Below are 259,545 nucleotides of genomic sequence, written 5' to 3'. Positions count from 1 at the left end.
GCTCCACCTTTTTCATTTGATGACTGATGATCACTTGTCATGACTGTTGGGCAATGAAAGCCTAGCAAAGTGCCCCAGTTATCCAGAATCCCAGAAATGTCATGATAATGTGGTTGTCTGTGGCAGGTGTTACTCAACTTGTGAACCAGTCAAAGGCCAAGCAAAAAAACAAAACGGCTCACTAGCTCAGGGCCCTGAGGTAGCAATAGTGAGGCCCATTTACCGCCGCTGGGACCAGGGATCAAGGGAAGGAAAGAAAGGTTACTACAGCCTGGAGGCAGAGAAGGCTGTGCCTGAAGCCTCTACTTGCAAAGGAGGGACGCCCAGTCTCTCTTCCCCCAGGTCTCCAGCAGGTGACGCCCAGTGACCAAGCCCAACCAAAAGCCAGGTGGCAGGTCCTTAGAAGCTCTACCCTAGGACATGGAGCAGGGAGGATAAAGAGAGGTATCTACCCCAAGTGGGAAGTCAGGACTGTTGCCTGACATAGCTCCACTTCACCTGTCTTTCTTTTATCAGGAATTCCCTCGATGGAATTATTTGCTCGGTTTCTTCTCTAGCAGGAAGTGCTCTAACATCAGAGTGGGGAAGGCTATTGATCCTAATAGTCAATTTCCTTTTTTTTTTTTTTTTGCACTGATGGCTTTTTTCAAGATAGGGTCTTGAGAACTCTTTCCCAGGGTTGGTTTAGAACTGCAATCCTCCTGGTCTCTGCCTCCTGAGTAGCTAGGATTACAGGTGTAATTATAGGTGCACCAGCACCTGGCTAGTGAATTTCCTTATTCATTTCTAGGTAATAAAATCTTCTGCTACCCCATCACCAAAAAAAAAAAAAAAAAAATCAAGAATTTGCACTGAAATCCCCAATGGAATGTTTATTTTCCATCCTACAAAGAATGCCTGTTGTTGCGGGGTGATTTTTTTGAAGAGAATAATTAAAGCTCTCAGTTTTTCCTTTTTACAAATCAGGTAAGCAATGTACTTACTCTGAACGATGGCAGTTTTTTGGCTCCTTGTGAACCCTGGAAATACTGATCAGTTAAAAATATTTGGACGCCTGCATCTCTCGAATTTGCTTACTACAGTCCTTCCCAGCCAGCCAGGAGAGCACCAGCATTTTTTGTTATCATGATAAATTACCCTCCTAGGTAGGTCACTCTTTTTTACCTAAAGTCACAATTTGCTCCTTCCTTTAGGTCATAACCTGATTTTTCAGGGTGACAGATTTATTGCTTGCTTTGTACTCCAAAAAATAAATCGCCAACATTGCTCAAAAAAGAGTCCTGTCATGATAACTTTGGATACTTCCCAATGGGAATGGAAGTAGTGTGGCTTTTCTGTTTGAATATGCTACAGAGGGCATCTCCACATCTCCCAGTTGATAAGCAAGCGCTCAGTGGCATGGCCTTGAGGGTTCTTTCTGCTTTGAAGGGAGCTGGAAAAGCAGAGCAAATAGCTCCCTCTGACCTCAAGGCAAGCCTTTTGCTACTGGCTTGTTTTCCATGGCCATCAAAAAAGTGGGAGTCCCCATAAAATACCCCCAAAACCTAAGAATGGAGCCGTTTCCATGGCTAGGGAAGGTCACATAACAGAGTGCTCAAGGCGCAGTGTGGTCTCAAATGATGAACTCCTTGGCCAACCTGCTAGATGGGTTTCTAGCCTCAAGTCCAGTCCAGCCTCACACCGGTCACTTCTGAAGGCAGCTCTGCGCTGTGAACATGGAGGTCTCTAATCCCAGGATCTTGAACATGGTCCAGGACCCTACAATCCAGTCCTACTCAGTTGACCACTCCTTCTTCACCTCATTCAAATTCATCCTCTTCCCCTAAACACCGAGAAATCCTTTCCTCATCACACTCCCCAGTATGGTCAATGGTGCCAGGATGACCCTTCGCCCTTCCCCCAGCCCCATTCATCCATCTGGAAAGTCATCGAGTCTAAATATGCTCCAGATCCATAAGGGGGTGGCGTATTTATCGGATGACATCCTTTAATGACACTACTCACTAACAACTGAGTGAGAAATACCTGCATGTCTCATGGTGGAACGCTCTCAATGAGATGACATTGAAAGGAAAAAGCCACAAATCAATACACACTGTAGGGTCTGTTTATAGATAATGTGAACACCAGAAAGGTGCACAGTATTTCACTTGCTCACCCAGTGCCTGTGGCTCAGGCCTGTGATCCTGGCTACTCAGGAGGCAGAGATCAAGAGGATTGCGGTTCGAAGCCAGCCTGGGCAAATAGTTCGTGAGACCCTATCTTGAAAAAAATCTATCACACACAAAAAAAGGCGGGGGTGGAGGGTGGACAGGGGAACTGGTGGAGTGGCTCAATGTGTGGGTCCTGAGTTCAAGCCCCAGTACAGCTGCACACCATAGCAAGTTATAGGCCAAGGCCGAAACTAGATCACTGTCTAAAAACAGAATGAAAACATTTGGTTGAAGTTCTCAATCGGTTTTAGTTTCAATCCTAGAATTAGCCAATACTTCATTACAGAAAATAGAACGAATCAGTCTTCTGATGCACTAAGCTGAAGAGGTTGATTTTATAGACAGAAAAGCTGGAAAAAGCAGAAACAAAAGGACAAAAAGCAGGCTGGTCATTTCATCTTCCCTGGTAAGGTGGGGACAGAACGCTTGAAAAATAAGTGGTGAACTAACAACAGGTTAGTTCAGGTTACTTCCTTTTTATTTTCCCCGTTGAGACAGGGTCTCAATCTATACCCTAGGCTGGCCAGGCAGTGGTGGCTTGCACCTGTAAACCCAGCTACTCAAGCAGAGATCAGAGGGATCATGGTTCAAAGTCAGCCTGGGCAAAATAGTTTATGAAAAAACCTATCACAAAAAAAGGGCTGGTGGAGGGTTTCAAGTGGTAGAGTACCTGCCTACCGTGTAGGAGGCAACTCCTTGTACCACAAAAAGATAAAAAAATAAAATAAAAAAGTACTGCCTAGGCTGGCTTTTAACTTGCCTCAGCCTCCAGAGTGCTGGAATGACAGGTGTGCACCACCAGACTGGGCTCAGGTTACTTTTTCTAAGGATTGAAAGGTATAAAACTTAAAGACTGAGAAAGCTTGACTATCGTGCCGATTGCAACTTGTTTGTTTGGAAAATTTGGTGGTTTCCTCCCATTTCTTCCAGTTTCTCCAAGTTCAGAGGAGCAGCTCAGTTTCCTGGTAACCTGGAACTGAGCCGTGAGTGACTCCATGTTGAGTTTTGGTCTGGCGTGTTGGGGCCAGTGCAGGCGCTCGGTCCCGTAAAGGACACGAGGGAGACTCACCCGAACTCAGCCGTCTAGCACCCTGCTCTCCAACTTCCAGCCTTCAGAACTCGAGAAAGAAATGTCCCTTGTGCATAAGCCACGGTGTCTTATTGATTCCATAAGAATCAAGCGTCCCCTGATTGGCACCCACACCTACACCTACAAGCAGACAAGGGAAGAGAAAATCCATTCAAACTCTTTATTTCGTGCCATAAAAACTCAAAACATCTCCAACAAAATCAGTTATTGCTTTACTTTCAAACTAAACGATATGATACAGACATAGCTCAAGCGATGTGTACACCATGTTTTTGTTTTGCTCGTGGTGCTGGGGAGGGATCAAACCCACAGCCCATGCATGCTGGACGTGCCCCACCCGAGCCACACCCCTAGCCCTCAGCATGTTTGTGTCATCTTAATAAGCACTTATTAGACTCCTACTGTGTGCCATGCTCTGCAGTAGCTCTTTTTGTTTGTGTGTCTGATTGGCAGCTTGCTTGCTTGGTTTGGTGTGGTTTGTTACCCTCGAACTGATGACTCACCTGCCTCAGCCTCTTGAGTACTGGGATTACAGGTGTGCACCACAGAGACTGACAAGAGCTTTCCTTGGTGGTACTGGAGTTTGAACTCAGGACCTTGCGCTTGCTAGACAGGCACTCTACTATCTGAGCCACTCCTCCAGCCTTGACAAGATCTTATAACACAAATATGACTGAGGAAAATTTTCAGTTCTCAGAGGATCGACGACTGGAAAAAGGAGGAAGATGAGGTTACAGTATTTAAGGATTGCAGGACCAGATAGAAGGGGCTACTATAGGGGTGTCTATGGGAAAACAAGAAAAAAACTAATTCCTCCTGGAAATGGCTTTGGGAAGGCTTCACAGGTGAAGGTTTCTTTTGTTTTGTTGTTTGTCTAGGGTTTTTTTGGCGGGGTAGTTTTGTTTGTTTGCTCGTTTTTGGAGCTCATCTGTAGGAAAAAGGGGACTGGTACATTACTTTTTCTTTCACAGTGCTGGAGGTCAAATGCAGGGTCTTGCCCAAGGCCAGGCAGGTGCTCTACCACTGAACTACACCCCAGCCCCAGGTGATTTTAAGCCAGGGTCTCACTATGTAGACCAGACAGGGCTCCAACTTGGATCCTCTTACCTCAGCCTCTTTGGGTAGTTAGGATTACAGGCATGTGCCACCACACCCATCTATAAATGCAGTTTTGTTAGAACACAGCCATGCCCTTTGGTTTGCACACTGTGGCTGCTTTCCTACTGCACAGGCAGAGTGGGCAGTGACAACAGAGACCTCATGATCATGAAACCTAAAACACTTCCACTGGCCCTTTACAGAGTAAGTTTACCCACCCTGAACAATGTGGAGCAGCGTGATGGAGGAAGGGACAGGACCGTGCTTGGTTTTATGCTCTGTACAGAGCACTCGTGCAGAGGGGACAGAGGCCGTTATGTTGCATAACATAAGGGAGTGAGAGACGGTAGCTGGAATTTGCCACGTTTTAGACGCTGTGTGATATTCCACCGTGTAAGTGTTCCACGGTGCATTTGTCCTTCCTGCTGTTCGGGTTGGGTTCACTGTAAGCCTTTTTTCTCTTTTATGATCATGCCACTTTCAGTCGTTTTCTTTCTCTTTCTCTTTTCTTTTGGCTGTACTTGGGTTTGAGCTCAGGGCCTCACGCATGCTAGGCAACCGCTCTAGCACTTGAGCCACTTCCCAGCCCTACTTTGAATCCTTTTCCATCTCTCTTGGTCCGCACAAGGCTTTTCTGGGATGAGAGCCCTCGAGAACCATCAGGTTATATGGCATGCATATGCCTTGTTTTACTAAGTCATGCCAGACTGTCTCCAAAAACAGTCAAGAATGAAGCATGATTCCCCAAGAAAGGTATCATAGGCACCATGATCCTCGCACCTGCCTTCAAATCCTACTTCTGCCCTTCTTTGCTGTGTGACATTGCCAAACTTGTTCAACCACTCTGAGCCTGAGTTTTCTTATCTTTTCTTTTTTTTAATGAAGATGATTATAGAACACACTTTTTAGGGTTGTTAGTTATACAAGTATGTGCTAATTTTTTTAAATTTAGTGCTATTGACGTGATATCTTCTTACAATTTTTCATTTGACTTAAGTTATAATTAGTTTTGTTTTGTTTTGCTTTGTTTTTGGCAGTCTAGGGTTTGAACTCCTACACCCTGAGCTACTCCACCAATCTTTTTTTTGTGATGATTTTTTTCTAGATGGAGTCTTGTGATCTATTTGCCCAGGCTGGCTTTGAACTGTAATCCTCCTGCTCTCTGCCTCCTGAGTAGCTGGGATTTCAGGAGTAAGCCACCAAATTAGTTCTTGTTAGTCTTCTTTGTGTGCCTTTCTTTCTTTTTGGTGTGGGGGAATTGGTCCCAGGACCTCATGTATGTTTAGCAGGTGCTCAACCACCAATCTACCTCCACAGTCCATTAGTCTTTTTCCTTACTGATTCATTAAAATTCTCTGTATTGTCTAGGCTAATCATTTGTTACTCGTATGTCCTGAAAATATCATTCCCAGCTTGTGACTTATCTCTTCGCTTACTTTATGATATAGACTGTATTGATTTTAATCTCAAGAACATGAATTTTCAGGCTGGCAGAGTGGCTCAAGAGGTAAGAGTACTGCCTGGCAAGCATGAAGTCCTGAGATCAAACCCCAGTACCACAAAAAAAAAAAAATCATAGAAACCAAAATAGCAATCACCAAACAATAAACAAGTATTTAAATTCTCATTTATTGCTTCATTTCAACAGTTATTATTACTACTAATTAAGGCCAATATTAAATGAGGACCTAGATGTCATCTTGACAGTAACCTGTGTGGTAGGGATCCCTAGGATTCCCATTCTTGGGATTCTATCTGATTCTCTCCACGCTAGCAACAAAGCATGGAAATAATTCCTGAAAGTACAGTCGCTTAGATCCTATCTGAATTAGGGCTTATCTATCAAGTCATAAACACTTCTCATACACCTGCAATGTGCAAGGCACCATCCTAGGTATTTTGGAGGTTTTAAGGTTGCGACACAAGTGATTGTTCTGCAAGATAGAACAGAGCTATGGCATCTCAGGAGAAAAAGCGATTGCTTAGCCGCTCAAAGACAGCAGTGACCACATCTCTAAAGGAATCTGGACACTTCCTTGAGCAGAATGTTACGGCTTTAGGACCATGGAAGTCCCTCCCCTTCCTCCCCATCCAACACAGACCTCAGGGGCCTGCTGCAGCGGGACATGCCACATGACACCATCCTGGTTTGTGGCACAGGATTTCTCATCTCCACTGCCACAACCCATATGCTCTTCTCAACACTAGTTTTGTTTCAGCCCTGCTTGCTGCTGGTGTCACCTGCTCATAAATTGATCCTATTCATGGTCCATTCCAACCTCAGTGTATCCCACATCCCTGCAAAGACCCATTAAGATTCAAGAGCATATGTCGACAGGGTGTTCTAAGTTCTCCAGAGTCATCCTGCATAAGGCAATGAGTGGAGATTTACAGGTAGGTCTCCACCTGTGCGCGGTGGCATGCACCTGTCCTCCAGGTACACGGATGCTGAGGGGGAGGATTGCTTGAACCCAGGAGTTTAAGACTAGCCTGGGCAACATAGCAAGAACTTGTTTCAAAAAATAAAAACCTAACAAGCAAAGCATATTATCATATCAATGAATCAGTCTGTAAAGAGCAAAGATGGCAAAACAAATATTAGATTGTATTCAGCAGTGGCTATAAACACACACATGGGGGGAAATACTTGGGGTGCATAATAACAGCCCTGACTAAGGCTCACTTGTATATTTTCAATTTACATTTTGTAGACATTCTGTCATCACTGCCACCCCAGGAATCAGCAGAATTTCCCAAGGTCCTACCCAAACCACAGAACCCCTTCTCCCCTGACAGCCAGCTTGTTTTCTTTTGGGGGCATCAGAAGCTTCCAGTGAGGTAACTCAGGAAATGCGTGCACCATGTCTGATTGGACCGGATTTGGCTGTGATCTGGCTTACTTGAAGACCTACCTCAGGCAAGAAACTTCAGAGACTCACAGCAATTTGTCAGAATTCCACTTACAACTCCTCCTCTGGGCATAATCACCTCACAGGGAAATAAAAGGAAATCTGATCCTGTAATGGTGGGTGTGAGGGTTTGTAATAAAAATAACTCCCTCCTCATGATCACAATGCAGACTGTGGGGCCCAATAGCCCCAGGAATTGATAGCAAAAAGAGGCTGATAGGGTGATATGGTCTCTGGTGAGATAGCATTAGATTCCGTCTGAGACAACCCTTGGGTTTCTCCCTCCATCAATTGAGTAGGACTAGAACTAAGGTCACTGAGATTTCTTCATGGTTGTTCTACTTTCTGCCTCCATGACTTTCCAGCCACTGTGGCACCCCTCCCTCTCTCTAGTGGGAAGAACTTTTCCAAATGCAGAAGGTAGATTTCAGGTCCAAATCTTCATTCAAGATGAGACTTTTGGACTGGTGGTGTGACTTAAGTGGTAGACAGCCCGCATAGCAAGTACAAGGCCCGAGTTCAAACCCCAGCACTGAAACAAAAGAGAGAGAGAGAGAGAGAGAGAGGACCTCCTCTCTTAATCACGGGAACAAGCATGAGGCAAGCAGCACCTCTCATGGAGCAGATTGACTTGCTCCATGATGGAAAAAAACCAGCCCATAAAAGCTTTTAAAGGAACCAGGAGTCCGGTACTGGTGGCTCATGCCTATAATCCTAGCTACTTAGGAGGCAGAGATCAGGAGGAGCAAGGTTCAAAGCCAGCCTGGGCAAATAGACCCTATTTTCAGAAAACCCATCACAAAAAAAGGGCTGGTGGAGTGGCTCGAGGTTACACCCTGAGTTCAAGCCCCAGTATCACAAAAAGAAAAAACTTTTAAAATTACATTTAAAAAGCTTTATGGCAGAGTTGGTACCAGTGGGAGGGGGTAAGATATAAGGAAAGGGTGGAGGAGGGTGAATATGATGGAAATATGTACTCATATGTGAAAATGGAAAAACAAGACCTGTTGAAACTATTCCAGAATGGGGGGAAAGAGAAAAAGGAGAATGACGGAGGGGTGCATTCAACTATGACATATTATAAGAACTTCTGTAAATGTCACAGTGTACCCCCAGTCTAGCAGTAATATGAGAATAAAGAAACAAGCTTTACAGCCAATTCTGCCACTGTGTTATTGAATCATCAACACTTAAAAGAGACTGACAGGGCTGGCGGAATGGCTCAAGTGGTACAGTGCCTGCCTAGCAAGCGTGGGGCCCTGAGTTTGAACCCCAGCACTGCTAAAAACATTAAAAAAAAAAAAATTTAAACAAGGAGTAAAGAGGCCTATTGCAAGCAAGACCACGCATGCCTCTCCGACAGGTTCATTCACAGATTTCTTTCCTCAGTAGGGCCTTCCCTGGCCACCCTAACGAACAACCTACCCAGGAGGCCCTATGCTGTCCTCTGTGGTTTTGACAGAGGAGTGTGACAGGGTCTCCCTCTGGCACCCGGCTGGCTTTGGCCTGGCGATCCTCCTGCCTCAGCCTCTTGCCTCGCCCTGCTCTTACCCCTGCTTCATTTTTCTCGTTAGTCCTTGGGATCCTCTAGCCTATTATATAGTTTACTTAGTTCACTTATCATCTGTCTGCTTTCTACAGAAGCAGAGTTTGTCTGCCTTATTCACACTGTGTTTGTAGTGCCTGGAGCATGGTGGAGCTGCCACACAGTAGGCTTTCAGCAAATATCTGCTAATGATGTAGCAACTGCATTTGTAAGGGAGTGACATCTATTAGGCTGTGCCCAAAATAGAGGCCTTCCCTCCCCCCAGTTCCAGATAAAAGAAAGGCACCACCAAAAATAACTAAATAATGAGCGCCACAGGTCTGGGGGTGTAGCTCAGTGGTGAGCACTTGCCTAGCATTCATGGAGCCCTAGGTTCCATCCCCAGAACCACAAGGAAAAAAAGAAAAAAAAAAGACAATTATGACAGTCTTAATGTCCCTAAAATCCAGGGGACATCTCTTCAAGATAGTGAGAGAACTGCAGAAACACCATAGTCTAGAGCCTTCATGAGGCTCTGGGTGACGCACAAAGCAAGCACATCTGTCCCACAGACTTTTCGGCTTCAGTTGCATTCATATGAAACAGCCTTTGCTTCTTAAGCACAAATTAGAATAAAAATAACAAATAGAATCATCCTCTGATTGTGGTCACCTTCCAGAGTGGAGAAACGCCAGGCTCCCCTCTTGGGGCTTCTCCTGACCATTCCCATTCAGCAGCTTAAGTGGGCAGTGAGCAGATAGCGAGATGCCCCTCCTGGGTGGAATGGGTCACTCCAGCATCTTCTACCTGTGCAGCCCTCAGTTCACATCCAGCCATCAAGACTCCAGTAATGGAAGAGCAAGGTGGTCCTGCCACTGTGAACCAAAATCACTGGAATGGTTTCTTTCCCAAAGACCAGAACTATCTTTCTACCTCTGATGCAAGGACTTCCTTGCTCAGACAGTGCTGGTTGGTCACTTCCAGGAAGTCAGACCTAGAAACACAGGGAGACCATTTACCCTCCAGCTGCACACCTCCTCCCGCCACCACACACACACTCACTCACACTCACTCACACCCACTAGACGAGTCCCTTTTATTTCTACTTTCTAGAGCCTATGTATTTTTCTTCCTTGGCATAGCACTGGCTCTAAATGGAACCTAAGAGTTTTTCTTCCTTGGCTCTATCTTGGTTCTCAAGTGGTTCAACTTCCAGTTTGCTTTCTAGCAGCAATGTGCTTATTAATTTGCCACCTGCATTGCCCCCCCCCCACACATACACACCCGTACAATTTGTTGACAGAATTCAGTCCCTCACAGTGGTGGGGCTGAGGTCCCCAACTCCTTTTTTGGTTTTTTGTTTGCAGTACTAGGATTTGAACTCAGACCCTACACCTTGAGCCACTCCATCAGCCCTTTTTTTGTGATGGGTTTTTCAAGATAGGATCTCATGAACTATTTGCCTGGGCTGGCTTTGAACTGTGATATTCCTGATCTCTGCCTTCTGAGGAGCTAGGATTACAGGCATGGGCCACTGGTGCTCAGCTTGGTTTTCTACATCCTGTACAAGCACTCAAAGCTTACTTCTAAAGGGGCAGATACTACATCTTCCTTCACAAAAAACGGCTCTGTGGATAGATAAAAACTGTCCATGAAGGATGAGCAAAATTTGTCCAATCCAATAAACGTATTAAAACAACTACGTACAGAGCCCTGCAGTGCGGGCTGTGTGGAGGTATGAATTAACAATGCTTACCATTAGCAAGGCCCTGGGTACAATCTCCAGGAAAAAATGACAAAATGAAAAGAAGCTTAAGTGAAGAATGTAAACATGAGCTCATCAGAAATCAGAAGAGGCTGGAACTTGAAAAGCAGATCTTTTGAAGTAAATCGATTCCAATCACAAAAGATAGAAAACAACTGCCTTTGGAAGGTGTGGCTGAAATTGTGGATCCTAAACCACCCTCATCACCAAACAGGATTGCTATGTGGCTATCAGGCCCTGGTTATCAGGCAGGAGGTTCCCCGAGCTGTTCACACCTTTAGAAGTCCTGGGCTCAGAGGCCTAGGCCTCTTTCCCATCCCTGAGCTCTTACTGTAGATTGACATGCTTACAACAGCTCCTCCTTGAGCCGTGCTTTATGTATCAAGAGAATGTTACTCATTCTATCACAATTTATTGAGAACCTATGAGGTGTCGGGCTCTCAAGAGGGAAAAAAATGACGCTGGAGGCATGGCTGAAGTGGTAGAGCACCTGCCTAGCAAGTACAAAGGCCCTGTTCAAACCCCAGTACCACCTCACCCACCCCCTAAAAACAGAGAAAAAAATCCTGTCATTTCTTGAAGAGTTAATCTTTTCTCCCATAGCACAAAGCCATGCTTGCAACTGAGCATGTCTGCATGGTGTTACTGATTTTAAGTCTGTCCCCTGCATTACACAGTACATTCCTTGAGCCAAATGACCCAGTGATTAACTTAGAAGACTGAAATCATACTGCCTGGGTTCAAATCTTGGCTTTGCCTGTGACTTGCTGTATGGCCTTAGACAAGTTACTCAGCCTCTCTGCCCCTCAATTTCATCATCTAAAAAATGATAATACAGCCTGCCTCTTAGGTTTGCTGTGAAGATTAAGCAAAATCTATCTATGAGGTCTTTAGTACAGTGCCTGCTATTTGGAAGTGCTCAATAAAAGTATTAGGGCAAGAACCAGCTCACTGTAGCCTACTGGTGGATTCTCTGCACCCCGGGGTACTACATGAAATAAATCGGCTCATTTTGGCCACTTAGTAGGTGACAGAACAGGCACTAGAAGCATAGCTGAATTCTTTAATTCATTCAACAAAATCTGAGTGCTTACTATGTGCCAGGCACTAGATAATAATCAATAAAAGAGTCATAAATCCCTATTCTTCAGCCAGGTGTGGTAGCAGATATCTGTAATCCCAGCACTTGGGATGCCAAGGTAGAAAGATCATGAACTTAAGGCCAATCTGGGCCTATATTGCAACCCCTGCCTCTAAACAAACAAATAAACAGAAAACCAAATTGTGCTCTGAGGCTCACACCTGTACTCCCAGCTACTCAGGAGGTGGAGATCGAAAAGATCACAGTTTGAGGCCAACTGGGAAAAAGTTAGCTGCGATTCCCCCATCTCAACCAGTACAATGGGTGTGGTGGTATGCAGCTTTAAGCCCAGCTACAAAGGAGGCAGAGGTAGGAGGATCGTGGTACAAGGCAAGCTATGGGCAAAAAACAAAAACAAAACCGGGAGACCCTATCTGAAAAATAACTAAATCAAAAAAGGGCTGAGGGCATTGCCCCAGTGGGACAGCACCAATCTAGTAAGCACTAGGCCCTGAGGTCGTACCCTCATCCCACCAGAAAAAAAAGTCCCTATCTTTTGACCCTCACGATATAATGGTGGGGAATGGGAATATGGCTCAGTGGTAGAGCATTTGCCTACCATGCTGATGCCCTGTACTCAGTCCTCAGCACTTATAAGGCATTTTTTAAATTGCATATATACATATACACATGCATACGTACGTATGTATTTATGTTTGTATATGGAAGGGCAAAAAGCATCGTGCACATGAAAATGCTACAGGATGTTTGAAGGGGACAAGTGCAAAGGGACAAAACAGCAGGGATGAGGGGTTGGGAGTACAGGGAAGTGGGCTGCAGGTTAAAACAGGCTGGTTAGAGCACGCCTCCTGGAAGGTGCCATTTGAGCAATGACTTTAAAAAGGCAAAAGAGGAAACATGCAATTACTTGGGTGGGCACAGCCCTTGCAAAGGACCTGAGGCAGGAAGGAGCCCAGTCAAGAAACAGGGATGGGCCAGCAGGTTGGAGGCTTGAGTAAAAGAAAGAAGAGCAGAAGGTGGGGTGAGAGGTGCTGCGGGGTGCGAGGGGCACAAATTAAGTTGGGCCCTGGAGACAAAGACCATTATGGGATCCTTGAGGGGCTTGGGGCAGAGCTCAGTGGTAACTCACTTGCCTACTATGTGCGAGGCCCTTGGGTTGATCCCCAGAATCACAAAAATAATTAAAATTTTTTAATGAGAGCCTTTTGACCAGAAAAATGGTCTGTATATAAATGTAGTCACACAGATGTGTATTGAAGAATCAGTCTGCTTTTTGTTTGATTTTTGTATTGCTAGGAACGGAATCCAGGGCCTGTGTATGCTAGGCAAGTGCTCTACCCCTGAGCCACTCGCCAAACACTACTTTATCTTGAGATTGAGCCTCTCCATTGTAGCCCAGGTTGACGTTGAACTTGCTCCTTCTGCCTCAGTCTCCCTAGTAGCTGGGATTACAGAGTGTGCCTCACCATGCCCAGCCAGCTGTGTTTTGAGAACTGAATGAGGTAAGGAGACCAGCCAGGCACCTGTTATAATAAAAACATGAGAGTCACCTTGCTTGGGCCACAGTTGGCGATGGGATTTATTTTGAAGGTGGCAACATCAGGACTGGTGTGAGTCAGAACCAGACAGAGGGAGCCAAGGCTGTCCCCAAGAGCAACATCAGGACTGGTGTGAGTCAGAACCGGACAGAGGGAGCCAAGGCTGTCCCCAAGAGCAACTGAAAGGATGACATTGCCATTCACCCAAGTGGAGAAGATTTGCATGGAAAGAATTGGGGGTGCGGGGGCCCCGAATTCAACATTTGAGCCGCTATTAGGCATTCATGTAGAAATGCGTGGAGCAGCATAGACGTGGGGCTGATTCACAAATGTGGTGGGAAGCATGGGTGACAAAATAAAGCCATGTGAATATTACAGGACATGAGCAAAACGTCCCAAGGCTCAGCATAATTAGCTCTGCCAAGGAGGGTGGGGTGGGGAGGAGCTTTATCACCTGGGAGAATCAGCAAGGTTGTGGAGGAAGAAGGGAGAGGCCATTCCTGAAAACGGAAGAGCTGGGAATTGCAAAGGGTTCTTGGGGCGAGGAGAAGCTTTGGTGATAGAAAGGTGGGGCAAGGGAAAGGGGCAGAGGCTGGGGAGAAGACAGAAAGGAAGATGGAGCAAGATTATAAGGGACTCACCCCCATCCAGGAAGGTGAGCGGTGTGAGAAACTAACATTGAGACTCAAGTCTCGAGTGGTAGACTGCTTGCCTGGCTTGCACAAGACCCTGGGTTCAAATCCTAATACCAGTAACAGCAACTGCCCCAAAAAACAATGGTCCTAGTGCTCTTTGTCTTTGATGTCATTTAACTTGGCTTTTTCACAGTCCTTTAAAATTGAGATTTCTAATGAAATTAACCATCCAACAGGGCAATACATCTTTATCCACTCCTGATTGGCTGCTTTCACTTGTAATTTGCATAGGAAGGATGGACATAAGCTTTACCACTGGGTTTGCTCTTCTTTTTGTAGTGAAAGTAATGGGGTCCACAGAGGACATCCTTATGGTGAGTCCATCCTGAAGGAGAAAATCACACCGGGTTGTTTTTTTTTAAAGTGTCTCTTTAGATTCGTTTGCCTTCAAGTTATTCAGCTGATATTTATTTATTTATTTTTATTTTAGTGGTACTGGGGTTTGAACTCAGGGCCTCCTGCTTACTAGGCAGGTGCTCTACCCCTTGAGTCACTCCACCAGCCTCTGATATTTATTTTACTGAAAGCCATTGGGTTGAGGAGCTGCACTCGACCCAGGGCCTTGAGCTTTCACATGTTCTACCACTAAGCTGCATCTTCAAGCCCTTGGTTATTTTGAGACAGATTCTTGCTTTGTAGCCCAGGCTGGCCTCGATCTCACGATCTTCCTGCTTCAGCCTCTTGAGTGCTGGAATTACAGGTGTGCCCAGTGCAACTGGGGGCCTTTCATGTGCTAGGTGTTAAAGGTCTGATACAAATGAAAAGAACAAACCCTGCCTTCAGGAAATGTGTCTGTCATCCTCCAACTCTATGATTTTGTAGAATAACCTGACCGGAGGCAGAGATGGAAGTCTGAACATTCCCAAAGGTAAAGCCTTGAGGTGGATATAACTGAACTGTTTAAAAGGGGTTTAGGGGTGGGGATGGGGAAGGGGAGTTGTTTCTGTGTAGTACTAGGGATTGAACCCAGGACCTCATGCATGCCAGGCAGTCACTCTACCACTGAGCTACATCCCTATCTCCAACCCCCAGTTTTTAATTTTAAATAAAAGCTAAAGTGTCTTGCTATAATATAAGCCCAGGTTGACCTGGAACTCACACTCCTCCCACCTCAGCCTCTCCAGCAGCTAGGATTACAGACATGTGCCACCACACAGGGCTTGGTCTCTGTTTCTCAATTATTTGTTAGAGAATGTGACCAGCAAGGCAATGTGACAACTTTGTTGAGCACCAAAGTGTGAGAAATGAAGATGGAAGGCAAGTCTCCCGAGACTTCCATCCCCAGGGAGCACTCAGAGACAAATGGTCAGCACAGGACTTCTCTAGAACTTACTAGGTAAATCAACAAATGACTCCCTCCATCATTCTTGGGCCACATGTGTGGAAATACCTGTCAGCACAGCAGTGTTTGAGCTAACAGCGTACTCAAGGAGAATCAAAAGGTGCTCTTTTGTTTTTGCAGTATGGGATTTGAACTCAGAGCCTCACACTTTCTAGGCAGGCTCTCTACCACTTGAGCCACTCCTCCAGGCTCCCACTTTTTTTCTTAATGTTCTTTCAAATTGGAAAGTCTGCCTGACTCAATCTAGCCAGCACCTGTCGTGCTTTCTCTATGGCTCAGACTTGGAAGATTGCAGAATGGTTACAGCTGTCTCTGAAAGAGCCTTCCTTGTCCAGATGGAAGAAATTTGAGGACATTCAACATAATGTCACAATGTTTATAAGAAACACACAGACCAAACAAACTCATCTAGTCCTTTGTCACTTCTTAGGTCTCAATACAAACCCTCTGAGCTCCCTGAACTGTTGTCTGAACTTCCTCAACCAGGGCGAGAACTGAGGGAAACCAAAACAAACACTACAGAGCACAGAAGATCTCGTCTGTCTGGAGTGATGTGGAGGTCCTGACTGCCTCTCCCGGCCCTGCACACCCCACTCTAGAGTTTCCGGGGAACAGGACCTTCTTCTGACCATCTGCAGCTTCAGGACTGGAACTGTCAGACATGAGCATGCATGAACCGTGGTCATATGAGACTGACAACAGGACTTGGAGACTGGAGGGTCCATCATGATGGGGACGACATATTTCAAAGATGACAGTCCAGCTCACAAATAACAGAAATGTAATCGTTAGGACATTATTGGTCAAATCATTTCTAAAAGTGTGGTTGTAGCAGGGTGGTTGTGCACATCTGTAATCCCAGCACTTGGAAGGCTAAGGCAGGAGGATCATAAATCCAAGGCCATCCTTGAACATAGTGAGTTCCAAACCAGCTGGATTGCATAGCAAGACCCCATATCAAAATAAACAAGATAAAAGTGTGATTTTAAAGAAACAGATGAGATTTGAAGTGACCAATGTAAAATCAAATACTCCACATCTTCTTTCTTTCCATGAGATGTGAAGCTTTAAAAGTTCACCTCAGCAGTCTCACTTCAAACTTTTCAAAGAAAGACAGTAGGTCTGTTATTCTCTTGTATTCTTTTTGCTTTTATTATTTTTAATTATTTATCTTATCTGGATTTGTTTTAACTGATACATAAGAACTATACATATTTATGGGGTGCTACGTGATGTTTCGATAGAGGTGCACTTTGAATGTTTAAATCAGGCTACTCGGGTCTGCCTACTAAAACGTTTATCATTTCTTTTCTTTTCCCTACTTTTTTTTTGGAGATACTAGGGTTTGAACTCAAGGCCCCATGCTTGCTGGGCAGGTGCTCTACCACCTAAGTCACTCCACCAGCCCTTTGTTAATGATGGGGTTTTTTCAAGATAGGGTCTCACAAACTATTTGCTCAGGCTGGCTTCAAACCACGATCCTCCTGATCTCTGCCTCCAGGGTAGCTAGGATTACAGGCATGGGCACCCAGCCCCATTTATCATTTCTTTATGGTGAAAACATTCAGAATCCTTCTTCTTGCTTATTTATTTATTCATGTATTTATTTACCTTTTTATTTATTTTTAGATGGTATAATTCTTTTTATTTACTTATTTAATTAGCACCTTAGAGTTGTACCGGGGGTACGTTGTGACATTTACAAAGGTGCTTACAGTGCATCTTAGATTCACCCCTTCTCCTAGTTTTTTTGATATACACAGCACGTCATCATCACCTCAGTCGCCCTACTCCCACTATTTCACTATAACTCAGCACCCGAGGATCAACCTTTCCCTGTCCTCCTTTCCCCAACCTCCCAGCCTCAGGTGACCACTCTTCTCCCCACAACTGCAATGAGATCACGTCTCACGTTTTCTTGTAGTTGTTGCTTTTTCTTTTTTTGGTGCTGGAATCGAACCCTTACCTCACACATGCTAGGCAAGCACTCTCCCACTGAGCTACATCCCAGCTGGAGAGTGATCATGCAGAATGTGTCTTTCTATACTTTACCACTTCTTTAACAGACTTTTTTCAGAGCAGTTTCAGGTTCACAGCAAAAGTAAGAAAATAGAGAAATTTCTCATATACCCCTCCAACTCCTCACATGCATAACCTCCCCTGCTATCAAACCCCTCCCATTAGTCCATTTGTCAGTTGGTGAGCCTACATTTATGGTACCATCACACAGAGCCCATAGTTTTACCCTATAGCCCACTCTTGTACATTCCACGGGTTGGCCAAATGTAGGACACCATTCTTCTACCATTATAGTGTCACCCAGAGGAGGTTCACTGCCCGAAAATTCTCTACTTCCCCTTTCTTGTGCTTGTTTATTGAGACTAGGGTTTGAACTCAGGGCTCCGTGCTTACAAAGCAAGCATTCTCCACTTGAGCCACACCTCCAGTCCATCTTGCTCTGGTTATTTTGGAGATGGGCCTTGAATTTCAATCCTCCAGATCTCTGTCTCTTGAGTAATTAGATTTATAGGCATGAGCCACCAGTGCCAGGCTACCTTGTGTTGTTAAAATTCTAAATGACTTTTATGAAACATTAGTTGGGTGCCAGTGGCTCACACCTGTATTCCTAGCTACTCAGAGGCAGAGATCAGGAGGATCATGGTTCGAAGCCACCGAGGCAAATAGTTTGAGAGACCCTATCTCAAAAAAAACCCTTCACAAAAAAGGGCTGGTGGAGTGGTTCAAGGTGTAGGCCCTGAGTTCAAGTCCCTTACCACAAAAAAAAAAAAAGAAAAATTTAAGGACAAATTTCCAATGTATCTACAATAAACTCTGGCATTCCGATTCAAAGAATTGCTGAGTAAGATGAACATGTAAGTGCCTCTGGTTTTCCTTTAGTTATTCAGGACAAACACCTAGCCTTTAAGACTGTTCTGAGTCAGACCCACAGTCCCTCACTCTAATCTCCTCTGCCTGTGCCTTATCTGCACACTCTGTCTTCCTCTGTTTTCCTGCGGACTACTTCTCACCCTCCTCTCCACCCAGCCACCTATGGAGACCAGTGGTCTCCAGCCTCACCTGAGAAGTAGCTGCAGGCTCCTCCTGCCTCCCTGGTCCCCCCACTGTGTCTCTGAACTCTAGCACAGTGGCTGTTCCATTACTGGGCTCGTTTATATGCTGGTTTTACTGCTAGTTAAATGTTCATACATGCGGTCTTGCCTCCTCCACTGAGCTGTAAACAACCAAAATACAAAGGCTCCGTTCTCTCCCTAGAGGGAAGCTCAGTTCCCACCTAGAGACAGCTCCCTGCACTCTGCACTTTGACTAACTGCAGTCTACCAAGTCCCTGGTTTCCACCATAAGAAAAGTAGGTAGCCTCAGCAGACAATGAAGATCTTTTTTTTTTTTTTCCCAGTACTGGGGCTTGAACTCAGAGCCTACACCTTGAGTCACTCCCCCAGCTCTTTTTTGTGATGGATTTTTTCAAGATAGAGTCTCAGGAACTATTTGACCAGGCTGGCTTTGAACCTAGATCCTCCTGATCTCTTCCTCCTGAGAAGCTAGGATTACAGGTGTGAGCCACTAGTGCCTAGCGGGGTTTTTCTTTTCTTTTTAATTTGTTTTATTTTTTTTATTGTGCCAGCAGGTACATTGCAGCATTTACAAAATTTCTTACAATGTATCAAATATATCATAGTTGAATTCAACTCCTCCATCATTCTCCTTTACCCTACCCCAGCCTGGAATATTTTCAACAGGTACCATTTTTCCATTTACATGCATATATACACAGTATTTGCACCATATTCTCCCTCCGTCACCCTTTCCCCACCCCTTTTCCCCCTCAAGCAGGACCTGTTCTGCCCTCCTGTTTTCCGATTTTGTAACACCCATAGTGGGGATGCACTGAGAAACTCCTTTGAACATCAACTTAAATGTTAATAACTAAAGACAGGACTATGAAATAGGTACAGTGTGGGGGGCATTAGTGGAGGGGGAAGGTGAAGGAAGGAGATGAAGGTGGTGGTATATGGCAGATGGACTTCATATCCCTATATGAAATAGAACTAAGAAACCTCTTGCAATTGCTTTAAGTGGGGCGGGGAGGGGGTTGAGGTAGTGGGGCATCATGGCTGTTTCCATAGCTTGGTTATTGTAAATAGTGCTGCAATAAACATGGGTGTGCAGGTGCATTTATTGTAAACTGACTTACATTCCTATGGGTATAACCCTAGGAGTGGAATTACTGGGTCACACAGCAATTCTATTTTTAGTTCTTTGAGGAGCTTCCATACTGTTTTCCACAGTGGTTGTACTGATTTACATTCCCACCAGCAGTGTATGGGGGCTCCTCTTTCCCCTGAATCCTCGCCAACATTTGTTTGTGTTCTGGGCAGTGCCGTTCTAAGAGGAGTGAGGTGGAATTTTAGTGTGGTTTTGATTTACATTTCCTTTATAGCCAGGGATGGTGAGCTTCCTGTGTTTTTTGGCCATTTGGACCTCATCCTTTGAAAAATCTCTGTTCAGTTCATTTGCCACTTTCTTCATTGGATCATTGATTTTGGAGGGAGTTTAGTTTTTTGAGCTCTCTGTATATTCTGGTTATTATTCCCTTGTCAGATGTATCATTAAAGAGGCTGACCACAGAATGTGAGGAGATAGGATCTGGTCAACTTTTTGCCTGAGGCTGGCTTCGAACTGGGGTCCTCCTGATCTATGCTGCCTCTAGAGTAGCTAGAATTATAGGCAACGGCTCCAGGCTTAAGATTGTTCTTGGCATCAAGGCACAGGAGCTCACGCCTATAATCCAGGCTGCTCAGGAGGCAGAGATCAGGAGGATCACGGTTTGAAGCCAGCCCAGGGAAATAGTTCACCAGGCCTTATCTCAACAAAAAATATCACAATAAAGGGCTGGTGGAGTGGCTCAAGGTGAAGGCTCTGAGTTCAAACCCCAGTAGTGCCCTCCCCACTAAAGAAAAGATTGCCCTTGGCTGGGCACTAGAAGCTCACGCCTATAATCCTAGCTACTCAGGAAGCAGAGATCAGGAGGATCATGGTTCGAAGCCAGTCCTGGCAAATAGTTCAAGAGAACCTATCTTAATAATACCCATCACAAAAAGGGCTGGCAGAGTGGCTCAAGGTGAAAGCCCTGAGTTCAAGTCCTAGTACCAAAAAACAAAAAAAGATTGTTCTTAATGCTTCAGATGAACTAGAATGGAACCATAACCTGAACCATGTCACTTCACTACAGCTAATCCAAACTTAGCTCCAAGCAAAGGTTCAGAGCCAAGACCTAAACACATTGATGCAACCTTCTCTGGGTGATAAAATGTCCTACACCTAACCGGGTCTGCTTTTCCCCAACTCCGCACCCAGCTGGTTTACCACGGTTGTTTGAATTTTACCTGACAAATTGTTAGCACTAGGACTATGTCCAATGAAACCAAGCTGCCCATCACATTTTAATGAAAGGCAGCTCTTGATTCTTCTGGAAAAAAAAAATTAAAACTATTTTGGTAAAAACAAATATATTTTTGGTATAATTTCTCATGGTGTTCCCTAGATGTGGAAGCATTTGGGACATAAAAGGACCAAATTGAAGACGGTGTGTTTGTGTAATGGATGGCCTGACTTGGTTGACAGAAGGCCATTTTCTGCTTAAAAGCTGTTTTAGTGCCATTGAAAAAAACCCCTCTTCTTTTCAAAGCCCATCCCTTAGAAGAAAAGAAAATATGGCTGGTGATCATTAGCTAGTTTTATTTTATTTACTAAGATAAGATTTATAGCTTCAAGTGAGACTAAATTCTTGTGCACTGCCCACAATTACCTTGTGACACAGAATCTAGCTGCCAAGCTTTTTTGTAAATAATGGTCTCTCCCAAGACACTGAAAATTCCAGGACACCACTTGTTCCAATGACCTCAAAGAAGTGGCCAAATCACCACTCATTACCAATGGAAGGATCAGTTGTATAATAAGAAGATAATGTATGACAAATAAGTTGTCACAAAACACTGCAGAAGGGAAGATTGTTTTTAAATGGCATTGGAAAACTAGACAACTCTGTTGCTAGAGAAGAGAGTCAAGACACTGGTTCATCTTCTTCCACAACCAAACAGCAAAATAGAGTCCATTAAATAGTTTTTAAGTCTTTCAAAATTAGCAGAAACCATGTACATCTTTGGAAGAGTGATAATAACTCCCTCAGAACTGACACAATACAAGAAAACATGGTTAGGGGTTCAAGTGGTAGAGTGCCTGCCTAGCATGCATGAAGCCCTAAGTTCAAATCTCAGTACCACCAAAAAAAAATAATCAAGAAAGTATGAAAAGAAAAAAAGAAGGTGTGAAAGGAAAGGTAACTCAACAAATAAAGTAAGATATGTATATTTCTATATAATAAAAATTCAGGATTGGAGGAAAATGCATAAAAATTTCAAAGAGTGGTATTCTTATATCTTAAGGTATAAGAATTAATAGGGGATAAGGGGACCTAGCATGCACCGTGTCCTGGATGTGATCCCAGCACAGCACGGGGGTGGAGAAGAGAGAGAGGGAGAGAGATTAAGACGGAAAGGGAGAGAGAGGGAGAGAGAAACAGAGAAAGAGAAATAGAGAATAAAAATAAGGCCCCCAAAAACCAAAAACACAAAACGGAAATACCTAAGTCACACAAAAGAAAGGGAAAATTATAACACATCGCATGAAAAAAATATTTAACCTGTTGGTTTGGGAAATAAGAATAAACCCTGATAATAACAGTAGTAACAATTAACATCTGTTATATGCTAGGCACTGGGTAAAACACTTGCTAGGTGTCATTTTATTTAATTTTAACAATCAGTATAAGAGAATACGTTCTCATCCTTGTTTTGCAGATAAGGAAACTGAGACTTAGAGTGTTAGTAACTTACCCAAGGTCGTGTCATTAGTACTTGGTTACACCAAAGTGTGAACCGAGCAGTGTCATTACAGAGCTCCATGTATTTAGGGTTCCCACCACAACCCATCATTTGTAGGGTATTGACAGATCACAGTGAAACCCGTCAGATTACACACCGACGGTAACACCACAAAGGGACACAACAGTTTGAAAGGAATGGCAGCTCTGGACAATTTGCAGTGTTGTTCACCTCATTCATATCCATTGTCTCATTTTTAGGAATGCATTCTAGGGGAGAGGTTTTGTTTTTTTTTTTTCTTGTCTTTTCTTTTTTGGTGCTGGGATCGAACCCAGGGCCTCACACATGCTAGGCAAGTGCTGTACCACCGAGCTACATTCCAGCCCTAGGAATGCATTCTAAAAAAGTAATTCAAAAGAAAAATGATTCCGTAAGTTTGTTTATTACAAATCACTGGAAACCACCATTCTCAGGAAGATGGAATTTTGTTTGTTTGGCTTGGTTTTGTTTTGTGATACCATGGAGTGAACCCAGGGTCCCCTGCATGCAAGCACTCCACCACTGAGATATATCCTCAGTCCTGGAAATTATTAAGTAAATATTAGTACAAAAACTTGGCAGACTATGAAGTAACATTTGTTTGTTTGGTTGGTTGGTTGGTTGGCTGGTTGGCTGGCTGGCTGGTTGTTGAGATAGGATCTTTCTATGTAGAACAGGTTGGCTTCAAACTCATGAACCTCCTGCCTCACCCTCCTAAGTACTGGTAGTGTATGCCACTGCTCCTGGATTACGTAATTTTTTTCTTTTTCTTTTTTTTTCAATGGCACTGGAATTTGCATTCAGGCTCTCATGCTTGCCAAGTAGGTACTCTTACCGCTCAAGTCACTCTGCCAGCCCTTAGGTAATTCTTAAAGGCATCACTATAAAATGGGTTTAGATACCGGGTGCTGTTGCCTCACACCTGTAATCCTAACTACTCACAAGGTAGAGATCAGGAGGATCATGGTTCGAAGCCAGCCCCAGCAAATAGTTCTCGAGACCCTGACTCGAAAAAAAACCTTCACTAAAAAGAGCTGGTAGAGTGACTCAAGATGTAGGCCCTGAGTTCAAACCCCAGCACCAAAATAAATAAATAAAACAGGCTTGGTAAGCTATAATATATTCAAATATAATAGCTGGCTATATTAATACCATATTTTGGTATTAATACCATATTTTGGTAATTAGATCCCAAGGTCTTGGGATCCACTTAGCACGTTCCATGTACAATCTGGTGTCCATTTTATCAAAATTCAGTTGACTTGTTCAGTCCAGTAGAAACTTGCTAATTTAGAGGGTAGCACCAAATTTAAAACTTGAAATGCTTTGGAGTGGTTAACAACGACGTATGGAACCAACTTAATGTTAAATTAGTGCTGCCACCAGGCCTGTCTCCTCAGCACTGTTGAAAGCCACCAGCTGCACATCTACCTGAAGACACAGAAGTTCTGAGATTGGCAGAAGTTCCAAGGCTCGCTGAAGAAACCCAATGCTCTGTAAAACCACAATCCAGTCTTCACAATTCGCTCTCGCTCCAGTGAGAGCAAGGTCTTCACATCGTCCTAATATGTCAGAAACTGCTAATTGGCTCCAAATATCCTTTCTGTCCTTCCACTGTAAGTTAAATCTCACCTTTAACTAGAAATCTGATTACAATAAAAGCTATTTCCACAATATCAGCACTCAGGAGGCAAGGTAGAATCCATCCTGGACTACAGAGTGAATTCCAGGCTAGCCTGGGAGATCCTGTGTCACCTGTTACCCCCTCTACCCCAAATCCTATGATTTCAAGCTTCTTTTGCCATTGTGAAGCCAAGTATCCAAGACCCAGCCAGTGGGATGCAAACAGAAGTTAGGTGTGCAACTCCCAGCACGAAACCACACTGACTGACTCACCCTCAACTTCCTGCTGGCTGAAATGTTGCCATGGTGTCCACTGAAGCCACCAATCAAAGCACATCTTGAGAGAAACAAGAAATACTCCTGGAGCTGCCATGCCAGAACCGTGCAATAGAAAGTAAACTCCAGTCTGTTCGAAGCAGTTATTTGGGATCACCACCATTCAGAGTTGAGCCAAATCCCAGATACACTCATTACTTGACCCAGAGAGATTGAGGACAATTGTCCACACAGAACACATCTTTATTCCATCATATTTTGTTCATATTTTGGTCTGGGATAATTTTGGCTTCAAACTGCTTTAGTAAAATGGACAAGCCACTTTTAACTTCCTGAGGTTCCTCTGAAAGGCAGCAGAATGGAAGGCAAGGGGAGAACGAGTTCTGCTTTACATCATGGCAGCTCTGGGATGGATTCCAAGCGTGCTGACCACCAGTGGCTCACACCTGTAATCCTAGCTACTAAGGAGGTAGAGATCAGGGGGATCACGGTTTGAAGCCAGCTTGGGCAAATAATTCACGAGACCCTATCTCAAAAAACTCTTCACAAAAATAGGGCTGGTGGAGTGGCTCAAGGTGAAGGCCCTTCAAACCCCAGAACCGCAAAGCAAAAAAAAAAAAAGACTGGATGAATGGATGAACCCAACATTGGATCTATAGCCTGTGACCAAAGCCAAGGACAGGGACTCGGGTGGCCCTATTGCTGCTGCCTGTCTTCCCTTCAACCCCACCACACCATCCCCTGGACTCTCACTCCTGCCTACCTCCATCAGGCCTGTCCTCCCAGTCAGAGGAGCCAGAGTCAGGCCCATCCTGAGTCAAGGGGGACTGGAATTTCCAACTTCCTTTGCTTCTATTTCCCCTGGGCTTTGAGTTCCATTAGGGCAGGGCCTACATCTGCGGCCTGAGATATGTTCATGGGGAGAGCGTCAGCTCGGGGCAGGGACTTAGAAAGCCTTCTGACAGTTTACTCATTTACTCATGAATTTCTGCTCTTTAATGAGCCGAGTTACAAGTGGTGGGAGAGGGTGGGATTTTTTTGTTTTTGTTTTTGCAGTGCTGGGTTTGAACTCAAGGCCTTGAGTCACTCTGCCAGCCCTGTTTTGTGTTGTACATTTTGGAGCTGGGGGCTTGAGAACTATTTGCACGGGGTTGGCTTTGAACGGCCATCCTCCTGCTCTCTGCCTTCTGAGTAGCCAGGATTACAGGCGTGAACCACCAGAACCTGGCTTGATTTTTAAGAGCATTTTTGATCCAAGGTTGGTTGAATCCATGGATACTGAAATCACAAGACATAGGGCAAGGGAAGGAGTAAGCAAACCAGCTAGGACATGAGGGTTCCACTCAGCATTCCTGGCCCCTCCCTGTGGCTCTCACTGAGGTAAAAGTTCACAAATCACAATTTTTTTTTTTTTGCAACATTGACACAAGTGGCCATTTTATGGAAGACAAGAAACATACGGGATGATTCTTTGTTTATCTAAGTTCTTAGAATTAAAACAACATAGCAAACAAATGTATATTCAGGTGCAAACGATAGAGCAACTTGATGGATATTAATAACAACCACTATTAACAATATTCACTATTAATAATAGCAACAGCTACCCTAGCCACAGCTCTGATTAGAAACCAGCAGGCTGGCACTTTAACTATATCTTTGTGACCCATTTTAAACCCTAGAAGTGAGTAATGTCCTCATTTGATAGACAAGGAAACTGAGGGCCCCCCTGATTAAGAACTCTCCCAACTGGAGGCATGGCTCAAGCAGTAGAGTGCCTGTCCTGAGTTCAAATCCCAGTACTGACAAACCATCATCTCAAGTTCAGCCAGCTACCAGTGACAGAGCTCTGATTCGAACATAGGTCAGTGTGATGTGACACAGAAGTTCACGCTCTTTCTGCACCTGGCATCGTAAAGTGAAAGTGACTCATGACAATCCCCAGCCCTGTGCCTGCTGCATAGATTTGTGAAAGCAGCAAGCATGATATCTCCTCTGTCACCACCAACAGTTGGTCCCTAGGACCAGTGAACCCCCATCACCCTGGGCCTGGGAGTTCCACCCCCGCGCTGCCCTCTGCACACTGCCCTCCTCATCCTCAGGTCGTTCATGGGCTGATTGTTGAGTGGTTCCCCCCGTGACCCTGCCCAGTGCATCTCTGCAGCCCCCTCGCACTTGGAGCACAGATGAACTCACTGCTCTCCCGGGGGACCATTTCACCTTCTGTGTGTCTCAAAGCAAGGGTGAGATGTACACGGGAGCTCGAAGCCATGTGTCACCTACAGTTACTACCCCACAGGTCCTCACACCAGCAGCATCCTACTACTGTCCCTAGACTGTCTTGGGACAGACTCTGGTTCTCACTAGTTGGGTGAACAGGGGAACTGGTTTTCCTTCTCTGTGACATCATGTCTTCATTTGCATGCCTTGATTAAATATTTGTCACAGTCCCCACCATTTAAAAGGCCAGGTGCTGGTGGCTCACGCCTGTAATCCTAGCTACTCAGGAGGCAGAGATCAGGAGGACCATGGTTTGAAGCCTGTCAGGGCAAAATCGTTCATGAGTCTCTATCTCGAAAAAAACAAGAGTGGCTCAAGGTTGTAAACACTAAGTTCAAACCCCAGTGCTGCAAAAAAAAAAAGCCCTCACTTATATAGTTAGGACAGGTCCTTAAACCCCATAGAGCAGCCAGGACAGGCTAGGTAACACTGCAGTAACAAACAAGGCTGTCATCTTGGTGAGCTGACACAGTGATGCTTATTCCTCTAGTCACTCAAAATCTGAGTGTCTGGGTGGTTCTCCAGGGATAAGTGTCATCAACAAAGCAACCCCGCTGCTTATGCTGAAGTGAGCTCTGTCACCTGTACACACAGAAGACACAGCCTCTCGGGTAACGTGGAAGGGGAGAGCTCCTGACAGCCGAGGGCTAACAGCTGAACTTCTTGCCCCAGGGTGTCACACGAAGGCACAGCCAAAGAAATTTACATGGCCACGCCCCCTTCGAGGGGGCAGGGAAATTGCTTGTGTGTATATGGAAATATTGGTAAACAGAGACCATGTGATATTAGACAGGAAGATGATTCACGGTGAGAGAAGAATTAAAATGTGACTCTCTGGCAAAATAGCAATAGAAGTCAGGCATGGCGATTCACCCCTGTAATTCCAGCATTAGGAGGTTGAGGCAGGAGGGTCAGGAATTTGAGGCCAGCCTGGGCTACACAGTGAGTCTCTATGCCCCACCCCACACCCACCCCAGAAAAGTCACAGATAGAACAAACTTGCCAAACTTGACTTTGTTTCCTTCCTCTCATTGGAGGCAGCAGGTGTGACTTAGTCCCCGTTGGGGTGCTCACTGCATGCACGTTTGTCGCGGGTCACTTTATTATTCTGCGCCTTGTGTCCTCACACATAAAAAGACGGGAACAGGTTAGTTTCAGCTTCAATGTTTTGTTCAGATCAAATTGGTGTGACTTTAAGTGAAACTTAGAGCGGCCAAGTGAATGCAACTAAATGTCTTAAGTACTTCCGGATGGATTTTTATTTATAGGAACAGAAAACAAAGCGAAAATAAAGAGAAGCAGGAGGGAATCTGGAGGGCTAATTCTACAGTAGTTAGGAGATGAGCTGAGCTCACAGTCGTGGGATGGATTGTGCGAAAGCAGCTACTGTAATTTGGCCCAGTGACAAATCTCCACCTAGAACTTCCACACCCCACCCCACTGACATGGGCTCATGCATTTGGTACTTTGTTTTCCTTTTCTTTTGGTTTTTGTTTCATGAGAGGGGGTCTCAAACACATGATCACCTTGCCTCAGTCTCCTGAGTGCTTGGATTATAGCGTGCACCAACCATGCCCAGCTCAGTATGTAGCTTTTTATTTTTTTTTTTGCAGTGCTGGGATTTGAACTCAGGGCCTCATACTTATTAGGCAGGCACTCTACCATTTGAGCCACTCAGCCAGCCCTTTTCTGTGTTGAGTATTTTCAAGATAGGGTCTCGTGAACTATTTGCCTGAGGCTGGCCTCAAACTGTATCCTCCTGATCTCTACCTCCTGTAGCTAGGATCATGGGTGTGAGCCACCAGCATCCAATAGTATGTAGCTTTTCATGTTTCTCTTTTGTCCTCTGTCTGCCATTTCTGGGCAGGGGGACTGTGGGAGGAGAAAGGAAACCAGAATCCTTTCCTTCGGTCATTTATTGCTACTTCCAACTAGCAAGAACTTTATTGCTGGTGAAAAAAAATACCTGGTGTGGTGGTGCATGCCTATAATTCCAGCATTTAGGCAGATGAAGCAGGAAGATCACAAGTTTGAAGCCAGCTTGGGCTATACAACAAGACCCTGTCTCAAAAGAGAAAACAACAAAAAAAGAAAGAAATATAAAAGGAATGTCCACTCTCATAACTTTCAAAAATCTTGTCAATGTTATAGAGTGCCTCAGCTTGGTGTGCCATCCCTGCAGTCTGCAGGAGGAACCCCGGTCACAGTAAGTCAACAGACTCAAATCACAAGGTGTGGCGTGTTTTGCCCCTGGCTTTTAAAGAAGCCCTAGTGGGAATTATTTGTTAATTCCTAAAACAGGCATTGCAGCAGAGGGTGGGAAAATATTGGGGAAGGAATAGATATCTCTGGATCTCTGGACTTGGTTTGTTAATCTGATAAGAATGGTAATGAAGCAATTCTTCCTAGCGATGCATGAATTAATAGAAGCAGAGAAACACTTCAAAACCTCGAGCCTGGGGTTTCTCAAATCACAAAGGAGAGCAACGTAGATTTCCGTCAGACCCTGTATATTACAGAGACTGCAAGAAACTATTGGTTACCACTCTTTCCTCAGGGGATTTACAAATAACAGAATCTTTCTTAAGGAATTCAATTTGAAGTGGGTAAGAATAAGTAGCAATATAAAATAATAACAACAAATTGATACAGTCTGTTATTCATTGCTAGATGACAGGCAGACAAATTTCTCAAACCACTAACGAAGCAGATTAAAGAATTGAACTGAGAGCAGCTCCTGTTTCCTTGAGTCAGAGATTTCACTCGACAAGCAATTCCCCAGGCCCTGCCTCGTTGGACCTGAAGACGATGGCTTTTGCTGACTCGTGGGTGTGCTAGACCTATTGCTCACTGGGTTTCTATTTCCTGACCTGAAGATTGGGGCCAGTAGGTGAAACCAGCCTGTAGATAGATTCTGAAAAAATAATTAATCTTCCAGAGAACAGAGAAAAGCTTTTCCTAACATTAAAGGAGAAAATTACACTCTAATATGAATTCAAGTGATTCAAAGCTGCACGTGGAAATTAAAATCCATGAGCAGTATGTCACAGAAACCATGGGGGACCCGGAAGGGGCTCAGAAGTGACTTACGGAGAGGACTTCCTCAACAGTCCACTCCAATTGGGTCTGTACTCCAATAGGACAGTCCTCGATGTTACCTGAGTTATATAGCTTATTAGAAAGCTGGCTTCCCTGCCCCAATTGTTGCTCAATTAAAAACAGGCAGGGCCTGTGGGGGGCTCAGTGGTATTGCAAGTGCATGTGGTTAGCATGCAAGAGGCCTGGGGTCAATCCTTAGCACCAAAAAAAAAAAAGAAAAGAAAAGAAAAAGAAGAAGAAAAATTAAAATCCAGCCATGTATGTGGCATAGTGACACACACCTGTAATTCCGGTACACAAGAGGCTGAGCAGGAGAGTTGCACTACATAGTAAGACCTTGTCTCAAAAATTAAGGAAAAAGAGAAGGGAGGGAGGGAAACAGAAAAAAAGCACGAGAGAGAGGGAAGGCAGGCGGGAGGAAAGAAGGAAGGACGGAGAGAAGGAAAACTCACTGAAATAACTAAAAATCCAAGGGCGATTATTTTTTGGTTTGGTCCTTTATATCATTTGAGAAAAGTCTGTCCTTTGTAGCTTGTGACTTTCTCGGGACCCCTTGGAAGAGTCATGGAAAATAAATACCCAACATCAAATGATGCCTTCCTAGCCACGAAGTATTTAGCTAAATCAGAGGATTTTACTCAATGAACACAAGATATTGTCACAAGTGAACACTATTCTCTTCCAAACCAATTTAGGCAAGCACCGTGGTTTTCAGGGACATCGAAATGTCACCTAAACAGCACTATCTGACTCAGTCTGCTCAAGTCAAGTTACCTGCTAGTCCCAAACAAGAACTCCCAGTTCCTTCAACCCAGTTCAACCCGAATCCTCTCCTTGTTTCCTCTGAGCTGCAGTGGAAGTCTATATAACACGCTCCTTATAAAAGAATTCATTTAAAAGTGGCATCAAAGTTAATGGTTAAACCCCTTGTTTGTCATCCCGTGAATATAGGTCACAACAGTAACGAGCCTGTAGACAGAAGGTACATACAGAGTAGAGAGCAGTTCAGGACCTTATTACAACATGTCTATCAAACCCAAAGGGACAAACAATGTGTCTGATTGATTTAGGCGGAAAGAAAGGGTCTGGCAGACAGCTCTCACTGTGTCCCTAGCCCCCAAACCTTGCCCCAAAGAAAACCACAAGTTTCCAGTCCTGCAAAAAGCACAAGACATTGGGCTAGCTACTGCTCAAACTGACAAGCTTACTAAAACTGGAAGTTTAAGCAACCACTGCCTGCCTGACTCAGCTCCCCACCCACCAGCTTCCCTGAGGGCAAAACCTTACCATTCAAGATCCCATCTACCCAGGGCCCATGGGTTCAGCTGCCGGTGACACAGAAATGTCTGTGTAAGCAATGGCCCTGAGGATGGAGAGACTATGGAGAGCAAAATAAGACCCACTCGCCCTGCCCCCAACAACACATCTTTCACCTTTCTTTTTGCTTTCTGCTTTCCTTTTAACGCTCCAGTTCAGACTGTGTCTCGAGCACTCACACGGCAAATGCACGATATGTGTGACTCTGTGAACAGTTGAGGGAAGGAATACCATTCCTACAAAAGCACATCTGCAGCCAGGTTTGATGGCACCCGCCCTTAGTCCCAGCGCTCAGAAGGGTGAGGCAGAGGGTCAAGCTCGAGGCCAACCTGAATTATATAGAGGCCCTGCCTCTAAACCCAACAAATGTCACTTTTGCTGTCTCTCATGATAGTTATTTAGACTCTGAAGCCCATTGGCAGCATGGGTGACATGAGTGATCACATTATTGTCCCCACTCCCCAGCAGCACATCCACTGTGGGTCACAGGAGAGCTGTCCAGTAAGTGTGTGGATGAACAGCTCTGTAGTCTGGATCGCTTCAGACACAGCTGGTCAGCTTTCAGGTTAAAGACCAAGCATGTGAAATAATATTTTATTTTACTTTATTTTTTGGCAGTACTGGGGTTTGAACTCAGGGCCTCACACTTGCTACGAAGGCACTCTGCCACTTGAGCCACTCCACCAGCCCTTGTTTTCTGTGTGATGGGATTTTTCGAGATAGGGTACCATGAACTATTTCCCCGGGGCTGGCTTTGAACCTGGATCCTCCTGATCTCTGCCTCCTGATCTATGATCCTCCTGAGTAGGATTACAGGTATGACAGGATATTTTAGGGGGGAAGGGAATAAAGGAGAATGCTCAGCTCTATACTGTTTCTTTAAATATGAATGAAACAAGTAAACTGGAAGAAATTTAATCGCCTTTTATAATACAGAAACCTGTACTGAGATTTTTTTTGGAGACGATCAACTGAGAATTGCTGGCCAGGAGGAGCCCTCGGAGGACCTTGGTTCAGGGTGCCATGGCCATAGTCAGGGAAGTGCTCTTGTGCTCCTGTGTGTGGTACACTGGTCTCTGTCGCTGACAGCATGGTGCATAGCCAAGCACCAAGCAGGCACTCAGGAAGTGTGAATTTACAGCAAAATGCCAACGCCCAACTGCCAGTGCTCCACCATTTGTTTGTATAATTGAAAACCTTTCTTTATTTAGAGTTTTACTTTTTCTCTTTTGCATACCTTTGACACTAACATTTTCTAAGTCTATCAAATGCTATCATCTAAAAACAAATCTTTAACTTGAGAACACTGAGGCAGAGTCAGACTAGCAGTGTGAAAGTCTAAGAGAAAGAACCCAGAGACATCAGGCAGAGGAAGATTCGGGGGTTTTTAAAAATATGACTTTGAAATTAATAATGAGAGACAGGACTGTAAAACAGGTACAGTGGGGGTGCTTGGTGGGGGAAGTGTCAATAGAGGAGATGAAGGTGAGAAGATATGTTGATGGACTTCCTATACCTACATGAAGTAGAACAAAGGAGCAATCTAACCCTTGTACAGTGTAAGGCTATTTAGAATTTTCACAACAAATATATACTAATAAAAATGGAGAAAAAATGAGAGCCAGGTGTGGTGGCGAGTGCCGGGGAGCCCTGCACCTGGGAGGCCAAGGCAGGAGGGTTGTGAGTTTAAGTCCAGACTGGGCTACATGGTGAGATCCTGTCTCCAAAAAAAGAAAAAGAAAACAACCATGAGAGAGCTGGTTGTGTAGCTCTGTGCCAGAGAGCTTGCCCAGCACATGAGGCCCTGGGTTCCATCCCCAGCACCTCAGGGGGAAAAAGAAAAAGAAGACTCCAGCAAAAAAAGAACCCTCTGCATCTTCCATCTACCAGTGTCTTAACATACAAGTGTGTTTATCTATATGTGTGTGCGTACATACATGTATACTCACACATTTCACATATTTATTTTAGAGAGCCACATCCCAGATTAGATTATTTTTCAAGGGTTTCATGTGAAATGATGATTTTATGGGTACATTTAATTATTCCTGATATATTTGTTTCTAAAGTTACAAGAAGTTTTTGAGGTTAAATAAAAATATCTATACCCATCTTTCTAAAATGCTAGGGCTTTTCTTTTTAAGCCTCCACAGTGCTTATTTCCCAATGCCTTTAAAGTTTCAATCTTTTCAACAATGCAGTTAAAGTCAAGATATCTAGACCCTGGAGCACAGGCAGCTGGACTTCGACAGCTTTCCCTCGGGAATGGGAAAGCTTGGCCCTGCTGACAGCTGTCCCAGACCCAGGAGGACTCACCTAGGTCCTGAAGCCACAGGACAGGCACAGTGGTCTTCTCTTATCTGTGGTCTCTTTTAAAGTCGGAACAGGATAAGGAAGCCAGGCACCAGTGGCTCACACCTGTAATCCTAGCTACTCAGCAGGCAGAGATCAGGAGGATCACGGTTTGAAGCCAGCCTGGGCAAATAGTTCACAAGACCCAATCTCAAAAAAATCTTTCACAAAAATAAGGCTAGTGGAGTGGCTCAAGGTTAAGGCCCTGAATTCAAATCCCAGCACTGCAAAAAAAGAAAAGAAACAGGATAAGGAGAACCCTAACTGCACTGTAACTAATCAAACACCCTGACAAAGTGATCTGGGGACTTGGGATAAGAAGAGATTGGTAACAAATCAGAGAGGTCTCCCCAAAAGACGACACTCAGTAGTGTGGTAAACAAGGTAGACACTCAAGGCTGAGGTACAAAACCCAGTTTTCCACAGGGAAGGGCACTGTCCAGGCAGAAGACTTTGGATGTGGCAGTTGCAGCACGGCACAGTCAAGGGGCCTTTGTTGTTCCTGGAAAAGGAAAAGACTTTAATGCAGAACCCACATCTGCTGGTTTCAGATATAACACAAGAAAGAGAGCACCCAAATTCTTAATGTTAAGTCACTGTGTGAACATGCTGTCCAATCCACACCAGGCTGCAGGCTTGCTTTCTTTCTCTCTCTCTTGTTTTTTGGGGTTTTTGTGGGTTTTTTTGCAGTACTGGGGCTTGAACTCGGGGCCTACCACTCGAGCCACTCAGCCAGCCCATTTTTGTGATGGGTCTTTTCAAGATAGGATATCAAAAACTATTTGCCAGGCTGGCTTTGAACCTCAATCTTCCTGATCTCTGCCTCCTTAGTACTAGGATTACAGGTGTGAGCCACCTGTGCCCAGCAAGGCTGCAGGCTTCTGAGTAGTGAGGTGGGGCGCTCTGCCCCCCAACCTTCTGGGAGCCTCCTCAGGGTCGGGGGTGGTCCACCCAACCTCAGCTCTGCCATTGAATTGTTACTGTGCCTTTTCCTCAGGGAAGAGAGGGGAGAGGGAGTGAGTGAAAGGGAAGGGTGACATCTTGGCAAATAAAAGTGAGATATCCCTAGACTAGAACACATCTCAGAAGGAAGTATCTACCATATATAAGCCAAGTCAATAAGTCACCAGAGCAACATTACATGATATTTACCTTCCAAATTAAAACAGAAAAAAAAAGCAGCCAGGTGTGGTGCCTCACGCCTGTAATCCTGGCTACTTGGGAAGCTGAGATCAGGAGGATCACAGTTCTAGGCCAGCCCAGGCAAATAGTTCAAGAGACCCTATCTCCAAAAGGACCAGAGCAAAATAGACCAGAGGGGAGACCCAAGCAATAGAGCACCTGCGTTGCAAGTGCCAAGTCCTGAGTTCAAACCCCAGTCCCACTGTGGGGAGTGGGGGGAATGAAAAGCAATGATAAAAAGTAAAAACTAGCAATTTTCAAAGCAATAAAAAATTTAAATTCCAAATTGTATTGTAAGTGTTTTGAATACAGAGAGAGAGAGAGAGAGAGAGACTATAGAGAGAGATTTTAAGCTAAGCAGAGAAGGATAACACATTTAATGTAGTTTACAAGAACTATAAAGAAAAATTCCACGAACTTAGAAAGTATAAATTTTATGTTGGGTGTAGAAAAATACTTAAATATTCCATGAAGGGCTTCAAAATAATTTTTCTCTATCATCCTTTTCAGAGATCTAACAAGGCAGTTTTATAATTGCAACCAGTTTTTATAATTGCAGTCAATTATAGAAAAGACAAGAAGTCGAATAAAGAGGAAAATCACAAAAAGATGTCAAATATAAGCTCTGGATATATATTAGATTGGTCTCACTATTTAGCCTAGGCTGGTCTTGAACTCGCCATCCTCCTGCCTCAGCATCCCAAGTGTTGGGATTACAGGAAAAAACCCCTCTTGAGTAAAGAAAAATCTTTAGGTCCCCTGTGTCATTTCACACATGTACACATTTCCCAAAGACTTTTTGCCTTCTGCCTTCCGCCTCCAAAGCTTAGGTAGACCTCACACGCCCTCATTAATTAAATAGTTAATGGAGAAACATATCAGCTTTCTTAGGTGGAAAACAGACGCTCAGCCCAGGGCAATGAGGGCTTTGCCAGCCTCACGGTTGTCACAAGTGAGGCCAGCTCAGCAAAGCCATCGACATCCCCAACTCCAAGCACCGACTGCCTCACCTCACCAGATAGCCCTGCATGTTTCATTGCACCTGCTTCATATCAAAAGAGCTGCAGTGCCACCTTCCTCCACTACTCTTCCCAAGCACTAGGGGTTCTCTTATCAAGACATAGGTGGACTCAAGATGAATAAATGAGTTAGAATCAATCTCAATTAATTATTAATAGTTTTCTAGTTCTCGTCAAAAACTTTCACCTTGGGCGACCTAAGTGATGTGCTAACAATACATTTATTGTGGCTATGTATCAGGCTTTGATTAACTCATTAAATCCTTCATCTTTTATGGATGAAGAAATTGAGGCACAGAGGAGTTGAGTAACTTCCCTGAAGTCAGTTAGCATAACCAAGTCTGAATCAGTGCAGTCAGCCTCTGGAATCCTCACACCAAACCCCAGGGCTCTGCTGTGTACTCTGTAGTATACATACAAAACTGCCTCTAGATAAACACAAGTATACACACACACACACACACACTTCAACTCCTAATTAGCATCCTTGTTCCTGTTTGGTGCTAGGAACACACCTTCTTATATATCTACAGTAGATACTGATAGTGAAGAGCACACCTGATCCAAGCCAGGTCCAAGTTAATTCATTTGGGCAGAGTTGGAGCATGGCTTTGTTCTTGTGGAACTAACCGTTTTCTCCTCCAGCGTTTGGGGGAATAGCTACCATGGGTCCCATATATTGCTCCATTTTATTGCCAGGCCATTTAGAAATTAAGGTTGACCTTTTGCAATGAAACATTCCTAGAATACAAGGATAAAAGGCATAGCTGTGTGCTTAAGGATACTCTAGGAAAACAGTGACTTGGGCATCCAAATATAATCAGCATGGCCTCTTAGGTTAGTTATTATTAGAGAGGAGAGAGTCCCCCCACCATCTCTCCCTCCTCCCCCAGACACAGGCATGCTCAAATGAATATTGCATGCTTCTTAGTCCAGAATTTATCGGAGATGTTAACCAAAGTGTTGCTTGAATTTCCAGTCTAACCTTAGAGAATGTCATTAGATGCAAAACAATAGTTTAAAAAAAGTAGTAGAAAACTCATGGTTAAAGAATTGCTTACTGCAAGGGTGCCGGTGGCTCACACCTGTAATCCTAGCTACTCAGGAGGCAGAGAGCAGGAAGATCACAATTTGAGACCCAGGCAAACAGTCTGCATGAGACCCTATCTCAAAAATAGCCAACACAAAGGAGGGTGGAATGGCTCAAGTGGTAGAGTGCCTGCCTAGAAAGTGTGAAACCCAGAGTTCAAACCCCAGTACCACCATAAAGAAAAAGAGAAAGAAATTGCTTACTGCCCTCAGAGTGAGTGTGACATCCTTTACTAGGGTTGATTGGAAAAACTTGCCTGGACAAAAACACATTCAAGTGGCATCTTTTTGGCAGAGTAGAACCTCCTAAAAGCACAGTAGGGTACAATGGCCAGCTGTGAAAATAATGGAATCTCAGTTTCTGCCATTTAGCCATGTTGCCAACCCTGTGTGGGTTGCACGATCTCTGAGCCTCAGTTCTTTGTCTTTAAAATAGGCGTGATGCTGGGCACCAGTGACGTCACTTGTGATCCTAGCCACTCAGGAGGCAGGGATCAGGAGGATTGAGGTTCAAAGCCAGTCTGGGCAAATAGTTCACAAGACCCTATCTTGAAAAAAATCCATCACAAAAAAGGGCTGGTGGAGTGTGTTAAGGTATAGGCCCTGAGTTCAAACACAAGTGCTGCAAAAAAAAAAAAAATAAGGAACAAATAAAATAGATGTGATGTTAATTAATAGTCCCTATCTTCCAGGGAAGTTGAACAAATAAGTTAATTAATACAAAGTTTGTAGAATAGTGCCTAGTGCGTAGTAATTAGTATTTAAATGTTTGTTGTTATGATTGGTGAGACAGAAGATCACAAGGGAACATTTAAATGAGATAAACTTATAAAGCACCAGTTACATTTCATTCCGCTCTGTGCCAGCTTCCCACGGATGTTCTGAGGAGCCCGTGCATGACAAAGATGACTGCCAGGTCAATGAATTGGTGGCAGTTTTTACAGCTCTATGCTGCTGGTCTAAAACCCTTGGAGAAAGGCAGGGTTTCTGAGTGTCTGTGTTTTAGGTTCTCAGAGCTCCAGCCTCCTGCACACCTCCTCTTAGTTAGGAGGGAAATAGTGGCCTTTTGTTTTCTGATAGGGGTGACCTCCAGCTACCCCACCTCACTGACCCCATTGTGTGCACAATTCTCCCCTCCTTGTTTGGGAGTTTCACACTGCCTCCGACTGGGTCATCCTCATCCACACACACTCACTGCTCCATTCTAACCTGTCTACTTATGTGAAATGAATGCTTGCAAAAATGACGGGTACCATGGAAGGCAGACGAGAAAACATTCCAGACACTGTTCTGATTGATCACCCCAACCTGTTCTCCCTTTCCTGCCAACAATACTCCAGTTTTTCCTCTCAAGAAAGGTGATCCTATTGTGAGGGCAGCTCAGGGATAAACCCCGAATATTCTAACTCATCACAGCCATTTTGCTGCCTTCCTCAGCACCCAGTTTAGGGGTGAACACGTGGCCAGTAATCCTCAGTGCCGTAAAGAGGAACTGTCTAGGAGTTGTTGGGAGTTTCTTTTCTGATCAAAGGATTGAGAAGCAGGGCTGGTGGAGTGGCTCAAATGGTAGAGTGCCTGCCTAGCAAGCATGAGGCCCTAAGTTCAAATCCCAGTATTGCTAAGAAATAACAAAAAGATAGGAAAGTGGGATATTTAAATACTGAAGCCTTTTTTTTGATTCCAAGAACAGCTGCAGTCACCATGCAATGAGAGCTATCAGAGGACAAAGCACCATGTTGACAGTGGCAGGCCAAAAAGAAGCAGGGTCCCCATGAGGTCATCTAGCCTTGGAGTGCTCCCTTCTGCTCCCCTCATTACATGTGACAATGTGACACAGTATATCTTCCTCATTGTCGAAGCCCATTCAATCTGGACTTATGCTAAATCAAGAGAAGGCAGAATCTTCAAGAGGAAAAGACCCTGGAGACATGCTGGAGAAAGAGGCATGCTCACTGAGCCTCCAAGACAGGCTTCAATCTGTGGTTTTCAGATTTTCAATCTGTGGCCTATCCCGACTTTCAATATTCCCCCAAACTTTTTGTGAAAGATATTTAATGCCGCCAGGTGTGATAGTGCATGCCTGTAATCCCAGTACTTGGGAGGCAGAGGCTGGAGGATTGAGAGTTTGAGGCCATTCTGGGTTATGTAGAAAGTTCCAAATAAGCCTGGGCTACACTCTGAGACTCTGTCTTATAAAAAAAAAAAAAAATTTCAAACCCCAGTCCCACCAAAAAAAAAAAAAGAAAGAAAAAATTAGTGCCGAATGAATACAAATGGTGGTCTTTAAACCAAAGATGGCCCAGACAAAAACATTTCGATTTATTGTTGTTGTTGTTGTTGTTGTTGTTAAATGCCTCAAGATCACAAATAACAAAATTGGAAGTTAAATCTAGGCCAGGAATGTGCTGTGTTCCTGTAATCCCAGCAGTTAAAGGCTGAGGCAGGAGGATTTCAAGTTCAAGGAAATACATCAGGAGACCCTATCTCCAAAAGAGGAGAAGGAGGAGTGAAATGTGGAATCCGTCCCTCAGCACAGGGTATGAAGCTAAACTTAGCTGCCATCATGAAGAGTGTTAGTTGTTCAAACCATCAGCTCCACCGAATCTGGCACAACCATCAGCTGCAGAGAAGCCCAACTGGCCATGGCGACTCCCTGCTGAGACTGAGCATAGAAGTGTTTCCACTTCTGAAGAACTAAATAAAGAGAGAGCAGTGCTCAAACCTCCCTGTAGTTTGGACAGCTTCTTTACAAGAATTAAAAATCCCATCATATCAGCGCTAAGTCATACAGAATCCCGGTCAGCAAGAATTAATAGTTCTGTCACTTGGCTGTGATTCCCCTACAAAAAATTGATGACTGCCCCTGGGCCACTTTCCTAGAACTATAATTGAGAGCGGTGACCATCCTCGGTCAAAGCTCCTGTCCCTCTGTTCCCCCTCACCCATATGGGAATTGAACTCACAATAGCAACCCCTCTACCACTGAGCCACGCCTCCAGCCCTTTTCCTTTTAGCTTGGTTTTCACACAGGGTCTCACTACCTTTGCTTGGCTGACCTCAAACCACAATCCTCCTACCTTCACCTCTAGAGTAACTGAGATTACAGATGTATATCACCACACCCAGCTTCAAGAGGCTTGTCTTTATGGGTTTTTTGGGGAAAGGGGGCACTGGGAATTGAACCCAGGACCTAGTACATGCTTAGCACATACTTTGCCAGAACTACACCCCATCTCTCACACCTTTCCTCTTCTTTTTTGGCAAGACTAGAATGTGAACTCAGGACTTCACACCTCCAGTTCTCATGTTTTCTTTGTCCTTCCTGTGACTTTCAACTACGGTTTACTTGAAACTCACATTTGAGTTTTTTTTTTTTTTTTTTGGGGCATACTGGAGCTTGAACTCAGGGCATCTAGGCAGGTGCTCTACCACTTGAGCCACTCTGTCAGCCCTGTTTTTATTTTGGGTATTTTTTGAGATAGGGTCTCAAAGACTATTTGCATGGGTTGGCTTCAAACCATGATCCTCCTGATCTCTGCCTCTGAGTAGCTAGGATTACAGGCGTGAGCCACCAGGTCGCGGCAAGATTTTTAAAAATATATTGTCCAGTGTTTTAGCCTCTCAACCACCGAAGGTATCTGGGTCCCTTTCTCTTGTTCAAAGGTAAAGGAGGTTTTGATTTTGTCATTTACCCTGCTGGTGTACCCTGCCCCCACACCTCTCTAACCGCCAGTGTGCTGCATTATAGGAAAAGCCCAGCTCTCGTCCCCTGTGTCCTGTCAATGTCCTCAATTTCCTGTTTGCTAAAGACTCAGGCAATGAGATGGCAGATTACAGACAACAGATGAGACTCTGTAGATGATCTAAGCCTCAGGACTAGAAGGAACAGGGACATGACCTCTGCACAACTTTAGCTGGGGACACGGAAACCAGGCTCTTTCTGCCATATCTTTAAAGACATGGTGACCTTCTTCATTTGGTTTCCTCCTGCAGGACTCCTCTCTTTGCAGATCACTGGTAGCTCTAGGAGAATGTCAATAGCTGTCCACCAAACTATTGACGAAGAAAATACTAAGAGCCAGGCCAGCTATGTAATTTACCACAGTGCCTGACAGGACACACTTGACCTTACTTGACAAACACAGAAGCCAGGTCCAGTCCAAGCTCCACAAAGACTTGCAGGAGAGCCGTGATGAGTTCTGAGACTCTAGAACTAGACAGATTCATGAATCACAGCCCTACTCCTTATCAGCCAGTGACCCTGAGCAAAAAAAATTAACTTCACAAACCTTCAGTTTTCTCATCCTTAAAAACAGATCCTGAGGGGTGAGTTCCCTGGAGAGGACTACTATTATTTACTTAATATAGGGTGATCCTAATGATTAAATGACACGACCTATATCAGAACCTTAGCAGGCACTCAGAATTTATCTATTGAGCTTAGCCTGGTAGGGCACAGCTGTAATCCCAGCACACAGGAGGCTGAGGCAGGAGGATCATGAGTTTGAGGCCAGCCAGGGCTACATGGTGAATTCCAGCATAGCTTAGGCTACCTAGCAAGATCCTGGCTCAAAACAACAAACAACAACAAAAGTTAGCTATTGAGTTTGCCTAGCAATCACAAGTCCCTGAGTTCAATCCCCAATACCTCAATAAACAAATGAAAATTTAAAGTCAGCTATTAATTGCTATGTTGAGTAATCTGAATTTGCACTCTGGCAGCCAGGCATGGCATCTCCTCATTCTGTTTTCCCCCCAAGTGGTCCACCCCAGACTGTGCCCCAGAGACCCTGGCCAGTGGCACTGTTTTTCCTCTGTTCACTTTAACTATTTCCCCAACAATTTAATCCTGTTCCTCATGGTCATTTCTCTTTTATTATTTCCTCCCACTGCATTGAACTTCATGAGGTTGACTCTGTATCTTCAACCCCAGCTGTGGACTCCAGCACATTGTAGAGAAACGCAGAAACGGGAAGATGAACGAATGAGCAGATGAAGAAAGACACAGGCAATCACACCATGATACTTCAGAGCGAGTCGTTCTCTGTAGCTCAGGCACAGAATGAGGGTGAGGTGTGGAAGAAGATAGGGTAAAAAGGTCAGATCCCATAGGATCCTGCCTATTCAGTTGAATAGTATGAAAGAACCCTAAAGAATACGGAGAACCATTAAGAATTTTAAGCAGTTGCTGAAGGTAAAGCTCAAGTGGCAGAACATATGCCTTGCAAGCACAAGGCCATGAGTTCAAACTCCACTGATGCCAAAAAGAAGGGAGAGAGAGAGAGAGAGACAGAGACAGAGACAGAGAGAGAAATTAGGGCTGGCAGAGCGGCTCCAGTGATAGAGCACCTGCCTAACGAGACCCTGAGTTTAAGGGTGCCAGACAGCATGCATCTCATTTAATTAATTAATAAATGTTTTTGGGGGGGTTTTGAGACAGGCTATGTAGCCCAGGCTGACCTCAAACATAGGAGTGATCCTCCTGCCTCAGCCTCCCGAGGGCTGGGATTATAGGCATGAACCACCCTGCATGGCTACAAAATAATTTTTCAAGGCAGACCTTGTAACAGCTTTGAAGTCAGACGTGGATTTGAATCTAACTTTATCATACACTCTCTGTGTAGCATGGTCAAGTACTTAAAACCTCCAACCATTAATTGTTAGCTATGTAAGGCAGAAGTAAATAAAATAGTTACTTTAACGATTAAAAGAATGTATGTAAAGCACTTAATGGAGTGTCTGACATATAATGTATGCCAAATAAATGTAGAAATGATGTATGAGTTTATGAATGTAAAGAGAGATTGAAAAATTAGGAAAAAGATCATGTCTCTAGGTCAGAGCTGCTCTAAAGCAAATATATCCTAGTATTGGCAAGTGGAAAAAGGCTTTACGATCATACTAATGATCATGACCATAAAAATATTCCCACTAGGTTTTCTACATGCTGCTTTGTTAGCAGTCAATCTGGGGACACTTGCCCAATGGAAATAGCCATGCAAGCCACAGGACTTTACTGATGGCTGCTTCATTGCTAATGTGATTTTGTAACAGCCAATACTGGGTAACATTGCGACATTTGTATGTAATTGTATGTAGTTGTGTACTCTTTCTTGGTTATGGTGTGATCGTCTCTAATGTTTTTGTCATGGAGGGCTGATAGGACAACTGGATATGTATGTACACATGAGAAAAGCTACCAAGTATATTGGTACAAGTCATTTCAAAGAGGCTTTGTGGGGCTGTGAAACCAAAAGCTGTTAACGCTGTGACCTAAAATTGAAGTTCTCACTAGGGTGAAGGTCAGTGAGAGATGAATCAACTGGGTTGTAACACATTTGTGCATGGAAGCAATGCTAAGAATCTCTCTGTATAGCTGTCCTTAACTCAACTAGCAAAACGCTTTGTCTTTTTTATTATGCTTATGTCTTCTCTTCAACAAAATTAGAGATAAGGGCAGAGCAGGTTGTGCCTGAAAGCAAGGGGGTGGGAGGAAGAGGGGGTGGGGCAGTGGGGAGAAACGACCCAAACAATGTACGCACCTGTGAATAAATGAATTAAAAAAAAAAAAAAGATTGAAGTTCTCCATGGGATGCCATAGTCACTCAGTACTGCTGTGCTGTCCTGAGGAGATACAAAGTTGGTGACAAGAGAAAAAAAAACATACTAAATGTAAAACGGTATGAACTTTAAAGATAGCCCAATTAAGCTTTCTGTTTGTCTGTTTGGTTGGTTGGTGCTGAGGATGGAACCCAGAGTCTTGAACCAGCTGAACACATGCTGAACACTAAGCTACACCCCCAGCCAACACGATGGAGCTTGGAGACAATGGAAAACAGTGAAAGAGAAAGAATGGTAACTAGAATCTCACAAGTCTAAATTATTTATTCACCCATAATCTCAACTTCTCTCAATTAAGTAATTAGGGGAAAATTGGATAGGTTATTACCTGCCAAATTGCAAAAGGATTGCCAATTCTAAAATGCTGAGCGTTCAGTCTCTACGCAGATAACGCTTGTGGGCGTAACTTGTCAGATTTATGGAAACAAAACTAACAGGTAGAAAGTGAACCTACCTCTGCAAATCTTTTTTGTTATGTTTTGTCTTTGCGATACTAGGGTTTGAACTCAGGGCCTACAGCTTGAGCCATTCCACCAGCCCTTTTTTTTTTTTTCTAATGGGTTTTTTTGAGATAGGGTCTCTCAAATTATTTGTCTGTGATCCTCCTGATCTCTGCCTCCTGGAGGAGGATTACAGGCATGAGCCACTGGCACCTAGCCATTGAAATGTTTTTTTAATACAATCTTGCTATATATTCCAGGCTATCCTCAAACTCACTCTGTAGCCCAGGTTGGCCTTGAACTCCTGATCCTCCTGCCTCAGCCTCCCAACCCCAATGCTAAGATTACAGTCATGTGCCACCACTGCAGACTTTGAAACTCTCTTTGTTTTTTCAATTTCATATGGTATAAAACAGCATTTCTAAGAATCCTCAGTTTTCCAATTAATTAATTCATTCTTTTTTCTTTTTTTTTTGTGGTACTACGATTTGAACTCAGGGCCTCATGCTTGCTAAGCAGGCACTGTACCACTTGAGCCACCTTGCAGCTTTCTTCCTTCTTTCTCTTTCCACTGCGGGGAGTGGCCCTTGCATATGCTAGGCAAGTACCCCTGAGCAGTAACTCCAGCTCAATCCTTTTTTGAGTTTCATTCTTTCTCAAATATATTAGAAAATATAACATATATCAATTCATGCCTTTATTCTATTATAGTCAGTAAATTGACATTTTGACAACTCAGAGACTGATGTATTAAGACTCTGTTTAAAGAACAAATATTTAGAATTCTACTTTATCATTTTTATTTAGCATTTTCTTATTTCACAAAGGACCAAGAAGGCAAAAAATATCTATTAAAAGAACTGAAAGACAAATCAAAACTGAGTTATGCAGCCCCTTGTCAGAGGAAGCCCTATGCATTATTTCAGTCCAGACGCACACCTAGTATTTGACTGATGTTTTTATTCATGCGGTATGCCAAATGATGTTAGGTAAGATATGATATCCAGAATTAAGAGTGGCTGAGATCTTATTCTGTGACCCTGTATTTTAATGATAACAATGTCATTCCTAGGAACATCAACAGTTTCCTCTTGTAAAAACAGTTTAGATGCTTTGGCTGTTTGCTTAAATGTTTTAAAATGCCTTAAATGGGAACAAAATGGCACAGAGTTTATTTCATTTACTCTAAATAAAGATACAAAGTATAAGCCATCAGATATAGATCACCCGGTGTGATAAATATGCAGAACTCAATCCAAGCCTATAGGATGCTAAAGTCTTAAATATTTCAATTACCAAAAATATTGACTAAGGCTCTGTTTAATTATTAGTGCTATAAAAAGTGAGTAATATTTACCTGGCCATAACAGTATTGTGTAAAAGTCACTTATCTTTCAGTCCAGGTGCCATATTTCTCACACATTTCTTTGTTTTAAAATCAGAAGAAATCTTTACTTAGTCATTCTTCTCCCAAATCCACCATCCCATGATCTTCTGTAATTTAACAGGGAAGAGAATTATCAGAGAAACTGATTTTAAAAGGTGCCAATGCTGGCCAAGGTCCTATATAACATAAACCCAGGGACAAATGCCTTTATGAGAGAGGCACATGCAAAAATGCATGCTGAGGCAATGACTTCGCAGTTGCTGGCTGGTCCTGCATTTGTGACCCTTCTGTGACACCCCTCAGTAGCTGGAGCAATCAGTCAATTTGAATGCTGACTAATTTAGGATCCTTCTTCATTAACAAACCTCAGATAATGAGCAGACTTAAAGGGACCTTCTGGCATGTTCTTTAAGGTGTCCATCATAAAGCCAAGTTTACAAGAATGTCAGTTGCTTGCAGGTATGTTGCACTGACTTAGAAGCACGCGTTCAGGAAGTTCACAGTGCCTGTCACTCATTAACCCATCTGTAACATCATCGTGCAACATGGGTCCAGATGACACGGTTGGATACCTTTTGGATTTTGGCAAAGATGTCTTGAAGTCATTAGTCACCTGTCAATCATTTACAAATCCTTTCCGAAATCAATTAGCAAATACTTTTATCATCATAAACATGTATTCTTCTAAATATGAGTCACCGTAAGTGTTCCATGAGGGGTAGCTGATGAGTTCGATGGCGGGGAAGGCATTCAACCAAAATGCTGTACCAGAAAAGTGTTCACGTTAGCTGAAAAGAAATGGCTAGACTGCCCCTGGATTGAGAAGAAGAATTACTAAAAATGGAGGATGTGGTTTGTTTTGAGCTTTGCCCTGTGTAGCTGGGAGGTAAGTTGCCTGTTACCTATGGTGGAGGCTGTGTTCTGAGCACCTGTTATTTGAACCACATGTGAACCTTACTCTGGTCTCTCTTTCAGAAAAATATGTTCGTTTTCTCACCAAGCACTGAGTTCCTATTTCTGCTAAATTACCTGATAGATAAGCTTCAAAAGACCAAAGTAACTCATTAATGCAATGTTCCCTCAGCACGCCAGCAAGTTTTGTAGGAGAGTAAGCAAAAGAGTGACAAGTAGCAAATTGGAGTTTTAAAGGTTCTGGTAGGAGTTATCAGGCAAGCTGGTAATGCCACCCAGCCCTCAACCTTCTCTGTACATCAAAAATAATTATGTTTAATCAGAGGCAGAAAGCGCAGCATGAAATTCGTTGTCTCTGCTGTTACGAGATTTATCAACATATTCAAAAGAGAAGGGAAAAAGAGCAAACCACTTTATGATGCTCTTAAATTATATGACTTCTAGGCGGTCTTCTATAGCGACTGTGTAGGCTCCATGACTATATAGATAGAACTGGTAGCCAAGTGCCGGTGGTTTACACCTGTAATCCTAGCTACTCAGGAGGCAGAGATCAGGAGGATCCAGGTTCGAAACCAGCCTTGGCAAATAGTTCATGAGACCCTATCTCAAAAAATTCCATCACAAAAAAAGGGCTGGTGGAGTGGCTCAGGTGATAAGAGTGCCTGCCTAGCAAGTGTGAAACCCTGAGTTCAAACTCCAGTACTGCCAAAAAAAAAAATAGAACTGGTCACACAGAAGATTTTTCTTTTCTTTTTTTTTTTTTGGTGTGGGGGAACAGGCCTGAACCACCACACCTGGCAAAAATGTTCCTTTTGGATGACATCTAAACATGTATTGATGACTGGCAGAGTGGCTCAAGTGGTAGAGTGCCTGCCTCGCAAGCACACAGCCCTGAGTTCACACCCCAGTAACGCCAGAAAAATAAAAAATAAAAAAATGCTTATTGAGCACTTTCTCTTTATGGTATAACACAGAGCAGGTCACACACACATATAATTTATTTCTCACCACAAAACCTGTTAGAGTCCATCATTTTTGTCACTTTCACTTCTATCACTAATTCGAGCTTAAGAAAGCCCCCAAGAGGGAGGCAGAGCAGGGGAGTCAGGAAACTTCTGACCCACACCCCAGGCCCTTAACCGCCCTGCTGCAGTGATCAGACCACAGGTTCTCATCCTTTTCCACATGTACCCAGCCAGTCACAAGCTTCTCAGGAAAACCACTGTGGCCATAGCCAGGGCTGAGGGGATCTGACTGACAACTATTATAGGGCCTGAATAACAGGTAGATCCAAAGTTGGGGTGTGTCTATTAGAAGACATATACATTCCGAAGCGGTTACATATCAAATATGTCCATTCTGGATTTCCATCTCAAATTAAAGAAGAAATAATTAGCTTCAATAGAAATTACATTTTGAAATCCACCATAGATTGAAAAGGAAAATCAATCCAAGTAAATAAATTTTGGTGTTGACGCAAACAGAGTGGGTTGCACTGGTTGTGTATATACAGGACATAGAACTCAGAGGAAAGCTTAACTGGCTCTCGGGACAGCCAGGATTACCCATCACCACCCATCACTGTGAACCAGCACGTTTCATTTGACTTCCTTGAGCAGGTCTTCTCAACAAAATCTCACCCCATAAGGCTATATGGACATCTCAGAGGGGACACTGCCAACACCCATGTGGACCACACGTCACCGCCCTGCCTTTCAGGGGCCAACCAGACTCCAAGTCACCCAAACTTGACAGCAGTGAGTCAATGACAGGCAGGACCCAGAGCCAGCAGGCCAGCCAAGAGGTAGCGCAGAGCAGAGGGGTCCAAGGCCTTTTTTCTCTGTCCTCCCTTCCCCTCTCCCTGCTCTGCCTCCACACAGCACCTTATCATTCAGATGCTGTATTTCAACATCTCAGTTGAAATGAAATGGGGCAAGAGGGGAAATGAAAAGATGGTAGTAATCAGAGCTAAAAACAAAGCAAAAAGGGATCATAAATTCTGTAATGCAAACCTTTGGACAAGTACTGCTCAACCCATTATAGGATGTGCAATTTTTTTTTTTTTTTGAGTACTGGGGCTTGAACTCAGGGCCTACACCTTGAGCCACTCTACCAGCCCTTTTTGGTGATGGATATTTTCAAGATAGGGTCTTATGAACTTTTTGCCGCAGGGTTGGCTTGGAACCACGATCCTCCTATTCTCTGTCTCCTGAGTAGCTGGCCACAATTTTATTACAGTAAGTGTTCATCCATTGAGTTGAGAGTTATCTGTGCACACACAGCTCACCTGCTTCGTTTAGGAGAGGTGTCAACATGAACATATTGAAAATGTGAATATATGTGCTTTAGTTACTGTACTGGTTCTCTTCAGAAAACGGAACGAATAAACACGTTTTAAATTTTAACCTTGAAAGAGGCAGTGGGCGTAACTTTATATTCCAATGTACCCCGTACCCTCATCCAATCAAAATTTCAGAAAACATCCCTTCCCTCTTCATTTACTACATGATGAGTACCACATGCTGGTGGCTTCCACATTAATGCACAGCTCTGTGAGTCCTGTCCAGACTGACAGCTGTCCCCATGATCTTACAAATACTGTAAGCTTCTCCCCTTTGTTAAACTTTTTCCTCCACAGGAATTAAAGCATGACTTCAGCTTCATTAACATTTTGATTTAAGCAACTGAGCTAATTGGATTGCAATGTGTTCATTAAGAGAAAAAAATAGCCAGGGGCCAGGGGCTAATACCTGTCATCCCAGCTATTTGGGAGGCTGAGATTGGGAGGATTACAGTTCCAGGCCAGCCTGGGCTGAAGAGATTTCAAGATCCCATCTCAACAGAAAAAAACCTGGGCATGGTGGTGCACCTTTATCATCCCAGTTTAGTGGGAAGCATAAAATGGGAGGATAGGGCCAGGCTGGCCTGGGGCAAAAAAAAGAACTTATCTCAAAATAGCCAGAGCATAAAGGGCTAGAGGTGTGGCTCAAGCAGCCTAGTGCAAAACCCTGCCTAGTGCAAAGCCCTGAGTTCAAATCCCAGCACCACCAAAAGAAAAAAAAAAAAGAACAAAACTGTTTATTGAGGAATCAGTGCATTTAAAAATAACCTTGAGCCAGGCATCAGTGGCTCATGGAAGAAATCAGGAGGTAGAGATCAGGAGGATCACAATTTGAAGCCAGCCCCAGGCAAATAGTTCAGGAGACCCTATCTCGAAAAATCCCATCACAGTGGTTCAAGCAGTACAGCACCTGCCTTGCAAGCTAAATTCAAACCTTAGTGCCACCAAACAAAAACCCTTGACATTTATTGCAAGGAGGTAAGAAACTGTAACTGCAACTAAAACCACAGTTCCCAGTTTCCCCCTGTGCTCCCATCCCCTTCAGAGTGCAAGGTCTCTGATGAAATTGGGTTAAGATCCCATCCACAGAAGAAATCTCATCTCACCCAGCCTCCTTTCCCGCACCCAAGGAGGAAGGAATCACAAAGAAGGTAGATGCATTTTAATCCAATCTGATTTCCTCCCCCAATTTCACAAAAATATAAATATGAAAGCTTGTTTTAGAAGCAGACCAAATTGATAGACCATTTTGTTTTATAAAGAATTCTAAATGCTGTTTCCTTCGGTGGCAGCATCAGCTAGTGCCTAATTAGCATTCGATGTGGGCTGCAAAGCCTTCCATGCTGTTTAAGAACACCACCACTCCATAAACTAAAATGAAACTGAAATGAAGCTGAAACATAAGAATTAAGTCTCCCCAGTAATATTGCCAGGGCTCTTCAAAGTTCTTCAAGTGTCATTTACTACCAAAGTAAAGTATAATGGCTGAGTAAGAAAAACACCTTGCAGTTGCCTTAGCTGGGAGCTAAGCTAGGTTTTTTGTTTGTTTGGTTTGGTTTGGTTTTGCCCTGTTGCTGATACTGGGATTTGAACTCAGAGCTTTCCAGCTTGCTAGGTGGGCACTATGATGCTCAAACCAAACTCTCAGTCCAGAAGAGTCAGTCTTTCTCCCCTCCCTCCCTCTCTTACTCCCTCCCTTCCTTCTCCAAGAACTCTAACACTGGAGCCCCACCCTCAGTCCTCCAGAAACAGTATTTGCATATTTTAAGTATGACTGACAGGACTAGGGATGCAGCTCAGTGCTAGAGCAACACAGGGGTATGGAGGGAGATGGGATGTGGTGTGGTATGAAGACTGACAAACTCTGGCTACTTTTTTTTTCTTTTGGGCAGTATTGGGATTTGAACTTAGGGCCTCACACTTGCTAGGCAGGTTCTCTAGCACCACTTGAGCCACTCCACCAGCCATTTTTTTGTGATTTCTTTTTTCTTTTTTTTTTTTTGGAGATAGGGTCTCTTGAACTATTTGCCCAGGCTGGCTTCAAACTGTGATCCTCCTGGTCTCTGCCTCCTGAGTAGTGAGGACTACGGGTGTGATTTGAACTTCTCTTTTAAAAGAAAAATTTAATTTATGTTTAGACCATAAGTCTGGTTTTTCTACTATACCTAATCAAATCTAATCCTAAAAAATATATAACTTTGAATGGATTTGAAAAGATAACAAACATTCTTCTTTCTTCCAAATACTCTCAAGTCATACAGAGAAAATAGGTTGCTCCATTAGCAAAATCCAAACAAACAAGAAAAACAACAAACTGTTCCACTATGTGGGAGAAGACACTCCTTGCTCTAAGAACCCTGATTTTATTGCTTTGAAGGACAACAGGATTTTCAAGGAGTCTAAACTTGCTCCATTGCCTTTGAGTAATCATAGCTCTTCCTAGTGAAGAGTAACCCAGACACCCAGATTTTCTTCTGAGATTCAAGCAAAGAGTAATCATTTTTAAATTATGGAAAGTGAATTATATATTCATTGTTTTAATCTCAAAGTATAAGTTTTACTTTGTTGGGGCAAAGACACAGCTCACCCTTTTAACCAAATGACCACTGTCCAAACAAGCTAAGGTTAATTTCTCATCTAATGAACAGACATGCTAAGAAGTCAATTGACCAAATCATGAAGAAATAAATGGCCATAAGATTGGAAATGCTACCTGTAGTGTCCCAAAGTGTCAATCATATTCGCAGATATCACTTAGAGAATTAATATCTGACAATGTTATCATCTAACTCATATTTGCAGAGGTCAGGAGAGCTCGGTCTGTCCTCCTCTAGGCACAAAAGTGATGACATCAAGAGGGTATGTCACAAGTCTGGGTTTAGCTAGTGGATTTAAGCTGGGTTGGAGTTTTATCCACTAAGCATGAGCTCCTGACCCCTTCGTTTTACAACTCTCCACTCTCTGTGCTGCACAGCACCTCTCCTTTTCTGAGTTAATCATTTCTTGGTCATTATCTGCAGAGAGTTCTTATCTCTTTTGCTGTCACTTTATAACAGGGTCCTCTTATCAACCTGCTTGGAGTCATGTGATTCCTCAAAGCCTATCGAAAGTTTCCATTCTTCTGATTAGAAACCAACATGAAACTGGATACATGGTTTACAGCAGGTCACTAATGCTGGAAAAAGTACAGAGTCCAGGGAAAGACTTGCTGGTAACTTTCAGAATTCTGGATTTTTTTTTCTTTTTCTTAACTTTCACTAAGGGAATAAGGGTTACGGTAGTCTGAGGTGTCCTTTCCAAGGTCACAAAAAATGACAAGCTGCACTTTTTCTTGTGTTCAATGATTTTTGCCTTAAATCAAAGGACTGCCTATAATTTTACTAAGAATGTCTTCTAATTTGGACACTGGAGATTTACAAGAGTCTCTAAAGCACGGACTTACACCTATTGGTAAGTAGGAAGTCGCTCTATTTATCATCTAGCTATTATTCTACCACTACAGTGATACGTGTAATTGAGTCTCCTCAGTGGATTTTGTATTTCAACTGTTTTTCCTATTGTGTTTATTAAAAGCACATAATAAGCCCATGCGTATATCACACATTTGACTTTCTTACAGTTTAAAAGAAAAAGTAAGCGGATATTTCATATTCCAATGCATGACTGTTATTCATTGTATCCAGTGTTTGGGGGTGTCATTCTATTAGCCTAAAACAGCCAGAAAATACAACTCCTAATCTTTCAATTTCAGCCTTAACATTTTCTGATAGTTTTTATTATTCAGCCATAATAAGCTAAAACTGGAATAATTTGAAATAAGTCAGTAACATGGAGTAACCACTGATCAAATGACCTTAAGAGGCACACAGCTTTCAAGCAGCAGGATGCCTCACTCACTTCAGACACTATAGGAACTTCTCGAATTTATTTTCCTGGCAAAGGAAAGTCGTGCAAGAAAAAGTCAGCCTATCATCAAAGGTTCAGGAGCTACATGTTACTTTCAGTTTTTTCAAAACAATGAGCATGTCTTTTATACATATATAAGTACATGAAGCTGTTTATTTACTTATTTATTTTGTTACCCCCAGTGCTGGGGGTGGAACCCAGGACCTGGCACATGCTAGCAAACGCCCTTTCACTGAGCTACACCCTCACTCCATAAAGCTCTTTTTCATTTAAAAAAAAAAAAAAGACCAAAAAAGTGAAGAGTCATTTATCACAAGGCTACATTCCAGTAATCCTACAGGGGCCGCAGGGAATTAATTTCCAGGGCCTGGGATTCTAAATGGGCCCTACCTCCTTTCCTCCAGCCTAAGGACTCCCTTAGGCTGTGCCCGCCTGCCTGGTCTCCCTCCTAGTGCTTTCTCGGGCTTTGGGACTGGAATTGTCCTCGGAATTCCCAGGGGCCCTGCACGAGCTCCAGTTCCAGCTCGGTTGGGAACTAGAAGGAAAGTCAAGGCTTGGGCTTTTCCTCCTTCCCCCAGGGTGCCAGCTGACTACTCCGAAGGCCGTGATTGCTTTTTTTATGGGCCAACTACACCCTAAGGTGTATCAATGGAGGAAATGCTTACCAAAAAAAAAAAAAAAAAACCGTCCTGCACTCACGAAAAAAGGAAAACACGGGAAAGGCGAGCAGAGCTCTGCAGATAGCAAAAATAATAATAATACGGACCCAAGAAAAGCGCTTGGAAAGATGCACGAACGATTCGAATCTGGACAGGGGCCGTGCGCAGGCGAGGATCGGGGCAGGAGGCACCGAGCTCCCCGGGGCTGCAGCTCAGAGTTTGGGGCCCGCGGCGACAGCGCGCTCGACTCGGGGGCGCGCGCGGCGGGGGGCGCGCACGAGTGGGGCGCGCACGGGAGGAAACGCGCTCCCGCGCGGGGAGATCCAGGCTTTGGCCGCGCTCATTTCCTGCTGGCGGCTGCCAAAGACAGCTGAGCCAGGTCGCTGGACCACACACGCGGATCCCCTGCGGAGTCCCCCAGACCTTAGGGGTAAATCAAAGAAGGAAGGTGGCGAGGGGAGACGGCTTTGCAGGGCTCTTGGCTACCGTGGGGGAACTGTTTTTCAACGGCCTCACCTGCCGCATCCCAGCGCCAGGGCTATGCTGGGACAGAGGCCGGTCCATGTGACAGTAAAAAGAGGACACCCTCAGGTCTGGGATAGGCCCCATCTCTGGGGGGCGGGAACCTGGGGACTGTGGATCTAACCGCAGAGGAACTGCTGGGGTCTAACCTCGAACAGTGCTTTGGAAGCTCGGCTGACCCCCAAATCTATCCAGGCACTTTCAGGAGCCAGATTCCGGAATGACCAAATTGCAGACAATTCTCCAGAAAAAAAAAAAGAAAAAGAAAGAAATCTCTGGGTGTTAATCGCGACCACCCGGCCCCGGCACTCTCTCGACTTTTTCCTACACGCAGTCATGGGGTGCTGGCACCGAAACGCCATCTGTTTACAGAGTCATCTCCAAGCATGGGGTGCTGGCACCGAGACGCCATCTGTTTACAGAGTCATCTCCAAGCAGTGTTCAGGGTCACTCCCGAAATCCTTGGCCGCCCACAGCCGTCCAAAGGGCCCAGGGAGAGGAAGAGGGGCAGTGTCAGACTGCTGGATTGAACTGGTTGACCCCATTCCTGGAGAGCTGCCCTCTGAATGAGTCTTTTTGGCCCATTGGGAAGAACGCCCCGGAGCAGCGGTAGTGTCTGAGATCGCTGGATAGCTTTGAGATGGCAAGCTGAGCTCAGCGTGTGTAGACACCACTTCGTGTTTGCAACTCCACATTTATTTCGGTTGTGTTGTTCTAGGAAAGGTGGCTCCTTTATTTAAAAGGCTGTATCCGTGGGTCTTAACCGGACATCCTTTACTATGCACTAACGTTTACATGAAAGCTTTGCAAAGACGTCTGTGCTCCTGGAAAGACACAGAATTAAGACAACGTTGTTTCTTTGGCCCACCTGCACTATTATCCAGACTCTGGTTATAACCCGATCAGTCCTTCAAGGTTACTAGCTCAAGGACACTAGCCAGATCCTTGGCTTTTGGCCTAGGATTTTTACTTTCTCCCAAAAGGAGTTACTGTGCTGAATAATATGCAATATCAACTTAGACTTTTTATGCTTATCTATACCTACAAAAGAGTCAAAACATGTTCTGTCCCAAGTTTTTATTGACTCCCCAAATATGCCCAACGCCAAGCTTTCATTTGCATTAAATTTACATAGTTCTTCAAATTAAGTGCATGAACAAAATATTTTATGCACATTCAATGTAATATTGCACACGATTCACCAGAAGTCAGGTCTGCAAGTTAAAGGTGCATAATACACAATGCAAACACTGTGGGCTTTGATACAAGGTTGCTATCTGTTCTCCTTAACACTCTTAAGTCTGATTTTATTTCACTGATAACCTCTAGCAAACTCTGCTCATAAGGATCTCTGAAAGCAGACGTCATTTAGTAGGAAGTGTGATAGCCCGTTATGTCACCCTAACCTCTAGCCAAGTTTATTTGCAATGCTGTTTAGAATATCAGTCACCCAGGTCCACTGATTCTTGCAGCTGGGGTTTAGGCTGCCAGTTCCTTCTAGGAAGCTAACGCCTAGAGTTTCCTTTCCTTCCCTGCTCCAGCCCATCTCTAAAACAGTGCTTCCCAGATTCCAGGATCCACAAGTGGTAACCAGAATTGAAGGATTTCTTTAAGACTAAAAGACAACCTAAATAAACCAAGAGAGATTAATGGGGAAGGAGAACAGCCACTTTGTCATGTTTTTCTCCTTCACTTGACCTGTTCACCAGACACAATGCTAGATAACTCTGAGGTTATCTTGGATTCAGTCTTGAACTTGAACTGAACTGGAAAGGCTCAGAATAGACTCCCTGGGCAGGGAAGCACCAGACACTTACACTCCCCATGTGCACAACCTACCCTAAGACAGAACTACTTCTTCATCTATTGGAGTGTAAACTTCTTGGAGAAACTGATTGACTTTAAGGAACATGGGGACTTCGGGAGATTTTATGCTCTGGTGCAGAGTTGAATATGAGCATTGTGAACTTGAGAGGTTGAGTCTGGGAAAACCAGGTGAACAGAAATTGACCAGACAAATTGATAAAGGTTGCCTCTTTTTTAGTTGGATTGATAAATAGGAAAGGATATGTAACTTTTATTATATGTATATGTAACTTTTATTGACTCCAAATAACTTGAAAACAGATACCCATGAGCTATTTGGTGAGCAATTTTTATCTGGGGCTAATGAAATTGTCCAGAAGGGCCCAGATAATCAAGGAAGCAAGTACTTCTCTCTGTAAAGATCTGTGACGAATGGTCCCTAGACTGGGTGGTGAGTTCCTTCTTAGTTCCCTTACAGAAAGATGAATTTGGGTGAAGTTAGGCAGTAAGAAAGAAGTAAAGGAGAACTGATACTTCTTAACAGCAGGGCATGCTATTTTTCTACCACTTAATAGCGCTATAAAGCTTAATTTGTTAACCCCATTTTCTACCTAAAAACTAGAATCTGAAAGGTCATTGACTTTAAGACACTCAGATTGTTAGGAGAGTGAGCTGAACCCTAGAAAATATAAAGGAATTATGGTTTAAGACAATGCTGGTTAGATTTTCTTCCAAAACACATTTGGGCTTCAGAAAGTCATTTGTAATAGCTCTTTCTATCCCTTTGCACTCCATATTGGAAACTGGATTTGGGTTTCTGTAGAATTCAGAAGGATGTAATGGGGAATGGTGCATGGGTGGGTAAAAAGGAGCCAATGTCTGGGGTGGGGTGGAAGGAAACTCCTGGACGCCTGCCCCAGGGTTTCCTGGGAAGAATTTCTGAAGTTTGGATGAAGCTTAATTTGGGAAAGTAGGTGGCAACTCACAAGACACCAAGGAAACTCAGAGCCTCCAGTAGCCACAAGTAAGTGGCTATGAGGACCAGAACATCACTCAAATGGAGTGACTGAGTTTACACAGAAGAAACAAGCACGCTGTGGTCCCATGGGAGCAGGGGATGGCGAGATAGACATTTAGGCACCTTTGACGGATCCAATACTGCGGTGAGGAAAGCTGGTCCCACACCCTGCGCTCCCATTTTTCACAGGAAGTCTGGGTTCCTGGCTCTGGCTCTGAACGCCCGCAGTCTCTATGCCAGCCCATCCAACCCCAGGCCCCCTTCCCTCCAGCGATCTCTATAGGACAGCAAGGAAAAACGCTTGGGATCTGCCGCTTGGTCCAGTACTCAACTTCCCAATTTCGAGACAAGAAACTCTGGGGGAAATGACTGGATTTGTCCAATATCCTGGATCGCAAAAAACTATCTTCAGGTTGCAGAAGCCGACGGCCTTTGAAGTGCTCAATCTCTGAAACCGTCCCGACCCTGATGCTTTCCCTGGTCTGTGCCCCATGCTTGAGGATGACCACACAGCTCAAGTCCCGTCTTCCCCTGCTCTTATTTTCTTTGCGGACTGAGAAAGGCCGGGGCTGCACGAGATATCTCGGTACCAACCGGGCGCTTTTTGAGCTTAATCAGAAATCCCCCGAGCCCGGGCGCCGGTGGCTCACTCCTGTAATCCTAGCTACTCAGGGGGCAGAGATTAGGAGGATCGCGGTTCGAAGCCAGCCCGGGCAATTTGTTCGCGAGACCCTAACTCGAAAATACCTAACATAAAAAGATAAAAAGGGCTGGCGGAGTTCAAGCTCCAGTACTGAAAAAAAAAAAAAATCCCACGAGTACGGTCTCTCTCTCCCCCCAGGAAGGTCCTACGATGATGGTTTCATCTTTGCACTCACTGCAGAAGCCGGGGGATTCAGAAACAGTGCAAGAAGTACTTCTTCCCTCAAGAATCTTCCAGTATGGCCGGATATAGTTGAAGGGCTCCTACTCCGCGTTGAAGCGGGGGTGTACCAGGAGTGAAAGAGCCCGTGTTCAACTACTTTCACTAAGGGCTTCGCGCGCCCTCCTCCCTTCCCTGGACGCCAGGATTGTTTTTGTGAACTTCGCTCAGCTGTGAGGCAGATCTGTAATCCCAGAACTCGGGAGACTGAGGCAGGAAGATTGAGAGTTCGAGGCCAGCGCCCGTATTACTTTGAGAGACCCCCGTCTAAAAAAAAAAAAGTGTTCCGATTGGTCCTGAGCAGTGGACAGCGATTGTTCAGCGACAGTGAGACTCCATTTCTGTTGGAGGGAGGAAGAGACCGATTAAGCTGGACCACCTACCCGAGGCTACTTCCCAGACCCGATCGTTTTGGGATCAAATCTCTCTTTGAAGATCACCCACTTCGAAGGCCTACCGCGCTTGGACCCCTGGATTGGGGCGACATGCCCCAAAGAAAAGAAACTTTAAAAAAAGTTTTCAGCGAAGTAATTTTTAGTAAAAGAGAGCCTCAAATTGAAATAATCCAGACCACACGTTCCAACACCTCCCCCCCCAGCCCCCGCTTTCTTTCCTCCGGGGCTAGGATAGGAGGTCGCTGGGGGGAGGAGATGGGGAGTCTGGATTAGCAGATAGCTGTTTCACCTTTCATTTTCCTCCCAGTAAACACCCGGCCGTGGCGCACTGAAGATGCTCATGGTGAGGGTGGCTGAGAACCAGTCCCCAAGTGTTGCCTACCCTAGCGGGCAGCCTTTCTCGGGTAGTTTTTCAGTTTTTCCTCTTCTAGACGATGTAGTAAGCATTTACTCAACACACGCAGCAGAAAAGTGATTCTTTTTTTTTTTTTTAAGGAGACACGATTTCTCACTTATTTAAGTTTGTGTTTTCAAAGCTGGGGCCAGTTAAGACGCTTCTCAGGAATTCTTAGGGCTGCATTGAAATTTAACGCTTTTCTTTTTTAAAACAAAGCGCTTCGGGTGAGAGCGGGTGGAGCCTAGGGGCGGGGGCGAAGAGCCAGGCCCCCTGCGCCCGGGAGCAAAACTCTGCCAGACTTGCTAAACTGAATTTTCAAGGGGGAAAAAGGCAAAATCAGTTTCTGATGGGTTTTTCGAGTGGGAGGGGCGGAAAAATTAGGCCCAGCCCGAGCTTTGGCTGGCTGATAAAGTTGCTTCTCTTTTCCCTCTTTCTACTGCGGCCCGGAGGAGAAGACATTTTTTTTTTTTTTTTTTGGAGAAAAAAAAAAAATCCAGGTCTTTTGCCCGGGCTGAAAAGTAGATACGTGGGACAAGAAAGGTAATTTTTCTGGTTTCTTAAAAAAAAAAAAATACAGTAGGAGTGGAGGAGCAAATGTTAGAAATTGCATAGAAGGATAAAGTTTTGCAAAGTTTCTTGGGCGGTCGGGTGGGTCGCTCCGGCGCGCGGAAAAGTTGTGTCTGCTATTCTTGTTAGCTATGCTCAGGAAACTTGCACTGTCCTGGAAATCTTGACATTTTATCCGGTTGCAGACCGCGTGGGTTAAGCGCGCCCGGCAGACCGCCGCGTCTCAGGTCAGGTCAAGGGCAGGCTGCTCCCCCGCTCGCTCGGCTACGCGGCGCTGCCTGCGGGAAGGAGGAAGGAGGAAGCGGGGAGCAGAGCAGGCGGTTGCGTCTTTGCGGGTAGGGAGTGCGAGACCTCTTCAGCTCCAGCCAGCTGGGTGAATGGGGCGGGCACGGTCCCGGAACGCCGAGGCTGGATAAAATATGCCAGGACCGCGCTTCTCGGGCTCATCAAGGCTGCGGGAGCCTCCCCGAGCCATCAGCCTTTGTAATTGCAACCGTCAATCAACACTTGAAGACAAAGTCAGAAGCGGGAAGGGCGAGCCCTGGAGACCAGTCTTGTAGGAAAGGAGGAGGCGTGGGGGAGGTGGAGGGAAAGAGACTTGGCTAGAAGTTGGCAGAGGGAGTACAGAAAAGAAATTCGGAACGCTCAAGGCGGCCAAATCTAGAGCTGCCTCCCCGCCTGCCTTCTGAGGTCTGGTCTCTGCCACCAGTGGATTCCTAAGAGGAATTCCACTAAGAGCACAGTGGCATTTGGTTAAAAAGATGTCCCTGGCGGATAATGGGATGCGCCTCCCCACCCGCGGTTGGTGTTTGCCGGGATCGGTGCCTACACCGGCCAGTGCTGGCACCGTCCTTCTCCACCTACTCATCCATCCCAACTGCCTTCCCTTCTCGCCGCCACTTGTTTCTCGGGCCTCATTCTGCGGCCTCGGGAGCCTTGAGCCATCCCAGTAACCGATCTTAGACACCCGAGCTCAGGCTCCTTCTGACACAGGGGTCCTTCAAAGAGGGCCTCCTGGGAGACGTCCAAGGTCACAGAGCAACCGAGGCTCGGGCTTCAGAGGGGGTTCCCTGCCCATCTGAAGTGAAAGGCCAAGGGATCAGTGAGAGTTAGCAAAGGAGGAAGAAGCTCAGGAGACATTGAAAAGGTGCACCTGGCGGAGGTGGGGGGTTGGTAAAGAGCTTAGCGTCGACGCCTGGTTCCGCCGCCCCTCCCTCGGCGTCCTCACCAGAGTTGGACATTTCGCCGCTCCCCCAAACTTAAGGAGCAACACCAGGAAAGGTGAGTGAGCTCCAGATTTCTAACAAAAGTCAACTCCATTATATTTGCTGTCTCCACCGTCACAGGCCAGGGTTTCCGAGTCCCTGGAGAGGACCTAAACTAGGGCAGGCCCTAGGGGAGCTTTTCCCACCCTGGAGGTGGAGGTCCGGAGCGCACTACTCTGGCTTTTTGTGCTCAGAGTTCCCCTGGTTCTTAGAAAAGTCAGTTTTCTCCCCACCCGAGAGCTCCAGCTCTTAGGGCCCCTTCGGCAGCGGGCTGCTAACTAAGCTGAACGGTCTACTTGGACTGGATCCTCAGAGCAGGGGGAAGCCTTGGACTTGCCAGCTGTGCTACCACTTATATATTAAAGGTAGGATTCTTTCAAACCTCCACTTCAACCCCTGTTCCCTCCCACCTCCCTCTCATTTTGTGAGGCTTTTTCTTTCCTGGAAAGTCTACCTGAGGGGAGAGAAATGAATGCCAGATGGCTTTTTGCCACCATCACCCTTGTCTTTGGGGAATGTGGTGGGAAGGCACATTGCACTAGACAGAGAAGTCGCTAATGTGAACTAAGCAAGTCCCTTCTGGCCCTGAAGTTGGTGCTATGAGCCTGACCACAGAGTTTGCCTCACCGTGTCAGCCTTAAGTCTGGCATGGTTTCTTGCCAAACTGCAATGACAACCCTTCATACCTCTTTCCACTTCTTTCAAGTGCTCCACAAAGCCGAGAGCTGGAAAGGACCAAGATTCTGGAGTCCTCCCTCCTTGCCAGGCTGGAGTTTGGAAAAGAGCTAGGTGCCCCATAAGCTGTTAGGATTGTTGTGGGAGGAGACTGTTAAGGCTTTGAAAAAGTGGTATTCCAAATTCATAAGCTTTGATACACACTGCCTTTATACACTGTGTAAGAATATATATCTTAATTCACAGTGACCTCTTAACAACTGGTAATACTGAAAATGTATTGACACCCCTACTTGATATTAGGGTGAAAACCAGGGCTTAAGTGCACTTCAGCCCACTCCCCCATACAAACTAATGGGCAGGGCTCCCCAGTTTTAACTGTTTCCATGAAACCTGAAGCTGCCACTTACAGCTGAAATTTAAGTAACTTAGACTCTGACTATATATTGAAGACCAAAATGGCAAATTAGCTTAGAGAGTCATTAGTACCTGAATTGCCAGGAGTGGGTGGGCCACGGACAGCCCACTTCATATAAAAATGGAAATCTGTGCACTGCAATGATTGGAATAATTTTAAATTCATCAAATACTGGTCTGGGCAGTTTGAACATGTCATCTTTATGCCATTTAAATGGAATAACTTCAGATCTTTTGAGATTCAAATTCACCCCCTTGTGGGTGGACTCATAATTACCCAGTTACAGCACACTGAATACGAGGCTGGTGCATGCTGTCGGGAGGCTGGGAATGTTTTTCATCTTGTTGGGATGAGATCTGAAAACTTTGAAGATGTGGCCGGGCTGGTGGCCGAAGAGCTTGTGTAACAGATGGTTCTTTAAAACTTAAAAAAAAAGCTGAGCCTCCGGGCCTCATTTGGATGCAGGGAGACCCCAGAATGTAAAAGGAAAGCGCTTCTGATCTTTCTATTCTATATGGAAAGAAACACGGTTCGCTAAAACTAGGAAGTCTGACACCTCGATAATGTTGGGGTCCAGTGGAGGGTCCTTCATAAGAGAGAAAGGAACTGGAATGCTACCCTTTTTTAAATTCCCGGCAAGCGAGTGAAATCTCCGGGACCTTCAGACAGCCCCGACCCTCGGCTCCCCAGACAGCAGGCGACTCACCGTGTGGCCTCCCCAACGACTGAGTGCCTGGGCAGATGAAGCTGGGAGACCCTTACAGCAGACCAAGTCTGCATTCGAGAGGAGGTCTGGTGAATTCAACAACTCTTTTCTCCTTAGGTGTTTTAAGTAGGTGTTTTTCCTGTCCTCAGAGGCAAGACGACACCCACTCACACCCACACTGTCCATCCCTTCTCGCCCTTCGCGCTCTCAGCTAGTGCAAAGCCGCCTGGCTTCAGATCCTCCGCTGCGACGCTCAGGCAGAGGTCGCCTCTCACTAGCTGTGAAGACCCCGCCGGCTTCACATCCTCCCCCGCCCCAGTCCAGGGTCGGGTGGGAGTGGGTTAAGGCGGGGTGAAGAGGTTGGGACAGGCGAGGGGATTGAAGCATCCTCATTGGCTGGCGGCTGGTGTCGGACCTGAGTCCGGAACCCGCACCCCCATTCACGGGCTTCACCCCCTCATCCCAGTCTTCCCCCCCCCAACCCTTGGCCCTACTTACCTCCCTTCTCCTCGCCTGCCCCCTGTCCTTCCCAGCACCGTGCCCCTCGGGGCTGGCCAGGGCTGCTCTCGTATACGCGACAGAAGCAAAGGAGGCAGGAGAGGGAGGCTGAACTTCACAACTCCGCACTTGGCGATAGTGAGCGAGAGGGAAGCAGAGACTGATAGAGGGAAGGGGCGGAGAAGCGAAGCGTGGACAGGGAAAGAGAAAGAGAGAGAGAGAGACCCCTGCCGATCTTGAGCCAGAGGGCGGGCTGAGGGAGGGGAAGGAGTCGCCGGAGCCGTCCGGGAGCAGCGGCAGCCGCTCAGCCGCGGCGTCAGGAGTAGCCCCGCGGCCACCACGCCGCGCGCCCGGAGCTCGCGGATCCCGGCCGGGCAGCTGCGCTGCGCCCTCGCCGCCGCCGGTGCGGAGCGGAACCAGGGCGCTCGGACGCCGCCTCCCTCGCCTGCTTTCGTAGCCCCGACCTCCTCCTCGAAGATCGGGGCGGCTCCGGAGCTGCGAGACCGGACGGGGCTCGGAGGTCCTGCCTGGCAGCTCCGGAGGAGGCGGAGGCACTCTCCGGCGAGCGAGCGAACGAGCGAGTGGGTGGGTTAGCGGGCACCTGGTCGCCCCTTCCCCTTTTCCGCTGGAGTTGAATCTGTGCTGCCCGTGTCCAGGTGCTGGGCTTCTGGACCGACACCGACCCTCTGTTCCCGCCCGCGGCCGCCTTGTCATGCTGCCCAAAGTGGAGACGGAAGCCCTGGGACTGGTTCGATCGCATGGGGAACAGGGGCAGATGCCGGAAAACATGCAAGGTAAGGAGGCGCCGGGCGGCGCTTGGGTTCCTGTGCTTTCTCCACCCGCGGGCTGCAGCCTCCCGCGCGGCGCGGGCGCCAGAGCAGCTGGGACTGAGGGGCTGCAGAGCGGCGCGCAGGCATCAAGCCTCCGCGTCAGGTGCGGGCATAAAAGTTTATGGCTCTTGAACAACGCAGACAGACCTTTTGCAATCAATGTCTTCTTGGCTGCTTCTGATTGAGAAAAGAAGCTAGCAGCTCTCTGGCAACTCCAGCCGAGGCAGCTTGGGGTAGTTTAATCAGATCTTTTTGGTGACTGGAATGTCTCATTGGGCACCGGAGCACAGGTTCCCAGCCCTTGAAATTGCTTTGCACTTTCATGCTCCGGTGAGGAGAGGGACGACTGACCAGGAAAGTCAAGTGCAGAAAGAGAAGGCGACCGCAGAAAGGTTGTGCTGGTGGTGTTAGAATGCTTGTGAGCACCCCAAACCCAGACGGGTCCCGGAGGCAGCTTGGATTTAGATAACTTCAAAACAGCCAACAGAACTTACGGGAACCAAATTTACCCCATCCCCAGTGAGAATGGTGCGAAGGGAGAGGTGTTGGGCTGAGGTTAGTTTATGGCCCCTTCCTCCATCTGAGAGCTGGGAATAAGTTTGCCTGGCTTTTGATTGTTGAAAAAGAAAAAAAATCACACTGGCTGTATTTTTTTTCCACATTCCAAAATAGCAAGTCTAGATCTGGCTTGTATTAAGCCCTTCAGAAGTTGGTCGTGTTTGCTCTGGACCAGGAAGGGAACAATGCTAGGAAAAGTCACCGGTGCTCTTCCATCCTCGCCCCTTCCAGCACGCAGGGTGTGCGGGCCGGGGGCCTGTGATCCCGGCACACTTCATGCCATCCTCTCGCATGAACTTGAAAGGCCCGGGGAGGTGTTGAGAGCAGAGTTCAGGGCTGATGCAGTGCGGGGTAAGGTAGCGCGCGTCCCAGGGCGTCAGGCCGGGAGACTTGGTGTCGCCCCACTGCGGAGGGAGAAAGGGGTGGCAGGCGAGAGGATCTTGCAGGTGGGGTCATTTACCTTCTCGGCTATCCTAGGGTCTCCTCCATTCTTCAGGTAGGGCTTGGAAACCCCCTGGGACGGAAGCTCCCGCGACTAACTTTGTGCATCAGCTGCGGAGGGAACCCGGTTGGTTCAAAGAGGCGTTTATTTCTTCCTGCCCCTGGGGTCGCCAAGCAGTGGGATGTATGGGGAGGCAGTGGGGAAACCGCACTGGGGTGCTTCCATCGCCAGCCCGCGGAGGGTGAGGCCTGCGTCCCTGTGGTTCTTGAATCCAAAAGGAAAGTTGCCGTTTCCCGCGTTTCTGAGGTATTTGGGAAAGCAGTGGAGGAAAGACCTAGAGCCAGGCGTAGGGAGGGGAGAGAAATGCCAGGGTAACATTTTCTTGGTCAAAGACAAAAGCCCTTCTTGCCACTACCGACTTGCCCCCAAAAGAGAAGATTAGCTGGAGCCCAAGCCCCGGCACTCTCAGTCCTGGGTTCGAAAATAGCGTGGGAAACGCCCGGCACAGCTTCCTTTGGGACCTACTGTCTGCTCCTTTGGGTGGCCCACCTCTTGCTTGCTCCATTTCTGCTAGGGTCACAGCAGTACTCCTATGTATGGGGGAGTTTAGAAAGGGGATCCTCTACCACCCGGTAGAGGATCATGCAGCGCGTCCAACTTCGGGAACTTCCCGACCTCGTAGTCTCTCTGACCCCCTAACTTTGCACGACCCCGAGGGTCTCCTCTCATTCCTCCCGACCGAGATTAGAAAGAGCGCTGGGACTTCCTTGCCCCTATGGATTTGGTTCCAGAGCCCCAACTTCGGCGGCACCATCGCACAGGGGAAACCGAAAGATGCCTTGCCCAGCAACGCCTGGCTCCCAGCAACGTCTGGCTCCCCACCCAGCCTTTTTGGATTTTCTAAGAGGATCCCCACCCCAGGCCTCAGGCTTTTCGGCGTTGGAACTCCCGAGATGGGCAGAGTACCCGTCAGCTATGCCCGTTGGGTGTGGAGTTCGAGTTTAATTTGTTGGAAGAAGGGGAGACAGAAAAGAACACACTTGGTAGAGCAGACTTTACTTCCCTTCCCTAAAACATACTTCCAGATAGTAGTCACCAGTTTTCGGAAAGCTGTAAACGAACTTCTCCACCCCTCAGCCTCCTCCAAGCCTCCAGGTCCCCAAATCCCAGCGGGGCGCCCTTAGGGCTGGAAGAGCTGCGCCCAATATCACTGATTCCTAAGCCTTGGAGCCCAGGCTACTGCCTTTGGTGGTGGCTCTTTCTCCCGGATTCTCCCAAACTCTGGCTGACTTAGTCCTGTTTAAGCCCCAGTCCAGGGCTGTGTGTCTTTGGAGGAGACACTTCAGCTCCACAGGTTTGAGCTTGGCCCGCAATCACAAAGGACTACAGTGACCGTCCCCCACTCCCCACCCCAACTGCCCTTTCCCAGGCCTCAGAAGACGCGGGGCGGGGGGAGGGGGGGAAGGGGGAGTTTATTTTAAAATAAGTCATTTGCACGGAGGCCACTACGATGATACAGTGGGCCCAGTACGGTACTTTGGCAGTGGAGTGAGGGCTCTTTCTCTTCTTTTTAGCAAACAAATCAAAGGAAACTGCCTGGCAGTGGGCACCCCCGCCCCGCCCCTGCAATGCCACTTATTAACTTAAAACAAACTCGCCTGGGTGTTTGTGCGCCTGGGTAGCCGGGGGTTGAGCAAGGACGGAGACCCCAGCGCGCCAGGGGTGAGGGAGAGGGTGCCGGGGGAGGGAGCACGGTGGCCGGACTTGCAACCAGATCTCCCCTAGCTCTGGGTGCCCGCCCACCCCCCCACACTTGACCCCAGTGTAGCTGAGTCCTAACAAGCACCCCAGCAGGTATTTCCTGGGGTCCCCTGGCCACCGCCTCCAAGTGCTTAGTTTATCTTTTGGCTGTGATGACGCCTTCTGTGCTTAGTGTCCCCAGGAAAGTGGTTACTGGATCCTCCCGCCGCCCCCCTCCCCCCCACGCAAGTTTCTGTTGAGCAGAGGTGTTTCATAGCTTGTGATGGCTCTTGCGACCTTGTGGAGTTCATCCAGAGCTTCACACTTTGCCACATGATCCTCCAAACACTCGTGTGATCTTTGCCTCTTCTGTTTTTGGCGGGTCCGCATCCTCTTTTCTCTTCCTTTCTTTTTGGTTTTCTCAGGACATTTTCAAACGCGGGGAGATGAAAGTATCCAGAACAGAAGTCCTGAATGGAAACTGTTTCCATTAATCTAACGATTCGAAGTTTAGGCGCGGCAGGCTGTGTGGGTTGTGAAGTGGGGTTGCGCCGGGAAGCAGGCTTCCTGGCCAGGTGTGCTTGCAGCAAAGAGTGGGGAGTGGTGTGTGTTTCTCTCCCTTAAGCAACGATGACATTTGGGGACTTCAGAAATTTAAAAGAAATTCTAGGTTGTTACTTTATGCTCTTCATGCTTCTGTTTTGATCTGTTGCTTTGCAGTTATGAGACCTGTGTCTAAGAGCTTAAAATGTTAGCACAAGAAGTTGAAATTGTGTTTAAATTTAAAATAGAAGGGCAGGTTCACGGATGTGCAAAGGTGTTTTACTTTCGCTGTGTAAAAATAGCTGTCTTCAGCACCACTCGGGTAAAAATGATTTTTATTTTATATTTTACCTGGTGATAATTGCCCACCCATCACCAGAATGGTTTCTTTTTTTTTAATAGCATGATTAAAACCTACCTAGTAAATTAATTGGAGTTCTATATACATTTCTCTTCTTGTTCCAGTGTCTCAATTTAAAATGGTGAATTACTCCTATGATGAAGATCTTGAGGAACTTTGTCCCGTATGTGGCGATAAAGTGTCTGGGTACCACTATGGGCTTCTCACCTGTGAAAGCTGCAAGGTTTGTTCACACATCGCTATGTACAAAATACAATGCTTAAACCGAAAAATAAACCAGGGGTTACTTTTCAAAGCTAAAGTTAGGCTTCTTCTTTTTTTTTTTTTAAGACTCAAAAATGAGAGAGTTAGTGTTAGGGAAATAATCCTTAGAAATGTGTGTCTGATTTAGTTCAAAAGGCAAAGAAATTTATGCTGTTTAGAAAACTTTGCCAGTGTCATGACTTTAAGATATTTTATTATAGTGTAGTGATGTAACTGTAGAAAGGTTTCCATTTCTAACAGTCTCAAATATTGATTTTACTTGACTTATATGTATTTAAAGCGCTGTGGTTCTTGAGAGGCAACGTGTCAGATACATCCCAAATACATTTTAACTTCAGAGGATTCTGTGATACAAATCTAAGCATTGTTTTATCCACAGACATAAAAGTCAATTTTTCCCACTGTGATTCCATCCTGATTTATCCCAAAAATAATTTTTAAGATTTCTTTGTGGAAATTTATAAAGACCAAGAAACCAGATTTTAGTTTCTCACTGAGTAATTTTCCTAAGTGTATCATGTGACCTATTTAAATACAAGGAATTTGAATAAGTTAAATGTATTGTATCATTAGTATAATGCCAATGATACTTTAAGACTTTCATGTCAGACTTTATATAATCCCAGTAAATTGAATATGCTCCTTTTTTTCCCCAACATCTTTTTAAATTAGAAAACTGGGTACAATTACTTAAACCATTGTTAAACAAAGTAAGACAGCTACAATTTTTATTTATTCATTTGGATGCGATATAAGAGAAGCAGAGGCTCTTCAATCCAGGTCTGCAATCCATGCTCTTCCTTCTTGGTCATTTCACTTTTTTTTTTTTTTTCACACAGTTCCCATACTTGAATGGATTCCAGCAGAATTATGAGCGTTTTCCCATGTTACTCTTTAAATCCTTTTGCTTTTAACTCTCCAGTGTTGACGTTTGTAAAAGATCTGAGGTGTTTTGCTATTTGGTTTTTCCACCACATTTCACAATGGTTTGTCACTGAAATTGTTTCAGATGACTTAGAAACAATGCAGAACTCCACAGTGCCTCTGTCGGGAACTCGGAGGTTAAGAGAACAGGGTTTTTTTTAAGTCACTGGTCAATATAGAGTGTGGGGTTTTTTTCCCCAGCTGTCAGAATGAAATGGCATGTAGCCAAATCTCCCCAAATTTTGATGTACTTCTTCAGGAACATAACTCTGGGGCCAGAAAAATCTACATTTTGGCCTGGCACTATTGGGGATGGCTGATGCTGAAATATAAAAGGAACCACAGAACCCCAGAAAGGCTCAAATGTGCAATGAGAGGACTTACCGGTGATTTTCTTAAAGTGAAATAATGGAAGAAAAGGGTGTCCAATTTACAATATGTCTCACTATTTTCTCTGTTTTACAGGGATTTTTTAAGCGAACCGTGCAAAATAATAAAAGGTACACATGTATAGAAAACCAGAACTGCCAAATTGACAAAACACAGAGAAAACGCTGTCCTTACTGTCGATTTCAGAAATGTCTAAGTGTTGGAATGAAGCTAGAAGGTAAGATCTTCTAAGGACCACCACTCATGAAAAGTCTCCAAGTTCACGGACTTAAAAACATGTACTCACGGTGTAGTAACATTAGCTTTTCACTCTTAACACTACTGAAAGGAGTGGAAGATCTTTCTACTTTGTCTGCAAAATATTTTCTCATTTAAATATGGTGCCATCTACTAAATGTTTATTACTAGGTATTTATTAGCTGTTGAAATTGGTGCGCACACACACACACACACACACACACACACACACCACTTTACTTTTTAGTTTGGGAATAGATTTAATACTAAAAGATCAACAAGACTAAAGTGATCCAACTGAGAACAAATAAAATTAATACACAAAAATCTGAAACATAAAATATCTTGTAAGTTTTCAAATCAGGGTGCCATAGTAAAAGTTGGGTTTCAACCTTTTTTTTTTAATAGGTACGTATGCTTTTTATAACTGTTCATATTAATCTCATGATTGTGATGCAAAAGTTAAAGCCTTTAATTGCCCAGAGGGATTTCTCATGTGGAATTTCACTTTTTATAGTGTAGGAGTGCACAGTCTACGAAGTAAAACACTGAGAAATAGGAAAAATATGAAAAATAAGGAATGATGAAAAATCAGTGATGATGGTTTGACAAGAACAAGAGTGGTTTCTCAAAAGCCACACTAGACTTTATTGAGAGAGAGAGAGAGAGAGAGGGAGTGTTCTACACTAGTGCTCAGACTGGCAGGCGGTAAAGTTAATATGTGACTGCTGTGAATAATTTGTGGCTCATAGACTGTTATGTTGTGCTGCTATTTCCCAGCCTTTGACCTACTGGCTTTCCACAGATTAGACACACTGCAGCTAAAGTAACAGCCAGAAAGACATGTCGCCGATGGTGCCGGATACAAGAGTGCATCTTACCTGATCAGTGCAGCTTGGGCTTTTGTTGTTGTTATGTGGAACTTGTATTTGATAGAAACACTAAAAATAATTTCAAATCTGCTGAATTGCCAACAGATTATTTCAAATGGAAGTAACCAGTTTGGTTTTCATAAGGACCATTTTTAAGATGAGATTGTAATTTTCTGCTCACCAATCATTTTATTTATCAAATAGGGGAATATGATGGAAGGTAAGTACTATCATATGAGACCCAGAAGAAAAAAATAGACAAACTAAACATTTCTATTTTCTATTTTAAAAAAATAGAAAAACTAGACATTGTGATTTGCTATGATGTCATTTGATTTTTCCCAACAAAAGAAGAAAGGTTGCTTTTGTTTTTCTTGAAAATTATGCTTTCTTAATTGTAAGAAATTAAGAAATGCTGCACAGTTATACTTCTTTAACAGTGGCAGGAAATAATTGAAAATTCAGTAAATTATCATGCAGATGAAAAACTCTGATTTTGTGCAGTATTCTGGATGCTGAGAATTCACAGTGAATGTTTAATGTGATCCTAGCCCTAAGATAAAGAACTCAGCAACTTGACCTCCAGCAATTTCAGTGTGTCCCATGCTGTCAGAGGTCACTGGCTTCTAATTGCCATTGGCCACTGTGGACCTGGGGAGACCTGCTAACTAACTTAGTAGGCATGGCTCCAGACTCCACACACCATGGTGGCAGGAGAGCCCTTGGACAGCATTTGTAAGGAATTTGCTTTAATTATGTCCCATTCTGCTTAAATTGAAAGCAATAACTAGTGGTTATTGAGGGGTGCTGATAAAGTCCAGGTGAAAATGATTTTCCAAGAAGAGCTGTACCTGACCCTTTTCCAACAAAGTAGCCAAAATGCTAGGGAAAGAGGAAGATGTCCTAAAGAAAAATATTCACAATTTAATTCAGAAATAGGTGGTTTGATTTTTTTTCCTCAAAAACAAACAAACAAACAAAAAAAAACCAAACTTGAGGCAGTTTATGTAGCAAAAATTATGAAATCTCTTCAGCCTAGATAAAGCTTTTTTTTTTTTTTTTTTTTTTTTTTTTTTTGGTGGCACTGAGGTTTGAACTCAGGGCCTCATGCTTTCCAGGCAGGCGCTGTACTAGTTGAGCCACTCCACCAGCATCTTCAGTCCCTAAAAAAGGTTAATATATCTTTATTTCTCCAAAAAAATTTTATTTTTTCCTACTGGGAATTGAACCCAGGGTCTTATGCATGCTAGGCAAATATTCAACCACTGAGCCCCAAAAATATTTTTTTGATGACAAAACACAAAAAGGAAAGAATTCACATATACGAACATGGTTTTGGTTCTTGGGGCTTTTCTTAGAACCTTTGTAGCCTGTTAAAAGTTAAAACAACAGCACAGAAACAACTTCTGGTCAATTCTCAGCATTCATGAATACCTGGAGGACAGTAATCATTTGCATATTAGTAATCATTTGCATATTATTTGTGCCTTTCTGTTCTCTCCCCTCCCCAACAGCCGTAAGAGCCGACAGAATGCGAGGAGGAAGGAATAAATTTGGGCCAATGTACAAGAGAGACAGGGCCCTGAAGCAGCAGAAAAAAGCCCTCATCCGAGCCAATGGACTTAAGCTGGAAGCGATGTCTCAGGTGATCCAAGCGATGCCCTCTGATCTGACCATCTCCTCTGCAATTCAGAACATCCATTCTGCCTCCAAAGGCCTACCTCTGAACCATGCTGCCTTGCCTCCCACAGACTACGACAGAAGTCCCTTTGTCACATCCCCCATTAGCATGACAATGCCACCTCATGGCAGCTTGCAAGGTTACCAAACATATGGCCACTTTCCTAGCAGGGCCATCAAGTCTGAGTACCCAGACCCCTACACCAGCTCGCCTGAGTCCCTGATGGGCTATTCCTATATGGATAGTTACCAGACAAGCTCTCCTGCAAGCATCCCACACCTCATCCTGGAACTTTTGAAGTGTGAGCCAGATGAGCCTCAAGTTCAAGCCAAGATCATGGCCTACCTGCAGCAAGAGCAGGCCAACCGAAGCAAGCACGAAAAACTGAGTACATTTGGGCTCATGTGCAAAATGGCAGATCAAACCCTCTTCTCCATTGTTGAATGGGCCAGGAGTAGTGTCTTCTTCAGAGAACTTAAGGTATGCCACCAGCTATCACAACTCACAATGTCCCCTCAGGGGAAACCTAACCATGTTCCTGGTTATGTGTTCTTGGTGCTGAAAATACATTTTCCTTTTCCTGTTTGTATGATTTACAATCACTTGTAAATCATACAAATTTTATGACCATTACTTCAGAATTATTGTAGTGTGACTTAATATAGGGATTTTTTTTTTTCTGTGTAGTTTTTAATTTGGGGAATGACATTTAACTTAAAATCTAGGTAGCAGTTTTTGGGGTTTTTTTGTTTGATTGGTTTTTTTCTGAGTAGCAGAATGCAACATTGCTTTTAACTCAGATGGTTTTTGGCTAAAAAATTTAATGTCAAACATCTACTAACTGATTTTTAAAAGTTACCAAGTAATGAGAACTGCATTGTCAGGATGTCATCTTGAAGGTTTCTTTCCACGTAAAAACTGCCAGACTTTAACAGTGTTTAGGCCCTAAAGAATGCAAATGACACCAGTGGTGGGTAGGACCAGGAAGGTATTTACTACCTGTTTACCTTGACATTAGGTTGGTAATGTTTTCTGAGCAGATTCCAATAGGAGCTGTGTACTGTCATTGGCTGAGAAAGGGCCCATGGTGAGTGCTAGTTCACTTGGCTGTACCTTAGTCCTAATGTATGTCTGTCATTGATTTTAAAGGATTAGTATATTGTAAACACAGCACATGTTTGCATAAGGACCTGTGTTTACCTATATAATTATTTGATTTCCTGAAACTTAGGACCGAATTAATATGGGAAAGTTAGTAGCCAGTGATTTCATTCCTGACTTAAAAGTGAATCCTGGATTTGAGTTCTAAGTATATTCTGTAATAAAATCAATTTTCATGATCTCCTCCCATGTCATGGGAGGAGATGTGGCATCTAACCATCCAGTGGTTTCTGATGATCTGGGTTAGGCAGAAATTTTAAAAGCGGAGGGAAGGAAAATACAAAGCAGACTTTTAGCATAAAGGGTTACTGTTGTCTGGTCTGTGTACACAGAGGGACTAGGAGGCATGGAAGTGGGTGTTCAATGGACAGCAACATTTTTCTTGGAAGTCTTATAGCACAATTATTTGTACATGGAAACAAAAAAGTTATCTGAACAGTTCCAAATCGGTCCATAAAAAAACTTACTGGTATTCTTATATTCATAACTAAGTCTTTAAGAGAAGAAGTATTTGAAAATGAAAATGAAAATGACTCGAGCTACAACTGAGAGGCCGGGCAATTACGAATGAGGAAATCTCAGCGTTTGCAGTAGGTGGACTTGATTTGTGTTATATCTTTCCGATTGACAGCTGTGCCTTCATGGGCAGGTTGTCAGTGTCTCTGTGCCTCAGTGTTGCTGTCTGTAAAATTGTGTATGTGGTGCCCATGGAAGAGAATGAGGGAAATAAGAGCGTTTCTATGGAGGAGAAATTTCAAGGGAAAGAAATGAGAAAATGTCCACAAAATACCTAGAACTGGGAGTCTGACCTGTGCTACAAGCTCAGTAAGTGGTGCTTCCTTTAGATTCTGAGGATTGTTTTGTGAAAATGCAGTCAATATATCATACAGTCTGATATACAGAGGCACAAAACAAGCAGGTGTAGGTAGTCTCATTAGTATGACAGTGGGGAACAATATTGCCCCGTGTTGCAGGACCATATCACTGTCTTGTAATTAACAGTCGCTAATCAATACAAGCTAAGGATGAAGCAGTAAGTTGTGTAAGATGAATGCAAAGTTGAATGAGATAAAAATATCTCTTCTTGCAGTTATTACTTATATGTGCAAAAGGAAATGTGGTAGAGTGACTTCAGCTAGCCACAGATGGGACTTTACGAATGTTGGGAAAACACTCTCTCTCCAAATTTCCTCCCCCCTGCAGCGAAATTCTGCAGTAAGATTCTCTTACATGACACGGGGTTAAATATTTGGCTGAAATATAACTGCCTTCAGGATTGGGGTTCTGTCAATCTTTATACTGATGTTTAATGCATTTATTAGTTTTTCATGGAAAATACCTTGAAACAGGAAAGAAAAAAAGCACAAATACTGGGGCACCCAAGGAGTGGGAGGTGTCCCCAGGGGACAGAAAACCTCCACTCATTCCACTTTTTGTCTTGGGCTTGTGTTGAACAGGGGTGATTCCATTTACATGGTTTTTGCAGAGAATAAAGAATAGAGTTCAGAGAAACTTTGGGGTGGTTTAAGCAGAGGCTTATGAGATAAGTATTCACATTTGGAAGAATTTCTTTTTGTAATTTGTTTTGTCAAAAAAACCCAAACAAACAAAAAACAGAGTAAGTCATTTAAAGCCAGCATTGATACATCTCCAGGGCTGTAGTTTCTTTTTTTTTTTTTTTTTTTTAAACCATGACGTGCAGTAGGAAATATATTTTATGCTTCTCTTACACACACGCACACACACACACACACACACACACACACACACACAGAGTTTCATAAATGGCATATGACCTGAATGTCATGTACTCTGATGTTCTCTTTTCTGTATTTGTCTGATTTAGTTCGTGTTTTTTAAAAAATTCAGATTACGACCCATTAAATTGATTTCATGACCCACTAATGAGGCCTGACCCTCGATTCAAGAAACATTGCTCCAGGGTGGTTTTGTGGCCAGCCACTGGACTTCGCCTACCTCTCACCATCAAAGACAACTCCAAAAGGCCTCTCCCTCCTGGCATGGACTTAAGACGTCCCTGAAACCTGTAGCCTGAGTCCACACAGTAGCATTTGCAAAATGTCACAGTTTTGAAATTCCATTTGGGAAGATGAATACTCTCCCTTAAACATTTGTTGTTTTCTTGTGAATGTCATAGCAATTTGCCCATCTAGTGTCACACGTGGAGAGCAGCCTGTTACACATCCACCACCCCTAAGATGAAGGAGAGCTGTGATTTTGCTCCTGGAAAATAAGAGGATAATAAGGCAATTTGCAAAATGACCCCTTGCTCACTCTCATAGGACCCTCCCTCCCCACCGTGTCCCAGGGAGAAAATATGGATTCCACTAGTTAAGGGAACAGAAGGTCCAGGGGAAACTAGTGGATAATTTGGTTTTTCCACATAGCTACAAGGTACAATAAAAGGCATTCTGGTTTCCATTCAAAATATTGGAATGAGAAAGAGGACATGACAGCTCCCACGCCATTAGTGTGTGAAGCAGCCCACAGAAAGACAAAAGGACAGTGTGTTCACACATCCCACAGAGTTTCAGAACTAGAAAGTGAAAGGGGGGGCAGAGCTAGAGGACATGAGTGAGCTATTTGTCTCTCATATACATGGGGGGGGTCACACCCACCAGAAGACCCCCACTACTTAGAGACCACAGGATTCTCCTCGGCAAAAGGGATGGAGGAGTCATGTGACCCACCTCTTTTTGCATTTATAGAAACCAGAAGCCAGAGAAGGAGTCTAACAAGGCCAAGGTCCCACAGCTACCAACTAGGACTGGCGGACTCAGGTTCATAGAGGCCCCCCTCCTCGTTTGTGCCCCTCCTCCAGTGCTCAGCACAGTGTGACCTTTGACTCCCAAACCACAGGCCTTTGCCAGTGAAGCTAAAGCAAATCACTAGCTTATCAGAAGTCCATCACTGCCATCCAATTACTAAATCACTAATAATCAGGGAGACAGATTTTCCCTGAGCCCAGACACCCTCTAGGGAGCGCATGAGTCACTTTTTAGCAAGCCTCAATAATTCTTTCAAGCCACTGGGGGAACATTCGGGACCATTCGTGTAGTTCTAGCAGCTAGCAGATCTATGCACTAGGGCTTCTGGGCCTTGAAAGACCTTGCTTAGCACTCTCTGCAGGAGTTTCCTTCCAGGGAGAACCGTGTGGGTCACAATTAGCAGCTAGAAGGCCCAGACTCAGTCTGTCCTCTGCTCTGTGAGGTGTTTTCAAGTGGGTTTCTTTTTACGGATGTGTGTGAAGATAGGAAGGAAATGGAGGATTATGACCAGGTCATAGGTGGGCCATGCATATAAAATATACCTATATTCAATGAACCTTCTAGACCTAAGCCAATTCTGTCTGGGGTTTTTGTTTGTTTGTTTGTTTTTTGTTTTTTGACAGTACTGGGGCTTGAACTCAGGGCCTACACCTTGAGCCACTCCACCAGCCCTCTTTTCAGTGATGGGTTTTTTCAAGATAGGGTCTTGCAAACTGTTTGCCCCAGCTGCTTCGAACCTCGATTCTCCTGATCTCTGCTTCCTGAGTAGCTAGGATTACAGGTGAGAGCCACCAGCCCAATTCTGACTTAAAGTGGCTTATGTTTTGTCCTTGTGAGTGACAACTGTGCTTTTTCTTGCTGTGGTATTTCTCTCACCTGTGACTTGAATATCTATCTCATAAACATGAGAGCAGTGAGAAAGTAATTCCCACTTTGTAAAACAACTAACAAATCTGGAGGATCTATTTGATCTTCTAATGAGACCAGATGTCCTCCGAGGGTTCTGGGAATGCATACATAAGTACTTCCCCTCTATGAGTGATTCTGATACATGTAGGAATTTTTTTAAAAGTCTAAATTAATCCTGACTAAAACTCATCACTGGCATTTCTGTGGAAAATAGGTCTCAGAGACTCAGGGAGTTTGTGTCAAAGGAATTCAGCTCTGCAGAAGCCAGTTCTTCAGTGTGGTTTTCTCCAAGCAAAGTGGAAAGGGGAGGGGCAGACCTTCTTTCTCTCTGACCATTAGAGAATTTCTGAGCAAAGCTGCATTTACTTAACATTGTAGGTGCTGTTTCCCAATCATTGCAGGTTTATGATCTGAGACTTTATTGGATCTGCTCCAAGTTTTAGCTGTTTTTCGTTACTAAACTTAGTCTTTGTGTGTGTGTGTTTGAGTGTGTGTGTGTGGAGAGAGAGAACCCTACACAGTGTCTTCCCACTCACCTGCCACCTGATTCTGCTTTTTGTTTGGTTGGTTTTTGTGGTACTGGGGTTTGAACTCAGGGCCTACACCTTGAGCCATTCTACCAGCTCCCCGTTTTTTGGTGATGGTTTTTTTCAAGATAGGGGCTCATGAACTATTTGCCTGGGGCTGGCTTTGAACAGCCATCCTCCTGATCTCTCCCTCCTGAGCACCTGAGATTACAGGCGTGAGCCACTGGCGTCCGGCTTTGACAATGGGAGATCAGGAGTCAGGAGTCTTATCTCAACATTCCTACTCACTTGTGTTGTTTCCAGAATTATAAGCAGCCACTTTTCTTACCTTTGTTTTCACTTCCTTGGATGCGACATTGCTAATATGAGAAGGAGATGGATGAAATGATAAGAAGGAAACCATTTTTTGTTGCTCTTATTAGCATAGTGGGGATTGAACTCAGGGCTTTGCGCTTGCTAGGTTCTGTTCTTCCAGCCATACCTCCAGCCCAGGAAACAAACTTCAAAGTTTGTATTCCTATCAAATTTTCACTGGAAATTAAACCATCTATTGCCAGTTTTTCCTACTCATCAAAAGGATACAGAATACAGTAAATGTACCCTACATCAGTGTACAAGGAAATAAATAAACTTTTTTTTTCCACTAGAAGTGTACATAATTTTCTTGTTTTTGGGGGGTTTTTTTGCAGTGCTAGGTTTTGAACTCAGGGCCTACACCTTGAGCCATTCCACCAATTCTTTCTTGTGACAGGTTTGTTTTTTTGAGATAGGGTCTCAGGAAATAATTACCCAGCCTGGCATCAAACTGCGATCCTCCTGATCTCTGCCTCCCTGAGTGGCTAGGATTATAAGTGTGAGCCACTGGGTTTATTGTGAATTTGGAAAAAACAGCGGGTTTTCCTTGCTGATTGTTAAGGTCTCTTGAGGTGTTAAACTTCTGTTTCTATAATTTTTCATGCAGATCTGAAATGCAAGCCTCTGGTCCTACCGATGATTTGGGGAATATGTATAATTCCAGCCTTATTATAAATGGGTTCCTGTGTGCGTGTCTGTTATGAACTGAGGAACCCATTATCTCTGATTCCTTCTTCCTCAGTGCTCACTGGGTGAATCAGTGCTTTAGTCACTTGTGCTGTGGATGGTTTGTGCTGTAGTAAGTGAATTGTGGTATGCATGGGTAACTGACGGGCAGCTGAATGTGGCTGTCTGACTGTGGAGACTGTGGTGAAGTGTATTCGTCACCTGTGTTCCTCACAGGTAGGTCTTGCAAGCAAAACCAGGCACCATGAAACCTCCACGCGCTGGTTACTTTTTATTAAGGTATGATTTGTCTTTACTAGAATTCACTCTGCTTAGCATAAAAACACAAAATAGTACTACCACCCCACAAAATTCTCCTGAGCCTCGTTGTAGTAAACTCTCCCCAACCCAGCCCATTTTTGTTTTTATGGTTCCTTGTTACTTCATTGCATTTATTCATTTATTTAGGTGGTACTGGGATTTGAACTCAGGGCCTCATACTTGCTAGGCAGGTGCTTCATCACTTGGGCCACTCTGCCAGCCCTTCTTTGTATTGGGTTTTTTCAAGATAGGTTCTGGCCACCAGTGCCCAGCTCTTGGTTACTTCAAAAAAGAATTAAAATTCTTTATTCAGAAGGGAACATTTACAATCTACAGACTCACTTTAATCTCCTTAACTCCCCAAAGCTCAGTTTAGGAACAGCAGGGACTGGTCATTCCATCCCGACATGTCTCCCTGGGAAGCCTCCAGACTTGGTAAAAGTCTTATTCCCCAGTGAGGACTGCAGCTTCACACTGGGTTTGCTTATTCACATACCCAATAGGCTTCCCGCTCCTATTAACCCATCTGCTGTCTATTAGAGTCATGGGCGAGCATCAGAAAAATCCAAGTTTCACTAGCTGGGCCATTGTCAGGTATCTGCCTAGAAAAGAAGGGAGTTGGGGGAAAAAAAATAACATTTTCCTTGGTCTGCTCAAGGTCAGATGGTGAGGAAGAGAAGTCACTTTATCGGGTGCCTACGCAGTGCTTGCTGTGGTGCTAGGCGCATTTAGGCTGTTTCCTGTCTTGATTGTCAGGACAGTGCAGAACAGTGAGCATAGCATGTGGTCCCCTGTTAGTCAAAATCTGGACCATTGTCCTCACTCCACCTGTCCTTTCTAGAGGACACATCCATCCGTCCTTCCTGCTTCTTAGTGTTGTACTGGCCCATAGAAACGCTGAGCTAATCAATCAGTAAAAATTGGCGAACTTTGTTTCCAACTAGCCAGTCCTTTTAATCAGATAACTTGTTAGCATCAGCAAAATCTAGGCAATGGAATCAGTTTGGGGGTGGGAGGAAACCTGGAATGAGGGAGAGAAGGCAAAGAAACAAAGTCATGGAGGACGGGAGGAAATCCTCAGGAGGCCATCTGCCCTCAAGGCTTGGAGTAACACTAACTGGCTGAGGGTCTGGGGAAGATTCTAGGTAAGCAGAAGAGACTTGGACTTTTCTGGACTAAAGAGTGTGAGAAGTAGATAATAATAATAATAGCTAGTACTTAGTGAGCGGTAAGCCAGGCAATTGTTAAGTGTTTATACAGTTATCTTTTTAATACCTGCCTATCCCTGTGCAGTGGATGTTAATTCCCTTGTGCAGATGAAGGTATGGAGACCTGGAGTCAGTTACTGATCTGACCCATGTCACATGGTTCACACATGATAATACTATTGTTAAAACGTGTGACTCCTTCTTATCACTGTGCCCATAGCTATACCAAGAGGTCATAAGGGCCTGTTAGTGTTCACTGCAGAGAGCAATTGTCTATCAGTTGACCCAAGTCCATGAAGATTCATTACTGAGTTTTCTTTTAAATTAGAGGAGGTCATTATAGGAAACAGTAGAAAAAATTCACAAAGATCACATGGAAACAGACATAGGTGTTTGCCATTGGTTGTGGAAGCTGTGCCTGGGTGGTGGGAACAGGCAGGTGTGCAGCACCATGTGGTCCTCCTGCCTCCACCAGCCCAGCCTTCCAGTGCCTGCACCTTTTCCTACCAAATCAGCAGTACGTACAGTCTTGCCAGCTTGTCTGCTCAGAAGAATTTGCTGAAAATAATTGCCATCTTTTCTTATTCTAACACATGTGTTTGGACAGCGTGCCGGTGTTAGGGAGGTGGAGGTCTGAGTTTGAGCCCCCAGGTCCTGTGTACACACAGTATCCACTGTCATCTAAAGTCAGGTAATGGGTTAAAAACAACAGAAAACATGACTCATGTGTGACACCCCTTAACACACTGTTGAAAGACTTTGCCCTTTGAACCCATGAGGTAAAATAGATCTTTTCATTTTCCAGGAAAAGTAAAGAATGACTTTGCTCTGACTTACTCTTCTATAGCTTGGGAAGTCCATCATACAGATCTCTGAGGGTTCAACATCCATTTGCAGAATGGCTGCATGGAAATTGGGCATTTAAACTCTTCTTCACATTACAGCCATTCATCTTTACCCAGGGAGACCGCCCACACTCAGAAACAAGGACAGCAATTCCAGCATGAGTGTTCCTCAGATGTCTCATGCTAAAGCCCGATTCTGCTGTACTGTCTCTGGCAGTTTGAGCTCAGGTTTGGGAACCCTGCCGGCTCCTCTGGAGACACTCTTTCCTGTGAATCCTTTTCTTTCTTTTCTCCATTCTCCTCCCCTTCTCTTTTTCCATCTCTCCAGACTCCCTTCTCTGAGTAAGAACAGAGAAGTAAGCTGTTCTTACTCACCTTACTTTTTTCTTATACCTGAGAATCCCTGGGAACTGTAGGCATGACCTTGTACAGCAGTGCAGTCTTGGGGACCAAGTGGTGCTGTCGTTGGCTAGATCCACATTCAGCCTTCGGGGGAATGTGATTAGGGAAGGAACACAGCCCATGGGTCCTGTAGGTCTGAAGATGGGGGGGAGAAGGCAGGAGAAGTAGTTGAGAGGGCAGCTCTAGTAATGGGCTTATTTAATTGTAGTAGATAAAACTTTGCAACTCTTTCACTGTGCTGGATGACTCCACACAGGGTCGTTTTCTATTGAAGGTAGCAATGGAGCCATTACTTGGGTCCATTTCCATTGGTGGGCAAGGGCAAGAGAGAACATTGAGACATGTGGATGGGTGCCGTGCAACTGTCACACGAAGGCAACCTCAATTCCCCTCTTGTTTTCAAATAGTCGTGAGGATTTCAGTGCACAGCACGGCAGTTCCCTTCAGTCTCTTCCCCATCTCCACACAGTCCAACAGATGGTCGCCATTGTGATCCCTCTTTTAATGTCTGCCTTGGAAATCTTTTACAAATGCCATGTTTTTTACTTAACCAGGACCAGTTCTATGAATTCTTTGTGTATGATATACTCTGAAGGTACAGCCAAAAACTTTTGAGGAGAAAAAATGAGAAGTCTGAAGAACACAGGTCCATTGAGTAGTGTTGCTATTTCATTTCTCTCAGGAAAGTAAAAGAAAACCACATTATCTTGAATGTTTAGAAATGTCACTTGGATTGCACAACAGTCAGGATTAACTTTATAACTAAACTTGATCCAACTTCTAATTCTGTAAGAATGCGTTTTCTTTACATGACAGATGGGGTAATTGGCGACTGGATCTAAAGTCTGCTTTATTGTACCAGAACAGTGCTACGGGGACAGAGCACAGTTCAGACGGGTGCTAGGAAAGTCCTGGTCACCTCTGTCTTTCATTCCAGAAGCAGGGATGTAACTGGCCTTCCATCACTGGTTCCCTAGTGTTGGTTTTAAGGTGTACATAGAACCACCTCCTAGGAACAATCATATTTCTCGGTGCCCTGTTTACAGAATGTTTTACCCGAGAGAGCACTACAATCTTTTCACTTAAATTAAAGACATATTTTATGGAAATGAAACACCATGGACACTGGATCCACACTGAATAATGTGCTCAAGACTTGAAGGAGACTGACTGCTCAGTGGGAAAAGACAAACACATACATCTTGTCTTCACTTTTTGTGTGTGTTTGTGGTACTGGGATCAAACCCATCGCTCTATGCTCACAGACAGTCCTTTGTCTTTGCTCTTAAGCAAAGACATTAAATAAATATTCTCAGCAATCTAAAAGTTCTCAGTGTAATGCTTATGACTTATTAGCTGTCTTTTATACAGGCAGTCTTACCCTTATTTGCTGGTAAGTAATCACCTGCATGCATAGGTCTGGGGTCTCAAATAATTCTCGCTGGAAGATCTGGTACATATCTGTCAGAGTTTTGAGGGCTTATCCTGTTTTCAGACATGTTCTCTAAAATGTTGGCTCATTTTAAGGCATGTTTTATTTTGACCACTATATCCTGTCGACTCTGAAATCTCCACAGATGTTTCTTTACCACAACACATCTTATCACAGTCACCCTTTTTTGATCTAAAGTTGTGATGAATAAGAAACTTTTACTTAATTGCCTAATTTAAAAAAGCTTACTACCAGGTTCAGAAATACAAAAGTCACATGTTGTTCTCTCATACATGGAAGATAAATCCAAAAGATAAACATGTACAAAAACAAGCATGATCATTTACAAGTCCAGATGTAGAACATATTTATAAAAATGGAACTGCCCTATGGGACTCAGGGAAGGCGGGAAAGGAAAGAGAATGGATAGACCATCAACAGTATCGTACAACATAACGTGTTATGAAGGTGGAGGATATAAGGATAGGTATTGAAAGCTGTTGAAAACTGGGGCGGGGGGAGGTAAAGGGGTAAGGGAGAGCAATGGAAGGGGTTGAACAGACCAAAGTAAAGTACACTCACAGAAGAGACACATCGAGAATCCCCTTTGAACATTGACTTAGATATTAATAATGAAAGACAGGACTGTAACATAGGTACCTAGTTGGAGTACTTGTGGAAAGAGGAAGAGGTTAAGGTGAGGGAATATTGTTGATAACCTTAATATACTTATATAAAATAGAACAATGAAATCTCTTGCAGTTGGTTTAAGTGGGGTGGGAGGCGGCTGAGGGAGAGAGACAGTGGGGGATGACCTAACTAATGTACAGTAAAAGCCTATTTGGAATTGTCATAATGAATCCCCCCGTACAACGAATATATCCTAATAAAAAAAAAAGCTTACTAAATATTGCATTTCCCCTTGTAAAATAATGATATAAATTAGTGTTGTGCAGAAGACTTGGCAACAGATTTCTTCAAAAGTTTTCCTTTGGGTGATAAAAAGCTGTTACGTTATTTTGACTAGCTAATCAAATGTAATTGGGTAGTTTGAAGTGCCTTAGATTTTCCTTGTACGGTTATCAAAGCAGGAAATGTAACTCATGGAGCTGATGAAAGGTGTCTCTCTCGGTATTCTTTCAATTATAGATCTTACAGAGCAAATGAAAGAACGGCTCTGCAGCTAAAAACTCAGAGGCTTAAAGTGCCCCACAATGTTAACTGCTGTATTAGCTGGTTAACACGTTATTATCTACTCTAATTGATTCTTGCTGCAGCTTTGGAGGAAAAAAAATAAAACAAAAGCCTCTGGATCTACTTGCAGGAAATGAAGGGAGGGAAGATGTTTGGGCACAGTGCTATTACTGCTTGCCCTGGATTCAAATCCCATCTGATATCTACAGTGAAAACAGTAGTCTTGGTTTACTTTGGGGAAAAACAAGGCGCTTTTTAAAAAGCAATAATATTTTTCACTCATAAATTGGGGTTAGTAGTTTTGAAGGAGTTTTACTTGATGGCTGAGAATTTTATGATTGTTAACAATGAAATGTTGCAATTTTGAAAATATAACCTCATTCTCTTTATGTATTTGAAAGAGTCCAGCTGAGATTTTAACTTTTGAAAAAAATCAAAACACATTATGCCTGCATTTCGCTAGGATGTAGAAATTTTCATTCGACTTGAGTCCCACTCTGAAAACTGCCTATAAAACACTTACTACCATAAATGAGTAGGTGTCACCTACGATCAGGCTGGATTCTAGGTACAGTCATGTATGAATTAATTTATTCCTGCACTCATGCATCAAATACAGATTGAATGCTTACTGTGTTTATGCCAAATTATTGGAGTATTCACTGGACACCTGTCACTGTCCCCCAGGCCCTTTTCTCACAATGGCAAGTGCAGACTCTGAGCTCTTGTGCGTGGGCTTGGTTGTGATGGCACACAAGTGACCTTAACAATGCTTGTAGCAAGGTTGAAGATAACATTTGAACTAAAAAAGTACAATTTAATTTCCATAGGCAGCAAGGCAACCCGAGGAACACTGCCTTAGTCCTGTAACCATTAGAACAGACAGAGGTCTGTCCAGAGTGGAGTGCAGGCTTTGGAGGGGGAGGGGGAGGGAGGAGTCTGGAAAGAAGAGCAGGAGTTGTGAACCAGATGAAAAGGGAGTGGTGTGGCAAAAATGCAGATTCGTTGGCAATTTGGCTCAATTCTGTGCTGGAGGATTGAGTGGAGGGGAGGCGGTGTCCAAACAGGTATCAGGGAAATTTACACGAGGATTTTTTATTTTGTTTTGGGGTTTTGTTCTGTTTTATTTTTTTGTGTGTTACTGGGGTATGAATTCAGGGCCTACACCTTGAACCACTCCATTAGCCCTTTCTTGTGATTTTTTTTTTTTTTTTTTTTTGAGACAGGGTCTTTCCATGTAACTCCAGCTGGCCTGGATCGTATGATTTTCTTTTTGGCAGATTGGGATTACAGGTGTGCCTGGCTGTAATTTTGGTTTTGTCACAGGTTTTTCCCATGTTTGCCAGCATTTAGCTGAAAGTGCATTCAGAGTTTTCTTTTGAGCTGCTTACACTGCTGTCATACAGAGGGTGTAAAGCTGACATCTTTTATTTGCTAAGTTATTTTTGTTACACCTCCCCTCTAGTGTATTAGTTCTTGGTGGCATGTGTGTATTTGAGTCTTGATCATTGTTTCATGTTTAATTTAAACAAATAGATGTGTTCACATTTCTTCACTAGAAGATTCTTTCTGACCAGAAAGTTTTCTTTTTAAACCTCAAGCTGATTTCTTGCTGTTTATTTCAGTCATTGATTGAATGGCACCAAATCAGCCTTCCAAGTGTGCGTGCACACCGAGGATCTGTCTGTCCCTGTGTACCTAAAGGAATCACAGCAGCTATTTAAAGTCACTTATCCTGGGTCCCATGCTGAATGCAATGAATTACTCATTTATTCATCCATTCAACACATGTTAATTCATTACCGAATGTATCAAGCCTATTCTAGACCGGGAGACACTATTGAACAGAATCAACAAGGGTCCTGCCATTTTTAGTGCTTACTTCCTGTTGGGAGGGAAGCAGGTGATAGACAAACCAACAAAGGTAAATATTCACTTGGCAGGCAGGAGGGAGCAGTTACAAGAGCCCAGGGAAGACCCTCAATGTGAGACCTAAATAGCAAGAACAAGGTGGCCTGGACAAATCTGGAGAAGCCATCCAGGCACAGAGCAGAATGCACAGACAGCCTGAGGTAGAAACTAGCTTGGTATTTGCAAGAGACACGTGGAAGGCCAGTGCCCACAGTGACCAGTGACTAAGAGGGACAGTGGCTCTCAGAAAGGTCCAGCTCATGGAGGCTTTGGGTTTTATTCCATTTGGAACAGGAAGTGAGAAGAGAAGGTTATCAGTGGAGTTTCTTCATGAAATTCTCACTAGAAAAATAGCTTGGGCTGCAGGTGGGAAAAGGGGTGGCAGGATGTAAGGGAGGACACATGAGGCCCAGCAAGCCAGGGGAGAGATTATGGTGGTCTAGACCTGGGCAAGTGCATGGGACTGGCGGGGGGAGGGGATGGATCCAGGATATGTGTGGCAGTAAAGTGGTAGACTTTGCTAAAGGGACTGTGAGAGAAAAAGATGAGATAGGCAAGATTTGGTTTGTGTCATAAGCCCTTGGAAGCCATTTGTAGAGTCAGGGACCATCTCCAGGGCCCATCCTAAAAATCCCTGAACAAATGGATCCAGGTGTGGTGGCTGGTGCTCAGAGACCCCACCCCATTCCCCAGAAAGAATGGATTTATTGAAACTTTTTTATCCAAGAGAGCATAGCTAACCCACCCTATGCCCAATGAATTTGAGTTTATCTCAAAGACTTTTCAAGGTCAGGATCCTCTACAAATTCAGCCTGTTTCAGAGTTTAATAGCAGTCAAGACATTCTTTCATAAATGACTCAAACCCTGCCCCTGGGTCTGTCCATGGTGTGAGATGTAACCTATGCCTGGATCATAACCTTTTAGACAATTGCTTGTTGAACTGCAGTTGTGTGGACACCTTATTTCAGAAAATTAAGACAGAAGGTTCTAGTTAACACTGGGCTCCTGTGTAGGCATGAATTAACCAGATTGCCAAATCAGTTGGGTTGGTGCACAGGGAAGTCATGACTGAGAGCACATAGTACTTGCCCTGAGAGACCAACCTGGTTCTGAGGTTGGCTCGGAGCTCAAGAAAGCAGGGAGCATTGGAGCCCTTCTTATTGAAAGTTTAGCCTGTGCCTTTACAAGTATTGTTCTTGCTTCAGTGTGGATCCTATAGAAAGATTTGACCCATAGTTTGTGTCAGTGCTTCAACACAGGCCCAGTTTGTGTCCTTCCCTATTTCTTTTATTATCGTTACTATTATTTTTGCAGGGGCTCACTATGTAGCCCAGGCTGGCCTCCAACTCACCATCCTCAACGCCTTGGCCTCCAGGGTTTGAGGATTCCATGCCTGGCTCCAGAGTTCTTTTCATGAGGGTAAAATTGCTCATTATTTTACCATGCTTTCTAAGCCTTTCCTTCAGTCCTTCATTCATCTTTTAAGAATGCCTCCCATTTTCCTCCCTGTATTAACACGGGATGTCCAAGCTGTGTTCATTCCATGCATTGCTCCTTTCTCCCTACCACAGAGCAGTGGGCGGTGTTTGGATTATAAAACAAATGTAAGGATTTATCTACAAAAGTCTAGACGAATACAAATAGGTCATGCACATCAGAATCAGTAACCCTGCTAATAGCAATGAGTGTTGTATCGATTAGAATTCTTTGTTTTTTGAGATAGGGCCTCACTACCCCAGGCTGGTCTTAAACTCGAGATCCTCCTGCCTCAGCCTCCCAACTGTTAGAATTCTTAAGTCTCCCAATATTCTTACAGGACTTGGTTTCCCAGTACATAGGACTTTACTTAATTTACTTCTAGGCATCTGGGGGAAGAAAGAGAGAGGAGAGACAGAGAGCGCAAGCTTTGCAGTAGAGAAAGCTACTTGCCACCTCACACAGGAGCCTAAGTCTGCTGTCCCCTGCCACAGACACTGACCCCGGCTTTGTGTCCCCTGGAACTTATACAATTTAGGAGACTCTAATGAAAAAATATGTGTGAAATGTCTCCTTCTTGCACATTTTAAGAAAGATGAGATGTGTGCATACACACGGTTCAGGTCACTCAAGGAGCTGGGGAAATGCCTGGGTGAGAGAGCGTTCCTCAAGTGTTAGCTTATCACTTCCAGGTAAATCTTTGGGTTGTGGTTCTCATGTCTTTTGTAGAGCATCCTTTAGGCTAGGAGAGGGTGGGAATAAAGGTAGAAATCCACACAGAAGATAATATTTGAAAATTTATAGTTTTTTCAGTCTGGACTCCCCAAATTAACTGACATAGATATTAACCCAAAATACTTTCACTGAATTTTTCTTCCTGAATATAATTTCTTGCTAGGCACAGTGGTGCATTCCTGTAATCTTAGCTCTCAGGAGACTGAGGCAGGAGGATCTCAAGGTCAAGGCCAGCCTGGGCCTTTCAAGAAAACAAAACTGTCACTGGCCTCAGGACTGTCAAGACCATCATGCCTGTAGACTAAAGCAGTAATTTTTCCATGTACTGACCCAGCATTTCCTGCATCCTGAGACTCTTTCCAGCTTTTCACACTCACTCGTGATCATTCCACGTTCCACACTCTCTTTACCTCATTTATGCTGGCTGACGGGGCACAGCCCTTAGTTCTGTTCTTCACTCTGCTCACCCTAGGGAACGTCTAATCTGTGTATCAAACAAGTTTAAATAGAAAGTACTGTAATTTACTCCTGATGAAGGATTTGTAAAGAACTCATCCTCCACAGTAACAATAGTACTGTCTCTAGTTACACGTTTCATTTAGCTTTAGAAAAATGTGGGGTTTTCTATGGTAAGATTGCGAAGCCTGTTATAAGTTTCAGAAGTTCATGTACTGCAGAAACTCAAATTTTCTATCCCTCAGAAGAGTCACATAATAAACTGCAGGTTGAGTTTTTCTTTATCCAAAATGCTTGGGACATGAAGCGTTTCAGACTTTGGATTTTCTTTTTTTTCCGGTTTTGGAATATCTTCATATAAATAGTGAGATATCTGAGGAAGGGGACCCAAGTTTAACATGATATTCATTTGTGTTTCATATAAGTGTCTTAGACACATAGCCTGCAATCAGCTTTATCCAACATTTTAGCAAGGCTGCATGTTGACTGCAGACTTCTGGTGGCACCACATTGACATTCGGAAAGTTTTGGATTTGGGAGCTTTTCGGATTAGGGATGCTGAACCTGTATTAAATAATCTCGCACCTTCTGCTCAGTCTTTTTTCTTTTTTTTATTGTTTTATTATTCATATGTGCATACAAGGCTTGGGTCATTTCTCCCCCCTGCCTCCACCCCCTCCCTTTCTGCTCGGTCTTATTTGCTCAGTCTTGCCTTCCACCTCCGAGTAAGAAGATGAGAACTCTGTAACTAAGGAGTCTGAGGGATGGTGGGTGTACATCCGTGAACACCCTGAGCTGGACCCTAGTTCATGTTGAGACGTTAGAATACTTTTTGCTGAAGCACTTGCTCTCTAGAACCCAAAGCTTGGAGAAAGCTTTTGAAAAGTGATCTTTGTTCACATCTAATAGTGCTAGAATAATGAAATGAGTTTCCAAGTACTGTTTATTTGTGAGCTATTGTGACTGATTTAGAAACTGAAGAGGGAAGCAAGGCAGTGGTTCTGTACCCAGATAACTTCACTGTCCTCAATAAACTGGAGCCGGTTGTTAAACGAGTGGATGGCAGAGGACTTTGCTCGTTGCTGTGGGTTTGGGCTTTGTAGGTCTTTTGGCTTAAGGATTAATTAAGGTAAAGAGAGAAGGAGACCTACCAAATTCTATGAGCAGTCATATTTTGGAATGTCTGATGCTATTTATTTTTAATTTTTTTCTTTTTGGGTAGTGCTGAGGTTTGAACTCAGGGCCTACACCTTAAGCCCCTCCACCAGCCCCCCCCCCTTTTTTTTTTGTGATGGTTTTTTGTGAGATAGAGTCTCGAGAACTATTTGTCTGGGCTGGCTTTGAACAGCAATCCTCCTGATCTCTGCCTCCCAAGTAACTAGGATTATAGGCGTGAGCCACCAGTGCCTGGCTAATTTATTTTTTAAATAAATACAAGCCATAAATCTACCCTTTAAATAAAATGATCTGCTAGGCTGGGTGGGACATGCCAGGGGCTGAGGCAGATGGATCTTGAGTTCTAAACCAGCTGGCATACTTTGTAAGAGAGTGAAATGAGTCCATGTTTTGAAGTAAAAACCAAACTTTCTATCTTTCCCCACACACACATCTTTTTAAGCAGTTGGCTTCTTTGCTTAAGAATAATAATAATCATTGCTGTCAGTTGCACCATGTAGCCCAGGCTGGCCTTGAAGTCACAGTTCTCTTACCTCACGCTTCCCAAATGCTGGAATTATAGGTGTGTAGCACCACACCAGCTTTGGTTAGGAATTATTCACCCAGATGGCTAGCTAGTGAGAATTTTCAGCCAGTCGAATCACTTGTTTTAAGCTGCCTTGTTTAACGTTCTTTGTTTTCTAAATCAAATATACCAGATGAAGCAGAGAGGAACAAATAGCCATAAAACATTATTTCATGAGGTTTTTTTGCTGCATATTTTTCCACAGCTCTGATGGCAGGAGGAAGAGAACAAAACTCACCTCAATAATGAGCTCCGTGGCGACGGCCCTTGCCGCACAGCTGCGGTGTTTACTGTAGTTTCTGAGCTAAGGAGTTGTTTATTTTGCTTTAACGTTATCAAAACAGCACGTTAGGTAACCACACATTGAAAAGGCACTTGAAACAATGACAGTGTCCAAAAAATCTCTTGTCCATTCCACGTGAGTGTAGGGCGGATCCGGCAGGGAAATTATCCCACAGTGAGATCGTGACTGTAAGTGTCTTAAGATCATGACTGTAAGACTTTGCTGGGTCTCTCGGCTCTATCAGTTCTCAAAAAAGTATTTTTATTCAAAGAGAGCTTTTGAAGTTGAATGCTCTAATTAACTGCTGATTATTTTTAAATAGAGGATTTTAGATTTAAAAAAGTAAACCCTTCATAGTCTTCATCCTAGTGGATTTGGATACAGTGAAAGGCAGGACCGACGTGTGGTGGGGACCCAGGTGACAGCATCACCTGTGCTCCTCAGCATCCTGTGTTCAGCAGGGAGCCAACCACAGAACTTCGCAGCACCTTGTGTTTTGAAAGGTCTTAAAATTTTTTAAATTTGAAAGATAGACACATACCTCCCTGACTTTGCCTTTGGGGTTAAACAGTCTGTTCAAGGAACGGAGGGCACAATGGGTGGGCAGTGATGGTTCAGGCTAACAGAGTATGCATTTTTTTTCCTGGTTGTCCTGGAGTTTGAACTCAGGGCATCACACTTGCTAGGCAGGCTCTCTACCACTTGAGCCACTCTACAAGTCCTGTTTTGTGTTGGGCATTTTTGAGATAGGGTCTCGAGAACAATTTGCCCTGACTGGCCTCCAGCCCCAATCCTCTCGATATCTGCCTCCTGAGTAGTTAGGATTGATTACAGGCGTGAGGCATTGGCTCCCAGCTGGGGTTTGAACTCAGGGCCTCATGCTTGCTAGGCAGGCACTTTACCCCTGAGCTACTCTGCCAGCCCCCAGCTTGTTTTGTTGTTCCAGAAAATCATAGCAGTTTCTAAGGGAAGTCCTATGTGGGACCATTTTGAGAGACCTTGTATTCTAGCAAGCAATTTTTTGTGAGCCAGAAGAGACAATTTTAATATTTTATTTTTGAACCATGTTGTGTAACAATTAGGTAAATTTTAGTTGTTGATTAATAAATTCATCTTGGGTTGTCCATAATGCAGTTTTGCTCCAGTATCTAAGACAAAATCTGAGTGGTTTGAGAATGTAGGATTTGCTACCTAAGGTAAGACTCCTAACCAAAACACCTCAAGGTGAAACCATTAGAGTTCATGCAAAATTTGGAAAGAGAAACAGTTGGATAACCTCCTCCCACCCCCATTGAAATCTGTTTTTAGTTAATTCCAAAATGGGAGTAAAATATTTTATTGAGTCTAAATATAGGTTTTCATATATTAAAAGAAGAGCTATTTACAACTGATGTGTTACTAAATAAAATCTTGGATGAACACTTTTAATTACTAAAAAAGCAAGGTAACAATAAACACCGGAAATATAAATGAATAAAGAGTTCAGAGTCTTGCTGCTTTCAGGGCTATAAATAGCACCCAGGGCTCTGCCACTATTCTTAACAGAAATGAACAAAGAAGGGGCCCAGAAATAGATCAGGGAGGAGTGTCTCCCTGAGCCCCCGTCCATGGCCTAGGAAACGCTCCGAGAAGGCTCATGAATTCAGGGGGTTAATTGGTTTTTAAAAAGGACATTTCCATGCTGTCAGTTTGCCAAGGAAATTCTTTTACTGGCATGTTTGTAACATTGGCAGGCTGATGTTTCCTCTGGGTGACACAAGGTGTGATGAAGAATTTTATCTTTACTTCCTTACTGAAATCAGCACCGACCAACGGCTTGCCTTTTTGTTAACTTATTTGGTTATGGGATGACATGACCAGAGGATCAGTTCAGCAGTTGATGCTGGGAGGAGGGGAACACAGCAGGTAGCCCTGGACCAAGAGCTAGGCCTGCCTGTTACACCAGAGTCACTCAGGAACTCGTGACCTTGTTCAAGTGGAAGCATTTATATAGGTGCCTGTAGTGGTCCTCCCCTCCTCTCTCTCTCTCTCTCTCTCTCTCTCTCTCTCTCTAACACACACACATGCATTTTACACATTTTTCCTTTGAGCCATGGTTTCCTTATTAACTAATTTAACAGACATCTATGGAGTTGTTGACATGCCAGGCCCACCACTAAGCAGGAAGGATCCAGTGAACATACCTCATCCTTCACCGAAAGCCATGCATGGCAAGGGAACCAGACTTGCGAAGGTGTAACTAGGAGGTTTGAAGGATGTACAGCAGAAGTGAAGGTGCTGTGAGGATATTGAACGAGCTCCCCTGTCTATGGAGGGAGACTGGGGAGAACCTTGCACAGTTACAGCCATTCATGAAAGTTATGGCAATCGCTGTGAGGAGCTAGTGACAAGATAAAAATAATCTGAAAAGGATAAATGATAACATAGATAGTCTTTGTCACACACATACTAAATTTTAATTTTATCTTATTTTTATAACAAAAGGATTCATGCTTATGAATACTATAGAACTACTTCTGTAATTTCCATTTGCTTGCTTCATCTCTTTTTCTTTCTTGATAACTAATTATGAATAAAATTATTTGTGAGGACTGATTGTAGGACTGTAGTTAAAATTAAGAGAAACAAGGCCAGCTGTGGTGGCTCAAACCTATCATTCTAGCTACTCTGGAGGCAGAGATTGGGAGGAAATCAGTTTGAGGCCAGCCTAGGCAAAAAGTTTGTGAGACCCCAATCTCAATTAATGGCTGGGCACAGTGGTGCACTCCGATACTCTGACCTGTCATCCAAGCTACGAGGAAGCACAAACAGGAGAATCATTGTCAGCCTGGGCATACAGCAAGAAAGACTCTCTCTTAAAAATAACCAATGTAGAAAGGACTGGTGGAGACCTAAGTTCAAGTCCCAGCACTGACAAAAAAGTGAGAGTAACACAAATCTCACACCTTTGATTTTGTTGCTTTGTGGTGTTTTTTGTTTGTTGCTGTTATTTTTTGGTGGGACTGGGGTTTTTAGTCCCACCAAATTCAATATGGAGCAGTCCAATGAGGATTAAAAAACTTGTCCAAATACAAATGCGTTTTTTTATAGGTAGCACTGGTAGACCAGCTGGTCATTTCTCGGTATGTTTTTAGTGGGTCTCAGCATGTGAAAGTATGAAGATTTGATACTTTGAAATAATTAATGTCTTAGAACATTGCTTATTCACAAACTATGTGCGTATTTTGCTAAAAGATCAGTCTCTAGGTAAAGCATTGGAATTGTCCTCAGTAGTTGAGAGTCATTGTACTGTCTTTACTCAAACGGGTGGAATTATTCTATTTAGAGATCTACTCAAATATTTTTGGAGTTCCTGTCGTATATAATGCCTGAGACAAAAACCACATCTTATAGAATGTGTTCCAATTGATTTATTTTCTACTGGACCTTTTTTTTATTGTGTTATTGTTGTACTGGGAGTGCGTGTGACATTTACAAAAATTCTTACAATATATCATAGTTGGAGTCACCCCTCCATCATTCTTCTTTATCCTCTCTCCCTCCATTCCTGGAATAGTGTCAACAGGTCTCATGTTTTTCATTTTCATACTCGAGTACATAATATTCCACCATATTCACCCTTCTACACCCTGTCCTTATATCCCCCACACACACTGGTACAAACCCCTGCAGACATGACCCGTTTTATTTTCCTGTTCTCCATTTTTGGAAAAAGGCATTTTTGTTTAAGATAGCTGTACAGGGTGTTTCATTGTGACATTTCCATGTGTATAGTTATTATAACCCAAATTGGTTCATCCCTCTATCTTTCTCCTTTCCTCCTTTCTTCCCTTCTTATGGTGATTTCAACTGGTTTAAAAATTCTGTAGTGTCTTTTTAGAATGAAACATTTATAGATCTACACAAGTCAGAAGGGTTGCATATTCCACACAATATTCTACATTTTTTCTTTTCCTTTTTTTTTTTTTTTTTTTTGTGGTACCGGGCTTTGAACTCAGGCCCTTGTACTTGCTAGGCAGGTGCTCTGCCACTTGAGCCATGCCTCCAGTCCGACATTCCCATTATTTTGTAGCCCCACATTTTGACAATGAAAAAGAGGGCAGCCTCTTGTGGCAGTGTACAGACTGTTTTGGAGAATGCATACAGTTTGAGCATAGGTTCATTTAGAATGACCCTTGTGAATAACTGACTTCCAGTGTTGCTTTTACTGAAACTACGTACCATGCAGAGCAAAGGGATAAAACAGTAGAAGTCTGTCCCCATGCACTGGAATGGCTCACAGAGCAGCATAACCCACTACCTTCACAGCACAGCTTCAGATGCAAAGGCAAAAGTCCCTTGTCTTTGTCTTGTCACCCCGCTCTCCACTGACACCATTTGTATGGGCTCTGTCCCCAGCAGCTCTCTGCCCTGCTGCCTTTAACTCTGGGCATGAATATCTTCTAGTGTGTGAGCCTTCAGGTGTCTGAGTTCCAGAAAATCTAACCATGGTAGTCTGAATCAGAAAAAAAAAAAAAAATGCAAGTGTCCATAAAAGTGCTTCTGGTTTCTTTCTTTCTTTTTTTTTCTTTTTTTGCTGTTAAGAAACAATAGTGACAATAGTGTTTATTTTTCACATTGGCTTAGAATTGCTTTGGTATTCCGTTCTTTAAATTTTAACAAGAAACTAAACGCAATAATGTCATAAACAACAGCATGGTTTGCAGTGGAGGTGGGTGAGGAAGTTTTATGAAGATTGAATGGAGCTTCAACCCAAGGCCAGCGTAGACAAGAAACAATTTTTTTCTCCTCTTCCCTCAGAAGTAGTCTTCCGCATGGCTTAATGTGCTAACATAACCCTGGTTCCAATATTTCAAAAGATCCAGAACTTCCCAGCATGGTGATAAAGTCTTCCTGTGTTCCAATAATAAAACCTGAGCATACCAGTGACTTCCAGTTCCTTTGTGGCTCAGCAATTCGTGAAGACCAAGTAACTCCTAAGTGCTGCCTGCAGTATCAGTGTGGGAGTCGGAAACAGATGTTCCTGGGACAATGCAATTTGTTGTCACTGTCGATGCTAGATGGCAACTTTCCCAAATGAAATTGTTTGTGGATGGAAAAGAATGTAAGCAGTGATTCATGGCCAGGACTTTTTTTTTTTTTTTTTGGCTGCAGGCTAACCATATTTGTTTTAAATCATAGAACATTAGTGGATTAAAAATTGTGGGATAACATACTATTAAAGTAATCTTTTCCTTTTTTTTTTTTTTTTGGCCTGACCTTTTTCCTAAAAGGAGTGGCTATTTTAGGTGGCTTACTGAAAATAGTCAATGCCTTACTTGTACCTGAGAATGCAGACCACAATTGACAATTCTTTAGAGTTAGTATTTTGGATTTTAGTATTTTTTATTGAGTAGGTGAAGAGTTTCCACTGAAATCACTGGCAGGCCTTAGTTACTATTTTTTGTTAATAAGGTGGAGTAGGGAGAATTCAAAATAATCAAACATTGAATAGACAGTTATCCAGTGTTGTACAATGTTGGGTTGAGATTTTCTTGAGTATTACAAATGAATATCCAGTAACTCATATTTTCTATAATAGACTTCCTGCATAAATTTGGTGTTAATTTATAGAGATGCTTAAAAGATGCTTACAATGAAATAGACACACAAAGGTACTCAAAAATTAGGCAAAACATGCCACATGACCTGTATTAAGTGATCTTTTTTCATAAGGAGAATTCAAGGCATAATATCTATCATTCTAAAACTGTTCTTATAAAAAGAAATTTTAACCCACAAATGAAAGCTTTCTAATGTTTACTAATACCAACACGTGTATGGCCATAACTGCACGAATGTTTTATGTTCTTTTAAAAACATATGTACTTGTCATAATTAGGTTTCTACATCACAGAAAAATTGTTTTAAGAGACATAAAACAAAACCTGAATTTTAAACAATGGCCAAGGGAAATATTGGTATTACATGGGGTGGAAGGGATTCTGGATTAGTAAACAGGAATCTGGGGTTATGTTGACTTTCACTACCTGTGTTTTCAGACCTTGGAGTTGAGTGGCTGGGTCTTGCTTGGCTTTTTGTCATTTACAAGACACCAGGTCAGCCTGGATGACTTGTGCTCTCCTTCTGGGCTCTCATAGGTTTTGATTCTAGGTTAGTAATAAAAACTTTTAACTCTTCAAATTCTATTCTGTAGCAGTCGTTGTTAATAGTCCTTGGAGTTATATATACCTTTGAATATCTGATAAAAGCTACGATGAACCATCCCAGAAAAAAAAATGCAAAATGAGAACATTTTGCATTGGCCCTTGGAAGTCCAGTGGTGGTCGCAGGTGAAGAGCCCCGGGGCAGGCTGAAGAACGTTGGTGTTGTGCTGTTTTTGTGTGGATTTAAGGAGACATTTAAAATTTCTCTAAACTTTGGCACCAGAACTTTCTTTCTAGCGGGCCAGTGCTGTGGGGGACATGTTAAATACATGCTGTACCCATCACTGAGTGACGCCTTCTCCCCCAGAATATCTTGATTATAGTTTTTAAATTTTTAATTGACACATAGTAATTGTACCTATTACCAGCATACAATGTGACACAATGTATAATGATCAAGTTGGGGAGAAATTTCTAATTATTAAAAAAGTTGATTGTTTTTATTTGCTAACATTTCCACATGTGAGAAATTTTGGCATTGAAATCTGGGTATAGCGATGCACACTTGTAATCCCAGCTACTTGGGGTGGGGGTAAGTCTGAGGCTGGCCCTGGGAAAGGGTTGGGGGTGGAGACCCAATTTGACATGCAAACAAAAAGCTAAAGAACTGGGGTGAAGGGTTCTTATGTGGTAGAGCACTTGCCTCGCAGTCTCAAAGCCAATACTAAAAAAGAGAAAGAAATTTGATCAGTATCAGTGAGCTTCAAGAAAGAAAAAACATGCTACCAAGCTGGACCACAAGGATGAGAAGAGCACTTGACAAGAGATACCGATGTAGCTGTGTCCCAGCTGGAGTCCTTCCGAATGGGAAACCAGCCAAGTAAGGTGTGCTTGCATCTTCAACCAATGAATTAAGACTGGCTGTTAGGGCTGAGGATGTAGCAATGCACACACACCACACCGCACCGCACCTGTTTTTGTTTGTTTGTTTATTTGAGGTGCTGGGGATTGAACCCAGGGCCTTGTGCATGCTAGGCAAGTGCTACACCACTGAGCTACATCTGCAGCCCCTGGCTGTTTTTAATTTAGGAGAAATTAAAACTGAAATGCTTCCACCAAATAGACAAGGGCCTAGGGAGGACTATTTCAAGGACTCATTTTCTGTACCCAACCTAGAAGATTGGAAAACGTAAAATGACTGGGCAAGTGGTAATTTAAGAAATAAGTAGGATCTAGAAATTAATTTTAACTCAGATTTAAGATATTTGGAGTGCTAATTCCCTTCCAGTAACATCTCACATGTTTTTTTAAAGTCATTCATGGGCAGTTCTACATTTTCCTAACTTCTAATGCCAGTTGGAGAATACTTTGTACTTTTTTTTATGGTTTTTACTGTCTCTTTTTCTTTTCTTTTTTTTTTTCTTTTTAATGGTTTCTTACTGTCTCTTTTTCTTTCTTTTTGTGTAGTTGTTGTACTGTGGCATTTACAAAAGTTCTTACCATATATCAAATATGTCAAACTTGAATTCACCTCCTCCACCGCTCTCCTTTATCCCCCTTCCCCATCTCCCCAACTTCGTACTTTTTAAAGTAACTTCATTCACATGATCTTATTACAATCTTTCTATCATTTTTTGGTGGCACTAGGGTTTGAATCAGGGACTCATGCTTGCTAGGTATAGTCACTATCATTTTGTAATGTTACCCATAATACATAATAAACATGGGTGATTCAATCCTAATGAGTAGGGTAAATCTCAAAAAGTGGACTAACCCACCTCTTTGACCAAATGACTTTATAAGCTATAGTGAAGTTTTCATTTTACTGCCTTACAGTAGGCTTTAAATACTCATGCAAGCCAGTTCTTTATGGGACTCATTTGCAATTTTTCAGCTCCCCTGTATTAAGGATGAAGCGGGTGGATTCACGTTTTGTCTTCCTGGCTTTCACAACTGTAGGGCCTGACCAGGCGAAGAGAAATTCTAACCGTGATGTTTTGGGGCTGCCTTTCTGTATCACTAGAACTGACATGGTACAAGGGGACTCCTTGGGTACCACAGGACCCACTCACTGTGGGGAGCAGAGTTACTTAGCATGCTCCCAATCCCATCTTTGATCTCTGGCGATATTTTTCTCTGTTATGTCACAGAGGTCACCTGGCTCATGTGTGACAAACTGCCTGCATAAGTCACAGTGCCAGTGGCAGAGATTTGTAACTGTGCCCCTGGTCCATTGCCTTTGAATTATTTCGCAGGCCCGCTGCTTTACATTTACACTCTGTTGGAAGATGAACAGGGGACGGGAGTAAAATCAAGGGCAGGGTCTCATCCTGAAGGACAAGGGGAAACAGGTGGAAGGTTAATGGCCCTGGAGCGATTCCACAAGCCTCTCAGGCTTGATATATGGGCCTCGAGCCTAAAACGGGCATTGGCTTTCAAAGATATATTATTTCATTTGAGGAGCGACATTCTGGAGTTCCTGCATTTGTCTGCTGATAGATGATCCTCTGTCCACAATTGGTTATGGCGTGTGAGTTTTCCTTGGGCCTGCTCCCGTACATAAAAATTCTGCTGAGGCCTCCAACCTTCTACAGGCCCTTAAGAATGGGACGTGCATCAGCCCCTGGTAGGCAGTTGGATTTTTGTGGTTGCTATTTTAGTAGTTCCTTTTGAGCCAGGAGGCAAGTGGGAAATGAAAGGCACTTCTGTCCATTCATACATGACCTGATAAGGGTGGCCTTGAACAGAGAGAGAGTTGGGAACCAAACAGTCTGGTAAGATGAGCTCAGTCGAAAATTCAGCCTTTTGGGTTTCCAAAGTTGTTTACTAAAGAGATAGATAGTACCAAAAAGGTTTTTGGCTGTGAAATTGTTTTTGCACCAGCCCTATGCTTTGAACAAATTGCTTACTTTGTTTTTTACTGTTTCCAAAATGCTCAAGGTGATTTAGAGGATGGTAGAGAAGAGGCCAATGTAAAAAGATGCTTTAAGCTTCACTTGCCTAACAAGAGCCTCTGGACAGTGCTCCCTCAAATACGTGCAAAGGCTCAAAGGTTGCAAATGATTTGACGTGGTCACTGGATTAAGGGATCCAGTTACTTGAATTAATAACTCAGTTCAAGTGTGGCCCCTCGAAAGTTGCACTACAGAATCTAAGGCTACAAAATTTAGTTGGCCTCAGCCTCCTAATATTCGTAGCTTTAATGTTCGTGAAGATATTTGAAATTCTAATATGCTTTAATTTATAGTAATTTGAAATTAATTATTAACTCTTGTTTGAGGTGTGTCTATATAAAACTTTGACTTCATAAATCCTGATAATTGTTATACTAGCCTCATCAGAGAGATAATGATTATTTTTATGGCAAGCAACAAGGAAGAATGAACTCTGGAAACTCACCATCTCCACTAAAGGTGATTTTTCTTTCCGGTTCTTTTGTGTTCCACTGCTCGCTTGTGTTTGGTGAACTCTCACACGACTCTATGAAATGTCACTTTCTATTCATGGACATTGTTATCCCTGAATGGCTTTGTCAAAAACAAATTCTTCGTATGGCAAAACTTTCCATCATCATAGACACATTGGTATTTATCAGTAAGAAGAGAATGTAGACAGCAAGTCTGGTAATGTGCAAGTATCAATAGAATTCAGTTTCTAAATGAGCAGCACTGGATCCGGGAGTTATAAATGCTTGCACATATACTTACAGGAGCCCTTGTCTCACTCGTGCCAGTGCCTGGCTTCATATCCAGTACCCCAGAATCAAGCTCAGTCCTCAGTAGAAAGATGCAGTATTTGGCCATTGGCCTCTGTTAATAATAAGATCCGAGAGACATTCCTTTCTTTTCCTCTGGATAGTGCAAAGTACAGGTTAGATCTGAAGCAGGAAGACTGGAGAGACATGGTCACTACCTGCAGGAAGAAAACGTAATAACTTATTTAAAGGAAAGATTGCAAATCCCTGATCACGCAGACTTGAATGGGGAGTGTTAGCAGTCAAGAGAGCCTCGCTCACTTGTTGCTTGGATAAAGGGATAAAAGGGCACCAAGGATTTCAAGTCACCAGCTGATAACAATGCTCACAGCAGAAGGAGAGGTCCCCAACCCACACAGGCATCTTTGCGATCACAGAATACGATGTGGTTATTTGAGTCCTTTTGCTGTGACATTACTGCCACATTGTCATCTGTGAAAAGTTACCAAATTCCTTTCACTCGTATTTACTGTCCTCTCTGGATGCCAGCCCTGTGGGTGTGTCAGGGCCTAAAGTGAAGATCATACCAAAGAGCCCCACATAAGTGACTAAAATGGAAGCCCATCCAGCATCAGTAAATGGTGTTGCATGCGTCTTCTGCATCTGTCCATTTGTCTGGATCTCCCAGCTCAGATGGACACCTCCGTAAACCGATCCACAGGAAGCCAAATACTTGCAAACAGCCTCTTAATTGCTCATTTGCAGTGAGACAAAATGCTAAGGGCAGAAACACTTCAAAGCCAATGGCGTCTGCATTGCAAACAGGATCTTAATAGACACAGTCGCTTATTGTTGCAAAATTAGAATAACAAATGTTCCCAGTGTGAAGCCAGCATAAACTTGCCCAAGTTTTATTCAACCTGAGATACTGTCAACCTTTTTTGTTTCCAACAGCAGAAGAGGCATACTTAGCACTCTGTTTGTTATTCTATACTATTCATTTTAATGATATATTTAGGTCTCCATCTCGCATTGTATTTTTACGTGTAATTACCCATATTAAAAAAAACACTCATTAGTGTTCTGTTCCACTGACTTAATTATGCCCCTTAATTAAATCTTGACTAACTGGGGGTCACAGCAGTGTCAGTGGGATTTGTCACCATTTGTCAGCAGGCGGCTGGTTGCTTCTATTTCTGGCTTTCCTATGGTTTGAATCTATTTAAGAGATTGGTTTTTGTTGTTGTTGGGTTTTTGGTTTTTTTTTTTTTTTCCTGAAGGCCAGAGAGAGTTCTCATTGGAGGGAAGGGATGAGCATATATTTGATAAAGCAACTGCTCCCCGAAAGCTTGTGTTTATAAGAAGAAATTTTTGTTTTCATTTGTCTAGAAAAACCCCTGGATTAGGGAAAGATGCTAAAACCAGTCAGATACAACAGAAGCTCTTTTTCAAAGATCAATATGTCTGCATTCTAGAAATAATGATCATATTTATGCTCTACAATTTTAAAAGTCCCTTGAAGAACAAAAAAAAATGATTGTTTTGTACGTGGCATTTTGAAAAGAACATCACATTGTGTACCACTGCACACAATTTTATCTTAAAAATACAAACCAGGGCTGGGGGTGTAGCTCAGTGGTAAAGTGCTTACCAAGTATATGAGGCCCTGGGTTCAATCCCCATCACTGCAAATTAAGAAAAAGAAATCCCACAAATTGCAAAAGTAAGACTCAAACAGAAAAAAAAACTGTCTCTTGTGTGTCCAATGCACACACAAAAGTCAAGTCCTGATTGGAACGAGTCTTAAATTGTAGCACACTGTCCACATTTTATGTTAGAGTGTTTTAGACTCATGATTTTAGTCCATTACTTCAGGGAGACATAATTCCCATGCTTCTGTGTATAATAGGCACCTAATGTTGATCTGAATAATTGATTAGTCCAGCCAGGCTTTTATAATTAGTTGCCAGCTTCTCAACATAAGCCCTCAAAACACTGGCTGTGAACCTCCAAAGCATTTATATATATTTATAATCTGAAGAATTATGCATGCTTCCTGTAAGTATTGTTTTTTTATTATTGTGAAATTAAGATGACCCTTCTAACATAAATCCTAAGAGATTAAACTCAGACTACTTATATGTCTGAGTTTTTCAACCTAGAAGATTTTGGACTGTAATTCTGACTTCTTAAATAATATCTGTCTTATTCAAAAGTCACAATTTTTACCAGTTTATAAGTTTTACTTATTAAAACTTAGATTCCTAATCATAAGTTTAAATGTGACAGCAGGTTACAGATTCCCACCTGCAACATAAAACAGTATTGTGACCTCAAGTGTCAGTTTATAAGCAATTTCACTTTTGTTGGCTTACCTACAAATATATGAGAGGCAGAGAAAGAAAAAATTTTAAAGAAACATATCCACACTATATTTCTGAAATTCAAATCCATCCATTTTATCCTAAAGATTAATTCTTCGGTATGAATGTTCTCACTTGTTATCCAGGTAATTCTCAATACAATGCACATTTGAGGTTTCCTCTACATTCTCTTGCCACTTTAAAGTCATCATAAATTAAATATGAGAAGGTACATGGACTTTTAACCATGCAAATGGTGAGATGATAAGAATTTTAATGCATTCTTGGGGTTCCTTGACAACCTCGAAATTGTCCCTGGATCATGAAAGACTGGGCGATGAGTATATCACAGGGAACTAGTAAGCAATACAAAACCCAGATTAACTTACATTTTTAAAGTTTGATTACCATACAGTCGGTCAAATACTTTCAATCAGTAAGCATTTTTCACCTGTCAGTTGTGTACCAAGTGATGTTTTTGGACTTGGAGATCCCACATGAAAGAGCCGAAACCAAAGTCCTGCTTTGAGCAGCATATTTTCTTTTATATATGTAATTATAAATCTGTAAGTGATAGTACTAATGAAATAAAGAGCATTTCTAATTTAGCAAACCAGCCTCATGGAGGATGTGCAGGTAAAGGAACGGTTCTGCACCCTCATTTTAAACCTTCGAGAGCGCTCACCAGTTTTCCCACGCAGTGTATATTGTGAGTTCAAGTGTATTTCCTGAATATCTTCAAGGATTAGCTTCATCATGTGTTTAGGGCTTTTTGCTATACAGCCCAGGATGGCCTCCCAAGTGCGAGTGCTAGGATGACAGCCAACTCTCCTGGTTGTTAGCCTTTTCTGACGTTCAGTCAAGGGGAAAAAAGGACAATAATGATTTGAAGGGAAAAGAACAAGATACAGAGATAAAATTATAGTTTGTAACTTTATGTTAGTGTGCTGATCGCAGAAAGGTAGAAGTCATGTGAATAAACAATGCATTTTAATTCACAATGGAATATTTAAGAATAATTTTTCACATTACAGCTGAGTGAGATGTACGAGGTAGGCTTTCAGGTAAACCCATGTAGCTCTTGTTGGTGTAAGCCTCATGGAGCCACCATTATTCTGAGTAAATAACACATTATATCATGCAATTTCACTATTAATGCATTAATCCCCTGTAGTAACCTCTCTCTCTAATTCATTGATTTGATAATACACAAGCCATAAACATTTGGAGCATAATAAAAATGCAGGATCAAAATGTGCTACATCCATAACTATAAAATGCAACAGGAAAACAAGCACAGTTACCAAAGGGGGATTAGTTTTTGTAGGCACAAAATAAGTGGTCGAACACTGCTAGAATCTAATGCAATAAAGGTTCTGTCACAAGGTCATGTTCTGAGCTGTTTGGTTCTACTGGAACTTGAAGATGAAGGGTAGGCAGAAGTACCCCGGCTTAGCCTCCAGCCTCCTGGATCTGGGATCTGTTGTGGGGGAGGTGGTCAGAAATGCCATGCACTGCTTTTCTGGTTGGAGGTTACTAATGCAGCTCTTTGAAGGTCTGTTCCCTCTGCTGTAAAACATGTCATTACCTGTCCAGAGGTCTTACTGGAGATTAGATGACAACACAAAACGAGCTCCTCAGAGGTTGTATATATTTCAAGAAATGTCTATTTTTACCTTCCTTTATCAAAAGGTCCTAGTGCTGTATTTGATTCATTGAATAAACACTTAGGCTTGGCTAAGGTGATGGAGATATATTTGCTTCACTCTTTTCACTGCAAAGGCCTTCTGATGTAGAAATTAGGTCGGGTTGGAGTCAGAATCCCAAATGTGGCCTCAAAACCCAGCTCTACCACTCACTGGCAACATTTCAATATCCTTGTCTATAACTTGCAATCAGGTGCAGCTAATCTAGTATTTAAAAACTAGAGTGCTCTGTAGAGTAGAGTGTATAGACGTGAAGTGCAACTGGTCTCGATCCTGGAAGAGGAAGGCACACAGGTATAAAAATAGGAGAAGCATTGCTCATCTCTGGGAGGGAATTTGCTGGAATGCTATTACCGAACTTGGATCTCAACATTATCTAACTGAGAATTACAGTTCCAAAGGTCAGTATAAAGATCCCAATTTGTTTTTCAAGCCAACAAATAACATTTATCCATGTGCATTTGATCTCTACTATCCAGCTAAGCAGAATTCTGGAACCCAATTTAGGCCCATGTGACTCTCATTTCTATTGGATCAGGTGGAAGGGAAGCCTGCCGGGTCCCTAGTCACCTCTGAAGGACAGAGGGAGGAGAGACAGGAGTGGATTTTTTCCTCAGGAGTAATTTTCTGTCTCTCAGTCTACCTAAGTATTTAGTGAGCTGATTGGAGTTTGGGTAGAGACAATGTAAAGAGCCACCTGCATCCAGTCAGATTCATTTATGGTTGTGAAGGGCCTCTTCCTGCATTAGTACACCAAACAATTCTTATTTATGCCAAATAATTAAGTCTATTATTAATGGAAGGGGTGGGGAGAGAATGAGTTCTGGAAACTTTTTAGAACTAAAAAGCTCACCTAATGATATTATAACGTGATGGTGTGATAATAGAAGTCCCATAGAGGTCAAATCTTAGCAAGTCCCAGTCCCTTTGTCCTCTGTAACCCTGACCTGGGTTGAGACTGTGGACACACAGAGGAGAGGAGACAAGCCTTAGTTTGTGAAGTCGCTGAAGGGCTTGGTTCAGGCCATCCTGCCTTTTGACTTTGAGCCTCGTTTACTTCACTTCAGCCACAGACATCCCTCCCCTCTTCTCACCACACAAGCCCACGACCCCTGTGCCCACACACAAATGTGCGGGTTTGCATCCATGTCTGTAGCTCAGCCCCCATTCTTTCTCTTGTGGAGTTATAGGTGTCTCTTCTGGAGTCTTAAACATTCCCAGTGACCTTGGCCTCATCTCAGCCCCAATCCTTTGCCTCCATCTGATTCCCTGGTCACCGTTGCATCCCTGGGATCCCACTGGGGCAGGCCTCTTGGTCTCTCATTGTTCCTTTCTAGGGCTCTTTTTGACTCCTCTTTCTCTATCCAACCTTTAAACAATATTTCTCTCTACATTTCTATTTTTCTTCTCTATCCTTCTCACTCTCCCCATTCTTAAATGATTTCACCTGCAGACACAGTTATGCTATCCCTTTCTTCCAGTCTCCACAGTAGCATTTTGAATTGGTTGTTAAATACCAAAGTGTTTAATACCTCTACAAAGCCCCCTGTACTCCTTCAGTTTTTTGTGTTCTCTATTACCATACAGTATGTTCTTTTCAGTTGTTCTTCTGGGTTTTCTGATTGGATCATACCATTCTCAAATTTCCATTTCAAACACAGAAAAATTAAAACTGCCCAGTCGACCACAGTGTCTCACACCTGTAATCCCAGGTACTGGGAGGTATAGGTAGGAGGATCATGGTCTCAGGTTGGCCCAGCCAAAAAGTGTGAGAGCCCATCTGAAAAATAACTGAAGCAAAAAGGGCTAGGGGCATGGCCCAAGTGGTAGAGTGCTCGCCAAGACTCTGAGTTAAGGGAGAGAGAGCGGGAGGGAGGGAGGAAGGGAGGAAAGAAAGGTGGCTAAAACACCCCAACCAAGATATCATTGCTGTCTTCCATCCCCTTCTCTTTCCAAACATAGTCATGGAACCAATATCCAGATAAGTCTGTGTCATATGGTGATCCTTGTCACACCCTCTCTCCCAGCCTGGTTTATATTTCATACTACAAGTCTACCTCTGCACTCTGTTCTTGTCACTGTCTCCTCCCACAGCTCTAGAACAGTGTTGGACTCACTAGTCACTCTTGTCCAGAACTCATTCATGGTAATATGGAAATGATTGGGACTGATTTAAAGTGCTGGTTCTCAGACTATTTGGTCTCGGGACACTTTGCTGTCTTGGAAATGACCTAGGAGTCCAAAGATCTTTAGCTTATGTATGAATATTTTTAAAATATTTTTTGGTGGTTTTCTGGGGATGGAACTCACAGCATCACACATAAGCACTCACTGCGTCACTCAGCCCCTATGTGAGTTTTGACTACCAAACTTAATGTCTTATGAGTCAAAGCAGAGAACCAGTTAAGACATGAGCACTCACCTGCGTACATTCTTTTGGCCACCAGAGTGATGATGTCATTGCATCCCATGGTCTTTGTAGCCTCCTGAGAGTTGGAGGGTCAAGAGGGCAAATCTTGGATAACTGAAAAAAATAGTTTGAACCTCTTGGACTCCCAACCACACTTGTAAAACCACCGATTTAAATACTGTTACTCTTGTGGAAAATCTACTCTTTCATAGGGATTAAAAGTTGATGTCAAGTGGATACAATTCCCACACTGGAATTTTCATATCACTAAGTAAGTAGAGTGGTGAGGCACATACCCAGGGGAGCAGAGACCCTTCTGAGCATCCTAGGACTTCTCTACCCATGGATCTATGGCTGCTGTACTGGGGTAGGGTAAGGGAGGTATTCAGAAGGGGGGAGCTATGGGGGCAGTGTGGATGTGTGTGTAGGTCACTGGCAACTGGCACAGGTGCTCCATGCATGTCAGCCTTCGTTCCCTCCTTCCCTCCTCAGTACACACTCAGTCACACACAGTAAAGCCCCCTGAAGCATGATAGAAATTCTGAGGACCTCAGCATTGTTCTTACCTGTTCTCTGGTGTCACCTGGCCCTTTTGCTTTTAAGGGGCAGCAGGTCCCGATGTACTCATCTGTCTAACTCAGATCCCTCTGGGATTCTTTGACAGCCAGGGCTTCTTTCTGATTAACCCCCAAGACAGGTAAGAGAGTTAGAGGGAAGGTCATGTCCAAATGGAAGTCTGGAGTTGTTGCTTTGAATCATTTAGCATTGAACTCTTACCTGCTTTGTCATTCAGTTGAGTTAGGATCTAGTTCTGACTTTTATGACTCTAATAATGGCTGTTATTTATTGAGTCCAAACCTTGTCTTAAGTTCTGTTTATACAGTAAGCCTTGCTTACTTCCAGATTTATTATCTATTATTATTTATTATGTTGTTTTGACCAAATGTAGTCAAATTTTTTTGTAAATATCGAAAGAAATTTCAAAACCAAATTTAAATCTCCATGCATGCATAGTTCACAGCTCAGATGCAGAGAAGCACTCAGTGAGCCCTATGTTGTCTGTCATCAGTTGTGTTTAAATCATTTTGTGATTTGCTGGGTATCCCCTGCCCTTAATTTTGTGAAATTCTTCCTCCCAAAAAGCAAATGGTGCCCAAAAGGCAAGGGAAAAGTGAATGTGTTTAATGGAAGTGATAAGTAAAAATTTGAGATTGGCTAAAAGACAGCATGTCTTTAGTGGGAGTTGGGCAGCACTATGGAAAAATGGATCCAGCATCCGCAGTACAGCACTGAGCTGTGTGTCCTGAGTGTGCGTGGGTCCGCCTCACCTGTGATCTCTTGGAAACTTATGCCCACCACTGTCAAGGTCGACTGTACATTGGCTCAATTCACACTCAGGTAGTTAAGTCATTTGCCCATGTTCACGCTTGATCTGTTGGCCACTGGTAGAACCTGGATTTGCACATGGCTGTCTGAATCCACCACTCTTACCTTGACCATTGTGGCATTTGACTCTCACCAACACTCCTGTACCTAAGGTTTTGACGAACAAGCAGTGTACAAGAGACTATGCTCCCACACACACAGTGAGAAGGGTCATCTGCTTGTTGCAGGTATTTTGTTTGGTTGGTTTTTGTGGCAGTGCTTGGGTTTGAACTCAGGGCTTCACGCTTGCTAGGCAGGTACTTTATTACCCGAGCCACTCCGCCAGCCTGTTTTTGGTTTTTTTTGAAACAGGGTCTCACTGTGTACATGAGGCTGGCCTGGATAGCACAGGCTGCCTTCAAACTAGCAATCCTACCTTGTAGTGCTAGGATTACAGGTGTGTGCTGCCACACCCACTTTTGCTGCTGTTTTCTTGGGCCTTTTATTCAAAGTCTGGTATATGTAGCAGTGGTCACCTTGTAAGCCATGCAGAGTCACCATCTTCAGATTCACTTGGTCCCATCGTCATTTTAACAGATGTCCCCCAGATGAATTGTAGGTGTGTTAGAGTTTCAGAACAAAGAGTTGAGCAAAGTTGTATCTTCCTGAACTTTTATGAAAGAATTAAATAAAGCCATTAGTACAGCTTCCTGCTTTGAAATATTCATCACCTTTAGTGGAAAAAAAGGCTTCTTAAAATAATATTAAAAGCATACATTTTTATCATCTTGTCTATAATTTCAGACATACTAAATCTGCAAGACCTCCTCATCTGTAAGAAAATAGGGAATGGTTTTTATTTGTCATCTCTGAGGTCTGCCTGCAGTGTGCTTTATTAAATGCAAGCAAAGCTCAAAGGTCCTCATTCACGAATGTGGTCTGTGGCAGAATCTAATTGGTACTGTGGGGCAAAGGTCATATACAGGAGCTCGTTAATGCACTGGCTATGGGATGAGATCAATCTCCATACTTCACCATATTGATCTAAGGGCTCACTGGCACTCCCCTCCTTGAGCTGGTCAGCTGGTGTGTGAATGGAGATGGATGGCTTCCCGGCCCAAGGAGTCTGTCAGGCTGGATGCTTTCCCATCCTAGTGTAGGCAGCTCCTCTCATTCCTAGTTAGGATCTTGTACTTGTTTATCAGCTATTCAGAAAAAGGGGTTCACAAGAATTAGTCAACAGTGGGCAGTATTGGTTTTCTAAAGTATTTGTTTCTGAAATGCCATTTCGAAAGTCAAATATGAAAACCAGCCTTTTAGATAATTGAGTTAGGTTGCTGGTCACCAGATCTTTCAGAGAGTAGGGTAGTGTTCTTTTAAAGAGTCCTCATGGATGATGACATATGGAAAATGACATAAAGGAATGTACTAAATGTAACATGAAGAAGAGACATCTTTATAAGACCCCAAATCCTAGGATGTACTATATCCATGCCCTGCCTTTGTCAAGGCAGATGGTCACCCTGAGGTAGAGGGCTGGTGCCCTTCCACCAGCCTCTGTCTTAGCTCCTTTTGGGCCATTGAAATAGTAATGAGATGCCCAGGTCAAAGACAGAGAAATGCATAGGCAGTCCAGACACAGCTGGGACGCAAGGAACCAGTGCAGAACAGTGCTGGGCAAGTGCAGCCGACCTTGGGCCCCTGGCTGGATTTGTGTTGGTGGGTTATTGTTACTCTCTCCTAGTACTCTTTGATATCTTTTAGGGAAAGGACCTGAATCCTCAAGAAAGACTTTAAAATATTTTTGGACAGGGAAGAGTCGTAATTGGTCCCAACAAAATAATGGAAAAGACTGTGTGCTGCACCTAGAAGCTCTTTGTGTGTAATTGCAGACAGACAAGTTTTCAAAACTTAAGCTCCTCTTGTGGCATTTCTCAGACTCCAGTGATCACAGCCACATGCACCACAACGCTGTTAACACCTAAATACAGCAGAGTAGGTATGCCTAGCTGTGAGATAAGTTTGTTTGTTTTTTTTTTTAAGGCATTGAGAATCAAACTTAGGGTCTTATGCATGCTGTGCAAGCAGTGAGCCTTAGGTATATGAAAACAGAACTGTGCTATAATTGACATGTTGTAATAACTCTTCTCTATGCCTGACTCTATCTATGTAATCTACAAACCATTGACTAGTTCAATTAAGAAATTAATGGACTTAATGAGTTGGCTGAATTAGCTTCTTATTTGAAATAAATCACCCAGCCTACTCCAGCCAGTCACAGATCATGCTGTGGATGAGGCATGTCATCAAATAGCCAAATAGCCAAGCGTGTGGTCTACACGAGCCATACACGTGGCTAACAACACAGGACCACAGAGCTAGCCCTCTGTTTCCAAAGAATAGTTTCCTTCCAGGAGCTGTATACATGCACATGGAAAATGTAAACAACATGTACCTTTTAATAGTATGCCCTGTTTCTGTGTGATCCACACTTCAAATAAATCACAAACAAAACCAGCCACGTACGTGGAATATTACTCCTACTGTGTGAAACCCAGAGGAATACAGTACTCAGAGAAAAAAAAATAACTTCCTTACCCCTTCCATTAGAAAAACATTGCTTTCATACCAAGAGCATTTCTCCCCTTTTACATGAGAATAATTGGGACCATGGGATTTGGTGTGTTGCATTTTGCTTTTTGACTACCTTTGTTGCAATTTTGTATACCAGGATATCTGGGCTATGCATAAATTCTTGTGGCTCTTGTGCTGTCTTTCATCATTTATTCCTATATAAACCCAATAGTTGTATTCGCTAAGAGTGAATAAAAGAAAGACTACCTAGAAATATACAAGATGGAAAGAAGGAAGGGAGAGAGGGAGTAAGGGAGAGAAGGAGAGACGAAGGGAGGTAGGGAGGGAGGTGGATTCTTTGCATCATGGACGCAGATTCCACAGGATAGTTCTTCTGTCCCAGGAAGGCATTGTGTGGCGTGGGGGTGGGGCTTGGATGGGGAAAGGGGCAGTGAAACATTGTGGTCTGCAATGTTCTGGAACAGAGAGACTACAAAAGTGGAGGTAATAGAACTATATTCTTCGCACACTTGGGCAGTAGAGCTAGGTGTGGTGTTGCCGAAATCTAGCGCATGTTTCATTCTAAAATTGTTACCTTACAACTTGTGTAGATGCTTTCTTCCTTTGGGCAGAGAAGTAAGAAATGCATCAAGGAATGTGCTGTACGACATTGGTGTTTCCATGATAACCATGTCTTTCATTTTTATGTCTGGACCCTTTAGTGAAGGTGTGGGAGTCACTCAGCCAAGTTATAAGCAGCTGTAAGCAGGTACACTGGCAACCAGGAATCCATCTATGGGCCTTCTGGGATCAAGGCCAAGACTGCCAGACCTTTCAGTGAAGCACCACGGGAGACCACGAGGTCATGGTGCAGGAAAGTATGGCTGAAATATTTGAGGGGAGGTGGTCCCAAATGCTGTTGCAGCCAGAACAGCTAGAGACAAGTGTTCCCATAGGTTGCTACTGTGACAACGACAAGTCTACTCATTTCCCCTATCCTTATAAAATTCTCTGTTGGCTACTAGGAAAAAGACTCTGGAATCCAATTATTATTTGCCTAACATGTTCTATCATATAATTAATTTGTGGATTTTCAAAAAGTATGAAGACAGTGTTACCTTTATCTCTGGGCTGCTTCTTCATCATGCCTTTATCAAACCCATAAGAACCTCATTCTTCCCTTAGTTGGGATTAAGTAAATACTAGGTCCTCATCCAGAGTCATCTTCACAGTCTCAACCATGAAGAGCATCTATCTAGGTTTTCCCTCCAGATAATTCCAAGGTTCTATTACTTGGTATTTACGTGGTTTTGTACTTTGAAGCCTTCAAAGCGACTTACTTCCCAAGCCACAAATTTGTTTACATTTGAAATAGAGAAATCAAATTACCATTAATGTATTTCCTTGAAGGAAAGAAATTGGGACAATGTTTCTGTATTAATCTGCTTTCTACTGCTGTGAAAAAATACGTGATATAATCAACCTAAAAGGAGGAAAGACTTATCTTCATTCACCATTTCAGTTGTTTCAGTCCATGGTTGGCCCATTCGCTTTTGGATCTGTATTAAGGTGGTATATCATGGTGGCAGTGGCATTTGGCAGAGGAAGCTATTCACCTCATGGTGGCCAGGAAGCTGGGGGTGGGGGAGGGGTGGTGGGAGAGAGAGATGGGTTCCCAGGGTCCTAATATCCTCTTTAAGGACATGCTGCCAATTACCTAACTTCCTCCCATTAGGCCCTATAGTGCCATCACCTGGGGGCCAAGCCTTTGAGGGACACTTAACATTCAAACCATAACAACTGTATTTTAAAAACAAAAAGAGAAGAAATGAGAAGATTGCTCTATTCCTATATGCAAAAGCATAGTGAAAGAGCACTGGGTTCTGTGATTCAGAACACCTGGATTCCAATCCTGATTCTCGTCCCTGAGTCACCTTCAATAAATCACAGCCTACCCCCACACCACTCTCCAAGTTTCCTCTTCTGTAACATGAAGTCATTGGACTAAAGCTAGTTCGATCCTTTCAGCCTTCATCAAGCAAATATTAATTAAACTCTGATTATGAGCCCAGGACAGGTGTGACTCAGCACAGAAAAGTAAGGGGTGTCATCAATCTGGGTTATAAGAGGAGAGGCCATTCATGGTGTCAGAGGCAGGAAGTTTGTAGGAACTATTTGTGTTAATACACTATGTTTATAGGACCAGAATGAACATTTTCCAATATTGAGAAACTTCACAAAATAAAAATTATTTGTTTTACTTAGAAATAACCATTCTACTTTGAGGCCAAACTTTTGACTTCTATGACTCTTGCCCAATTGCTACTCCTCTAGGAATCCGCTTCTGGGTATCTTTGTAGGCACAGAGTGAGCCCACACATAGTGACCTAAAGGGAAAATTGAAATTGTGTGAAGCCTTTAGCATATCCCTGGGGAGCCCAGTGGAGGAATTCTCTCAGGAGTGTCTGTACCCAGAGAATTCCCATCACAGAGCCGTCCTTGGGGACTGTTCCTTTACTTCTGCCCTGATTTTAGCTGTATTTTTGGTGAAGGATATTTAGGCCACTGGGTTTTTTTTTTTTTCCTCCTTTCTTTGGCCAACTGCCTGATTGAAGCAGCCAGCCAAAAAAGATCCAAGGACATTTTAGCTAGCTTCTAAACACTTTTTTTTTTTATGGCTTTGAAATGCAGTCTAGAATGAAAGGAGTCCTGTTAAGTGACCTTACGGGACACTGAGCATGTCCTCAACAATAATCCCTTCCTTCCCCACCTGCTACCCCCAGGACCTCAATTGTGTGTCTGCTTCACAAGGTACAGAGCAGCCATAATCTTCCTTAATTTAAGTCTTAATCGCTGGTGCCAGATGCTGGCCTGCTGCACACCTGGATGCTAAGGTAGTGTCTGCAAATAGGAATCACAAGCATGCCTTCATTACCCTGTTAGGACAATGACCTCCATATTCACAGATGCTTTCTTGACATTCTGAGCAAACCAACAGAAAATATACCATGCCTTAAAAGGAATCAGTCTTCATTGCTTGACTATTCTGCTGGGTCAGACATGGGAGAGCATTGCTTTAATTACAAAGGAGATTTCTAAACTGGAGGACAGGAAACAGGTTGTGGTCATAAACGAAACAATAGGCAGCAAGAGAAAGCACTGGAAAATAGTTCACATTAATCTACTTTAAAGTCTTTCTCTTCTAGCTCATCAGTTTTTTCCATCACTGTATTTTTTTCTTTGTGCTCCACTTAGCACGTTTTGTATTTTGCCTTCTTTTATGTATTTAGATGGAGGGGTACCTACCATTTATAGAGTGTCTGCTATGTGCAAGTCATCTGACCAAAACAATGACTGTGAAAGTAGCTGGGGTTTAGTGAATTTGAGTCCTTTGCCCAACGTCACATGGTAAGTGAGAATGCCAAGATAGGAGCCCAGGACTGGGAGCCCACAGCCACAGGCAAAGCCATTAGTGATACATGTCTTCTCCATTTCTGGATTGTCTGAGTTTCTCTTGGAAATCAAACAGACCATCAGAAAGTTGTGTTCTTGGACCCAATTGTCTTAACATTTTACACTCGGGTGTCAAGAGGAACTCTATGAAGTTATGTATTTGTAGGTCCTACAGCAGTGTTCTTGGGAGTGTAGGGTGACATGGCACCTAGAACCCTCCCTGAAAACCACTGAGGGAATTCTCTCAGGAGTTCAGTGTTGGGGGAAGTTGTTTTGCAGGTTAAGTGCTTTGATCTTCTCTCATACACTACAAATCATGTTAGTAATTGTGCTCTGGATATGGGGAACCAGAGTGAGGCCCAATAGAATCAACACAGTGCTTATTTGGGGTGCAGATCCTATTCTTGGCTTTGACTTATTTCCTTATTTCCCCTTTATCTCCATTTCCTTATGTGTTATGCCCTCCATTTTTATCACATGTGCATATAAACTGCTTTCGAATGTTTTTAAAGGATGTCTGTATTCATTTTCTTTCTTTCCTTTTTGTAGTGCTAGGGAGTGAACTTAGGGCCCCACACATAGTAGGTAAGTGCTCTACCTGTGAACTACATACAGCCACTGCCCTCATTTTCTGATTATTGTTTCCACAGAGTTTAAGACTTTGTATGCTGCTCTGTGTACTAATTAGTTTGCACAGTTTGCTCAATTCATTCCTAAAGTCCTTGTTGATAAGAACTAGGTCATATATTCATTCAAGTCTCTATAACATCCAACTCTAATATATGCTGTTTGATTTATTGTTGATTGGGAGTGTATTTACAGTCTGCCAAGATAAATGACTTCTAGGGCAACCATTTCTTTACACACAAAAAATTCTTTTTAATGACAGCTTGACAGAATCTGAGGTTGTGTTAATGGTGAAGTTTATCAACAATCTAATTGCTGTGTTCTTGTTAAAAAAAAAAATTCAAGCACATGGAAGAATCACCCCTTTGCAAGCCTGAATCATCACGTCCAAGCCAGCTCTTAGGGGAAGTATTGATAAACTTGACCGTCGGTCGATGAATGGAGAGACCTCTTTCTTCCTATCTCTTTGCTTATGTTGGTGCTTTGACTCTGAAGCCACAAAATGTGAATGATTCCATAAGCCACAAGCAGAAGTAGTCACAGTCCCTTTTTGTCCCACTGCAGTCAGACTGCAAGAATTATCTATGATTGCATGTGGACACTGAAGGACAGGAAATTCTAGTAGGACAGTGTGTGAAAAATCTGGTTGGCCTCTCTAAATGAGGAACTTACTATTAGCTTATAATTATTTAATATTTCAACAAGAAGCTTTTTGAGATACAGCTAATAGGAGGAGTAAATGGTGGTCAAAATTTGTCCTTTGATTTTCTGAATTCAGCTGGGGCTGTTAATTGCCTAGCAGGTACTGGCCCTGGGTTTGATCCCAAGCACTGCAAAACATAAAACAATGAATTGACAAATTCAGGGACTGTAGCTATAATTCCGTCTGAAACTGGCTAAATTATATTATATTCCCCGATTTTGATATATTTCTCAGTAGTGATATTTATCATTATCTTTAAACCTTAAAAATACTCATTTATATAAAGAAAAGATTGACATTTCCCTCTGGCATTAGCACATCTTTGTATAAAATAATATCAAATTTGCATCCCTGGGAAATAAGGAATAAGGTACACCGTGCATATGGATATTCTGAATAAGTGAACCTCTCTTTGAAAGCATTAAACTTTGAAAGAAATTCAATAACAATTTTTATGGAAGCTCTCTAGTACAGATTTTTAATGATTTCCTACACTGAGGACTTGGCAAGCCTGCTGCTATCACTCCTCATGCTTATCATGGTCTACTGTTGGACCCTGAGTGACAGAGAGGTTCCCTTGGGGTATCGTGAGGTCTAGGGCTTTGACATCCTGCCCTCAGTGACCCTGAACCGAGCTCTTTCATTTTCTGTCTCCTCTTTGTGCTGACAACCCTCTTGGGTGCTTCCCAAACACCACTCCATTCCTTCACTTCACAACTAACCCTCCAAAGATGGGGCCCAACTGTGTGATAGCCACCTATTATTTCCCGTGAATGAAATGCTCAAAAATCTGCTCTCTCCAACAGTTAAAAGGATTATGTCCAAAATTTCCCAAGTCCATGGATGCCTGAAACTTGAACCCCTAGCTTAAGAAATTGGTACTACTCAAGTCAGCTAACACTGGTTAATGTATGATAGAAGGCTGCATGCCAGCAGAAGTGATCATCGTGGGATGGAGCTGGCCAGGAGGTCTTCCTGAGGAAGTAATTTTTGGGGTGGCTTCTCAGGGTGCTGATGGATAATTTAGATGGGCTAATCCTATATGACTAGCCACTAGGGATCATGAACTTTTCAAATCCTGGCTCTGCTACTTAGCAGAGGAATATTGTGCCTCAGTTTCCTCATTGATAAAACAAGAGTGTCCTAAGTCCTGCTTCACTGAAGACTAAATGACTTCATGCATGTAAAGCTTTCACTTGATCTCATTTTTTTTTTTTTTTTAGTGTATTAACGTGAACCATAGAGACCATTTCTCCTTAGGGTACAGAAAGTTCCCAAAAGGAAAGCTTTCAGATCAGGACCTGAGAGCCCCACTGAAGGGTTTCCCAGTAGCAGCAGAAACTTCTATATATTCTTGTACACCACAGCAAGTTGGCAATGAGCAGCAGGGGTCTGTGTCATGGGAAGGAGGATGACTTGGGAAATGAGTATCAACAGAGAGCCCCACCATCAGTTTTATCACTTGGCCCTCATAAAAGATGATCATATGCGCAGGACACACCAATGTCAATAGAAGTGCTTGCATTGGTCAGAGGCAACTGTCCCCATGCCACCCTTGGCCGGAGGGTCAGCTGGCACACTGGTAACCTATTCCCAGCACTCCTGTTAAGGAGCTCTGCTTTCGTGGAGACCTTCGAAGGAAAGCCTAGGGAATTCGGAAGAGGCTCATTTCCAGTGGAACAGCATGAACAAAACAGATACTTAGAGAAACCATGGGTATGACGGAGGCGAGCAAGAGGGAAGAAGCAAGTCAGCTCTCTCAGTCTGCATTCTAGGGACATTGTCTTGACCTGGACAGGACGGGAAATAAGTGAAAGCCCTGGAGCCTGGTGGGAATGGAAAAGCAGAGGCAGATAATGCAATTAAACCCCTCGGCCTCCTGCTTCCCTGGTCTGAGAGTTCAGTTCCTGGGAAGGGAGACAAACATAGAAAGGGGCCAGATAGCAACATGTTGACAGCTAGGTCCCTGTATTGTGGAACAACAGCGGCCCAATCAGAAGGCATACAGGAATCTGCTGGTTACTGTGGAGCAGGGAGGCTTCTGGGTATAATCTATTGACTATTGTGACCATTGACTAGGGAGTTTTTCTGGCTGTTAGTTCTTGTACAGGACTGCGTTTAGTGCTTGTTTAATCATTGTTAATGTGAAATCATTTTTTCCTGGACTTTGTAGCTGTTTATTATAGAGGTTTTAGATAATCATCAGTGTTCTTTATAAAAACAGTAAAAAGATTAAAGCAGTGGTGTGTCTGTCTTGCCCAAAGCAGTGAGATTTGTGAAGTCAATTGAGGTTTGTTTGGCTTTTGATTTTTTTTTCTCTCTGGTTTTGAATAGGCCTCTATAAATGTCATCATTGCCACAAAAAGACATAGTGATCCACCTGAGGTATTTCTTCTATTTTTTTTTTTTTTTTGCCAGAAAGCAAAAGAAACTTAAATATTTTGGTTGGTTGTTTTTTGCTTTTTAATTTTACCTTGACTCAAGAGCTATTCTAGCAGGAGGGAGTGAGGAATAAAAGGGGGTAGGGTAAGTGATTCTGCAAGGTGAAGTTCTACTTAAACTCAGCTTTTCTACCCCCAGAAGTCTCCCCAGGGAATGGAGTGGAGTCAAGTGCTTTTTCCTCACTGGGATGTGCATTCTTGAAGGCAGAAATGTCTTCGTCACCCGTTTCCCTGTTTCTGACACAGGGCCTGGCACACCAAGTTGATTGTTAGAAATAAGAAATGGTTCATGTCCATTTTTTCAGTACAGTGTTTTCCTAAAAATATCTTTCTCAAAGCTGAACCGCAATGACTCATGTTGTCAGTTTTACAAAGCCTCAGCAAGAGGGAAATGAAATTGCAGCTCAGTCGCTGGACCGTTCAAAGGTAACGTGGAGGGGGCTACAACAAGGTTTTGACAAGTTGAACGTGGGACCGAGAAAAAGCTACACATTTTTCTTTTTCTAGTTGTTTGCCAAATCCACTCTTGGAATGAGAAAGTGCCCGTTTCTATTGATTAACAGTCTGGGTGGTGGGAAGTTGTGCCTAACAACAATGTGAGACTGTGTTCCTTTGCCCTCGTCTATAACATCAGTATAAATAGTTTCTCTGATGAGTAACTAGGTTTCTGAGATAAGCCCTTCCTTTTATGACAGCTGATAACGCAGGATTACATGAGGTCGTACTGTTAACTACCAGTGAGAGGTTTTGATATGTAATTAGACTTATCCCCTCTGGTCCCCTTTGTGGGCTCCTCAAATGCCACCCTAGCTTGTTCAGTGACAGCATTAATACCTGGAGAACTTACTCAAAAGAAACAGATTAGTTTTCTCCTCTTACCCCTGGGTGTCATCCCTTAAAAATCTGTTTTCTAAAGGGAAAAAAAATTTTAGTTGTTAGCACTTCTTATCGAGAGATAGAGAACAAGTCAGCCACCAGATTTATCCTGTTCATTAATTCATAGCACTGCATAAAAATGATGTCATCCAAAGCACAGCAAAGCTTCACACTTGCCAATTTTCAGATGATATAAAATACAATCAATTATGGAAAATAATGAAATGGAAGGTGGTGTGGAAAGCCTCCTTAGAGAGCATTAAAACAAGGAATCAATTGCTTAGGAAGGGCGTTGAAATGACAATCAGTCAAGAGGTGTTTACCAGTGGCCAGCTGTAGGTGCAGACTGGGGCACAAGTGGCAAGACTCAGGCTGTACATTCACTGCCTGCTCAGTTATCTTCAGCTCACAGCCACCGAAGGCGACGCTTGGTAACAGGTGGGCTAGGTACCTGACATGCACCAGGGGAGAGCCAGCAAGTGCCCAGGTAAAAGTAATCAGTTGTTGGTCCTTTCACTTAGTAGGCATTTGTTAAAATCACTGGGCACTATGGAGGGCATCTTAAAGGAAGACAGACAACCAATTTTGTGAAAACAGAGAAATTCCAGGAGATCCTCTATATTATACCCACAGTGTATAAAAACCAAAAAATGAAGTTTTGCTTTTGGGAGGTAGTCATGCTCAGTGTCACCCACTCCAGCAATTTCCAAAGAAGCCTAGGAACCGGGCAATACATAGATTGTGAAAGTGTATTCTTGACATTCTAAAAGAAAGGTAGAATATTGGGGGGGGTGACACTGGGGTTTGAACTCAGAGCTTTATGCTCACAAAGCAGGTGCTCTACTGCTTGAGCCGCACTTCCAGTCCATTTTACTCTGGTTATTTGGAGATGGGGTCTGTAGAACTATTTGTCTGAGCTAGCCTGGAACTGAGATCCTTCCAATCTCAGCCTCCTAAGTGGCCAGGATTACAGGCGTGAGCTACCTGTGCCCAGCTGTATTTTATAATTTTAAATGCAAACTGTCAGCATAATTATTTCTGGCATGTTATATATGAAAGGCAGGGGACCATCTGCTGCAAAGGAAGAGAAAGGTGCCTTGATGACTCGGCTTCTGAAAACATGATTTTCTTACCATCCACTCACCTCTCCTTTTCTATGTGACCAGCAGAGAGTCTCCTAGCTCTTGATTTTTTTTTTTATCCTGAAAAGTGGGGATAATGCACTGTTTTGTTGAAGTCTCCTTTATATAGGTATAAATGGACCTTAGAGAGTCCGTATGGCCCCACCCATGTGGAAATCCTGTGCGCTATTGATGTGTGGGTCATTGTTTCTGGGGAGACAGTCTCAAAGTGCAGTATTTTGGGCTTCCCTGAAATGAGCACTAAATAAATAACCAGAACTTCATATCACACGAAACAAAAATGACTGGAGCCAAATTGCCATCATAGACTGATAAATGAGAAGTAAGATGCTGATAACGTCTGAGAATGTAATAAAACCTGGAGGAGCAAAGTGCACCTTGTTTTGAAATCCCCCTTCATTAGTATCTGAGGGGTGACTGCAAGGACCTGTTCTGGGTGCGATGACATGCATGCAGGGAGGTAGGCCACAGTTCCCTGGGGAAGCTGTTGGCAGAGAACATTCAGGCAGGCGACAGAAGCTGCTGTCCCCAGCCTGACTTGTAATATCCCCATACACTCTGCAGACTGTCCTCTGAGGAAGGACATGAACTCCCACTGTCAACTAAGCCATTCCCAGAGGCAGGGACTGTATTGACCTTGTTCACCATTTTATCCTAGGCTTGGGCACTTATACCCAACAAATAATTGACTCAAAAAATAGCTACTTAACGAGTGAAATTCTTTGGGTCAGAACCAGCTTATTAGTTTAAGTTTTCTTCCGATGGAAGTGTACTTGGGATAGCCTTCACTGGTCAGAGAGCTGGATGATACTTAAATTATACAATTGCAATTTGGGGGGGAACTGGAACCCAGGCCCTCACAAATACTTGGCAAACACTATACCACTGAGCGCCCCTTTCTCTCTCTCTCTCTTTTTTTTTTTTTTGGAGGTACTGGGGTTTGAACTCAGAGCCTCACACTTAGTAGGCAGATACTCTACCACTTTGAGCCACTCTGCTAGCCCTCTAAGCAAAATTTATATGGCCTTTCAGTTAGGAGTTTCTGTTTGTGTAATGCTTTATACTCTACAAAGGCTTTTCCATCCACTGTACTCACAAGGCTTACTTCACACATTCTTAGCTAAGAAAATCAGGCTTGAGAATGAAATGGCTTGGCCAACCTCTCAGAGCTGGAAAGGGTAGAGATGTGTCTCAGATCCTTGTTTTTGTGCCAAGTTCGGTATTGTCTTGATCATATGTCCTGGCCTGATGGAAATAAGGTGGCTACGAGCTCTTGTGTCAACAATCCAAAGTCCCATTGACTGGCCTTTTAGAAATTAAGTTGATTTATAAAATTCTATGACTTAGTGCAATTTGAAGTCAGCCTAATTTTGAGAGGGGGGAAGAGAATTCTTTTGTCGGAGGGTGGTACTGAGGTTTAAACTCAGGGTCTTTACGTTTGCTAAGACAGTTGTTATACCACTTGAGCCACACCACAAGCCTGAGAAACGTAACTCTATGCGTGCTCCTGAGCTGCTCTGAGACCTCATTTTCTCATTTGAGAATTGAAAGGAATGGTACCAGTTCTGCTAACTTCAAAGGCATATTCTATGAGTCAGATCTAAAACAACGCACAACTCATAAATGTCAGGTATTATTTTTATAAAGCATAGTATACATTCAAACATGGCCCCTGCATTTGGGTACACCTAGGTTTGAGGCTGGCGTATCTTACACAACGATGAGGGAGCTATTTTAAATAGCCATGGAGGTGGTCTATATTCCCCCCACATTTAGACTGTGCCATGTGGACAGTACATGACTTAGATGGGTTTTTGTCCTTGAAAATCACAGCTCCCTTCAGGGCAAGATGGACCATGTGAAAAATACCCACGAGGACCCTGCACTTTTCACTTGAATCGTCACAGCAGTCCTGTAAAGGAGATACTGCTCTTGGGAATTGAAGCGTGGAAAGTTTGTGGAAAAATTGTCTAAGTCATAAATCATATACAGGTTAATGCTGAGAACATGCTTGGTGAACATTCTGTTCAGAGCCTGGCACAGTTGGACTTTGAGCTCATGCTCCTGACAGGTACAGGCAGTGTACCCTCATCACAAGTCATTTGGGCTGTCGTGCTGATTTTCTGTAAAGCCTCTCAGTTTGACCACTTGCTAATTAATACCTCTCTACACATTAGGAGAGCATGTACTATTTGGGTTCATGCTAGCAGGGTCTATTGAGGACAGTCCCAAGCACCTGTTCTTCCTGCAACCAAATGCTGATAGCTCTATTAATGCTAGCTAGCCAAAGTAATAGGGTGTCTTTTCCTCGCAGTTCATTGATTATAAACACTTAACTTTAAGTATTTATATGTTTCCTATAAAGTATTTGTCTAAATGAAGTAATGGTTTTCAGGAGCACTGGTGTAAATTCTGAGCAGTGTCCTTTGTAGACCATTGTCAAAGACCTCCTTCTGTTGCTTCTCTTGTGGAAAATTATGCAAAAACAAAAAGGTAGTGAATGACTCATTTTGTTTTCTTTTTCTGATTGCAGGTTGATGACCAAATGAAGCTGCTTCAGAATTGCTGGAGTGAACTCTTAATCCTCGACCACATTTACCGACAAGTGGTACACGGAAAGGAAGGATCCATCTTCCTGGTTACTGGGCAACAAGTGAGTGTGGAGGGGGGGAAAAGCATCTTTTTATTAAGCATGTTCAGAATGGCAGGAATTTAACTAGGTCAGAAGCACGCTTGTGCTTTCAAAGGGAGACATTGGCTACAAATAATTTAGAAATGATGACTTGGTGCGTTCCGTTCCTGCTCTGATCATTACAGATGAACTTGTAAAAGCAAACATAATCACTAGTCTTCTGCCTCCAGGCCACAGGGATGGAAAGTCCAGGACCACTGCTAAATCAATCCGGGGTCTCCCCCTCAGCTTCTGTTTTAGCATCCACACTTGTTTGTTAGCTACTGAGAAAACCTTGTAAGTCATAGCAGCCTTGCTATTTTGGGGATTCTATTAGTAGACAAGATTGAGTCAAATGTCACATACAGTTGAAATACTTGCATAAAGACCAGTATGTGAGAAGGGACAGGAGTTCCATTTTCAGAGTCAGTCATTCAAAAAGAAAGGGAAAAAAATTTCTGTTAGGCTTTACTCCTTTCTGATTAGGTTTTTGTTGAGTCAAGAAATATTTGTGAGGGGAAAGGGAAGGTGTCCCAAATAATGTATACACATATAAGTAAATATAAAAATGCTAAAATAAAATTAAAATTAAAAAAGTCAAAATTGAAAATAAGGACAAAAATAAGAGAAATATTTATTAGTCTGGGATATAACTCCAGTGGTCAAGTGCACCTCGTATGTGCGTGGCCCTGGGTTCAATCCTTAGCACCGCAAGCAAAAGAAAAAGTATTTGCAGTAGACCCTTGGTATCTGCGAGGGTCTGGTGTCATGGTGGCCGCTGCTGAGGAAAACTCAGACTGCACAGAGTTCAGCAGTGGGTGTGGATGCCTGACTCATTTTCCCCAAACAACACCCAGCTTCCCCTGAAGTAATGCCACCTTTCAACAAAGCTCAGATTTTCACTCTGACACTTCAATTAAGCCCATTGCATGCCCCTTTTGGCTTGGGAGGATTACATTTACCTTGCTTTTTGGACATAGCTGGCTTTGGGGAGGCAGATTTTCACAAAATTAAGGGAAGGGAGACACTCAGCAAATCACACGATTTAAACACAGCTGAATGAGCTGTATCACCTCAGCTGTGTAATGTGTGCGAGAATTTCAATGTTTTGCTTTTGAAGTTTCTTCTGCTTGCTTGATGATTCTTTCTTTATTTATTTATGAATGACCTTGCTTGTTCAAAATGACATAAGTCCATAAAAAAGGTGGGCTTACTGTGTTGAACATTCTACTGTCTGTTAGTCACTGTTCTCAGGCCGTAGCATATATTAGTGAACTAAACAAACAAAAAAATCCTGTTCTTATGGAACTTAACATTGTAGCAGGGAGCAGTTGACAGCTGGCAGCAATGCTAGTACAAAACACTGCAATAAGCAGGGTGCTGGTGGCTCACACCTGTAATCCCAGCTACTCAGGAGGCAAAGATCAGGAAGATCATGGTTCAAAGTCAGGCTAGGCAAACCCTATCTCAAAATACCCATCACAAAACAGGGCTGGTGAATGGTTCAAGTGGTAGAGTGCCTGCCCAGCAAGGAAGACGGAACAGTCGGGGGGCGAGGCGGGGGATGAATATGGTACAAATACTGTGTACATGTGTATGTAAATGCAAAAATGATGCCTGTCAAATCTGTTCCAGGAATGGGAGGGAGTGGGTGAAAGGTAGTAGTGGAAGGGGTGAATTCAAGTATAATATATTTGATACATTATAAGAACCTTTATAAATGTCACAGTATTTTCTACCCAGCATAACAGTAAAGAAAAGAAAAAAGGGCTGGTGGAGTGGTTCAAGTGGTAGAGTGCCTGTCTAGCAAGGGTGAGGCCCTGAGTTCAAACCCCAGTACTGCCCCTCTCCCCGCAAAAACCCAAACAAAAAAATACCCCTGCAATTTATTAGAGCTCAAAGTGCTTTTCCTTGAAGAAAAGAAGGACAAATTAAAAAAAAAAAAAAAAACCAGTAGGAAGTGGGAATCGGCATGAATCCACAGATGTGTGCTGCGGCGTGACTCGTGGATTGTGGTGTTTAATTGGATGGTTGGTTTAACCTTATGGAGAAAATGACATTTGAGCAAGACTTAAAGGAAGAGAGACCTCCACGTAGACATCTGGAGAATGAGAGACCCCACTTAATGGTCTAAGTTCTCCTTTGTAGAATTTGGGCAAGTGCCTCTGGGTTTTTTACCCTCTGCCCTGCAGCTGATGGTTTAGTAAAGTCAAGTGCATGGAACACCATGATTCCTGTGTGCGCTTGGGTCATGCCTGTTCAGCGAACTGCAGCATCGGTGACTCTGGTCCTTAGGCACCGTGATCTTTTACATCCAGCCATAAATGTTTATATGCGTGAAACCTCAGCAGTGCATATTTGAAAATCAAAAGCCATCTCCACACCATTTGCTGTGTTATTAATAAATCACACTTTTCCAATCAAATTAAAGGCAAGCACTGTTTCAGAGTTTGTACAGACTGGATCAATCTGACCGTGTCTGTGGCTGCCTGGTCCCTGCTCTCTACATTTCTTGGGAGAAAGTGTTCTAGATAAGAAAATGGGCTTAGCTTTCAAATTTTTGTTTGCTGGTTTCACCAAGTGTGCCAAGCCTCTGGAGGAGATGTATCCATTTCTGAGTCCAGTCACTGGGTATGCCTCCCACCTCCCCTCCCAACCCCCCCCCAACCAGGAGCTGCGTTAGAAATACAAGACTCAGCTCACAAGTTAATTCCATTTCCTTCCCTTCAGAGTTTTAAGACCTGAAATGGGTTTGTACCGTTCCTTCCCTGCTCTTTAGAAATCTTCCTTATTTTCCGTTTCATTTTGATTTAAGTGCTGCTCCTGGGAAAGGTAATTGCTATTTAAAAAGTAGAGAAAGTGCCTTTCTTGTCTCTGATTTTTACAACCGAGAACAATCACAGAGCGAATAACGGTACAGCGTTTACTGTCAATTATCACCGCTTGGTATGTTGCGTCCGAATGGAAGGGGGGGGACAGCGTCTTTTCTCAAGCTCTTCCTGCAGTCGTAGTCTTCCTGCTTCCCCCCCCCCCCCGACCCTGAACATGAGCCAGAGGTCGATCAAAGCCCCTCCCTTGGGTTGCTCCACCAATCCAAGAGAATTGGGATTGGTGATTCTCATTTATGGCTACTATGAATGCAATCTTTATTTTCGATCATGAAATAAGCTAGACAAGGCATTTTAAACCTTTCTTTGGGCTTCATGCAGTTACAACAAATGAAAGCAGAAGTACTGTGACAGAGCTGGGCATAATGGTGCACATCTGTAATCCCAGCACTTGGGAGGCAGAGGAAGGAGGATCTTGAGTTCAAGGCCAGCTGGGGTTACGTAATTTGAACCTGTCTCAAAAAAACAAAAAACACACTCACAAAGTGCTTCGAGGAAGACTTTGCAAAGCACATAACCTCTTCACAGAATGAAAGAAAATGTCTATAGGGGGCAAGTTCTGGGGATCACACCCAGAGCCTCATGTATGCTAAGCGCACACACTGTACAGCTGAACTACATCCAGCCCCAGAAAGATATTTGATTGCAACATGACATTCACACAATGCTACACCAACTGCCATGCTGAATATGTTCAACCCATGATAAATGTGAAAGGACTGTACTAAACGGAACTCTTGTACCTCTTACCCAAAGGCTGAACTAAAATAACTAAGACCCAAAACCCACAGTAACCATCCCACCCCGGCTCCCTGTCTTGCTCGTCTCTTCTCCACCCTCCAGCCAACTCTCATGAGCCTAGGATTCCAACAGTAAGTCACTTTTCACTGCTATAACTGCTTCCTGGCCTGTACACTTGGGAGACAGTTGAAAATCCCCAAGTACAATTTTCTTGGAATGGTAAATACTTTACTGAATTCAAAGGACCAGGGAAATTAGGTTTTTGTCAAAGCCGCAAAAGTCACAAGAATAATAAATTATTTGGTGTACGTCAATCTTAAGAAGCTAATTAAAACAATGATTTTAAAAGGAAAGGAATATATTAAGTATAAAAAAACATAAAACAGTATTCTAGAGAAAAAGTGGTTGTGAAAAACAGGAATATATGGAAGTAACAAAAAAAAAAAAACCAGAAAAAAGAGACACAGTTCTTCTTAGATTTACATTCTAATAACAACTGACCCATAGGTAGTTTTTGTTTTGTTTTGTTTTGTTTTTTAAAACAGGGTCTCGACATGTAGCCCAGGCTGCCCTCAAACTTATGACCTCTGTCTCAGTCTCTCTCGTGTTGGGATTAGTCTGGCTAGAGTCTATTTGCATTATCAGTGCAGTTGTGTGGGTTTGTTGTGGAAATGGTGAGTGTGCATACAGGATTGTGTGTGTGTGTGTGTGTGTGTGTGTGTGTGTGTATACTCAGCCTAACAGATCAACCTGTTTTGTGTCCCCATTCCAAAAACGTAACCAGCTATGTCATTCTTGAGCAAGCCCTTTCAAGCTTCAGTCTCCTCACCTGTCCTGTGGCTATAATGATAGCCACAAGAGAGAATGGTTGCAAGGAAAAGTTCCATAAACCACTGATATAAAAACTCGAAGTCGTCAAAAATAGACAGATGGCTAGCATTTACGAAGCCAACTGTTCAATGCAGAAAACATTATCGTCCCCTTTTTGCAGATCAGGAACTGAGACAAAGGGAGATGAGGTACCTGATGCAAGGTGGCAAAACAAATATTGTTTGTTTTATTTTTATATTATTATTACTATCATGATCATTTGGTGGTACTGGGGTTCGAACCCAGGACCTCACAATTGGTAGACAGGTGCTCTATCTGAGCCACACCCCACCCCAACCCTTACTTATTTTTGAGACAGAGGTCTCACTATTTTGATCCTCCCACCTCAAGCCTCCCAATTAGCTGGGATTACAGGTGCCTGCCACTGTGCCCAGCTTAGAATTTGTATTCTTAACCAACACGCCATCTCACCTTTCTGTGTAGCTGACAGATGCTACAGAGCTCGCCTTCACACAGCTTTCTAATTTGGTCTTCATGTACGAGTTCAGTGCCCAGCAGCCTCTTGGGAACTTCCAAGAGCAGCGGATTCATTTCTCTTTATGGAAACTAACAACATGAGCTTTTTTATGTTCTTTTTTGTTGTGATAGTTTTCTCAGGGTGGAGGAGTGGTCTTATAAACACACTGCAATGGTAAATTTAAATTATTCGGAAGCAATTTTAATGTGCTTACCATATACTGTTATAAAATAATTTCAGCATTAAGAAAAAAGAAACAAGAAGAAGAAAAATATTCCTCATAATGGCACCACGACGAAACCTACTGTTTTTGTTAGAATTGTCTTCCAGTCTTTGGAAACCATATTTTTTATTGATTGATCAATTGATTGATTAGCAGTTCTAGGTTTGATCTCAGGTACCTATATTCTAAATAAGGAGATTTCCTACTTCTTTAAGTAAAAGTGTTGCCACAGAGACATAATTACCTCCTGCCATGGATTTGTGTGGGCTGTGAACTTGAAGACAAGAATAGAAGTCATAATGTTGCTATCATGGGGGAAAAAATTAAATCTTACATTATACTGACACAGCAGGCAACATGCACCTACAGACAGTTTGGTTGGCACTCAGCTCTAGGTGAGGAAGAAATGATTTTGCTTAGTAACAAATATTTCTGATCGCATGATAAGTGAAGGGAAATGAAAATGTGAGGGGTGTGACACCCCCCCCCCCGCCCTGCAGTGGTAGTGATAAGAGACGGAATTCCTCCATTCTATTCATGACACCCATGACCGCCCTTCCCATGGACTGTGCCCTGCGCGCTTTCACAAGTGAGGCCCTGGCACAGGCTCAGCTGTGATGCCAGAAGAGTTCCAGGAGGAGGTGGGAGGAGAAAGGGTAGGCATTCAACACTGGCTAGGTGACACAGCTTCTAGAAGGGAGCACTGCACCCTACAGCAAAGCCATGTGACCATCCTCTGCCTAGCAATCGGAGGCTGACATCAGGTCTTCATATGCTCCCAAAGGAGAACTGATGAGGAATTGCTGGATAAGCCTTCACCTGAACTCCACAGTGTTTTCTACCTCACAATTGCTCATGATAAATTCCCACATTCCTTGTACAGTTGTGAGCCACTGATGCCTGGCCGAGACTGAATTTTTAAAGTGAGGGATGTAGGTCGGTGGTAGATGCTTGTGAAGCCTAGGGTTTGATGGGAAGGGAAGAAAAGGAGAAAGGGAATGGAGGGAGAGAGGGAGGGTGGGAGGGAGAGAGGAAGAGAAAGATGAAGAGAATAGGAAACTGCTACTTGATGCTTGAAGAAAGAGAAGACAGATTTAAAACCCACACTTTTCTCTGGTGACCGGGGAGTTGGCTGGATTTCTCCATGGACTTGTGTCCTCTCCTGTCCAACCGGAGCTGGAGTGACTGAAATACACTGCAGGCACCTTCCAGGACGTCAGCCCGAGCACTGACGTGAGGGTCACGTGTTTCATGCCAGGTTTTTCACTTAGCTCTGGAGTTTGCTCTCATGTTTTAATGGTGTCTTTTCATCAGGTGTCTGTATCAGGGCACGGTAAATAACTATGAAGCAAAAAGGCAATAAAATTGATCAGTAATATTGGCAGTGTCGAATCAGTTCTCGAATTTATGACAGGAATTCTTTTGTACCCAGTAACCACACACACACCTGTGTCAATCAAGTACCAGGGCACTCTGACATGAGGTCAGACTTTAGTATTTGTATATTACAGCTAATTACCAGCTACTGTGATATTGTCCTAAGGGAAAGGACTGTCTTCTATCACTGTCATCATATTAAAATGACAGGCATCTTACAATACACCAATCATCAAAATCGCAGAGATTAGGACTAAAAGCTGTTTAGCTAAAATGGTTCCTACCTTTGTATGAGAGAAATTTATCAAAAGGGGATCTGGGTGCAGAGTATTTCTTCAATATGTCCCTGAATTTAATGGCATGACGATTACATGTAAGAGAGCAATAAATTAATTTTACTAAGTACATAAAAGACAAGGCCAGCTGCTTCCGAAATGAACACAGACTCTGCATTCAACAATGAAAATATAATTATGTTTGTAATGAAATGTAAGGAAGTTGCACTTCTGTGTGTTTCAGGAATAACTCACCCTTCCTCCCTTAGAGCAGTGCAGTCTGATAAATTATCCTTGAAAGAAATGTTTTCAGAGCCCACATTTAATAAGCATGTTTGAGCCTTCAAGTTAGCATGTAAATAAGTGTGTGACTATAAAGTTGTTGATATGCCAATTGGTTTCCTGAGAGCCACCTCACCAAAGGTCTCTCCCTAAATGTGCAATCCTATGGAGCAATTTGTAGATTCCTGTCTGCTAGAGCACACTACATTTTCAAATCTGGAATTCTATTATTTGAACTTATCCGTATACACTTATTGGAACTACGCACACATGAAATTTAATTAAACCCATCTTCATAGCAAGAAATCAATACCACAAAGTTGTGTTTTATTTGAAACAATTTTCCTAGTTTTGGACTTAAGTAATTTTTTTTATAGAAATGTATTTTGTATGCATTAAGCTACAGCCATACTGCATTCAATTGGTTCCAAACTTAAATTAGCAGTATTGGTCCAACCCTGATTATTTCTTAATAATTCCAGAAGTGGAAGCACCCGCTTGTCATCGTCTGGCTTCACTGCCCATCTAACAGTGAGGGCACCAAGGGAGAGATATGTTGTCTAGCTTATGACACCCTTTCATTGTAAGGGGCAGCCGTGGCCCACTGCCACATCACTGGGCCGGCCTGCTGTCATTCACTCATCTACTGGGTCACTGTAGAGTTTCTGTTATAGGTTTAGCATCCCTTATCCAAAATGCTGGAACCATGTGTTTCTAATTCAATTTTTTAAAATTTTGGAATATTTGTATATACATGATGAGTTATCTTGGGCCCGAAACCCATGTCTAAGCATGAAATTAATTTATATTTCATATAAACCATATACAACACAGCCTGAAGATTACTTTGTAGGATACTTTCAGTGTACCTGTATTTTTTTGTTTGTTTGTTTCCTGAGGTCATGTGAGGAAGCTATTTCCACTGTGGCGCTGTGTTGGCAGACAAAAAGGTTTTGTTTGGGGACATTTCAGATCTCTGGATTAGGGATGTTCAGCCTATATTTCTACCTGAGGTAGCAGGTGAACAGGCAGGTTTTAAATAATTCAGAGCTCAGACACCACTTTTGAGTAAGGGCTTCCTTGAAGTACAAAGTTCCCTGTGAGGACTGGCAGAGGCGGAGCTGAGCATCTCTTTCCATGTATGGCCAGTGCTCCCCCCAGGGCCCTGCAGTGCCCCCCAGCTCAGTCCATCTTCTGTCCTGGGTGCAGGTTACCTGTGCACTGACCCTTTCTTTCCCATGTTCTGAAATAGCATTCCAGGAGCTCTTAGAACACTTGCTGTCTAAATTCAGTAGGCAGATGCCAGCCTGGGCATGGCTACAGAGCAGGACACAGAGGCTCTCAGAGCCCGGTGCCCGAGCTTTCTTATGACACGTTAATGGTGGCTTTTTCATGCATAGTTGACTTTCTCTAAACTGATTGACACCTTGTGGGGGGGGGTCTGTCTTTCCACTAACTCACAATTTTTCTCCCTCTTGAAAAAAGGTTTCTATACACCCACTATTCTCTAGTTAAAGCCGAAAATTCAACTCATCATATTTACAAAATAAAAAAAATCTATTCTGCCTTGTTTTTAATTGCAAATTCTTCTCCAGGGACCAGTTCTCCTGCTTAGGAGGCATCCAGTGCCTTCTCCTAGAGAAGCAAGCGCAGTCAATTATGGTAATGAAATGTCAATAAGTATGAAAATTTAATAAGTCTGCACTGGGTGAGTGGCAGATGAGGACTTGCCTCCCAGACAAACCTGCTGTTGCAGCAAATATTAAATGCACCTGAAAGAGCGACTGCTTGCACGAGCGCTCCCCAGCAAAGCAAGGCTGGGGTTGCCAGCCACCCAACACAGCGGCCGTGCTGGTTCTGCGACTGACAGCTCTCCAACATCTTAACTTCTTATATGTCCCCGTAACCTTAGGTTATTTTTTTTTTTCAGTACACAGGGAAATAAGCCTTTTGTTTTTCCAGATCAAGGAATTATTCTTGTTATAAATAAGGTCATTGCTGTCTTTAGAGAGAGATGAATTATACTGATGGAAACCAATTTATTTATTTAATTTGTTTATTTTTTTTCTTTGGGAGGGGTTGGAAGTACAGGGTTTGAACTCAGGGCCTCGTGCTTGTAAGGCGAGCACTATACCACCTGAGCCCCTCCTCCAGCCCTTGGGATCTAATGTAATCCCTTGAAAGTAGTGGTTTCATGGCATCACTAAGAAAAACAGTACCTGAAGGCCATGCGTAGTGGCACACACGTGTAATGCCAACACTCTGGAGGATTCTGAGCTCAGAGCCAGCCTGGGCTACGTAGCAGACCCCACCTCCAGGAAGGAAGGAAGGAAGGAGATACAATACTTTAAATTTGATTCATTCATCATTCACAAGCATGCAATTTTGAGTCAGGATGATATTAAAATGTACTCTCATAATACAAATAGAAATATGTCTCCACCTTTATTTCCCTCGTACACTAGCTCATGTCATTGTGTACATACAGAATGATCTCCTTGACTGTGGACAGTGTATTTTTCTTTCAACTTGTCCCTGAGAGTTAAAAATATTTACCTTATGTGACAATGTTATTCTATAACAGAAAGAATATATATATAGAGAGAGAGAGAGAGAAAATTTAGGCAATTGAGATCTATTTCTTACAAAGCTTATCAACCCTGGTAGATTTATCAGCATAATTGTGGCACATTTTACAACAGAGCAGGTTTCAAAGCTGTTGCAAGGGAAAAGTTGCCTCTGCTAGCGGTCTGTATATGGCAACCTGATTTTGTCCACAATTCTCAGTAGTCTCAACTGGAGCATGTAGTTCTGGTTCCAGTCATGTAACGACTGTGTTCTGTGTTGCAGGTGGACTATTCTCTCATAGTGTCCCAAGCTGGCGCCACCCTCAACAACCTCATGAGTCACGCGCAGGAGCTAGTGGCAAAACTTCGCTCCCTGCAGTTTGATCAACGAGAGTTTGTGTGTCTGAAGTTCTTGGTGCTCTTTAGTTTAGGTAAGAAAATCTTTCCTCATACTAATATGACCTAAATCATGCCAAGCATGGACTGTCTTGATGCCACTGTATTTTTACTCTGCTGAGATAATGCCTTTCCTTTTAAATCACAAAATCTTCAAACACAAGTGTGTTTTTGTACTACCCGTATTTGTTATCCTTATCCCTTCCAATTGAGAAGTTACTCACTTGGAGTACTGGGTTTTCTTCCATGACTGACTAGTAAACAACCACGCGATAAAGTTATGGCAGAGGTTTACAGAGGTGGGGCAGGAACGGTGCATGGTGCAAATCATAGCCGTCTTCCTGCCACAGGTCATTTCTACGTGTGCCTTTTGCTTCAGCTCGTTACCTACTGTTGCTTTTGTTCTTCTAAAATGTGGGTCGTAATTAAAAGCCTCTTTGTAAATTTTCTATCCAGATTAACTAGAGAATGTCTGCCTCCAGATGTGCCAGCATGCAAGTCTGGAGGGTGGCAGGTGTCAAGGGGAAGGATGGTTCGTCAGCAAAGCCTTGGGGAAAAAGATAACTAAGCAAGACAGATTATCTAAATCAAGGTTCCCCTGGATTCCCAGCTGAGAAAAATCACCACTCCTTGGAATAAAAAAAGGATTAAGGAGATGGATTTTTATTGACTTCAAAGAAACAGATTTTTCTGCCTGTCCCTTACTTGATTTCTGTGTTTTGTTGGCTTAATAAAGCCAACTTAAATAAACTTTTTGCCAAGTCCATTTATTTCACGTTGGCAGACAGCTGAGGGAGGTAGCTTCCCTTGAATGAAAAAAAAAAAAAGCAGAAGTTGGGTTTACCAGCACATGTTTTTTCTTTAGTCTTTAGTTAAAGATAGTTGTGAATTCATATCCCAAGAAATAAAACAATAAACTGCAAAGTAAAACAGATGTGTCTGCTCGCCAAATTGGGCACTTTAGTTTTAAAATTCCTCTTGACAGCACTGCACAACTGTTGCTAATAAAGAAATAGTTTGAAGTAATTGAAGCAGAGTTAATTTTTCTCATATAGTGCACATTTTAAATAAAACAGCATTTTTATGTTTTGGAAAGTGTGATAAATATAGCAAAAAAAAGATGTCACTGAAAATGTAAAACGACAAGAGAATTCTGTAGTTGGAGTGTTCAAAGGTTTACCATGTCAAGACTGGATCCTGTGTGGTTTCTGTACTCACCACAGCAATCAGAAAAGCTCCACTCAAATAAGTCTGCATCTGTCACCCAAGAACTGTTTTTACAGAGTCAAGGGTGAGATAGCACAGGCAAGCAACCTCACAAATTACTCAGGTTTATGACAAGAGCTTAGTACATTTGATCAGTAGTTAAATGGAAAATGCAGTTCTGTATGTGTAAGCAGTCTTGCAGAATCTTAAAGATCAAATATTTAGAAGGCGTCGTCTCACATGAATGGTATTCTGAATTTGTGGAAGGACCATATTACATTGGAAGCTCTGCATATTCCCCAAGACCTGTATTTCATTTTCATCACTTTTATCTTGCCTTTCTCATTTTTCAAATTATTTTTTCTCTGCCAATTTCTCAGGAAGGGGGGCGCAAGGAATGGATCTGAAATAATTTCAACTTTTGATCCTTGCAAGTTATCTTCGTGAACAACTGTGTTTACCACACTCTTGTTTAATGAGTGTGTTGACTGTTTCAGCAACACAGGATAGTGAATAGCTAGCCTAAATGTGATTAAAACTGTGTCTACTGGTTGGTTAAGGAAGAAAGGAAATGTGGCTTTTAGATTCCAGTAAATGGAGCTGGGGCCAAGAGTTCATTTCTAAAGAAGGAGGGAAGAAAGTAATTGGCAATAAAATTCAGGTGGTTTCCACTTTATGAGCGAAAACCTTTCTTTTCCACAGAAACAATAGGTAATCAATCTTTTTTTTCATTTCAACTTTATTGAGTTCTGACATGCCCCCAAACACTTTTGTTTTATCAATGATCAAGTCAACTTTTCTAAACTGGAGTCCAACTTCTAAGCCATGTCTCGGTGTCACAAACCCTCATGGGTCTTGAGTCTCCTGACTCTGAATCAAATAGGTTCTGATCCCAGGCCAGCCTAGGCTCCTCACCTCCTGAAGAGAAGTGAGGAGTTTATGAACTGGTCAGGGCTGTGTGGGGAGAGGGTTGCAGCAGGGTTCTTATGTAAGAGATGAAACTAGCTTTTCCAGATAGATTTGGTGAGAAAGGTAAGGTAAAATCCACATATTCTAAGCCAAAAGAAGGACCAATGCAGCAGTTCAATGGCAAGAGACAACAGGATGAGCTGGGGGAGCAGTTTGTAGTGAAAATGGCCTGGGGGAAGCAGCAGTCAGGGTTGGAGAAGCAGGGGACAAACTGGCCTCAGATACTTGCAAGAAATCCTCAGCACACTGTCTGTGTGTCAGGCCCTGAGCTGGGCACTGGGGATACAGTGCAGCAAAAGCAGGTGCCACAGAGCTCACTGTGTAGGCACCTGGGAGTCACAGCAGAACCTCAGATTCAGGTGAGCTGGGTAGTGCAGGTTAACTTGCCTTTCTCCAGCAATGTGGAGAGAGTTGGTTTTGATACTTCATGGGAATGGCAACGAGATGAGGCATGATATAAACTGATAGGGGCCAGTGACAGGTTACAAACCACAGGATGTGACAGTTGAAAAGGAGAAGCCTAGAATGAGACTCAGGCTTCTGGGTGTTTAGCTAGAATAGAAAAATCTGTAGGAACTACATCTGATCTACTAAGTCATAGCAGTTCCAGGGACAGCCACCCCCTCCCCATACACACATGTCATTCCAACTGGTGCTGATCGCTGATTCCACAAAAAGCTACATGATGGGACCCAAATCAAAAGCACATTTCACTAAGAATCTTCCGCTGTGTGTGATGTCTGATATTGACCCCTCAGACTGAACCCATGAGCAGGCATCAATTGGTAAAGTTGGTCAGAAAAGGAACTAAAACTTTAAAAAATGTCCTGCTTGCTTTCTCTCTGTAGATTATATGACAGGCCCTGGAGACTCAACTTCTGCTGTTGGAAAATGTTCTTTGAGTCCTGTTAAATTGCTTAAATATGAGGATATAATTTCCACCCATTGATGACTTGGCAGAAAAGGAGATAATCTAACTAAGTTGGGCAGTTAAAATTGATGACCCAAGATCCAAAAGATAAACATCTACACAAAAACAAGCATGACCGTACTCAAACTCATATGTAGGACATGTTTGTGACAGTGGGACTACTCTGTGGAAGTAAGAGGGACAGGATCATTATGTGATGATAGAGCCTCAGTAATATCATAAAACATAACATCTGTGAAGAGAGGCTATAAGGATGTGGATTGAAAGCTGTTGAAAAATGGGGGAGGGAGGTTAAGGGGAAAGGGAGAGCAATCGAAGGGGTTGAACAGACCCAAGTAAGGCCCACCCACAGTGGGCATACATTGAGACACCCCTTTGAACATCAACTTAAATATTAATAATGAAAACCAGGACTGTAACATAGGTACAGTGTGGGGGGACTAGTGGAAGGGGGAAGGGTGAGTGGGAGAGATGAAGGTGACAATATATGGTCGATGGACTTCATACACCTATATGAAATAGGACAAAGAAACCTCTTGCAATTGCTTTAAGTGTGGTGGGGAGGGGTTGGGGGAGAAACGATGGGGGGCAGCGTAAATAATGTACAATGTAAGTCTAATCGGAATTGTCACTATGAATCCCCCCTGTATAACAAATATATCCTAATAAAAAAATTGATGGCCCAAGAGAAACCAAAATAAAAATTTTAATGTTTATTTATTAGTTTGTACTCCCAACTGCTTCTAACAAGGAATCAAAGTGACAGATGAAATTTGCTCTCTGTCAACCATCAATGTAGAAATAAATTCTTGAGAAGAAGCAGTGCAGGTTATAATGATCCCAGTATCGTTGTGGACCCAATTTAGACAAGTAAAATTCCCATAGACTGAATTCTCCTGAAGACAGAGTCAGAACGGGGAAGGTTTTTAACTGCAGCATTCTGAATAATGTGTCATCCATGATCAAGGCTGTCAGGAGTACGGATGTGGAATAAGCACTCAAAGCAAAAAGCAACTACAGGGTGCGACAGCTAAAAAGGACAAGTGCAGAATGACTCCGGTTTCTGGGCGTTTCGCTAGAACAGAAAAATCTGCAAGAATAGTAGTCAATCAGCTGAGTCAGAATTCATCAGTTCTGCCCTGGATATTTTCCTCTCCTTGAGACTCAGTGGCTAGATGCTGCTGGACTCTCATTATACCCCAAGTGGCAAAAGGAAAAACTCAAAATATACTACATCCTGATTCCCTAAAAAGTGTCCCTGATTTGATGATTTGGTGTAAATTATCCTATTCTAGGATCAGCCCCGCCCCCTTTTTTTGTGACAGTAAAATTGGATCCAGAGCCCAGACTCACTAGGGAAGCACTGTCTACCATTAGAGCTGCACCCCAGCCTCCTAAGCAGACAATATTTCTGAAAGTACTTTTGATATTTAGCTGCGTTATATCCATTGTGGTTCTCTGTGAGGGGATGCCCCCCTTGTAAAAAGTGGCTAGTATTTGTTTCCAGCCTCTGTAAGTTGAGATTCTTAGTCCACTGAAAAGGGACTGTTGCTCAGTGTCCATCACCGGTGGAAATTCTCCTTTAAGTATTCTCTGTTGGCCAGGTACAGAAAGCTCACTGATAAAATGCATGAACACATGGACTTATTAGTTTCAAACTTAAGAAAAGCTTTATCAAAGGGTACTAAGAAGTTAGTTTAGCCAAAAATTATGTCTCGAATACAGGTTAGTTTTCTGAGACTAGGTTTCAAAATGCTCCCTAACAGTAGCTCCTCAAAATTATTTCTGCCATCAGTTGACATTCTCCCGGTTCGAATAGAAAATGTTTACTTCTAGCCTTTGGAATAGCTACTTGAGAAAGACTCGAAAGAATATTGCTGGTTCAAACCAGGTGATCCATGCATGCACCTCTGTTGCCAGCAAAGGCATGAGCAGACACTTGCAGTCCTTGCTCAGTAAGAGAAGCTGAGAATGTCACACAATTCCTCCCTGGCGTGATACGGAATCCTGTATTCAGTAAGATTGATGGAGTAGTTCTTTGCTTCATACCAAATGTCCAAGGTTTGGACGTAGCGTTGATTTTCCATTCTGCGACTCAAGTAGGATTCCTCCTCACACAGGCAAACGCCCCAAAGTGGGTTGTGGTTGTCTTGGGGATTGGTGACTCGAAATCTGTTTGCTATCAGATGGCTTCAACTAACTTCCTCCTGAGCCCTCTCCACGGAGCGTCACCAGTGGTGCAAAGGGCATGAAGAGTCACACTCAGGGCAGAATTGTTGCTTCATCCCTGGTCCAGTTCTGCAGTTTCCGAACCACAGTTCCTTTATCTTGAAGGAGCTGAGCTGTTGTCTTAAATACAACCAAGACCCAAGACTTTGCTGTAAGATTCCAAAATAAGGAGCATTTGTATGACTTAATCAACATGTTGGAAGGGATTCAAAATGACCTTAACATGTTGAAAGACCTTTAAAATCATAATTGGGAAGAAAAACTGTGGTATTTTACGGCAGACCACAACATTTTTCACCTTGTCTGAGGTGGCTCCTTTAAACTAGCCAAGTCTAGCGCTAGACAAAGGGGAGCTGTGTGGCAAAGCACAGATCTTTTATCTACCAATTTAATAGACTAGAAGATCTGTGTACACAGAATATGTTTTGTTCCTTATATACAACCTGATGGTTATGGGTTCTTAATAAATATTTATTTCTTTCATGAAAGAAAGTATGCTTTTCCTCCCAACTTCTTGGTTAAATAAATGTAATGGGAAATGGACAAATAGTAAAAATATATAAGAGTAATTTTAAAAAAATACAGGCACAATATTTGAAGAAAGAGAGGCTTGAAATAGATCCTATGAAGAAGTATTCGAGAATCTGGCATCTTTTATTTTAGAAAGTAAAGGTACATGTCTTCATGTTATGGAGAGCGTTATTTAGGAGAAAGGGAACTACATAGAGACCTTTTCCTTGATGAAGAAAATAACAAACTGACTTGATTACTGGTGGCCAGCATTTAGGCTCCATTTCAAACTGTGGCACTGGGGGTGTTAGATACCAAAATGACGCACAGAATGAAGTGGTGCCAGGAATCCTTCAGTAGGTAATAATAAAATAACTTCATGTGAGTAAAAATTTTAAAACCAAGTTTCTCCCTTATAGGGGGAAGGGACCTAAGAGAACATCTCCCTCTGTTTTTGTAGGTGAGCAAACAAAACTAGAGATTTACCCCCAATTCTAGCCTCGGAGTGAGTTCTGGAGCCAGTAACACCAAATGTTAGTCATTGCTCCTAACGCAGCATATCTCCACTTCAGACACACTTGAGCTCATCATCAATATCTTAAAAGTACATTCACTAAGACATCTTGTGTCCGCACAAAATGACGTGGGGAATTAGGGCAGTCATCTGAAGGATGCTCTTGGGTAAAAGCAGGTTTCCAGTCTTTGGGGAGTACACTAAGTCGTCATTCCTCAGTATCCTGGGTGGGGAATGGGTCCAGCGACAGCTCAACTCCCTTCAGAGCCACAAATCTGAGGACACTCAGGTCCCTTCTATAAAACAGCATAGCATTTGCACATAGCCTAGGCAATCCTGCAGTGTATTAGTCATGTCTAGAGTCCTTAAAATCTTTGATGCAGTGTAAATTATTTGTAAGTAGTTGTTATACTGAATTGTTTAGGGAGTAATAGTATTAGGATTTTTTATTATTTATCTTTTAGGTGGCACTGGGGTCTGAACTCAGGGCCCCACACTTACTTAGGCAGGCACTCCACTACCATTTATGGAATAATGATAAGAAAAGTCTGTGTGTTCAATACAGAGGCAAATTCTTTTTTGCAGGTACCCAGTGGTATGGAGGGTTGACTGTAATTATATAGCTTTGATTTCCTTTGGTTTCTAAATATTACAAGTTTTTGTTGTTTTTTATCTCTGTGTGAACTTTGGGTTCCATAGCATGAGTGAGCTTACAGAATGCATTTGTCTGAAAGCTTTGTGCCTCCCTATCCAAAGATTTTTTTTTTGTAGCTTCTTTTTCCTGCTTAGGTTTGGGCCTTCTCTTTGGGCCATTCAGAAGACATTTGGAAAGCTAAGTGATCATACCTTCAAATTACTCATATACCTATTTTGCATCTATTTTCATTCTTTGAACAAAACCAACTTGATGGTCATTCTCTCCCTCTGTCATTGGCTATTAAAACCCTATAGCAAAAAAAAACGTGGAGCCTAAGGTCTTGCTAAGAGTCAGGTGGCTGAGGCTCCCTGGATGGTGGAACACGGGGAGATAGGCACGTTTGTAAGTTTTCTATTCGGATAGAGCCTTCCACCTCCTGAAGGATTTTTTTTTTTTTTCATTTTTCTTTTATTATTCATATGTGCATACAAGGCTTGGTTTATTTCTCCCCCCTGCCCCCACCCCCTCCCTTACCACCCACTCCACCCCCTCCCGCTCCCCCCCCTCAATACCCAGTAGAAACTATTTTGCCCTTATCTCTAATTTTGTTGTAGAGAGAGTATAAGCAATAATAGGAAGGAACAAGGGGTTTTGCTGGTTGAGATAAGGATAGCTATACAGGGCATTGACTCACATTGATTTCCTGTGCGTGGGTGTTACCTTCTAGGTTAATTCTTTTTAATCTAACCTTTTCTCTAGTTCCTGGTCCCCTTTTCCTATTGGCCTCAGTTGCTTTAAGGTATCTGCTTTAGTTTCTCTGCATTAAGGGCAACAAATGCTAGCTAGTTTTTTAGGTGTCTTACCTATCCTCACCCCTCCCTTGTGTGCTCTAGCTTTTATCATGTGCTCATAGTCCAATCCCCTTGTTGTGTTTGCCCTTGATCTAATGTCCACATATGAGGGAGAACATACGATTTTTGGTCTTTTGAGCCAGGCTAACCTCACTCAGAATGATGTTCTCCAATTCCATCCATTTACCAGCGAATGATAACATTTCGTTCTTCTTCATGGCTGCATAAAATTCCATTGTGTATAGATACCACATTTTCTTAATCCATTCGTCAGTGGTGGGGCATCTTGGCTGTTTCCATAACTTGGCTATTGTGAATAGTGCCGCAATAAACATGGATGTGCAGGTGCCTCTGGAGTAACAGTCTTTTGGGTATATCCCCAAGAGTGGTATTGCTGGATCAAATGGTAGATCGATGTCCAGCTTTTTAAGTAGCCTCCAAATTTTTTTCCAGAGTGGTTGTACTAGTCTACATTCCCACCAACAGTGTAAGAGGGTTCCTTTTTCCCCGCATCCTCGCCAACACCTGTTGTTGGTGGTATTGCTGATGATGGCTATTCTAACAGGGGTGAGGTGGAATCTTAGTGTGGTTTTAATTTGCATTTCCTTTATTGCTAGAGATGGTGAGCATTTTTTCATGTGTTTTCTGGCCATTTGAATTTCTTCTTTTGAGAAAGTTCTGTTTAGTTCACATGCCCATTTCTTTATTGGTTCATTAGTTTTGGGAGAATTTAGTTTTTTAAGTTCCCTGTATATTCTGGTTATCAGTCCTTTGTCTGATGTATAGTTGGCAAATATTTTCTCCCACTCTGTGGGTGTTCTCTTCAGTTTAGAGACCATTTCTTTTGATGAACAGAAGCTTTTTAGTTTTATGAGGTCCCATTTATCTATGCTATCTCTTAGTTGCTGTGCTGCTGGGGTTTCATTCTCCTGAAGGATTTGGCTGCAGCTCTGCTCACCCGTCTGCTGTTGACATTGGTGATCATGAATACAATTGCACCACACTTACTCGCTGACTAATGTCATGACTTTGCCTTTGGGGTAAGGAAATGTATTTGCACTGGTTGGTTTTCCGATTGTCTTTAGTTTCTGATATGATAAGTGCATTTTCCTTTCTGAATTTTGTCCAGTAATTCTTCCACTTTAACACTAAGTAAAGACCTAGTGTGTGGCTTGTTTTCCCTTTACCTCAGTGTACCATCCATCCCCTGGCTTTTGATGGCAGAAGCTGGTGATTTCCACAGAGCATCTGGTAAAGCAGAAGTGCCACTTAGAGACTGGCTTCACGTGCCCAAGCCAGTATGGGCCTCAGTGCATAGCTTAAGAAGGCAGATGCTGGGTATGGTGGTGCATGCCTCTAATCCCAGCTACTGGGGGATGAGGGGTGAAGATAGGAGTACTGAGTTTTGAGGTCAGCCTGGGCGCAAGTTTGATTGAGACCCTACCTAAAAAGCAAACTAGAAGCAAAAGTTCTGGGAGCATGGGTCAAGTGGTAGAGCACTTGCAAACGCCAGGTTCTGAGTTCAATCAAGCCACAGTATGGGAACTCCCATTACTGTTGGGAATATGTATTTCATTTGAAAAGTGAAAGCTTTAAAGTAGGCAAAGAGTCGCAACTTTTTTTTGGCGGGGGGGGGATGGGGATAGGATCTCACTATGTAGCCCAGTTTGGCCCTGTTTTGTACTTGAAGTCCTCCTGCCTCAGCTTCCAGAGTGCTGGGGCTATAGGTGTACAGGCCAACTACAGAGCAATCGCTAATCTCTCATCTCACGTAACAAGAGACAGAAATTGTCAACTTGCAGAAATTGTCAACTCAATCATTCGTGTGGCACACACAAGGTTCCTGCGTTAACACCACCACGGCTGTCACTCGAAGCCCCTTCCTGCTTGCCTGTAGTATTTGTCTTGAAGGAGGACCCTCTCCCTTTTGCTTGATAGGAAAGACAATCATAAAGCCACCAGGCCTGTGTTCTGCTATAACGAGCAGCTCCCTTCAGGAGCTGGCCAGACCTGGGAAGGACACCTAAATTGTGCTGTATTGAATGTAAGCTGGTGGCTTAAGCTGTGATTTCCATGGGCTAATCCATACCTAAGTATCAACAAGGCACTGGAGTGTAACTCATGAGGAGAGGGTGTGCTTTCTGCCCCTCTTTGGCTAGGAGCTCCCCAGGGGGGCGTATGGACCCACAATTGGACTTTTGGTGCTTTGAAATCTAGACATGGCTTTAAGGAAGGCTACACCAGGGGTTAGAAGCCTCTCAGAAGACTCTCCTCAATTTCCTGGGTTTGTGCAGGATTTTGTTTGTTTCCTTGTTTTTTCTGTCAAGCCAGTTGTCGTCCTTGTGAAGGAAAGCATCAGAAACAAAGGAAAGAAGGAATCACCCCTTTGCCTTCTTTCTTCTTATCACATTATTGTTGTACGGGGTACACTGTGACATTACAAAACCCTCTCCATCATTCTCCTTTATCCTGCCTTTCTCCTCCCCCCATTCCTGGAATGACTCCCCCTCTGCATTTTCCCACATCAAATCCAGTTCATAAAAGAGGCTTCCAACTCCAACATAGAGACTTGATCACAGGGATTGAACTGTGTTTGCAGTGCAATTTACCTGTAAATCCAAGAAGGGACACCAGTGTACCTATCCTATGCTAGCAAGCAAATGTAGAAAGCCAGGTAAGAGTCCGTCCTCATTCCATAGCTGACATCTCTGCTTCAGATGTGCTTCAGACACTGCCAGAGGTTGTGGCTCAAGCGGTAGAGCTTCTGCCTTGTGAGCGCAGGGCCCTGAGTTCAAATCTGTGCCCCCCACCTCCAGAAAAAGAAATGGTTCAGAGGGATTGGAAACTATTTTTATTTCTGCCTCACAATGTGTGGATGAACATGAAAGTTATTCTGAAACAAACATGCCAGTCAGCATGACTTAAAATTCTTCCTACAAGAAACTAATAAAAGGTGTTCCCATTATCTGATAATTATCCTTCCTGAGGCCGGGCAAAGTTGGCTTTATCGAAGCCTCCCTCTAAACGTGATCACAGAGTCACTCACACATCCACCAGGGCTCACTACCTGCAGTCTGAGTGCTGTATATTCACTTCACATCTTTGCCCAAGTGCATTGGTTAAATTGTTCCTCGTGAAGTCAGATAAGCAAAGAAATGTCCCAGGGTTCAGTGTCCCATTAGCATGCAGTGTTGGCTTTTACCTTTCCCTATGTGATATCCTAATTTAGAACAACCCTCGCTGGACCCTTGTCAAATAGCCACATGTGTCTTCATACCAATGCTTGCTGATGTGTCTGCAGCCAGGGCAATGCTAGCAAATGAGCATTCCCGAAAATTTATGTAATCATTTGAAATTCAGAAAGGATTGATTAGCATTCAGGAAATGCCACAGCTCAATATTTACACCGTAGAGATTTGGCCGAAGCAAATAATGCCACATAAAGTTGATGCTTGTCTTAATTAAATGCAGTGTAATAGGTGCTGTGTGGATCTTTCTTTCAGTGAGCAAAGCAGTTTAGCAATGACCAGATATAATTCATTTTGGAGTTCTAAGTTTGAACTTAATCAATATACATTTACAGCCGTGGAAGAAGTGCTTATCATTTGTTATCTGTCAGCACAAGAATATAACTGCCTAAATAGCATTTATTTAAGCATATTCCTGTGAAGCTTATGCCTAAAATACTTATCATATCTTAGTTGTTAATACTAATATTGTCATTTTCCTAACTACTGCTATTTAGTGAGATGGTTTTTTTTCAGAGATTGGCCACGCAGGTGAGACTTAGGAAATGAAGTGACAGTGCCCTTTGCTCTGGTTGACATTTCTGCCTGTTTTAACCATGTCAACTGCTGTGTTAGAATCTCAGAATGAAGCATCTATCTGAGCTCTGTGCTGAAGGGGTCAGCTCAAAGCTAAAAATCAGTGAACTCTGGACACCCCAGCACCTGGGGTGTATTCTAGAATGGAGGGGACCAGTGACTTACCTGAGCCATTTGTTAAACCTCTGTGCTAGTTTACTGATAGAATCTGATGAGGGCAATCTTGGATTCTGCCTGTGTTTGGTTAAGAGGATTAAATTCCAAGCAGACAGATCCAATCCAGGTAATAAGAACAAATGTAAAAGTAAGAGGTCTTTCATAATTTTAAAAGAGTGAATTCCATAATATACATTGAACAACTATGCAATGTGAGACCATTGCATTAGTCAGTGTACAAGCTGACAGCATACAACCTTTCCACAGGGAGAAAATTCTTCACTATGCTGCAGAACTTCGTATCAGACCCTGGGGACACTGTTCTGAATAATGCACAGTGTCCCATAGCAAATTGTCAAAACTTGGGTGCCACCAGCAATGCTGAATGCACCATTTGTCTTCTTTGCTGTTCCTTCTTTCTACCAAACCAGTGCATCCCCCTCCCATCCACCGACCCCTCCCCCCCCCCACACACATACATACGTACTACTCCCTTCAATCATGTTTGATCGGCCAGAAGGCCTTCATCAACCCTCAGGTTCCAAATCTGGCTGCTGTGAGGCATGGGAAGGGGCCACCTCCAGGAGCCTCCTCAGGAACCCCCACTCCTAACACCCACCCTGAACTCCCCAGATTTTGAGCAGCAAGTTCTTCCTTAGGCCTGGACAGACAGCATTCTGGCACATTCACCAAAAAAGACCCTGCATCATAACCTACAAAATGCCTCAGCCAAATGCCTTCCACTTCTGAAACTGAGGTTAACAGAAGTCAGGGCACTTGGACACGAGGCAGAGTTAGAAGTCTTTGGACCCCACGTGCAGGAAAGGTGCACAGATATGGATTTCAATAATTACGAAAGTAGTGCTTTGTTATTTTCAAAAGTAAACCTGGATATTTCTTCTCCTCCTCCTCCTCCTCCTCCTCCCCCTCCTCCCCCTTCTCCTCCTTTCTTCTTCTTCCTTTCTTCTTTCTTCTTCTTCCTTCTTCCTCCTCCTCCTCCTCTTCCTCCTTCTTCTTCTTCTTCTTTCTTCTTCTCTTCTTCTTTTTTTTTTTTTTTTGTCTGTATGGAGTTTTGACTTCACTCTTGCTAGACCAGAGCTCTACCACTTGAGCCATACCTCTGACCCTATTTTGTGATTTATTTTTTTCAAGACATCAAACTCTTTGTCCAGGCTGGCTTTGAACTGAGATCCTCCTGATCTCTGCCTCCCAAATCCTAGGATTTCAGGTGTTAACCACTGGTGCCTATACACCTAGATATTTCTTGATTGCCTTCTTAAATTATATCTAGAGATTTCATCATTTTGATGGGTAAAAGTGATTTCCCAGAAAAGAGCAGAATGCACACAACATTGTATTACATTGGGACTCAACCGTGGGTGCTGTAAGCCGGGTACCTCAGTCGTTAGAAGACACCGTCTCTCTGAAGTCATGGAGCTCAGAGCATTCCATAAAGGTCAGTGTCACCTGAGTGACAAGGCTGAGCTCAAACCTGTACGGTTCTGCCTGATGCCCAGAGGAAATGACCACATTTTACTTGTATCATTTTGTCCTATCTTGGTTATGCATGTTAGCATTGATAGCACATCTGTTCATCCTAAGACAGAATAATTATTATAGTAGTATTACTAACATCTATGAAGATGGCAGTGTAGGTATCAAACCCAGGACCTTGCATATGCAAGGCAAGCACCATACCACTGAGTGAGTCTGCAGCCCTACACAGACCTTTTTTTAAGTAAAGATTTTTTTTTTCATTTTGCAAATTGTAGCAAAAATCTACATAACATGAAATTTAACCATTTTAGCCATTTTAAAGTGTATAATTAACTACACACACGGTTCTGTAGCTATCATCACTGGCCAGCTCCAGAACTTCCTTCAACTAACAGAGTCAAAACTTGTACCCACAAAAGTGTACCTAACACCCCACTTCTTCCTCCTTCCAGCTTCTTCAGCCACCATTCCATTTCTGTGTAGAGCTTCTTATTTGGGAAGTACTCTGTATTAAATGCTGGGTGGCACACAGAGCATGCCTGCCTAATGTCCCATCTCATCTCACAGGCTGAGAGATGCCATGGTCCAAGCCAGGTTCATGGACTCCAGGCCTGTTGCCATCACTGTACCACACAGTGGGGAAAGTCTTACGCTTTGGACCTGAAAGGAGTGAGGGAATGTTGGCAGCCTAATGGTTACAGCTGCAGGCTTGATTCACACTCTTGCTCTTCTCTGTGCTAGGGAATTTACAGCACCTCTGTTTCCCCATCTCTAAAATCGTGGCAATAGTGATCTACCTAAAGCTTTGCTGTGCAGATTAAACGTAATAATAACTATGAAGCAAGTGGTCCCAAAAAATTCGTACTCAGAGCTTCTGTTTTTACAACAGTGAGAGTCACCCAAATGAAGGCTACTTATTGGGAAATGAGTAGCCTTCTCAGAATGGTTGGTATACAGACTATGCAAAGCTCTTTCTCACATCAGCATAACTCAGTGCCAGCCCCTAGCCTACAATCTTCCATCTACTCACCAAACACTCCATTATTACCTTGGATATTTTGAAATTTGTCACAGGAGGTAAGCTCCCATCATTATTTTCTTTTATTTTATGTACCACACATCCCTAAATCAAAACCAAAGTCAAATGATCAAGTCTGATGAACTTACGTGTGTTGTGTGGTGTACGTATATATTGGTGGTGGTGGTGGGAATTGAATCCAGGGCCTTGCATATGCTAGGCAACCTCTCTACCACTGAGCTACTTCCTAGATGACGAATTCTGACAGAGGGGACTGGCTGCCTCACCTGTTCCTGGAGAGGGCTCGTGCCAGGAAACTTTAACTTGCGGCCTTTCAATTTTCTAGAAAAGCAAATGTTCTGTATTGAACTTGAATTTCCTTAAAAGGTTATCTTTCTAATTTAGACATGCCAATACCTACTTTCTAGATCCAGTGGTTAAATAGAAATTTCTGTCTCAAACATGAGAAGTTGACAGAGTTCACAAACAGAAGCCTGTTATCTTTGGGGAACTAAAATCCTAGACGGCTTACTCTTTTCAATGGACTTTTTGGAATTTGAGAATTCAAACCTCTTTGAATTTATAACTCTTTGTTATAAATGTGTTCTTAAGCAAAGTGTGGATGATCCAAAATGGCATACTGCCCTATTAATACTAATAGTTTATAGGAGCAAACAATAGTGTCACCTTTTTCTCTTCCTCATTTTGGTAGTCTTGGAATAGTAAGTCTGAATCTAGAGTCTGAATAATGAGTAGAGATCAACGCGTAAACTTTGCATGTTTTAGAATATTTTCATGGTTCAAAGATGTGGACTTTGGAGTCAGGGGCCTGGGTCTTACCACCTAGATGCAGAGTTGATGTGGCTGATGGCAGCTGTGTCCCCCTTAAAAACACTGTGCGAGTCCTTGGGAGTGTCAGCTTCCTGAGCTATAAAAGGTGGTGTTTGTATGAGGCTCATCCTTCACATCTCAGTTCAAAATTGCATTCTCTGAGAAGCCTCATACACGTTTCTTCCTCTGCATCCTGGTTAATTCTACACAAACCTGACTAATCATATTATTTTGTTTTTTAATCTGTTTATCAGTATTTGTCAGTTGTAAGGGGGTTTTATTTTGACATTTCCCTATATGCCTACAGTGTACCCATTTTCCCTCTTCCCCCTCCTTCTTCTTAAAACGACTTTAAGAACTTTCAATTTCCCATATTCATACATGTACTGAAAATACACCCACCACATTCGCCCTCCTTTATCCTCTTCAGTCACTCCCTCCCTCAATCTTATTATTTGTGATTGTTTTGTATGTTTCACAACTGGAATGGCAGCTTTATTTTCCTTCTGTATCCCTAGCAATTAGCATCATGCCTGGACTGTGGTTCACACACAAAAGCAACACCTGCTCAGCTAGCGTGTTCAGAGTATGCGTACTGTTACCCAAGAGCAGGGCCCCTCCAATGTGTTGTTCCTAATCCTCACAGCAAGCAGCTGTGAGTAGTCATTCATATTTTACTGTCTTTCCCTGAGAGCTTCAAAATGAAACGACTACCCCAGAACACCTTGCAACAAAGTAGGTGGGATTTGCTCAGACACCAAAGTCTAGATTTTCCCCACAAGTCTCACTGCTCTTCTGGTTAGACATGTATGTAACGCACAGACCTTCTACAAATGTCTGTCACTTATGATGGTCACCCTTTCTAAGTAGGCCAGCCAGGAGTCTGGAGGAATCTCATCCTTCTAGGTCTTCCTTAAAGTAGAACTGCTGAGTACCACCCTACTTTGTACAGGCCCACAATTCCCCTCTCTGACGTCCTGCTCAAGAGCAGGCCCCTCCAGCCAGGTGCTACCTCCTTCCTGGTTTTAGGAATGGGATTGCAAGTTTTATCCACTGAAGCCAGAATCACTGTGGACATGGCAGGGTTTTCATCCTTCAAGCTGGCCTGCTTCCCCCACACAGGTTTTCTTAGGATAAGAAGTATCTGACATCAGATTTCTCAACTCTTACATATCTTTATTGTGAACAGAATTCGATCATTGGTCGGAGATTCTAAGCCTGGGTTTTTAGTAGAGTCCAGCTTCAACCTCAAAGCACTGGACTTCTTAGGGTGGGAGGAGAAGAAGGGAGGGAGACTAAAACATGAATTCATGTAAGTTTTCAAGAACTTTTATGATTGTCCAAATCAAAGTTTCATCATAAACTCTTTAGTATGTTCCTGATACTTACTGTCAGGATAGATTTTTAGTAATTAGCAATTTCTTCTAAAAATTTTTTAAGAAGTTGTTTTTCTTGGCCATAAGAAATTATGAAATAAATTGGATAACCACATGTGCTGGCGTCCATCCAGAGTAGCCCGTATCAAAAGGGATCGGGGCCATGAATACAGTAACAGTACCACTTCTAATTATAACTTCAAGGAAATTCCTCTCTCAGAGAGGTGGCTGCAGAGATTTATTCTTGTCTTACAAAAGAATAAGGCTTTTAGGATTTACAAACATTCAAATTTGCCCTTGTTGCCAGCTTGTTTTCCAGATTGCTATTTTGACTCATGTAGCTCTGGAATCCTTAGGAAATCAAGAGCCTGTCTTACCGTCTTCACGGACCTGTTCCATTTCAAGATATAGCAAACCCCAAATTTGTTGACTCAGTCTCCAATTGATGAATATTGATTACAATGTTAAAAGAACATTTTTCTCCATGTCTTTCTCTAATATGCTGTTGGTTAATTGTTTTCAATTCTAGAAATTTCCATCTTGTTCTACAAAATGGTTGTAACCAATTATATTTTGATCCAGAGTAAATGAAAGTTTCTTTTATCCATATCATCATCAATACTATAATTTAACAGTTAACCATTGCTTTGTTTTAATTTGTATTTCTGATTGCCAGTGAGTCTGAGCTTCTCTGTATGTTTCTCTGAAGTATGTTTGTGTCCTTTCTTTGCTGGATTTTATACCTTTCCTTATTGATTTGAAGGACCCTCTCCCATGGATGGATGATGGATGGATGATGGATGGATGGAATAATTTGACTTTTCTTTTCACCTTACAGTTTGTAATGCAGAAGTAACCATAGCTATCAATATTTTCCCATGGGATTTTTGCTTTTTGTGTGTTCTTTCAGAAATCCTACCCAACATTTAAAATCACAATATGCATTCCTCTATGGCTTATTCCAAATGCATTAAAAACCTTCCTTTTGATATTTAGATCTTTAATATGCCTAGAAGTAATTTTTGTGTTTGGTATGGGGAGAAGATCCAGTTTTGTTTCTATTTTTTTCCTTGTAGGTAGTCAGTTGTCCCAGCACGATTGATTGAATGGCTTGAATTTCCTCCTATGTGTATTTTTGGGTGGGACTGGGGTTTGAAGTCAGGGCTTTGCACTTGCCAGGCAGAGGCTCTACTGATTGAGCCATACCTTCGGTCCATTTTGCTCTGGTTATTTTGGAGATGTGGGTCTCATGAACTGTTTGCCCAAGCTGGCTTTGAACTGTGATCCTCCCAATCTTAGCCTCCCAAGTAGCTAGGATTACAGGCATGAGCCCTCGGCACCTGGCAAACAAATTTGCTTTTCCATTTTATTTATTTACTTATTTTTTTTTTTAGTGGGGCTGAGGTTCAAACTCAGAGCTTTGTGTTTGCAAAGCAGACACTCTACTGCTTCAGTCACACATCCAGTCCCCTACTATTTTCAATACCAACTTTTATATATTCAAGATCCATATATGCATGGATTCTTTCTATCTTATTCTATTTTACTATTTCAGGGCAAATCCCACATGTCTTAAGCATTCTTACAGTAAATCTTGACACCTGGTTAATCAGTCCATCTACCATTTGTTTCAAAAGTTTATTTTGAAAAGTTTATTTTGCTTCACATATAAATTTTAGGTCTGGTAAGTTGGGATTTTGAATGGAATTGCACTGTATGCGACATCCATTTGAGGAAAGCTGTTGTCTTCATTCATGAAGACAGCTCCCTGGAAAGAAGATGCTTCCTTTAGTCAGGAGTACTTTGGTGCCCGTCGGTAAAGCTGTGTCGTTTTCTCCATGGATGTATTACACATCACCTGTTGTGCATTTTTCCATCTGCTTTATGCAGTTTGTGATTGTAGTGTAAACTTTCTCCCATAACATTTTCTAATTGGTTAATACTCATATAGTTGAATTTTTGTATCAAATTTGCATCAAACAAACCTCTAAATTCCCTTATTATTTGAAATGGCTTTTCTGTAATTTACTTTGGATCTTCTATATAAACACCATAGTCTGTATTTATTTATACAGGTCTATCTTTTCCCCCTCTGATTTCTTTTCTTGTCTTACTTTGTTGACTAGATAATGTTGACTTCAAGCTGTGGCAGCAGGCACTCCTGCCTTCATTATTCTAGTCTTTAGTGGGGAAAATACTGGAGAGTCACAAATTAGTATGGAAAGTTTTGTATATTTTATTGTCCTTGAAAAAAAAAAAGAAAGAAAAAAGAGAATACTGTTGATTTTGGCAATCCAGCAGCTATTTTTGTCTTTGCCTTCTTTTTCAATAAATTCTCTTCGTTATTAGTTTGTGCTCATTCTAGCTTCTTGAATTGGACCTTTTTTTTTTTAAGTGGAACTGGGGTTTAAATTCAGGGTTTGCATTTGCAAAGCAGGCACTGTACATCTTGAGCCACACCTCCAGTCCACTTTGCTCTGGTTATTTTTTGGAGATGGGGTCTTGTGACCTATTTGCTCGGGCTGCCCTTGAACTGCTGTCCTCCTGATATCAGCCTCCCAAGTAGCTAGGTGTAAGCCCAGCTAGCTGTTACAGGTGTGAGCAACTGGCACCCCACAGAGTTGGACGTTATTTTAATCTATTGCCGACCATATGTTTGTGTTACTGCTTTTTTTTCCTGAAAGTAATTAGGATTAGAAAGCTGCCCCTTGGACAGCCATAGCTGTATCTGCAGACTTTTTGATGGGTAAGACATTCATGGCTCCTCTAGGGTCACGCAGGTCACTCTCCATAACCCTAGGGGGCGCCACTCACACAATGGTCTATGACAGAGCATCCTGTGGTGGTGTGTGGTGTACACCATGACTGGTCCTCTCTTCTGGCCCTATGGTCAACTTTATGTTTTGTGGTCTTTGTTGTGTTCTATTGTGTTTTTAAATTCCATGACTTACTTAACGGAGGGTTTTTAAACTTCTGAACAAGTGGGACTAGCTTTTCATTTTGGGGTTGTGAGTTGATTGCTTGGTAGATTATCTCTTATGATTATAGTGTCCCTGTATTTATTTTCCTTTTAATTCTTTTATCTTAAAATCTACTTTTTCTAGCCTGACACCAAGGTCACATGCCTGTAATCTTAGCTACTTGGGGGACTGAGATTTGGAGGATTGCAGCTCAAGCCTGGGCAAATAGTTCTCAAGACCCCATCTCCAAAATAACCGAGTAAAATACACTGGACATGTGGCTCAAGTGGTAGAGTGTCTGTTTTGCAAGCATGAAGCCCTGAGTTCAAACCCTAGTCTCCCAAAAAAAAAAAATGTACTTTTTTCTGATATTAAGAACATTTTTTATCAGCTCTTTAAAATCAACACTGACATTTTCCCATCTCTCTGTTTTCTGTTGTTCACTTGATTTAGTGGGGTTTCTTGTGCCTCTGTGACACCATAGGTTTCCTGAAAATAGCAGGTGGCTGTATTTTGTTTTGCTTTTTTTCAAGTTTAGTCTATAATCAGCTTTTAATTTTTAATCTTGAAATCATTATAGATTTGAAGGAAGTTGAAAAAAATTCCATAGGAGGTCCTGCATACCCATACCTTCCTCCCATTTCCCAGTGACATTGTCCACATTAAAAACCAGGAAAATGACTGGCACCCCACAAGATCTCTCCATGCTATCTCCTATAGCCACCCCTGCCCCTTAACCTTTGGTAGTCACTAGTTTTTTCATCTCTGTAATTTTGATATTTCAAGAATGTTTCATAAATACATAATTATATCGTATGCACCCTTTGGGGACTGATTTTTTTTTCCCCTCAGCAATGTTTACTTGAGATCTATCCATGAATATAGTGATAGATTGTTCTTTCATGACTATTTGCTGTTCTGCAATATGATGTATGAGTTTGTTTATTTACCTGTTAAGATATTTGGATTTTTCCCATTTTGAAATGTTACAGATATTGCTGCTGTGAATGTTATGTTCTGGTTTATGTGTGAACATAAGTTCTCATTTCTCTTGGATAAATGCCTCTGAATCCATTGCTGGTTCATGTAGTACATGTTTCTAATTACTACGGTGAGAATGATCTGCTCGTTGATAAACCATCCTACTCTTTGTATGTGTGAAAATTCTTTCCATTTGGCCTCATCTTGGATGATGATTTAGTTGGTTATAAAACTTTAGGTGGACAACACAGGCTCTGCACTTTGGAAGTCTACTGCTTTTTCTTTTTGATAGATTTTATGGTCTTCTCTTTTTGTGGTGCTGGGATTTGAACTTAAGACCTCACACTTGCTAGACAGGTGCTCTACCACTTGAGCCACACTTCCAGCCTTTAAATGTCTCCTCTTTGTTGCTTATATCTTACACGTTCACTAACAAGCATCTAAGTCTAGATTTATACCAAAAGTGTACTTCCAACTAGAGGATACATGAAAATTCTGTTACTCTCTTTTCATGTATTCTGTGCAAGTCACTTTGCTAACTAAGCATATATTGGAATCCATCACTCTGTCTTCTATTTCTCCCATTTTTTTTCTACTTTTTTCCCCTCTTCATTTCACAGTGCTGCTTTTTGTATTAATAACTTTTGTGTGTGTATTGTAGTGTGCATCAAACTCAGAGCCTGACACATGGTAGGCAAGCAGTCTACTTCTGAGCCACATCCCAGCTCTGTGTTGACATTTTCCCCCTTCATCTACATAGTTCTTTCATGCATGTCATCAATTACGGTTTTGAGTAATTATTTTTTATTTTAAAAATTTGCGATAGGTTCTTTTTCATGTGTACCTGTTAGTGTTTAATTTTTGAGTCTTTTTCTCAGTTTATCCTTGTGTGTATATATGTGTACATATATAATTATGTATGTTTGGGTTATTTTTGGCAGCGGTGGGGACTGAACCCATGGCCTCACACTTTCTGGGCAAATGCTTTCCATTTGCTATAATTCCTCTTCTATATTTATAATATAGATGCATAATAACATCTAATGTCGTTATATCCCATGCTACCCCTTTCTTTATCTCAGCAAGCCCCTATTGAAGGTTTCATCTGACTCTTTGGGAGCAGGTCCTTCTGGAGTGAGGTGACATGCCAGTTGTTCCTGTGGCTTCTTCCTTAGCAATATATGTCTTCATGGCTTTTCATGCTGTGATTTGCTGGCTTCTTTTGAGGAAGATTCTTGCTGATGCTTTTGTGTTCGTGTCCTTCTGTCTTCTTGTCTTTGCTGTCCTGCCCACTTGGTGCTGACCCCTCCCTATTCAGCATTTCTGTATTTGTTTCCATCTCACCCCACAGGGTCCTGAGTCAGAAGCCAAGTCCTGAAATGGGTTTGCACATAGGCTTCTGCACTATGGTGACAATGGATATGGGTTCAGATCAGGTCACAGACCGTGCATGACCTGCCTTAGTTCCCAGTCCAGGTTCTGCTCCCATCTTTTCTGGATAGTTTTGATTTACAAATGGAGTCGAGGCATGGAATCCCCAGCTGAGCCCTGCAAAGGCTCTCCTTGCCAGCTCTGCTTGCTGGATTACTTGGGAGCCATCACCCTTTCCACTGTGGACTCCAGCTGCTCGCAGCCACTGCCCTGGTGTGTTTCTGTTCTGCATGAGTCTGGCTATGTCACTTTCTCTCTTTTGTCTTTTCCTGTCATTGGTATGTTTGTAACAGAAAGGGTGCACTAAGGGCAAACTCACGGCAGCCTTTGCAACTGGAAGTCCTGCAGGCTACTCTCTCAAAAGTCCTGAGATGGTTCCATCCCCACTGCCATGAGGTGGGGGGAGGAAGAGGAGGGAGATGGGAGAGAGGTGGAGGGACAGCGTGCAAGGCCATGATCTCACATTAAACCTGCACAATGAGGCTGTGCTCTGCCTTTCCAAGTTTATGTGTCACTGCCTTCACTCTCCTCTCAGCTCATCGTGTCCCCAGCAAACTGGGCAACTTGGTGTTGTAGGACGCTCTGCTTCATCTTACTGCCTTGGAATTGCTCCATATCGCCCCTTCCTCCTGAAATGGCATTTGATGTCCCCATGACCTTTCAAGCTCAGACAAACCCTGTCCTCCTGCATTGAGAGTCTTTCCAGACCTCCTGTTGACCCGTTGCTTTTTTTTTTTCAATCTCTGTTACCATTGCCATAGTGTAAAAAATGCCATTATAAAACATCTTGCCCAGTCTCTAAGATCTAATAATCTTATTTTAAAGATATTAAGAAAAGTGCTTATTAAGGAACTATTATGCCCCAAGCCACTGTGCAAAGCTCCTTTAGGTCCATTATTACTCATTTAACTTTTTTTTTTTTCCTGTACTGGGGACTAGACTCAGGACCTTGCTATAATAGAAGGTAAACGTTGCTCCCTTTACACACAGGGACACTGAGCTTAAGTAGCGTAGCCTCAGCCCGTGAGTTTGGAGCGAGGGACTGGCTCACTTGGGGTTCACCATCTGTCTACCATCCCGCTGTGTCTCACGCATTTCCCATACTCAGGACTTGTGAAGTTCCTGTTCTCACAACTAAAATGGAGCCGAAGGGCTACTGTTCAAGGTGCACCCATATCAGCACTGCTATGAGAAGGGCGATTGCTGGGACCTCTCCACCCACTAAGCAGGACTATCAAGGATGGGCCCAGGAATCTGCATCTTCACCCTCCTTCAGTGGTCCTCATTCTTCAAGCTTCTGGGTGACTTGACTCCCCTAACAACGAAGGACAGTCACTTTATGACTGAGCTCAAGGACCCATTCTTATTACACAGGCCCGTTCTCTGCTTCAAACACTTAGGGAGAATCTGAGCATTGAAAAAAAAATGTGGGGTAATTACACTAGATAAGTTATCTAAGCTTTACCAAAGGCTCCTTACCAAATACAGTTTCATTCTTCAATTTTTTACTTATGAAAATATATTTGGGACACCTTATATATAACCTCTAACATTAATATACCCCAAATAAGGATATATATGAAATAAAATAAGGTAACTAAATATTCTGGAAGCACAAGATCCCAGATTCCTAGATATTAACGAGCTTATTAAATGTTAACCCCGAGACTCTTCAGTTCCTAATTTACATCCCCTCTCCCTAACTCCCCCCCCTCCCACCATGCTGTTGATGGGACCCAGGACCTTGCACAAGCTAGGCAAGCGCTCTGCCACTGATCTACACACAGTCAGAAATCCGTCTTTGAGTCTGCATTGGTGTAGAGAGAATTCTTCTGAATGAATCTGGCCTGATTGTAGCACTGCAGATAGGAGACTTTCTAGTGGCTTTGTTTCCTATAGCTTCCTCAACGGATCCTGTCACTCTGCATTTCTAGCTGTGACCTCAGCATGAAGTGTGCTGTGGAGAAGGCACTGGACTGGACTGTTGTCTGCATTTTAACATGATACAACTTGGTTTTAACAGTCTGTACAAATGGCCCTCGCCAGGTACCACCAAAGCCATCTGCCATTCTTCATCTCTGTCCTACTGAGAACTAGAGCCTTTCTTGGGCAATTTCCTTCAGCTAATAAAAAAGGGTCTTTACCACCTTTAAACATTCTTAAATTAAATCAGAAGTGCTCCTTAAATGGCTTTGTGCAGCTTGCTGGCCTCAGTGGAGGAAGGTGTGTTCTCTGAGTTTCTTGCCCAAACTGGGGCTAGACCTCAAAATCTGTGCTTTGAAATTTTTATTTGGAAATTGCTCACTTCTCTGCAGTTAAGGCTGCAAAGACTAAATAATGCAGAGTTTCTTTGATTTTGACTTAGCTGTTGCAAATCCATAAAACAGTGGTTATTTCATGCCAAGTGCTATCTGGTTGGCAATTAAATGTTTTTGATCAGTTATAAAAACAGAAAATTGGGCAACTATTACCTAGAAGTTAGTATGTTAGCAAATAAATAAATTCAAGGACAGGACTAGAAAAATGTTACAAAAGATTTCAAAAATTGGGAAGCAATAATACATAATGGAAATGTCTGAATAAAAAATAAAGAAGATACGTGTAGTGGAAATTTAAGCAAAAATTTTTTGGCGGTACTGGGGTTTGAACTCAGAGCCTCACACTTAGTAGGCAGGTGCTCTACCATTTGAGCCCCTCCATTAGCCTTGCAAAAATATTTTTTTCCAGGTTTCATTTGTTCTACTTTTATACATGTGCTCAAAGTACATTGACCATATTCACCCTCCTTCATCCAAAAATATTTTAACAGCAAATATCTCCTTTATAATCTTTATTTTTGTACAACTGTTTCCATATGAATGACTTTCTTTTATGCATTTTATTACCTCAATGAATAATCTACAGAAACAAAGTGACAGTTGATCTCAGGGCATATGGCAAAGTGAGGGGAACTGTGGGCAGTTCTGGCATTTCTGATATTTCTGGCCTTCCCATCTCCATCCTTTCATCTTTAGCTCCTGGGCCACACCTTGGTGCACAGTTGACTTTGTTTGCACTTCTTGGACTATGTGTCCCTAAACCATACTCAAGATAACAGTGGATGAGTGTGGAATGCAATACCTGATGTGTGGCCCAGGTTCTTCCCAGCCCGGCTGGCTCTGAGGATGGATCAGCCATACCTTCAGCTCCGGCCACAGTGTGGTGACGCCACCATCCCCCACCTCTGGGATTGTGACTGGTGCTGATGCTCAGAGCCTCTTTTTATTCTGACTGTGACCCATCAAGTGAGTCTGTCAGCCACTGAGTCAGGGGCATTTGTAAGGAGACAACATGTGTGTTGTCACATGAATGTGTTCCCCCTCACCACGCAGCAGAGTGCAAGAGAGAGTAAGATTAGGGGGTCAGCAACCTTTCTACCAGGGACAGCCCCTGGGTGGAGAGCCCTGGCAGCTATCAGAGGCAGGACATGAGTCTCTTTGTAGCAGGGTAGCAGCAGTGACTCAGAAAACCACATGCCAGCAGTAAATGAATGCCACAGAGCCAGGAGCATCTACATCACGAACGCCTCAGCGACGGGGAGCCCCTCCTGCACCACTTGCTGGTCTCAACTGTACTAGCACAACACCAGCCACACAGTAGGTTTCCCTGCCTGTAGTGACTTAACCAGTGTTTCCACGTTGTGGACACCTAGTCGTCATTTAGGGCTTCAGTATGTCTTTCACAACATCTGCTTTACTCCCCTCTGTGTAGCAGTTGTCATATCAGAGTCATTTGTGCCAGGGTTTATATCACTTGTCTGAAGTCCTTAACCCTAAGCTTGGCACATAGTAGGTGTTCACATAGCATATAATGGATGGACAGATGGATGGATGGACAGATGGATGGATAATGAACATTGATTAGAAGCCAGGTTAAGCAATTTGAATACATACTGTCTTTGATTCTTCTTCTCCTTCTTCTTCCTCCTCCTATCTTTCTCCTTTAAAGCTATTTTGATTTATTCATTCTCCAGAATGATAATAAAAGGCAACCAAAATCAAATTAAAAACTAGGGGCCTAAATCATCTTGTGATCCTTGGTGGACACCGAAGACACTGACTGCAGGCGATGTGGAACAGTGGTGCTCCTACCAGGAGTTAATAGGTAAACCTTCACCACCTCGTTTTTACAGCATCAACCGGGTATAAAGATAAAAACAATCTCGCAAGCTAGTGAGTGCCATCCATATTTAATGCCTCTATCCTCTCACACTAAAAGTCTGGATGGCTATCAGCACCACTTAAAAATATGACTCCTTGTTAAATAATTAATACATTTGATGGGGGCATGCTTCAAACAGTGCTCAGAGCTCCAGTAATTAATGGGCTGATCACAAGATACTCATAAAGTGATTTAAACACTAAAAGTACTGCATAGGTGTAATTGTTTTAGAGTTAATGCTGTGTAGATAAATGTTGAAAATGTTGCTGAAGATTTGCAGGGGCATGGCTCCAGTGCTACAGCACCTGCCTAGCAAGCGCGAGGCCCCAAGTTCAAAACCTAGGTGAGGGGAAGAAAAGACAAGGTTATCACATCAGTTTGGAGTTGTAACTATTAGAAGGCTCTGTAAAAGGTGCCACAGACCTTCCTAATGCCCCAAATATTTGTCCACTCTGTCTCTAATTACAGAAGAGAGTCACCCATGAGTCACAGGACTTGGTGCCTTTTTCTAAAGCAGAAACTGCTAAGAGTTCAAGCCCTTGCAACTTAATTATCTCTCATGACCCAGTAACTCAAGTGCTCTCACTAATGATGTCCAATTTCCAGGGTTCTCTCTTTGACTCCAGGCCATGGGGAATGATGAATTGATGGCAGCTCTGTTTGTTGGTTTGTATACGTTCGTTCTCCCTCTCTTTGCAGTTCTTAGAAAGGAGCTCTGTGAGCTTTTTAGAGGAATCAGAGTTTCAGCTTCTCAGTTCTGGGAATGCAAATCCCCTCCCTGCTCCCTGCTGGAAAGAAGAAAGGCAGTGTCCTGATGTCCTCTAGCGCCATTCTGGGCGGTCCCACTACTGGGACATATTGGGTGATTCCAGCAGTCTTTTAGAGCAAGCCGTGGGTTTGGAGTTAGCAGGAATCATCTATCAATTCTTTATTGCAGCATGATTTACGGTCAGAGCACCATGTGTTCTCTGATTTTCTGCCTCCCATGAAACATCATGCTTTCCTTTTCTATTGATGTATCAACTATAATAGTTACAAGCAGCTACAGAAAAATCAATAGCAAGCTTTCATTACTGCGCACATCAAGTAAAGAGCCCATGCCACAAGCACACCTTGTTAGGTGCTCACCAATAGACGAGCGTTGTGCTCAACTGGCTTTTTATCCCAGGCTTGAATTAGAAAAATCAACTTAGATAGGGAATGTTTACAAACACTGTCATCTTCTAAATGGAAGCAAAGGACTCTGGGAAAATCTCTCTAAGTGTTTGGGTAGGAGGCATAAACACTTTTCAAAAGGATTTCCAAAATGAGCAGAGAGGTGTGAGTCCCATGCATTCTGTTGCAATTGGCTTTTAAGATTATCTGGACGTTGGGAGTGAGTACCGCATTAACTTTCACTAACATGAGTAGAAGCAGCAAGTTGCCTGGATTGAAATGAATGGTTCAGTGTTCATGTGCTCAACACACAGTCACTCGATGGGAGAGCCAGGAACCCTGTGAATGTAAAGTAATACTGCCCCTCTCTCATCTGGTTTGGGGTCCCAGACATGCAGTTTCATTCTTCAAAACACATGTTAAGGAAAGAAACAAGACTTGGAATTTTAAAGCAACAAATACCTTTATTTGCCTTGGGAGCACACGAGCTGCCAATTAGTACATGAAAATCAAGATGGCTGCAAAACAAAAGTCATGACCAAGAGTCCGGGGGTGGCAAGGCCCCCGAGATCGCCAACATCTCAGCATCAGTTTGGACATCCTGCAGAGGAGACTTGAAAGCCAAGTCCAGCAGGTCACAAAGTCCAGAGAATATTCCCACTCTCAAAATACATATGGGATCTGCACATTTAGGTAATTCGGTCCTGACTTCCCGAGAATAGCAATCCAGATAAAGAATGTTTGTATTTCCTTATTATGTTCCAACTCCAAACCCCAGTTATTTTCATCCTTAGAATTCATGTGTTTAGCAAGAAGGCAGAAACTAATGCCTTGATAATTTCTGTGTTCATAGAAGAAGCTTAAGGAACTATAAAAATTTGGGAAAATAATCACAGCAACATTTTTTTAAAACCCCTAGCAAACAAAATGAAACCTGGAGGACCAGATCGATCTCCCCCAAAGGCCACTTTGAAATATTTATGAATCTGAGCAAATGGTTTGATTTCTTTAGTTTGTCTTGAGGGGATGGGGGATGTTTCAGTGATGACTTTTCAAATATCCCCTTCCTTTCATAGTTCTCTTCTCTCCCTCTCCCTCCCCTTCTCTCTCTACATGTTTTTTATGCAAACAAAAATCACATGAGACTTTTCAATCTCCCTTCCAACAATAGACTGACCCACCTTTCAGATACGGGCCCTACACTGGGTGTTTGCTGTTCCAAAGGGTGGCTCCACAGGCTTGTGAAAGGATTTATTAGCCTGTGCTGGTTATGTGGAAGACACTCGTTCTCTCCTTCTACCCCCTAGCCCAGCAAGTCAGGCAGCAGAGACATCTACCAGGTTACTCTTTTTCCACTGGTGGAAATTGAACCCACTGACCTGCATCCCCAGCCTGTTTTTTTTTAACTTCCCCCTCCCCCTTTTTTGATGCAGGGTCTCCCAATGTAGCCCAAGCTGGCCTTGAATTTAGATTCTCCTCTCTCAGCTTATCCTCCCCAGTGTCGGGACTACAGGCATGAGCTTCCTTGCTCAGCCTATGGTTAGTCTTTTTATTTACCAATGTCCTGAACAATTAAAATTGTTAAAACAGTCATCTACTACCAACCTCAATTATGTTTTTGTTTTTCTTACAGTGCTGGGGATTAGATCCAGGGCTTTGTGCATGTTAGGCAAGTGCTCAACCACTGAGCTATATATTTTTTAATATTTGGAGTTCTAAGCAGAATAAATATCACTCAGATAATTACACATCCCTATGAAGTAACACTTCCATCTAGGTAGCACTCGTGCTCTTGTACATTCTTGCTGGAAGCACGGCTTAAGTGGTAGAGCACTTACCTAGCAGTATGGAGTTCAAATCCCAGTCCCATGGGGTGGGGGAGAAGCATATTCTTAGTGTTGGGAAACATGGCTGTAATCCTATCACTTAGCAAGCTAAGGCTGGAGGGACTGGAAACTAGCCTGGGCTACATAGCAAGACCCCATCTCAAAAACAAACAAACAAAAACAATAAAAATAGTACATCTTTCCTCATACTGGTACAGTTGAAAAGAAGTACTGCGGTTGGAGGTGTAGTCACGTGAGGCCCTGGGTTCGATCTCCAGCAATAAGAAGAAAGAGAGAGAGTAGGAGAGACAATTCTCCATGACATAGGAATCTTACTACCAGATACTCTGGTGGTTCTCCCCAGCCACCCAGGGGAATATTTACTCAATCTTCACCCTTCCCTGTGCCTCGAGGGCACAGACTCCAGCAGGAAACAGGCAGGACATTATAGATGGCAGGGGCTTTCCAGCCGGCTGATCCACAACCCATAGGGTCACATCGGTGGGGAAATCCAGGATGACAACAAATTTGCCATTAACCCACATGGCTTCCTGCCAGAGAAGATAATGGTCAGACATCCACGTGCAGGTGTCGATAGGTTTTAAAAATCACAACAGTAAAAGACTGCACTTTAAAAAAGCAGAAATTAAAACTATGAAGAATGAAGTAATAATGAATGAACAAATACATAAAGAGAGAAGAAAGAAGGAAAGGCAGGTTAACAGAAAATCACACATGCCAAAGCAAGGCAACAGCGATTCTAATACTCTCCTTCCCTAATCAGGTAAGATTTGGATTTTATTTCTAATTAAGAAAAAAATTTACAAGTTTATATGGCAAAAAAACTATCCAGAATTTTTTTAATCTTACATTTAAATGATTGTTGTACTGGGGGTACATTCAGACATTTACCAAAGTTCTTATAATGTAACAGTTGGATCGAACCTCCCCCATTATTCCCCTTTATCCCAACCATTCCTGGAACAGTCCCCCAAATTGCACCAGCATAGGTGTTATTCTGTGATCCAGTTGGTTGCTTCCATTGGAGCATTATTTCAGAAATAATCTCACATCATTTCATTTGTCTGACAACTACACTTTTCACTCTTGCTGCATCATTTCCAGAAGTGTCTTTCCACCCGCAGGGGTCCCCTGCTGATCCTCCTTCCCACAGCCCCTCAGTGGGCACCCCCTTCACATTTTTCCAGCAGGCCTGGTGGTGTGCGTGCACAAGCTCGATGAAGTCTGCTTCTGTCCTGTGTCCTGTGTCCTGTGTCCTGTTAGCAGCCCACAGCTGGTGTTGTTTCCTGTGCTGGACTTCCCGCTCGCTGGTAGCTGTGCTTACACTGGACATATTTGGGCAAGGGACAGGGCTACGCCATGCACCCTCTCCTGCCTGGGTCTAATCTGGTGGCAGCTGAGAGGGGGACCTGTGGATGGCTTTGGTTCCACTGATAGTGAGGATCCCAACTCTCAAGAGTCCCCAGAGAGTGATGCCAGACTCCCACTAACAAAATGCAAGGTATAGAAAAAGGCACAAAAGGCGGAACTCTAGAATCTAGTGGATCTGGGTTCTAATCCCAGTTCTGTAACCAACCAATGTAGGCATGAGAATAAAAACCAAGTGTGAAGTGTTAAATGAGATGATTTTCCCACAGCTTGGCAGGTAAAAACTCCATGTGAGTGCGAGCAATGGAGTTAATAATAAACATGAAATTTTTAATGCCTTTTACAAACTGAAAATGCTTAGACAGCGGTTGCTAGGTAACACACGCTTTTATCCTTTGTACTTTATTTCCCCCATGACTTTTCAGTCAGATTTGTTCTTGATTAGATGTCCTTTGGAGGGTCAGGAGCGGGTGTTGAAATGGTGTTTGATGAGCTAAACAGCTGCTCTGTGCGATCATCCAATCTCGTGATTTCTGTATTTTTCTTAAGCATTTCTAAAAACATTTCCACAGGGCTGAAGGTATAATTCAAACAACATGGCTTTTCACTTATTATTTATCATAATCTTGGAGAAAAACAGTCTAATACCTGACGAATTAGTCTTAAAAACTGTGTTTAATGCTTTGAAGAAGTGTTAGTTTTAAAATCTGGGAGATGGAAGGTCCTTTGTCTCTTCACTGCATGCCTTTGCTCTTGGAAGCCCCTTGCAGAGAAGTGATCTAACTTCATCGCCGGCTTCGGTCACAGCCAGGTCAGCTGCCAACTTGTTGGCCCTGCATTTCACTGTGCTGGAACTTAAAAACCTGTCCTTCATTTTCTGTTAGTTGAAGATAAAGGTCAGTGCTCAATCCACGGGTAATCCGAAAAATAAAAATTGAAACCAATATTTAAATCCTGTACTTCGTTTACCTTCTGATTGCAACCACAGTGGGGCCTAGGCTGCCCTTGACCTTGACACGGTGTATTTGCTGAGCCAGCATAGGGCTGCATGGGTCTTGTGGAAATAGTGTTTGGTTCGTCCTGAATCCCTAAGCTTGAAATTCCCATGAAACAGTCCTGGATCTACCGTGGCAGCCTGAGCCCAGGGGACATCGGTGGACCTGCTGCCTCCCCCAGCCAAATCAGAGCAGCTCCTGGTGGTGACACTTCCCCAGCACGGGCAAGATTGGGTGGAGAGACGTTTCAATAAAATCATCCCTGTAGGAAGATGGAATGACTAATACTATCTGAGAGCCAAGCACCATCTGATCTTGTGGTCATTTCTGTTCAGACACTGAAAAGCTGAGGCGAAGACACACTTGGCTCATTGCAGGGTCTGTGGCTGGCGCCATATTTTTTGAGCTATGGAAATGTATCAGTGATTCCCTTTACTACTCAGGAGCTGGCTACAAGAAAACCGGAAGAACATAGGTACTTCCCGCCTTACATGGGTGATATCTGGGTTGAGTGTGAGCCGATCACACATTCTCAGTCTCCTCCTCACACAAGACTTCGCGTTGACCACGGCACTAACGTAATCACGTATAAGGTATTTTAAAAATCTATAATCACACTCTTAATGGGGTAGGGGGCAGCTTCCTTTCAAAATACAAGCTCGTGAACGTCTCCCACTAATCTTTCCTGTTATTTTCTCAGCCACACGATTGCCCAAATCCAAAACAGATTGGTAATAGGGATTTTCTGTCTTTCACATACAAATACACACCCATGAACCGTTGAGTGAATTATTAATTTATGTCCGAAAACTGGATAAGTATTTGGCTTTAAAAATCCTATGAGATGACCACGACTAGTTCCCTTTCCCTTTTAGGTCTCTACCACAAACACCCTCTCTTTTCTTTTTTTGAACCATATGATTCAAATAAGTATTGATAAAAATGGTTTTTCGAATAATTGTTTTTCCTTCATCGCAACCTCTGATCTCACTGGACTGAATTTTAATGAGCTAAGGGAAAGGAGGTAAGAACAGATAAAAAATATATATAACTCCTAAAGAGTTCTTATATGGGGCTGCATATGTGGCACTTGCCCACCAAGGGCAAGGTTTTGAGTTCAAAACCCAGTACAACCACCAAAAGAAAAAAAAGAGAGTTCACCTATGGGCAGCAAGTGGCAAGGATCTTACCAATTGTCATGTTACTTTTTGGAACAACTGGAAACAGAACATAGGAAGCGACAAACCCCACTGACTGGGAGCGTTTGAACGTGGCAACAAAAAGAATGCATATGTACTTAAATGTGATTTTTTAGTGACCTCCAGCCAGTGCCATCCCCCAAGTATTGTAGTTAACACAGAGGGCACTATAAATGTAGTTATGTAAAGTAACGGTTAACACACTTAAAGAGTGGCTAGGAGCACTGTAGACAGCATTAAAATACTCCATTCTCGTGTCAGGCACCATGGCTCAAGCCTGTAATCCTAGCTACTCAGGACACAGATCAGGAGGATCTCAGTTCAAGGCCAGCATAGGCAAAAAAACATTCGAGAGACCCCATCTCAACCACTAGCTGGGCAGGGTAGCATGCCCCTCTCATCCAAGCTATGTGGGAGATTGAGATGAGGAGAATTGTGGATCCAGGTCAGCACAGTCAAAAAGTTCATGAGATCCTGTCTCAACAGAAAAAGCTGAGTGTGGCTGTGCACACCTGTCATCCCAGCTAGTGTCATGGGAGGATCGCAGTGCAGGCCAGCCCAGGCAAAAAGTGAGAACCCATGTCCAATAACCAGCGCAAAAGGGCTGGAAGCATGCCTCAAGCAGAGGAGCCCATGCCTAGCAAGTGAGGAGCCCTGAGTTCAAACCCCAGGGCCACACAAAACAAAGCAATCAGTTCCCTTTCCACTGGTCTACTGTGTGTCTCACTCAGAAAGGACAATCTAGACTTGCCAGAAGTGTGGGCAAGTGTGAACAGGTGAAATAGCTTTCATAAAAATTTGAAGAAAAGAAATTGTAATTCACAATAATGTAGATTTTATAAAATACCTTTACAAATGTCTTTATCATTTAAAATTTGGATTTTAAAAGAAGTGATATGATAATATTCTTAAATCCCTGAATTTCTGTTTCTGCTTCTGGTTTTAGTCTGAGTTTATCTTCATAAGTTAGGCATTCAGAATTTGAAACAGAAATGTATTCTGTAAACTTTTTATCAAAAATGAAACCCGGGCTGGGCTCAAGTGGTACAGCACTGTCCAGCAATCATAAAGCCTTGAGTTTGAACCCTGGTACCTATAATAAAGTAATTAATTAAGCCCAAATGTAATACCTAAAGTAGCATAGAGTTCAAATTGCTGGGTCTTAATTAGTGAACTATCAACAAACACTAGAGTACCTTGTAGTAGTTTTCCACAGTGTTTCTTGATACTTGGAAGACAAAATCTGCCTTCTAACATATTTTTAGATTGACTTGACTTGACTTCACTTTTTAAAGCGGTTAGTTTTTACTCTTTCAAGCAATTGTGTTATTTCAAATCTAGGTTTCCAGTCTCTGTTGAAATGGAGATAAGGGCTGTGTTGGAGCTCAGTGGTAGAGCACTTGCCTCCCACGCTCAAGGCCCTGGACTCCATCCCTAGCACCTCAGGAAAAAAAAAAAGTAGAAGCAAAAAAGGATGTTTGTTGTTGATTTAACAGTGATGGGATTCGAACTCAGAGCCTTGAGCTTGCTAGGCAGACTCTCTAGCACTCGAGCCTCTATGCTAGTCCAAAGCTGAAGTTTTTAGTGCCAAGTGTGGTAGCACATATCTGTAATCCCAGCACTTGGGGAAGCAGAAGCAGGAGGATCCCAAGTTCAAGGCCAGCCTGGGCTACATAGTGAGATCCAAAAAGGGAGTCTGGGGTGTGGCTCAAGTTGTAGAGTACACGCTTAGCAAGCGCAAGGCCCTGTGTACAAACCCCAGTACCACTACAACAATAATATAAAAATAATGAGCAAGATGAGAGAGAACAGAGCCCAGAGAGGCGTGGCTCTCCCTGCCCTCCAGGCACACACATCTGAGCTCACCCTTGCATGACCAGGATGTTGAAGAAAACATCTTAGGAGTTTCCTGCACACTCAACTCCTGGCACTGAGGCAAGAGTGAGACAGGCTACACAAAAGACACTGATTATTTCAGATTATTTCACTGATGACTGCCTTTTTGAAATGTTTTCTGCTGCTCTCCTGGAAGCTTCTTTTGCCCAGGGCAGCCTCCTCTCTTCTCATCTGTGTCCATTTCCTGCGTATGCTGGCATCCCTTGCCACCCTTGGAGATCCAAAGGGTAGAAAACAGCCCGCCCTATGCAGCCTAGAAACGCGAAGCAGCTTCTGGCGATCAAACTGCCCTGTGGCCTATGGTCTACCCTGAGTTTAAAAGGAAAGGATTTCTGTAAAATGCTGAATTATGAAGGAGTGTCGATCGTATGGGGAGAAATCTCTAAAAGACCCCATCTTTTGTCTTCTAGACTTGCTGCATCGGAGAGGAACGTTTCATGTCATCTTTTCTCAATATCACACCTTATCTGCTAAATGGATGTTATATTCTCAAACGTTACCTTTTTTTTCCCTCTTAGAAATGATCTCAGAAAGTCAATAGTAACCACAGAACACTACCAAAGCTGAGAACACAGAGCCGAATTGGGCTGTTAGTCACACTCCTACAAAACAATATTTTAATTGGCCTAAGCTAATATTTGATCCATGTTCATAAAAGTTTGAAATCAAATAATTAAATGCAAATACAGTCTTCATCCCAAAGATGCTAAGAATGCCTTTAAGCTAATATTTTTAACAAGAACTGCTCTGCGGTGCTGTCTTGTAAATTTTATCATACCTGAGGCGCTTTTGCTCATTCGATTAGCTGGAAAGCTGAATTTATCCCGAGGCAAACCAGACATCTAGTCCAGGCTAAACCTAACAACTGGAGCTTAAATTTGGCTTAATATATCCCCACTTGGATCTGCCTACTTAATTCTCTTTCATAGGATAGCACTGGTTTATTCATGGTCTCGACTCAACACCTGAACAAACCCAACCTCGTATCTCCTTCTAAGAAAATAAGAAAATGTTGCAAAACCCACAAAAGTTCCTGACGGGAAATCAAATCCAGACTTATGGCTCAAAAACCGTTGCAGAATATGACTACAAGAATGGAGGGACGAGTTTTGCTCAGACAGAGGTGCTTGTGTGTGACTGTGGCTGTTTCCCGCTCTGTGTGGACAGATGGCCTTTCCTTGTGAAAGGATCAGCTCTGTGACTCTCCAGGCCAGCCAGGGCAGCTGCGGCCCCTAGGCTCATGGGCCAGCTGCTGAGGGCTGCCTATCTGTCAGTCTGTGTATCTGGGCTTGTTATCAAGTCTGTTTTACACACAACTTTATTGGAAGTTTGGGGCCAGCCAGGAAAATATCAAGTCCCATGCATCTTTAAATTCTGTTTCTTGGCTCAAAATGTTCAGTCATTTCCTGGCCTGAGACCTTGTTTTCGTCCCACGCTGGGGCTCGTCAAGGTAGTTTGCAGGGTCACCTGGTCTGGACAGGTAGATAACAATATCTGACCTGCCTCATGCCTTAAAACCCCGTTAACATGGCCATCTTAGAAGTAAGTACTCTGCAAATCAAATTGCAAATTTATACAGAAACATTAAAGTAAAATGCTCCAAGTCAGCTGATGTGAGGGTCCCTAACCTGGCACACAACCCCAAAATAGGTTTTCTGAAAAATATTCACACTATTTCTTTACAAACATTAAACAAATAAAATGCTGTTCCTTTTATTCATTGAACTCAATCTGTACAATTTTGAATCAAATTATACTTTTCCTAGAGATAAATTGTAGGAGATGTGTTGCTGTTATACTTGAAATTGGTTTTGAATTTAACAAGGTAATAAGCTTCAAAACTGCTGAAGAGTCTAACAGTTGGAACTACTGGCACACAGAAAGTGCCCAATATATTTTTGTAAAATTAATTTTATATGCTTTATGTTTTTGGGAACTTAAGACCAATTAGCAAGTTCAATTATACAGGCATTGATGTCCCTCCTGGGGCTACATGAGAAAGCAAGATGGTGACTGGAAGTATTTGGTAGCTCTTGCAGATCAGCAAGGGGATAAGTAATATAGAGATAAGATTCTTTGATTCAACAAATGGGAAATGGGTCCCCTATCATCCAGGCATCATGCTGGGCGTGGGAAAGACAGCCATACTGCTGACTTCACAATGAACAGTCAAGTGGCCGTAACACCCAGTGCCCCATGGGCAAGTGGATCATGCCATTGAGTGGTGTCTATTGGAGGCGTGGGGAATTGGGAGGAGTTGTCCAAATTAAGATCAGCAAAAACTAGAGGAGCCAGCACAGGCCCACCACATTCAAGGCACTGAAAGAAATTGGTGAGAGGGGCGAAATAAGACTGGAAAGGCAAATGCCAGAAGAATGTCTTTCATTTTTAACCGAAGGGCAATAGAGAGCAGTTGATGAATTTTCACCAGAGGGCACTCAAGGACACAATCAGATTCACATCGAAAGATATCTCCCTGGCGACAGTGAGAAAATGGATTGGAGGCCAGAAACATGGGAAGAATTGAGAACGGTTAGGAGGTTGCTGAAGTCATAAAGACAAGTTGTGGTGGTAGTGACAGAGTAAAGGACAGATTCGAGATATAATTAGAAACCAGACTTGCAGGACATGGCGTGACTGGATTGGAAGAGGAGAGGGTTGTGAAGGATTCCAGGACTCTGACTTGGGCTCTTACCTACATATCAGGTAATTGAACGGACATTGGTACAATCATTGGAGCAGGACAAACAGAAGTTGCAGTTTTGAAACACTGGAGAGAGCCGGATGGGGTGGTGCACACCTGTAATCTCAGCACTCAGGAGCCTCAGGCAGAAGGATCAGAAGTTCAAGTCTACCTTGGGCTATATGGGGAGACCTTGTCTAAGAGGAGGAAAAAGGAAAGAAAGAAAACACTGAAGAGACGAAGTTTTAGACATTTCGAGTTTAAGATGCTTCTAGCCCATGTGGACAGAGGCCCCCAATAAGTAATTGCATACATACAACCTAGAAGAGTCATGTCTGGTCATTGGGGGTGCCAGGGAAAGTGGCCATGGTGAAGTACGAGGTCCTGTGCATGGAAAAGTCCAAAGGAGTCAAAGAAAACAGTCACTCTTGGCACTACAGTCAAAACTCCCAGCCAGAATTCCTGTTTGAATCTTTCCCAAGAAAGGGCAGGGCATGGTGGAGTTTTATTTTTTACTTGCTATTATAATAGGAAAAAAAAAATTTGCCATGGATTTGATATGAAAGAATAGCATGTGTCAAACGAACAACAAAAGGAAAGGAAGAAAAAGATGTGGGTTCAGAATTGTTGGATTTATTGATGTGTTTATTCTCAGGGGTCTTTTCTCCGCGCTGAGCGCTAACCTGGTGCTAGGGACCTGGCAGCAGCCTCTGCCTTCAGATCTTTAAAGTGACAAAAATATGCAAAAATAAGAATCTATAGTTTAAGGATACAAGCACAGAGGGAATAGAAAATTCTGGATCGTGGTCACCTCTGCAGCATTCGAGGCTGGTAATGGTCTAGTTTTTTGCAGGTGTTTATTATGTTTAAAAACTTACATATACATTATTTAATCTTTTTTTTGGCAGTGCTGGGGATGAAATTTGGGGCACCATACCTGCGAGGCAAAGCAGTCTATCACTGAGCCACAGACCCAATCCCAAAAATATTTTACTGATGATAAAACACACGTTATTTACCATCTGAACCTTTTTTTCTATAGATTTAAGTTTTTATATTGTATGGCGACCTTATTTTCTTTACCTCTGTTTCTTTTTTTTTCTTTATTTTGAGAGCAGTTTTAGGTTCACAGCGAAAGTAAGCAGGAAGCACATGCTTCCCACACATCCCCTGCCCCCACTGGAGCACAGCCTCCCTCCAGCCCCCTGCCCATCTTAAACACCCCATACCAAGGCAATGCATCTGTCACAGCTAAGAGATCCACAGTGACACAGCATTGTCACCCAAAGCTCTTAGTTCACATCTGGGCTGACTTCTGGTGTTTCCCCTTCTGTGGGTTTGTAGGACGTGTGATGTCCTGGGTCGGCCAGACAGAGCCACACAGTGTGTTTTCACTGCTAGTGGCCTCTCTGCTCACCTCCACATTCCTCCCTCCTTACCAACCCCAGTAACCTCTGATCTTTTGCCTCTTCCACAGTGTCACATTGGTGGGGCCATGCGGTATGTAGCCTTTTGAAATTGGCTTCTTTCACTTAGCAATACTCACGTAAGGTTCTTCCAGGTCTATTCATGGCTCAATAAAAGATTTCTTTTTTGGGTAATTGTCTGATTATACCAAAGTTTATTTATCCATTCACCTGCTAAAGGTCATTTGATTGCTTCTAAACCTGCTATAAATATCCACATGCAGTATTTTGTGTGGACATAACTAATTTATTTATTTTTTGGGTGATAGTGGGATTGAACTCAGGTTGTGCTCTACCATCTTAAACACCCCCATCCCTTTTTGCTTTGGTTGTTTTTTGACATTAGGGTCAAGATCCACCTATTTATGCTTCCTTTGTAGCTGGGATAACAGGCGTGCACCAACACACTCAGTTTTTGGTTGGTTGGTTGGGATGGGGTCTCTTGAACTTTTTGCCAGGACTGACCTCAAGCTTTAATCCTGCTAATCTCTGCCTCCCTAGTGGATAGAACAACATGCATGAGCTGCCACACCTAACTTCATTTTAGCCATTCTTAAATCCATAATTCAGTAGTAGTAAGTTCGTCACTTTGTTGTCTGGTCAATCTCTAAACCTTTTCAACTTGCAAAACTACAATTCTATCCTTTAAACACCACCACCCACCACCATTCTACTTTCAGTGTCTGTGAATTTGAAAAGTCTCGTTAGCTCATGTAAGTGGAATCATAGAGTTTAAATTTTTGTCACTGGCTTATTGCACGTATCAAATGTCCTCAAGGTTCATTCATAGTTGGTAGTGTCAGAATTTCCCTCCTTTTTTAAGGCTGAATAGTATTCTTACCCCTCCGTGAGTGCGTGGATTCCTACCTACCACATTTTGATCTTCCATTCATCCATTCTTTGATTGATACATGTATTGCTTCCACCTTTTGGCTATTTTGCAGGGAAAATCAGTGTTCAAATATTTCAACAATATTGTAGAGCACAGGAATCCAGAGCTCCTTAGGAAAGGGAGGTTGACAGAGTCTTCTTTGAGCAGATGACCACAGTAAACAAAGTGAGGAGGTGAGCCTTACTTACACAGCAGGGGAAGAATCATCCAGAAGGAAAGGATGGCAGGTAGAAAGGTCCTGTGGCACAAATCAAGCTTGTTGTGTTGACAAAGCAACAAGAAAGACCAATGAGCGAGTAAGGCAAGCAAGTAAGGCAAGGAGATGTGCTCTTGGGGGTGCCCTACAGCAAGGGCATCCGTCTATCGATGCATGAGCCTCTGCTTTGTGCAGTGCCATCTAAACGATGCCCCTAAACTAAAAGGTTCAGTTCTTGTCCTCAGTGCTCACAGAAAGGACGCCAACACGCCATAGCACTCAGCTAGTGTAGGAATTTCGCAGGCTCTGAAGTTCAAGGGCAAAGGCTGCATTGGCTCTTGTCTAAGAGGGGTACTTTAGCGGCACTTAGCTCACTACCATGAAGGCTGTATGCTACCCAGTGCTTGAAGCCATTTGTAATCCACATCAAAGACCATCATGGAGAACTGAAATATCATTCGGACAGTGAAGTACAAAAGCAAGTGCAGGGTCCATGGCTGACTGTGGAGCGATGATTCTACTTGCTTGCTAGCAGCAAGAATCCTTTCTTCTTTTCAAAACTTCCATGTCTAATCGCACAGAATATTAGGGCTGGGAGGGACAAAGAGATTTTCAAGTCCAACTCTTGCTGTTCACTGGGTCCAAGTAGTGCCATGCCCAGGGAACCACAGGTAAACAGAGGCAGAACGAAAACTAGAAATCAAAAGCTGGTTAGTGAGGAGCGCACCTTCCTGTTGGGAACTCAAGTGCCTTTAGAAAATTGTGTGCTTTGATCACAAAACTGACCAAAGGACAGACAGCACCACAGGTGACCTCCTTTCCTGCCGCTGTCCTGAGCCCTGGCTCTTCTGGGCACTATGCTGGGCACTGGGCTAGTAGCATTTCATACACAGTGCTGAGGATGTCTTGTGAAGATTGCGCTCCTTCCTTCCTTCCTTCCTTCTTTCCTTCTTCGCTCCCTCCCTGTCTCTCCCTCTCACATTACTGGGGTTGGAACTCAGGGCTTCAGGCTTGCTAGGCAGGTGGAACCACTCCACCAGCCCCCAAGACATGATTTCTTAAATATCCTTTTGGATTGAGGGTGAGATAGACCTGCAAGCATTCACTCTGCTTTTCCAGTTTTCCTTGGAAAACGCACCAGGTATTGTTTTTCCCAGAAACATCATGGTGGGAAAATGAGCAGGTTGTTGTTAAAAACCATCTTCCAGCTGTGCCTTGGAAGCAAGCACAGCCTCCAAATTCCAGCTGTGCAGTTGTAAGAAAAATACACCTTGTGAAGAGGCAATATGCTTTTAAGTATTCTGGAAAAAGGGGAGTTCCTCTCCTAGCTTGCAAGAGGGGTCTTGCAACTCACTCCACAGGTCCACTCACTGAAACTAGGTCGCACCACCATTCCTTTCCGTGTCTTACATCTTGAGGTCAAGTCGTCTTCCAACTTTTTTGATCAGCGAGGCTCTTTTTTCTAAACCCTGCTAGGAAGTCAAAGACAGAGCAGCTCTTTGTTATTCTTAGCCTTGCACCTACCTGTACAGGTACAGATGGAAAGGGCTGGATGAGCACTGCCCGGAGACGTCCTGAGGAAGGTGCCCTTTGACCCTAGACTGTGCACGCTCTCAATCGAGACTGCTGTTCGTATTGATCTGTGGAATTTAAGATGCTAAAATTCCTTTGCAGTCAAGTTCAAGCTCTGTTACATGCCTGTGTCAGTGTGGATACTGTATTTCATTCAAATTCTCTACAGATCACTCATTCATGTATAATGAGACATTTTAGAACTATTTGATTACCAACACATCCCACACTATACCCGCAGTAGGTGGCAGAAACTTGTAGGCTGTGATACAGGGACAAGCTCTAGGAGTTGTTAGTCACTTGCCCTGCAGGCGAGTCCTTCAGGTCCTGTGGTGAGGGTGTAAGGGCATCAGAGTGAGATGGCTGTTCCTAAACTCAGGGTCTGCTTTTTACTTGTATTGAAACTTCCCTAAGCCTTAGTTTTTTCATCTGGAAAATGGGAGTGCTAATACCTTCCACCTAAGCCTCTTAAGAGGATTGGATGAGAAATGTAAGTAAGAAAAAGAATACATAGATGAGTGCTTACGAAGTGTTTGTTCCTCCTACTTCACAGCATCTTACAGACTTTGAGATCTTGGAACAGCCATTTAATCTCTCTGAAGTCTTAATTTCACAGTACCTGTAACAGCATCTCTAGATGGAATCCTGTACACATTTGTCTTCTACAATTTGCACTGACCCCAGGGGTTTCGCCACCACCCGAGTCCCAGGTCCACACCCTTATTTGTGGTCATTTCCTGTACATCTCCACCCACACTGTCTCATGTGCTCCTTAAACTCAACTTGGCTGTGGTCAAACTCCTCAAATCTGCTCCCCTCATGCCTTAACCTTGGCTACCACCCTCCCCCTTAATAAGTACCTGGAAGCCATCAGGATCATCTGCTTTCCTACCTCCATCAATCCAAGATCAATGATGACTATCAAGTCCATCTCCATCTTCCTGGCCGCCATGTTTCTCGCCCGAGTCCCTGTGATGGCCTCCTGTCTAGTCTCCTTCATGACCTGCTCCTTCTCTCCCCTTCTGCACGCATCAACCCCTTCCCCTACTTTCACCAGCACATTCTTTCTAAATCAACCATTTCCTTCTTTCCTGCAGCCTTCCAGTGCCTCTGTGTTGCTTTCAGAGCAAGCTCCACACTGTCTGGGGTATGATGCCCTTCGTGGTCCTAAACCTTACAGTTCCTCCCTGTCTGACCAGCCTGCCCACGTTCTCCACGCAGTTTGTACTGCTTAACAGTGTTCTGTCACCTCCCCCAGGAGCCCTTCTCGTCCCTTGAGCCCTGAGTTAGGTCCCCACCCAGTGTGGCCCCATGCCAAATTGTGTATCCGTATCATGTTAAGTGAGCCATTCGACACAGAGACTGACTTGTATTCCGGTATCTTCAGCATCTGACTTCAGCTGTCTGAATGAATGAGTGAGTGAATTCGTGAATGAGTGAATGAATGAATGAATTGATTCACACATTGTGTGTATGTGAGATAATTTTATGCACCAGTCAGGCCGGACGCCAGTGGCTCATGCCTGTAATCTTAGCTATTTGGGAGGCTGAGACAGGGAGTATCATGGTTCAAGACCAGCCCTGCCAAATAGTTCGGGAAACTCCATCTACAAAATAGCCAAAGCAAAATGGACTAGAAGTGAGGCTCAAGCAGTAGAGCACAAAACCCTGAGTTCAAACCCCAGTCGCTCCAAAAAAAAAAAAAGCACCAGTCAGTTGAAACAGCATGTCATTTCTACAAACAGTACACACTCTGTGTGCATACACTTTTGTGTACCGCTCCTGGGAGGATTGCCTTTTCTTGTCAGGATTTGTATGTAAAGGAACTGTGAATTGTGTGTTCTAGTTGGTAAAAATAGCTTTTTGTGCACATATCATCGCTGAATTTAAAATCCTGACTCTCAGGTTTTGCTGGAAAGTGAGAGTAGTAACTGATTTTAGGCATTAACACCAAAAAGTTCTGCCCTTTTCAACCCATTAACAGCCCAGACTTCTTTTTTCAGTGAATTTTGTTCATCTGAGAACTAGCAAGTTGCTCTCCACCCTCCAAAAGATCTTACAAAATTTATACATATTAAAATTTCCCCCTTCAAAAATGTTTTTAAAAATTAACTCCTTACAGAAGATTAATCTCTTTTCTCCTTTTCTGTATCAAAGGAAAAGGCCTTCTGGGGACAAACTGTGTGACAATTTTATAGACTATCCTGGCTCCCAAAGCCTCAAGGAAAAGAAATATTTTCTAGGTACAGAATGGTACCTCTTTCCTGCACCTTTACATCTTTTAAAAGACTACGTATGTCAGATCACACACACACACACACACACACACACACACACACCCCTCAGCAAAAGACAGTTCATATCCCATCCCCACCCGCCCCCTTATTCAAAGGACGTGCCTCTGAAACAGTGTGTGACCAGGGAAGGTTCCGGTCTGCAGCACTGCGGTGACCAGGGGCAGAGATGAGAATTTTCATCTTCGGAGAGTGCCCGGATGCTGTGTAGGGTAGGGAAGTCAGCGCTGTAATGTATTCGCTAGGACCTAAGGGTTTGCTTCCCAATAAGGATGGGAAGAAATCCGAGCACCCCACTGTGAGCTTATCACAACGCTGCTTCATAGAGAAGGTTGGTAATTAGTCCCCGAGTGAATAAAGTAGAACAGACGATACGAGACTGGTACTAAAAGGGGACGCACAAAATGGTCTTGCCCATCATCAAAATTTAAAGGCTATAGAGAACGGGCCAGTGCTGCCTAGTGAGTTTACGTGCAATTTCTAACACAGAATTTGTAATCATAGCATTCATTAATGAGTGTTTTCAAATTGTGTGAAAATGAAACTTATACAAATTTCAAAGTTGTACCCAGAGTGCCAAGGGAAGGGGAATCGTGAGATCCGGGTATAAAATGCCACAGAACTGGGGGGTTTTGATCTCATGCCAACCTCGGTTCTTCCAGCTGGGAGTCTGCTGCTCAGATCCAGATGTGGGGCAGTGCTGTCCAATGTGGGAACCAAATGCATGTAGACCATGTAATCACGTGTCCAGATTCTGTGTCCTCTTATAACTTAATATCAGCTCATCGGCGTCAAGATCAGGTCTGGTGTCACAGACTCCTGCTGTAGATGGTGAATATTTCCAAGCGTGCCACCAGCCACTCATAGCAAAGGGCGAGGCTTGATTTGGAGGAAGGGCATCCAAGAGAGCATGGCTCAGATTTTAGATTTCTATCTAAGTTGATTTCGTCTTTAAATTTGTATGAAAGACATGAATTTGTATAAAGATGAACTCCGTGGTTATCGTGGCTGCATACTCAAGTTTCTGGACGATTCCTGAAAGTGAAATAAACATGAAATCCTAAAGAGAAAATTCCAGGTCCTCTGGAGGTGCTGTCATCTGCATTTCGGCACTTACCTTCTCCATTTTACGTCCTTGAGAAGTCATCTCTGTGAACTGTTTAGACTCTAGTGGCAACCACGGTTTGCCTGCCAGGCCCAAAGAGACACAGGATCCCAGCCAGGGACAAAGTCCCATCCCAAAGAGAATGCCCTTCACTAAGCAAAACTGACCCAGCACCCTGGTGTACTTGCAGTTAAGTAGATGGGGCCAGGTCAGAGGCAGGCAGAGCAATGGTGCATTAGCTAACTTGCCAGCAAGGGACCATAAATCAGCCAGAATTCCTTCTTCTGTTTTTTGAAGCAGGGTCTCACTATGTAGCCCATGGTGGCCTTGAACTCCCAATTCTCTTACCTCAAGCCTCTGAGTGCTGGGATTACAGACATGCACTGCTACAACCTACTGCTTTCTTTGCTTTGTAAACCTTTAATGTGAACATCTTTGCCACCTGTATAGTATGAAATGAAATAAACATTAAACAAGAGAGTATCTTTGGGGGCAATTAGTGTAAGTTTTATTATATTTAATGTTAAATTCATTGGAGCAGTTTAATGGGATAATTAATTGTGTTGTGTGAATTTAACTCTGATCATCTTTAGAGAAAAATTGGGCATTTGGTCAAAGTCCAGGAAACTTGTGTGTTTTCCTGCCAGAAGGAAAGTTGCATGTTTTCAAACTTTGAGGGAGAAAGGTGCCAGTTTGAAGCTTGTTTCGAATGCTAATCTGAAGACTGTAAATGATCATTCTGTACTAATGCTATGCAAACAAGTGAACTCATCATCTATCCTTTGTTTTATGCCTCTTGGAATTTCTTTCCCCTTAATGGAGTAACCTAATTTATCACAAGATGCTAAACCTAGTCCTCCAAAAAATGCATTTATCAAAAAAAAGAAAGTTTTAGAAGCAACTTTCTAAAAAATACTACTCTCCATTTATCTTACATTTTATACTGCTCCAATTCCTACAGCCTCCCCATTCGTCTCTCTTGACTATTGTTAGCTTTTCTTGCTTTGGGGAGGCATTCACTTAGCACAAAATAATACTCCAGTTCAAAACTTTTATGGTTACGTTTCACTCACTGCAACACAACACTCACGTGGTTTCCTGTGCTCACTGAGATAAAACATATTGAAGGTATTTCTGATGGTTTACATTTTATAATTTTGAGCCGAGTATAACTCTAGATCCATAACTATGTTTGTAAATATTTTTGAGTAGCATAAACTCATGCTTACGGTATTTTCTACAAGGTAGATGGAAAAATGCTTTATTAACTCTGAAGTACCACGTGTATAAGACGCATGTCTAGTGGACACCATGCAGCTTCCAACTCAAACACCTCCAGAAGATGCAGAGAGCCCATATGTAGCATTTGTTCATCTGGACCACTCATTAATAAATAATCAAATATTTTTGCATTTCCCATCTCACTTTGAAATAGAGATGGTGGCCAACTCTCACGTTATGTATCCATTGCAAGGCTGATTCCTCACTGTTTTGAATTTGGGTCAGAGACTCGGGGATATAAGGAAGAAGCATGTTTAATGCAAAGTTATGGCAAAAATGTAAACACTAAAATCATCCTGAACGCTTCAGCAGCGGACACAAGGCATCCTCACTGTGGGTCTATTTAGAACTCATACAAGTAACTTGGACAGTTTACCCTATAGAGTTCAAGTATTAGAAATGAGTTACCATGGTAACATTCACTTTCACTTAGTGCACCTAACCTTTTACTCATAGTACATGGTTTTCTTGAGAATCTTATTTATTTTTGTCTAATTAGAAAATAAAGGGTGGGGTGGTGGTGTCTGCTTACTTTCTGTGTAGGGGTATGTGTAAACACACACATCTGTGTATTTTTTTCCAGCAACTTCTACATACACATTGTATAAAAGTTCTACAGTTAACATAAATCAACTCCAGAAGAAAAATTCAATGTTCTGTTTTCCCTTGCCCATTGTCTGTGTGTGTATTTGTATGTCAGTCTGTCTTTTTGATTCTCTTATTCAATATTTATAAGGACCTCTAGGGAAGATGTCTTAAAACAACTGGGTGATTGCTGAGAGTAGGCAGAGTGAATTCCTGTGTCCATACAAGTGATGCAAGACCAGAAGAAAAAATAAAAGAGCCAGATTTTGGAAACCACATTCAGGTGAAAGGGCACGACCATCCTGGCCTGTACTCTGCCTAAAGGACAAGACTTTCATTTGATTAAGATCATTAGTCACTGAGATATATATTTTAGAGAGTTCCCGGTAGCGGCTCTTGAGTTGGCAGTCACTGGAGTGTACCAGATGGTTCATTAACATAGGCTAGACAAGTCAAAGGCTTTCAGAATCATTTAGAAAATGTCAAACAGAAACAAGAACCCTGTCACTTCTTATTAGAATTAACTACATCATACCCTGGACACAGGTTTCACCTTGGGTCAGAAAAATTCATACAGAATTCTATGAGTTGTGTAAGATACTGGGCTAAGATAGGTCTTTCTCTGGGGACTCATTTCCCGGTGATATATTATGATCCCTCTACTTGAGGAATCCTTTTGTAAGATATGGGAAGAGTTGACCTTGCTCAAAATCCATTGGTGGCTAATTGATTTGAGGTATATGCAGAATTACAAGAAGACATTCTTTTAAAGTCCTTTTGTGATCATTTTCCCAAGCAGCTTGGTGAGTGAATATTCAGCAGCAGGTACAGTACGCCTTATGTCCAGAGGAACAGCAATTCAAATGCCATTGAAATGTTGTGTTGTTTGTTTGTTTTTTCAAATGCAGATGTCAAAAATCTGGAGAATTTCCAGCTGGTGGAAGGCGTCCAGGAACAGGTCAACGCCGCCCTGCTGGACTACACCCTGTGCAACTACCCGCAGCAGACAGAGAAATTTGGACAGCTTCTTCTTCGACTCCCCGAGATCCGTGCCATCAGCATGCAGGCTGAAGAATACCTCTACTACAAACACCTGAATGGGGACGTGCCCTACAATAATCTTCTCATCGAAATGTTACATGCCAAAAGAGCGTAAGCCACAGCCCCTAGGAGCTCTGCTGGGAGAGCAGAGAGGAGATTGGGGGAGGGGAAAAGAACAGGAAGAGGAAAAAAAAAATACTCTGAACTGCTCCAAGCAACGCTAATTAAAAACTTGGTTTAAAGATATTGAATTTAAAAAGGCATAATAATCAAATGCTTACTAGCAAATAAATGATGTATCAGGGTATTTGTATTGCAAACTGTGAATCAAAGGCTTCCCATCCCCAAAGGATTCCTCTGAAAGACATTGGAGTGGAGCGAATGAACTCACACATGGATTCCAGCACTATGTCAGAACAAAAATGGACACAGAAGTTCTTGTATATTTAAACTGATCTCCGCTATGAAGACGTTTAGGAGCTGATCTGTGTTATTAATTAGGCTTATGCAGCGGGGGATCTGAGCATACGGAATGCCTCCGTGGTGAACTTGAACTACGGTATCAAGAATGCATCCGCTGGACCTGTGACTGCCCCTCCCTCTTCCTGGACAGGCCCAGCACCTCTGCCCTGTGGTCAGGGAATCCATACTGAGGCCCTGTGTAGCTCCACTCAGTCATGAATTCTGAATGTCTGTGTCTTAGACCTGCAAACAGCTAATAAGAACAGTCTATAGATAAGTCAGCTTGCCATTTCAATACGTTCTGGTTTGTTTTGTCACAAGTTCATAATTTTTTTTAAAAGCAGGCAGTATCTCTCTTCTATCTTATAAGCATTAAATAAATTAAGAGCTGCTCCATCTGAAAGCAAGATAGATAGATCTTATTTCTGCTATTGTTGCTGAAATGTGGCTATGACATTTTTGGATTTCATTAAGAACCTCTGGCCAAAAGGCTTCTTAGAATACATCTGTCTCTTCAGTCATCAAGGTTTGTAGTTCATTTAAAAACAGAACATGAACATCTTTTGCTAGGATGTCAAATAGTCAGAGTTCTAAGTATTTGAAAATAAAAATTGAAGCATGTTAAGCAATGCAAAATGAAAAGAAAGATGGACTGATAAATTGATGGACTGGAAGTTCTTTCTGGTTATTTAGGGTTCACCTGAACACCAGCGCAAACAGTGGTTTTTTTGTTTTGTTTTGTTTTGTTTTGTTTTTAACATACGACCCAGAAAGATACTAAAGTAATTTCAGTCTTCCCCAAAGGGGAAAGGAAGAGAGTAATACTGACCTTTCTAAATCATAGACCAAAGTCTGCTATAGAACAAATATTGGAGAACAAAAAAATAGCAAACAAACTCTCCAAACAATGCCGTCAGTATTAGTAACAAACAATGCCACAGGAATGAAATCTTGCCTTATTTCACCATTCTGAAAGGTAGCTGTGCAGATGTGGATGAACATTTGTCTAAAATAAAGTATTAATACTTTAAAGTCCAATAAAATATAGTGTTTACATTCTTTTAGTCCTGGGGGAAGGGGGGCAGGGGGAATTGTGACATTACAAAATAGCAAAAGCAGTAATTTCTTTAATGTTATTTTTCTGATTGGTAATTATTTTTAACTGTACTTAATTATTGTATGTCGTGAGACACTAAAATCAAAAATGGGAATCTCATTTAGGCTTTTAATTTTTTGAGATTATTGGCAGCACAATCACTTGTAGAAACTGTAAAAAATAAAGTATCTCCTAGTCCCTTAATTTTTTCACAAATGTTTCTGGCTTTTGAATAGTTTATTTATATTGTATATCATAGTTTCAACTGTAGACAATTATGACGCTAATTTATTGTTCCTTGGTTTCCGCCTTTGTATAAGATATAGCCAAGACTGAAGAAACCAAATATATGTGTTTACCGTAGCATGTCTTCAAGTTAGTGAACCATAGTTCAGGGATATAGAAGGGTCTTAATGAATTAAAATCACCCACTTGATTAAATGTCTGTAAATCTTCATAATTCTTACTGTAGTTTATTTAATACCTATTGTAAATTATGTGACTTGTAGCTTTCTCTGCAAATAAATTTAATAAGGTGGAGTCTTACCTGGTTTCCCATTAAAACATTGTAAGTTGTATACCAAAGATATTAGTTATCACTTCAGTGTGTACAGAGAGGATTATTTTATTAGTTTTATTAATGACCTCTACTTCTCATCCCCATGAAGGGTACACACTGGCTAAGCCGGGCATTGGTTGGTGTCTAGCCTCAGTCGCCTGTGTTCTCTTCATGACTCAAAGGACAATGGAAAATCATTGGTCAGAGCTCAGAGCTAAACTATTCAGGAGAATGGCGGCATCCTTGCTCCCATTGGAGTTGGAGAAAGACATGTGGAGAGGAATGGTGGTGTCAGTGGGCAGTGGTTCCATCTCATTTGTGTAACATGGGTGGTGACAATTATGAGAGTAGAAGGATACTTATTTGGAGGGTCTTTATCATTGCAAAAAAAAAAAAACAAAAAAACAAAAAACACCGATTTCTTAAAAACCGTGTTTTATTTTAAATATATAGTACTCCCCACTGAATATTAAACCTCAAAATTGTCAATTATTAGTAAGTTCTTAACCTAGTGGATTATACCCTGAGGACAGTCAGAAATACAGGCAACATCCACACTGCTGATGACACCAAGGACAGTGCTGATAAGAAGCATGGACCTGAGCCAGTGTCTGTGGCCCATTTGAAGTTGGCCAGTTGACACTTCTCAGATACTAATTTTTAACCAGTTAGCCAACTGCCTTATCAATTATGGAATTTATTAGCAAAAGCAGACTCAAATAGAAAGGTTTTTGGCTTCCCTTGGTTCATAATAGTTGGTCTTGGTTTGTACACAGACAATCTGTAATGTCTGAACACTTGTAATACAGACTTAGACTTGAATCCATGCAGTGTTTAGAGTGTGAAGTCAGTTACTTGTTGACGTTTTCTTACTGTATCAGTGAAATACATATTGTCATGTCGGTTCTTGCCAGGAATTTCTCAACAAAATGGAATTTTTTTTTTCAGTATTTCAATAAATATTGATATGCCCAGCCTGGTGACTTTTTTTCAGTCTTTATGTTGTCCTTATTGTATTGGATACTGAAGCTTAAAAACCTTTAGATTGGATACTTAAAAACCTGACCAGGAGTGGAATCAAAAGAATTTCACAGGAATAAATGCTTTCCCTCTCTAGACACCTTCCAGAGTGGCCTGTTGTCCTTCCTTGGATAGCCGACCCTTAAACACAGTCTGTGCATCATGGTTTTATGTCATTTACTCTTCTATGACTGACTGGCACAAAAATCTTAATACTGTCTAACTTTTTTGCTGACCAAAGCCCTGATAACTTTTGTAAGAGCTTTAGCTGGTCAATCCTCGGGCATCTTCATCTTAAAGCCTGCACGACACAATACACTAGTCCAAGGACGAACAGAAGTTTTCCTTTTTGTTTTATTTGTGATGCTGAGGATGGAACCCAGGGCCTTTCAAGTGCTAAGTGACTTCTCTACCATGGTGCCACACCCTGGCCCAGAAGCAGGGCCATCAGCAGGCACACTTAAACACTATGCCATTTTGTCCCTAAGCTATGATGACACTTAGGATTTGCTTCAGAAGGCAAAGACACTATGAAAACTCTGGCATCAGGTTACTATGAAGTATACAAATATTTATCAAGAACTCAGACACAAAAGCCTTTATGCTCTAAGTTTAATCCTTAAAATAGATGTCTAAGAAGTCTCTAGAAGTTAGCACTCCTCAGTATCAGTAAACCTCTGGAGATGTTTAAAGAACAAAATCGCTGTGGAAGCCATTTTGGAAATAAATAAAATGTGTATTACAAAAATAATAGAGAAGCCACAAAGCACTGACGGTCGTTAGGAAACACAGTGGTCCCGCCCTCAAGACTGGCACCACACCAGCTAGACAGCGCCTTCTCCTAGGATCCTACACACAGCGAGGAGTCAGACGAAACCCTGCACGGAGGGCTTGGAGAGTCATGGAACTGAAACTTTTGAGCAACTATGGTGGCCTATGAAATCCATGTCCCTTGTCAATCTCAAGGAGGAACTTTTCAAGTGATTCTTGCTAACATGCCATAAACTAGAAAAATACTCATATTTCATTGAACTGTAACATACAGAAAACTATACAGCTTAACAATTTTTTGCATATGTAGACACCCAGTAATCATTACCCAGGTCTAGCAGCATGAAGAACATAGCTTTTTTAAGTGATTATATACATTTTTAAAAAATTGGTGCAGAAAGTTTTTGCCAGCCTGACAGCTTGCAGAGGTCACTGAGACAAGAGCAAAGGGGCCTAACCCCCATCGCTTACAATAACACACACGAAGTTGCTAAATCCGTCATCAGGAGGCAGCCCCAAAGGAAAAGGAAAAAAAAAAAAAACAGCTCATGCTGATGGGCATTTGGTTGTTATATTCGGTATTCAAAATAACTCGGAGAACACTTGTACCTTTAACTAAGTTTGACATTCGGTTTGAAGCCATCTCTGATGTATATTTTTATGAGAACCATGTGGAGACTTTGTTCAACATAACAGAGGTCAAAATGCTACAATCCATAGTGATCTTGACATTTCCCTGAAATAATAAAGACCAATTTTCCTTAACGCGGTACAGGAAGTGTATAGTTTAGTCACTCAAAATAAATATGCTTGCAATACTTTAACTGTTTCACATAGGCATTTGTTTTATGTTAAGTTAGAAATTAATAATTCAGTGACTGGCGTCAGGCTATGTTTGCGGTATTATTGGTAGAAAAGCCTTGCATGTTTGTTGCTAGGAAAGAACAAAAGGAGTGTAATTAGACTAATTGCTGAGAGTCCTGAAGAGGGCTTAAACCCAAACTGTGAGGACAGGAGTAAGGGAAAGAGGTGTCAGCCCTCCAGCTCCAATCTTCAGCGAAACCAACATGGCTCAGACCCAAGGCTACCCCAGAGGTCCTGTGGACTCCAGCTGGGCTCCCTGAGATTCCAGGTCAGGTCTGAGATTTTCCTTAAGACAACATAGTTGGGCATCTTACCTATCCTCACCCCTCCCTTGTGTGCTCTCGCTTTTATCATGTGCTCATAGTCCAATCCCCTTGTTGTGTTTGCCCTTGATCTAATGTCCGCATATGAGGGAGAACATACGATTTTTGGTCTTTTGGACCAGGCTAACCTCACTCAGAATGATGTTCTCCAATTCCATCCATTTACCAGCGAATGATAACATTTCGTTCTTCTTCATGGCTGCATAAAATTCCATTGTGTATAGATACCACATTTTCTTAATCCATTCGTCAGTAGTGGGGCATCTTGGCTGTTGGCGAGGATGCGGGGAAAAAGGAACCCTCTTAGACTGCTGGTGGGAATGTAAACTAGTACAACCACTCTGGAAAAAAATTTGGAGGCTACTTAAAAAGCTAAACATAGATCTACCATATGATCCAGCACACAGGTTACTCCAGAGGCACTTGCACACCATGTTTATTGCAGCACTATTCACAATAGCCAAGTTATGGAAACAGCCAAGATGCCCCACCACCGATGAATGGATTAAGAAAATGTGGTACTTATACACAATGGAATTTTATGCAGCCATAAAGGATAGGTAAGACACCCAAAAAACTAGATAGCATTTGTTGCCCTCAATGCAGAGAAACTAATGCAGATACTTTAAAGTGACCGACGCCAATAGGAGAAGGGGACCAGGAACTAGAGAAAAGGTTAGATCAAGAAAAATTAACCTAGAAGGTAACACACACGCACAGGAAATCAATGCGAGTCAACTCCCTGTATAGCTATCCTTATCTCAACCAGCAAAAACCCTTGTTCCTTCCTATTATTGCTTATACTCTCTCTACAACAAAATTAGAAATAAGGGCAAAATAGTTTCTGCCTGGAAGCAAGAGGGTAGGGGGGAGAGGGAGGAAGTGGGGGGGCTAAGGGAGGGGGTGGGGGAAGGGGGAAGAAATGACTCAAACATTATATGCACATATGAATTAAAAAAAAAAAGACAACATAGTTGGAAAGAGCCAGGGAGAGTTGTGACACTAAGCTGGGAGCATAAGGCCAAGGGTGGGACTCAGTCATTTCTATGGCACAGGTTAGTGCCTGGCATCACAGACCCAGCTCACAGTTTCCACAAAAGGATCACGCTTCGTAGGCTTGCAGACCATGTCACTCCTTGTGTTATCAGCTCTCAGCATGTGACAAAATACCGGAGGTAACTAAACTACAGAGGGAAAGATGTGTTTTGACTCACTCTTTTGGAAGTACCAGGTCATTGTCTTTGGACTGTACCAAGGCAACACCTTATGGCAGGAGCATGTGGCAATGCAAAAACCGCTCCCCTCGGGGTCAGAAAGCAAAAGAGAAAGAGGAAGAGGCCAGGGTCCCACAATCCTCTTCAAGCGTACACCACCAATGACATAAAGATCTCCCACAAGGCCTCACCTCCTAAAGGTTCCATCACCCCCCAGCACCACTGTGGGGACCAAGCCTTTAAGTCGTAAGCCTTTGGGGAACATTCAAAATCTAACTTACATAGCACTCACATTTGTCTCTTGACTTCGGTCAGTAGTGGGGCATCTTGGCTGTTGGCGAGGATGCGGGGAAAAAGGAACCCTCTTAGACTGCTGGTGGGAATGTAAACTAGTACAACCACTCTGGAAAAAAATTTGGAGGCTACTTAAAAAGCTAAACATAGATCTACCATATGATCCAGCACACAGGTTACTCCAGAGTTGTGACACATCTTCACTCTTCAGCTTTACAGGGACACCCACTTTCACCTGAACGGATCCAACAGCAGCCTCCCATCCTTGATGGCCTCAGGCACCCCTCCTCAATGGGGTGACACCCATCCCAGTGAGCAATGCCTGCCCAGGGCCTCTTCGGTCATGGACTTCTCAGTGGAACCCAGACTGGGATGATCCATGGCCCACCCAACGGGCGTCACACCAAATCCAGCATCACAAATGTGCTTCACGTTCTGTCGGAGGGACTCACATGTCACCTCCACTCCCTTAAGCATGCTGTTTAGCCAAAGAACTAAGCAGTGAATGGCACTGTTCTGTTCACACAGAACCCCCCATCACACAGGGTGCCCCTAACTGCCATCTGAAGAAAGGGTTGAGAACAGGATTAAAACCCTGCTTTTGTGGCCCTGGAGGGTAGAAACCTATATGAGCGAGATAGGCATATACTGCAGTAAAAGATATTTTAACACAATGTGAAGGGGAAAAAAAAATGCCTAGCAATCAGAGCCATCCAAAAATGGAGCCAACCATATTAGAGGCTGGTGATCTCCCAGAAGGTGCTCTGCCCAAGGCTGGACTGGACAACAGGGTGGGGAAAGGGACTGGCAGAAGACGGCTGGGTAGCCCTTGACCCTCCAGAAGTAGCAGTGCTCAGTTCCAAAATGGCCAGGCAAACAGACTAACCCAAAACTTTAGGAAGGACTATCTCCCTCCCGTCTTTCCTCCAGGAAAGACTGCTTGTGCATTTGAAGTCTGCTAGAATCGTGCGAGACCAGAGGCAGCTCCAGAGATCTGAATGTATAAAAAATGAATTGACAAAGCTCATTTCCAGATTTATTTATGGTACAGGAGAGAAATCACAGCCTGCCAAACTTGTTAGATAATTTATCCTTCCCAACAGGCAACAGTTAACATTCCGAAAAAAGGAAAAGTGTCTACTTTTTGAAAAGCTGTAATCATGCACTAAAAACAGCCTCTCCATGGGCGTGGGAGTGTGACTCAGTGACAGGCTGCTGTTTGGCATGCATGAGGCCCCGGGGTTCGATCCCCAGCAGCGTAGACAAATATGCAAGACAAACAAACAAAACCTACGTGTACCATGTGGAGGGAGGCAGTTCATGTCGGGATTCCCCTATCCTGCCTGCTCTGGGAGGGTCAAAAACACCCGTTGGCTGCTGAGGACATGCAGCTCCCTCTCATGGCTCCCCCTGCCTCCATCTGATGGAAGACAACAAACTGAAGCTGCCCTGAGGGAATTCAACATCCAGGAAAATGTCTTCAAGGAAGGAAACACAGGATACCCAGTATTTGCCTCTTGAAACACGTTAATGGTCTAATTGAGGGAATAGATTCAATGAACGCATACTAAAGATGATTCGTGAAAGTAATGGCATCCATTTTTAAGCAATGTGCTCCACAGTGTGACACCTACCGTGACAGAGTGTTAGCTGTCTCCCCTTTTCTTCTTTCCCCTCAGGACACATGGCCACCCAGTTAAAGACAACATTTTCCAGAGTTCTCTGCCACAAGGTGTGACCATGGAGTAAGATGTGGCTTATGGCACTGGGATGGGAGCAGGGATGGGAAACACCACTTCTTGGTCCCCCAGCTGAGCGACAAGCCACTTGGCCTGGTTGTTTATCCTTTCTCTGGCTGGATAAGGAGATAAAGGAGCAACAAAATGGAAGAAATCCAGACTCCTGGGTGACCTGGTTGGGTAGTGATCTATTGGACCAGCCTCGGAAGGGAGAGAAATGAGCTACTCTCTTATTTCAGCCATTGTAGTTCAGGGTCTCGTTTCAGAAGTTGATCATTCACTTCATATGCAAACACGGTTCCATTTAACCCTCACAACAATCCCTTCTTATGACTAGGGAAACGGAAGTTTATAGGGATTACATAACTTGCCTGACATCCTACAGCTAGCGAGTGATACAGCAATCAGTCAAACTGAGGTCCCTCTGACTGCAGAGGCCACGCCACCCGTGCAGCTGTAGGGCCCTCCTGTGAGCGCTCACCTCAGCCAGGCACCCTGCAGAGCCAGTGCTCGCCCCACACACGGCTGAGCATTTTCCTTAGGACTGAAAAGAAGAAGCAATGGTGACAGATATGTTTCTAAAACTTGTGGCACCAAAAACCCAGAAATTCTCTTGGCCTCAACCAAAACCTAGACCAACTCAGCTACAACCACTGACCTCTACAAGTGTCACCTGCTCGGTCCTTTGAGAACACCCAACACAGACATTCCCCAAGATTTACAGAAATAAGAATGGAGATCACAAGCCTTTACTTGCATCCCATCACGACAGGAAACATGACCATCACCAGCTGTCCCCAGAGATGAGTCCTGACCGTGTCACTACAGTAAGAACTACACATGTTCTCATGCCTCCGTTCCATGAGAAGTTTCCCTGTTTATTTTATCACAGAATCATCTGAGAATTGTCCTATATCAATTAATTATTGGGGAAGGTGCAAACCCCAGCCATGTTTGTGAAGAGAAAGAACCTTGTGCTTGTCACTTCTGCTCACGGTTTGTTGCTGTCGGTGCCCTCAGTTAAGTACTCTCTGTTTTGAAATTTTTTGTTCCAAAGATTTTTTTCCCAGAAATACTTAGACCTATCGGAAGGTCTCTGCCTAGAGACGCCTCTATAAATGAGTGTGGAAACATGTCACCCCCTCCCTCAGTGTTGCAGTAACAGGTTTGTTTCCCTTCTGTGCCTGCCTGGTGGCCTTGTGTTATTTGAGTGTCAAATGTCCCTGTGACTATTGTGTGGCCTGGATTCCAGCCAAGCTCTCTGGATGAAGCCCAGTCGGTGCTCATCCATCCTCTCCACTTCCCTGAAAGAATTCTTACAGGGACATCACCACATGAGAAAAAGGAGGCCTCCCTTCACTCGGCAGGTCACCTCACAGGCAGAATGTGGGTGCTACCCACCCACCCACGCTCACTGTCATTTGTAAAAACAAAGACAAGGATGAGTAACCATAACTGAACCCTGTTTCCTTCAAATAGCCCCTTCAATTCTCAGTACAGCTTCATGAGGCAGGCATAATTTTAGTCACAGCGTAGACTGTTGCTTTGACACTGGACATTTCCTAAGGTCACAGAGCTGGGAAGCAGCAAGGCCGGGAGGAAACCCCAGCTCTGTCTGGCCACCGAGCCATGCATTTTACTTTGTATTAGTTTAGAATCTATGAAAGTAGATATGAAAGAGATTGCTAACCTCCACATCTGCTCGGTCACTTCATCACCTGACTCCTGGGAAAGAATCCCCCTTTTCTCAACTCAACTGAAACATTTAATCCTAGCTATTCAGGAGGCAGAGATCAAGAGGATTGAGGTTCAAAACCAGCCTGGGCAAATCGTTTGAGACCTTATCTCGAAAATACCCAACACACCCCCCCCCACACACACACACAGAGCACCTGCCTAGCAAGCGTGAAGCCTAGAGTTCAAACCCCAGTGCTGCCAAAAGGAAAAAAATCATCATCTTGCATGGGCTGGCCTTGGGCCTTCTGATATCAGCCTACTGAGTAGGAAGGATTACAGGCATGAGCTATCAGCACCAGCCACATGCGTCATCTTAGTCAATGTAAGCAAACTTCACAGAAAGATGAGGCTGCCTATGGACCCGCTCCCAGCAGCCGTCAAGGGGCACACGGTGGTGTGCATATTGCCCCTCGTGCAGCATGTGCACACCCGCCTGCCTTACTTTCATCAGGTACAGGAGTAACCTAGATGGTGCTGTGATAGTCACAAGAAGGGGTTTTCCATCTACACTTGGATTCACAATCCACAATTGCCAATTTCCTGTTTTCAAATACACTGCGGAAAATTTTCCCAAATATAGTCTGATTCTCAACAGAGCCAAGTCACAGATGCGAAGATACAAGGGAGGATCTGAAACCCAGGCAGGTGCCACTGCTGAAGTTGGAAGAAGGACACTTCAGGAAAACTTGGGACTGAGGGCTTGTGTTTTTGTTTTTGTGGGGCTGGGGTTCAACCTCAGGGCCTGCTTGAGCCACACCTCCAGTTCATTTTGTTCTGGTTATTTTGGAGATGGGGGTCCCTGGAACTATTTACCTGACTGGCCTTGAACTGCGATCCTCCCTACCTCAGCCTCCCAAGCTAGGCTTACAGGTGGGAGCCACCAGTACCCAGCTAAGACATATGTGTTTATATGTCTGAACACAATTACAAGAGAATAGAAAACCTCAAAGTCTACTTATTTTGTGATCAGTTAGCAAAATACTTGTTCTGAATAGCCCATGTCTGCTTGTGAGCCCTCACGCTGTATTGCTGACTATCCTTAAATCTGGTGGCTATGTCCCCCAAACCAGCAAGTACCTCACTGACTCCCAGGCTGCTTGCTGATTCCTGCTTTCTGTCTTTGAACAGTTTTTAGCTTGTACTCTTCTCGGTCAAGAAGAAAGTAAATAGCATATTTCCCATCTGTGATCAGGAACTGAAGACAGCAATTGTCCTAACCCAGAGGCCCAGTCAGTCATCCTTCCTTTCTTCCTCCCACCCCACTTCCTCTCTAAGGAACTGCTGTGCTTTCGCAGAGAGAACAGAGCTTACAAGTTATCAGTCATAAATATCCTAGCGTCACAAAACACACATTCCAGTGACGTACCGTGCCAGCCCATGGGCCTGGAAACTTAAAAGACTGCTGCTATCTCTTGTTCCCTTCACCAAGGGGTGCAGGGGCCAGGCCTGCACCAGGGGTTAACATCCTGCTCACAACTTTAGTTTCTTGTACTTCCATATCCACACATAATAGGTGCTCAATAAGTGTTTCTTGGGTTGAACCAAATATTTCACTGCTTTCCTGTTTTAACAATATTTTAAAAACACAAATAATTTGAAAAGCGGTATTACTAGTCTCACCTAGTATTATTTTCTCACACCCCGATTCATGTGGAAAAAAACTCTTCACAACTGCTTTAAAAAAGAATCTAAGAATTAAAGTTATGCTTTCACCAATAATTTCTGGATCAATAAATTCTTGATTTTCTAGGATAAAGAAGATAAGACTTTTAAAAATGCTTAAAACCATGACGTTCTCAAACATGACAATGTCCTCAAGTTTTCAATCTTAATTCACTGTGAATGTCCATAATGTCACATTATTTGAAAGTTTCAATGGGTGACAGCCTGTGCCCTTAAGATCTACCCTTGCAATGACTACCTCACTGGTCACTTGGGTGACCATTTCTCTTGGTTACTCTTTATCTGAAAATCGTTAGAAATACCTTATTTCTTCAAATCTAAAATACCCACAATCGTGTGCCTTACTCTACGCACCACTGAAAAGGAAATCATGCGACTGACACAGCTGTAAGGCACATCGTGACTTGAGAGAAGTTAGATGGTAAAAAAAAGGTGCCTGAGGAGTGACGGGTAGTGTCACTTCCCTGGCTGAGGCTCTAGACAGTCATGTCCCACAGACCTGGGCCCTGGGGCCATCTCAGGTGCATTGCTCCAGACATTCCCCCATCCGATATAAAATTGCTGATGGATTGATCTTAGGATATGGATATTTATACTGCATTCAACAGATATTCCTTTGTGCCTACTGTGTGTGTTAGATCCATTCCTGCCCTCGAGGGCTCACAGTCTAGAAAAGTATGGGGTCAGCAGATGATGGCCCTGTGTCACACCCGGCAGACCTGCTGTAACATTCTGTCTCAGTTTACCATGCCTGCCATCATGCTGCATTACCGGAGCAGTTACAACAGACCACGCTGTTTCCTTCCTGGCCTTCAAAGAAATGGCTTTCTGATCCCTGGTTTTGGCTAAAAGTTTGGGATTATGTATGGCTGGGTCCCTTAAAACACCTTCAATGGGAAACAAATACTCTATGAGAGCAAAGTAGCACAGACCTGTACAAATAAAGAAAGGACAGGGGTAATTGGGAAGAGTTTTTAAGACCTTGCTTCTTTCTTTGCTTCTAACGGTGTCTCTGAGCCTTACGCTGACGTTGGCAAGGAAAGATGTGTTCGTCTGACAGTATCGCAGCGTGTTAACAGCTCTGACGTTCAGTCTTACCAGGAAGAACTGAAGCTTGTCGTAACATAGGAAATGTTGACAATGGATTTGAGCCATTCCTCACCGATCTGAGGTCACTAACCAGTGGTATTGATCAGGCAATTGCCATATGCTAGCCTGATCAGGGACCTGGGGATAAAGCAGTGAACAAAGCAAAACCCTTATTACACAGTCTGCATTTTAGTGTGCAGAGACAGAAATAGGTAAAATGCATAATATGTGCCCTTCATCCTGACGAAACACAAAGTGAGACAAGGAAAGCGAAAGTGAAGGTGGGAGGGGAGGGTGGCAGGGGGACGTGGTCATGAAAGGACTTTGCCATCTGAGAGAAACCTGAAGAAAGAGGGAGCAAGCCACCTGCACATCTGGAAGATTTTCCAGCACAGGAGTACGTGCAAAGGCCCTGAGGCAGAGTGTTGCTAGCCAGGCTTGAGAAATAACCTGGAGGCACCAAAGTGAGAAGGGGAAAGGATGCTTGAGGGGATAAAGCCAGAAGGGTGAGGGGTCAGGCCAGGGAGGCCAAGGTGGGCCACAGGGAGGACTTCACCGTCCTTCAAAGGGAAGTGGGAAACCACGAGAGGGCTTGAGGCAGAGCTGGGCATGACCTGGCACCTGGGTAGAGAGAGACTGCCAGGCGTCAGGAGGGAAGGAGGGTGACCCTAGGAAGCTGCTGTACTGACTCCAGCAGGAGATGGAGGGACAGCCAGAAACCTCTGAGCAGCAGATAGGTTCTAGAACATCCCAAAGTAACGCCAAGAGAGTTTGCTAGTGGGTTGGAGATAGGATTTTACAGAAAAAGAGGTGAGGAGGGCAACCCATTCCTTGTTGTGGGTAATTGAACCCTTCCTCAGTCCTGTACAGGATGTGATACATTGCATCGTCAAAAAATGATACCTTGACTTGTTAATACAATCTAACAAGACTGCACTTCTCCTAGAGCTGTGACTCCAAGGCAGTCATCTAGCCCCCGCCACTATGAGGAGATTCTGGAGGTCTCTGCAAGTAGGCAGATTTCAGTCATCTTCGTGGTCTCCTGTCCCGTTTAGAGGCAGAGATAGCCCTTATCAGTGATAGCATCAACTGTAAAGACAACTTACAGTTTTCATTAAAAATTACTCCTAATTACAGAGTTTTCGTAAAAATTTATTTTAAAAAATTAGCTTAGAAGCTGGGTATGGTGGTACATGTCTGTAATCCCAGCACTCAGGTGACTGAGGCAGGAGGATCAAGAGTTAGAGGCCTAGCCAGGCACCAGTGGCTCACATCTATAGTCCTAGCTATTCGGGGAGGCTGAGATCAGGAGGATCAGAGTTAAAGGCCAACTGGGGCGAATAGTTCAGGAGACCTTACCTCCAAAATAACCAGAGTAAAATGGACTGGAAAGGGTGGCTCCAGTGGTAGAGTGTCTGCTTTGCAAGTGAAAAGCTCAAAAAGCCCAGTCCTACCAAAAAAAAAAAAGTTTGGAGGCCATTCTGACTACATAATGAGACCCTTTCTCAAAAAAAAAGAAAACAAAAAGAAAGAAAAGATGCATAATAACGTTTTTTTTTTCAGAAAGGGGTTAAAATCTGAATTGCAGAATTTGAGAAAAACAAACAAAGTTATCACGTTGTTATCTCCAGCAGTGCCGTTCCAAGCCCACGGTGGGCACCATGGCCGCAGGTCTCACGCAGGCGCACACTGGGATGGATGCCTGGGGCGCTGCCCAGTCTGCATCTCACCAGCTCCTGCACCAGGGGACCCTGAGCCCCGCTGTACACATAAGGCAGGGGTAAGAAAAGGCTAAGACAACACTGCTGGGAACATCCTTTTAAGAATAGCTTAGTACCTAGATTAGAACCATCTATCCTGGAAATATTTATTGATTTCTCCCAAGTGTCACAAGGTTTGTTAGATGTCTTCCAAGAAGGAAGACAGTCCCTGGTGTGAGGACTCCCCTGTCTGGTGCAAGAGAAACTCCATAAACATTCAAGATTATTCCAACACAATTAATTTGCTTTGCAAAATTATAAAATTCAAAATAATACCTGCCCTAAAAATCCCAAATCCAAAATAACTGATGGAAAACGGTAACTGTTTGTTCTTTATCTCTTTATCGGCTCTTGGGGTCGATGTGTGAGAGCAGGTGCCAGCGAGGAAGGTACCACCACCCGGCCAGCAGCGGTGTCCACGCAGCAGGCGCAGATCAGCTGAACCCGGCAACCGGTCAGGGACTGGCGGCTAATGAAACCGTGTTGACGCATGTCACGATCTGAATTCCTGTGACTTTTCAGTGGGATGCATTTATATGAGGTTAATAATTCCGATTTGTAAGACTGAAAGCTGCCTCCCTTATTGGAAGAAATAGAGATTCTGCCTTGTGGACAGACGAACAATAAAAAGAACAGCAAATGGGCAATACCCAGGAGCAACCTTGACACAGGGAGACCCAGAGGCGCCATCAGAAACCACTGTGTGGCCTTCGAGTTAAAAAGCCTGGTCACCCTGGGCTTTGATACAACAAAGTGACCCTCAGACTGCAGAGAGCCTAAATAAACAGTCTGATTAAGAAATCAGAGATGCGAATCAGTGATAAGCAATTTCTAGTAAAGACCCTAACACTATCCCAAGCACACTGTTTGCTCTTGTGCTGAGACCACATTAGAACTCCAAAGTGCATTTAGATTCTCTATAAATAACAATAATAAAAGTAGTTAGTGTAACAACAGCTCCTAGTTGCCTGCATCTTAACCTCATCTAATGAATTGATTTTATCCATTAATTGGATCTGAAATAACCCAGCACGAGCAATTATCCACCCACTTGACAGAGAAGAAAACTGAGGCTCAAAGACAAGAAATTGGTACCAAAACTCACAAGGGTAGTAGACTTTTTTATTCCCTATTCCTGGCTCAGTGTGACACGTAGTTCTCGAGAACATATAGGGCAAAATATTCAGTCCTTCTAAGTGTAAGCACATCCTTGCCACCAACAATCCTGGCACGTTTTAACAGTGTTTTCCACGGATGGCAGTTCCTGTCTCCACACTCCTGAAAGACAGTTCCTTGCTGATTCACACAGCACCGTTGCAGCCAATACACAATTTAGAAAGGCATATAAAAACAAAGCCATCTGTACTAGAAAGAAGCATTGCCCAGCATACTGGAAGCGGTGAGGACAGCAGGGGTAGGGGGTGACACAACACAGGGCTCTATGTCCAAAGACCAGTCCCCTGATGACAGGCCAGACACCATAGCAGTCGAGCTGGACACCAGCTTTCCTGCTTGTGTGAAGATGGAGAGGGGTGCGTGGGGTACCCGTTCTCCACTGCGGGTTTGTGCAGAGTTCATGGCTCCTTCCATCAGCACTCCCTGAATCCTCAGACTTAGCAATGTGCCTTCCTCTCTCTGGTCTTCCTGAAACCTCAGGTCCCAGGACCCTGCTTTCCCACAGTCCCCACCACCTTTTGTTGGTTAGTTTTCTGCATCAACACATCAGAAACACTGATCTGAATGTTTCTGTGTAGGTGTTTTGTAATGTGACAAACATCCACAGTCACTCAACTTTATATGTATCCACCATGATGCAGGTGGGCCTCATCCAAGCAGTTGAAAGGTAGAAACAAAAGGACATGAAAGATGAAAAACTTTGTCTCTGCCCCCTAGAGAGAAGGTTCCTCAGTGAAGGACAGAGAGTGACAGTCTTTCTGTGTCTTGGGAAAGGATGAATGAATTAAGATCTGGAGTGGTCACCAAGGGCATGCACACACGTGTGCACGCACACATACACAATAACAGAACAGGTTTTGAAGTCAGAAAAACACAGTCACTTCAGACAGCTGTTATGGGCTGAATTGTGTCTTTCCAAAATTCAAACATCGAAGCCCTAGCCAGCAATACCTCAGAATGTGGCCATGTTTGGAGGCAGGACCTTTGAAGAGGCAATTAAGGGAAGTACAGTCACACAGGTGGGCTCTGATCCCCTCTGAATGGCCTCCTTAAAAGAGGAAAATCAGACACAGGAAGAGGCCCTGGGATAGCATGTGCAGAGGGGGAGCACGTGGAGAGCAGCAAGGCCGCCCTCAGCACACTAAGGACAGAGGTTCAGAAACTCACCCCGCCAGCACCTGGTCTTGGACTTCCAGGCTCCCAAGCTATGAAAAAATTAGTTTCTGTCTGTAGCATATTTTTAATGGCAGTCCTAGAAAACCAATGCAGCTGACATTTTTGTTATCTGTATCTGACTGTCCCCCCATCAATCCACACTGTGCGACGGGGGCCACCAAGACACCACTGGTCAGTCCAGCCTGACCCATCTCATCAGTACCACATGCACACTGTATAGCACACTGGGTTTTGGTTTTTTTTAATATTTCAATGGTATTCTTCTATATATACACTTCCAGTTAAATAATACATCAAACTTCCAACTTTTTGTTCAGTTTTGGTTTTGGTTTTTGAGACAGGGTCTTAGCCCAGGCTGGCCTTGAACTCAAGACTCTCCTGCCTCAGTCTCCCAAGGGCTGGCACTACAGGTAGGTACAACTACACCTGACCAAATTTCCATCTTTAAAAAAGGTTTTTAAGAGGCTGGGAAAGTGAGAAGCCCTTATTAGGCTTCCATGGGCACTTCTATCTCACAGCCCCTTTGCCTTGACTCACCTGACAATGAATACCTTCTTCTGCCCTTGACGCAGTGCCTCCTTTGCTGTTCGGTGCTCCCAGGAGCCGGGGTAACCCATGGCTGTCAGTCAGTGAGACATTTCAGTTGTCAGCATCCATGTGTTGTTACCGTTTTGGGATGGGGGGCATCCAACTTACAGAAATACTTTTACAAACGTTCTCAAGCATTTTCTTAGGTGGAGACATTCTTTACCACAATCCCAGGTCAGCATTTAGTCTGTGCTGCTTTGTCCTGGTCAGAAGGTGAACCCTAGAACAGTATGCGGTCACTCTGGTACCATCCATCCTTAGTCTGGTCAGTAGGAATCTTTCTCTATCTAAAATATCCCATAGTTGTCACTAGTTTCACAGTAAGTTAGCTTCTGAGAGCAAGAACGTTTTTATCAGTATTTAATAAGCCAGTTCCAAATTGCATTTAGCTGAAATCAGAGCTACTGCTCGACTGTTCCAACACAGTTTTGGTGAATGTGTTTGGAGAGAAGACAAGAGGACAGGGCCGGGAGGATTCCCAGCCCTTTCACCTACATGGAAGTCAGGAACTCGCAAGTCTTCCCACAGAACGGTCAGCATTCCACTAATTAACTGCACAACACCTGGAAATGAAAAGGGGCGGGGGAATAAAAGAACTCTCTCTTGGAAAACAGAAACAGCGCACTCAGCCCCCAGCCCAGGCCCCAGCTGAACCACGATGAACTGCTCACATTTGGCTGAAAAAAAAAAAATCGAGGCCGTGTGCATTTCTGTTAATTACAATATTATGCGATTTGTTTTCTTTTGATGGTCCTAGGGATCGAACCCGACATCCCAAGTACCCTAGGTAAGCACTTGACCAAAAAGTCACACCCCCAGTCCTGAACCTTGGTATTTTGAATTTTTATTTATTTGTCTTTGGCTTCATAATATAGATGATTCGGCAACATGTACTTAGTTGTTTAACTGTTGGCTTTTTTTTTTTTTTTATGTCTCTCAATCCTTTCTGCCAAACTCTTAGATCTTTTCCACCAACTGGAAAGTTCTATCAGAAGCTTTCTAGTAAACAGGTTAATTGTAAGTTCTTTAGGAAAAGAAGATTGAAATGTACCTAAAGTAAGAGAGTTTTTTTTAAAAACTCTTATTCCTTTAATAGACAAATGGCCATGATCGCGATGGAGTGTGGACAGTGAGGCTGGGACCTTGGTGTTTAGAATTCCCTCGATTAAGGTCTATGAGGACAATTGTCATCTTTAAATTCCCCTAATGACTAAAATGTGGATTTTAGTAATCATTTAAGAGCCCCTTAAGGAGGGTAAGGAAGATAAAATTCTAATTCCAAGTCTGAAATTAAAGAGGTATAAATTCACAAGGAATTTGAAATAGCTCAGAGAACATACAAGAATATACTGTGGAGTTTTTGAATTGCTGTTTTCTATTACTACTTCAAAACACTAAACAGTCTAGGAACACTGGAAGTAATGGCAGGGTGACACTAGCAATTTTCCTGTTGGTTTGTCCTGGGCTGTGTTGCAGAGCTCCCATTCCCTGAACCAGTCACCGCCAGGCAGACAGCAGGCGATCCACACAGGTGCCAGTCTCTGGGCACTGAATTGTCATAAACACACCACCGACTGAAGCAGTGGATGGAGAAGCTGGCTCGTTGGGTCGGCAGTGACAGGCGTAAGACCCTCCTTGGGATGGTAACAGAGTGGTTTAAATTTCCAAGCCAGACCTCTCAATTTAATCAACAGTGGAGTATAAGACTTGAGTGATACCCCAGGCAGCGTGCGCTCTGGTTTTAGCCTGCCCTCTAATTATGTGACCTTGAACAATTAAATTTTACTTAGACCTCAGCTTCTTTCATTTTTCTGGAGGAGAGGGTGAGACTGGGGTTTGAATTCAGAGTTTTATACTTGCAAGGCAGGCGCTTTACTACTTGAGCCACATCTCCAGTCCATTTTGCTCTGATTATTCTGACCAGACTGACCTTGAACCACTATCCGCCAGATCTCAAACTCCCAAGTACAAGGATTACAGATGTGAGCCACCAGCACCTAGCTAGACCTCAGTTTCTTTTTCTGAAAAATGGCAAGGTATCATAGGCTGACCCTGAGCATTTTCCCAGCTCTAATATTCTAAGATTCCATGAATGGCAAGTCCACAGTATATTATCTGACCAGGATTAAGTGAACTCTAAGGTAGAAACACAGGATGTAGTAATCAAGTTGCTAATGCTTTAATGGTTATTTTTTAAAGTCATGTTTATTAGAAAGAACAGATTTTAAATTCACAGAAATGAAATTGATATAGCTAGACATTTTAAAAGATTCCTAACTTCACCTGCAATTGTTTTTCAGTGCTGGGGATGAAGCCCTCATGCATGGTAAATACGTGTTCTGACCCTGAGTCAATCCCCCACCCTATCATTTGTCATTTTTAAATGCAAATAAAATCAATGATATATCATTTTCATCTGTCACACTAGCAGCAATGAAAAGTTTAGTTAGTTTGTTTTTTGGTGGGACTGGGATTATGAACTCAGGGCTTCACACTTGCGAAGCAGGTGCTCTACCGCTTGAGCCACACCTCCAGTCCCAATGGAGAGTTTAAATGGTGCTTAGATGTGCAGAAAGCAGCACTTTCAATGCCAAGGACATGGGAGAATATTGGCAGTCTTCCTGAAGACCAAATCGTTAATATGTATCCAAAGTTAAAATCCATACATTCGCCAACAATTTCACCTCCAGGAATTTAGCTTGCAAAGGTACACTAAGCTGTGTGTATAGGAATGTCTGTGACAGAATTCTTTGAAACATAACTGTGAACAAGAAAATGATTTAATACATCATAGCACATATATTTTATGGGATATTATGCAGCTTCTAAAAAAACACACGGATATGGAAAGGAACCAAGGATATTATCAAGTGAAAAACCAGGTTGGAGAGCAAATGCATAATGACATAATTTGTTTTACAAAGAAAGAAAGATTGGTTGATTTTGTTTTAACAGAGAAAATTTCTAGAATTCTATACTATTTTAGCCATGTGAGGAGCTGGGGACTGATGGTTAGGGAGGGGAAACATTTTTTTTTCATTTTTATTATTATGTGAACTTTAATCATGATCAGTTACATTTATTATTAAAACAAGAGGCAACCTGGTAAGTGGTGAGAGGCTATGCCAAATGCACAAGGGTGCTGTGTCTCGAAGCCAGCCTGATCCTTAGCTGCAGGAATGGGACTGGGACATTACAGGCCGTCATGGACTCCAGCCCTCCAGGGTACATCTGTTGCTATGCCTGCCCCACACCCCTCTCCCCTGCTTTTGGTAAGAGGGCTGTTTTCCTTTCAGAAGCCACTTTTCCTCCACCCTTTAGTCTATGTCTTGGGATGAGGGCTGGACCTTGATCTCCAGTTCCAAGAGTGGACATTGTCCCTTAGAACTGTCCTGATGGCTTCAAGGAGAGACACTGGCCCAAAGATGGCCGAGCTCACGAACAGAGGTGCCCATTCTCCTTCCAAGAGCAGACAAATGGATTGTCTAGGCAAGTGTCTGGAAATGCCTCTGCCAGGGTTGCTGACACCTGGGTAGAGATTTGCCTGAAATACAGCAAAACCCAGGGGAGCAGAGGTTAGGTGACAAGAGTGATTCCGGCAGACTCAGAGCCCCCAGTCCAGCCATGCAGAAGTCTTTCAGTTGCTCTCTGTGGTCCTAGATTTTACGGAGCCTGTACATTCTCACTTCCCTGAGCGGGTCTGAACGAGGCTCCGATCAGTTTCACTGAAGGGTCCCAACAAACAGAAGTACCTTAGGAGTTTCTGAGAGCTGGCAGTGCCCATGGTGCACTTTAAGCCTTGCCCAGTGGGTGGGCTTCTGCAGGAGCATTTAACACACCACCCTGTGTCACTCTGCCTGGGGTCCACCCCCTTCCATCACCCACCCAGCCCTGCCAGAGGCCCAAGAGCAGCCCAGTGATGTGTCTCCCGCCTATGGCAAGCACACTAATTTTGGGGGGTAGGGCAGTTGGTCCTAAGGGTCGAAGTCGGGCCTTGGGCTTGCTAGGCAGGTGCTATACCTCTTGAGCCACGCCCCCAGCTCTTTCTTGCTTCAGCTATTTTTTGGGTAAGGTCTCCGGCTTTTTTTTTCCAGTAGTGCCTCTGTATAAGACCTGAATGTGCCTTCTATATTATGTCACTGTGTGAGACGGAAATACTTTTTTGTGCCCATTTTTTTCTTATATGTTGAGTCTTCTCAGGGATTAAGACTTAGGAACCAATGACTCAGAACCATGGGTTTCTAAGCCCCAACCCTTCAGCAGAGAGCAGTTTTCCCAAAACCTGAGGAATCGGCCTACCATTCTGTTACAGAGCCATGCAAAGCCTGATTCCGCCTGTGACTCTGCACTTGAGGTTCTGTGTGAAAGTTTACTACAACGAGCAAGCGTCATGAAGACACGGGAAAAGTTAAGCGATCCCATTTATTTTTTCCCTTCTTTTTGACTTCTTTCTAGCTTGTTACAAACCTGTAAATGACGTTAGCAGTTTAAATGGTTTTGGAAATGGAAGCAACTGAAATACATGTACCCTTGGGCTCCATTTCCCCTCCTCCTCCTCATGTGTGGCTCTCGGGATCAAATCCAGGGCCCCACATTTGCTAGGCAATTGTTCTACCCCCAAGCCACACACACCCCCATTTATTCTTAGTTGTAATCACTGGTCAACATTTTATAGTCATCAGAAAACCATAGCGCCAGCTGTACAAATTCTGATGCTGTTTCAGTGGCCAACACCCAGTAACCACTCTCCAAGAATTGGCCGGAGGTGGTAGGGAAGTAGCAGAACTAAGATGCTCCCAGGTTCTTTGCATCTGGTCAGATTCACTTCACAGAAGGGAATTTCTAACCCACTTGACACAGCCATCCAGAACTGAGACTGGCAGGAAGAGGCCTCATAAGCATTGGAAGATGGCCATATTTCTGTCCTCATCACCACGTCACCCTTAGTGACCAGAAGCTCAGTGACACACTGTTCACTCTGCTAAGTCATCAAGGTCAGGGCTGTGTTGGCCTTGGGCACTCTGCATCCACTCACTTGCTTGCTGTGCTCGTTCACTGCCAGCTCAACTCCTCTAACCATTTTTAAAGCTTAGAAGACTTGCCTCTGGCAGAAGTTCGCCCCGAGGAGACACCTCAAGTCCCTTGCCACCTACTGCAAACTCAAACCCATCCAATGAGGCCTGACACAGAAAGCAACAGTTAGGAGACATCTTACAAGCTGGTGTACACAGATCAAAGGGAACGGCAAAGAGCCATCTGTTAGTTCTGAACACGCCTCCCATCACTTTTCTGCAGAGTGACAGGCTGGCGGTCACCCGTGGCAGCTACAGCATGTAGCAGTGTTTGGCTGTCAAGACTCGAGGGACTCCAGGGAGCACCAGAACATTTTGGTGTTAGACTTCTTGGCATTGATAATCTCCAAGACAGGCACAAAATAGGGGCACTGAAAACCCAAGAGGAAAATGGCACTGGTATTTTACACTCAGACGTGGACTGGGAGGAACTGTGTTCAGGACACACAGTCCAGGATACAGTATAGGTCAGCATGGTAGACAGCAGTTAATGAGAGAAGGTTCTGGAGGTTGGAAGTTGGACCTTGAGGTGTTGGAGTGGTTACATTCTGAAAAGGCTCTCTTCTGAGTCACAGAGGATCACCTGCGGTAGTGAGAGGGCAAGAAAGTCTACAGTTTCTCCCTTCCTTCCTTCCTTCCTTCCTTCCTTCCTTCCTTCCTTCCTTCCTTCCTTCCTTCCTTTCTTTTTTCCTTCCTCCCCTTCCCTTCCCTTCCCTTTTCTTCCTCCCTTTTTTATTTTGGCATGCTGGGGATGGAGCCAAGGTCTGACCTTGCACATTCTAGGTAAGCCTGATTCCACTGAGCCACACTCCTGGTCCCACAATTTCTCTTATAAGGGCACTGATCCCACATGTGGAGCCCCCACTCTCATAAGCTACCTGCCAAAGGCCGTATCTCCTGCTACTGTCACAGTGGGGCTGGGGCTTCAACATGTAAATATAACAGCCATTATGCAAGGCCAACCCTGGCCTTGGCCTCAGCCCAGGGGATTCCAGTTATATAATACCATAATGGCTGAAGAAAAAACATGGCAGCCCAAAGGTAAGATAAAATGCTGGCTCTGGCGGCCTGCCAGACAGAGCCACTGGCAACTGAACCTTAATCCTGCGTTCAGGATCAGAGTCCCGAGGGTTGTGTTTCAAATGCCGTTTAGTTCAGTGGTGTGCTTTTAGTTCTGCTCCACATACATTCTCATGAACCCATTTCTCTCTTTTTATTTTATTTTATTTTTAATTATTATTCATATGTGCATACAATGCTTGGGTCATTTCTCCCCCCTGCCCCCACCCCCTCCCTTAGTACCCACCCCACCCCTTCTCTCTCCCCCCCTCCGCCCCGCACCCCCCTCGATACCCGGCAGAAACTATTTCGCCCTTATCTCTAATTTTGTTGTAGAGAGAGTATAAGCAATAATAGGAAGGAACAAGGGTTTTTGCTGGTTGAGATAAGGATAGCTATACAGGGAGTTGACTCACATTAATTTCCTGTGCGTGTGTGTTACCTTCTAGGTTAATTCTTTTCGATCTCACCTTTTCTCTAGTACCTGTTCCCCTTTTCCTATTGGCCTCAGTTGCTTTTAAGGTATCTGCTTTAGTTTCTCTGTGTTGAGGGCAACAAATGCTAGCTAATTTTTTAGGTGTCTTACCTATCTCACCCCTCCCTTATGTGCTCTCACTTTATCATGTGATCAAAGTCCAATCCCCTTGTTGTGTTTGCCCTTGATCTAATGTCCACATATGAGGAAGAACATACGATTTTTGGTCTATTGGACCAGGTTAAGCTCACTCAGAATGATGTTCTCCAATTCCATCCATTTACCAGTGAATGATAACATTTCGTTCTTCTTCATGGCTGCATAAAATTCCATTGTGTATAGATACCACATTTTCTTAATCCATTCGTCAGTGGTGGGGCATCTTGGTTGTTTCTATAACTTGGCTATTGTGAATAGTGCCACAATAAACATGGGTGTGCAGGTGCCTCTGGAGTAACCTGTGTCACAGTCTTTTGGGTATATCCCCAAGAGTGGTATTGCTGGATCAAATGGTAGATCAATGTTTAGATTTTTAAGAAGCCTCCAGATTTTTTTCCAGAGTGGTTGTACTAGTTTACATTCCCAACAACAGTGTAAGAGGGTTCCTTTTTCCCCGCATTCTCGCCAACACCTGTTGTTGGTGGTGTTGCTGATGATGGCTATTCTAACAGGGGTGAGGTGGAATCTTAGTGTGGTTTTAATTTGCATTTCCTTTATTGCTAGAGATGGTGAGCATTTTTTCACGTGTTTTTTGGCCATTTGAATTTCTTCTTTTGAGAAAGTTCTGTTTAGTTCACTTGCCCATTTCTTTATTGGTTCATTAGTTTTGGGAGAATTTAGTTTTTTGAGTTCCCTATATATTCTGGTTATCAGTCCTTTGTCTGATGTGTAGCTGGCAAATATTTTCTCCCACTCTGTGGGTGTTCTCTTCAGTTTAGAGATCATTTCTTTTGATGAACAGAAGTTTTTTAGCTTTATGAGGTCCCATTTATCTATGCTATCTCTTAGTTGCTGTGCTGCTGGGGTTTCATTGAGAAAGTTCTTACCTATACCTACTAACTCCAGAGTGTTTCCTACTCTTACCTGTATCAACTTTAGAGTTTGTGGTCTGATATTAAGATCCTTGATCCATTTTGAGTTAATCTTGGTATAGGGTGATATACATGGATCTAGTTTCAGTTTTTTGCAGACTACTAACCAGTTTTCCCAGCAGATTTTGTTGAAGAGGCTGCTATTTCTCCATCGTATATTTTTAGCTCCTTTGTCAAAGACAAGTTGGTTTTAGTTGTGTGGCTTCATATCCGGGTCCTTTATTCTGTTCCACTGGTCTTCATGTCTGTTTTTGTGCCAGTACCATGCTGTTTTTATTGTTATTGCTTTGTAATATAGTTTGAAGTCAGGTACTGTGATACCTCCTGCATTGTTCTTTTGACTGAGTATTTCCTTGGCTATTCGTGGCCTCTTGTGTTTCCATATAAATTTAATGGTAGATTTTTCGATCTCTTTAATGAATGTCATTGGAATTTTGATGGGAATTGCATTAAACATGTAGATTACTTTTGGGAGTATCGACATTTTTACTATGTTGATTCTACCAATCCATGAGCATGGGAGATCTCTCCACTTTCTATAGTCTTCCTCAATCTCTTTCTTCAGAAGTTTATAGTTTTCCTTGTAGAGGTCATTCACATCTTTTGTTAGGTTTACACCTCAGTATTTGATTTTTTTGAGGCTATTATAAATGGAATTGTTTTCATATATTCTTTTTCAGTTTGTTCATTATTAGTGTATAGAAATGCTAACGATTTTTCTATGTTGATTTTATATCCTGCTACCTTGCTATAGCTATTGATGATGTCTAGAAGCTTCTGAGTAGAGTTTTTTTGGGTCTTTAAGGCATAGGATCATGTCGTCTGCAAATAGGGATATTTTGACAGTTTCTTTACCTATTTGTATTCCTTTTATTCCTTCTTCTTGCCTAATTGCTCTGGCTAGGAATTCCAGTACCATGTTGAATAGGAGTGGAGATAGTGGGCATCCTTGTCTGGTTCCTGATTTTAGAGGGAATGGTTTCAGTTTTTCTCCATTAAGTATAATGATGACTGTAGGTTTGTCATATATAGCTTTTATAATTTTGAGGTACTTTCCTTCTATTCGTAGTTTTCTTAGAGCTTTTATCATGAAATGGTCTTGGATCTTATCAAAGGCTTTTTCTGCATCTATTGAGATGATCAAGTGGTTTTTGTCTTTGCTTCTGTTAATGTGGTTTGTTACGTTTATTGATTTTCATATGTTGAACCACCCCCGCATCCCTGGGATGAAGCCTACTTGGTCGTGGTGAGTGATCTTTTTGATATGTTGTTGAATTTGGTTTGCCATTATTTTGTTGAGGATTTTTGCGTCAATGTTCATTAAGGAGATTGGCCTATAGTTCTCCTTTTTGGAGGTGTCTTTGCCTGGTTTTGGGATAAGTGTAATAATGGCTTCATAAAGGCCATTATGTTTTCCTTCCCCTTCTATTTCGTGGAACAATTTAAGGAGGGTTGGTATCAGTTCTTCTTTAAAGGTCTGATAGAATTCAGCAGAGAATCCATCAAGTCCTGGACTTTTCTTTTTGGGGAGACTCTTGATCGCTGCTTCGATTTCATTTTGTGTTATAGGTCTATTCAGGTGATTAATTTCCTCTTGGTTCAGTTTTGGATGATCATATGTATCTAGAAATCTGTCCATTTCTTTAAGATTTTCAAATTTATTTGAATATAGGTTCTCGAAGTAGTCTCTGATGATTTCCTGGACTTCCATGGTGTTTGTTGTTATTTCCCCTTTTGCATTCCTGATTCTACTAATTTGGGTTTTTTCACTTCTCATTTTGGTCAGGTTTGCCAGGGGTCTGTCGATCTTGTTTATTTTTTCAAAGAATGAACTTTTTGTTTCATTAATTCTTTATATGGTTTTTTTTGGTTTCTATTTCATTGATTTCAGCTCTTATTTTTATTATTTCTCTCCTATTTGTTTGAGGATTTGCTTGTTCTTGTTTTTCTAGGAGTTTGAGATGTATCATTAGGTCATCGATTTGGGATCTTTCAGTCTTTTTAATATATGCACTCATGGCTATAAACTTTCCTCTCAGGATTGCCTTTGCTGTGTCCCATAGGTTCCAGTAGGCTGTGTTTTCATTTTCATTGATTTCCAGGAACTTTTTAATTTCCTCTTTTATTTCATCAATGACCCATTGTTCATTAAGTAATGAGTTATTCAGTTTCCAGCTGTCTGCATGTTTTTTGTCTTTACTTTTGTTGTTGAGTTCTACTTTTACTGCATTGTGATCAGATAGTATGCATGGTATAATTTCTATTTTCTTATATTTGCTGAGGCTTGCTTTGTGCCCTAGGATATGATCAATTTTGGAGAAGGTTCCATGGGCTGCTGAGAAGAATGTATATTGTGTAGAGGTTGGATGAAATGTTCTGTAGACATCAAGTAGGTCCATTTGATCTATTGTATATTTTAGATCTTGGATTTCTTTATTGATATTTTGTTTGGATGACCTATCTATTGATGATAATGGGGTGTTAAAGTCTCCCACAACCACTGTGTTGGAGTTAATATATTCCTTTAGGTCTTTCAGGGTATGTTTGATGAACTTGGGTGTGTTGACATTGGGTGCATACAGGTTGATGATTATTATTTCCTTTTGGTCTATTTCCCCTTTTATTAGTATGGAATGTCCTTCTTTATCTCGTTTGATCAATGTAGGTTTGAAGTCTACCTTGTCAGAGATAAGTATTGCTACTCCTGCCTGTTTTCGGGGGCCATTGGTTTGGTAAGTCTTCTTCCAGCCTTTCATCCCAAGCCTATGCTTATTTCTGTCTGTGAGATGGGTCTCCTGTAAGCAACAAATTGTTGGATCTTCCTTTTGAATCCATTTCATCAAGCGGTGCCTTTTGATGGGTGAATTAAGTCCGTTAACATTAAGTGTTAGTACTGATAGCTATGTGGTGATTCCTGTCATTTAGTTGTCTTAGTTGTTTGAAGGTTTGATTGTGTGTACCTAAGTTGAGGTTACTCTCTATTTTCTTGCTTTTTCTTATCCTGTGGTTTGGTGCTGCCTGTCTTTTCATGGTTAAGTTGGGTGTCACTTTCTGTGTGCAGAATCCCTTGAGGACTCTTTTGTAGTGGTGGCTTTGTGGTCACATATTGTTTTAGTTTCTGCTTATCATGGAAGACTTTTATTGCTCCATCTATTTTAAATGATAGTTTTGCTGGGTAGAGTATCCTGAGGTTGAAGTTATTTTCATTCAGTGCCTGAAGATCTCACCCCATGCTCTTCTTGCTTTTAATGTTTCTGTTGAGAAGTCTGCTGTGATTTTGATGGGTTTACCTTTGTATGTTATTTGTTTTTTCTCTCTTACAGCCTTCAATATTCTTTCCCTAGTTTCTGAACTTGTTGTTTTAATGATGATATGTTGTGGGGTAGTTCTATTTTGATCTGGTCTGTTTGGTGTTCTGGAGGCCTCTTGCATCTGTATGGGAATATCTTTCTCTAGATTCCTATTTCTCTTTGCTTGGCACCTGCTCTCTCTACTGTCAGGTCTTCCTTATTTCAGTCCACCCTGCACACCACCACCTGTACCTGGACAAGTGCTCATCTAAATACATGTGATTTGGAACCAGGTAGACCTTGATTCAATCTTGGAATTAAGATGACATATGTTAGCATGACAGGCTGCAGGTGGTGAGAACACTAAAAAGATCATATCTCTGGCTGGCTCCTTAGTGTCTGCAGAAAAATCTCTCTAGGGCTGGGGTGTAGACAGTGGTAGAGCTCTTGCCTAGCATGCACAAGGCCCTGGGTTCCATCCATAGCTTCACACACACAAAACAACCTAGAATCTCCTTGGCCATCCAGTGCCTGCCTCCCTGCCATTACCCATGAAATACCCATTCCAGGCAAACTGGCTCTGTTACCACTCCTTAGACTGTAGCTTGTACTAGTCCTTTTATTTATGTCATTGCTAGATTGAAAGTATCATGAAGGAAGAACTCATTTTATATTCATCTAGCTTGATGTTTGATTAAGTAATAAATGATTAATAAATTCTCAAACAGATTGATTACGCCTCCTCAGGCTTATAAGACACAGCTCAAACCCCACCACTTCCATGGGTCTCTGCCCTTCCCTCCCAAGGGATTCCTCCCTCCTTTGGACTGCACTAGCATCTCTGGGCTGGATAACTCACCTAGCAACAACCATAAGGCACCATTCTTTTGCTCATTTCTTGGGCTGCTATTTCTACTTTTCATGAGTTTTTGCTTTCTCTCTTCAGGAACCATGAAATTTTCTTCCTTATCACAGTCTCCAAATTCTTAAATAGATCTCTTTAAATAAGCACAAATAAGGCTTATTCACTTAATTTGCCAAAATGAATTCTAATTGTTTAATTACAGGATATTAATATCATTAATTAAAGCTAGATACCTCCTGGTATTTGTGCTTTAAGAAGTCCTTAGTCTCCTCCCACACTGGATAAGGCTGACCTGTGTCACCATTAGGACATGGTACAAACGGTGGAGTGGGACCCCAAGGTTAGTTCAAAAAAATATGTTCACCCCCACTTTGTCTTTCACTGTAGGGGAAGCCAGGTGGCAGGCCATGAGGGCACAAACAATTTCTTAGAGTGTCTGTGTGACAAGGAACTGAGGCCTTTGCCACAGCCCACCATGTAAGTGAGTCACCTGCAAAGCAGATCCTCACTCAGGCCTTAAGGTGACCACAGTCTCAACTGACACCTTGGCTGCCATTTCTTAGAAGAAAATGTGCCAGGACTCAAACTCTTTCAGGTTCCCGGTTCACAGGACCCTGTGACATTGAAAACATTTATTGAGATTTTAAACATCTATGTTTTGGGGGTAATCTGTTCTGTGTTACTGTAAGACTAATACATCTTAACATGGAAATTTTTTATTTTTGGCAGCACTGGGGTTTGAACTCAGGGCCTCTTACCGCTTGAGCCACTCCACCAGCCCAGCATGGAAATTTTTATTTAATGTAAATAATAAAAAGAATTTCTATGAGCAACTAGACAATTGTAAGCACTGAGAAAAGGATGGAGGTCATATGGAAAAGGAGACTGGGGAAATAAGAGTTTCCTATAGTGAGATGTATTGGGTGAACTCACATTTGAAATACAAAGAAAATATCTTAAAACTCAATCCCCCCTCCAAAAGAAAACTATACTGAAGTCAACATTGTTTCAGGTCCTATTGATTTGTTTGGTTTATGAGAGTCCAGAGTATACATAATGACATGGGACAAAAAAAAGCTAAAGTGTTTTTGTGTCACTCTTAGGCCAAGTCAGCATTCTCTCTCCCCCAAACTACAGTAAGAGCCTCCAACTAGTCTCCCCACAATCTCTGTGCCCCCATGTATTCAGACTAAAGCCAAACTGTCTTTTTAATGTTCAAGTCCCATGTCACCATTGCTTCAAAGAATATTTCCGAGGCCGAGGTCCTGTGCAAGGCCTCTGGGGTGCACACTTTGGCCTTACCTTCTCTCCAGCCTCGACCCATCAGCCTCAGCCTAGCAGCCTCCGTGTTCTCTATAGGCCCTCTAACTCTCCCCTGGGACTTTGCTCATGTTGTTCCCTCTGTCTGGCATACTCTTCAAGTGACACCCCCCCATACCCTCCCTCTCAAACTTTCCCATCCTCATCCTCAAAATCTCAGCGTCAGTTTGTTCCTCAGGGAGCCCTCTACTGATGCCCTAGTCCCAGGAAAGTTCTTGGTCCTGTGCTGCTCAGGACCCTCTACTTTTCCCTCCCAGTCTCGGATGAGTAATTAGTTGAGTCCTATGTCTGCCATGGTTGACTGTGAAAAGAGCCACTGCTACCATATTTGTGCTGTGCACAAAGGTGACCGGCCCAGGGTTGCAGGCAAATGAAATCCTGCCTGGGCTCTGCCCAAAGATCCCCATCACACAACTTTTGGCTCTTCAGTTAGTGGGGGGTTAATACTGGATGCTCCATAGTGGCTCCTGATTTGTATTTCCAGCAATTACCATCTGAAAGACACTAAACAAACATTGGCTTAATTAGTTCACGAGTTAACTAATGGCCAGCTCAGTTAGGGACTTCCTTAATTTGGGGTCTGTCTCTAAGTGTCTTCGTTCATATCGCTATAAATTTCCCATATTCCACTGTCACACCTGAGTATTCCTATAATTACAAATACCGCTGAGAAGGGTGGGTACTGGATCAATGACATCTTAATATCAGAGCACTTATCCAAGAATAAAAGCCAATTGCTCTACAAGACCCCAAGAAAATAAGACAACAAGTAAAAGTTACAAAGGGGAAGAAAGTTCTCGGTTCTTTCCATATGCTGAGCTCTTTCTCTGACAAGAAATGGTTAACGGGAAATCATAAGATGTAATTCTTTTCCATTATAAAATGAAAGAATGACTTAATATTTATTAATTTTCTACCTATAGATTAACTAAGATAGCAGTGTATAAGTGTTCTCCTTTTTCCCATTGGAACTTTGTTTTTTGTTTGTTTGTTGTTTTGGGGTTTGAACTCAGGGACACATGCTTGCTAGGCAGGTGCTCTACCACTTGAGCCATTCTGCCAGCTCTTTTTTGTGTTGAATATTTTCGAGCTAGGGTCTCGTGAACTGTTGGCCGGGGCTGGCCTGACTCACAGTCCTCCTGACCTCTGCCTCCTGAGTAGCTGGGATTACAAGCGTGAGCTACCAGCGCCCGACCTAACTTTTACATAGCATACTTTCAATGAGGGGCAGATCTAGGTTTTAGGGGCCAGAAGCTAATATAAGTCAGGGGGTCTTGTTTAAGAAAAATGTATAAATATGCTGACACAAAATGCTTGTGGTGGTTATTAAAGCAAAACACCCATAGCTGCTTCAACACCACCAATATGCTTGGACCGGAAATGTCAGAATGACTGTGGTTAAAATTTCTCACCTTCCCAAATTGTGCACAAATATATATATATTGTATGAAGGCCTGTTACCATGTGACATGTACACCCCTGCCCCAGAGGCTCAGAATGGGCCATGCATGGCGGAAGCCCAGGAAACCCTAGTCCAGCTAAGCACAACCTCCTCTAGAGTGCCCCCTAGAGGGTGTCCACTTCCTGTTTAATGCTGACGTGTCAACAGTCTTGCTCACACCCGTTATGTATTAAGCTATTATCTGTTTCTTGTTCCTGTACCTCCATAACACCTCATCTTTGAATCTTTTCACCTACTGGTTGTCTTCATTGTGCTTAGTCAATCAAAAAAACATGGCTTCTTTGGTTTCAGTCATCCTTATACCCGGGATAAGGCAGAGAGCAGGAGGGAGATATTTAAGGTGAGACCATAGAGACAAGAGAGAAGTAGCTATTCAAAACCGGTCAAGATTCTGTTGATGGGCAAAAGCCCAGCAATTAGTACAACAGTGAGGAACCTGCTCAAGGAGCCGAAAGACCAGTACAGCCTCCAAGAGAGTCAGGGCTTCGGGGGGGAAGGAATTTGGGTTTTATTCTAAGTGTGGCGGGAAGCCCTTGAAGCGAACTAAACAAAGTGGTGACATGCCAGGTTTTACATTTTTACATCATTGCTCTGGCTGCTATGTAGAGGAAGGGTGTAGTAAGAGCAAGATGGAAGCTGAGATGCCAAGGAGGAGGATTTGAGGAGGACAATGAGGACATGGGGCAAAGTCGAGTGTTTGGTCATCAGCAGAGCCACGCTCCCAGAAGCCACACTCCTCCTTCAACCACAGCTGAGATCTCTGAGAAAATAAGACAGCTGCCAGACACCTGTGTAGCATTGCCTACATTTTTCCAGGTCTGTTTTTCCAAAAGCCTTCTCTGGATATTGTATAGACATGAATGGAGGATGAGGAAAAGAGGAGGGGAAGGTTGGAAGCCCCTTCATCTGTAATTATTCCTTTACAGGTAGAAGAAAAATATTTTCCCTAAACTGGGGACACAAAATTAGAAGGGTCTACCCAGCCCTCTCCAGAGTTGGGCAGACATGGACTCGACCCCCAGCTCTGCTACTTAGGACACCTCATGTCACCTATCTGGACCTCAGTCTTACGATCTTTCAAATCTGGTTAATAATATCTGTCTCCCATCCCATGGGGATTAAGTGAACTCAGCAAGTGAAGCACACAGTAGGTAGCTAGGCAAAACCCAGGCGTGTGCCCTGTGCCCCCAGGCAAACCCAGCCGAGGCCCGAGTTCCCAGGCAGTGAGAACCCAGGTCTTTCTTGTCCTTCACTTACAGTTCAACCCGCATCTTTGAAGTCTGTCCAATCTTACAGAGCTGCTTTTGTGGATGAGACATCTCTGAGAAGTTCAATTGTGTTTTGGTCCAAAGTCATTTGCCATTCTCCTGTCCCTAACACAGGTGCCTGTGTGTTGATCTAACCAATTGGTAGTGTTTTGTAAAATACATCAATGCGGCCACTGGCGCCCTGACGATGTATTACACTAATACATCATCAAAGCGGTGACGTTGTTATGATAGATTACTTTAATACATCATTGGAGTGCCAGGGCTTTAATGATGTATTGCTCAAAACCATAGCAAGAGCTAGAAAGATCAAGATAAGTTTTGGATTTTTTTAAAACTTATTCTCAGTAAATACCGTTTTTGTTTTGTTTTTTTTTAAGTTTCCACAGTAAAATATGCGCTCAAAGGAAATAGAAGGATGGGAGCCCTGGAGATAAGTAGGCATCGAGTTGTTTCTTCGGTCGTCCTTCTCCTACTATTTGCTACAGACGCTGCTCTGAAGTTCACTTTTAAATTACTGTTTTGGGCGCAATGAGTATTGGCCAAGATTTGAGAGCGATGTAACTGAATGAATCCTAACAGAAGCAATAGCGACAGGAAAGTCTGTTAGTCCGTATGGTCATGGTAAATCTCAGCTACTTACGCAGACTTTCACTCACTTGGAGATAAATGGTTTGAAGAGCCCACGTGTGCTTGGTGTGGAAACAAGAATGGGGGGGACCAGACACTGGGGCCAAGCCACTGACCCCAAAGCAAGCTTCTTAAGGAAGACTCTGAGGTCCTACCAACCACCTTTCCGTGAATTCAACTTTTAAGATTTGATTCTTGAGAAAATTCAGGTCAAGTGCCAGTAGCTGGGACCTGGAATCCTAACTACTTCCATGTCTGAAATTGGGAGGATAGTGGTTTGAAGCCAGCCTGGGCAAATAGTGAGATCCCTATTTCAAAAATATCCAGAGCAAAATGGACTGGAGGTGTGGCACAAGCTGCAAGTGTAAAGCCCTGAGTTCAAATCCCAGATCTGCCAAAAGAAAAAAGAAAACTCAGGCTGTGCGTGGTGCTGCGAGCTTATGATTCTATCAGTCAGGAGGCTGAGGCCAGTCGGGGCCATAGTGAGACCTTGTCTCCAAACACCAAAAATAAAATGAAATAAAATTCAGAATCAGTGTTATTTAGAGAAAGGTGACCTGCTTCTGGGCAGTGGGGCATGTGTGGGGGCAGGTGGATGTGGTGACACGTAGCAGCGACATCCTGATCTCCATGTCACGCCATCTCTCACCCTTTCCGCAGCATCGGCTGGGATCCATCACCAGACCTCTCTGGACACCTCCGGGGCCGGAAAGCCTTTTCTCTTTTCAAGGGACTTGGGAATTAATTCTCTTTCTCTCGTCATCTAGGCTGCAGGACAGCGAGGAGCCAGCCGCAGGGGAAGAGAGCGGGCCAGCAGCGATGATTCAGCGGCCAGCTTCCTGCCCTGTGCTAAATGGTCAGCTTCGTCTCAACCAGAAGAAGAGAAAGAAAAGGCCTGGGTGAGACAGGAGGGTCACCGCCAGGAAAGGGAAGCATGGCAGAGCCTCCGATCAGAAAAGGGCGGCCTCTGGTGAGGGTGGGCTGGAAGGGGAAAACAGTAGCCAATGTGGTTAGTGTTCTCAAGGTAATGGCAGAAAGAGACCTGGCTGCAAAACCAGCCCAGGTTTTGCAACTGAGGCTGTGAGACACTTGAGTCACACACACACACACACACACACACACACGCCCCAGTGCACCTTTAGAGGCATTCATTATTACACTCGGGGACAATCAAATAGCAGTGCTTTTCTCTGCCCACAATGGCTACCCCATCTTCATCTTCTGCACTTGGTCCAAAATGCCACTCCTTTAAAAGCCCCACCTAAGTCCTACCTCCTCCAGGAAGCCTTCCTGACTTCCCCCCCAATAGCCGCCGATTTCCCCTATTTATGATTCCCTGCAGCTCACTGTTCCCTAAGTTCTATACTTTGTATTATTACTTGCCTTTTCCACAACTTTCCCTTTGGGGACACAGGTGAGTGCTCTGGACAGAGGGAGGGGTGGTGGAGAAGGGTGGGGGCACAGCCCACAACACACTACCACCTTTCACAGAGTGGCTGCTTGATATGGACATGCAAAGAGTCAGGAAAGATTATATTATGCAACTCTTTGTAAAGACAGAAGAGGTTCTTAGGCCATTCTGTAGATTTGCCTGGGTCTAGCCGGAATGGACAAGCTAGGTGTGGTGACCGTTTGCAAAGATGAAGTTCTGATACCATCCCCTTAAATGACAGTGCACAATGAAGCACCTCGTCCCAGAACTTCTGGCCTCTTTGCACCTCTCACAATCATTAATGCCTAAATTTTTCAGTTGCATTTGTACCATATCATTTCAATGTATCTTTATGTAAGTGTGGATATCGATGAAGGGTTACATGTGACCTGCAGTTTTCTCTGACATAAGAATACACTGAGAGCCAGGAGCCTGTGGCTCACATCTGTAATCCTAGCTACTTGAGAGGCTGAGACTGGGAAGATCACAGTTCAAGGCCAGTCCCAGCAAATAGTTAGCAAGACCCAATCTCCAAAATAATCAGAGCAAAAGGGACTGAAGGCATGGCTCAAGTGGTAGAGCCCCAAGTGTGAAGCCCTGAGTTCAAACCCCAGCCCCACCAGAAAAAAATAGATTGAGAGGCACAGACAGACAAATTGTGAGTTTGACACCAGCCTCGGCTACATAGCGTGTTCAAGGTCAGCCTGGTGTACATAGCAAGACCTTATCTCAAGAAACTGAAAAACAAAAAAAAGAAAGCAAGGAAGGAAGGAAAGAAGAGGGGAAGGGGAAGGGGAAGGGGAGGGAAGAAAGAAAGACAGGGAATAGCTTGAAACGCACACACGAAGACTACAAAGTGCTTGGTAATTCTGGTCAGGCTTCTTCAGAGAACAATTAGAAACTGATGGCTTACCAACATTCTCACTAGGAAACATGCATTTCCATACAGTCTCTTGAGGACTCTTGTCTTTGCCTAAACAAGCACAAGCTCACACTCCTCCAAAGATAACTCCATGTTCACTCTTCCAGCTTCGCCTGCAGCCCATTCAGCCAGCCATTCGGCAAAGGCCCTCCACTGCAAAACACTCATCTTTGACATTTGAGAAATGCATCCTTCTGAGATGACATCTTCCCCCACTCCCTTGGAGATACTGGGGTTTGAACTCAGGGCCTCATGCTTGCTAGGCAGCCGCTCTATCATTTGAACCACTCCACCAGCCCTTTTCTTGGGTTGGGTAATTTTGAGGTAGGGTCTTGTGAATTATTTGCCTGGGGCTGGCTTCAAACCGTGATCCTCCTGATCTCTGCCTCCTGAGTAGCTAAGATTATAGGAGTGAGCTGCCGGCACCTGGCATGAGATGACATCTTTGCAAAGGGTCTGTCAGCTACTCAATGGCTGCAATTCCCACAGCACTACCATGATTTACCAGGGTAGCAAGTGTGCATAGTAAGCTGGTTTCACTGAGCCTAACGACATTCACCACGCTGAGCGCCTGCCTTCCTCTCTGACTATTCAAGTGCACTCAAACACTTGACGGAACAGCATGAAAACACAGCTTCCTGCCAGGGTCACGATGCAGCATTCTGACTTCATATACAATGAGCAGACGCCTTTTCACTTTCCACTCGTGTGTGTTGAGCAGATACAAACAATGGAACTCAGCACTTCCGAAATTTCAGCCTTGGTGCATACATTAAATGCAACAAAGTGATGGCCACGTGACATTTTTCAGAGGCAAAACACTGGAGGGGCGGGGGGGAGGGGGTGGTTAATGTGGCCAGGCATTCTGCGTTTCCCTAGTAACCCCAGTCTCTTCTTGACCTTCCTTCCTGCCCGTGCCACATCCTTTGTTACCAAGATAACTTGTTTACAAAAAGTGCTCCAATCCTCACTGAAAACAAGTGACAAATGCTTTACCTGGGTGTGTTACAAAAGCAAGAAACTAGATAAGACTCTACTTTCCAAACCTCAAGTTCCATTGTGAAAGCAATTTGAATTTACAAAATTGTACCCCAGAGTAAAAGTTTTGCTGTGAAAATTACCTTGATTTCTTTCTCTGTGCTGGGGATAAACCGGGGCTTCACACATACCAGGCAAGAGCTCACCCCCAGCCTTCAAAAATTAGAACCTCTAAATTTCTTTCCTTTTTTGAATGTTGAAGAACAAAAATTTGAAAATGTATTCACGCCAGATTTTCTTAAGTGCAATTGGCACGTCTTGTAACCCCCTTGCCTCACACCGTTTGCTGTGCGAAATCCCCACACACACCCATGCTCATCGATCCTGACCCTTGCTCAGGTAAGTCCTCACCTAAACACTCTCCTTCCACCCTTTGCCTGGCCAATCGCCATCTATAATCAAGTCTCACGTGAGGCTCCGCAGCTTCCAGAAAGTCTCCTGATGGGCCAGCCCTTTACTGGGGTAGATGCTTTTCCTCTCAGTTCCCACAGTCCACTGCGCTCCCCTTAGCACACCATTCATCACCATGTTTTGTAAATGACTGCTTCCTTCTCTAGCTGCCTCCCAGGACTGGGGTTCCTTGGGGACGGGGACTCCCTCTTTGTTATCTCTGTATTCCCAGCACCTAACAGTGCTTGACAAGAAGCCATACTCACTGCAGCTTTGTGCAATGAGGAAGTGAACATGACCTCTAAATGGCTAACTAAACGTTTTTAGTATGCACAGAGAGCAGTGAAGGCTTACTCCTACAAAAACAGCTGGACTCGGACCAACTCTGCTTCTGCTTGGAGCCACTGTGTTCATTCTCCAGGTCCTCATGGGGTTGCTTGTCATGCACATCTTAGCCTCAGGGTCACCTGTTCACAGAGACCTCCCCTGGCCATGCAGGCTAAATGGACAACCTGAGCACTCTGGGTGACCTTGGGCACCTGTATAGGTGATAGTTGAGGATCTGGCCTAGAGGGTGGGGGCCAATCTGTACCTGAGTACATGAAGACCCAAGACTCTGCCTAAGTGGCATGAAAAAAATCTCAACTCCTAAAGAGGATTAGTGTCCAGTGGACAAGGTTCTTGGCAAGATGACAGACTCAAAGAGATTTGAGTTTAACTAGCATATCTCAAATCAACCAGCAAGCTCAGAAATGTGTAACTCTAGGGACCAGGTATAGTGGGCATGACTATAATCCCAGCTACTGGGAGGGGCAAAGGCAGGAAAATTGCAGTCCAGTACTTCCCCAGGCAGCCATGGAAGACACTATCTGAAAAATAAAGCAAAAAGGGCTGGAAGTGTGGCTCAAGTAATAGAGCACCTGCCTAGCAAGCATGAGGCCCTGAGTTCAATCCCCAGAACTGCCATGAAAAAAAGAGAGAGAGAGAGAAATTTGCACCCTCGGTGTTTCCTCAATTCTAGGAGACATAAAGTGAACATCTCATGAAATATGCTATACCTCCCTCTAAGAAGACATTGAAGACCCCAGGAACACCTGGAGCAGCCGGGAGAGAGACCTGTTGACACAAACCCCCTGCTCAATTCCAGCACCGTCTTTGATCAAGAGAATGAAGGGCATCACTTCTGGACCTTACCGTTAACTGTATCCTCAACTGTGGTCTTACCTCTAACTATATCCTCAATCACAAACCTGCCTCCATCCTTCCAAAATAATCCTAGACTGGAGGCGTGGCTCAAGTGGTAGAGTGCCTGCTTTGCATGTGCAAAGCCCTGAGTCCAAACAGCTGTCCCACCCCCCCCAAAAAAATTCCAAAATCCAAAAACATCTAGTACTCTTGAGAGCCACAAGGCACAGGAAAAACCACTATCACACTGACCCCAGAACTAGCACTGATGCAGTTAACCATCCCAGACTGAGGTGAGTAACACTGCACAGCTGACCTGGGTTTGAATCTAGGCTCCTCCACTTATTAATGTGATCTGGAACAAAGTAACTCAACCTCTCAGAGCTACTACTTTTCTATTAAAGAAAATAATGGAATAAATAAAACTGTCTTCAGGTGACTGTCAGGACACGCCAAGGCATGAAAAGCCCTCAGCGAAAAGAAACAAGTGGATAAAAAGTGGTGAGGGGATTCTGATGATCACTAATCAGTCAAAGTGGTTCTTACAGCAATTCAAAGTTTGCAGACTGCAGAACTGACCTCAGAATGTGAGCAATCTGAATCCACTTCCAAAAGAGCTTCAGAAAAAGTGTCCAACGTCCAAAGTTCAGATCGCTACACACAGACTTTTTGCCATAACGCTCTTTTAAGAAGTCGATTTGAATTTTAGGTATCTGAATTAGTATGACATGTTAACAGCAGGCTGACTCTCCACAAGGAATTCCATTGTGTTTCCACAGGATGGAGCACACCACTCTTGGGCTATAATTAGTTCCCATCCATTAAATAGCTGTTGCATAATTTCCCAGTAATTTACTGGTAGCCTAAATGATAAGACTGCTTTTTGAAAATGTTTCTGCCTGCATCAGTTTTCCTCTCAGTCTCATTAAAGTCTGGGTCTCTTACAGCAGGATGAACGCTGACTGCTTTCTGCACAGCAGAGAGCGAATTCTGAGATCACCCCTCTAAACTGCATCCTCAAGTTCACCAACGAGAGAACGAGAAAGTCTATGTAGCAACTGAGAATGAAATATGGCAGGTGAACTCACGTAACACTAACACATCTCTCTTCTCCATTCCTCCTCAGAAGCACAGTTGTGTTTGTGTGTGATCTTCCATGATGTTCAGGTGATTATACACAGATTGAGTAGGTAACCATGTGCACTGTTGAGCAAGAAAATTCAAATCAATGGCAAACACCATCCAACAGTCTTTAAAGAGATCAGCATCTTTTTTGGTTTTTATGTTTATCTTTTGTTTTGGCAGTGCTGGGGACCGAACCCAGGGCTTTGGCACGTTGGGCAAGTGCTCTACCCTGAGCTATGCCTCCAGCCCCTCACTACTTTTCAATAAGAGAAACAGGAAAGCTAAGATTGGTGACACTCTCAATGTGACCGCAAGAAAATACACTCTTTAAAATCTTAAATTTGGATCCATTATGAAGGTGAAAGCAGTCATTTTTCAAAGAAATTGTATCTTACAGAAAAATAAAATATATTTGCCTTCATTTAGAAAATTTAAGGTAAATCAATACTACATAAATTATAAGTACCAGAAGTTGAGCAGCAGCTGGTTAAAAATATCTATATAATTTACACTATACTTTAATACGGCAGTAACCAGCATGATCAAAACCACAACCTGATCACTGAGTCAGAGGCAGGGCATACTGTTTGTCCCATCTGCCCTGCACCCCTAAAACCTATCCAATGAGTTTGAATGATGTTTCCAAAGCTGAATGGTAACAGACCGGTCATGTTTTAACCCCTCCAAACAAGGGACTAGTGGGAGCCAGAAGTCCCTTGCACTTGAAGCTCAGCCGCTGTCGTCAGGAACTTCCCAGCAAGGGTTCTCGGGATTCTCCCATCAGCCCCACGGCACTGCTGCAATTCTCATTTACATCTGCTCATCCAATTGCATCTTGCTCGCCTCCTCGCTACAATTTATAGCAAACTTTGGCGAGCTTTTGATCTGTATCATCTTATTAAAGTTTTATGAAAAATCAATAGAGTTCCATCATCTCACAGAGCTGTTCCTCACACCGTTGTCAGTGTGAGTGGGAAGTCTATTTATCCCCAAATCAGGAGAAGAGAGATTTGAACTGCAAGAAGTTTTCGTTTTTCCAAGCTAGGGTCTGATGCACAGGAAATTCATTGATTTTCCTAAAATACAGCATTTCAAGGATTTCAGCCTTATGAAATGAGCCTGAAAGGAAAACAGAAGAGTAAGTTTTTCATCATGGGTCTTTTTTTTTGTTGTTGTTGTTGTTGTTGTAGTATTGGGGCTTGAACTCAGAGCCTACACCTTGAGCTAATCCACCAGCCCTTTTTCTGTGATGGGTTTTTTTCAAGATAGGGTCTCCCAAACTATTTGCCCAAGCTGGCTTTGAACCATGATCCTTCTGATCTCTGCCTCCTGAGTAGCTGAGATTACAGATATGAGCCACCACGCCCGGCCATCATGGGCCTGGCTGTTCCTTGCTGTTCTGATTGCTCTGCCCAAGAAGGATGTGTCACTCTATAGACCATGGCAAAGCCAGGTCTACAGAGGCAACTGAGGTGCCCGAGCAAAAAGACAGATCAGCAGTGCTGTTCCAGGAAGAGAAAGAAACTGTCCTGGTGCCCAAGGGACATGCCACACCTTGGAGCTCACACACACATTCCTCGCTGCCTCACCCACCACTTCCTAGTAGGGCTGCGTAATGCTTCACATTTTGAAAGACATGGCAGATTGTCTGTCTGTTATCACTTTGCCAACCAACGTACTCCCTCTTCCTCTGCTTCTTCCCCAAAAGCCACCAGATTTATGCTCCAAAATTTTTTAAAGGAAAAATTCAAACCAACTCTCTTGAGTTGGCTTGAGTCAAAAAGGAAGTAGTATCACAGATGCAGGCTTCTCCTCCAGCTTGGAGTCACTAAGGGTAGTACTTTTTTCTGCCCTGTCCTCTGAGTCCTAGATCTGCATGTCCACCAACTACAGGACACCTCCACTTGACTTCTCAAATTCAGATCGTCCACACCTCACCTCATGGTCACCTCCCCAGTCTTGTGCTCTGCACATACGTCAGCGAGGTGTACAACCATTTTTCCGGTAACTCGAGTCAGAAATCTGAGAGCCAGATTAGCATTCTTTTACCCTCTAAATATCACCTGAAACTCTATCCTTTCCTCTCCACACCACCCCACACACATACTCCAACTCCATCATTACAGCCAACAGACTAGCACTCAAAGTCTTTCCTGGGACCAGGCATGGTGACTCACACCTGCAATCCCAGCTACTCAGGAGGCAGAGACCAGGAGGATCAAGGTTCAAAGCCAGTCTGGGCAAAACGTCAACCAATAAAGCAGGTGTGTTGGCAAATGCCTGTAATTGCAGCTATGCAAGAGGTGTTAGGTAAGAAGATCTCAGACCAGGCTGGCCTAAGCAAAAACACAAAACCCTATCCAATAAGTAAAAGCAACAGAGGCCAATAGGAGAAGGGGACCAGGAACTAGAGAAAAGGTTAGATCAAAAAGAATTAACCTAGAAGGTAACACCCACGCACAGGAAATCAATGTGAGTCAATGCCCTGTATAGCTATTCTTATCTCAACCAGCAAAAACCCTTGTTCCTTCCTATTATTGCTTATACTCTCTCTTCAACAAAATGAGAGATACAGGCAGAATAGTTTCCCCCTAGTAGCCTGGTAGCAAGGGGATGGGGGCAGAGGGAGGGGGTGGGGTGGTTAATGGAGGGGGCGGGGGGAAGGGGGGGAAAATGACCCAAACATTGTATGTACATATGAATAAATAAAAAATAAAAGCAGGGTATCGGTGGCTCATGCCTGTAATCCTAGCCATCAAGGAGGCAGAGATCAGGAGGATTGCTGCCAGCTCTGGGGCAAATAGTACGAGAGATTCTATCTTCAAAATACCCAGCACAAAACAGGGCTGGTGGAGTGGCACAAGCTGCGGAGCGCCTGCCTAACAAGTGTGAGGCCCTGAGCTCAAACCCTGTACCACCAAAAACAAAATGGAAAAAAAGCAAAAAAAGGCAGAGGTCATAAAGGAGGATGTTGGAGGGAGTGATTTAACTAAGGTATATTGTAAGCACTTTTGTAAATGTCACAATGTACCCCCAGTATAACAATAATATAATAAAAATAAAATATTAATTAGTTAATTAATTAAGGCTGGAGGCACGGCTCAAGTGGTAGAACACCTGCCTAGCAAGCAGGAGGCCCTGAGTTCAAAACCCAGTGCCAAAAATTCTCCACTAGACTATCACAAATAGCTTCCCAACCATCCTCTTGGCAGGCCATGTGAACTCTGACCCCCTAATGATCTACCCAAAAGGAATTCTAACCACACTCCTTGCCTCTAAAATCCTTCTGTGGCTCCATCCTATCAGTCACCTTCAGGGTGCGACCCAGTTCCTCTGGAGGGGAATGCTGTGGTTTGAATGAGTCCCCCAAAGCTAATGTGTTAGAAACGCATCCCCAAATCCATATGCTAATTGTATTTGGAGATGAGGCCTTGGGAGATAAGTATGACTGGATGAAGCTTTGAGTCTAGGCAAAAAAAAATTCACAAGAGCTCTATCAATGGCTGGGTGCAGTGGCGTGTGCCTGTCGCTCTAGCTATGAAGGAAAGCACAAATAGGAGGATCTCAGTCCACATCGGCCAGGGCCTAAATGTGAGACCCATCTCAAAATTAATCAAACCAAGAGCTGGAGGTGTGGATTGAAATGGTGGAGCATTTGCCCAGCAAGTGCAAGGCCCTGAGTTCAAACCCCAGGACCACCAAAATACTACTGACGATGATGACCAAAGCCAAAATGCTGAAGGTGTGGCTTTTCCATGGCTTATGTCCTGAGCTCCAGAGGTGGACTCAATCTTAGCCTAGTCCATCTTCCCTGTGATTAGCTCAGGACACATAGTGACCTCCTGACCCAGGGGCTGATTCAGAGATGGGCATATGACCCAGATGTGGCCAGTGCTCTGGAAAAGCCTTCTCCACCTGGCTCTTTTAAGAGAGACATTTCAAAATACGCTCTCTCCTTTTTGGGTATTGCTGAATGTGCCATGAATCAGCCAGAAGAGAGAGCACCACAGAGTCAGGCACAGCTGCCAGAGAAGCAAGGCTGGACCCCAGATGAAAGCCTGGTCACCACCCCACCTCTGCGTCTTTTCACTTCTCCAAGCTCATACATCTCTTCTGGGTTCTGAGCCATTTTGAGAGGATTTCTAGTTACTTCCAGGCCATGGTATTCTGATGGACCCGCCTGGCCTCCCTAAGCACCCAGAAGCTGATGAGCTCAAATTTCCATCTCTAGGGAGAGCCTGCCTCCCAAGCACCAGACCCTTCTAGCAGCTACTAGCCAGTCTCCCACCAGTACTTCAAAGGTAAATCCAGTTCACCTTCCATCTTCTCTTGAAACCCTGCTCCCCATCCTCCGTCCCCTAGCTCAGCTATTCACACCAGCTCCTAGCTCAGCGCCCTGGTCAGAATCCTGGGGTGTCCTTCACCCTCCTCTCTTCAGGCACATCCTCTTCCTGCCCTGCCCCATGCAGTGGATTGCCAGACCCTGCTCTGTGCCTTCTGAACCCCCATGACTTACCATTTCCCGTCTCCTCTGCCATTGCCTTGCTTCACACCCTCATCCCCACCCCACCCCGCCCTTCCCTGTCCCAGGTCCTCACCATCCAGTCCACAGTCCTAACAGAAACAGAACCTGAGTGTTTGCTGGGAATCTGAGCGTGTGCCGGGTACCTACAGGTGCCAACTCACAACAACTCCAAGTCACCGACCGTTCTTCCCCGCACACAGATGGGAAGACAGAGGCACCTAGGTGCCAGGCAGAAATAGGATTTGAACTCACATAGTATAGCCCTTCACTTCCAAATCACCCTCTGCCATCATTTCATTTGATCACCTAACATTCTTCAGGGACGCCCCAATTTTGTCTACAGAGTCTTCATAATGGAGCCCCGCCTTGCTTGCTGATGAGCTCCCTCCTCATTCCTCCCCCACGGGGTCTGAGTGTGGCTAAGCCCTTCATTTGCACTCTTACCTTCATGCTTTTGTCAGGCTCTTGCCTCCATCCGGGATTTTTATTCCATATTGTGTGCACTCACAGGACTAACTCCTACTCATGCTGCAAAACTCCATCACTCCATCAAGTTTTACTTCCTTCGAAACTCTTCCAGGCAGCAAACGCCAGCCCTAACTTGCTTCTCTTCCTTTGTACAGGGTCAGTGTTATTGTCTCCCCTATTAAGTAGTCATCTCCCCATATCATAAGTCACTCCATTGTGTCCCTCATGAATAACACACAGTAGGTCTAAATCAGTGCTTGTAAACTGACTGACTGATGTCATACTCTTGGGTGTTCGAAAGACAAGTGCCTAGTGTCAGAAGCAAGGTTTAGAGAACTGAGCATTCCTAAGAATTGACCTGGGAATACAAAAAACTACTTTAGAGCTTCTAACATTTAAAAAATAAATTGCATGATTTAAAAATTACTAAAAATCTGTTGAAACTGTGACCACTGAACCAAATAAATCTTCCAGTATTCTTTATGACAAGCAATTGAAAAAAGAGAACATACAATAATAAAAGTAATAACATACTCCTGCCTCCATGCAAAAGTTATTAGAAGTCAAGGTTTTCTCAAGAAAAGAGTCAACAAATGTCTTGGCAGTGAGTGGGAAAGTCAAATCTAGTTAGCTTGATATTATCATAGAAGGGACTTGATTCAGCAGGCCAGTGTTCTAAAGCTAGCCGACTCATCTTGATGTAGCCTCTGAAGGGAATATGATTTTTCTCTGACTCGAACCTTGATTACCATGGGGAAAAGGCTTCAGTGGGAGGCTTTTTTGATGATAGATAAAACATGTGTGCTGATGCGTCACACGACGTGAGCGGAATTCTCCGCGGAGTTAAGTGTTTAGTTGTTCTATAGCCAACAGAGTATCAGCCCCTATTTTTATGAAGCCATGTTTATAAATATGGCTGATTGTGGAGTACATGCTGAGATACTGAATTTTCACTGTCTTTTAATCAATTAGTCACATAGCGCAGAACCATGACAATTCATACAGAATTTCTTTTAGAAAGAAAAAAAGAGACTAGGTAAGCAATATTGTCCAGGATTCTCGATGTAAATCGTTCTGAGCTGTGGATAATGGTGAAAGCTTGTTCTAACCAGGACTGTCTGAAAAAGACTGCATACATCTGCAGATGGAGAGGAAGTGCTGTGGGAGAGTAATCCCATGGTAGAGTTTTAGAACGAGAAGACTCCTTACACATCAGAAGACTTTGGTTACTAAATGCATCCCAAGGCCTGATAAAAGCAAAGACAAGGTGCAGTGATATCCTGCATGTTGCATTTGTTTCAGTCTTAATCAGATAAACAAGCATTGCTACGTCTTTGGTACTCTTGTTTCTTTCTTTTTTCAATTATTTTGGGATGTACTAGATTCCCTGGACTTTTTATTACATGCTGACTGCAATCACACCGTATATCAGGTATGTTACGGGGAGACCTAGTGTCAGACTAATGCAATCTTCCCAGCTTTAATCTCGTGCTCTTTTATAAATCAGAGTGTAATGTGTTGAAAGATTTCTCCATCATTACCACAAAGACAAAATGTTTCTCTTAGTGTAACAATTAGAAAAGAACTGCAAATAACTGCTTACAATCACAAAATAAAAAATAGAATTGAAAGCATTAATAAGCAATAATCTTCAATCAGAATGTTTATTTTTGTCTGCTTTGTTAATAACAGCCTATAAGCACACTTTCACTCCCAAAATATCTGAATGACATTTGATACCCAGGACATCCACAGTGTCCAGTGGGTGGGAGAGAGGTTGGAAACTGGCATAGTAATCCAGCCTCTTGTTTAAAAATAGAAACTTTGGGTTGGAGGCGTGGTTCAAGTGGTAGAGCGCCTGCCTAGCAAGTGTGAAGCCTTGAGTTCAAATCCCGGTACCACAAAAAATGAGTAAGATACTTTTTTAAGTCAATACAGTTTAAAAGCAAATATAACACTCACAAAATGATCTTATAAGATGTGTATGGTGGGACACAGCTGTAATCCCAGCACTCGGGAGGCTGAGGCAGCTGAGGCAGGAGATCTCAGGTTCAAGGCCAGCCTGGGCTACAGAGTGAGATCCAGTCTCAAAAAGACTTTATGTAACTCGAAAGTGTTTGAAAGGATTAGTATATTTCAGATGGAATAAAAAATGGATGTTTATCTGTATAGACATCCCTCTGCACAGATAAAATAGAAAACTCAAGTGTATAGCTTCTTATTGAATAATCTAAATTTGAACTATACCTAAATTTGAATTTTTATAAAAGTAGATCACATTGTCTATTAATGCAGGAAAATACAATATAGATTTGGTTTGAAAGAACATTTTTTTTTAGTTGATATGATTGCAGGGGTGCTGGGAGCTCTCTCCTTCCCAGCAAACTGCAAACTGCAGTTCCAGAATTTTATTTCTGTAGACTTTTATCTTAATATACAACTAACCCTAGGGAAGAATGATCACTGGGCAAATGCTACTTATCCCTGAGTGTGCTTATCATAATTTCTCACAGTGTTGATAAGAGAGACAAAAGATGAAGGCCGCAGAAAGAGGCAAAATGAACAAGGAAAACTCCAGTTAACCTTCAGCTAATTCTATATTTGACCAAAGCCCAGGGCTTTCTAAATTTTGAGCAATTTAGTAAAGATAAGGTAGTGGAACATCTTCGAACCCTAGGTAGGCTGGAGTTGTTGGGAACCCGAGGTTATACAGCCAGAGGTGTGGAAATCAGTAAACTTGGCACCTCTCTCTGGTTCCCAGACCTCTTGACCAGGTTCCTTTTGCAAAGACCACTTCATTCCTCTCTGGGTAGCAGTTGTAAGTTAACGGAGTCTTCTAGATTAGGAGAGCATGTTGCATGTGCTGAATAAAACAGGAATCAGCAACTCCAATGCTTACTTGGATGATAAATAACGAGTGGTTTAAGGAAGAGCTCTCCCCGGCTGTGCGGAAAGCTGGGCTGGGGCGAGCTGCAGGGTGCAGATCTGTGCACAGCATAAACAGGAAACCAGCAGCAGCACTTGGACAGCCCCACGGGCCTGGACCAGCCCAGCTGAAGTGGGCACAGCGCTTGACCCCTGGCAAAAGCTGGAGCTCTTGTTTTGTTCATTTTATTGTCACATCTGTACAGCCCTTATTTTCAAAATCCTGCCCACCCAACCGCTTTGAGACAGCTTCGAAAAGTCCCATACTATCCACAGCACAAAACAGCCTCCCCCATCCAGGTTACAGAGGCGCACTGATGTTTTCCTGCTGCCTTCTTGGTGCAGCATTGAGCAAAACTATTATCGACACCAAGTTTCCAATTCTTAAAAGTTCCCTGTACGCAGGCATCGTTGTGTACACAGTGTATGGTCCTAGGCTGACTATCTACGGACAATGGTTTTTTTTTTAAAACTTAAACACAGGCGCAAATGCTTGGTTCTCATGTGCAAAAGCACTGAAGCTCTAGAACCCTACAAAATATAGGAGATCAGAGCCCATTCCTCACCAAATTCACTGACATGACCTGATGACCAGGACAGCTGGGGAGATGAAGCCCCTGCCTCCAACCCTGCAATAGAGACACATTCAGTTGCACTGGGCTCACAATGCACCAACTTTGAGGACACCACAATTCATAAGTTAAATTCAGCTTCAGGTCATGGCATACGCTATTGTCCATAAGATTCATCTTCATCCTAACCTCAGCAAAGCTCATTTCCAGAGAAAATAAGGCCAACAAAATATTGTCTTAAGCATGTGAGCTTAATTATTTATAGGATCCTATCTTTTATTTTCTCCCCCTGTACCAGGGATTGAACCCATGGCCTCTGGCTCTACTACTGAAGTTATGGTCCCAGCCCTTTGGTTTTTATTTTGTTTCCAAGATAGGGTCTTGCTGCCATTGCCAGGACTGATCTCAAACTCACGATCCTCCTGCCTCCCAAGTAGCTGAGATTACAGGTGTGCACCACCACATCAGGCAAGATCACCTATTTTTTAAAAAGACTTCATTAAAAACTTAAAGCATGGTAATTTAAAAATTACACAACAGCCAGGCACCAGTGGCTCACACCTGTAACCCTTGGGAGGCTGAGATCAGGAGGATCAAGGTTTAAGGCCAGCCTGGGCAAATAGTTCACAAGACCCCCAGCTCCAAAATAACCACAGGTGTAGAGCACCTACTTTGCAAGTGAGAAGTCCTAGTTCAAACCCCAATTACACACACACACACACACACACACACACACACGCAATGCAACAAATGATGTATAATTATTTTATTTACTTTGGTGCTAGGGTTCAAACCCAGGGCCTTGTGCATGCTAGGCAAGCACTCCACAGTTAAGCTACATCCCAGCTCTTGGTTTTTTGAGACAGACCCTCATTATGAAGTCCAGGCTGGCCTTAAACTCATGATCCTCCTGCCTCTGCCTCCCAAGTAGCTAGGATTTCTCTGCCATGCCTGGCTATAATTGGTTTTAAATGTATAAATATTATGTAAAATTGTGTTTAAATTACCTATTTATTTTGAAAGCAATTATTTAAATTAATTATTGAGCTCTCACTGCGAGGGTATTTTCTGCTTACTATACTTTGGATTTTAGGACAGATTAAGGATAGTATGTTTTTAGTATCTGCTCTTTTCTTTAAGTGTATTCTGAGAAGAGAAATTGGTAGTGACTAACAAACTGAATACAGTGACAGTTTTTCTAGATTCTTCTTTAGTGAGAAATAAGCTGACACCCTTCCTACTAGTATCATTGTTAATGACAACAACAAACCTTTTAACAATGCAAGCTGTGCATCTGGAATTTGTAAGGAGATGCCACGAAGAGGTCAAAGGAAGAAGACAGAGAAATGTAGACTTGTCACTCACGTATATTAATCCCCAATAGGACAGGGCTTGATATCACAGTGTCTCAGAGGAAGCGAACAAAACCATTCCCACATAAACATCCCCAGCAAGGAGCCAAGGAGACTCGGAGGCCCTGTCTGCAGAGGCAGATAGTGGTCACTCACCCACCCATCCATGACACACCCCCGTCAGGGAAGGGGTCTGCTTGGTGTTTATTGGTTTTGGAGCAGAGGCTGCGATGTGGGGGGAGGCGTGAGTCCTAACACTTCTGACATTGCGTGACTAACGGTCACTCTCCAGTTTCCTAACTGTGCACCTTTGCTTGCTCCCCACTGGGTGCTAAGGACAAGAACACCCATCTTCTCTGAGATGTGGCCAGGGCCCAGCACCTCAGCAGTGACACAATATAAACTTCACTCCATGAAATCCTGGAAGTTGATGTAAACAGCTTTTAATAGCAGCGAGCATTTTGTTGGCTTTGTTTAGACCATCTGGATGTTCCATTGTGTTCAGTTCAACACCCAGTGCCCCGGGTGACAGTTGATATATGTTATGTACCAGCAAAGTGACGTGGCCTGCTCTGGGGACCTCAAAGAGAACTTTTCAGTGTTTTGTGGAATATTCTGTCAGATCGCAGCCGAGTCGCCTGCATCCTTAGTGGCTGCGTGCCAAAGTCCTCCGGGTTTTGTTTTGTGTTTTTTTTTCTTTTTTAATCAAAGGAGAGTTTTTGCTTTGACTGTTTGAAAAGGTTAAGAAAACTATGCCAAAGTTCTTCCCGGCAGCCTAGAGAGCATGGGCTGGCAGAGACAATTTTCAATACGGAGACAAGGAGAAAGAGGTGCCAGGATCCTAGGAGGATCCAGGCTTTGCTTCTTTAATAATATGCAGTGTGTCTGACAAACAAGCCATTAAGACACCACCAAAGAAGTCCTCGCCATCAACATCAGGCAGCTGCTTCTCTGAAAAGGAGAGCTTGGGCCTCGAAGTTCTTCCTCCTCCACCTGCACAGCCACCCATGACGGCCACCATGCAGACCCACGCTGACTTCTGATGCACAGAGGCTCATCCTAATGGGGCATGCAGCCAAAGTATTCAGAGGAGAAATGCCACCCCAAAAAGAGAAAGAGAACCAAACAGATCAGCTTTGCTATGTGTAAAGATGACACAAGCACAGTTGGCGGCCAGCAGAGCAAAGAACATACACATCTGCCCAGAGTGGCTCAGCATCCAGGGTAGCTTTATCAGAACATCTGTGACCTACTAACACTGTGCTTCTGGTGCTCTTAGCACCCATGACTGTCACTGTGCCTGGGTGAAGACAGAGATGAGGTGGCCCTGGAGCTGGGGGTACTTGAGATGAAAGTGGGGCTCTGGATTTTTGGTTTTGGTTTTTACTGTATCAGTTTAAATGTAATTTCACTTTGAGCAGAAGACATAGAAACTAGATCATCCATGTGTATAGAATGACTTGATCTCAGATTTGTGTTCCTGTTGGAAGCCCAATAATACCGCTAGTGTTTGGAGTTTGCCCAAATCTCAAGGAACAGCAGAAACAACAGGCAGAAGTTTTATTCGTAAATGAAAGCTGTGATTTAAGTCACCTGTGGTTCTAACAAGTACCAAGCTTCTTGCATTTTCTTCCCTTACTTTGGGTGGCATGAAACAGGTAAGGAAAAAAGCCTGTGGAACAAGAGGAAACTGGGGGGGAGGGGTGGGGGGGGACAGAGAGACCCCATAAAGCGGGACTGTGAGTTCACTGTCATAGACTTCTAAGGACTCAATGAGGATACAGGGCAAAGGTTTCAGGCCAAGAGAATGTTTCAACAAATAATGGTTGAAAATTGATCATCAGACAATCTCTTTTGATTATATGAAGAACCCACAGCAAGGGCTGGAGTGACTCAAGTGATAAGAGCACCTGCCTAGCATGCATGAGGTCCTCAGTTCAACCCCCGGTACCTCAAAAAAAGAACCCACAACAACACACTTGTGAAAATATATTAACATGACTGTCAGGATAGCTCAGTGGAAGAGCACTAGCATGTGTGAGTGTGAGGCCCTGGGCTCAATCTCTAGCACCACACACACACAAAAAAATTAACAAATAGATAAATAAATGATCTTTGAGAGAGATCTGTTCTATTGAACAAATTATGCCAAAAGTGCCATTTATGGATTGACGTAAATTAGCAAGATGAATTTTCTACTAACTGAATTTTGTACTATTTACCTAATTTTTTCATGATGATTGCAAATTAAAGAAACCCTATCCAAAGTTCAAAAAGAAAAAAAAAGGCACAGAGACATTATCAGAAATGTATTCTTTATTATATCTGGCAAATAAAATGTATATGTACTGGGTAGAGAACAATCATCATGTAAACGAAGGAACCACTCTAAGAATAACTTTTTTTTTGGTGATAGTGGGGCTTGAACTCAGGGCCTCACACTTGCTAGGCTTTCTAGGGAGGCACTTTATTATTTGATCCACTCCATCAACCCTGTTTTGTGATGGTTTTTTTCAAGATAGGGTCTCAGGAACTATTTGTCTGGCCTGGCTTCGAACCACAATCCTCCTGATCTTTGCCTCCTGAGTAGCTAGGATTACAGGTGTGAGCCACCACGCCCAGTGAGAATAATTTTTTAAGATGTCTTGAACAGTGCTTGTCACAAAATAGAAGCTGAACAAAGATACACTGAATGAATGGAAGAACTCCTCAAGGACCCCAGGGAGGGAATTCTGTGACACAGCAATCCTGAGTCTTAGCAAACCCGGCAACACAACTGACACAACAAAAAACACCCTGAGTTTTTAACGCAACAATAAACAACAACAAAATCCACCAGACAGGGAAAACTTTCTCAAAGCAGGGCTCTTTTCACCAGAACGTAACTGATTCCCCAATGATGGCGAAGTAAATATAGATGAACCAATTGCTCTCTTCTCTGTTTTAATGCACAGTAATATTTTTCGTGGTATTTTACATGATAGATAATGGATCATAGATGTCACATACACTCTTACATTCACCACATTAGAAATGTCCTGTCTTCGTTACCTTCTTCTTCTGAAATCAAATACAGTTCTTAAAACAAATTGCTTTAAAGAATTGTAGCTGGACATTAGAGTTGGGTTTCTTTGCTCTTTCACTCACTCTCACCCATCTCAAATTAAGCCAGGTACACATGCTGTGCGAGGGATCAAACAAACCATTTCTGAGATGAGTAGTACCTTCCAAAGATGGACACAGCATCTCCAGCCTCCAAGCTCTCTGACACGCTGACCTTGGAGGGCCTCCCTTCAGGAGGTGGGGTCCATGCTCTTGGCCCTGAGACCTTTATGACCACACCAACAAATGGTGTAGCGGAACTGATGCCATGTGACTTCTGAGCTTAGAAGTTTCAAATGCCATGTATTCCTGCCCTATTCCAGTGGAACACACCCTATTAAAACCCAGCCATCAAGTTGCAAGGTGACCGAGCTGCCTGTGGCGAGGCCCACATGGACGGCCCCTGGCCCATAGCCTGGGCTGAGTTTCTAGATGACATTCTACAGGGACTTTGCCACCCATCTGATGAGCCATCTTGAAAGCAGGTCCTGCAGCACCCAGTTCTGCTGAGACTCATGGACCAGAGATGAAACCTGCTCTGACTAAAGAGACGACAACATCTTTACTTAGACCCCTGTTTTGTAGAAATAGATAGCAGACATAACCTCCAAGATTAGAATTGTAATATTCTGCCAAGTAATGTCATGTTCATAAATTTTTTTTTTTTGCTTAAGTGGTAAAACACATATTTGTGGGACCTAGAAATTGTCAATTAATTTTAGTACTAAAAAATTAGACTGAAGCTCTCATCAGAATTTTATTCTTTATCTACAAAATGCAAGTAACAACTTGGATTTCTTGTGCAAGCTAGAACCTGGGCTAATAGATGTTATGAAATAGCAATATAGCTTCAAATAATTGGAACATATAAATACTTCTAAGTTAGTACACTAACTAGAGTTCTGTTAAAAAAAATCATAAGACATTTTCTTGAGATAAAAAATTCAGTTACTGATCAAATGAAAGAATATAAATGGAAAAATACTTTGTAAACCATAAACCACCAGAAGTTGAGATTTTAAAACACACAAATTTATCATTTCAAAGTGTAATAGTTAGCTTCAGTTAGATATACATGATCAGAACATTGTAAATAATACATTTATAAATTCATTAATCCTTTTTAAAATTCCAGGCTAATGAAAAATAGTGCATTTTTAAACAGCTATGCTGTCAGCAGGGGATTGAATTGGATGACCTCTTAAAGTTCTTTCCAGGGCCTGTGAATTGAGAAATACAAGCTGCCCTGCTATCTGCAGACACCAGACCACAGAGGATTTAACATCTAATTTCAATTATTTAAATTCAGCGCAGTATACAAAAATGAAAAAAAAATCCACTTCAGTGTCTATATTAACGAAGCAATAATTAAATCACATTTCATAATAGCATCAATTTAAAGATCATTACTTTCTCAAAACCTAGAATATTATTTGCCTCTCACTTTACACCTTATTAAGTATTTTTTAATTTCTCAAATCCAACAAACTTCTAAGAGCCACAACAAAAAAAAATGCAGTTATAAATCAAGAGAAGGCAGTCTCTAAGAAAGCATATTACTAAATCACTGTATTTCATTCAGGTCCCAAGAATAAGTAATAAGAGTAATAAGACTTTTTTTTTTAATCATGTTGGGGATATCTTACTGCGGAGGATTTTTTTAAAATGTTAAATGGGATCACATTAATATTCATGACTGATCTGCATAACACTGGGAAGAGCCTTATTGGATTCCTCGATTTTCTGTATAAATATGTCTCAATGTTTACCACCTCGAAAACAAAAGCAGCAACCGGTTTAAACACTCAAGAAACCAAAGCAAACCACAGAGAGCAAATTTCCATCCGCTGTAGTAGTGGGAGGGCGCCAAGGACGGCAATGCATCTGTGCCCTGGAATGGGAGGCCACCGAGCCTGCTACGAAGTGAGGATGCTAATTCGGCTGATGAAGACATTGTCTCCCCCTCTCGTGCCCTCTTCATTATGCAAGCCTGCGGAAAACGAAGTGTGGATGTGCGATCCGGGCGATCTAATGATCTCACGCACCTGCTCATCTGCTACGAGTTTAATTAACACTCCAAGGAGGTTTGTCAAGAGTAATCAAAAACATTGTCGCTTATAAAGCTGTGGCAAGAAATCAATAGTTTTCATCAGAAAAGGTAAGGTCTAGCATAACTGGACCATTTAATTGCTTCATTCCAATAAACAAAAACCGCACATTTTAATGACTTGAATCAGGAGATCAATATCTAACCACACACCGCATTAAACGGCAACACGTGTTGGGGTATTCGCAGTCATCTCCATTCCGAGAGCGGCATTCCTCTTTTTTATTTCACTCCGAGTGGCAGTAGGTTGCTGGGCCCGCGGTGCTATGATTTATAGCAAATGAGTGACCTCTAGGGCCGTAAGACGAGGACGGGTGACTAGTTCTCAATGGTAAGCTACCGGCACTTGACAAAGAGCCTGACGCAGAATGAATTTACTTCTCCTTTCCTCAATCATCAGCAGCAGGCTGTGCCCTGACCCCCGCGCTCACTCCTATAACAAGATCTCCTGTCGCGGCCTGAGAAATTTACTGCCGCCTCTACTTCTCAGTGAGCTCCAGTGAGTACTTCTGTCACCTTCAGTCAACTGAGTCGGGATGAGGTTTAACCAAACACCAGTCTCAGCTTGAGAACTGAGTAAGTGCGTTTCCTGGAAAGCCGGCAGCATTCAAAAACAGCCTCTGAACAGAAGATTTCCGAAAAAGTTAAGTCTTTCTTTGTGTTACCTTTAATTCCAAACAACACTTGGGTCTCAAAACTCAGTTCTTATTGTTGCACCTTGAACATGAAGCGCTCCTTAATACTGTAGACTTTCAGAACTGTCTGTTATCAGTGGCCAGCAGAAGATGGGCATCCAAACGGCTCTTGAGTCCTTTTGAAGGTTACTAGAAAACAGAAATTCTTACTAACTGGTGAAAAATATTGTATGCAATCCATGCAAACTGAACCCCCTCGGGTTCCAACGCAGTAAATACACAGGACCGAAAGAGGAAATGTAGACATCAGAATAACCACATCAGCAGTGTACATTTTCTTCAGAGGGACATTTTCAAATATATTGTCATAGGGCTTTTCAACAATGAATTAAAAAAAAAAACAGCTATTAAGTATCAACATATTCTAACATTGCCTGGAAAAACACACATAAAGCATGACCTCACATTGATGGAACAGACAGGCTTCTCAACAACGGGCTTAAAATAATTAAGCAATCAAAAGGAACGTTTGCAAACCCTCGTGTCAACACGAGGCAATTAAAAGACTGACGTTTGATGGTTTATTCCATCTCACTAAAGCCTTACACAAAATTTCCACTCCCTCTTTAATTTTCAATTCTTCTGCCCTCCCTGCTTCACAGCTCCCGGCTATTGGCTTTTACAATCTGTCCCTTGGGATCGAGGAGTTATTGCCCCTGTCGATGGAAGAGAAAGGGATGTTATTCCCTTGTCACCCTCTCCCGCGCGGGCAGATTCTGGGCGCTGATGTATAGCCTTCATTGGAGAAAGGCGACTGCAGTGCTGTTAGTCTCGGGCCTGTCAGATCCATCTACCTGTGCCAGTGGCATTACTTACTGGAGTCGGAGTGACACTTGGTGTCCCCAGAGTCGACAGAAGAACACCAGGAACAAACACTGCCACCAGGGAGTAAATACCACAACAAATAGTGAAGTGCACAAAGACGAAGCCTGGTGTCTGTCCACACACCCCTTCAGAATCATGCCCACTGTACTTTCAAGGCCCTGGGGTGTAGTGTGATGGCTTGTGGAAAAGCTGAGGAAAGTGATTACATGTGGTGGGGGGGCAGGGGGTGATGTGCCCTGTTCACATGGTCAGAAATCACTCGATCACTCTTGCTACAGTGATCTCATCATTACATCATGACAGTTAGGAAACTGGAAATCTCCAGCATGGTGCTACATTGTAATCCCAGCACTTGGGAGGCTAAGGCAGGATGATCAGGAGTTCAAGGCCACCCTGGGCTACATACACAGTGAGAGCCTGTCTCTGAAAACCAAAAAAAATGGAGGGAGGAAGGAAGGAAGGAAGAAAGGAAGGAAGACTTGAAATCACCTAATTTTTACTTACAGATCCAGGTTTTTGTGTTCTCCCTCTCTCATCCAAAATATGAATAGGTGCTTCCATCAATTATTAAAAAAAAAAAACCAGAGCCACCCCTGAGTTCTAATCCTAAGAAATGTCTGATCAGACTCTAGACTGTGGGGCCTTTCTGACTTTGGTCTTACTTCACATCCATCCTTCTCCCACTTGTCTTTAAGGTGGGGAAGCAATGGTACCCAGTAAAGGTCACTGCACCAGGTACCTGGCCTGACCTGCCCGTGACCAGGGACAGGAGGGTGCAGGGAGCTTCAAGTTCCAAGAATCTGCTTCACAGTTCTATCAATGCAAAAAACCTTCTAAGCCAGCACCCTCCACATACGCTCTCTCGTTCTCTCTCTCTCTCTCTCTCTCTCTCTCTATCTCACACACACACACACAGTATTAGGGTTTAAACTCAGCATCTTGCACTTAGTTGGCCCCTGCAACCATATTTATCTATAAATTAATAAATTATATGTGACTCAGGTCTAAATGCTTGTCCAAATGCTCAGAACCAAATGTACGTCAGGCTTTTCCAGGGCTGTGAAGCTAATGGTGCATACACCCTACACAACGCTCTCTGCAGGGGCCTCGGGCAAGTGGCACACAGTCTAGTGTGTTAGGATTTCTGCCCGGGAATACAGGGTTATCCCAATCGGTCCAACTAATCCTTTAAGTAAAGGCTGTCCTTACCACACAGCCATTCAGCTAGTTCATGATGAGTTGTCAAATGAACTACAAAACAAGTTCTGGTCAGAGCTTCTTATTTAATATTTCTTTATATGTTCAAAAATATTTATTTATTAAAAAAAATACAGCGGGATGAGTTTATGCTGAGGAATGTGACAGAGAGCAACTGCCTACACAGACTGTCCTGAGGGTCAAGGGATGTGCAGGTGTAAGACCCAACATTTCTTCTAGAAAAAAACAGTGACATGGACATCCTTTTTTGCCTTCATTGTGAAATTTCTCTCTTAGCCTGTCTTTCCCCGTGTCATAGATTCAGAAAAAAGCCATCGTTCTTCCTGCCGTTCCTATCTGACCCCAACTGCATTTTCCCAGTAGAACTATCATTCCAGAAACGTTCCAAAGTCAGACTAATTCCAGTCACATTTCCAGGGACAGAAAGACCTACAAGTGACACATCCTCTCCTCAGGGAAGAGCCTGAACTTCTAGAGCCATGCTGTCTGACAAAAGTACACCTGTCACATCTGTAATTGAAATTTTCTTGCAAAAATGAAGCCAATAAAATTTTATTAAGATATTTTACTTAATAAAAAATATTTCCATATAAGAATTATTACTGAGAGCTGGGCACCCATGGCTTGTGGTTCAAGACCAACCTGGGCAAATAATTCATGAGACCCTATCTCAAAAATACCCAACACACACACACACACACACACAGAGGCTGGCAGGGTGGTTCAAGTGGTAGAGCACCTGCCTAGCAAGTATAAATTCAAATCCCAGTACTGCCAAAGAAAGAGTTATTATTGAGGCATTTTATAATTTTTTTCATATAAAATCACTTATTTTATACTCATAGCCCACCTCAATTTGGACTTTGAATTTCCACCAGAAATAGTTGTATATTAGGTTTCATAAAATTTAAAGTTAAAAATGTAAATTCACACAGTTGTTCCAAACCAAACTTACAAGTTTTTCAATAACAGACTCAAGTTATCAGTTATTTTATATAAAGTTAATTAAAATATAAAAATCAGTTTCCAAGTCATAGCAGCTGCATTTTAAGTGCCTGGTGCCTTTCTGTGAGTTCCGAATGGACATGGCAGCTGCAGAGGAACATGTGACAGTCTGGTGGCCGGTGAGCAGCTTCCATCTTCAGCTGGAGGTCTCTTCGGCCTGGCAGCCAGTCCTGTTGGCTCACGCCATTGGCTCTTCAAGAGATATCCTCAGCTGTCAGTTACCATGGAGATGGCTCCCAGAGTCCCCTTATAAGGCCACGTCTCAGTCAGGGTTTGATTGGGAAACAGAACCATCATGCGTGTCATGGACTAAGATGTGTCACAGGGCTTAGACACTGAGTGAGGGGTGGGAAGGGTTGAAAGATCAGAGATACCCCACCTACCAGCCCTCATAAGGCACAGGTCTGGTGGCCAGTCAGAGCTTATAGGGCACTCACAAGTGAGCATATGTAGGTGCTCAGGTCAGGCATGAAGAACCTACAGAAGTCTATTGCTGCTGCACATGGTGGTGGTCGTGGTCTTGCCCTTGTCTTCAGACACCGTCCTAGGACAGAACAGAGAGGAGAGAAGTGCAGACATGCTCCTGCCTTATGAAGCTCACCCTCTTTCTCTCTCTCCACTAGTTCTAGGGTAGAGGATACAATGAGTCCCAGTTCTACTTGGCCAAGTTAGCACAATACAGGCACCATAAAAAAAGTTCCCAACTCTAGGACAGAGGAAAGTGTTTCCCCTAAGAAAACAGTTTACTTTTATCTCATAAACAACAAGAATCACATACCTGATCACATTTCTTTCTGCTTTGACTGCTAAGAAACTTGGAGCCACATTTGCAGAATGTTTTTGACAACTGTACAAATGCCATGACACCTGTTTTTCATGCCAATCTCCTGGTTTTATTTTATCTTTCTTCCCTAAACACACCAAGCCCCTCCCATTTCATGGCCATTAGGGCTGTTTCTCCTCCTTGTTGTGGTTTATTCCAAGGGCTCCTGTGTTGGAAGCCGGGTCCCCAGGGTGGTAGTGTTGGGAGGTGGTGTGGAGCCTTTAAGAAATAGGACCTAAACTAGACATGGGTGGGCTCACCTGTAATCCTAGCACTTAGGAGGCTGAGTTCCAAGCTACAGGACACTATCTAAAAAATATTTAAAAAAAAAAGATTAAGGAAGGATGGAAAGAAAGAAAGAAGGGAGGAGGGAAGGGAGAGATGGAGGGAGGAAAGAAAGAAGGAGGAAGGGAGGGAAGGAGGGAAGCAGGACCTACTGAGAGGTCTTATGTCACCGAGGCATGTCCTCAGAAGGTATTAAGGTAGTATTCATGGGCTCCTTGAGTTAGATCTCTAGATAGAGTTGATTTAAAAGAACAAAACTGGCCACTCCCCAGCTCTCTGATTCCCTGTCTGGCAACATGATAGCTTCCTTTTGCACACATTTCCACCATTGCAATGCCATCCACCATGGAGTCCTCACCAGAGGACTGCTGCAATGTCATCAGCACCATGCCCTTTAACCTCCACAACTGTGAGCTAAATAAACCTCTTTTCTTTTTAAAGTTATTAGGCCTCAGGTATTTTCTTATAGAACCAGAAAACTGACAAATAACTCCTCACAGCAGCATGCTGGTTCCTTTGAACTGCTCAGTCTGCAAGTAAACTCCTCAGTACCCCAACCCACACAGTGACAAGTATACTACGTCATTTCCTTTACCATTCTTGCCACAGTCTGACACATGATTTGTTCTAGTTTTGCTTACTTATTTCTCTTATTGCTCCTTGAGGCAGCAACCCCACCATCCTGCTGACTGCAGAATCCCCAGAGCTGAACAGAGCCTGCTACTAAGTTAGCTCTCAGTACAGAAGTAATGCACAAATTAACCAATGAATGGGCAGTGGACTGGTCCACTGATAAACACCCTTTTTACTTTAAAGTAATTTAAAATTTGATATCCTTTCTCAAATTGTTTATCGCTAATAATTTTGTTAAAAGGAGTTTCGGGGGTAGAGCAGGGCAGGGCAGGGAGAACACGTTCAGTCTACAGTTTAAACAGTCTAGACAAAAGGTGAGGACATTGTTTCCATCTCTCCTCTCATCAGAAAAACAGCTGTAGGGGTTTCCATGAACTTGGATACTTACGTCATTATCGTACGTTGTCTACCAGGTGAGGAATAGCAAGACACTTGGTGCTTATTTTAGAGTTACTCTGTTTATACCTGGGCTGCAGGTCCATCCCCACCCCATCCAGTTCTTTCAGCCAAGAAGGCAGAGGAGCATCTGGAACCTGGAGCCTCCTGCTCACGCAGCAGTGGTTCCTGGACATCCGAATGGCTGAGAGTGTTGGTGTCTGTTTTTGGTGGCACCTCACTTTCACATTAGATTTGCCTGAGCCACAGGCATGCCACAAGTTAGATGACTTGAAAATATGTGTACCAAGACCTCCAAGTTCAAGGAAATCAGTGTGCCTACAAAGGGTTAATGCTGTGTGATTCTACTTAGATGAGGCACCTAGAGCAGGGAGATTCATGCAGATTGACAGTAGAATGGTGGTTGCGGGGGGGGGGGGGGTGGAATTATTGCTTAATGGGTATTGAGTTTGACAGGATAAGACATTCTGGAGATGGATGATAGTGATGGTTGCACGATGATGTAAAAATACTTAATGCAACTCAATTGACACCCAATAAAATGCTTAAGACGGTTACTCTCATGTGTGCGATACCATGATAAGAAAAGCGTGCACTGACTGCCTCGGCCTCAGCACACAGTCTAAGTAGCCGATGGACTTGGGCCCTCGTGGCATCACACTTCATGGTGGGCTGAGGAATGGCCACAGATACTCCCAGGTCCTCATCCCCCGACCTGTGAATGCTACCATCCATGGTAAAATGGAGTTGGCAGGTGTGATAACCATCTTGGGATAGGAAGGTCATCCTGAATTGGCCATGCAGGCGCATGTCACCAGCAACAGTCACAGGAGAGAGTTCTAGGGAGAGCTGACACAGAAGAGAAGAAAGCTGCGTGATGGAAGCCTGTCTGAGCGAGGAGATGCCAAGCTGCTCACTTTGAAGCTTTGAAGGTGGAGTGGGACTTGAGCCAAGGAATGCAAGGAATACAGCTCCAGATGTGGAAGAGGTGAGGGGTGGGGAGGCTTCCTTAGAGCCAGGGCAGTGGGCACACACCTTGACTCTGGTACTGGGAAACTGATTACAGACTCATGACCTCCAAGATGTAAGAGAACAAATGCATATTCATATACATACATATTAGTTTCGTGAGAAACTCATATTTAGATGTTTATGCAACTAATATTGTATTTTAAGACTGAAACTATGTTTTTGTCACAAAAAGCCTTATACCTGCCAGGCACCTGGTGGCTCGCACCTGTAATCCTAGCTACTCAGGAGGCAGAGATCAGGAGGATCATGGTTTGAAGCCAGCCTAGGCAAATAGTCTGTGAGACTATCTCGAAAAACCCATCACAGAAAAAAGGCTGGTGGAGTGGCTCAAGGTGAAGGCCCTGAGTTCAAACCCCAGTACCACAAAAAAAAAAAAAAAAAAAAGCCTTTACTTAGTCAACCTCTCAATCTTCTCTTAGAAATCTTTGAATTAGCCAGATGTGGGGACACACACCTATAATCCCAGCATGGGAAGTGGAGGCAGGAGGATTGCAAGTTCAAGGCCAGCCTGGACTATATTGCAAGTCTCTGTATGCAAAAGCAAAAACCCTCTGGATTAAAGGTTATTAATTGGCATTGGTAACTCAGAATTATAGTCAAATACCATATTGGAAATTTAATTTTTTAGATGCCCAGATAAACCTAGCACAAGCAAACTTTTCTAACCTGTTTATCACCTAAAATATTCTACATTTCAAAAGGTCCTGAAAACCTGTCAGCTTTCCTTAAAGACAAAGAAGGCACACAAACAGAGCCCAGCAAACGTGCCTCTGTTTGCATTGGTTCCAGGTTTAATGCTCACTCTCGGAAAGGCGGCTTCCAAGACCAGGAGTGTCAGGTAAACCGACCCTTAGTTCCCAGAGAAGCCCAGCCCCCCTCAGCCCCCACCCCCCCAAAGCCTTGGGAAGCAACATGAACCCCTTCCTCGGTGGGTGCAGGACCACAGCACCAAGACCTCCCTTCACACCTGGGTGCCTTCCTGGACGTCTAACATGATAAGGTGTCAAATCAGACAAAGCTTCCAACTCTGAACTGTGGAAGTGTGTGCTCACATCGTCAGACTCGTGTCATTTCCTCGTGGAGACACCCAGGTACAGATGCAGAACGTGTTCCAGCCAATCAGTGACACTTCACCACCTTCGAGGCCACGGGCACCATTCCTTGCTGTGGACAGAATGGCTCCTCTCTGTCCTTCCAAGAGGAGCAAGAAACCACTTTCTCCATACTCTGTGCCTCCACCAGGATGTCTAACAGGACTGCACACATGTAAGAGGTTCCACAGGCCATCTACTGAGTGACATTGAGGGTCTCTGCTGGACAAGTAAACTGCATTCTTTCTCCAAGTCCTCCTCTAGCGCACGTCTTCTGGGCAGTTCTGAGCCCATCGCCCTAAGTCACCATTTTTTCACACCTGGTCTATTAAAGATCCTCTTCACCCCCACCTCAGGCCTCTCCGACTCCCCCCATCTGTAATAAATGTTCATCTCACAACATCATTATTCCACTTCCTACTTAAAACCCTTCCACAGCCTCTCACAGTTCTCAGCGGTTTGATAGGAATTCTTACCAAGAACAATTAAGGCCCTCCAAGGCTGCCCCTGCCCCTGCCATCTCATCCCATGGACTCCCAGCCCTCCAGTGACAACGGATACCATTCAGCGCCCCCAAGGTGCAGCCCTTTCTTGGGCTGTTCCTTCCCACAGCCTGAGGATTTGTCCTCAGCCAGCATCCCCTTTCCTTACTGGACCAAAGCCACCAACAGGAGCTATGAGGACTGAACGGTCCATGCTCTCGAAGCCCTCAGTGCAGCAGCACCAAGTGGACTGAGACATTTAGTATTGGTACTGACAGGGTTTTGCTCAGTCACAGGGTAGTAGTCTGGGACTCACTCTCATGGGTTTCTATAGCAAAACCTCAAACTCTCAGACTCAGTCAGGTTTCCTCGTGGACACACTCACAGAACCGTGTGGGAAGGAGCTGGCCTCAATATATATTTTTGGTGGGAATGGGATTTGAACTCAGGGCTTCACATTTGCAAAGCAAGTGCTCTACAGCTTGAGCCACACCGCTAGCCCATTTTCCTCCAGTTATTTTAGAGATGGGGGTCTTACAAACTATTTGCCTAGGCTGACTTTAAACCATAATCGTCTAGGATCTCAGTCCCCAAGTGCTCATACTACAGGCATGAGTCACTGGCACCCAACTTACTTTGTAATTATGCACTTACCTACATGGTCATTTAAGCCCATCTGTCTCACAGGACTTTAAAGTCCAAGAGATCAAGGTCAGCTTTCATCACTCTGGTGTCCATTGTGCTGGTCCTTTGTAAATGTTAAACAGGACAACTGTTGAGTAAATGTACAAACATAGCTAGACTGACTTAAAATACACTGCTACTATGTAGACTCTGCCATATACAAACTTCACTTAGAGGAGCCCTGGAGAAGCCCGCAAAGAGCTATCACCACCACAGTGCTGTACAACAATGGCCCAAAGTCAGCGTTCCAGGACAAAGCACTGACTGGGTTTGAGGGGTCCATGCTGAGTGTTGGGTCCCCATCCATGAGGCCAGTGCACAGGGTGTGAAAGATTTCACATTAAAAAAACAGGAATTGAGGCCAAAGCAAAGTTGTATTCACTTCCCAAGGGAGGAAAGGGGCCAGGCTCAGAGCAAGGTTAGGGCTGGGGTTTATCAGCATTTATGATGCAGAAGTAATATACTGCAAACGTTTTGCTTCTTGGTTCAGCTATCTGTTCCAGGAAGTGAACGGGGCGGTCAGTTTGTCAATGTTTTGAGAAGGTGGTTGTGTGTTAGCTTGTACAATCTGTTCTATGACATCATGAGGTCATATGGTGTCTACAAGAGGCAAGTAGGGTTCCACTGGAGATCAGACAGCTTCCACAAAACAAAGTAAAACAGTCTTCCTGCCAGACAAGATGGAGTCCTTTACAAAATGGGGTCAGTTAGGCTAATTAGTTGGGTCCTCAGTACACTGAACTCCCTGTGCCACATGCCTCTCAGCCTCCCCAGACCAATGGCCATCTAAGATATCCCTAGTTTGGCCTGGATCCCTGAGCACAAGTCCAGTTTGTAACACATCTGAGGCCCCAGCTCATAGAGCATCTCCTACCAGTCCTTTGGCCAGAGCAAGTCACAGGCCAAGTGCAATGTCTGGGAGACAGAGAAGCCTTGCTGCCTGCAGGGGGAAGGAAAAGGAGAGATATTTGCTGAGCAATCATTTCAGCTGTCACAGAGGTCATGCTCAGAGCAGTTGCATCGAAAGTCAACCGAGAAGGTGCTGTGTAGACACGCTGCAATTATGAAGTCACTGTGAGCAGAGAAAACCAACAATGGCATCAGATTGACGCCCCAAATTCAAAGTCACAAATAAGAACTGCCACTGGAAATTGACTTCTAATTGGATACTTCTCACTTGGGCAACTCCTCAGCATGCTACAAGGTAAGCACCAGTGGGATTGATTTACCATGGTGACACCTACCTAGTGCGGGCCCAGGAAGCCTCGTGCCAAGACTGGGGCAATGTACGAAATGATGTGCAAGGAGGAGAAAACACAAATGAAAAAGAAGGAAGAGAGGTTAAATGCAGTGAAACCAAGAGAATGAGGGGTAATTTTCTATTTTAACATTCTGAATTTTTCTTGAGTGTGGTTTTTGTTTTGTTTTGTTTCTGGTATTGGGGTTTTGAAGTCAGGGTCTCACGCTTGCTAAGCAGGTGCTCTACCAATTTAGCCACTCCACCAGCCCTTGACTACATTTTCACATAGTCTTTCAATTCGAGTGTCAGTTTCACTGACTGCACAGTAAATATCCAGCGGCAGCCACAGTGATTACTGTAAAATGTAAATCTGATCATGACGCACCCTCCTGGAGCTGTTCAAAGGTGTCCTGGTGCTCTCAGGTAAAAATCCAACCTCCCTTTAGTGGTTTTCTAGAATTTTCTCAAGCGTCCCCAGCCTCATCTCCTACCTTCCTGAGCTCCAGCATTAGAGACACTTGGGGTTCCTCGTTTCTGGATTTCACACACGCTGCTCCCTCTTCCTGAGAAACTCTTCCCCTCCCTGCTGTGGCTGGCTAACTTCTCCTCATCCTTCAGGTTGACACATCACTTCCTCAAAGAATGCTTCTGTGACCTCCACCTCCGCCCTCCTAAGAGTCACTGCCTCTGTGTTTAACCTGTTCTCCTCATGAAGAAAAGACCAGGTGTCCAACCCACTCCCCACTCAGTCCTCGGTGCCCTGGTACATAGGAGTCCCCTGGTTCATACTCACTGAATGAATAAATATGGGAAATGCATGGTTGCATGACTTATAATTACCACCTTTTTCCTGTTCTCTCAATGAAAATTAGATATGGACTCATTTTTAATAAGTCAATTTTAAAATTCAGAGCATTTTTAGAAGTCATAGTATCCACCGTTTTTGCCAGGATCCTCTGCCTTCCACTTCTCAAAGGAAGCTAACTCTTAATACCAGAGATTTTTCATTACAAAAGAAACAGTGTTGAATCTTTTTTATTAATTTTTTAATGGGACTGGAGTTTGAACTCAGGACTTCACACTTGCAAAGCAGGTTCTCTACCACTTGAGCCACGCCCCCAGGACTAGTGTTGACTCTTTTTCAGAAAACAGTGCCAAGTCCGTATGAGCACGGCCTTGCAGGCATTCAGCGACATTGGTGTTGGTAGGTTGAAATCAAGGGAATGCTTACACCATGGCAATTGAAAAAACTACAGATCAGGGCTTGATTTGTTGCTCTCAATGTCCACATTCAAGGAAACAAGGGAAAAAATGTTAATAGTGCACATTAAACTCCAAAGCAGTGCTAAAGCCAAAATGATGTGTGCATTTGTACAAGAACAAGAAATGGTTTGACAATGGCTCATGCACGGGATGTAAGGACAGAAGGTTTAGGAGGAGAAAGCTTATTGGGTTGGTATACAAGACCTGTTGCCAAGCCACAGGCTCATTATGGATGGAGAAGTATAGCAAAACTCAAAGTCAGCCAGGCACTGGTAGCTCACGCCTGTAATCCTTGCTACTCAGAAGGCAGAGATCAGAAGGATCACAGTTGGAAGCCAGCCCCAGGTATATAGTTCACAAGACCTTACCTTGAAAATACCAACACAAAACAGGGCTGGTGGAGTGGCTCAAGTGGTTGAGCACCTGCCTAACAAGTGTGAGGCTCTGAGTTCAAACCCCCATACTTCCACAAAAAAAAATTAAGTTTAACATGCTTTTTGTTTCTAATCAATACTTAATTCTAATTAAGTTTTCAAATTCTAAAGCCTACTTTTTCCTAATGCTTTAAGAACCATTTTAATATCTCAGATCACAAATAATAACAATCACCTTTAAAATGTGGATTAATACTTAGTTCATTTCACAATCTTGGCATATTAATCATCTTTGGAAAATTTAAATTGCATGTATAAATTTAATAATTCTATTTGTAGTAAGTATCTCAATTGACTGATATCAAACAAATCCCACATGTCTTCCTAACATACAAATCTAATAAGTTTAACTTACACACTGCATATCCCATTAGTAAGAGAGGTCTGTCAGCTGCACGTCTCCCCCTGTCGGCCACTGTCCCGAGCTCCACAGCACAAGGAGATGCTTGGTCTGTTTTGTGGGTGGTATTTCGGTTTTTTGAAACAGGGTCTCACTATGTAGCCCAGGCTGGCCTGGAACTTGAGATTCTCCTGCCTTGGCCTCCCAAGTGCGGGATTACAGGTGTGCACCACTATGCCTGACTTCACTTTTGTTTTTAAACTTTGTTGGTCTGGATCCTCTAGAAAGTAGACACCAGGATGGAATTAGAGGTGCCTGGAATTGAACTGGGAGGACCACCAGTAAGGGAGGATCAGGGTGGAGCTGGAGAAGGCTGGGAACAAAGAGGAGGGCAGGGGAAAAGGAGAAAAGGAGAAGAGGGAGGGAAGGAAGACAGACAGGCAGGAAAGAAGGAAAGAGGAAAGGACAGAGGGGAGAAAGGTTAGAAACTGCAGGAAAGGTTTTCCTAAGACCCTCAGTGAGTCCTCAAGCCAAAGGGGTCCATTGGAGGAGTTCCCCATCCCCAGGATGGCCGACCTAGCCTCCCCCACCGCCCCTGGAAGGGGAAATGTGTTGAAGGTATGCAGGTGTAGCTGCCGGGCCCCTCTGCCATCAAGCCCACCCTCTGAGGGAGGTCTACGAGGCGAAGTCTCCTTTGCTTTCTGCTTCCCACTCGTATCGTTGTCATTATATTATTATCATCACTATGAATTGTCATTATTACAGTGGCAGCACGTGAACACGTGCTCTGAAAATCTCCCTGATGCCACCTGGCCTAACCTGAAGCTTCGTTGTTTGGGGGCAATTGCTGTTAACAGCCTGGCACCTGTGCTCTCAGGCCTGTCTGTGTGCATTCTGTATTTATGTCTAAATGGAGAAAGACACTGCATTTTATAAAATAATGCCTACTGCCCTCGTACCTATACTTTCATCATTGATCTTAGCTTTTTTTTTTTGGTCTCGTTCTGTAACCAGTAGCCAAGGCCGGTCTGGATCTCACTATGTAGCCCAAGCTGGGCCTCCAATTTGCAATCCTTCTGCTTCTGCCTCTCAAGTGCTGGGATTACAGGCATGTACCACCAGGCCCAGTCCAGCATCTTTTCCTTTTCTTTTTTCTTCTTTTTTGGTGGGACTGGGGTTTGAACATATACACAACTACAAAAGTTGACATTTTCCTATTAGTAAGTAGCATGCTTAACTTACTTTTTCTTTTTTTTTTTTTTTCAGTTCTGAGAATTAAACTCAGGGCCTTGTGTTTTAATTTACTTTAAAATAATTAAATCAGAAAAAACATGATTGGATGACAAGTTTTAAATGTCACAGTCTATGGTTTGGGGACAAAATATACATTAAATATAGTTAATACATTTAACATAGATTTAAACTACCTTGAGGACTAGATTTTTGAAATTCTTTTGCGATAAAATAGTTATTTTTACCAATTGCTTTGTTTCTAAATGACAAGATGAGAAAAAGTCTCAAAGTTCCTTGTAAGTGCTCTTCCACGACCTGTGGAAGGTTCTAATCCTTCCTAAATGAGGAGATACATGGCAAGGACCATCTTCCTGTGTCCCCTGGGACCACTGGCGTTTGGAGGAGCTAGAAGCACCCTGATGTGGGTATTAGAATTCAGGTCAGATTAACGCAATTTACAGATACTCCAAAAAGTCTGGAGGCAAATTGCAGAATTACCATAATTTTTCTACTCCTTAAAATTAAAATTTTGTTGTTTTATGGCTTGGTTTTGTTTTTTCTAAACAGTAGTCCTTCAACTTCCTCCTTTAATGCACACTATGTTGGGGACATCAACTAAGCAATGTGTGACCACAAAGCACTGTGCTGACTCCTGCAGCTCTGGCTGAGTCAGCAGTAGGCTCCTCGGGTCACCTGGGTCCTCCAGAACTGACCGCCAAAGCTGATGCTCTCACCATTCCAATCCAAAGGTGGGAGTTTTCACACATTACTTTTCTTAGTGACACTACAAAAAATATATATTTATGGCAGATGTTGGGGCCGGGGATGTACGTCAATGGAGGTTACTCACCTACCTGTTCCACATACAGCCCAGCAAATAATAAGAACAATGATGATGACTATAAAATAAAGCTAGTTATTTGCCACCTTGAGTGCTGTCACCTAAAGAGCAGCTCTGAGCATCTCAGAAAATGCCCCACCATGGGTGGGAGGTACCTGGCTGTCCCTGCCCTGCCGTGTCCAAGGGGTCCTTTCAACACCGGGGCTCTGCAGCCCTTCCTTGCTAAGAGGAGCAAGAAACACAACAGTCAGGGTCAAAACCCCAGGCACCACTCCCCCATCCCCAGGCTAATGGCACCTGTCCCTGACTTTCTTCTTTTCAGCAAGGTCCTAAATGTTGTAAAAGGCTCTATCCCCTTAAACAAACTATTCAATGTCACGGTGTGCCTTACAGATCACTGCGACAGGAATAATAACACCTTCTGTGGAAGACGCGCACACAGCCTTGCAATAACTCCATGTTCTCCCAGGGGCCTGTGGACAACAGGCTGGCGATGACTTATCTAAGAAATGGATGGCAGCAGACATTTCAGCAGTTCTCCATAAATACCAGGGCTCTGCAGAGCTTCGAAGGGACCAAGGGCAGGGAGCCCGAGACCACTGTCCGACAAGAAACAGTAAAAGCAAGTTAAGAAGCAAGTGCTCTGCAAGCACAGACCTGAGTTCAAACCTCAGTCCCACTGAGGGAGGGAGAAAGAGAGAGAGAGAGAGAGAGGAAGAGAGAGACACAGAAGAGAGAGACAGAAAGAGAGACAGACAGAGAGATAAGGGGAGAGAGAGAGAAAAAATTAATTGTGGTTCTGGCAGAGTGGCTCAAGTGGCAGAGCTCCTGCTCGGCAGGCGCAAAGCCCTGAGTTCAAACCCCAGTACCAAATAATAATAATAAAAATAATCAATTGTTAATAATAAAGCACTCTTCCTTTCTTGCTCATTTCATTCATGATTTTTCTACCTTTAATTTTGCTACTTAGCCAAAGTAACCACTCACACATATCCTAGTATAAGATATGATATGCCACTGAAATGCCGCTTTGAAAGTTAAATGCACACCCAGAGATGTGTGGCATGAATTCCTGCACACTGTAAAATAATAACAAATGCATTTTTTATGGTTTAAACTCAGGGCCTTGCACTTGCTAGGCAGGTGCTCTGCTACTTGAGTCCATCCACTTGCCCTTTTTGCATTTGGTTGTTTTTCAGGTAGGGTCTCACAGTTTTCCCTGGAGCCAGCCTAGACTGTGATCTACTATCTATGCCTCCCTTGTAGCCAGGATTAAAGACATGCCACCACCCCCAGCTTTTTTATTGTGATGCAGGCTCACTCACTTTTTTGTCCAGGCTGGCCTCAAACTTTGATCCTCCCTATCTCTGCCTCCTGACTAGCTGGGATTACAGGAACAAGCCACTGAGACAAGCCCACAAATGGAATTTTATAAGGTTTGACACTGGAGGTTCAAGTCAAGCATTTTATAAGCAAGGGCAGTATTTCAGCAGGTTATTTGCGTAGGCACTTAAAGTTGCTTTGAAACCCTTCCTTGGTAGTTAAAAGAACACATTACACATTTCCAAGGCTGGTGAAGCTCTCAGCTGGTAGAGCCACTAGCCTGCCTAGCAAGAGTGAGGCCCTGAGTTCAACCCCCCAATACCAACAAAACAAAAAGAGAGCGAGGGACCCCATTTCCAAAGGTGGCCAGTGCAGAGTATTTCAATCAACCCACTGGAAACAGAGGACCCATCACGTCCCACACTTGCTCACTTAGCACACTCCCCCCCACCGCCGGCTGTGCCTGAAGCTATCCCATGCCCCTGCCCACAGGACACTGGCTTCTATGAAGAAAGACACAGAAATATTCTCAAGTAGAAAGGGCATGCATCAGGTGGGAAGACAGGAAAGTGTTCATCTGCACAGGGCAGGGCCATCCATGCACGGGAAACTGACCCCAAACCAAACCCCTCAAATCCATCTCATTCTCACCACGAGCTAGTCAACTTAAAAGGCAATGAGATGGCACCAAAAGCCTCTGATCATCTTCATTCTAAAAGGGTCACCACACTGGGCATGGCGGGCACACCTGTAATCCCAGCAACTGGAGGCTGAGGCAGAAGGATTGTAAGTTGTAGGTCAGCCTGGGCTATCTAGCAAGATCCTGTCTCAAATACACACACACACACACACACACACACACATACATGCATGCATGTCCCCACAACCAACAACCACACAAACGTCTGCAAGCTGCACAACCAGCTCTGTGATTATGCAGGAGGACTGGGCACCCACACTGGTTGTAAAATGCAAATGTGAGCATGCTACTCACATAAATATAACAGGGTAGCACTGATTTTTCCCTTATAGGCTTATGAGAAGTTAACTATCTAAAGTGATGATAGAGAAGTCATTTTTTATTTGAAGATCATCTGTAATAAGTTATAAATGCATACTGTGATGTCCAGAGCAGCTGCTGGCATGCACGCGTGCACACACATACAGACAGTACACAAGACAGAGCTAAAAACTCAAAACATTAAAAAATATTCAGTTTTCCCAAAAGAAGGCAAAAAGGGAGGAAGAAAGTAACAAGAAAGCTGGGACAGACACAAAACCAAAATTCCAGAATTGCAACCAACCATATTGAGCAAAGCGGTTAAAGTGATGGTAGAAAATTTGGGAGAAAGGAATTAGTAACAACACTGTCCATCATTTAGCATCTTTTTATTTATGTTACACCTTTGTAATGTATTTTAGTGTTACATGGGAAAACGCATTAGGTAACTTTCAACCACAGTTCCATCAGCAAGGACCCTTCAACAGAGCACGTCATGGTGGACGCAGCCATGCTGAGGCTGCTGCCACCAGTACAGTAGCTTGCTTAAACTGGGAGTAGTGTCTCACACCCAGAGGTAGAAATAGAGATCATGAGTTCAAGGCCAGCCTAAGAAAAGTTAGGGAAACTCTGTCTCAAAAACAAAATGGCTGGGGGCATGGCTCCAGTGCTAGAGGACTTCTTAGCAAGTGTGAAGCCCTGGGTTCTATCCCCAGTACCACCACCTCTACCCAATGCCCAAATTAAAAAAATAAAAAAGGAAGGAAGGAAGGAAAAAGAAGCACTTGTGGCTCATGTCTCTAATACTAGCTACTTGGGAGGCTGAGTTCAGGAGGATCATGGTTGAGGTCAGCCTGGGTAAAAAGTTCCTGAGGCCCCACCTCAATGAGAAAAAAAAATGGTGTGTATTTCTGCCATCCCAGCTACAGTGCTAAAATGGTGAGGTTTTCGCCACATACCACACACCTCTCCAGTGGACACCTCCTAGGAATCCTGTAGTTTAACTCTGACATTCGAGGCCTAGATCAGAGTCAGATCCCACACGCAAGGGCTCAGTCCCACAAGACTGCCCACTTCAGATGCTGCTATGGCTTGGATGTTAAATGCCCTCCAAAGGCCATGTGTTGAAGCCTGGCCGCCAGCTGATGGCGCTATGAGAAGGTGGTGGGACCTTTAGGAGATGGGGCTTAGTAGAAGGAAGTAGAGTCCTAGGGGATGGAAGTGAAGTCATTGAGGGGGTGCTCCTGAAGGGATGTTAGGACCCGGGCCCTCCTTCTCTCTTGCCTCCCTGATGTGAGCAGCTTCACTCCACCACACACTCCATGCCATGACACTGGAGCTTGCCATGGGTCCAGAGCGAAAGGTCAAGTGATCATGGACTGAAATCTCTGAAGTCAGAAGCCAAAATAAATATGTCCTCCATTTCAGTTGTTTATCTCAGGCATGTTGCCACAGCAGCAGGAAGCTGACTTACATAGATGCCAGTCCCAAGTACTTGACTGTCAACGATACTTCTGACCAACCAGCTGTAAATAGGGGTTTCTCATACCCCCTCGTTGGGCTGGATTAATTTACTAGGACAGGCCAGACATGGTGGCTCATACCTGTGGTCCAGCTACTCTGGGGTGGAGCTAGGAGGATGTGGTCCAAGGCTGGCCCAAGCCAAAGCACGAAACCCTACCTCAAAAACAAACTAAAGGCAAAAGAGCTGGAGGCATTGCCTAAGTGGTAGAGCAGCTGCCTAGCAAGCCTCAGGCCCTAAATCCAATCTTTAGTAGGGCAAAAAAAAAAGAAAGAAAGAAAGAAAGTACTAGGACAGATCACAGAAAATACACTTGATTTATTTGCTCATTTGTTATCACAGGTATTCCAGGGGTACACATGAATGGACAAAGTGAGACATGGGGCAAGGTGAGTGTGGGAAGGCAGCAGGAGTTTCCAGGCCCTCTCTGGAAGTGCCACTCCTAGTGATCTCCATGTGTTCAGCAACCAGAAGCTTTCAAAATTCCATCCGGGCTTTATGGAGGCATCATTACATAGGCGTGATTGATTATATCGTTGGCCATCGGTGACCAAAGCAACCTTCAGCCACTTGAGCAATTACCAACTGTGACTCCTGTCCAGTCTTTTGTACTGGACAAACACAAGGCAGAACCAACACCTCCCCGCAACACCCAAGCAACACCGAGGGAGGCGCGGGCAGTGGCTGCCTATTTTCACCTGCCACTGGAGTGTCCACCTGAGGCAAATCGTTATTACCAGGTTATAAACGCTAAAAGAAAAAATACATCCCTTTATGGAAAAGCCAATAACTCATTAACCAGAATGGGAGCCATCACACAGGATGCGTTCCAGCAGAGGGAAGGCAATTGTGCTACCCGTGTCCTTTGGCTTTGTGGACGGGTCAACGCTGCGCGCTAAGACGCTGGCATGGCATCAGAGGGACCACTCCAGTCGTGTGTGCCTCTCAGCTCCTGCACTAATTCTGGCAAACCTCAGGTTATTTCCAGAACCTGACTTGTACCTTCCAAGAGTGCAGCACAGCTGAGGGACAGTTGACAGGAAGGGGAAGTCAGCTACTGCCATCAGCTGACGTAGGACCGTTAGCCTCAGACATTGGGCTACCAGGGAAGGCCTTGTTGTCACAAGGGAGCTGTTTGCTCACAGTTTGGATCTACTTCTAGATACTGTTGACCTAAATGGAGTCACTTAGCCACTGGAGTAGGGTCCAAAGCTCAGAAGGTAAGTGCAGTCGGAGGCTGAAAAGATGCCAACAGGGAAGACAGCGGGAGGGAAAGTTGGATTAACCCTGGAAGAAGTCTCCACGCCACAAAAAATCACATGGTGTTCTTTTAGGCCATCAATTCATTTTCGTTCCGAAAGTTCAAAGGTACTATTTAAGGGAGCTAATTAATCGCTACCGTTCTCCACCTTGAACTCTCCCAGGTTTACAAGAGCAGAGGCTTTTGTGGGCTTCTGCTGTCCCTTCTCCCCCTGGTCATTACAGCTCCTGCTGGACTGGGTCTCCTGGGGACAGGTCTGGGAATTCCGAGGCCTGGAATAATAACGACTCAGACTAAGCTTTCTTCAGCCCCCCTCCTGGATTTTAATGACTACATCTCTGGGGATTTGGCTCCCCAAGGTCAACTCCGTATTAGACTTTACAGAAAAGTTGACACTAGGTCGAAGGTGTATCTTGCCAGGTACCGGTCAGAGTATTATCCTTTTCATCAGCTCTTCTAGATGGAAGGTCGTCTTTGGTTTTTTCTAACCCTAGCTGAAGAGTTGAATTCCAGTGCCTCTACCTCACACGGCACAGAGCTAATACACGTGCCCTCTCTTCCAAATTTTTTTCAAAAGTTCTCTTTTGGTCTCTCTGCTCACTCTGGTGCCCCTCTCCTCCCACTCACAGGCAGCTATCCCAGGGTGTTTAACATTCATTTTGTTGGCCTGTCTGTAGCTATTTTGTGCTCCTATCTTTTGCTTTCTGTTCCAGATCCTCTCACCCAGCACTTCTTTGATTTATGTTACAATATCACGTTTGCCCACTGCCTTTTTCATGGTTACTCAGTTCAAGTAGAATCAGTGACAGTTTTTATATTCTGATTTTTTATTTTACATTTCTATCATGAATTTTTGAGGTTTTTTTTTTTTCTTCTTCTTCTTCAGGCTTGGATAGTCTTTTTTTTTTTTTTTTTTCTTCTCTCTCTGCACCCCCAGTAGGTGACCATGGCTAACAGCACAGACAGGGCTACCTCTCTACCCATTTCTCCAGGATCACTCAATCCATTAAGTAGGTGGATGCATGTCCATGTGCATGGGGGTGGGGGTGAGACTGAAAGGAGGGGAGTTCTGGTTTCATGCAACTGAGTTCCTAGTCTAGATGTTAGCAGTTTGCTTTTTCATTTAAGAGTTTGTCAGGTCTCTTTCCAGGGCAGTGGACCCAGATCTAATGCTTTTCTTTTGTAATTGTTTATTTTGGGCAATGCTGGGGTTTGAAATCAGTGTCTCACACGTGCTAGGCAGGCACTCTACCACTTGAGTCACTCTCTCAGCCTTTGTGTGAGTGTGAGTGTGTGTGTGTGTGTGTGTGTGTGTGTGTGTGTGTGTGTGTGTGTGTGTTAGCTATTTTTGAGATAGGGTGCCTTAAACTATTTGCCCCGGGTTGGCCTCAAACCACAATCCTCCCAATCTCTGTCTCCCAAATAGATAGGATTATAAGTGTGAGCCACCAGGCTCCCATTTTTTAATAGTTGATTTCATGGAATGGTGCTCAACAATTCAATTGACTATTCCCCTACTGACGGATACTTGCTTTGTTTTGGGGGGTTTGTTTGTTTGTTTTGTTGTTAACCATTTTGAACAAAGCTACAGTAAAATTGTTCATGCATGAACCCATAAATCCTGGTGCTTCAACTTCTATAGGAGAGGGCCCGGGGATGTCCACATGTTCTTTTCTTACACCTGTGGCATTAGGTCACACACCTCTTTGTATTGCTTACTTTTCTCACGATGTGCTATCTTTTTGCTACCAACCAGTGTATCCCATGTAGACTTCCCCTGTTGGTGCTAACAGCTGCACAGTATTCCACCATGAACCCTTAACTCAGCTCCCCTTACCCACTGGACCCCGGGTGCTATTCTAGCACAATGGCCAGGCTCCTTTAAAACACTACTGAAAAGCTAATGCACTGTAAAATAAAGCACCAAGCTAGGCGCTGGTGACTCACGCCTGTAATCCTAGCTACTTAGGAAGCTAAGATAGGGAGGATCAAGGTTCAAGGCTAGCCTGGGCAAATAGTTCTCAAGACCCCATCTCCAAAATAACAGAACAAAATCGACTAGAGGTGTGACTCAAGCAACAGTGCCTGCTTTGTAAGGATGAAGCCTTGAGTTCAAACCTCAGTTCCACAAAAAAATAAAACAAAGCACTGTAGGAAAGAAATGACTCTAGTATATTCAAGCTCCCAAGAAATTTGATTTTGGGAAAGACCAGCTAGGGCAGTAGGGGGAGAGGACAGTGGGGAGAGGATCTTGCATTTTGGGAAAATCTATGGTGCTGAAAATTTCATAAGGAGCTGAACTGGTTCTCAACATGAACACTGGAGGTAATATTTACCCACTGACCACATGAAGAAACTGAGGGACAGAAAGGATAGTATAGTCCTTGAACTCCTGGTGGGGCAGGATTCAAAGCCAGGCCCACCTGGCCCTTCGTGGTACTGCTTGTGAACATCAACCTAGACTAAATTCTCATTTTTAAAAAAAGTCTCATAAGCTGAACTTGGTGGCTCACATCTGTAATCTCAGCTACTAGAAAGATGGAGATGGGAAGAATCAACGTCCAAGGCCAGCCCACAGAAAAAGTTAGCAAGACCTCTATCTCAACAAATTAGCTGGGAGGTGGTGGTTCACACCTGTAAGCCCTGCTATGAGTGAGGCATAAATAGAAGGATCATAGTCTGAGGCTGATCTAGGGGTTAGAGGTCCTGACATTCCCATCCAGGTCAGCAGAAGAGAAAACAGGGAGTTCTGAGGAGAGAAGGGCATAAGAATTCAAATCACTTCACAAATAATGGAACTCTCTACCCTTAAAAACCCTCAGTCACCTCCAGGAAAAACCAGAACAAGAAACAGCACAACCACACTATACACAGGGACTGGGGTGGAGTTTAGGGGCAGAGCGCTTGCCTGGCAGGCATGAGGCCCTGGGTTCCATCCTCAGCCCTGAGTAAAAGGCAAGAAATACAGAAATGATTCTGCTTGGCAACTAGGGAGACCTCACAAGATAACAGCTGACCAGAAACCAAGACAGTCCAACAGCCAGCACTGACTAGAGCTTCCTAAGTAGCTGGTACCACTGCCAACTTTGTGTGTGTGGATTTGTTTCATCTCTGCAGCTCTTTGTGCATGAAGTCATGTATTCATAATGGTGTTTGGAGGCAGGTGCTTCAGATGAGAGCTATGAGGCACAGAGAGGTTGATTAACTTACCTTAAGACATTCGGGTAAGTAAGTAATAGATGGGAAGTTGAACCCAAGTCTTTTTTATTCCAAATCTATTTTCCTGTGTTCATCACTCTTAACTTTCCCACCAAAAAGGAGTAAGGAGAGAGGACTCAGAAGATGACTTTTTAAAAAGCCTGAGCAGCAGGAAGGTGCCCGGACTTTCCATAAAGGCCACTAGGGGGTGGTAGAAGGGAAAAGGAGGGGGAACCCAGATGGGACATGGGGAGACCAGGGCTCTGGGGTCCTGGAAAGAGGTTGGACCCAGTGTGGAGGGAAGGGGAAGCCCAGCTTAGAAGTGTGATCTTCTTTCTTCGAGAACATCATGAGGTTTTGGGTTGTGTTTTATGTGCTGTGAAATGCACATAATCTAACAGGTATTTAAAAACTGCTTTTGCTGAAAAGCACTGACTCCTTCCTTGGGTTGCGAATTAACTAAAAGCAAGAGGAAACCTTGCATCTCTGTCCCCATTTTGTATCTGAGCCGTTCTCTCTGTGGTTCTCACCTTGCAGCCACCTTGGAATCCTGGAAGAACAGGCCTGATGGATAACATCTTTGCAACAGAGTCAAAACCACCCCCAGGGAAAGGAACAGCGGAGCCCTGCAGGACAGGACACGGCCCAAATGAGGGCAATTACCCATGATGATGAGGCTGCACCCTGGAGCAGGAGCAATCATCTCACTGGGACCAGACTGCTCCCCTCAAGTGATGACGATGACAACAAGGAACCCTCACAGAATCAGATCTGAGATAAAGACAGGCCAGGCCACACTGCCATGGGGACCATTTGATCATCATGCATGCCTTTCACTCCTTGCCCCAAACACTTCCTCTACTTAAACCTAAAGCTCATATCTGTACCCTGAAGGTGGGACCAAGTGCTTGTTTTGCCTCTTCCTGTAGCATGACCTTGCCGAGTTCTAGATCTCCTTTCTCTGCCCTTCGCCACTACTCCTCTCTTTATTTGGTGTATTGGGGTGAGTGGCCAGACCTGACTTGTGGAACTCCAGTTACAATACAATAAACAGCTTCAAAGTGAACATTTCAGTGGCATTTAGTACAGCAACAGTGCTGTGCAGCCAGCAAAACACTTCATCTCTCAAAATAAAACCATACCTCCATTAAGTAGTTCCTCACCTTTCCTCCCTTCCCCAGTCCCTTCCCCCCTCTCCCCTAATTACTACTCTTCGTTCTCTTCTGTAGTCTGGGTACTTCACAATGGACTCATCATGCTGACCTTTGGGGGCTGACTTCTTGCACAGGTAAATTTTGCAAGGTTCATGTACCATGTATCAGTCAGTACTCTCCTCCTTTTTGACGGCTGAGTAACAGTTCATTGTATGGCTATTCCACTTATCTGTTGATGGACATTTGGGTGTTTCTGCCTTTTAGTATTAGAAAGTGCTGCTAAAACATTTGTGTATATCATATGAAGTTTTTTTGTGTACTGTTTGTGTTTGAGACAGGGTCTCAGACTTACTACCCGCCTGCCTCAGCCTCCTGAATGCTGGAATTATCATATGAGTTTTTGTGGTACTGGAGTTTGAACTCAGGGCCCCGTGCTTGGTAGGCAAGTGCTCTATCACTTGAGTCACTCTGCCAGCCTGTAAAGTTCTTGAAAAAGACAAGAGAGGATTAGAAGACTGAGTAAGACCAAGTTGGCAAACAGTACCTCGTAGGTCAATGGGCACCTGAGAAGAGGGAATACTGGAGAGAGAAGTTGGAGGTAGACTCAGCAGAAGGGAGCATCCAAGAGCATGGTATGGTCTCTAACCTGTCCAGAAGCGGGGAGGAGTGAGATTGGCATTTGGATCATTTAGAATTGAGTTTGAAGCACCACTGGCCACTAGACCAGATTCTAGAATTCACTCAGAACCCCACTGAGGAGAGCTGCTGTGCTGGTACAGCCAAGGAGGCAAGGGATGCAGAGGAGGAGGTGGGGCTGACCCACTGGAAAACCCATCTAAGGGGACACCAGGATTCTGGGCCACTGCGTGTGCTATGTGCTACAAGCTCCTTCTGGACCATCAGTTCTGTTCTCTGAGCCTGGGGCTCTCAGAATCCAGCTCTCATAACACTTGAGGGATAGAGTGTCTTTTAAAAAGATTTTTTTGTAGGACTGGGATTTGAACTCAGGGCTTCACTCTCACTCTCCTACATTCCTGCCCGACTAACTCATATGAGCAGAGACTTGACTGTGAAGACGTTCAACAACCTGAGCATAGAGCTGGGAAGAACAGCTGACAGCTGGCAGGTGGGGGTGGGGGTGGGGGTGGGTATGACATGACTTAAGCAGTAAGAGCGCCTGCTTGGCAAGCATGAGGCCCTGAGTTCAAACTCCA

General features: G+C 43.4%; 1 protein-coding gene, 2 long non-coding RNA genes and 1 other non-coding gene across 9 annotated transcripts; 2 read left to right on the top strand and 2 right to left on the bottom strand.

Moving 5' to 3' along the window:
• Positions 1–31,444: 31,444 nt before the first annotated feature.
• On the bottom strand, positions 31,445–60,378 carry LOC141413981 (uncharacterized). Its single transcript, XR_012439063.1, has 4 exons — positions 60,300–60,378; positions 44,874–45,010; positions 42,998–43,079; positions 31,445–33,667 (listed from the first exon to the last, which is right to left on the bottom strand). It is a non-coding gene; the product is annotated as an uncharacterized lncRNA (long non-coding RNA).
• Nr5a2 (nuclear receptor subfamily 5 group A member 2) lies at positions 51,266–182,218 on the top strand. Of its 6 annotated transcripts, none has more exons than XM_020186837.2 (8): positions 51,267–51,606; positions 62,567–62,704; positions 66,489–66,607; positions 68,038–68,179; positions 70,586–71,232; positions 121,197–121,316; positions 131,319–131,466; positions 178,995–182,218. In XM_020186837.2, exons 1-8 carry the CDS (start codon positions 51,543–51,545, stop codon positions 179,240–179,242), a joined length of 1,626 nt encoding a protein of 541 aa, XP_020042426.1. In that variant the 5' UTR covers positions 51,267–51,542; the 3' UTR covers positions 179,243–182,218. The 6 variants fall into 6 exon arrangements, with proteins under 6 accessions (XP_020042427.1, XP_020042426.1, XP_073904792.1 ...); XM_074048691.1 differs by lacking the exon at positions 51,267–51,606 and adding an exon at positions 58,284–58,321; XM_074048692.1 differs by lacking the exon at positions 51,267–51,606 and adding an exon at positions 58,476–59,629.
• Trnas-gga (transfer RNA serine (anticodon GGA)) lies at positions 70,148–70,220 on the bottom strand. Its single transcript has one exon. It is a non-coding gene; the product is annotated as a tRNA-Ser (tRNA).
• A 71,236-nt stretch (positions 182,219–253,454) lies between the features above and the next one.
• Positions 253,455–258,601, top strand: LOC141413980 (uncharacterized). The gene is made up of 3 exons (XR_012439062.1): positions 253,455–253,938; positions 257,097–257,203; positions 257,715–258,601. It is a non-coding gene; the product is annotated as an uncharacterized lncRNA (long non-coding RNA).
• Positions 258,602–259,545: the final 944 nt, after the last annotated feature.

The sequence above is a fragment of the Castor canadensis genome, chromosome 11 (genome assembly GCF_047511655.1).
Source record: "Castor canadensis chromosome 11, mCasCan1.hap1v2, whole genome shotgun sequence".
Taxonomy (NCBI): domain Eukaryota; kingdom Metazoa; phylum Chordata; class Mammalia; order Rodentia; family Castoridae; genus Castor; species Castor canadensis.
This window is presented reverse-complemented; position numbering and strand designations above follow the sequence as displayed.

What these genes read in the sequence shown, in the direction of transcription:
- Nr5a2 (XM_020186837.2), top strand. Translation starts at nt 51,543, where the DNA reads ATGTCTTCTAATTTGGACACTGGAGATTTACAAGAGTCTCTAAAGCAC. An exon ending in GATGCCGGAAAACATGCAAG is followed by an intron (nt 62,705 to 66,488) that starts GTAAGGAGGCGC and finishes TTCTTGTTCCAG; the next exon opens with TGTCTCAATTTAAAATGGTG. An exon ending in TGTTGGAATGAAGCTAGAAG is followed by an intron (nt 68,180 to 70,585) that starts GTAAGATCTTCT and finishes CCTCCCCAACAG; the next exon opens with CCGTAAGAGCCGACAGAATG.